Raw genomic sequence first — 223,191 nt, 5'->3', positions numbered from 1 at the left:
TCATATTGATCATCTTATTATGAGTATCAATTTATTCATTCATTGGACGTTGGATGCCCAGAAATCAGTAAAGGCAGGGAAATGATGAATAGGTGAAAATCTGGTGATGTGCCTTTGAACAAGGTACTTAACCCCAATTGCTCCAGGGTCGCCATTGATAATGGCAGACCCGGCCGTGATTCCACTATTCGAGGGTGTCTCAAGTGGAGTTGGGCTATGCAAAAAAAACATATTTCTAATTCACACACAGTGGTGGAAAAAGTACCCAATTCTCATACTTAAGTAAAATATAGAAAAGTATCAAAAGTAAATGTGATTTATAAAATGTACTTAAGTATCAAAAGTAAAAGTCTAAATCATTTCAAATTCCTTATATTAAGCAAACCAGACCGCACGATTTTCTTGTTTTTTAAATTTATGGATAGCCAGGGGCATACTCCAAAACTCAGACATAATTTACAAACGAAGCATTTGTGTTTAGTGAGTCTGCCAGATCAGAGACAGGAGAGATGACCAGGGATGTTCTCTTGATAAGTGTGTGAATTGGACCATTTTGCTGTTCTGCTAAGAATTCAAAATGTAACAAGTACTTTTGTGAGTCAGGGAAAATGTATGGAGTAAAAGTACATTATTTTCTTTAGGAATATAGTGAAGTAATAGTAAAAGTTGTCAAAAATAAAAATAGTAAAATACAGATACCAAAAATGACAACTTAAGTACTTTACGCCACTGTTCACATATGCATGTAATACACACTTGTACATGTGAAATAGAACAAATGTAAGTACCCACCCAATTATTATAATTTTTTAGATCAACAACAAGGAATTGTCCTGGAATTATGGAAAGCAGAAAAACAAACAAAAACATATCAACTGACAGAAATAGCTTTAACCGAAATGAGAGATCACATATGGGATGTACAGCCAAAGAAAGATTTTGTTGTCAAATATGACTCTGTAAATGCCTTCAGAATTCTGGCCAATGTTGACTCCAATGCTTCCCACAGTTGTGCCAAGTTGGCTAGATTTCCTTTGGGTGGTGGACCATTCTTGATACACATGGGAAACTGTAGAGCGTGAAAAACCCAGCAGCTCCTGACACAAACTTGTGCGCCTGGCACCTACTACCCATACCCAGTTTTATCTCAATCTCTTCATTCAAAGACTCAATCATGGACACCCTTACTGACAGTTGTGGCTGCTTTGTGTGATGTATTATTGTCTCTATCTTCTTGCCCTTTGTGCTTTTGCCTGTGCCCAATAATGTTTGTACCATGTTTTGTGCTACTACCATGTTGTGTTGCTACCATATTGTTGTTATGTTGTGTTGCTACCATGCTGTGTTGTCATGTGTTGCTGCCTTGCTATGTTGTTGTCTTAGGTCTCTCTTTATGTAGTGTGGTGTTGTCTCTCTTGTCGTGATCTGTATTTTGTCCTATATTATAAAAGGCAGGAGGCCTTTTGACTTTTGTAGGCCGTAAATACGAATTTGTTCTTAACTGACTTGACCCGTTAAATAAAAATACATTTTAAAAAGGCACTTAAAACCTCTTAAGGATCAAACCTTTTTTTTTTCAATTTTCGCCTAAAATGACCCAAGTCCTGTAGCTCAGGACCTGAAGCAAGGATATGCATATTCTTGATACCATTTGAAAGGAAACACTTTGAAGTTTGTGGAAATGTGAAATGAATGTAGGAGAACATAACACATTAGATCTGGTAAAAGATAATACAAACCAAAAACATGTGTTTTCAATTTTTTTTGCTTGTTCCATAATCTTTGAAATGCAAGAAAAAGGCCATGATTTAATAATGCAGTTTGGGTGCAATATAGATTTTGGCCACTAGATGGCAGCAGCGTGTCCAAAGTTGCAGATTGACCCAGTGAAGCATTGCAGTACTGCACAGTATTTTGTATCAAGTCTGTCAAAATGTGTCGAATTGGTCAATTGAAACATTTTCAAGTACATAACTATAGAGAACATACAAACATGATATGGTAATACAAAATATAAGTTTACACACTCCCAGGAATGTCATTCATGATGGATCATTAGCTTATACAGTACACTAACTTTCACACATCTAGATGGCCAGGCGGGATGGGTGTGGAGCCAGAGACAGCAGGGGTTCAAACTGTAGAACCCAGTTATTTTTTGTATTTTTATTTAACCTTTATTTAACTAGGCAAGTCAGTTTTTACATTTTTTTAATTTCACCTTTATTTAACCAGGTAGGCTAGTTGAGAACAAGTTCTCATTTACAACTGCGACCTGGCCAAGATAAAGCAAAGCAGTGCGTCACAAACAACAACACAGAGTTACACATGGGATAAACAAACATACAGTCAATAATACAATAGAAAAAGTCTATATACAGTGTGTGCAAATGAGGTAGGTAGAAACAAATTCTTATTTACAATGATGGCCTAGGAACAGTGGGTTAATTGCTTTGTTCAGGGGCAGAACGACAGATTTTTCAAACCAGTTTCCGTGATACATTTTTTTGTTGTTGTGCACTCTCCTCAAACAATAGCATGGTCTTTTTTCACAGTAATTGCTACTGTAAATTGGACAGTGCAGTTAGATTAACGAGAGTTTAAACTTTCTGCCCATATAAGACGTGTCTATGTTCCCGAAAGTGTTCTGTTACTTACAACGTCCTTCTAGTCTCATTAAACGTTAGTGCACGTTAGCATCAACCGCCCTGGTATAGGGACACCGATCCCGTAGAGGTTAAATCTTTTGTCTTGCCCATTCACACTCTGAATGGTACATATACACAATGCCTTAAGACATAAAAATCCTTCTTTAATCTGTCTCCTCCCCTTCATCTACACTGATTGAAGTGGATTGAACAAGTGGCATCAATAAGGGATCATAGCTTTCACCTGGATTCACCTGGTCAGTCTAAATCATGGAAAGAGCAGGTATTCATAATGTTTTGTATACTCAGTGTGTAGGGACTAATGTTGCTTTCGTAACCAAGTGGGAGGAGGGAATTGACCAGTTGTGAAGTCGTAAATACCAGTTGGAAGCATTCACATGCTTTGAACTTGTTGAGAAACGCCGATTGGCTAATGGCAAACAAGCTACATAAACCATAAACTATAAGCACAGCTATCATGCTTGTTAACAATTTATGGCTTAAAAAAATATATTAGTAGATTTATTTAAAAAAAAATAAAGGTTTGTTGTTGCATTTAACTGCCGGAAATGCTGTCGTCAAAGTTCTTTCCTTAGTAGGTGACGTCAGAGATCAACATGTGGGAGAAGTGGGAGCTAATGTCATGTTCAAAACTGCTGGGAACTGGGAACTCAGAGCTCAGAAATCTCCAACATCCGACTTCAGTGCATTCAAGATAATTGGGAACTCTGAAAAAAACTAGCTCCGACTAGGATTTTTTTTTAACAGTCATCTTTTATTTATTTAACTAGGCAAGTCAGTTAAGAACAAATTATTTTTACAATGATGGCCTACCCCGTCCAAAACCTAACCATGCTGGGCCAATTGTGAGCTGCCCTATGGGACTCCCAATTAAGGCCGGTTGTGATACAGCCTGGAATTGAACCAGGGCATGTAGTGACGCCTCTATCCCTGAGATGCAGTGCCTTCAACCACTGCGCCACTTGGGAGCCCCTGAGCTCCTGTACCTGAGACAGTGAGGCGAACGGTCTCATAGGTGAATCCAGAGGACAGTTTGATAGAGTAGAGCCCCTGGTCACGGTGTGTGACGTCATTCAGCAGCAACGTCCTATCTTTCGTCCTCTCAAACTGCGGGTCCTTCAACTACAAACACACAATAGTGTTTAGCATAGAAGAACACACACACACTTAAACACACGTTATGTTCTTCTATCCTCGTGGCGATCTAAAATTAATTTCCATTCAAAAATATATTTTCCCTGAACCTAACCCCCAAACCCTTACATTAATTCTAACCATAACGCCTAAGCTTAAAATATAATTTTTCCCTATGAGACTCCCAATCACAGCTGGTTGTGATACAGCCTGGAATCAAACCAGGGTCTGTAGTGACACCTCTAGCACTGAGATGCAGTGCCTTAGACCGCTGCGCCACTCAGGAACCAACTTGGAATTCCAAGTCAGAAACTCAAGCATCTCTCTAGAGCTCCAACTTCCTGACCTGAAGATCACTGACGTCATGAATTGATCTGTTGAACCGGATTTCCCAGTTTTCTTGAAAGCACCAATAGAATGATAGATGAGTTTCCCACTAGTAATTGCCAGTTGGAGGGCTGTTCAAGTGGAACGCAGCATGCAGCTACAGGGGATACAAATTAAAGTGGTATTTGAGACCTCTCTCTAACCAATTAATTGTACACACGTTATGATCTGACATTCTTGCTAACTGATTGAACGCGGCACGTGTATAACTACAACCAGTTAGCATGTCGGGCATTTCTGAGATCCCTAGTTCCGATTTGCACGTAAATGCTGCATATGAACGCAGCAAAACTCATCCAAGAGAGATTCTCGTTCGGAAAAAAAGACGGTTCTTCATATCCTCTCTCCTCCGTGACCCGTGTTCGAGGAGCGTGATATTTCGTTAGTAGGGTCGTCACTAGTTACTACAGCCACAAACTCATAAGCCCCGCCTATTTCTAAAATTGATCTTCTTAAAATGTTATTTTAAACCTAACCTTAACCACACTGATAGCCTTACCCTAACCTTAAATTAAGACCAATATATATATATATATATATATATATATATATATATATATATATATATATATATATATTTATGAATTTGTACGATAATAGACCATTTTGACTTTGTGGCTGTGCTATCTAGTGGACACCCTTTAGTAGGCAAACAGAAGTGTCCTCTCGTCAATAGCCACCTTTCATCGAGGATACTCATGTAAATCCTATTTTTAACGCAGAATCATTTTTAAATCTGCTTTTGTTTTGTCAGAGGAGAAAAACATGCACAAGTTTAAAAAAAATATTATACTTATTGTTTTATTCATAAAAATGTCTTGCACAACTCACTTCATTTTTTTGATCACTTTACACATTTATTTGGGGATTTCTGTAAACCTAATCTGCCCAATGACGCGGGAGTGGGAAAAGGTTTCCAATAGTTACAATAGCCACTATTGGAGGAGAAGGTCAGAGGGGCGGGACCTCTGGCTTTCTCATCCAATGGATTTTGAGAAGGAGGAGAGGAGATTCTCCCAATGAGTCTCTCTCAGGAATCGAATGCAGTACTGCACATGCGCAATGTTGTTTGCCCTACACTTGGTAAGTGGTGCCACATTGCGATCCGTGTGAAGTGTTCCTTTAGTGCACACGTTTAAATGTCATTGTGAACACTAAACAATCAGCAAACTTAGCTACAACTGTAGGGAGATTCGGGACGTTATTTCAAGCAGTTATTCTGACGTTTCCCGTCCTTTGGAGGATGCACACTGCACAGAAGATCATGAAGGTTTTCATAACAAGACGCATCCCACAGGAGGGATTGAAGATTCTGTCACAGGCTGGAGTGTATGTAGCCAGCAGATCCGATTTGCTCCCTTACGGCTGCACTAGGGTCGGACAGCATACCGGTGTATATTATGACACCGCAGAGATGGCACAAGATATGACTCGGAAAACAAATCTCAATCCAGGGATGAGAAATGCTTTGAACTCCAAATTGCCCCATTATCCCAACTGTTACACCAAGAAGATTGAATGACTGCACATTTTTGTGAAACTGTCCTTTTCATCCTCATGCTACATAGCAGAAGCCACAGAAGCCATTTTGGAATGGCAGTGTCAGCCAATCTGCTCATCTGTTGTTCAACGCGACCTGACATTCCATAATGGCTGTTGTTGCAACTGCTAGTTGACAAGAGGATAAAAACGGCAGTTTACTTAATTAAGGATTCTTGTTGTAACAGTTGGGATAATGGGACAATTCAGGAATGTTGTCCGACCCTAGTGCAGCTGTAAGCAAGCAGGTCAGATCTGCTGGCGAGAGTGTGGTAACCTATAGCCAAGTACAACTAATGTAGCCAAGTACATATCAACTCCACGGAGTTGAGATATACTTGGCTAACTAGCCTAATGAGTTTTTCATGCGCTGTCACTTTTCATCTATCGTGCACGCCTGTGACTGTGTGACATCTAAGGATTTGTGTCATAGTCGTGCTACTTAATTCTAGTGCTAGTCTACTTACTGCTGTATAAATGCATTGCACACATTTTCACACACATATGAAGTGGAGGGTAATTGTGTGTTCATGTGTTCAAAAGGTGAAAGTTTACTGGAGTTGTTGATGACCTTTATTCCAGGTCACACGTTATAGCGGGTACTCTGAACTTGTAATAAGGTTCCTAAGGCGTTATAACACTTACAAACACCCATGCAACATTTAACAAAAGTAAAGAGGTATAATAAAGATTAAAGCGATGGGTAAGGTTGTCTGTAAGGGGAAGAGAAGGAGACGGACACCTTGAAAAAACAGACAGACCATCCAGAATACACAGAGAATATTGTACTATGTACTAATGTTATGAATTGTCTTTGTCTCATCTTAATCTAGTCTCTCCCCTTTTACCTCCCGTCTCCCTCGTTTCCATGGAAACAGATGTAAGGTTTCACTGTGGGACTCGGATGAGCCTGTTTCAAGGGCGGAGCTTCTGAAGGGCGTGGCGGGGGCCCATGGGCTGCTGTGTCTCCTGTCGGACAAGATCGACACTGAAGTTCTGGACGCAGCAGGTACACTGGACATATCCTGGATCAGATGAACTCAAACAGCACCTCTCAGTATTTTTCAATATATGGAATTCACGAGGCTGCTAGACACGTGTTAAACAGTATATGTGTTGTATGATAGTTTCCATTCTGTCTTTTCCTAACACGTAACTATGGATTTGTGTCCAGGTCCAAACCTGAAGGTGATAAGTACCTTATCTGTCGGATTTGACCACATGGCCATGGATGAGATCAAGAAACGGTAAGGCCAACTATCAAATGCCTTTCGCCTCACATCGAAGTCAGCAACCCTCATTGTGCCGTCCTCTCCATGTTCTGTGCAGAGGGGTGCGTGTGGGCTATACTCCAGACGTCCTGACTGATGCCACGGCGGAGCTGACCGTCGCCCTGCTCCTGGCTACAGCTCGGCGGCTACCAGAGGGCGTGGTGGAGGTTATAAAGTCAGTACCCAATAAACACACAGATACATTTCCTTCAATTAGACTCCAGCTCCAGAGGATCACTCTGACATGTTGTACAGTGATACTTTATGGATGTGTTGCCTAACCACACTTCTATCTAAAATGAATTTGAGTACACCAGAATGTGTCCTCAATTCACTTTTTTAAAATCTCTCTCTCTCTCTCTCTCTCTCAGTGGAGGCTGGAGCACCTGGAAACCTCTGTGGTTGTGTGGTTATGGTCTGTCAGGCAGCACTGTTGGTGTCATTGGACTGGGACGCATAGGTAGAGTGACGATGATTGCTGGATTGACTTACTGGATTCTGTGACTCCTGCCCTTAGTGAGGTCTATACAATCCATATAGTAGCTGAAAGGGCAGGACAAAAGGGCTTATTCATTGCTTGATTGATTGTCTGGAGTCAATGCTGTTTTCCCTCAGGTATGGCCATAGCCAGGAGGCTGAAACCGTTTGGAGTGAAGAAGCTCCTGTACTCTGGAAGAACAGACAAATCATATGCTGCTGAAGTGGAAGGAGAATACGGTGAGCAGGGTTGGAAGGGCTTGGGGAAACAGCAAAGTCCGAGAGGGTGAGAATCAGATGAGATGTTTATTTGATTGTTTCTTCCTCTCTCTTCTGCCCTCCTCTCTGTTGCAGTGCCCTTGGACACGCTGGTGTCTGAGAGTGATTTTGTTGTGGTGTCCTGCGCCCTCACACCAGATACCCAGGGGCTGTGTAACAAGGATTTCTTCTGCAAGATGAAGAACACGGCTGTCTTCATCAACACCAGCAGGTACTCCATGAAACACGTAGCGCAGTGCCAAACCAACCACACGGACTGGGTTTTGAAATGAACACAGTTCAAAGCTATAAATATAGAGCTAACTTCCACTGTGTGTGTGATAGGGGTGCAGTAGTGAATCAGGAGGATCTGTATTGGGCTCTGTCCAGTGGTCAGATAGCTTGCGCTGGGCTGGACGTCACAACCCCAGAACCACTCCCCACTGACCACCCCCTCCTCACCCTCAAAAACTGTGGTGAGTTAATAGGATCATGAGAGAAACGGAGGGAGGAAGGCAGTTTACTGAGCCATCTCAGTGTCGTCTATTGGTTTCTCTCTGATCGCTGTTGTGATGTTTCCAGATTAATCAATCATATTTTTTTTCTTAAATCTTCTCATTAAAATCAACCCGTTATTTTGCGACCAAATCTCTGCAGTGCGATCATGTCCCTGCTAATACATTTCCCCTCCTCTCTCCCCCTGCAGTGGTCTTACCCCACATTGGCAGTGCCACCTACTCCACACGTGGCATCATGGCAGAGCTGTCCGCCAACAACCTGCTGGCAGGCCTACAGGGCACAGACATGCCCAGCGAACTCCAATTCTAGTGCTGCTCTACGACTATTCAACTCTGCCTCTGTCCTCCTTAGAATCATTTTGGTCACCCAATCAGTAGTCATTACCAGGAAGGTTAGAGCCGTAAGTGACCAGGAAATTAATCTGTGATGGAGTATTGCAGTTGTATTAACATGCTCTCGAAACATGAAGGTCAACCTTTGCCTCTCGCTCTTAGATCTTACAATGTTTAAAGAAATAACACATTTGTGGTATTTGACTTGAATTTTGAAGGAGGAAGTGTATACTATTGACATTTTGAGAACGTGCCTTGGCACTCTCTGACAGCGCTCCTAAGGGTCAGCCATGGCTTCCTTTGAAAGACGTAGATAAGCACCACAATGAGTGCACACACTACTAATTCATTGCAGTGGCCTTCTCGTTCTTATGAAACACTTTCTGTCTAATGTGATTGCACAAAATACTTAACTAAAATAGTAAATTAGTAGTTGTGATGGTAATGTTCTGTTGTTCTCATTCCAGTTGAGATGTGTGTTTAACATATTGATATACACTCCATCGCCAATTAATTGGTTTCAAATTCTATGGTAAAACACTCCATCTGTAGTCTAACACACATGTGAGAACATATTATTTTCCCCATTAAAAATAATTCTAGAGCCTTGAGTAAATTAACAATGAATAATGCTACCAGAATAGAACATATGGGCCGGCCGTGATTGGGAGTCCCATAGGGTGGCACACTATTGGCCCAGCGTGGTTAGGGTTTGGCCGGGGTTGGCTGTCATTGTAAATAAGAATTTGTTCTTAACTGACTTGCCTAGTTAAATAAAGACATTAAACATTAAAACACAGTAGTCAGGGATCAGTGTGGTTCCCATGTAGCTTATTTCCATCCCTCTTCAATAGTGATCCTACTTAGAAATAGTGTGTGATGTAATGCATGGTAAATATTCTCTCAAAGAGTTCCATTCTCTCCCCACATGTTCTATGATATCGTGTTGCATTTTATGTTACAGCTATCTTCTAGAGTAGACAGTGCAGTACATATAGTGCATTAGGAAAGTATTCAGACCCGTTCGCTTTTTACACATTTTGTTACCTTACAGCCTTGTTCTAAAATTGATTAAATCATTTCCCCCCTCAATCTACACACAATAATTTTTTTTTGCCAATTTACGAAAAATATAAGTATTAAGTATTCAGACTCTTTGCTATGAGACTCGGAAATTGAGCTCAGGTGCATCCTGTTTCCATTGATCATCCTTAAGATGTTTATACAACTTGATTGGAGTCCACCTGTGGTAAATTCAATTTGTTTGGACATGCTTTGGAAAGGCACACACCTGTCTATATAAGGTCCCACAGTTGACAGGGCATGTCAGGACAAAAACCAAGCCATGAGGTCAAAGGAATTGTCCGTAGAGCTCTGAGACAGGATTGTGTCGAGACACAGATCTGGGGAAGGGTACCAAAACATGTCTGCAGCATTGAAGGTCCCCAAGAACACAGTGGCCTCCATCGTTCTTCAATGGAAGAAGTTTGGAACCACCAAGACCCTTCATAGAGCTGGCCGCCCGGCCAAACTGAGCAATCGGGGGAGATGGACCTTGGTCAGGGAGGTGACCAAGAACCTGATGGTCACTCTGATAGAGCTCAAGAGTTCCTCTGTGGAGACGGGAGAAGCTTCCAGAAGGACAACCATCTCTGCAGCACTCCACCAATCAGGCCTTAATGGTAGAGTGGCCAGATGGAAGTGGGGATGTTTTTTAGTAGCAGGAACTGGGAGACTAGTCAGGGTCGAAGGAAAGATGAACGGAGCAAAGTACAGAGAGATCCATGATGAAAACCTGCTCCAGAACGCTCAGGACCTCAAACTGGGGTGAAGGTTCACCTTCCAACAGGACAACGGCACACAGCCAAGACAACGCAGGAGTGGCTTCGGGACAAGTTTATTGATGATTTTGTGCATTCCAAAATCATCAATTGTGTATGGGAACCTGTTAGGGTCAACATTACTATAATTTTTTTCATTAATGTAAAACAGTGCAATAGTCAAATTAAATGTTATTAGTCACATGTGACGAATACAACAGCTTACAGTGAAATGCTTACTTACAAGCCCATAACCAACAATGCAGTTTAAAAATATGAATAAGAAATAAAAGTAACAAGAATTTAAAGAGCAGAGTAAAATAACAATAGCGAGACTACAGTTGAAGTCGGAAGTTTACATACACTTAGGTTGTCATTAAAACTAGTTTTTCAACCACTCCATACATTTCTTGTTAACAAACTATAGTTTTGGCAAGTTGGTTAGGACATCTGCTTTGTGCATGACACAAGTAATTTTTCCAAAAATTGTTTACAGACAGATTATTTCACTTATAATTCACTGTATCACAATTCCAGTGGGTCAGAAGTTTACATACACTAAGTTGACTGTGCCTTTAAACAGCTTGGAAAATTCCAGAAAATGATGTCATGGCTTTAGAAGCTTCTGATAGGCTAATTGACATCATTTGAGTCAATTGGAGGTGTACCTGTGGATGTATTTCAAGGCCAACCTTCAAACTCATGAAAAATCAGCCAAGACCTCAGAAAATAAATTGTAGACCTCCACAAGTCTGGGTCATCCTTGGGAGCAATTTCCAAACGCCTGAAGGTACCACATTCATCTGTACAAACAATAGTACACAAGTATAAACACCATGGTACCACACAGCCGTCATACCTCTCAGGAAGGAGACACATTCTGACTCCTAGAGATGAACGTAGTTCGGTGTGAAAAGTGCAAATCAATCCCAGAACAACAGCAAAGGACCTTGTGAAGATGCTGGAGGAAACAGGTACAAAAGTATCTATATCCACAGTAAAATGTGTCCTATATCGATGTAACCTGAAAGGCCACTCAGCAAGGAGGAAGCCACTGCTCCAAAACCGCCATAAAAAAGCCAGACTACGGTTTGCAACTACACATGGAGGATGAAGCTGTTGCTGAAACTGTGGCCCTGCTCGAAGGGGACAGAGGTTACTGGGAACATAAGGGAGGAAGAGGACGCAGAGCAGAAAGAGGAGGCGTTTGTTGCCTCTAAGCTTTGAAGTGACCTAACAGCCTCATTGCCTTCTGCCTGAGTCTCACTGATGGTGGTGTTTAGGAGGCTGTCTTCTCCTAATGGCCCACTGCCAAGCTGACTTATGGGGTTGAGAATGCAGGAAAGGCCCAGGTCTTGGTTTGCTATCTAGGCCCTCGTTGTCAGACAAACCATCTCCTCCATCCATGTTGTCTTGGAGTCTCTGTCTGAGGATCAGAGCTAGATTGGTGGTTGGATGAGCTTGCAATATGTCCCTTCGGGCTGAGCATGTCTTTCTCTTCATTTGCTGGCTCATCCTGTGTCCTCAGATGGGAATGGAGGATCATTGAACACACCTGCTGTGTCTGGATAGGAGGAGTTCACCTGCACACTCTTCACCACTACATCCATCTTCTGATCCTTATCCCTCCACTCCGACTTTCACTTTAAACATGATCCCTCCATTCACCAGAAAACCCTCTGTGTGACCCTCTCCCCCATCCTCCCACGTCCCTCCCACACTACTATCTGATTGGCTAGGCAGCTGTATCTCTTGTTGTATTACTACTCCCAGTCTCATACTTTATTATTCCTCGTCCCCCTTGGTGAGCCCTCCTCATAATTCTCCTCAGAGAGCCTGCCCCCGTTCTGCTTGTTGTCCAGCCTCTCCTCCTGAAACACCACCTCTGGGTCCAGCTCCATCACACTGGCTCCTTCAGCGCCACCTCCTTCATCCCCCTCCACTGCATTAAGAAGGGCCCTGAAGCGTGTACTGCAGGCTGCCAGGAAGGAGCGGTGGGCCCTGAAGTGTTGGCCCACCGCAGATTTCAAAAAGGATATTAACAGGGAGGCCAGACATTTTCTACATGGGATTACATGCTGCTAAATTCAAATTGTTGAAATAATGGAACACATTTGTATTTATAACGCAGTTGACCTGCATTACACTAATGAATTTCTACTTTCTTTTTTAATTTTAATTTTTTTTTTATTTTACCCCTTTTTCTCCCCAATTTCGTGGTATCCAATTGTTGTAGTAGCACTATCTTGTCTCATTGCTACAACTCCCGTACGGGCTCGGGAGAGACGAAGGTTGAATGTCATGCGTCCTCCGATACACAACCCAACCAGCCGTACTGCTTCTTAACACAGCCCGCATCCAACCCTGAAGCCAGCCGCACCAATGTGTCGGAGGCTACACCATGCACCCGGCAACCTTGGCTAGCGCGCACTGCGCCCGGCCCGCCACAGGAGTCGCTGGTGCGCGATGAGACAAGGAGATCCCTACCGACCAATCCCTCCCTAACCCGGACGACGCTAGGCCAATTGTGCGTCGCCCCACGGACCTCCCAGTCGCGGCCGGTTACGATTAATTTCTACTTTCCTGTCCGTTTTACATACGTAGCGTGAACTTTTGTTTTTATTTACACATAGGAAACCTTTTATGCATGGCTTATCTCAGTTGACTAGCTTTTTCTGAGAAGTCTCTCCCCCCTCACCAGCAGAGAATGGGCCCCTATAACAAACGGCACCACCTCTGTGGGGAAATGAAACTCCTCAAATCTCGTTGCAAAGCTTTCAGTTCATCTAAAAACTCCTACATCAAGGGAGTGATCTGTACTGATGACTTAATAGAGTTGAGCAGTGTAGAGAAATAGAGTGTTTTGTTTGGGCTTAAATCAGAGGTGAAAAGAACCGATTTATTTTTAAAATATGTACGTTTTTCAATCATGGCAATAACTGTTTTATCCCTCCCATGTAGTCGCAAATTAGGTCCATTCAACTGATTGAAGAGGTCACACCCTAAACTCACATAGCGACCCTCATCTGGTTTGAGCGCCACATTTTTTGCTAAAAAGATAATGTATATTTTTGTTGGGGGGGGGGGGGTCTTGCCTGTTTTGCATGTTATTCTGGCATTAATACGTGTGACATATCAGTTTGCAAACAATGTAAAAAAATAGATATATCATTGAGTTAATAAAGCAGCATACAAACATGGTCTCTTTTTTGTTTTCTTGAGTAAGGCAGCTCCAAAATGCAGGTGTTTCAGCCTAGCTCAGTGCTTTCTGTGGTGGTGGGACATGCCAGCCGAAAACCATTGTGCGGTGATTGGCTCAGTGTTCTGTCACTCATGGGGACACTACGTCACCGCAAAGTCTAAGGGTAGAGCTAGAAAATTCTAGCCCCCTGGGTGCTGCCATAGAGTTACATTAGAAGTGCCCCTCCAAGAAGGCTCAAGGTCATTGGCCACTGATAAAATGACATCAGATCACGTTATGTATAGTAGATTTGATTGGACTTTCAAAATCTTAGCTAGCAGTCATCATCATGAATCAAGTCGACAATCTACTGGCAAATCCTTTGTAATCCTTGTCATATGAAGAGAACAATGAAGAGAAATTATAGATAAAACGTATCGGTGCTCATCGGCCATTGGACATAAACATTACACAACAAGTTAGAAATCAAAAATTCAACAATGAGTGGTTTGGAAGGAATCAGTGACAGTGGCTAACTGCAAGCATGGCAAAGAAATCACTAGCCTGCTATTCAGTGGAGTGGCTATGTGGTCCCAAATCTGGGATTAAGGGGTTCTTTTTCATGTTTAAAATTATAAACATTCAACATTGGCTATGTTGACAATGAAGCATTATTTGTGCCGAGCTGTTAAATCGGAACTGTGAAAACTTGACTTAAGACAACTGGGAAGTCGGGTATAAACGAGCTCCGACTGGGAAAGTACGTCCTGAACGGTCCTCCAACTCGGAATTGTAAATCCAGCTTCTTTCTAGAGCTACGACCTAAAGATCAATGACATCATCATGATTCGACCTTGTTTTTTGCAAGTTCCCAGTTGTTTTGAATGCACCATAAATCCAGAGAATGCCAGACTTTGATGACAAAATTTGCCCACGAAGGACCGCCGAGCCACCTTTCTGTTCAAGTGGGCAAAGCACAACGAGGTGAGTCGAAAATGTTTATTGTATGATACTGCATAAATGATGTAATATGCCAGGGAGATATGTATACTGTAGCTAAGAAAGTAATACTATGTGTATGTCGTGTAGTAATATGTTAGTAGCCCATGTACCTCACCCTAATAATTTGGTCTATTTACCGCTCTTAATTACACCTACGGTTTTGACTTGGTGGTGAAAATGTAGCCAATAACCTGTTTTAGAGAAATGTAATCATTGAATATTGTAAAAGCTTTCATTGTCTGTTTATATGCCCCCTTTATTTATCCTATGGTTCTGACTTGGTGTACAGGGAGAACACTGTAAGAACAGCCCATGTTCTGAATTCTGTCCCTATACATTTCAAAAGTGCTAAACAAATAGTTGTAGGGAAATGGAGTGTTTTGTTTGGGCTCAAATCAGAGGAGAAAAGAACACATTTAATCAGAAAATATGTTTCTCAATCATGTCAATAACTGTTTTATCCCTCCCATGTAGTCGCAAATTAAGATGTCACTCCCTAAACTCACATAGGCTGCTCTCTTGAGAGCAGTGTCGACCAGTCGCTGTACATTTCAAAAGTGCTAAACAAATAGTTATATTGACTACATCCAAGCTAGCTCGCTCAAATGTCTTAATCGAAATGACTGATTGCCTCGTCCTATTGCTGTCCCCTTATGCCATAGTTTGTACATCTCAATTTTCATTAGAAACCACATTTGTTTAAGCAAGTCAGCCATATCAGCTATGTTTTTTTAAAGGCAGTAAATGAGGCTGAATGAACTGTTTCGCTGCCAGACTAGGCTCCGCTGATAGCCAGGTGTAGCAGTGGTAAGATGTTGGGACAGCTTTATGTAGGCCCTAACAGTTTGTGGGCAACGTTTGACACCGATACAGCACAATTAATGCATTGTTTAGTGGCTTTTCTGGCATGCATCTTTCTTTTTTGCCCCACCAATATTTACATGCTAAAATCGCCACTGCTTGAGAGCATTACCCTTGCTTAGCCACTGAAAGTCATGATGTAATAGAAGATCATGGAGCTCAGCAAACTACGAAACAAGCAATGTTAGGCTATATGTTGATCGGATAAAGTTTATGATAGTCATAACTGAGTCCATGTTTTTTTTAAACTCATCGCTGAGTTAAAGGCAAAGCACACGGGTGTATCAGGCAGTGAGGTGATCTCATCTGCGGTGAAAGACACAGTTAGCAGCTGATTGGCTGCAACAATAAATGGCTATGAGTTCGTTTTCAGAGAAATATTTTCAACCCTTCAATTTATCCACTGTCCATCACATTTAGGATTGCTAATTACTGAAATGTATACTGAACAAAAATATAAAAGCAACATATAAGGTGTTGGTTCCATTTTTCATGAGCTGAAATAAAATATGTAAAAAAAATGCCAGTTTAATTCTCTCAAATTTTATGCACATTTGCTTACATCCCTCTTAGTGAGCATTTATCATTTGCCAAGATAATCCATCCGCCGGACAGGTGTGGCATATCACAAAGCTGATTAAACAGCTTTGTGCTGAGGGCAATGAAAAGCCACTCTAAAATGCGCATTTTTGTCACACAACACAATGTCACAGATATCTCAAGTCTTGAGGGAGCATGCAATTGGCATGCTGACTGCAGGAATGTCCACCAGAGCTGTTGCCAGATAATTGAATGTTAATTTCTCTACCATAAACCGCCTCCGATGTCATTTTAGAGAATTTGGCAGTACATCCAACCAGCTTGACAACCGCATACCATGTTTAACCACACCAGCCCAGAACCTCCACATCCAGCTTTTTCACATGTGGGATCGTCTGAGACTCAGGAGTATTTATGTCTGTAATAACTTTTGTGGGGGAAAACTCATTCTGATTGGCTGGGTCTGGCTCCCAAGTGGGTGAACCTATGACCTCCCAGGCCCAACCATGGCTGCGCCTTCTTGCTCGCACTTCATTCGTGCATGCATCCCATCCCTTCTTAAGTAATAATATATGAGAATATTTTGCAATCTTATCTGAAGAAAAACCCTGCATTTGAAATAATTGCATTGTCTGTTTACACTGATTCAGTTATGAATGAAATCACCAGCTTCATGGTCAGAATTCTGATGTCCTCAAAAATAAGACAAGAGCGCCCCCCATTTGGCATATTCAGGTAATGATGGTTGCTGTACTGCACTGCTTGAGAGTTCTTCTCCCTTGCCTTCATGATGCCGTGGAGTCCAAGGGGCAAGCAGTTATCTATGAGGGAAGCAAATTTGGTATAATACCCTCTACCATCCTATTTGTTGTATACCTGAGAATCTACAGAATATCTTCAAATGAACAGTTCAAGGGGTCTTGCTTTTGGGCATTGCTTTTTCAAGAAATGTATACCTGATAATTACCAAAAACCATGCAATCAATATTTAAACATGTCTTCTCTTTATTGCATGTGATGACCAACAAAATTCACATGTCCAATTACACAACACTCTCATTGAGGGACCATGGAAAAGATCGCCAAAACACTCAAAACAAAATCAGATGTTCTCTTATTGAGCACTAACATAAAAGGTAACCATGAAAAATAAGATGACACATCGATGACTACAAATTACATCTTAATGTTCAAGTGCAATGGGAGGACACAACGTAATGTCTTCACTGTAGCCTATAAAGAAGTCTTCCATATAGGATCCGTATGATGGTGTTTAGCTCGCCGCTTTGTTAATTGTTCCCCTGTTATGGTGATGTCCATCGACCTTGTTGCATTAAACTGCCCAAGTGGGAATACTGGAGGCAGATAGTCTCAAATGCTGTCCAACTTCTTCAAGATATACGGAGCTGTGTGGGGGCAAAGGAAAGAAATAGTCAAACTTAACTTAGTAAATTATCCATAAAATGTTCCTTTTTGATTGAGGTGCTGTTTATGGTCAAAATATATATCAAAACCCTTGGGGATATTATCTAGATTAATGACCATTCATTCTCATGCAAAGACCAGAAAGCTGGCTCCCAGGTCAAAAGAAGGGAACCTGATGGATGATTTGTAAAGGATCACGTCTAGTGATGTCATTGATTCACTGTACATTCTCCTGTCTGAACACTGAGCAGGTGAGTGCGACATGCATTACAGTCTGTGCCATCTTGGATCCTTGGGACCTCCCTACTCCATTGAAGTTGGGTTTCGGGATACACTGACCCATATATTACACAATATATTGTGAGATAATGGCAGTGTTCGAGAGTTTAATAACCGTAATGTATCATGGGTAAATTGTGACTGACTGATCTATAAATAACAATGAGTAGTTATTTATGATGCAAGGTTCTTTGTAAGTCGGCAGTCGCTGACACGGTCGGCTGCAATGCAGAACAAGCAGAACGTGTGCAACCCGAGAGCAATGTGAAAACCAATACTTACTGGCTCTGAGAAGGGCAATATAGATTAGAAAATTGCGCACGGACGAGATTACATCCTGTCGCATCTTTTTCTTCATCTCTTCTGGGTCCATTTTCGGCTCTAACCCCTCGAGTTTAAACATCTCGGCGTGGTCTGTAAAGGTTTTATACTCTATCCTCACCTGATTGTGATTTTATGGCTGAGGTTTCCTTAGTATTATGCTGGCCCTTTGCCTTGATTCTCGGAGCCCTACTCGTGCTTGTTGACGGACGCGTGACTGTTTAAACCGGAAATTGCGTTTAAGGATTACTTTAAGTACAATGTCCGTAGAGGTACAAACTCTACAATGGGGGGGAAGGCAAAGCAATAAATATGTATTTATGAGGAATTTCTCCTAACCCAAGTCTTGCCTATTTATCAATTTAAACGTTTGTCTAAAATATATATTTTTTAAAGGTGACTAAATAAAAAACATATTTTGTGATTGTTTTTTATTATTGTTTATTACAATAAACTGTCATTCTTACTTGTTTGCGGACACAGTTTTTTCTCATAGTTTTATCATCGTTATTGAATATGTTACTATCAAGCATGATCTTTCTTGCCTTCAATCCAACTGACCTTGTGAGGGAAGGTCCTCAAGGCCGACGGGGAGGGAGCGAACAATAATGAGTGTGGAGGAGAGGGAGGAAAAATTGATAGAGCGAGAGAGAGCAGGAGAAAACGAAGGGAGGGAGGGAGTGGGATATTTCTGAGCTCAGGGCCGGGGATTAAACGGTCGAGAACAGTCCCAATACGATGACAGTACGCACCACACCGTCCGGGACACGTATTCTACCGATTCCGACAAGCTATTCTGTCTGCTCTCTCTCTTTAGTCACTTCATTGGGCCCTCCCGGTTCACAACCCTGGTCTGTCTCTTTCTGTAGAACACGAGGTGAGTTCGTTTTTTCGTTATTTTATTTTCATCTTTATTGTCAAATTGACTGTGGACGAATGGTGAAGAAGCCTGGGTGTATGCTTCTGCGTGCACCTTGCATTGATTGGAAGAATATCTTGCGATATTTTTCACATAGAAAAAATACATCAAATCCTATCTGAATGATTTGGATTTCGTGCTGGTCCCGGTTTCCAGTGCCCCTGTTTCTAAAAACAGGAATAGAGAGATCTAAATCGGATTAAGATTATTTTAGGAAACAATTAAAATTTGACTTTTTTTTTTCTCTTTGTTTCCGGGCTAATCTGGCATGACTGCTGTCACCGATTATATCTCGGGTCAGTTTGGTCCTTGCGGGTGAACAATACGAACACAACATAATACACGTTTATATCTGTGTTATAAAACCTTTCAATATTTGATTTCGACCTATCCAAAATTGCTAATGAATTGGGGGTGAAACTATTGTGCGGTGGTGGACTATTGATATTCTATTCTATTTTGTTTTATTATTGCATGCTGAGCAGCGCACTCCCATGCATTTCGTATTGACGTGGTTATTTTGTCGTTGATTCATAACCATCCTCATCTTATCCATCCAGGAGACTCGCACATGCATTCTGCATGGCCAATACGCAACCAGTGGAATTCTGTGCAGCATGAAATTGGTGTCACTTAATGCAAATGGACAGAGAGTACAAATGGAATCAGAGTAGATCCATAGATGGTGACCGACGTCTCTAGTGGTGTAGTAAAACGCCTTTATATTAAATGGCCAATATGTCTTGTTATCAATGGGCATCGGGCCGTTGGCGAGGTGTGGAGAGAGACAGAATCAGCCTTTTTCCTCATGCGCGTATCCATAGGTTTGTAAAAATGCGACGTTAATTCAGTGCACGTTTCCATTCCATGCGAAGCAAGAAGAGCGCAACACAACTAGACCGGAACAATGCGTTTGCCGTTCTGTGTCCTTTATTTAATGCATGACATGATTTAATATGACCACTGATTCTGATTATATATAGGCCATACATGTGCTCTACTGTACACAAAATGTACATGGGGCCCAGGAGATGATGTATTTAATGTCACAGAATATTAGGCTATCACTGACTAGTTAATGTTCACATATGGACATTCCTACACACTCACACATGCTGACACACATAGCCTGCATCATCTCACACATGGGTGGTTGTTGTCCTGGTCTTGTGCTGCCCTATGGGCGTGACTGCTCAGTGAGGGTGTTTGAGTGTGTGTCTGTGTAGGTGTGTGTGATTGTGAGTGTGTGAACACATGTGTATATGTGCAAGTGTGTGTGTGTGTGTGTGTGTGTGTGTGTCTGTGTGTTGCCAGTGCTGCTTTGCCAGTACTGCGTTGTGCATGATGACTCAGGGATGCATGATGACTCAGGGATGCATGCTGATTCCGGGATGCATGATGACTCAGGGATGCATGTTATAACATGTGATGGAACTGTTGCTCTGAGGTCACTCAGCCAGCGGAGAAATGCGAATGGGATGACACTCACATCAGGAAAGGCTCACTGCCTGTCTGTCTGCCTGTCTACCTAACTGCCTATCTGCCTCTCTCCCTGTCTGTCTGCCTGTCTGTCTGCTTGTCTGTCTGCCTAACTGTCTGCCTGCCTGTGCTGGGATCTACCCCACTGAGTGCTCTTCTGCCCTACTTACGGCTGGCTCCCTCTTACCCTGGAGCCTCCACATCTCAAATGGCAGCCTATTCCCTACACAGTGCACTACTTTTGATTCAAGCCACAGTGGCGTCATTTAATATTTAGCCCTTCTTGTCTCTAGGGCAGTTTGAGTTGTGTGCTGGTGTCTGTTCCTACTGATCAGTCAGCCAATCGATCACCAGACCAACTAATAATGGCGGTCATTAAGTAATTAGATGCATGTTATTGCCCCAGACACATTTTGGCATCCAGAGACTGTCGGGTTGTCAATCATTTTTTATCTGAACACAAATCCATTTAATGGTTGGGCTGTCTTTCTGTTTGTCTTCTCAGAGTGTTATAATGGGTTGGATTGGCCAATGGACCAGCACTGAGACATACTGTGCACCATAAATCCACTGTATACTCTAGAGTCCCTTCCAGACATAACAGCACCATGATCTATGGACATGTAAAAAGGTTTGGCCTAGACATAAGAGAAGCAGAGGTCACTCATCCCAGACTTATGTCCAATCCCAAATCATCCCCAAGCTCCTTTTACATGATTGGATAGTTTAAGATTAAGATTACTTTATTTGTCAATTGTACACAAGGTTCAACCAAAATTTGACTTCCACTTTATTCCAACCCCTCCTAAACATATATACAGGTTGAGTAGGGAGCTTCTACGCTGGAGCAGTTGTTGTGGGGGGTTAATTACCTTGCTCAGTGGCACAACGGCAGCCAATCACATGAAGAATTTCCGGCGCCGACAGAGATGGCCGCCTCGCTTCGCGTTCCTAGGAAACTATGCAGTTTTTAGTTTTTTTACGGGTTATTTCTTACATTGGTACCCCAGGTAATCTTAGGTTTCATTACATACAGTCGAGAAGAACTACTGAATATAAGAGCAACGTCAACTCACCATCAGTACGACCAGGAATATGACTTTCCCGAAGCGGATCCTGTGTCCTGCCTTCCACCCAGGACAACGGAATGGATCCCAGCCTGCGACCCAAAACAAAGACATTGTAAAAGAGGGAAACGTAGCGGTCTTCTGGTCAGGTTCCGGAGACGGGCACATCACACACCACTCCCTAGCATACTACTCGCCTATGTCCAGTCTCTTGACAACAAGGTTGATGAAATCCGAGCAAGGGTAGCATTCCAGAGGGACATCAGAGACTGTAACGTTCTTTGCTTCACGGAAACATGGCTCACTTGAGAGACGCTAACGGAATCGGTGCAGCCAGCTGGTTTCTTCACACATCGCGCCGACAGAAACAAACATCTTTCTGGTAAGAAGAGGGGCGGGGGCGTATGCCTTATGATTAACGAGACGTGGTGTGACCACAACAACATACAGGAACTCAAGTCCTTCTGTTCACCTGACTTAGAATTCCTTACAATCAAATGTCGTCCGCATTATCTACCAAGGGAATTCTCTTCGATTATAATCACAGCCGTATATATTTCCCCCCAAGCAGACACATAGATGGCCCTGAACAAACTTTATTTGACTCTTTGCAAACTGGAAACCACATATCCTGAAGCTGCATTCATTGTAGCTGGGGATTTTAACAAGGCTAATCTGAAAACAAGACTCCCTAAATTGTATCAGCATATCGATTGTGCAACCAGGGCTGGTAAAACCTTGGATCATTGCTATTCTAACTTCCGCAACGCATATAAGGCCCTCCCCCGCCCTCCTTTTGGAAAAGCTGACCACGACTCCATTTGGTTGCTTCCTGCCTACAGACAGAAACTAAAACAAGAAGCTCCCGCACTCAGGTCTGTTCAACGCTGGTCCGACCAATCTGATTCCACGCTTCAAGACTGCTTCGATCACGTGGACTGGGATATGTTCCGCATTGCGTCCAACAACAACATTGACGAATACGCTGATTCGGTGAGCGAGTTTATTAGAAAGTGCATTGATGATGTCGTTCCCATAGCAACGATTAAAACATCCCCAAACCAGAAACTGTGGATTGATGGCAGCATTCGCGTGAAACTGAAAGCGCGAACCACTGCTTTTAACCAGGGAAAGGTGACCGGAAACATGACCGAATACAAACAGTGTAGCTATTCCCTCCGCAAGGCAATCAAAGAAGCTAAGCGTCAGTATAGAGACAAAGTAGAGTCACAATTCAACGGCTCAGACACAAGAGTTATGTGGCAGGGTCTACAGTCAATCACGGATTACAAAAATAAAACCAACCCCGTCACGGACCAGGATGTCTTGCTCCCAGGCAGACTAAATAACTTTTTTGCCCGCTTTGAGGACAATACAGTGCCACTGACACGGCCCGCTACCAAAACCTGCGGACTGTCCTTCACTGCAGCCGACGTGAGGAAAACATTTAAACGTGTTAACCCTCGCAAGGCTGCAGGCCCAGACGGCATCCCCAGCCGCGTCCTCAGAGCATGCGCAGACCAGCTGGCTGGTGTGTTTACGGACATATTCAATCAATCCTTATCCCAGTCTGCTGTTCCCACATGCTTCAAGAGGGCCACCATTGTCCCTGTTCCCAAGAAAGCTAAGGTAACTGAGCTAAACGACTACCGCCCCGTAGCACTCACTTCCGTCATCATGAAGTGCTTTGAGAGACTAGTCAAGGACCATATCACCTCCACCCTACCTGACACCCCAGACCCACTCCAATTTGCTTACCGCCCAAATAGGTCCACAGACGATGCAATCTCAACCATACTGCACACTGCCCTAACCCATCTGGACAAAAGGAATACCTATGTGAGAATGCAGTTCATCGACTACAGCTCAGCATTTAACACCATAGTCCCCTCCAAGCTCGTCATCAAGCTCGAGACCCTGGGTCTCAACCCCGCCCTGTGCAACTGGGTACTGGACTTCCTGACGGGCCGCCCCCAGGTGGTAAGGGTAGGTAACAACATCTCCACCCCGCTGATCCTAAACACTGGGGGCCCACAAGGGTGCGTTCTGAGCCCTCTCCTGCACTCCCTGTTCACCCATGACTGCTTGGCCATGCACGCCTCCAACTCAATCATCAAGTTTGCGGACGACACTACAGTGGTAGGCTTGATTACCAACAATGACGAGACGGCCTACACGGAGGAGGTGAGGGCCCTCGGAGTGTGGTGTCAGGAAAATAACCTCACTCTCAACGCCAACAAAACAAAGGAGATGATTGTGGACTTCAGGAAACAGCAGAGGGAGCACCCCCCTATCCACATCGATGGGACAGTAGTGGAGAGGGTAGTAAGTTTTAAGTTCCTCGGCGTACACATCACGGACAAACTGAATTGGTCCACCCACACAGACAGCGTCGTGAAGAAGGCGCAGCAGCGCCTCTTCAACCTCAGGAGGCTGAAGAAATTCGGCTTGTCACCAAAAGCACTCACAAACTTCTACAGATGCACAATCGAGAGCATCCTGTCGGGCTGTATCACCGCCTGGTACAGCAACTGCTCCGCCCACAACCGTAAGGCTCTCCAGAGGGTAGTGAGGTCTGCACAATGCATCACCGGGGGCAAACTACCTACCCTCCAGGACACCTACACCACCCGATGTCACAGGAAGGCCATAAAGATCATCAAGGACAACAACCACCCGAGCCACTGCCTGTTCACCCCGCTATCATCCAGAAGGCGAGGTCAGTACAGGTACATCAGAGCAGGGACCAAGAGACTGAAAAACAGCTTCTATCTCAAGGCCATCAGACTGTTAAACAGCCACCACTAACATTAAGGGGCTGCTGCCAACACACTGACTCAACTCCAGCCACTTTAATAATGGAATTGTTGGAAATTGATGTAAAATATATCACTAGCCACTTTAAACAATGCTACTTAATATAATGTTTACATACCCTACATTACTCATCTCATATGTATATGTATATACTGTACCCTATATTACCTACTGCATCTTTATGTAATACATGTATCACTAGCCACTTTAAACTATGCCACTTTGTTTACATACCCTACATTACTCATCTCATATGTATATGTATATACTGTACTCGATACCATCTACTGCATCTTGCCTATGCCGTTCTGTACCATCACTCATTCATATATCTTTATGTACATATTCTTTATCAATTTACACTTGTGTGTATAAAGTAGTAGTTTTGGAATTGTTAGGTTAGATTACTCATTGGTTATTACTGCATTGTCAGAACTAGAAGCACAAGCATTTCGCTACACTCGCATTAACATCTGCTAACCATGTGTATGTGACAAATACATTTGATTTTGATTTGAATTTGATTCCAGCAACCCTCCGGTTGCCAGCTCACTGCTGGATCTTTCCTATCAGACACATGATGTGAACTGGCAACCTTCCGGTTGCTGGCTCACCTCTCTAACCCGCTGAATACCTGCCACCTCTCTAACCGCTAGGCTACCTACCGCTCCATAGGTGGCAGCAATATAGAGAAAATTCCATCTTGCCAGTCAGAGGGCAAGGTGGCGCTGGTATCATATGGTTTACAACCATTCTTTGAGATCAGACCTGTATACATGAAACGCCTGTAGGCCGGGCTAGGAACAAGGGGTTGATTTGGAGTATGATTTCTATTCACCCACTTACTTCCCAAGCTCTTCTTCCCAGACAGATAGTGACCTATCCAGGGAGTCCTCTCTCTGACACAATGAAAAACCCCCAGACAAATAACTGGAACACAGCAGACTATTAATCTTCCAATGGCCTAGTATTAAATAGTGCATTGGGGAACTGAAGCTCCCCCCCCCCCGGTCACCATTGTAAGTGGAGATGAAATGAGTGGTGCACGGCAGGTTCCATCTTAATGATGCTAATGGAATGAGCAGACAGGTGGAATGCAGAACGGGGCGGTAGATTTGATTAGGTCTGGAAGGGAACAGAGAAAACGCAACAAACGGTAACAATCTAACGGAGAGCTCCTGGTGAATAAACAACAGGAGTGGTCTGTCCTTTATGACGTTTCCTAATTATTAATTGTCTCTTTATTTATATTTTTATATACAGTCATTTGATTTATTTGGTTGTTTGTACCGTTATATGTATTTTTAAAGGCACATTATATAACACAACCATATCGTGTCTGGTTTTGCGTCGTGCCTGGACACAGTCTTTAGCCGTGGTATATTGGTCATATTCCACAAACCCCTGAGGTGCCTTAATGCTATTATAAACTGGTTACCAACGTAATTAGAGTAGTAAAAATAAATGTTTTGTCATACCCGTGGTATACGGCCTGATATACCACGGCTGTCAGCCAATCAGCATTCAGGGCTCAAACCACCCAGTTTATATTATATTATATAACACAACTATACAGTGTATGGCTTTCTTTGATGTATTAGTTTGTACTCTGCACAGCCCCTCTCTAATCCTGTTCTGTCTCTGTCGCCTGTTCTGGGCTAGTTTGGTCCGGTTTGGTCTGGTGCAACTCAGTGTCAGACTGAGGTCCTGAACAGATCTGTCTCCCACTGTGCTCCTCCTCATGGGCGGAGGGAGGGGTCGTCCACTCAGGCAAAATTAGGCCTCAGACGTTAATAGCAGACAACTGGTCGATCCCAAAAAAGACCTGTGTTTTTAGTCATAGGCTAAGGCCACATGCAGCCACACAGTGAAAGTGTTTGTATTGGAACATATACCACTACTCTCCCATGTATAAAAGCGTTTTACCTTTATTTAACTAGGCAAGTCAGTTAAGAACAAATTCTTATTTTCAATGACAGCCTAGGAACAGTGGGTTAACTGCCAGAACGACAGCTCGGGGGTTTTGAACTTACAATGCAATGCTCTAACCACTAGGCTACCCTGCCGCCTCATTAAAGGTTAAGGATAGAGACAAGGATAGATATACTAATCAAGGTTTTTAAGGATTGGGACTTCTCCACTTTTAGTGATTAAATACTGTATTTAGGGTGGGTGTGTGGGTGCATGTGTGTATCGCCTTTGACTGAAGTTTGGTGACCTCCTCAAAGAGGTCGTCCGGGTTAGGGGAGGGTTTGGCCGTGGTAGTCCGTCATTGTAAAATAAGAATTTGATCTTAAGTGACTTGCCTAGTTAAATACATGTAAAAAAAGAGAACACTTAGGCTGCCCAATTCTGATTTTAAAAAATTATTCACTAATTGTTTTTTTGACCAATCAGATCAGCTCTGAATTTTTTTGGAAAAGATCTGATGTGATTGGTCAAAAGACCAAAAGTATCAGAATTGGGCTGCCTGTGTAAACAAAGCCTGGATTGTTGCGAGATAAAAAAATAATAATAATTGCAGTCCACAAAACACAAAAGGGTTGTCTCTGGGCTTACCTCTTCATGTGTAGAAGATGACAGGGGTCTGTGTCAAATTCATTGCTAAATCCTTTACTGCTGAGAACATCAAGCAGGTGTTTAGGCCTTCCTGTCAGTTTCCACCATATCAGTCAATGGGACAGGGCTTGTGTGGGACCCTCAGAGGAAGGTGACAGGGCCTGAGAGCTCCACGAGTGGCACGCCCAGCGGAAGGTGACAGGGCCTGTGGATGAGCTCCATGTCAGCCCTTTCTGTAGATAGATTTCTCCTGTACTGTCTGTTGTGGGTTTGACCTAGTGTGGCCCCGCCCCGGTCCGGTCTTGGCCTGTCTTGTCTTAGCATGCCTAATTGGATTTCAACTCGATGCTGTTTCCTGTCCAGCTGGCAGCGCCTCCCATTCAATAATACCTCTCAGAGAAGAAAGAAAGAAAGAGAGAGAGAGAGAGAGAGAGAGAGAGAGAGAGAGAGAGAGAGAGAGAGAGAGAGAGAGAGAGAAAGAGAGAGAGAGAGAATTCAGGGAAGATGAACAGAGACTTAGTGTCTCTATGTATGCGTGTTTGTTCGTTAAAAGTTTAACGGGTCTAACTGGAGTCGGTCACAAGAGATTCTGTGTGGGTTTCCAAACAGAAAACCTTATCAAAAGTGATTGTTCCATGGTTGAGAGTGAGAGGAGAGTGATATTGAGTGTGAGAAAGAGAGAGAGTCCAAGATGGTGAAAGTGCCAGAGAGAGAACGAGAGAAAGTGGAAGGGAGAGAGAAGGAAAGAAGCTAAAGCTATACTAATGACGGTCGAGATGGAGAAAGTCGCAGAGAAAGAGAGAAAGAAAGCCAAGACAGGATACAAGTGGTACTGATGAAGTCTGTGGACAGCTTGGGGGACACTTGCTGTAAACACAGCAGTCATGATTACTATCGATTCAGAGCCAGATTAGGAGCAGTCTTATCACGATCCACAGACAGACAGACAGAAAGACAGACAGGGATATCCCAACCATGATTTTAAGTACTGATCTCACGTTATTACGATGCATTTGCTTTACTTAAAAAGCAACCTCAGGATATCCACATTATGTCTTTGTTCATTTTTATAGGTTAGTGTGCATTTGAATCACTGAGGCTTATATCTCCCGACACTAACTTTAAGCTTCAGCTGTCAGAGCAGCTTACCGATCACTGCACCTGTACACAGCCCATCTGTAAATAGCCCACCCAACGACCTCATCCCCATATTGTTATTTATTTTAGCTCTTTTGCACCCCAGTATCTCTACTTGCACATCATCATCTGCACATCTATCACTCCAGTGTTAATACTAAAATGAAATGATTTTGCGACTACGGCCTATTTATTTCCCTACCTCCCTAATCTTACCACATTTGCACACACTGTGTATAGAGGTTTCTATTTTGTTATTGACCGTACGTTTGTTTATCCCATGTGTAACTCTGTGTTGTTTGTGTCGCACTGCTTTGCTTTATCTTGGCCAGGTCGCAGTTGTAAATGAGAACTTGTTCTCAACTGCCTACCTGGTTAAGTAAAGGTAAGAGAAAAAAAATTACATATACATTTTTAGTATCCTGTTTTGAATGTACACTTTTTTTTACACTATAAAACCTCATAAACAACTTTTAAAAAACTAACATCCTTTATCTATCACACTGCTGGAAAATGTTAAAAAATGATTTAACGATTGACTACATCAATGTCCGCTGCTGGCCTATGTTTGTACTGTATTGTGGAGACCTATGTTTGTACTGTATTGTGGAGACCTATGTTTGTACTGTATTGTGGAGACCTATGTTTGTACTGTATTGTGGAGACCTATGTTTGTACTGTATTGTGGAGACCTATGTTTGTACTGTATTGTGGAGACCTATGTTTGTATTGTATTGTGGAGACCTATGTTTGTACTGTATTGTGGAGACCTATGTTTGTACTGTATTGTGGAGACCTATGTTTGTACTGTATTGTGGAGACCTATGTTTGTACTGTATTGTGGAGACCTATGTTTGTACTGTATTGTGGAGACCTATGTTTGTACTGTATTGTGGAGACCTATGTTTGTATTGTATTGTGGAGACCTATGTTTGTACTGTATTGTGGAGACCTATGTTTGTACTGTATTGTGGAGACCTATGTTTGTACTGTATTGTGGAGACCTATGTTTGTACTGTATTGTGGAGACCTATGTTTGTACTGTATTGTGGAGACCTATGTTTGTACTGTATTGTGGAGACCTATGTTTGTACTGTATTGTGGAGACCTATGTTTGTACTGTATTGTGGAGACCTATGTTTGTACTGTATTGTGGAGACCTATGTTTGTACTGTATTGTGGAGACCTATGTTTGTACTGTATTGTGGAGACCTATGTTTGTACTGTATTGTGGAGACCTATGTTTGTACTGTATTGTGGAGACCTATGTTTGTACTGTATTGTGGAGACCTATGTTTGTACTGTATTGTGGAGACCTATGTTTGTACTGTATTGTGGAGACCTATGTTTGTACTGTATTGTGGAGAAATGCTATAATGATCAGCCTTTCCTCAATAAAACAGCCAGCTGTTATTTCCTCTTAACTCCACATCGACATCTCGTCTCCTGTGCTGCTGCGCCCTCCAATAAAACCCGCTTTAAAATTCCTCCCCCTTCCCCCCTCACTACAACCCCCTCCAATATCCTGTCCTTTTCTCTTTCTCCCCCTTGGCCAATTGGCGTTCACTCTTTCTCTGCCGCCTTCCCCTTCTCTTGGGCCCCTGCTCCCTCTGCTCTCCTTTCACTCTCCACAGTCCCCCCCTTCTTCACCTCTTCACCCCCTGCACCCCTCTCTCTCCATTTCCTCTCCTCCTTCCATCGCTCCTCTTTTGGTGCATGTGTTGGCAGAGGAGGCTGGAGGAGGTAGGAGGCCTAGCTAGCTGCATTAGCTCTATGCATTATTAATCTGCCCTGCATTTTATGTGGGTCTGGGGCTTTTTCCGAGCTGTGCACTGGGGACCAAGCCTGGTGAAAGAGCACTGTGTTTGGGACACAGGGCCTGGTGATGGAGCTGCGTGTCAGGGCCATTCAGGGAACAGGAGCCCCTGAAATGAGAGAATAGAGAGGCACTAAAGGAGTGTTTAATCATGTGTCTTTATTCGATAAGGCAAACATTTATTCAGACTCAGCGCGCCACTATATTAGATTTGCCTTTGTAGAAGTGCACAGAGCATGGTCTGAGCATATTTTGCTCACTTCAGCTATTCACAGTTGACGTTTGTAAAGAAGAATTGTCCTCCTTTTATTATTGCTGTAGCCTTGTTTGTCCGAGATCCTCGGGGATAGCTTCTTTCATCCGCAGTGGAATTCACAGTCTTTCCTCTAGCAGTTTCTAAAAGGGGCTAGTTGGTCCGTCTCTGAACTGGGTTGATATGCAATTTTAATTCAGACAACCAGACAAAGTTAGAGTGCCTCTTCTCCATCACACCATGATGTGCTTTTCAGGCTACACTGCTTAGATTGCAGCACGGAGGCCTGGGGGTGGGGAAAACAGTAGTGGCCTCTTTAATAAAAAAACACAATTCTGCTTATACTGGTTCTAACAGGAGGATAAAGACTAAATGTTTGCTTGTTCAGTCATTTTATTATGACAAACACATTATGATGACATAGCACTTTTGCATTATATCACTTAACCCAGAAAAGGTCATTGTTTTTGCGAAAAGGAATCGAAAGGCAATGACAGTGTAACTGATTGATTTGTTGTTCCATTCTGCACAGGTGACTACGGGTATTAAAAAGTCTGATTGGTTCTGATGATCACAGGGGCCCTCCTCCACCTCTTCTCGGCTAATCCTGATGGGACTCCGGAGCTGATGTCACAGAAGGCAAGAGGGTTTTCCTGTTCGGGAATCCAGAAGAGACAATCCATACCACGGTGAGTGACTGACTGACTGACAGACAGACAGACATGTCAGACAGACAGACAGACAGACAGACAGACAGACAGACAGACAGACAGACAGACAGACAGACAGACAGACAGACAGACAGACAGACAGATAGGTAGGTATCTGGTCATAGCACCTTCACTAAATGTTTCAATACATTGAGGTGGCTTCTTCATCTCTCTTCTTAACGACTTCAGTATATTTTAATGTATTAACATTAGCATAACAATCTATATGCTCCTATTTGCCGATCGCTGTTGGATTATTTTAGAGAGTTTAAGGAGTGAGTAATGAATGAGATACAAAAGTTAATTGTGTTACTTTGCCAAAAAGTCTGAAAATACATGTTGTATTTTATAGCCAACATAGGTTAAAAAAAGCAGTCTGCTAAGAGAGTTGGGTCAGCAGTGAACACACTCCTCCAGTGATCCGGGTGATCATGTATTTATGGATGGTGTCTGCAGCAGCAAAGAGAAACTGTCACCCAAGATGACTTCCTGACTCGGCAAGGGGTAGGGAGGGAGAGGGAGGGAGGGAGGGAGGGAGGGAGCGAGAGAGAGAGATGAAGAGAGGAGGGAGATATGAAGAGAGGAGGGAGATAGAAAAGGGGAGAGGGACAGGTTTCACCTGAGTCAACACTGCAGCATGGATACACACACACACACACACACACACACACACACACACACACACACATTGATATTGTCTCCTGTGTATATTTGCTACAAGAAAGAGTTTGGTATGGACAGCTTCATCTCTCCCACTCTGCTCAGTAACATGAGAGAGAAGGACCCTAACTCTAACCTTAACCATAAAACCTAGCCTTAACCCTAACTCTAACCCTAACTCTAACCTTAACCATAAAACCTATCCTTAACTCTAACTTTAACCTTAACCATAAAACCTAGCCTTAACCCTAACTCTAACCTTAACCATAAAACCTAGCCTTAACCCTAACTCTAACCTTAACCATAAAACCTATCCTTAACTCTAACTTTAACCTTAACCATAAAACCTAGCCTTAACCCTAACTCTAACCTTAACCATAAAATCTAGCCTTAACCCTAACTCTAACCCTAACTCTAACCTTAACCATAAAACCTAACTCCTAACCCTAACTCATAACCCCTAACTCCTAACCCCTAAACCTAGTTATAACCCTAACACTAATTCTAACCTTAACCCTAAGCCCCCTAGATATAGCATTTGCCCTTGTGGGGACTAACAAAATGTCCCCAGTTGGTCAAACATTTTTTGTTTACTATTGTGGACCAGAAGTCCCCACAAGAATGGTTAAACACGTCCGCACACACACCTGATCAGCACAGTGTCCATCTCAGATTGATCGAACAGGTTTCGATAATGTGAGTCTCAGAAGTAGCCGGTCTTTCAGGCCCAGCTGTCAAAAGCGAGTCACCCCTCATCCACATCAATCTGGATCAATCCGAGTCAACGGGGTGCCAAAGTCACACCCTGTCCAGGTCCTCTCCGAAAGAGGACAGGATCCTCTTATAGAGCCACAGCATTGGCTTCAATGAGGGCAACGCCAGAGGGCTAGCCTTAGCTGTAGCACCTAAGAGCCTTCACTTCAATGGGGATGACGTTAGCAGACAGGACTAGCCTTAGCTTAGCGCCTACGCCCATTCATTCCGATTGGTAGGACGTTAGCGGCCTGGCATAGCGTGTGAGAGCATTCACCTTACATTTTTCAAGGGTCTAGTCTAGCTGTCAGCACTTTCAGTGTACTGTAGCGAAGGACTGAACAAGTCGGCTCACTCTACAGTTTCTGTAGAAAATATCTTTGTTGAATTAGTCCTCCTTCCCCCGATTGATCAGCGAGAGAAATGGAAACGGTCTGCTGCGCATCTTTCAGAACCTGAGCCAGTGAACATTAAGTCTGATTTCACCAGCTAATCACTCTGATTGCTAGAACTGTCGTGTCTTTGGCATCATTAAAACTGAAGACTTATTTATCAAATCACTCTGTAATGATTGTTACGCGATTAAACGGATTAATCATGTAACTGTAATTAACTAGGAAGTCGGGGCACCAAGGAAAATATTCAGATTGCAAAGTTATAATTTTCCTAATATAACTTTCAGATATTTAATATCTGATCAATTAGTCTTCGAATTAATTAATTATTCTTTACCTCACGTTAGTCTCATTCCAAACGTCGTAAATTGTTGGTTATCTGCACGAACCCAGTCTTCACTATGAGTCATCATTACATCAATTGTCTTAAATAATTAATTTACTAACTAAGTAATTCACAGAAATGCATAAACAAACAGTAGATAGTTACAAGGAAATGATAACGGAGTTTCCCTAGTGGGGTAAACCGGTATCGTGGACAAAAGGGAAATGGGGGTCAACTGAGATGAGACACTACAAAGTTGATAATTATAACAATTTAAATGCTAATCCTTTGCACATGAACGCTCACTCATTCGGGAATAATTGCAATCAATATATATATATATATTTACACTGTCGTCGGGATCTCTGTTGAAAAGTTTGTTTCTGTTGGAGAGTTTGTCCACCCTCTCTCTCTGAGGTGGTTAGAATGGATAGTTCAGAGTGATATTCATTCATGTCGTTATAGAATAGTTTCGGTGGTTGTCGGTCTTCTCGTTCAATGATACTGAATTCCTAGCTGCAGACTAGTAATTCATATCAAAGAGTTCTTATTCTGTCGGTATCGATAGTCTAAAAGTTTAACCACGTGGGATGGTTAAAAGATTCAGCAATCTACTCAAACCCTTATTTCCCTCTGTGATAGAGGTACTGGTCTGGTCTCAAACCTTGGCCCTCTCATTATCGAGGTAAGCTGGTCTAGTGATAGAAAACCCAGGTGGGGGTTTTATTCGGAACATTGAAAAGGGCTGTCTCATGACGCCAGATCCTGTCTGTGCCCCTGGGGGCGTGCCAATGACTTAGTGAAACTTTAAACAGAAATACAATTCTCTCACATTATCATCTAATAGCATCACGTCATTTCACAAATAGTATCATCTTTACTCATTCATTTTATACAACAATTAGATGTAAGCCTCATAACTGAGACTATTGTATAAACAGAGTTATGGTAATGTGGCCGTATTGTCTCTCATGAGTTTCACGAAATTGTACCAAACGGACCAGTTTGTAGCTGGATTCTTCACCAATCTTTTATACATTCTCCAGAACGTAAATATTGTTCGGACCTCCAGTTCTGTGAGGTGGAAGAAATTCCTTTGTTCTCTCTATGAAAACTCACTCTCTCTATACTGTCTGGCCATGAGGCAGGATTCTCCTCCAGGAATTCACGACCTGAGGTGCACCAGCCTGTAGGAGAGACAGAGAGAGAGGGTGATGGTGCAGAGGGAGGGAGAATAGTGCTCGCTGTACCCAAAGAGGGCAACGCCATGACAGAACATTAGCCTGAACTTGGCAGTTACTTTCTTCCTCTTCAGCCAGCTCCATTGCCATTGCATGGCAGGACACGCATGACAAGACAAGGAGGTTGGCTGAAGCACAGACACTCAGACTGAACCGGACTAATAGCACTCAGGTGCTTTAGTTACTGAAGCAGAACGAGCAGACCGGAGGTTTCTGCAACAGACAGTCAGACAGCGTTAAACGACGGTTTCACTCTGAGCTTGAGGAAAGTTTACCGTGTTTTTGTGGAACTGATTAGCTTCAGCTGTAGATGGAGGTGGTGGTAGAGGAAAGGCTGTATCACTGGGCTTTATCACCACATTCATTATCATTAGCCACTATTGATATCTCTCTCTCTCTCTCTCTCTCTCTCTCTCTCTCTCTCTCTCTCTCTCTCTCTCTCTCTCTCTCTCTCTTCTCTCTCTCTCTCTCTCTCTCTCTCTCTCTCTCTCTCTCTCTCTCTCTCTCTCTCTCTCTCTCTCTCTCTCTCTCTCTCTCTCTCTCTCTCTCTCTCTCTCTCTCTCTCTCTCTCTCTCTCTCTCTCTCTCTCTCTCTCTCTCTCTCTCTCTCTCTCTCTCTCTCTCTCTCTCTCTCTCTCTCTCTCTCTCTCTCTCTCTCTCTCTCTCTCTCTCTCTCTCTCTCTCTCTCTCTCTCTCTCTCTCTCTCTCTCTCTCTCTCTCTCGTGCCAAAATCTCACCCCTCTCCCTCTCCTGCTGTGCAGCCTGCTAGCAGCAGGGTTACAGGGGAAGTTCATTCACCTCACAGTATGATACCATCTATTAAGTACAGTGGTGATGGTCAAGCTAGACCTTTATTGAATGAGACAGACAATACAACATGGATGTCAACAAATGAACAATAGATTGATTTTATTTAACAGATGATGCCATTTAAATTCACTTTACCCAGACTTTGACGGTCTATGTCCAATTTTAGCATCATACCGAACCCAGACTGTCCCGACTGTATATACACGACTAACACAAGTTTGGATCCTCTATTAAGTTGTAATTACCCAGTGCAGTTAAAAATGTGATTTTCTTGTATTTTATATATATTTCCACACTATGAGGTTGGAATTACACTGTGAAATACTGCCTGAAATTTCGGCCTGTTTTTTTGGTGGGATGGAGTTTTGGCCTACCTGGTGACATCGCCAGGCAATAAATTGGTTAATAGACCAACAAGAGAGAGAGTTCCAAACCGCTCTGCCAATAACGGCTAGCTTGCAGTTTCCCCCTACTTACTCAGACCACTCCCAGACAGTCCTAGCAAAGTTCTAAGAATCTATTTTTGTGTCTTTTTAACCATTTTAATTGAAGACGATCACAGTGATTTAATTGTTACCCAGAAAAGGATTTGATATTGAGATAAAAACAGCTGCATTGGACCTTTAACATCAGAGACATCAAATAAAACATGTCAGTGAATTATCAGAGGAGGAATACGCGCAAGGTGAGGAGGGCTATTGATTGGCTGTTGGGGAGGAAACGGTGTCGAGCGGTGTTGTTGGCAATGAGTTGTGGTCGGACTGAACGAATGCTGACCACATTCATCTGGGATTTGATTAAAACACAATGACCTCTCTCCCTCCTCCTCCTCCTTTCTATACCTCCCTTCATCCCTTGTTCCCAGCCCTCTCACGTCCCCGCATAAAGGGCAGGCTGAACAGAAAGTGCACTACTGCAAAGTTGTCAGTAGTGATAAATACAGAGGCAAGCAGCGTCTGTGTGTGTGTGTGTGTGTGTGTGTGTGGGTTGTGTGTTCCTTCTTAAAGTGGAACTGCCAGCATTTTAGCATGTCCTATATATCCTATAAGCCTGGTGGTCCCGTGTGTCACATCTTGTTGAGTGTGACGTGTTTCGTCTTGTTCATGCAGAGTTGAATACCCTTCTGACGCCCTCCTCCCTCTACCTTGTTCACATATCTGATTATTCATGGTATCCAGGGCAAGTGACAACCTCTGCAATATAAACATGATGAAATCAATATGCCGATCTGGCACATAATTGTGGTACCAAGTGGAATGTCCAACACAGCATCACACTAAAAAGCTCTCTCTTCCTTTTTCTCCTTGCATATTTTTCCTTGATTTGATGCCTTCTGTTTCCCTTATCAGTCTCTCTCTCTCATCTCTGTGTGTAGTTAAATGGAGGAGAAGGAGAGGAGTAGGAGCCGGTCTCCGTCTCGTAGCCGTAGGGCCAGTCGGGTGCAGCAGGTGGTGGGGACGTTGATCAGACGCACCCGAGAATCACTCAGCAGGTACAGTATCAACAAACACATGCACACACACATATACACTGAACAAAAACATGCAACAATTACAAAGATTTTACTGAGTTACAGTTCATATAAGGAAATCAGTCAATTGAAATACATTCATTAGGCCCTAATCTATGGATTTCACCAGATTTGCATCTGTTGGTCACAGATACCTTAAAAAAGGTAGGGGTGTGGATCAGAGTTGATCATGCTGTTGATTGTGGCCAGTGGAATGTTGTCCCACTCCTCTTCAATGGCTGTGCAAACTTGCTGGACATTGGCGGGAACTGGAACACGCTGTCGTACACGTCGATCCAGAGCATCCCAAACATGCTTAATGGGTGACATCTCTGGTGAGCATGCAGGCCATGGAAGAACTGGGACATTTTCAGATCCTTGCGGCATGGGGCCGTGCATTATCATGCTGAAACATGAGGTGATGGCAGCAGATGAATGGCATGACAATGGGCCTCAGGATCTTGTCACAGTATCTCTGTGCATTCAAATTGCCATCGATAAAATGCAATTGTGCTCGTTGTCCGTAGCTTATGCCTGTCCATACCATAACCCCACCGTCACCATGAGTCACTCTGTTCATAACGCTGACTTCAGCTAACCGCTCGCCCACACGATGCCGTACACATTTGTCTGCCATCTGCCTGGTACAATTGAATCTGGGATTCATCCGTCAAGAGCACATTTCTCCAGCGTGCCAGTGGCCATCAATGGTGAGCATTTACCCACTGAAGCCGGTTACAACGCCGAACTGCAGTCTGGTTAAGACCCTGGTGAGGACGACAAGCTCGCCGACTTGCTTCCCTGAGACGGTTTCTGACAGTTTGTGCAGAATTTCTTCGGTTTTGTAAACCCACAGTTTCATCAGCTGTCCAGGTCTCTGGTCTCAGATGATCCCGCAGGTGAAGAAGCCGAATGTGGAGGTCCTGGGCTGGCGTGGTTACACGTGGTCTGTGGTTGTGAGGCCGGTTGGACGTACTGCCAAATCCTCTAAAACCACGTTGTAGGCGGCTTATGGTAGAGAAATTAACATAAAATGATCTGGTGGACAATCCTGCAGTCAGCATGCCAATTGTACGCTCCCTCAAGACTTGAGATATCTGTGACATTGTGTTTAGTGACAAAACTGCACATTTTAGAGTGACCTTCTATTGCCCCCAGCACAAAGTGCACCAGTTGAATGATCATGCTGTTTAATCAGCTTTGTGATATGCCACACCTGTCAGGTGGATGGATTATCTCGGCAAAGGAGAAATGCTCGCTAACAGGAATGTAAACAAATTTGTGAACGAAAACTTGAGAGAAATATGTTTTCTGTGCGTATGGAACATTTCTGAGATGTTTAAATTTCAGCTCATGAAACATGGGACCAACACTTTACAGGTTGCATTTATATTTTTTGTTCAGTGCATCTATATATATTTACATGAAGTATGTGGATGGGCCATTTGTTTTGCATGCTTAGTAAACATGCCAGAAACAGCTGACAGGGCTGGAAGGAGAGGGATGACTAGCCACTTTGTAGCGAGTCTAATTTCATGTTTAACACAAAGACTTAACTCACATAGTCTCACACCAGCTGCTCTGCCACTCTCAATAACCCCTGACCTCTAACCCTTGTTTAAACCCTGTTTGACCTCTCAGAGAGCGGATCCTTGGCGATGGGAGGTCCAACCGGTCAGCCAGTGTGTCCAGTCAGAACTTCCCGGTGAGGCTAACGGTTCAGATCGTCAGAGACCCGGTGTTGGACTCCAGAGGTCATGGGTTCACCCTCTCCAAACAGCACCCCCTGCTGGTCAGGGACGTGGCTACAGGTACGCTGTGTGTGTGTTGTTGTTGTTGTTGACTAGACAGCCTACTCTGGACTCACTAAGTCTAGGGGTTCTAGGTTTGCCTAACGGTTCTGTAACTGGAATGAACGTGTCTATTAATGTGAGAAGGAAGCGTATGTGACCAGGGGTTGAGTGCATGTACCCAGGAGACACCTGCCGTACCTAGGTCAAGGGCCTTGACTCCTCTTGGTTGGCCAGCGCAAGCAGATTATCATTTGTTCAGATGGTGACGAAAACCAATATGTACAAAAAGGAAAAATACCAAAGGCATGCCCAAATTAAAGACTCGACAACAAACGAAAGGCCTTGTGGCCACCAAACAAACAAGCAGCTTCACGGCTCGCAAGCTGGGACACTGACTGACCAACCCCTTAATTGGCAGCACCTGCCCATATCAAGGCTTGGCAGCACAACACTGGCAGATAGGCTAGTAGAGAGGCTGGCAGAGAGGCTAGTAGAGAGGCTGGCAGAGAGACTAGTAGAGAGGCTGGCAGAGAGGCTAGTAGAGAGACTGGCAGAGAGGCTAGTAGAGAGACTGGCAGAGAGGCTGAGTGTGGGTATGGTAGTTATCGTGAACTGTAATGTGCTGTCTAAACCTTTTCCATGACAGTGTGTGTTTGTTTGTACAAGGACTTGATGCGGTGGTACATATCAGTGATTTATTTTATCTATGACGCTGTTTCTGTAAATGAAACGTGTCTCTACGTCCCAATTTGTTTTTTTACGGTGTGTCTATGTCTGTAAGTTGTTGTCTATTTGTGTGTGTGTGTGTGTGTGTGTGTGTGTGTCCCCTGCTGCTCCTGTCTTGGTTGGACCAGGTCCAAGAAAAAAATTATTTGATTTGAAAAATAGATTTGATCTCAATGAGACTAACCTGGATAAATAAAGGCTGAGTAGGAAGGAAATAAATCAAATGTGTCTGAGAGAGAGAGAGAGAGAGAGAGAGACAGAGAGAGACAGAGAGAGACAGAGAGAGAGAGAAAGAGAGAGAGAGAGACAGAGAGAGACAGAGAGAGAGAGAAAGATAGAGAGAGAGACAGAGAGAGAGAGAAAGAGAGAGAGAGAGAGAGACAGAGAGAGAGAGAGAGAGAGAAAGAGAGAGAGAGAGAGAGAGAGAGACAGAGAGAGACAGAGAGAGAGAGAAAGAGAGAGAGAGAGACAGAGAGAGAGAGAAAGAGAGAGAGAGAGAGAGACAGAGAGAGAGAGAGAGAGAGAAAGAGAGAGAGAGAGAGACAGAGAGACAGAGAGAGAGAGCTCTCCCTCAAGTATGGCCACCTGCTTCATCATGCCACGGTAGACCCGCCCACAGCATGACAGATTTAGAATGCCAGGCGCTGTGCCAAAAAAGCCACACAATAGAGCCACCTGCTCATCCTTCTTAGATCTGATCACTCATTCACCCTTCATTTAGGTTGAGAAGCACACGCACACGCATTGTTACAATATTTGAGAGGTGCACAACGATGCAGTACGGAGCTCCATTTGGCCTCTGCATACCTCCGGAGGCGCCGCAATTGCGTCACACCCTCCATAAGGCGCCTCCCACCACATTTTCGGATCACGGGTAAATTGTCTCTTAGGGTTAGCAGTGTGGTTAAGGTTAGGATGAAGGTTAGGGTTAGGTTTAAAATACAATTGTATGACTTGGTGGCTGTGCAAGCTAGTAACCACTCTGCAGAGCTGCCTCCAGAACAAGATTCATGAGGAAAAACGCTAACCTGCGAGTCGATTGTAGGGATCAGTATATTGACAGCGTTGGCACAAAAGCACAGGAGGGGGTTGGCAAACCTGGCGTTGTGAAAGAGGGAGAGTGAGAGACTGAGTGTGCTGTGAGTGTGAGTGTGTGTGTGTGTGCGTGCGTATGTGTGTGACGGTGCCATATTGCTGTCAGTGGTATGGAGAGTGGGATCAGGGACAGGGCAGGCTTTGCTGTGTGTGTGTGTGTGTGTGTGTGTGTGTGTGTGTGTGTGTGTGTGCGGGGGTGTGTATGGAGAGAGAGAGCAAAAGGGAGGGGGCAGCAGAGAAACTGCTGTGACTCAGCCCTGTTCTCTGGCCTGAAGACAAATGAGTATAAATAACCAACCAAAGCAAGCAGAGGCTGGCAGAGAGGCCTATTGAGAGGTCTATTGAGAGGACTGTTGAGAGGCTGGCAGAGAGGCCTATTGAGAGGACTGTTGAGAGGCTGGCAGAGAGGCCGACAGAGAGACTAGTAGAGAGGCTGGCAGAGAGGCTAGTAGAGAGATTGGCAGATAATCTGGCAGAGAAGCTAGTAGAGAGACTGGCAGAGAAGCTAGTAGAGAGACTGGCAGAGAGACTGGCAGAGAGGCTAGTAGAGAGACTGGCAGAGAATCTGGCAGAGAGATGGGTAGAGAGACTGGCAGATAGGCTAGTAGAGAGACTGGTATAGAGTCTGGCAGAGAGGCTGGCAGAGAGCCTAGTAGAGAGACTGTCAGAGAGTCTGTCAGAGAGGCTGGCAGAGAGTCTAGTAGAGAGACTGGCCGAGAGGCTAATAGAGAGGCTGGCAGAGAGACTAGTCTCTACTAGCCTCTCTCTACAAGCCTCTCTGCCAGACTCTCTGCCAGACTCCTGGGATAGAGGCTGGCAGAGAGGCTGGCAGAGAGACTGGGATAGAGGCTGGCAGAGAGCCTAGTAGAGAGACTGGCAGAGAGTCTGGCAGAGAGGCTGGCAGAGAGTCTAGTAGAGAGACTGGCAGAGAGGCTAGTAGAGAGGCTGGTCGAGAGGCTGGCAGAGAGTCTAGTAGAGAGGCTAGTAGAGAGGCTGGTAGAGATGCTAGTGAAGAGACTGGCAGATAATCTGGCAGAGAGTCTGGCAAAGAGTCTGGCAGAGAAGCTAGTAGAGAGACTGGCAGAGAGGCTAGTAGAGAGACTGGCAGAGAATCTGGCAGAGAGTCTGGCAGAGAAGCTAGTAGAGAGACTGGCAGAGAATCTGGCAGAGAGTCTGGCAGAGAAGCTAGTAGAGAGACTGGCAGAGAATCTGGCAGAGAGTCTGGCAGAGAAGCTAGTCGAGAGACTGGCAGAGAGGATACTAGAGAGACTGGTAGATAATCTGGCAGAGAGTCTGGCAGAGAAGCTAGTAGAGAGACTGACAGAGAGGCTAGTAGAGAGACTGGCAGAGAATCTGGCAGAGAGTCTGGCTGGGAGGTTTGAAGAGAGGCCTGTTGAGAGGCCTGTTGAGATGGTGGCAGAGAGTCTAGCAAAGAGTCTGGCAGAGAAGCTAGTAGAGAGGCTGGCAGAGAGTGTGGCAGAGAGACTATTAGAGAGGCAGGCAGAGAGACTGGCAGAGAGAATAGTAGAGAGACTGGCAGAAATCTGGCAGAGAGTCTGGCAGAGAGGCTAGTAGAGAGACTTGCAGAGAGGTTGGCAGAGAGATGGGTAGAGAGACTGGCAGATAGGCTAGTAGAGAGACTGGGATAGAGGCTGGCAGAGATGCTGGCCGAGAGGCTAGTAGAGAGACTGTTAGAGAGTCTGGCAGAGAGGCTGGCAGAGAGTCTAGCAGAGAGACTGGCAGAGAGGCTAGTAGAGAGGCTGGCAGAGAGACTAGTCTCTACTAGCCTCTCTCTACTAGCCTCTCTGCCAGACTCTCTGCCAGACTCCTGGGATAGAGGCTGGCAGAGAAGCTGGCAGAGAGACTGGGATAGAGGCTGGCAGAAAGCCTAGTAGAGAGGCTGGGATAGAGGCTGGCAGAGAGGCTAGTAGAGAGATGGGATAGAGGCTGGCAGAGAGGCTGGCAGAGAGGCTAGTAGAGAGACTGTCAGAGAGGCTGGCAGAGAGGCTGGCAGAGAGTCTAGTAGAGAGACTGGCAGAGATGCTAGTAGAGAGGCTGGCAGAGAAGCTAGTAGAGAGACTGGCAGAGAATCTGGCAGAGAGTCTGGCAGAGAAGCTAGTAGAGAGACTGGCAGAGAGTCTAGTAGAGAGACTGGCAGAGATGCTAGTAGAGAGGCTGGCAGAGAAGCTAGTAGAGAGACTGGCAGAGAATCTGGCAGAGAGTCTGGCAGAGAAGCTAGTAGAGAGACTGGCAGAGAGGATACTAGAGAGACTGGCAGAGAATCTGGCAGAGAGTCTGGCAGAGAGGTTTGAAGAGAGGCCTGTTGATAGGCCTGTTGAGATGGTGGCAGAGAGTCTAGCAAAGAGTCTGGCAGAGAAGCTAGTAGAGAGGCTGGCAGAGAGTCTGGCAGAGAGACTATTAGAGAGGCAGGCAGAGAGACTGGCAGAGAGAATAGTAGAGAGACTGGCAGAGATCTGGCAGAGAGTCTGGCAGAGAGGCTAGTAGAGAGACTGGCAGAGAGGTTGGCAGAGAGATGGGTAGAGAGACTGGCAGATAGGCTAGTAGAGAGACTGGGATAGAGGCTGGCAGAGAGGCTGGCCGAGAGGCTAGTAGAGAGACTGTTAGAGAGTCTGGCAGAGAGGCTGGCAGAGTCTAGCAGAGAGACTGGCAGAGAGGCTAGTAGAGAGGCTGGCAGAGAGACTAGTCTCTACTAGCCTCTCTCTACTAGCCTCTCTGCCAGACTCTCTGCCAGACTCCTGGGATAGAGGCTGGCAGAGAGGCTGGCAGAGAGACTGGGATAGAGGCTGGCAGAGAGCCTAGTAGAGAGACTGGGATAGAGGCTGGCAGAGAGGCTAGTAGAGAGATGGGATAGAGGCTGGCAGAGAGGCTGGCAGAGAGGCTAGTAGAGAGACTGTCAGAGAGGCTGGCAGAGAGGCTGGCAGAGAGTCTAGTAGAGAGACTGGCAGAGATGCTAGTAGAGAGGCTGGCAGAGAGGCTGACAGAGAATCTAGCAGAGAGGCTTGTCGAGAGGCTGGCAGAGAGGCTATTACAGAGACTGGCAGAGAGTCTGGCAGAGAGTCTGGCAGAGAGGCTAGTAGAGAGGCTGGTAGAGAGGCTGGCAGAGGACTGGGAGAGAGGCTAGCAGAGAGGCTAGTAGAGAGTCTGGCAGAGAAGCTGTCAGAGAGGATGGCAGATGGGCTAGTAGAGAGACTGACAGAGAGGCTTGTAGAGAGTCTGGTAGAAAGACTAGTAGAGAGGCTGGCAGAGGCTAGTAGAGAAGCTGGCGGAGAGGCTAGTAGAGAAGCTACTAGAGATGCTGGCAGAGAGGCTTGTAGAGAATCCGGTAGAGAGGCTGGCAGAGGCTAGTAGAGAAGCTGGCAGAGAGGCTCATAGAGAGGCTACTAGAGAGACTGGCAGAGAATCTGGCAGAGAGGCTGGCAGAGAGACTGGCAGAGAGACTAGTAGAGAGTCTTGCAGAGAGGCTGGCAGAGAAGCTAGTAGAGAGACTGGCAGAGAGGCTAGTAGAGAGACTGGCAGAGAATCTGGCAGAGAGTCTGGCAGAGAAGCTAGTAGAGAGACTGGCAGAGAATCTGGCAGAGAGTCTGGCAGAGAAGCTAGTAGAGAGACTGGCAGAGAATCTGGCAGAGAGTCTGGCAGAGAAGCTAGTCGAGAGACTGGCAGAGAGGATACTAGAGAGACTGGTAGATAATCTGGCAGAGAGTCTGGCAGAGAAGCTAGTAGAGAGACTGACAGAGAGGCTAGTAGAGAGACTGGCAGAGAATCTGGCAGAGAGTCTGGCTGGGAGGTTTGAAGAGAGGCCTGTTGAGAGGCCTGTTGAGATGGTGGCAGAGAGTCTAGCAAAGAGTCTGGCAGAGAAGCTAGTAGAGAGGCTGGCAGAGAGTGTGGCAGAGAGACTATTAGAGAGGCAGGCAGAGAGACTGGCAGAGAGAATAGTAGAGAGACTGGCAGAAATCTGGCAGAGAGTCTGGCAGAGAGGCTAGTAGAGAGACTTGCAGAGAGGTTGGCAGAGAGATGGGTAGAGAGACTGGCAGATAGGCTAGTAGAGAGACTGGGATAGAGGCTGGCAGAGATGCTGGCCGAGAGGCTAGTAGAGAGACTGTTAGAGAGTCTGGCAGAGAGGCTGGCAGAGAGTCTAGCAGAGAGACTGGCAGAGAGGCTAGTAGAGAGGCTGGCAGAGAGACTAGTCTCTACTAGCCTCTCTCTACTAGCCTCTCTGCCAGACTCTCTGCCAGACTCCTGGGATAGAGGCTGGCAGAGAAGCTGGCAGAGAGACTGGGATAGAGGCTGGCAGAAAGCCTAGTAGAGAGGCTGGGATAGAGGCTGGCAGAGAGGCTAGTAGAGAGATGGGATAGAGGCTGGCAGAGAGGCTGGCAGAGAGGCTAGTAGAGAGACTGTCAGAGAGGCTGGCAGAGAGGCTGGCAGAGAGTCTAGTAGAGAGACTGGCAGAGATGCTAGTAGAGAGGCTGGCAGAGAAGCTAGTAGAGAGACTGGCAGAGAATCTGGCAGAGAGTCTGGCAGAGAAGCTAGTAGAGAGACTGGCAGAGAGTCTAGTAGAGAGACTGGCAGAGATGCTAGTAGAGAGGCTGGCAGAGAAGCTAGTAGAGAGACTGGCAGAGAATCTGGCAGAGAGTCTGGCAGAGAAGCTAGTAGAGAGACTGGCAGAGAGGATACTAGAGAGACTGGCAGAGAATCTGGCAGAGAGTCTGGCAGAGAGGTTTGAAGAGAGGCCTGTTGATAGGCCTGTTGAGATGGTGGCAGAGAGTCTAGCAAAGAGTCTGGCAGAGAAGCTAGTAGAGAGGCTGGCAGAGAGTCTGGCAGAGAGACTATTAGAGAGGCAGGCAGAGAGACTGGCAGAGAGAATAGTAGAGAGACTGGCAGAGATCTGGCAGAGAGTCTGGCAGAGAGGCTAGTAGAGAGACTGGCAGAGAGGTTGGCAGAGAGATGGGTAGAGAGACTGGCAGATAGGCTAGTAGAGAGACTGGGATAGAGGCTGGCAGAGAGGCTGGCCGAGAGGCTAGTAGAGAGACTGTTAGAGAGTCTGGCAGAGAGGCTGGCAGAGTCTAGCAGAGAGACTGGCAGAGAGGCTAGTAGAGAGGCTGGCAGAGAGACTAGTCTCTACTAGCCTCTCTCTACTAGCCTCTCTGCCAGACTCTCTGCCAGACTCCTGGGATAGAGGCTGGCAGAGAGGCTGGCAGAGAGACTGGGATAGAGGCTGGCAGAGAGCCTAGTAGAGAGACTGGGATAGAGGCTGGCAGAGAGGCTAGTAGAGAGATGGGATAGAGGCTGGCAGAGAGGCTGGCAGAGAGGCTAGTAGAGAGACTGTCAGAGAGGCTGGCAGAGAGGCTGGCAGAGAGTCTAGTAGAGAGACTGGCAGAGATGCTAGTAGAGAGGCTGGCAGAGAGGCTGACAGAGAATCTAGCAGAGAGGCTTGTCGAGAGGCTGGCAGAGAGGCTATTACAGAGACTGGCAGAGAGTCTGGCAGAGAGTCTGGCAGAGAGGCTAGTAGAGAGGCTGGTAGAGAGGCTGGCAGAGGACTGGGAGAGAGGCTAGCAGAGAGGCTAGTAGAGAGTCTGGCAGAGAAGCTGTCAGAGAGGATGGCAGATGGGCTAGTAGAGAGACTGACAGAGAGGCTTGTAGAGAGTCTGGTAGAAAGACTAGTAGAGAGGCTGGCAGAGGCTAGTAGAGAAGCTGGCGGAGAGGCTAGTAGAGAAGCTACTAGAGATGCTGGCAGAGAGGCTTGTAGAGAATCCGGTAGAGAGGCTGGCAGAGGCTAGTAGAGAAGCTGGCAGAGAGGCTCATAGAGAGGCTACTAGAGAGACTGGCAGAGAATCTGGCAGAGAGGCTGGCAGAGAGACTGGCAGAGAGACTAGTAGAGAGTCTTGCAGAGAGGCTGGCAGAGAAGCTAGTAGAGAGACTGGCAGAGAGGCTAGTAGAGAGACTGGCAGAGAATCTGGCAGAGAGTCTGGCAGAGAAGCTAGTAGAGAGACTGGCAGAGAATCTGGCAGAGAGTCTGGCAGAGAAGCTAGTAGAGAGACTGGCAGAGAATCTGGCAGAGAGTCTGGCAGAGAAGCTAGTCGAGAGACTGGCAGAGAGGATACTAGAGAGACTGGTAGATAATCTGGCAGAGAGTCTGGCAGAGAAGCTAGTAGAGAGACTGACAGAGAGGCTAGTAGAGAGACTGGCAGAGAATCTGGCAGAGAGTCTGGCTGGGAGGTTTGAAGAGAGGCCTGTTGAGAGGCCTGTTGAGATGGTGGCAGAGAGTCTAGCAAAGAGTCTGGCAGAGAAGCTAGTAGAGAGGCTGGCAGAGAGTGTGGCAGAGAGACTATTAGAGAGGCAGGCAGAGAGACTGGCAGAGAGAATAGTAGAGAGACTGGCAGAAATCTGGCAGAGAGTCTGGCAGAGAGGCTAGTAGAGAGACTTGCAGAGAGGTTGGCAGAGAGATGGGTAGAGAGACTGGCAGATAGGCTAGTAGAGAGACTGGGATAGAGGCTGGCAGAGATGCTGGCCGAGAGGCTAGTAGAGAGACTGTTAGAGAGTCTGGCAGAGAGGCTGGCAGAGAGTCTAGCAGAGAGACTGGCAGAGAGGCTAGTAGAGAGGCTGGCAGAGAGACTAGTCTCTACTAGCCTCTCTCTACTAGCCTCTCTGCCAGACTCTCTGCCAGACTCCTGGGATAGAGGCTGGCAGAGAAGCTGGCAGAGAGACTGGGATAGAGGCTGGCAGAAAGCCTAGTAGAGAGGCTGGGATAGAGGCTGGCAGAGAGGCTAGTAGAGAGATGGGATAGAGGCTGGCAGAGAGGCTGGCAGAGAGGCTAGTAGAGAGACTGTCAGAGAGGCTGGCAGAGAGGCTGGCAGAGAGTCTAGTAGAGAGACTGGCAGAGATGCTAGTAGAGAGGCTGGCAGAGAAGCTAGTAGAGAGACTGGCAGAGAATCTGGCAGAGAGTCTGGCAGAGAAGCTAGTAGAGAGACTGGCAGAGAGTCTAGTAGAGAGACTGGCAGAGATGCTAGTAGAGAGGCTGGCAGAGAAGCTAGTAGAGAGACTGGCAGAGAATCTGGCAGAGAGTCTGGCAGAGAAGCTAGTAGAGAGACTGGCAGAGAGGATACTAGAGAGACTGGCAGAGAATCTGGCAGAGAGTCTGGCAGAGAGGCTAGTAGAGAGGCTGGTAGAGAGGCTGGCAGAGGACTGGGAGAGAGGCTAGCAGAGAGGCTAGTAGAGAGTCTGGCAGAGAAGCTGTCAGAGAGGATGGCAGATGGGCTAGTAGAGAGACTGACAGAGAGGCTTGTAGAGAGTCTGGTAGAAAGACTAGTAGAGAGGCTGGCAGAGGCTAGTAGAGAAGCTGGCGGAGAGGCTAGTAGAGAAGCTACTAGAGATGCTGGCAGAGAGGCTTGTAGAGAATCCGGTAGAGAGGCTGGCAGAGGCTAGTAGAGAAGCTGGCAGAGAGGCTCATAGAGAGGCTACTAGAGAGACTGGCAGAGAATCTGGCAGAGAGGCTGGCAGAGAGACTGGCAGAGAGACTAGTAGAGAGTCTTGCAGAGAGGCTGGCAGAGAAGCTAGTAGAGAGACTGGCAGAGAGGCTAGTAGAGAGACTGGCAGAGAATCTGGCAGAGAGTCTGGCAGAGAAGCTAGTAGAGAGACTGGCAGAGAATCTGGCAGAGAGTCTGGCAGAGAAGCTAGTAGAGAGACTGGCAGAGAATCTGGCAGAGAGTCTGGCAGAGAAGCTAGTCGAGAGACTGGCAGAGAGGATACTAGAGAGACTGGTAGATAATCTGGCAGAGAGTCTGGCAGAGAAGCTAGTAGAGAGACTGACAGAGAGGCTAGTAGAGAGACTGGCAGAGAATCTGGCAGAGAGTCTGGCTGGGAGGTTTGAAGAGAGGCCTGTTGAGAGGCCTGTTGAGATGGTGGCAGAGAGTCTAGCAAAGAGTCTGGCAGAGAAGCTAGTAGAGAGGCTGGCAGAGAGTGTGGCAGAGAGACTATTAGAGAGGCAGGCAGAGAGACTGGCAGAGAGAATAGTAGAGAGACTGGCAGAAATCTGGCAGAGAGTCTGGCAGAGAGGCTAGTAGAGAGACTTGCAGAGAGGTTGGCAGAGAGATGGGTAGAGAGACTGGCAGATAGGCTAGTAGAGAGACTGGGATAGAGGCTGGCAGAGATGCTGGCCGAGAGGCTAGTAGAGAGACTGTTAGAGAGTCTGGCAGAGAGGCTGGCAGAGAGTCTAGCAGAGAGACTGGCAGAGAGGCTAGTAGAGAGGCTGGCAGAGAGACTAGTCTCTACTAGCCTCTCTCTACTAGCCTCTCTGCCAGACTCTCTGCCAGACTCCTGGGATAGAGGCTGGCAGAGAAGCTGGCAGAGAGACTGGGATAGAGGCTGGCAGAAAGCCTAGTAGAGAGGCTGGGATAGAGGCTGGCAGAGAGGCTAGTAGAGAGATGGGATAGAGGCTGGCAGAGAGGCTGGCAGAGAGGCTAGTAGAGAGACTGTCAGAGAGGCTGGCAGAGAGGCTGGCAGAGAGTCTAGTAGAGAGACTGGCAGAGATGCTAGTAGAGAGGCTGGCAGAGAAGCTAGTAGAGAGACTGGCAGAGAATCTGGCAGAGAGTCTGGCAGAGAAGCTAGTAGAGAGACTGGCAGAGAGTCTAGTAGAGAGACTGGCAGAGATGCTAGTAGAGAGGCTGGCAGAGAAGCTAGTAGAGAGACTGGCAGAGAATCTGGCAGAGAGTCTGGCAGAGAAGCTAGTAGAGAGACTGGCAGAGAGGATACTAGAGAGACTGGCAGAGAATCTGGCAGAGAGTCTGGCAGAGAGGTTTGAAGAGAGGCCTGTTGAGAGGCCTGTTGAGATGGTGGCAGAGAGTCTAGCAAAGAGTCTGGCAGAGAAGCTAGTAGAGAGGCTGGCAGAGAGTCTGGCAGAGAGACTATTAGAGAGGCAGGCAGAGAGACTGGCAGAGAGAATAGTAGAGAGACTGGCAGAGATCTGGCAGAGAGTCTGGCAGAGAGGCTAGTAGAGAGACTGGCAGAGAGGTTGGCAGAGAGATGGGTAGAGAGACTGGCAGATAGGCTAGTAGAGAGACTGGGATAGAGGCTGGCAGAGAGGCTGGCCGAGAGGCTAGTAGAGAGACTGTTAGAGAGTCTGGCAGAGAGGCTGGCAGAGTCTAGCAGAGAGACTGGCAGAGAGGCTAGTAGAGAGGCTGGCAGAGAGACTAGTCTCTACTAGCCTCTCTCTACTAGCCTCTCTGCCAGACTCTCTGCCAGACTCCTGGGATAGAGGCTGGCAGAGAGGCTGGCAGAGAGACTGGGATAGAGGCTGGCAGAGAGCCTAGTAGAGAGACTGGGATAGAGGCTGGCAGAGAGGCTAGTAGAGAGATGGGATAGAGGCTGGCAGAGAGGCTGGCAGAGAGGCTAGTAGAGAGACTGTCAGAGAGGCTGGCAGAGAGGCTGGCAGAGAGTCTAGTAGAGAGACTGGCAGAGATGCTAGTAGAGAGGCTGGCAGAGAGGCTGACAGAGAATCTAGCAGAGAGGCTTGTCGAGAGGCTGGCAGAGAGGCTATTACAGAGACTGGCAGAGAGTCTGGCAGAGAGTCTGGCAGAGAGGCTAGTAGAGAGGCTGGTAGAGAGGCTGGCAGAGGACTGGGAGAGAGGCTAGCAGAGAGGCTAGTAGAGAGTCTGGCAGAGAAGCTGTCAGAGAGGATGGCAGATGGGCTAGTAGAGAGACTGACAGAGAGGCTTGTAGAGAGTCTGGTAGAAAGACTAGTAGAGAGGCTGGCAGAGGCTAGTAGAGAAGCTGGCGGAGAGGCTAGTAGAGAAGCTACTAGAGATGCTGGCAGAGAGGCTTGTAGAGAATCCGGTAGAGAGGCTGGCAGAGGCTAGTAGAGAAGCTGGCAGAGAGGCTCATAGAGAGGCTACTAGAGAGACTGGCAGAGAATCTGGCAGAGAGGCTGGCAGAGAGACTGGCAGAGAGACTAGTAGAGAGTCTTGCAGAGAGGCTGGCAGAGAGACTAGTAGAGAGACTGGCAGAGAGGCTGACAGAGAAGCTAGTAGAGAGACTGGCAGAAAGACTAGTAGAGAGACTGGCAGAGAAGCTAGTAGAGAGACGGGCAGAGAGGCTAGTAGAGAGTCTGGCAGAGAAGCTAGTAGAGAGACTGGCAGAGAGAATAGTAGAGAGACTGGCAGAGAGGTTGGCAGAGAGATGGGTAGAGAGACTGGCAGATAGGCTAGTAGAGAGACTGGGATAGAGTCTGGCAGAGAGGCTGGCAGAGAGGCTAGTAGAGAGACTGGTAGAGAGGCTAGTAGAGAGGCTGGCAGAGAGACTAGGCTCTACTAGCCTCTCTCTACTAGCCTCTCTGCCAGACTCTCTGCCAGACTCCTGGGATAGAGGATGGCAGAGAGGCTGGCAGAGAGACTGGGATAGAGGCTGGCAGAGAGCCTAGTAGAGAGACTGGGATAGAGGCTGGCAGAGAGGCTGGCAGAGAGGCTAGTAGAGAGATGGGATAGAGGCTGGCAGAGAGGTTGGCAGAGAGGCTAGTAGAGAGTCTGGCAGAGAGGCTGGCAGAGAGTCTAGTAGAGAGACTGGCAGCGAGGCTAGTAGAGAGGCTGGCAGAGAGCCTGACAGAGAGGCTAGCAGAGAGGCTGGTCGAGAGGCTGGCAGAGAGTCTAGTAGAGAGGCTAGTAGAGAGGCTGGTAGAGGTGCTAGTGAAGAGACTGGCAGAAAGGCTACTAGAGAGGCTGGCAGAGAGGTTTGAGGAGACAGGCAGAGAGACTTGAAGAGATGCAGGCAGAGAGGCTAGTAGAGAGACTGGCAGAGAGGCTAGTAGAGAGACTGGCAGAGAGGCTAGTAGAGAGGCTGGCAGAGAGGTTTGAAGAGAGGCCTGTTGAGAGGCCTGTTGAGATGGTGGCAGAGAGTCTAGCAAAGAGTCTGGCAGAAAAGCTAGTAGAGAGGCTGGCAGAGAGTCTGGCTGAGAGACTATTAGAGAGGCAGGCAGAGATCTGGCAGAGAGTCTGGCAGAGAGGCTAGTAGAGAGACTGGTAGAGAGGTTGGCAGAGAGATGGGTAGAGAGACTGGCAGATAGGCTAGTAGAGAGACTGGGATAGAGGCTGGCAGAGAAGCTGGCAGAGAGGCTAGTAGAGAGACTGTTAGAGAGTCTGGCAGAGAGACTATTAGAGAGGCAGGCAGAGAGACTGGCAGAGAGAATAGTAGAGAGACTGGCAGAGATCTGGCAGAGAGTCTGGCAGAGAGGCGAGTAGAGAGACTGGCAGAGAGGTTGGCAGAGAGATGGGTAGAGAGACTGGCAGATAGGCTAGTAGAGAGACTGGGATAGAGGCTGGCAGAGAGGCTGGCAGAGAGGCTAGTAGAGAGACTGTTAGAGAGTCTGGCAGAGAGGCTGGCAGAGTCTAGCAGAGAGACTGGCAGAGAGGCTAGTAGAGAGGCTGGCAGAGAGACTAGTCTCTACTAGCCTCTCTCTACTAGCCTCTCTGCCAGACTCTCTGCCAGACTCCTGGGATAGAGGCTGGCAGAGAGGCTGGCAGAGAGACTGGGATAGAGGCTGGCAGAGAGCCTAGTAGAGAGACTGGGATAGAGGCTGGCAGAGAGGCTAGTAGAGAGATGGGATAGAGTCTGTCAGAGAGGCTGGCAGAGAGTCTAGTAGAGAGACTGGCAGAGATGCTAGTAGAGAGGCTGGCAGAGAGGCTGACAGAGAGTCTAGCAGAGAGGCTTGTCGAGAGGCTGGCAAAGAGTCTAGTAGAGAGGCTAGTAGAGAGGCTGGTAGAGGTGCTAGTGAAGAGACTGGCAGAAAGGCTACTAGAGAGGCTGGCAGAGAGGTTTGAGGAGACAGGCAGAGAGACTTGAAGAGAGACTGGCAGAGAGACTAGTAGAGAGACTGGCAGAGAGGCTAGTAGAGAGACTGGCAGAGAGGCTGGCAGAGAGGTTTGAAGAGAGGCCTGTTGAGAGGCCTATTGAGATGGTGGCAGAGAGTTTAGCAAAGAGTCTGGCAGAGAAGCTAGTAGAGAGGCTGGCAGAGAGTCCGTTAGAGAGACAATTAGAGAGGCAGGCAGAGAGGCTGGCAGAGAGGCTAGTGAAGAGTCTGGCAGAGAGGGCGCCAGAGAGGCTGGCAGAGACTCTAGTAGAGAGATTGGCATATAGGCTAGTAGAGATACTGGCAGAGAGGCTATTACAGAGACTGGCAGAGAGTCTGGCAGAGAGTCTGGCAGAGAGGCTAGTAGAGAGGCTGGCAGAGAGGCTGGCAGAGGACTGGGAGAGAGGCTAGCAGAGAGGCTAGTAGAGAGTCTGGCAGAGAAGCTGTCATAGAGGATGGCAGATGGGCTAGTAGATAGACTGACAGAGAGGCTTGTAGAGAGTCTGGTAGAAAGACTAGTAGAGAGGCTGGCAGAGGCTAGTAGAGAAGCTGGCAGAGAGGCTAGTAGAGAAGCTACTAGAGAGGCTGGCAGAGAGGCTTGTAGAGAATCCGGTAGAGAGGCTGGCAGAGGCTAGTAGAGAAGCTGGCAAAGAGGCTCGTAGAGAGGCTACTAGAGAGACTGGCAGAGAATCTGGCAGAGAGGCTGGCAGAGAGACTGGCAGAGAGACTAGTAGAGAGTCTTGCAGAGAGGCTGGCAGAGAGACTAGTAGAGAGGCAGGCAGAGAGACTGGCAGAGAGAATAGTAGAGAGACTGGCAGAGATCTGGCAGAGAGTCTGGCAGAGAGGCGAGTAGAGAGACTGGCAGAGAGGTTGGCAGAGAGATGGGTAGAGAGACTGGCAGATAGGCTAGTAGAGAGACTGGGATAGAGGCTGGCAGAGAGGCTGGCAGAGAGGCTAGTAGAGAGACTGTTAGAGAGTCTGGCAGAGAGGCTGGCAGAGTCTAGCAGAGAGACTGGCAGAGAGGCTAGTAGAGAGGCTGGCAGAGAGACTAGTCTCTACTAGCCTCTCTCTACTAGCCTCTCTGCCAGACTCTCTGCCAGACTCCTGGGATAGAGGCTGGCAGAGAGGCTGGCAGAGAGACTGGGATAGAGGCTGGCAGAGAGCCTAATAGAGAGACTGGGATAGAGGCTGGCAGAGAGGCTAGTAGAGAGATGGGATAGAGTCTGTCAGAGAGGCTGGCAGAGAGTCTAGTAGAGAGACTGGCAGAGATGCTAGTAGAGAGGCTGGCAGAGAGGCTGACAGAGAGTCTAGCAGAGAGGCTTGTCGAGAGGCTGGCAGAGAGTCTAGTAGAGAGGCTAGTAGAGAGGCTGGTAGAGGTGCTAGTGAAGAGACTGGCAGAAAGGCTACTAGAGAGGCTGGCAGAGAGGTTTGAGGAGACAGGCAGAGAGACTTGAAGAGAGACTGGCAGAGAGACTAGTAGAGAGACTGGCAGAGAGGCTAGTAGAGAGACTGGCAGAGAGGCTGGCAGAGAGGTTTGAAGAGAGGCCTGTTGAGAGGCCTATTGAGATGGTGGCAGAGAGTTTAGCAAAGAGTCTGGCAGAGAAGCTAGTAGAGAGGCTGGCAGAGAGTCCGTTAGAGAGACAATTAGAGAAGCAGGCAGAGAGGCTGGCAGAGAGGCTAGTGAAGAGTCTGGCAGAGAGGGCGCCAGAGAGGCTGGCAGAGACTCTAGTAGAGAGATTGGCATATAGGCTAGTAGAGATACTGGCAGAGAGGCTATTACAGAGACTGGCAGAGAGTCTGGCAGAGAGTCTGGCAGAGAGGCTAGTAGAGAGGCTGGCAGAGAGGCTGGCAGAGGACTGGGAGAGAGGCTAGCAGAGAGGCTAGTAGAGAGTCTGGCAGAGAAGCTGTCATAGAGGATGGCAGATGGGCTAGTAGATAGACTGACAGAGAGGCTTGTAGAGAGTCTGGTAGAAAGACTAGTAGAGAGGCTGGCAGAGGCTAGTAGAGAAGCTGGCAGAGAGGCTAGTAGAGAAGCTACTAGAGAGGCTGGCAGAGAGGCTTGTAGAGAATCCGGTAGAGAGGCTGGCAGAGGCTAGTAGAGAAGCTGGCAAAGAGGCTCGTAGAGAGGCTACTAGAGAGACTGGCAGAGAATCTGGCAGAGAGGCTGGCAGAGAGACTGGCAGAGAGACTAGTAGAGAGTCTTGCAGAGAGGCTGGCAGAGAGACTAGTAGAGAGACTGGCAGAGGCTAGTAGAGAAGCTGGCAGAGAGGCTCGTAGAGAGGCTACTAGAGAGACTGGCAGAGAATCTGGCAGAGAGGCTGGCAGAGAGACTGGCAGAGAGACTAGTAGAGAGTCTTGCAGAGAGGCTGGCAGAGAGGCTAGTATAGAGGCTGGCAGAGAGGCTGGCAGAGAGGCTAGTATAGAGGCTGGCTGAGAAGCTAGTAGAGATTGGTGGAGAGGCTGGCAGAGAGGCTGGCAGAGATGCTGGCAGAGAGGCTTGTAGATAGTCTGGTAGAGAGACTGGCAGAGAGGATAGTAGTGAGACTGGCTGAGAGGCTTGCAGAGATGCTGGTAGAGAGGTTTGTAGAGAGTCTGGTAGAGAGACTGGCAGAGAGGCTAGTAGAGAGACTGGCAGAGAGGCTAGTAGAGAGGCTGGCAGAGAGGCTGACAGAGAGGCTGGTCGAGAGGCTGGCAGAGAGTCTGGCAGAGAGACTGGTAGAGAGGCTGGCAGAGGCTAGTAGAGAGGCTGGCAGAGAGGCTAGTAGAGAGGCTACTAGAGAGGCTAGTAGAGAGACAGGCAGAGAGGCTAGTAGAGAGACTGGCAGAGAGACTGGCAGAGAGCCTGGCAGAGAGGCTAGTAGAGAGTCTGGCAGAGAGGCTGGCAGAGAGGCTAGTATAGAGGCTGGCAGAGAGGCTGGCAGAGAGGCTAGTAGAGAGGCTGGCTGAGAAGCTAGTAGAGATTGGTGGAGAGGCTGGCAGAGAGTCTGGCAGAGAGACTGGCAGAGAGGCTGGCAGAGATGCTGGCAGAGAGGCTTGTAGATAGTCTGGTAGAGAGACTGGCAGAGAGGCTGGCAGAGAGACTGGCAGAGAGGCTGGCAGAGATGCTGGCAGAGAAACTGGCAGAGAGGCTTGTAGAGAGGCTGGCAGAGAGGTTGGCAGAGAGGCTGGCAGAGAGTCTGGTAGAGAGACTGGCAGAGAGGATAGTAGAGAGTCTGGTAGAGAGACTGGCAGAGAGGCTGGTATTAATGATAACCCCCCCAGGGGAGCTACTGTAAGCACATGTGACTGTGTTGAATTATATAACAAACACTTTCTTCCGTGTGTGTAGGTGGCCCAGCGGATGGCATACTGTACCCTGGAGACCAGGTGTTACAGATCAATGACCTGGTGGCAGATGATCTCAGCTATGAACAGCTGCAAGAAGTCACTAGGTAAATAACTTTGTTTCTTCTGTCCCTTACTCTGTTTTCTCCCTCTGTTTCTCAGTCTCTATATTCTAACTAGATAGTAGTGTAGTTAGTGACTCCCTTCCAGTGTATTCAGTTCTGAAAGCATACTATCATTTGTGCGTGTGAGCGTGTCAGGTCAAGCGTGTCAGGTCAAATGTCAGTGTAGTGAAAATGCCTACATGACTGCTGGACAGAAACATATTGTCTCTGTGTTTCTTCAGGGACTTGGAGGACTCTGTCACAATGACAATCTTAAGGCACATGACAGTAAGTGTGTGTGTGTGTGTGTGTGTGTGTGTGTGTGTGTGTGTGTGTGTGTGTGTGTGTGTGTGTGTGTGTGTGTGTGTGTGTGTGCGCTTGTGCGTATTTGAATGTGTGTGTGTTAATGATGACATAACGTCGTCTCCCTGTGTGTCAAGGGTCCTAAGTCGTCCATCATGTCGGCGGAGAAGAGGGCTCGTCTGAGGAGTAACCCGATCAAAGTGCGCTTCGCAGAGGAAGTGGTCGTTAACGGTCACACTCAGGTCAGGACCTCACACGCTCTCTCTCTCTCTCTCTCTGTCTCTCTCTCACACTCTCTCCCACTCTCTCTCTCTGCCTCTCTCTGTCTCCCTTTCTCTCTATCTCTCTCTCTCTCTCTCTCTCTCTCTCTCTCTGTCTCCCTCTCTCTCTCGCTGTCTCTCTCTCTCTCTCTGTCTCTCCCTCTCTCCCTGTCTCTGTCTCCCTGTCTCTATCTCTCTCTCCTTCTCTCTCTCTCTCTCTCTCTCTCTCTCTGTCTCTCTCTCACACTCTCTCCCACTCTCTCTCTCTGCCTCTCTCTGTCTCCCTTTCTCTCTATCTCTCTCTCTCTCTCTCTCTCTCTCTCTCTCTCTCTCTCTCTGTCTCCCTCTCTCTCTCGCTGTCTCTCTCTCTCTCTCTGTCTCTCCCTCTCTCCCTGTCTCTGTCTCCCTGTCTCTATCTCTCTCTCCTTCTCTCTCAGTCTCTCTCTCTCTCTCCCTCTCTCCCTGTCTCTGTCTCCCTGTCTCTCTCTCTCTCTCTGTCTCTCCCTCTCTCCCTGTCTCTGTCTCCCTGTCTCTCTCTCTCTCTCTGTCTCTCCCTCTCTCCCTGTCTCTGTCTCCCTGTCTCTATCTCTCTCTCCTTCTCTCTCTCTCTCTCTCTCTCTCTCTCTCTCTCTCCCTGTCTCTGTCTCCCTGTCTCTCTCTCTCTCTCTCTCTCTCTCTCTCTCTCCCTCTCTCCCTGTCTCTATCTCTCTCTCCTTCTCTCTCTCTCTCTCTCTCTCTCTCTCTCTCTCTCTCCCTGTCTCTGTCTCCCTGTCTCTCTCTCTATCTCTCTCTCCTTCTCTCTCTGTCTCCCTGTCTCTCTCTCTATCTCTCTCTCTCTCTCTCGCTCTCTCTCATTCAATTTGTTTTCTTCCTGCAGGGAAACTCTCTTCTGTTCCTGCCCAACGTTCTGAAGGTCTACCTGGAGAACGGACAGACCAAGGCCTTCAAGTTCGACGCCACCACCACCATCAAGGTACGGACATAACATTTAGAGTATTTTACCTACAAATATCACCCATGCGTGTAAACCTGTGTCATCTGCATGACTCAGTTGCCCACGCGCGCTGACACACAGTATTCAGTTGTCAAGCACCATGAAGACAGCAAAACTAAGACCCAACTGTGTCACTTTGTTTGCAGGACATCGTTCTGACTCTGAAGGACAAGTTGTCCATCTGCTGCATTGAGTACTTTGCTCTGGTGCTGGAACTGCAGTATAGCATCACCAAGCTACTGCTCCTGCACGAGGACGAGCTTATACACAAGGTGAGTAGAACACACACACACACGCGTGCAACCGCACACATGCAATCACACACACATCTCACCCACACTTCCAACCTGTGTTTTACGAGTGCAGTCAGTCGAACAGTAGTAATCTCTAAATCACAGGTCTCCAACAGGTAGATCGTGAGCGGCAAGTCATTCGCCAAGCTATTTTTTTTGTTGATGTGTTCCTTCGCAAACTGTCATGAACATAAAAGCTCCCGGCTATTATGCAATCAAAGCAGCATTGACATTATCCCACTCCTGGTTAGCCACTATTAGCTTAAAAAGCCAAATGTAACACAATATCTGCAAATTAAGTTCCAGCAATATTGCCTCTGTCTGTCTGGTGTGCGCATTTGTCCATCACTCCGTATGTAGAGAGTTAGCGAGGCTAGTAATGATAACGTACTGATAACGGTCTTGTGGGTAGACAGAAAGCTTTCCCCCAAAAACCTTCTCAATCGAATGTTAACTGCAAAGTAGGCTTACCCGACAGAAAGATGTTGTGTTTAATTGTATCAACTGGGTGGCCATTGTTTTGCCATGACATGTGCTGCAGCAGAAGGCCTAACAGAAACATGCCAGACCGACACATTCCTCTCTCACACAAAAATCAAAATATGTTCGTTTTGTCCCACTTCAAAATTCATCTTCTGATGTGATTTAAGCACTGACTCAAAAACATACATTTTTGTTGTTTCTCTATGAATCATTGTAATATTGAGAGTAAAAAAACAGGACAGATAAATCAGAGAAACAGAATTCCGCAAAAAAACGAAATATAATTTTATGGGGCACCCTTAAATGTGTTTATTAAATTAAATCAAATCTAATTGTATTGTTCACGTGCGCCGAATACAACAGTGAAATGCTTACCTACAAGCCCATAACCAACAATGCAGTTTTAAGAAAATACCTCAAAGTAAGAGATAAGAATAACAAATAATTAAATAGCAGCAGTAAATAACAATAGCAGGGCTATTATACAGGGGGTACCGGTACAGAGTCAATGTGCGGGGGGGACCGGTGTCGAGGTTATGGAGGTAATATGTACATCAAATCAAATCAAATATATTTGTCACATACACATGGTTAGCAGATGTTAATGCGAGTGTAGCGAAATGCTTGTGCTTCTAGTTCTGACAATGCAGTAATAACCAACAAGTAATCTAACCTAAAAATTCCAAAACGACTACCTTATACACACAAGTGTAAAGGGATAAAGAATATGTACATAAAGATATATGAATGAGTGATGGTACAGAACGGCATAGGCAAGATGCAGTAGATGGTATCGAGTACAGTATACACATATGACATGAGTAATGTAGGGTATGTAAACAAAGTGGCATAGTTTAAAGTGGCTAGTGATACATGTATTACATAAAGATGCAGTAGGTGATATAGGGTACAGTATATACATATACATATGAGATGAGTAATGTAGGGTATGTAAACATTATATTAAGTAGCATTGTTTAAAGTGGCTAGTGATACATGTATTACATAAAGATGCAGTAGATGATATAGGGTATAGTATATACATATACATATGAGATGAGTAATGTAGGGTATGTAAACATTATATTAAGTAGCATTGTTTAAAGTGGCTAGTGATATATTTTTACATCAATTTCCATCCATTTCCATTATTAAAGTGGCTGGAGTTGAGTCAGTGTTTTGGCAGCAGCCACTCAATGTTAGTGGTGGCTGTTTAACAGTCTGATGGCCTTGAGATAGAAGCTGTTTTTCAGTCTCTCGGTCCCTGCTTTGGTGCAACTGTACTGACCTCGCCTTCTGGATGATAGCGGGGTGAACAGGCAGTTGCTCGGGTGGTTGCTGTCCTTGAGGATCTTTATGGCCTTCCTGTGACATCGGGTGGTGCAGGTGTCCTGGAGGGCAGGTAGTTTGCCCCCGGTGATGCGTTGTGGCATAACTCTACCTACATGTAGGTTGAGTTATTAAAGTGACTATGCATAGATAATAACTGAGAATAGCAGCAGTGTAAAAGGGGGGGGGGGACAATGCAAATAATCTGGGAAGCCATTTGATTAGATGTTCAGGAGTCTTATGGCTTGGGGGGTAGAAGCTGCTTAGAAGCCTCTTGGACCTAGACTTGGTGCTCCTGTACCGCTTACCGTGCAGTAGCAGAGAGAACAGTCTATGACTAGGGTGGCTGGAGTCTTTAACAATTTTCAGGGCCTTCCTCTGACACCGCCTGGTATAGAGGTCCTGGATGGCAGGAAGCTTGGCCCCGGTGATGTACTGGGCCGTACGAACTACCCTCTGTAGTGCCTTGCGGTCGGAGGCCGAGCAGTTGCCGTTACTTTACCAGGTATATTGACAGAAAACACATCTCTTACACCAAGGACCCAGGGAACAGTTGCAGGGTAGAGTAGAGAAGAATGTGCCTATTTGAAAGCTATAAAAAAATAAATGTAGCTTGCAACATGTTTCTGTCGATATTATGGAGCTAATTTGGAATATTTTTCGCCGTTTTCATGACTGCAATTTACGGGCGATTTCTCAGCCAAACGTGAAGAACAAACGGAGCTATTTCTCCTACAAAAATAATATTTTTGGAAAAAAGGAACATTTGCTATCTAACTGGAAGTCTCGTGAGTGAAAACATCCGAAGCTCATCAAAGGTAAACGATTTAATTTGATTGCTTTTCTGATTTCCGTGACCAAGTTACCTGCTGCTAGCTGGACAAAATGCTATGCTAGGCTATCGATAAACTTACACAAATGCTTGTCTAGCTTTGGCTGTAAAGCATATTTTGAAAATCTGAGATGACAGGGTCATTAACAAAAGGCTAAGCTGTGTCTCAATATATTTCATTTGTGATTCATGAATAGGAATATTTTCTAGGAATATTTATGTCCGTTGTGTTATGCTAATTAGTGTCAGGCGATGATTACGCTCCCGCATGCGGGATGGGGAGTCACTAGAGGTTAAAAGTAGCTCTCATGCTAGAAAAGGTTGGAGACCCCTACTATTCACCTCAGTATAACCCTGTGTAATGCGTGTGTGTTTGGTCACCTCAGTATAACCCTGTGTAATGTGTGTGTGTTTAGTCATCTCAATATAACCCTGTGTAATGTGTGTTTGGTCACCTCAATATAACCCTGTGTAATGTGTGTTTGGTCACTTCAATATAACCCTGTGTAATGTGTGTGTGTTTGGTCACCTCAATATAACCCTGTGTAATGTGTGTGTGTGTTTGTTCACCTCAGTATAACCCTGTGTAATGTGTGTGTGTTTGGTCACCTCAATATAACCCTGTGTAATGTATGTGTGTTTGGTCACCTCAATATAACCCTGTGTAATGTGTGTGTGTTTGGTCACCTCAATATAACCCTGTGTAATGTGTGTGTGTTTGGTCACCTCAATATAACCCTGTGTAATGTATGTGTGTTTGGTCACCTCAATATAACCCTGTGTAATGTGTGTGTGTTTGGTCACCTCAATATAACCCTGTGTAATGTGTGTGTGTTTGGTCACCTCAATATAACCCTGTGTAATGTGTGTGTGTTTGGTCACCTCAATATAACCCTGTGTAATGTGTGTGTGTTTGGTCACCTCAATATAACCCTGTGTAATGTGTGTGTGTTTGGTCACTTCAATATAACCCTGTGTAATGTGTGTGTGTTTGGTCACCTCAATCAATATAACCCTGTGTAATGTGTGTGTGTTTGGTCACCTCAATATAACCCTGTGTAATGTGTGTGTGTTTGGTCACCTCAATATAACCCTGTGTAATGTGTGTGTGTTTGGTCACCTCAATATAACCCTGTGTAATGTGTGTGTATTTGGTCACCTCAATATAACCCTGTGTAATGTGTGTGTCTCTCCAGGTGGTGCAGAAGAAGGAGAACAGCAGCCATGACTACAAGTGTCTGTTCAGGGTGTGTTTCATTCCCAGAGACCCCCTGGATCTGCTACAGGAAGACCCCACCGCCTTCGAGTACCTCTTCCTGCAGGTGAGCCACATCTAGCTGTAGGCCTAGACTACCATCTTTCGTGTCTGTAATTATTCTGCCTTTAGTGTCTGTAATTATTCACCTGCACTCATAGCCATGAGACCCTGTTTAACTTGCACACAGGTGAGCAGAGTTTTACCGTACTCGAGTAGTCACCTTCCGCTGAGAATCAGGGTACATTTACAGGGAGGGGCTCACGTGTCTTTTTGTAGAGAAACACTTTTTTTGTGGAAGGTACTACAGCTGCTTACGTACCCCGCTCTCAACATCATGGAGATAAATTGAGTTTCCTTGTAGGCCCATTTGGCGGGGAAATTGTGAAGCCAGCTGTAGCCTAATTCTGTTTCCGAGGCTTTTATTAGAGAATGTGAAACAAGGTGCCTATTTGCTTATTTTCATTAAATAATGCAGCTGTTCTTTAGGCTATGGCCTAAAATACAGTTGTTCATATGGGCAGAATATTAGGCCTGTAGTTTGTAGCATTGGCTAGCGAATTTATTTAAAAAAGAAACACTTTTTTTGTCACATGACAATAGAAATGGAAACGTTGTGGTTTTAGAGACACCAAGTAACAATAGCCTCGATGATTAAAGGGATCGGAGTTCATCAGTTACTGGGCTCTCACCATCATTACCAATGAAATTCACCCAAATCATTTTGTTTAGAAGCCCACTAGGCTCCTCATTTGTTGTCGTTAAATGTCCGGATCAATAGAAAGGGAAATACTGTTGGGCGTTTCTCACGGTAGGCCACCTCGGTCCAATCCGACGCACAGAAACACATGACAACATCAACTCATTACATTGATGCTTTCTCTGTTAAATCTTCCAGACCCTGTTGTAAATCAAGCAGACAGTAGCACATGATCAACATATATGTCCGGGTATTGGATTGGATCCAATGTGGATTACAAGTTCACTGGCACCAGGAAAAGGTCATCAACATATTCTGGACATTCTTCCGAACACTATTTTCCTGCACCAGCTTTTTTTTTTGCGTCGCCTGCCATGTCACAAACCTTGTCATTCAGAAAATGATTTGCTGAATACGCTGATGATGGTCGGCAATATCACGAGGCCGAACTAAACAGCTGGATACCAAATGCGCATCCAACAAGTAGGGTCTATTAGCCTGCGCCATAGTCTATAGAAGAGCCCCGCAAAGTTAGGTGACTCTTTCGTTTAGAGGCATTCGATTTTGCAATCGCCTACATCATTTTGGATTTGTGTTTCATTTTGGGAAACTGTATTCACGGCTTAGCCTATAAATATCAACATGAGTATTTTGATAAAGCTGTGCTGCAATTAATAGCGCACCGTCTCGTAGACTCGTCACGATTTTGTCCCGCTGATGGAACATAAGGGGTCGGAAGGAAATATCATAGGCCTAGTTTTATTATATTGATCATTCGTTTCAATGGCGCAAAGTGAAAGAAAATGAATTAGGTTTAAATAACTTTTCTTTATATCTGCCCGTTTTTTATTCACTAATTCGTGTATTAGTGGACTTATGGACGACATTTGTATGTATTATATCTAAAAGAAAAGCAACTAAAACAGTACAGTTGTATTGATTATATACATTATTCTGAACATATGAGCATATGAACGAATTTACCACAAGCCAGCGGTCGTTCCCCAGCCAATCGCGAACACGTCAAATAAAACATATAGCGGAGGTGCTTTGCAGGGAGTGATTATAGCCAAACCTGTGTCAGAAATAAAATGGGTTTCATACCTTGTGTGTGTATCATTCTGCCTGTGTGTTTTTGTGTTTCATGCTGTGTGTGTATATATAATGTTATATGGGTGTGTATAACTCTCTCTCTCTGTTTGTGTGTGTGTGTGTGTTGTCAGAGCGTCGGGGACGTTCTACAGGAGAGGTTTGCGGTGGAGATGAAGTGTAACACTGCACTGCGTCTGGCTGCCCTGCACATGCACGAGAGACTGAACAGTATAGGCTCCACCCGGACCTCTATCAGGAGCATCACGTGAGTCACACACACACACACACACACACACACACACACACACACACACACACACACACACACACACACACACACACACACACACACACACACACACACACACACACACACACACACACACACACACACACACACATTGATAATGTCTCCTGTGTGTATTGTGACAGGAAAGAGTTTGGTCTGGACAGCTTCATTTCTCCCACTCTGCTCAGTAACATGAGAGAGAAGGACCTGAGGAAAGCCATCAGCCACCACCTCAAGAAGATCCAGTCACTGCTGGAGCCACGACAGAAGGTACGGTGGGAGGGAGAAGGAGAGGGGACGAGAAAGGACGGGAGAGATTATATGTGCAATACTTTTGTTGTTGTTGTTGGCGTCGTCGTCGTGTATGTTGTCATCATCGTGGTTCTCTCGCTCTCCCTCTCCCAGGTTATCTCAGCCACTCAGGCCCGGTTGGCCTACCTCACCCAGCTTGGAGAACTAATCTCCTACGGAGGCCGCTCCTATACGGCCACCATGATGGTTAGTGTGTTTGAAACAATTTACAAATGATAATCACAGCTGTCAATCATTCTCTGACTCTGACCCAATTTAGAGAGCTGTTATTGGCTGGACAGGATTGACCCCCCCCCCCCCCCCCCCACCCCGAACTTGTTTCACCCTGTGATGATTCAGCATGCGTCTCAGACTGTATCTACTCCTTTCATCCTTTCACCCCTCTTCCCTCTCTCTCCCTCCCACTCGTCCTCTTTTCCCCTCTCCCTCTCTCTCCCCATCCCCTTTTCTCTTTGCTCCTCTGTCCACCTCCCCCTCTGTTCTTCTCCATCCTCCCCCACCCCAGTTGCAGGACCGGGAGGTGCTGGTCAGTCTGTTGGTGGGGGCGCGCTACGGCCTGAGTCAGGTGGTCAACCACAAGCTCAACATGGTGTCCACCCTGGTAGACTTCAGCAGCATCAGTAGAGTGGAGCTGCTCTCTGAGTCAGACAGAGTCAGCCTGCTACGTATCTCACTGCACGACATCAAGGTAGGATAACATACACACACAGAAATCACACACACACTCAGACACACACGTTTGCTCATAGCTACGCTTAGTTCACACACAAATACAGTGGATGGAAAATACGACATGCATTCTCTCTTCCTACTCCCCTCTCTCGGTCTCTCTCTTCTCCACTCCCCTCTCTCTCTCTCTCTCTCTCTCTCTCCACCTCTCTTTCTCTCACTCTCTTTTTCTTTCTTTCTCTCTCTTTCTCTCGCTCTCTTTCCAGCCTTTTGCCTTACTGATGGACTCTCTGGCAGCCAAAGATTTGGCGTGTCTACTGGGGGGCTATTGCAAGCTCCTGGTGGACCCCAGAGTGTGTGTGTTCCGTCTGAGACGCCCCAAGGTGCGGGTGCACAGGATACCTGCTGAGGAAGGTGTGTGTGAAGGGAGGTTCGCCGTTATTGAGGGAGTTTGCTATGAATCGCTGACAAGTGAGCATCAATGTTTAACTATAATCTTTCCTTTTTTGGCATTGATCTTACTATTTATTTTGGCGTTGATACGTGGATATCAGCCAGTATGGATAGTATTAATTTGACTACTATTATTTACATAGTAAACTTTATTATGTAACTGAGAAATATATATTTTTTTCTTTGTCAATCCCAGGCTATGTGTCCCGCTGCTGTAGTGACTCCGATGACTCGTCAGACGAGGACTACCCCGCCGAGCCTCCGCCAACGCACACCCGCAAACGCCCCGCACCTGCCAGCAAAGACAGGGAGGGTTGGAGGAGAGAAGAAGAGGAGCAGAGAGGAGCGGAAGGAAAGAAAGAGAGAGCTGAGAAAGAATACGAAGAGAAACACGAGGTGATGATCATTGAGCTGTCAGAGAAGGACATGGAAGTCGAGGAAGAGAACGGAAGGGAAGTGAGAGGAAGAGAGATCATGCTAGGAATTAAAGCTAACGCGGGAACAGTGGAACAGGACAACTGGTACCGCACAGAGCCGCGGGCCAACAGTAGCTTCCCCAGCCTGTCCAGCGGCTCTCTGAGGGCGGCCTTGGAGGAGAGCAGCCCTGCAGCTGCAGCCAGAGGAGGAGGCCCAGCCAAGGCCTTGGTCGCCCTGCGTGAGGACAGCCCCTCTCTCCGGTCCCAACGTCCAACTCAGGGGACCACCACCCTGGATGTCCACCACCCGTTCCTCCTGGAGGTCACAGCTCCCTCTCCTCAGCGTCAGAGAGAGGGTGCCGCCGGCAGCACGGCCTCTGCCCCCGTACGCCCCACCAACCTGAGTTACCGCAGCAACGACAGCCCGTGCCTGTGCTTCACTGAACACTCCAAGGGCAGCTATCTCCCCAGCCCCCCCGAGGCCACCAGCGATGAGGAGGAGACGGAGGAAGTTGACGACGATGAGGAGGAACTGAGACGGCTCTCTAAGATCCCAAGTCACGTAGACTTGCGCCTCATCGACAAGATCTGCGCCCAGTCTAACAAAACTGCTTCCAAAAACAAGTTAGACATCCCCAGAGTCATCCCCATCCACATCTCCTCCTGTGAAAAGAAGGTGGCTTGTAGCTCCACCCACAAAGGGGAGGAGAGTCTATCAAGTTACTCTGGAGATTGCGGTCCTTTCCTAACGCCGTCCCCTAAAGCTCCTCCTCCTGTTGCTAGGGAAAGTGCCTCAGAGTCAGACGATGAGTTCTTCGATGCCCAGGAGCGGTTCACTCCTCCAGTTCCTCCTGATAGCACAGGTGGGTTGTTGACATCACTTCTTCACTGACAGAGTAACTGTGTATAGAGCTGTTAAAGTGTTAAAGTGAAGGTGTTGAATGATTTCTGTCACCCTTTTAAGACTCCCATCTCTCTCTCTCTCATTCACTCACAGAAAACAGTTTGGATGTGGCTGACAATAAGAGACACCGTAAACGCTGGAGTGGCACAGGAAATGGACTGCCAGTGGTACCAGAGAGGGAGCCTCCCTCACCCCTCAAAAATAAGCACTCCTCACCTGACCACAAGAAACAGCAGGAGACCCAACGAGACCCGAAGCTCCACTCAAACCAGTCTTCCATGCAGAGTGTCGATGCCAAGACCAAACCTCCACCATTGGCCCCCAAGCCCCAGCTACCCCCAAAACCTGAACTGGCCCCTAAACCTGAACTGGCCCCCAAGCCCCAGATAGACCCCCAGAGGTCTCCCAAGTGTGGGGGTCCGTACGCCCACTGTAACGGGGATGCTCGTGGGGGCCACACAGGGCTCTTGGAGATAGACACCATGGAGCCGGAAACAATGGAGTTTAAATCAGTCACCTCGGGGGCGGGGGGGCCTCCACTCTCCTCCCCCCTCATCACGGCTGTACGGAAGAACCAGCAACCCCCTGCTGAACCTCAGGCTGTGGAGAACGGGCTCAGGCAAGAGAACGGGCCTAAGATAGAGAACAGTTCTAAGCAAGAGCACAGTTCTAAGATAGAGATCAGGACTCCTAACGTGCTTCCTAAAGATTGTGTTCTGGTCACTGCTGACAAGCAGACAGCGAGGGTTGAAACTAAAGCAAATGGGATTTCCCTGCCGAAGGGAGAGGTCCGAAATGGTGTTGGGGTGGACCCCCCGAGAAAGCTGCAAAGCTTATCCCCCATTCCACGTTCGGCTTCAGGAGATGAGATCAGGTTGAGCCTTACCAGCCCTCCACCACTCTCTCCCAGAACCTCCCCTCCTTCTCTTCATCCCCTAACAGTCCTCCCCATCCCGGTCTCACTGAAGGAGAAAGAGGGGGTGTCCCCACCGAACGGCCTCCACCCCTGGGGCAGCCGCAATGGGAGCGCTCAGTCCGGGAGGAGGGTCTCTCTGAGTCACGAGAACCTGTCCCCCAAAAATGCAGACGGCCCCCTCAGTCTGACCACCTCCCTCACCACCTCCTCTAAAGGGACAGCAGGAATCCCAGAGAGCACGGGGAGGTCAGGGTCAGGTTCAGACCTGAGGGTCAGTTCTTCCAGCCTGGGGGGCCGTCTGCCTACCTCAGCCCTGAGAGGGCGGATCCAGGCCCTGCCCTGGTACATGACCCGCTCCCAGGAGATCCTGGGTACTCTGGACTACCCCTCCACCAGCTCTGTCAACGAGGATGTCACGTCTGGGTACGGCTCCGGTCTGTCGGTCAGCGGAGCCTCCGAGGTCAGCAAGGTCACTGCCAAGGCAGTAGGTGAGACTGCGGCGGGTAAAGGGAAGAAGGAAGTGCTGGAGGATGGAGCCGAGGTTGTCATAGCGACCATCAAAGAGTTCCAGGAAGTGACTCCCCGAGTGAAGGAGGCCAATGGGACGAACGTGTCGCACCCCAACCAGACCCTGAGAGGAAATGGGGCACACGTCTCTGAGCCCTATGGGTTTCGGGGCTCCTGCAAGTTGGAGCAGCCCCAGTCCAGGCCCCACTCAGAGGTGGGGTTAGGGGGTGGTTCAGGCCCACCCCTAGAGGGGGACTCTCTGGTGCACACCCCTCCACAGGCCCACGGCGAGGCGTGTGGGTGCCGTACCGTCTACGCCAACTGTTTCAGCGGCGACGTGGAGGACGGCTGCGGCTTTGACGAGGAGCTCACAATCTACGAGTTCTCCAAACGCACGCGCCCCAAACAAGCCCGCTCTACACCCCTGCCCTCCCCCACCTCCCCTGTCCCCTCCCCCAACATCCTGTCCCTGCTGAGGGACACCCCTCGCCCTCTCTCTACCCTCTCCACTGCCTCCTCAGAAATTAGCCCCCTCCTGTCCCGCCCTGTCTCCCCAACACCCCCTATAGGAGCCCTGAGCTCCCTCACCAACAAACGCTACGTGGGGCTGAAGGGGGGCTTCGCCTCCCTGAGGCAGGACATCGATCAGCTACGCCTGGTTCTGGAGAGAGGCACGGCTGGGCCACCACCATCATCAGAACCTTCTAAAACAGACCAGGATGGATGTGGAGAAGAGGGACCCAACCAAGACGTGGGGCAAGAGGATGGTCCGACCCCGTGCTGTGGAGGGGCAAGTCCTCTACCCTTGACAGAGGCCGAGAGGAGTTTACTCCAGGCAGAGGCCCGGCGGTTGGCAACAGGGTGCCAGCGTGCCACGCGTGTGGGCTGGGCTCCGGAGGAGGCGCTTCGGTCCTTATCCAACAGCTTTAGTGCCCTTGTGCAGCTCTCTGCAGCCTGCCTGAGAACACACCCCTGTCCTGGCTGTGACATCTGCCTCAATAGGGGTCAGATCCACAGCACTGATGATGAGGGCCAGGAGGAGGCTCTGGACAAGCTGAAGGAGATCGTAGGGCTGTACCGGGAGTTTGTTGGGGCTGTGGAGATGGCTGAAACCAGGGCTGGGGGTGGCGGTGGGTCTGGGGATGGACAGAGGCAGGGAGAGGGCGAGGGGGTCAGGCTGCTGGCCAAACGCTGCACGGTGCTCATCTCTTCCGTCTTTGCACTCACGCAGCTGTTCAGGATGCACTCGCCGGACACGACAGACCTGCTGGGTCAAACACCTCTCCACTTTTGACCTCTGAACTTTTAAAACCCCTCCTCACCACCAGCACTGAGGTGAGATGAGGACTTAGTAAGAAAAGGGAGGAGGATGAAGAGCTGTTGACACGATTCTTTAGCAAAGTGGGATCTGGTGTGTGGCCCTACATAGAGTACAGTGCATACACACTTGTACAATAAGTGCCATGCACACCACAGCACACAGAATAAACACACCCACACACACACACCACACACACATCCATAAATGATGAGAGGAACCTCTTCCACTGACTGCCATTACTGCTAGGTCTCCCGATAGACTGGACTGACTGGATAGATCTGGATTATGCATTTGTACATAGGTATTTTATAACCATCTATCTTATTTTATTATTATATTCTGTATGTGTATGTATGAAATATGTATGTACATATTTAAGTATGTTTGCACCATGGTCTATGACGTGAAGGGACCTGCTGGTGTAAGACCCCGTGGTTATCACTGGATTTTGTATATATTGTTTTTGTCATGTGTGATTTTCTACCTCCACCCACCTCCCTTCCTCTGACCTGGTGTCTGCTGAGGAGACGAGAGAGCATTACTTTATCGTCGGCTTATTTAGTGATTCTGTGGATTCAGTTAAAGTTCAAATCTGTCATTTAGATTTGTCCATTGGGGGAAAACAGTATAAATCACAAACTTTTACATTTGCCGAGACCCACCCCCTTCAGTTTACAAACAAATGCAGAGGGAGCAATATTGACCGTGAAGTTACACTTTGCAGAAGTTACAGAAATGAACCCTGTGAAAAGTGTACACCGTTCCTGGCTCCTGACTGACGACTTGTGTGAGAGTGTTTGAACGGAGTAAGCACTCAATAACCCAAATGCTTATGCAGTAATTATACAGTACATCAACTTTGAATCTAAAGGACACATATATTTTTCTGGGGTGGGTTGCGTGGGTGGTGGAATAGGGGGAAAGGAATTCATTTGGTATTTTGTACAAAGTTTTTGATAAGGCTGACTGTTAAACCTAACTAGATGTAGCAACGATCCAAAGTAATTTAACAACGAGCCACAATTTTACTACTTGCCCATGTTTAGCTCTGCAGACGGACGGACTGACTGATTCTGTTTGTGCCAGAGCTGTTGATAGATATACATGCATATCTATGTTTGTGTTAGTTTGATTCTATCTGTCCTTCCTTAGTTTATGGCTATGCAAACATAACCACTACTTCCCTGTTCTCCAACATATCACTCACTCCCTGTTACAATTGTGTTAACGTTAAAGACAAGAATACCTGTATATGTTTTCTAGCCATTGTAAATGGAAATACAGAGCGATTCCCCTTATGATAATGGGAGATGTGGATTAGGATCACAGGCTAGTTCAGGATTGCAACGTTCTGCAATGTTGCATGTAATGGGATGGCAACATGTCCCAACAAAAGGCACAACTCACTGATCCTGTCAAGATGCTGTAAACATATTCAATCTGAAGTTTGACTAAATAAATTGGTGTTTTGCCTTTCGTCTGATGGGACACAGGTATGTTATTGTCACTGTCATTTTCCTCCTTTTTGTTCAAGCTGAGCAGATATTTGGCCTGTAGCATGAGATTCAAGCACATTCCAAGACACTTCAAATAGGTATTTGGGCAGATTTGAGATGTCAAATTCGACTGACAGAAATGGAATCAGTCTCTTTTTGGCACTAATATCACTCCATATAACTATCTGGATGGCTTGGCTTATCCAAAGTGTTGCCCACTAATAGGCTCAACTACTTCTGATTCCACCTGATTATCTCCCTCAGTTAAATCCAGTAGATCTGGAAGGATGTTAATACTGTACCTCGGACAACAATGGGATGCTGATGTCAAAATCCTACTCACAGGGCCGGACTAACACATCTGGAGCGGTTAGGGCTATCTGGGATTTTTGGGACGTCCCTATCCTAACCCCTATTCTTACCCTAACCATTTAAAATGTCAACTTCAATGGGGTAGGGATGTCCCAAGGATAGCAAGGACCCATCTGGGGCACCTTATTCCTCCAACAAATATATTATAATAATATATATTGTATTTTTAAATGGGGAGATTTTTTGGGGGCTAACTTCCTGCAATTATACACATTTCGCCAGGGCAGACAGATAAATTTGCAGTTTTATAGCTAATCTCATTGTATTCTACACATTTTGCCGTGAGGCTGAGAGACAATTTGGCAGTTATAAAGCTAAATGTTTATACAATTCTATACATTTTGCCATGGCTTATGACATGTTCATAATATGCTATCTGTGGAGGCCTGACCTCCAGGGGGCCCCCAACCGACTTGTGTTCATACTATCTGGGAGGGCCACATTTTTGGTTGGGGGCCCCCTGGAAGTCTGGCCCTGTCCACACGTCTTTCATTAACTCACAAACATAAGAAGATTGGCGCAGCTGGGGCCTGGATATTGATGGCATAGATGGCGATTAGGAAATGCAGTCTGACAGTTTTAAGGGATGTGGTGACAGAACAATTTGCCTTCACTGTATCATGTGTTTCGATCCATGTGTTGAGATCCATTGTGATGCCACGTATGTCCGTTACACATCAGTGGACATTGGACAATAAAGTTACGACGATGATCATTGTAGCATACTGAACACAGAACCTGACCTTTGCCATGGAACCGACGTTATAGAGTAGAAGCCCTAAACTGATCAGAAACACACTGTACAGGGCTGTCAGTGGATTATAGGCCTCCGTGCACATCACTGGGCAGCCATTTCTTTCTGTAACATTGTTGAAATAAACAACTGTGAAAAAAGGCATGTGAGATCTCACTCCTGTGTCTGCCTCTGGAAAAGGGAGGTGCAGCAACTGTTTCATTCAAATGCACACTACAGAGAAACCAGTCTCTTTGGAGAAACTTCCCCGGAGACACATTTTGTGTCATGAAACGTCGTGGGAGGGACAATCAACATTTTCTTTTCATTAACATTGATCTCGGTTCAAATATCGTTTGGAAAAATAAATGTGATGAGCGCATATTTTAGGCTTCCCGATTTGTGATAACCTCAGGCACTATAGAACAATACACAGTAAGAACACAAACATCACAAGCTGTTTAACCGCTCTAGGCAGCAGCCATTTCTCAAATGTTCAGTTGGGAGTGTCTGTATAATGCCCGTTCACATGCTAGTCTTGAACTAGGAAACTCAAGACATTTACGACACGCTAACTGGTTGTAGTTATACACGTTCAACGAATCAGCAAGTCGGAATGTTCAGTTTCCTAGTTCCAACTAGCATATGAAAGCAGCATAAGCCAATGTATTGGCCCTGTTCACTATGACTTGGGAAGTGTGATTTTGAGCTGCCATTGAACCCAGGGGTAAATATTTGTAAAGCAGAGCAGTACTTGTGAATGTGGCATGTCAAAAATACTGGGCTTCCTACCATTCCTTTAACATGAGCCATCACCTACCCAACATGACTGTATGAGAGAAAACACTATGGTGGAAACTAAGCAAACTAGACAATGAAAATCCACCTCAATGTGATAAATAGTCCCACTGCACTGTCCTGATTCGTGACCACTCATTGAACGACAAAATGCCTTTCAGTAGCAATTTAGTGGGAAGCCCTGGTTGAACTGCCTGGGGTACGTCTCTTTCGCCAGACCAGTCCCCATGTCAGATTGCCCTTAATCTGATCACTTGTTAACCCAGCAGTCAGATCCAGGCCCTCCCATAACCACACCAACCAGCCCAGTGGATTGGCTAGCTACAGTTGTCCCGACTTCCCCAGTGAGCAGTAACAAATAAATGAAATGGACTGACAAAAGGGGGAAAAGTTGTACAAGTTGACAGTTGTACAACTGAATGCATTCAACTGAAATGTGTCTGAAAGCAAGAAGTTCACAAGGATGATGTTGACTTTACTCACACCCAAATGACACAGACACACACCCATTCATCAAGAAGCATTTCACCTTTATAAAACATTTGGGTGTCTTCTAAAAATATACACGATAACCAAAAAGTGTGTGTGGGGGGGGGGGCGACTATAGCAAACAGCTTAGTCACAAAAATGTACAAAATAAGCCTACAATTCCGCTTTAAGTCATTTGACGTTTTCAACATTTGCTTGCCTGGTTAGTGTTACATTTATGTGAAATCTGTGACCAACTCAAGTGATTTGCAATTGATCTGGAAATGTTTTATGTAGCCGCCTAGTCTCAAATGTTCAGGTTCCCTGAACCTTTCAGTAAAACATACTTGTACCTTCAACGCTGGAAAACCAGCTGAAAACTGTCCTGATCTTGTTCAGCGCTGATTCTTTTTTTAGTTGAAAATACAGACATAGACCGCATAAAGGGCCAAATTAAATGGCAGATATAATTTCTGTGCCACAACACACTACTCTCCCTCCCTTTTCTTATTCTCTTGCTTTCTTCCACATTCAGTCTCCCTCATACTAGTTCTCACTCCTCCAGTGCCCTCTTTCTCCCTCTTCTCAGTCTCTGCAGCCCCATCTCAATCCCCTAGCAGCATGCCTTCCCTATCTGGCCTGTCATACGCAGTGTGGGCCGCTGCATGGCGACTGCCTCTACTCAAGCTTGAAATTTGAGCCCATTATGTCAACAGGGGTTATGGGCAGAGAGGAGAGAGTGTACAGCAGTCAGAATGAAGCGAGAGGGAGAGAGAGGGGAGTGGAAAGCAAGGAATTCTCAGAAAGGAAGGAGAGACAAATATGGAGGAGAGAAGCAAGTGTGTAAATGAAGGGCTACAGCCTGGAAGTATACAATTATGGGCAAAATGGTTGTGTTCCTGTGTTCTTTGTGTTCCTGTAGTCTTTGTGTGTGTATTTCTTCCCCCCATTATAGTTGTGCATGTTTTATCTGAGGAAAAACATTATTTGGCCACGTCTTATTGCTTTTTAAGTCCATTTCATCAAGGAAGAGACAAGTTATGGGTAACATACATTTGACTTAAACCATACATTTTACTTAAACCATACATTTGACTTAAACCATACATTTTACGTAAACTTCAACAGACACACACTACAAGTGGCACTTCAGCAATAAGCTCATTACACACAACTCTTTGACAAACATTATCAAGATACACTTATAGTGGCGTTGATTGATGGATTATAATAACTGAGTGAAGAAATGGTACATAATAGCACTTTCCTAGTCCTGTTCCCATGTGCTTCTGAGTATACCGCTATTTCCAGTCGTCTTTCAAGTAATACCTACAGGACAAACACCTGCTAGCCGTTAGGCTGGTACCATAGAGATGGAAAGAGATCTTGTCTTTGTATCTGTGCCATTAGGACATTTGTGACCGCGCCATTGAGGCTACAACTCATAGGAATCGCCAACCAGTTGACTACTTTTTTAAAAGTGTTCCATTTTCAATATTAAAGCTAATATTGGTGATTTATCACCATCTGCAGTGCTGGAGTCCTGAACCAAATAGCGTAATTAAATGTATTGTGGCCACTAGATGGTAGTGACTTACCTTAAAGCAATTTACAAATCAAGACAATGCTCTGATCATTGGATGATCGCTCCCAACCACAGGAATCCACACTCAATTGCGTACTTTAAAATGGTGGAAGCCATTAATGGTAACGTCCATGCTGAAATGTGCTATATCTTAGTTGAGTTCTCTAACTATCTCTAGTATACCGCACAGGGTTGAATCAAAGAGACAGAGAACTCCTCTTTATATCTGTGTCATTATAGTCTGACAGCATGGGCAGCGCCATTGAGGCTATACCTCATAGAGCCCCAAAGTGGAGGTGTCATAATACCCATAAAACTTTGCGGTCAAAACAGGGAAACGGTTCCAATCGTTTTTCCACTGTTCATTTTTTCCCATAGAGGATTTTTAGAAACACTTCAAATATGGGCTGTGTTTCGTGTAGGCTTACCCTGGCGTGATGTTTTGATAACCGTGTAAATCTCTGTTGGACACGGTGACTTTTATCAATATATTCAGCTCTATTTACCTCAGATTTGAAAATGGTAATTAGCATCAAAGTAGACATCATGCAGAACTACAAATCCCTGCAAGCTCCTGCACGTCGTCTCTAGCTGACACCTTTGCTAACAGGTATTGTGTCAATTTAAAACTTGCACAAGACAGTTCACAGAATTGTCAATGTTTAAAGAATTGTGGACAATTTATTCATTACTACATTTAGCCAACATTAGATAGTTAATCCAGAGATTCTTGCCTTTGCCTCGATTCGGCAGTCTTGTCCAGATCATCATGGCATTTGTAGTTCTTTATGATAGCCACATTAGCATTTCACAGATAAATATATTTCCCCGAATTCCTATGTATTAAAGTCACCTTGACCTAGAGATTTACACAGTTATCAAAACGTAATGCCAGGGTAAGACTACACAAAACACAGCCCTTACTTTAAGTGTTTCTAAAGTCCCCAATAGGAAAAATCAAATGGTGGAAAAACAATTGGAACAATTTCCCTGCTTGACCGCTAGATTTTATAGGTATTATGACTCATACTGTAGTACTCTAATGGAATCCCCACCCAGTTGACTATTTTGACTACTTTAAAATGGCAGAAGCATGGTGGAAACCCTCCATGGTGCTGCCCATATTAAAACAGCCTTTTGGCCACTAGAGGCCTCCATCATTCTCTATGGGTCGAATCAGTGCATAATCCTAGATGACCGACATGGTAAATAGTTGGACAACAAATCAGTATACCAGAGTTCACAATCAGAGGGCCAGAGTAGAGAAAGGAGAGGGGTCGAAGGGACTAATAATCAATGCACACAGATCAAAGCACTGGTCAACACAATGAATAGTTCTTTGAAAGGTGCTCTTGGTCACTTTAAAAAGGCTTACACCCAGTAAACTGCCTCTGATACTTTCTGCTGGGAACCACATCAGTCTACACAAAAAAAAATGTATTGAAAAAGGCTTTTGTTGCATGTTGGACCCAGACGCAGGACTTGTGTATTTGTGAGTCTCACTTCGATACCATGACTCAAATTGACTGTCTTGTTTAATCTCACACCGACTGGTGACCATTGTCAGTAGCGCAACTTTACCTTTCAGATTCCCTTTGTCCTCTTCTACTTGCCGTAGGCCCTTACCCCCCACATACACTATGTAGACCTGTTTGGGTGGGCAGTGGGCACATCAGTTTCAACAACAACAACAAAAAAGAGCACCAACTGCGATCAACAAACAACACTTTCCCCAAGTATGTTTCCTTGCTCTCCCCCTCACACTCCATTCCCCCTCACACTCCATTCCCCCTCACATTCCATTCCCCCTCACATTCTATGACCCTTTTAGTATCAGAACACTGAGCAGAAGCTCGTATGTTGCGTTGATGATGCCCCAGGAGAGAAGGGAGCGGTGGTAGTTGAGGTGCGCCCCTCGGAACAGCATGGCCACGCTACCGCCCCTCTCCCTCCACACCGTCATTAACACCTCCCCACAGGGGCGGAAAGCACCCCCCACCTGGGACTGGGCCCGCGACTTCACCACATTCAGCGGGTAGAACATGATCCCCAGTGCCGCCCCCAGCATCCCTCCACACACAAAGTCATTGACCAGGTGGCCAGCCCGGCTGGAGGCCTCAGGGAGCTGCTCCTTGATGGGCCCGCGGAACCCGAAGAACAGCACATTACTGGGCCCGTTCCTTATTAAGACCGGCACCAGGCCGCGGTAGCACTCCTTCACACCGTACTCGCTCAGGAGCGTCCGGAAGGTGTGGGCCGTGTTTTGGAAGCGGCCGTGGTGCCGGTGGTCCTGGAGGAGAGTCTGCACACGCTCAAACGGCGTCAGCACAGCCTCTGCCGTGCCCGCCAGCGCCGCCGCAAAGCTCCGCGTCACCAGCTCGGGAATGCCGCTGCCGGTGGGCACCTGGTCCAATAAGACCCGGGAGAAGTCCTCGTACAAGCCGAACATGATGGCTACAGTGGTGGTCTTCTGGAGAAGAGGAGGGAGCAGCCCCCTGTAGAGTTTCCTCATCCCGTCCCGTTGGAGTTGTCTGACGGCCTCTCTGGCCAGCACACCGTGAAGCTGTTGTCTGAACAGAACCTTCTGGATGGGGAAGGTCACCACGATGTTGGTGAAGGCAGCTATGGAGCCACAAACGTAGTGCTTCCCTCGGGGGCCGAGCGCTGCGCCCAAACCCCTGCCAGGTAGCAGGGAGCCCCCTCCTTTACCCAGGGACCCCTGGGGCTGTGACGTGCAGGCTGACTCTGGGTCCATGGTGGTAATAGCCATGGGAGATGAGACACACCCTGAGCCTACGCCACCAGCATCACTGCTTGGGAGACAACCTCTATGATTTTACACCTGTGGGAAGGAATGAAAGAGTTAAATTTACAATGTTTAAAATTGGCTGCAATATTATCTATTGGTACTGAAACAGCATGTAAACTGAAGTTACTTGTTCCTTTCAGCAAAACACAAATTGTCTACTATAACATTGTAACAAATGGATGGTCAACCAGTCTGCAAAAACTCCCTCATGATTAGTGGAGAAGGATTGTGTGATTATGAGGCTAGTATCCAGAAGGCATCAGGCTGTCTGCACTGGGGTAGGACTGCAGTTTTACAAAATGATAAGACACCGGTAATATTTGGAGAAAAAATTCAACAGGTTGCCAGTGAAACAAGGATCTTGGGTAAGTAGGTTTGGTAATACAGTTCAATGCACCACGGACACAATCCAGGTCTGTGTACTGCATCTATTGAAACTTGGCTACAACTTTGCTGCCGTTACCACCTCAGTGATAAGAACTATTGCATAACTTGATTCTAATGTACAAGGTGATATGTACTCTTCCGAAAGGAATTAAGAGACATGCATGCATCATCATCATCATTTTGTGCAGTCTAGAAGTTGTCCAGAAACAATTTAAAACCAAGCTCCACATTCAAGTGCCTTCTAAACATAGGTCAGAGTAGTGGAACTGTCACTGGAGGGTAATTAGAGGTCAAGCTATGAAAGCAGATTTCGACAGAAGTGCTTCTGCCAAATGCAAACCGTTAACAAATGAGCTGAGTCACCCAGTGCAGATGAACTGTCAGTGACCAGGAGGAACAGACAGTTTGCCAACTTGGTTGTTGAGTCTGATCATCGTTGTACTCTCTGGTTAGAAGGTCTTGAGTAAAGTTAACGCCTTCTAGGAACTCCCCATTTGCTGTCATGACTCATGCTATATGGACACACCTAAATGATGCACACATGAAATGCTCAAGTTGGCTAGGTCAATGGTCAATACGGTCAAGAAAGACATGCTCAAGGCTATCGGAGTTTTAATCTATCCAGCCAACGTTAGCTTCAGGATGTATTCCAAAGATTACACACGGGCACAATCCAGATCATTCTGAATGAGTCATTGCTTTCCTGGCCAACTCCAAAACAAAGGACAGTAACGTTACAGCCTGCTAAACCCGTATTCGTCCTGGCTAAACCCACCAAAATGTTTCCTGATTGTATGTCAAATGGTTGCGTCTACGCTAACAAGCCAGCTAGTTAGCTAACATCCTTTTTAGGGCCTTCTTTAGCAACCAGTGACATGGCTAATCTTGACAGTAAGATTTCCTTAACAAGCTATGGTAAACAGGAGTTTGACTGAGCTAGCTATCTATCAAGTTAGATACAGATTACAGGCATTTTGTATCCAGCTAACGTTGGCTAGCAAGTTGGCAGTGTCAAAGCGGACAACTGGCTTTTACTTGATTTTTTGTGCCCAGACAAACAGTTTCGAGATAGATAGCCTTGGATGGGCATGCTATCGTTGTAAATGTAAAAAAAAAAAACATTTTTTTAAATTAACATCATATAGGATATTTCAACACTAGGTCCAAAGTATCTACGTTTACTTGTCTTTTACCTTGCCACGAAGAAACCGTAGTTTAACACGGAAATGGAGTTTGCTAGGTCGTTCCGTCTGCTGTCGATCGCCGATGCATAGGGAAGCAGCTGACAGCAGGAAAACCAATCGAGATGTAAATAGCGTGCCTTACGACCACCGGGCCCTCGCTAATCTACAAATAACAATACAAAAATAAGTATCCACTATAGTTTGTGGTTGAAGGTTTCAAACGTATCAGTTTATACGGATTTTCTCATACACACTAGAGGGGCTATTGTTCAAGCGTCCTGTTGGCTCTCTTGAATCATGTTACAACTACAAGGTGTATTTGATAAAAACATTTGCATCTCAATTAGATTATATTTTGAGGGTTAACTCCATGACTAGAATACTGCCCCGTGCTTTTTGTGATGCTCTATTTTGCATTGACACGTTTTTGTCTGGTTGTGTGATCTGTCCTACATTTTCTATGTGCAATATTCTGTCATGCACCAGGCGGCAGCATTTACCAATAGGAGCCTTGTCGTCACTAGTTACCACAGTCACAAATTGCTTAAAATCTGATTTTAAACCTAACGCTAACCTTAACCACACTGCTAACCTTATGCCTAACCTTAAATTGAGACCAAAAGTGTTTACGATAAAGTCAATGTTGCTGCGGATCAGCTCTAGTGTCTAGTAGTGACTGATAAGCCTAGTCAATGATACCTCGAATCTAATGTTATCTATCACACGTGCGACTGCACGTCATGATGTCATAAAAATATTCCCATTCATGGGAGCAATAAACAAATGCCCGAATTTCAATTTCAATCCTAGCAAATTTATATTTTGGGCACTGTACCCCACGGATTACAATAATATGACCAAATATGTCAGCACAAAAGGACTGCGAGTTTTTAATGAAAGGGGCTCTGGATCTTGTGTCTGATGACCGCTAGATCCCTCTATCCCACTGACTTCAATATTTAGGTAAATTGCGTCTAGTGAATGACAATTATACTCTATCTAGCTGTTTGTTGGCTTGAGAAATAGTAAAGTGCTACTAACGAGTCATTTAGAATACATGTAACGTTAGGAAAACTAGTCTCAAGAGGTCTGGTCCTTGGCTGTATTGCACACAGGCTGGAATGGAATGTCACATTGGTGTCTTGTCTTGACAGTATGAGATGTACACCATTGGGGGAAATGCAAAGACATCTTCAGCCGGCATACTGCTGTACGACATTCGAGTGAAAGTTCTTATCTCAATTTATGCACAGACTCACAGTACTGTTGATGACTGATATAAATGCTGTTGTTTGTAGTGTGTCCTTTAGTTTTATCAATTTGCTCAAAAGTACCGTAAATGTCAGAGTAACCACTAGCCAGAAGTTTAAGCATTGCAAACTGAAACTAGCTAGCTACTAGCTAAAGTTAAGCAAGCAGCTACCAAATTAGCTACATTCTTAATTATTGCAACATAACCATATTAGCTCTTGAATAACTCAACAATTCACAAGCATGTGCAGACAATTAATCAGTTTATTTTCTCTTCTGTACACTTATTAGATTTTAGCTGCAAGACAAAAGCACATACTGAACAAAAATATAAACGCCACATGCAACATTTTCAAAGATTTTACTGAGTTACAGTTGATATAAGGAAATCAGTACATTGAAATAAATAAATTAGACAGTAATCTATGGATTTCACATGACTGGGCAGGGGCGCAGTCATGAGTGGGCCTGGGAGGGCATAGGCCCACCCTTTTGGGAGCCAGGTCCACCCACCATGGAGTCAGGCCCAAGCAATCAGAATGAGTTTTTCACCACAAAAGGGATTTATTACAGACAGAAATACTCATCAGCCCTCCGGGTGGCTGGTCTCAGACAATCCCGTACTTGACGAAGCCGGATATGGAGGACCTGGGCTGGCGTGGTCTGTGGTTGTGAGGCTGGTTGGACGTACTGCCAAATTCTCTAAAAGGACATTGGAGGTGGCTTACGGTAGAGAAAGTAACATTCAATTCTCGGGCAACAGCTCTGGTGGACATTCCTGCAGTCAGCATGCCAATTGCATGCTCCTTCAAAACTTGAGACATCTGTGGCATTGTGTAGTGTGACAAAACTGCACATTTTAGAGTGGCCTTTTATTGTCCCCAGCACGAGGTGCACCTGTGTAATGATCATGCTGTTTAATCAGCTTCTTGATATGCCACAGTACGCCTGTCAGGTGGAATGAATATCTTGGTAAAGAAGAAATGCTCACTAACAGGGATGTAAAAAAAATTGTGGGCAATTTCTGGGATCTTTTATTTCAGCTCATGAAACATGTGACCAACACTTTACATGTTGCATTTATATTTTTGTTCAGTATAGTTACTGCCAGCTAAAGCTAACAACACCTCTTCATCAAGTAACGTTAGCCTATCAAAAAGGAATGAATACCCCTCTAATACAAATACAGACCCTTTTCCAGTACACAACACATTGACGTCACACACAGATGCGCGCGACTCTTGATGGCAGTAAGAAAGCCATTGCCATCTGCACCCATGCAACATAGCCTAGATGTACATTTTTATAACTTCTGAACAAAAAACAACATCCTCTCACGATCAACTGCGTTTATTTTCCGCAAACTTAAGATGTTTAAATATTTGTATGAACATAACAAGATTCAGCAACTGAGACATCAACTGAACAAGTTCCACAGACATGTGACTAACAGAAATGGAACAATGTGTACCTGAACAAAGAGGGGGTCAAAATCAAAAGTAACAGTCAGTTTCTGGTGTGGCCACAAGCTGCATTAAGTACTGCAGTGCATCTCCTCCTCATGGACTGCACCAGATTTTCCAGTTCTTGCTGTGAGATGTTACCCCACTCTTCCACCAAGGCACCTGCAAGTTCCCGGACATTTCTGGGGGGAATGGCCCTAGCCCTCACCCTCCGATCCAACAGGTCCCAGACGTGCTCAATGGGATTGAGGTCCGGGCTCTTCGCTGGCCATGGCAGAACACTGACATTCCTGTCTTGCAGGAAATCATGCACGGAACGAGCAGTATGGCTGGTGGCGTTGTCATGCTGGAAGATCATGTCAGGATGAGCCTGCAGGAAGGGTACCACATGAGGGAGGTTGATGTCTTCTCTGTAACGCACAGCGTTGAGATTGCCTGTAATGACAACAAGCTCAGTCCGATGATGCTGTGACACACCGCGCCAGGCCATGGTGTAATGCTCATTCCTTCGACGATAAACGCAAATACGACCATCACCCCTGGTGAGACAACACCGCGACTCGTAAGTGAAGATCACTTTTTGCCAGTCCTGTCTGGTCCAGCGACGGTGGGTTTGTGCTCATAGGCAACGTTGTTTGCCGGTGATGTCTGGTGAGGACCTGCCTTACAACAGGCCTACAAGTCCTCAGTCCAGCCTCTCTCAGCCTATTGTGGACTGTCTGAGCACTGATGGAGTGATTGTGCGTTCCTGGTGTAACTCGGGCAGTTGTTGTTGCCATTTTGTACCTGTCCCGCAGGTACCATCGACACCCTTGGTAAATATGAGCAAAAATGATTTATTGTTTATCCTCTTGGTCTTTCATTCCTAATTAAAGTTAAATAATTGAAAGAAAAAATGTATTGTTATCATAAAACAAATATTTTTCTCAAATATATGTGTGTCACAATTATTGGAACCCCTTCATTCAATACTTTGTGCAACCTCCCTTTCCAAAGATAACAGCTCTGAGTCTTCTCCTATAATGCGTAATGAGGTTAGAGAACACATGGCAAGTAATCTGAGACCATTCCTCCATGCAGAATCTCTCCAGATCCTTCAGATTCTGATGTCCACTCTTGTGGACTCTCCTCTTCAGCTCATCCCACAGGTTTTCTATGGGGGGTTATGTCAGAGGACTGGGATGGCCATGGCAAAATCTTGATTCTGTGGTCAAGTGAACCATTTTTTTGTTGATTTTGAGGTGTGCTTTGGATCATTGTCCTGCTGGAAGATCCAACCACGGCCCAGTTTAAGCTTCCTAGCAGAGGAAGTCAAGTTCTGATTTAATATCTGCTGGTACTTGATGGAGCCCATGATACCTTGTGTCGTGACTTGACTTTAATATTACTTTGAAAACTGTTATTTTTCTAATTAACTAACTATGTTAAATTGTTACCCGATTAAATTAATCATGTAACAATTAACTCATTAGGATCTGGGGCACCATGAGAGCGGTTCTTTAAAAAGTTACCATCTCCCGAAAAGGTCTTTACCCATCACATCTATAAACAGTCAACTTATTAATCAAAACCTCGCATTATATCATTCTGAGCAGTCGAAACCTTGCATCTGAAAAAAACAGAGCCTTACTTATGGTTCAGTACTACACAAATTGGTTTAATTATTTACTACTAGCTAATTAAATGAGAAACAGGATAAACATACACACTTTTTATCGGTTATGGACTGGGGACTTAATATGCTAAAAACAGGTCCCTAGTGGAATGACAGCAACATAGCTGCTTGTTAAAGAAGAGATGGAGAGGTAGAGAGACACTTAACATTGGTACATTCAGAGAAAACTCTCACCTACAGTAACCATATACTTTGCATGAATGTCTAGAAATCATGAATGTATTTACGTGAAATGCCTGGGTTCGCCAGGGATCTCTCTCGTGAACAAGGCAGCCTTGGAAAGGGAGTTGGGCCTTTTGGCGGCACGCTTGTAAGGCTCTGATTGTCCGAAATGGTTCCGACAAGTCTTCTACTGTTGTCCTTCTCCGTAGTTGTCTGGTACCCGGTGACTTGTTGTGTAGTCCTTAACAGAACTACAGAGTTGACTTTCCTCCCATTCACTCTTGAAGATGCTTCTTTGAAGATAGACTAGCCAGCCGTGTCGATGGTTCCCCAGTGGGATGATGAGAATGGCATAATACGATGGTTTGAGCAGAGTGACAGAATGGTCCTACGTAAATTCACTTCCGAAGATACTTTACTTAGGACAGCTAATCAGCCGTACCAGTGATTGTCCGGGAGGGGAGTTTATCGTCTCTACCTCGTGTTGAGATTCAAAGTTCAAACCACTTTAAACGTGCAGCTGCACGTCTTTCTGGTCTGGTACGTTAATTTCTTAACCCATCATTTATACAGTTTGCAGGAAAGGCGTGGTTCCGGCAGGCTGACACTCTCTGACCTCACTCAGGGTGGTGACTACTCACTGTGCAAAGTTATTTTAAAAAACTCTCATCTCTTATAGCTTCTCAAATCACATCACTATCTTAACAAAAATACGTTCATCCCTTTTTAGGGAGAGTCACTGTTCCTGAGAGTGATTGGTAAGATCTGTCAGCAGGGCAACTTCCAGTATGATAACTTTTTCAAATACGTCACCAGTATCCTTCTCATACAGTATATCTAAAATAATCTTGATTAACCCAGAACTAAAATCTTGAGTAATTTTAGCTCTCTTCTTTCTCTCTCTCTCTCTCTCTCTCTCTCTCTCTCTCTCTCTCTCTCTCTGTTTGTTCCCTTTAAATCGTTTGTTCCTGCAAATATTGATATGCTGGAGGAGTTTGCAGACCTGCCACTACAGAGGGGGGCGTGTCCAGCTACTGCCCAATAAGGGAATGCTAATCAAGTATGCACCTCCCACTGGCATATGTTTATATATATTGTACACAGTCATGTTCACATACAGGTAGCGAATAGCAGCTCAGCTGTGAAGCATTATGTTGAAAAAGGGTTAGCAGTACAACGCGCCATCTCTCCAATATTGAAAAAACTTGTTTGAGATTCTTGACAACACCCACTCTCAGTGGGAGTTGACGAGTAGGATGAGGTTGCCTCTAAATACTGATCTATGATCCATTTTTTTGCTTTTAAAGCTCTTTAGAGGGTAAGCTGATCCTAATTTTTAACCCAGAGCGTGAGTTGATAAATGTTGGTGTTTACTGACCTCAGGAACCCTAGTCCCGCTCGGGGTGGGGAGCTAAACACCCTGCTGCTACCTGGGGTGCAGACGACCGACAGGCAACCCTGCCCAGCACCCCTAAGCCAAACACTCTCTCCATCCCTCAGGCCCAAACCTCATTTAAATTTTCTGTCTGCCGTTTTCATCGAGTCCTTGTTGTGTTTTATTTTCATGTTTTCATGAAAATGTCATATTTTATATTCATATTTTTTCTTATTTGCATGTATTTTCATGTTTGACCCATTGCATCCGTTTATGTGGTTGTTACTGATGTTTTTGAAGTCTATTTCGATAAAAAAATGCTATCTCTAGTTGTCATTGCATTTGTGAACATTCATGTTTGACTATGTGTTATTGCTTTTGACGTTGTTGAATCTTCCCGTCAAAATGTTGCCTTCTTGGTAGATACCTGATACTCTCACTCAATTTCAAAACTATGAAGACTGTATGTGAGCAAAAGTTGTTTCCTTGATGTTGTGTAATTTTTATTTATTTTTATCATTGATACATTTGTGTTTTGTCACAGTTTTCTCATTGATAAATTTGTGTTTTCTCACCTGTTGCTATAGAGGTTTGGACAAAAATAAACCGTGTCTGATTTATAAAATTATTCATGTGAAGAAAACACACCCATTGTCTGTGTTCCTCTGCCATGTAGAGTACAGTGACGCGTGGCATCACTAAGGGGGTGAAGGAGGACTTCCGTCTGGCCGTGGAGAGACAGGTGTCACTCTGCACGGAGAACCTGCACACTGTCCTCCACCGATTCTGTATCAATGAGAAGATCATCATCATCCAGTCCCTGCCCTGACCTCTGACCCCTTCAACTTTGACACTTGGACATCTGACATTTGGCTTATGGGTCTAATGTCCACAGTGAAACGCTGTTCGCTGTGCCGCTTGTGTGCCCAGAAGAGCATCGTCGTCTTCCATCAGACCTGACAATTGAACTCCTGACCCCCTCTATGACCAAATAACAATAATTAGAAAGAGATAAATGACTTGTTTCCCTCTTTCTAGGGTTTATCTGTGGTGCTAACGTTACTCATGAGCGTAAAATCTTCTGTACATTTCCCCCTTGTTGTACTACTTGCCTTAAAATTAGATAATGACTTTCAAAGGATGTTCTTGCTAACATGAGAAGGTTCTGTACTTGGGAAGGATTCTGTTTTTTGGGGATACTTAACAGGGATTGGTCTACTGTGTCTGTGGTATTTGCTCTCTGTCTGTCATTGGTTGTCTTGATACTTTGAGTTTATTTTTCATTTTTGGATCATTTTGTGTTGCCTGGCTACCCAAACTCTTTGCTCCGGCCAAACGCTATGGCACGCCCACAGACATAATTTTCTTCTCCACAATGAGACTGGTTTGAGTACCTCCACAACAATTTCTGGAATGGATTGGTCCCAAAAACCAATGGGTTGGGCCAGAGCCAGAACACACGTGTGTAAAGCGACGTTTGAAAATGTGTCATTGGCTTTGATACTCAGATTGGTTAGAGATGATCCAATCGCTGATGACTCAGTTTTGTACAACACCCCTCATTTTGACGTCTCCACAAATGACTGTAGCGAACGATAGAGCAGCGGAATAATTACTTTTGAGTCATCAGGCAGCATTTTATGAAGTGTATAGAACAAAAAGACGTTCTAAATAATTGTGAGATTGTTGGAAAGTTGACAAATGTGAGAGTATTTTTGATATTTCTAGATAACATTAAAGAAATATATCAATATTTTTCTACCCCAATTTATCTTATTTTCTCTCTCCCTCTCACTCATCCACGTCGTCTCGTACAGGTGCAGTGGGCAGGTCAGCCTGCAGTGCAGCCCTGAGATTGGCCCAGAACAGCCTGTGCTTGCCCCTGTCCTGGGGCCACTCCAGATAGGTGTGTCTGCCCATCATGGCCTTTAGCTGATAGTACTTGGAGGGGATCATGTACTGAGGCAGAGGCTCCAGGAGCACCAGGATCACACTGTCAGACCCTCGGGTCAACCGCTGGTGGCTGGCAAAGTAGAGCTCATAGTGGCACCACTCGCTCCGGACGAAGTGGCGAGAGAGGACAAACACACAGCGCCGGCTCCTCTCCACGCATTGGATGATGTTCTCCACGATCGTCTTCCCCGGGACGAAGTCCCTCTCATGGCGGCAGATGTGGAGGCCCCCGCCGGAGCCTTCCAGATTAGGCAAGAGCTGGCCCTTGACCCAATCTGCATCATGCTGGCTGTAGGACACAAAGGCGTGGAACACCACCCCCTCCAGTTCCTCGGGCCGGACCTGCTGGGTCCTGGCACGGTGCTTTGCCCGGGTCCACTGCCGGATCATGCCCAGGTACCATGGAATGTCCAGGTGGTGACACAGAGTCACCATAACAATGATAACAGCCACTGCCGGGCACAAGATGGCCGTTGCCAGCAGGCCGACATTGCAGGAGATCTCAGGGATCTGGAAGCCCTCCAGTGTGGAGTTCCTCCAGGCTTCGGGATAGCTGCAGCGATAGGCTCCTGGCCAGTGGAGAAGTTGGATTGCAGGGTGTCCGCTGCCCAGGCCAGTCCCAGCACCCAGATCGCTGAAGCCCCTCAGGCCACACGTACAGGTGAAGGGGTTTCGGCTGGCATCTAGAACCTGTAGAACAGGGCAAGTTTCCAGAACTCTCACAGATGGGGCATGGAGGGAGTTTTCCCTGAGAAGGAGATACTTAAGGTGTGGGAATCCAGCGCACACCGGGAGGTCCCTCAGCCGGTTGGCACTCAGGTCCAGGGCCAGGAGGGAGTCCAGGGCCAGCAGGGTCTCTGGTACAGTGGAGATCTGGTTGTTCTGGAGGTCCAGGCTGACGGTGCCATTCGGCAGGCAGCTAAATACCGACTCACTCAGCCCATTGGAAGATAGGTTCAGGTGGACAATGTTCGGTGGCCAGTGGCATTCCTGGCCGCTGTAAACCAACGAGTTGAGGCTGAGGTCCAGGTGACGCAGAGAGATCATGTTCTGGACCCTCTTGCTCAGGGTTTGAAGGGACCTGAGGTTGTTCCCTCTCAGAACCAGGATGTTTACTTTATTCAGGGTTGTGCACTCTACAGTGATTTGCTGTTCTACTCTGGAGAAGACCGTATCAGCCAAGGCACAATCTGAGAAGTCTAGCTGCAGTATCCCACTGGGCAACTTGGGGCAGGTCATGTGTATGATGGATGTCTCAGTCATCGCCAGGCGCTCCACCGGCATGTTGATGAAGAAGTTACAGAGGACTTCCAGGGAGAAGAAAAAGCTAACCACCCCCGCTCGCCTGGCAGAGAAGGATTTAGTGTGGGACGTGTTTCTTCCTGGGGTGTCACTCACAGGTGGAATGTGGATGGCCACGTCTGAAGTGCTCAGGTGGATGATGGGGGATTCGAACACAGCGTTTATGGTGTTTGTCAGGTGCTTCCAGGTGATGGCCATATTTGTCAGGTAAAGATGTGTGGTGTTGACTGCCCTTCTCTCCTTCACAAGTTCCACCACGTAACTGGCTACCAAGCCATTGATGTTCATACCCATCAGCTCAACCTCGTTGAACATCAACAGGGCGTCTGCGATCAGATTTCGATCGGTGGGTTTGTTCGTCAGGCCGATGCTGACCTTCTCCGCCTGGACGTCACTCAGGCTGCCACTCTCATAGGCTGTGAGATTCTCCAGACGAAGGGTCAAAGTTTGCAGGTGTACGTCAGTGATGTTGATGAAATCCTCCACCCTGATGATTTTTGCTCCGAGCCCCAGTCTCTCCAGCTTCGTCAGGCTGTGAAACTCCACCCCCAGGGTCATGGTGTGGAACATGTTAAAGGTCAGATCTAGGTCTCTGAGGTTCAACGCTAACAGCAAGTACCGTTGATCAGATAAGTTCTGGAGCTGGTTGTGTGAGAGGTCCAGACTCTCCAGGAGCGGAGTGGGATGAAACGTCTCCGGATCGATATCCTCCAAGACATTCCAAGACAAGTTGAGGAATCTCAGGTGAGTTGTGACTTGGAAATCCTCACGGCCAAGTTTGTGTATGTTGTTCTGGGAGAGGTCCAGGGCTTCGGTGCATGGAGGTAGGTTTCTGGGAACAGCAGATATGTTTCTGGAGGAGAGGTTGACAATAAGGGTATGGATTTCTGAGGAGGAGGGGGTGCTCTGATGGACTCCCATTAACGCAGCCACGGCCCAGAGGGTGACTGCCACAGCCCTCATCTCTGTTGAGGGACGAGAGAAAATGTAACAAACCATGTTTGTGTAAAAGTGGTAGTTATAATATTGTGTGTCATGTGTGCTGTGAATCATAATAAATCAATAGGCTTCCTTTAGAATGTGAATAAAGGTTTTGGTTCCTGTTTTCGATATGAATGTTCTTCAACTTGCAGTGTTGTAAGGTTATTCGTTAAAAAGAAGCTTCCTTGTTTTATTTTAGACTCTTAAATAGACTCATTTTGGTTTATAATACAGTACGGAAACTCACAAATGTCTTAAAAACAGGTCTGGAACACACACGCACACAGAAAGAGGGGGGGAAAAAAGCAGACTGACCTGTCTTTTCAGTATCCTATGGCTTTTCAAGTGATGCGTCTGTTGAGATAATGTTGAGTCAGTCACAGTCAGTTCGTCTCTCACGTTCAGATAAATCTCTCTTTACCTTTGCGATTTCTCTCACTCACACTCGTCCTATCACCTTATCACGCTAACTCTAACCCTCTCTCTGAGCTTACAGTAAATGTTGAGCAGAGGGGAAACAGACATGTGAAACCAGGCCTTTCAAATGTGCAGGCAACTCCTGTTCCTTCTTCACTCACATCTCTTTCTCACTTCCCTTTTTATTCACAGTGATGGGCATGGAATTGAGTGCTTGACAGGAAATTAAGTTTGGCCACATATCTGTGTATTTGGCACTGCTAGTGGCTATGATAATATATTACTCATGGCTTCCTTATAAGAATATTACATCGCTCATTTTAAGGTAGATCTAACTTATTGTTATATTGATTTACAAAAATGGGTAGGGTTGGAGGATATAACAACTGCATAAGATATTGGTTACGCCGGCCAATTCTTTCTTGAGCAAATGGTCGGGTGGCTGAAAATTTAAAAAATATATAGTTTTAGACTGCAAACTCACTGCAAGAAGCCCAGAAATATATAAAATTTGACTAAAACGTAATCATTTCAAACCTTGATTACATTTGGGGACATTGCCCTGCGTGGGGTGCCGTCTTTCGGATAGGATGTTAAAACGGGTGTCCTGACTCTGTGCTCATTCAAAATCCCATGGTACTTATCGTAAGAGTAGGGGTGTTCACCCCGGTGTCATGGCTAAATTCCCAAACTGACCACATTCCATCATGGCAACCTAATCATCCCCCTCATTCCTAATTGTCAAATATCACTCCTCACCTCTCCACCTGATAGCTGATGTGTGGTGAGCGTTCTGGCACAAAAATGGTCGCCGTGCATCACTGTACATTGATGGGGATTGAGGTGAGTTTCCCTCTACTATGTAAAGTGCTTTGAGTACCTCTATTGGTGGAAAAGTGCTATATAAATCCAATTATTATGAATAATAATCTCTGTTAAGTGTTGGGGAATACTTGGGAACAGATTTCCAAAATGAAAACCAGTCGGAGATGATTTCCTGGTGTTTTTACAGTCTTCTATGTTCAAAAATTGATTAAATTATCTAAAAGAAAAAATGTAAATATAATAATTTGCTCAGCAAACTTGGGGGGGGGCAAATAAAACCAGCCGCGGGCCAAATTCGGGCCACTAGTTGGGGAATCATGCCCTAGACCACATATGTCAGAGTCAAGGCCCGCGGGCCACATCCGGCCCGCAAGAAGGTTTTTTACGGCCCCTGGGATGATCTTGATTTATTATTAGAACCGGCCCGCAGCAAGCCGGCAGCCCGCAGATCTCCCATTTCCCACAATGCAAAGGTGACGCACCGAGCAGTAGGCTGCTTCATTTCAATATTTATTGGCACAGCAGTCGTCAGCATCACAGTAAAATTAACTTTCAGATACCCATCAAAAATGGCAAAACGGAAGGTGGATACTGAGAACCGGGGGTTTCAAACAAGGTGGGAGTCGGAGTATATGTTCACGAAGGTAGCTGGAAAACCTGTGTGTCTTCTGTGTGGAGAAAGTGTGGCGGTACTGAAAGAGTATAATCTGAGACGACATTATGAAACGAAACACGCGGACAAAAACAAGAATATGGACATGGAACAAAGGCTACAAAAGGCAGAGGAATTAAAACGAGGCCTCAAATCTCGACAGGCTCTGTTCAAAAAAGCCAAATCACAAGGCCAGGCTGCTGTCAAGGCCAGTTTTATTTTGGCAGAAGAGATCGCTAAATCAGCCCGGCCATTTACGGAGGGGGATTTCATCAAAAACTGCATGATTAAAGTTTGTGACGAAGTTTGCCCAGAAAAAAGGCAACTCTTTTTAAATGTGAGTCTGAGCAGAAACACCATTGCCGAGAGAGTAGACCAGTTGTCCATCAATCTAAAAGAGCAGCTTGTGAAAAAGGGAAAAGATTTTATTGCATATTCCTTGGCTGTGGATGAGAGCACCGACATTTCTGACATTGCCCAGTTGTCAATTTTCATCCGCGGAGTGGACTCCAACCTAAGCTTGACAGAGGAGTTTTTGGCTTTACGTCCTATGCATGGCACAACTACGGGGCATGATTTGTATGAAGAGGTGTCAAGATGTGTAAATGAGATGGAGCTGCCTTGGGAAAAACTCGTGGGTTTGACAACCGACGGAGCACCTGCGATGTGTGGACACAGGAGCGGACTGGTGGCGAAGATACGGGAAAAGATGCAAGAGGAAAACGCGACAGGTGAGCTGACAGCTTATCATTGTATCATACACCAGGAAGCGTTGTGCGGTAAAGCCTTGAAAATGGAGCATGTAATGAGCATCATCACGCGCACAGTTAACTTTATCAGAGCCAAAGGTTTGAATCACCGCCAGTTCAAGGCATTTCTGACGGAGTTAGAAACGGAGCATGGTGATTTGCCTTATCACACAGAGGTGCGATGGCTAAGCCAGGGAAAGGTGCTTCAAAGATGTTTCGAGCTTCGTGAGGAGATTTGTCTGTTCTTGGACAGCAAAGGGAAAGACACAACACAACTCCGAGACGAAATGTTTCTGTGTGAAATGGCTTTTCTGTGTGACATTACGAGTCATCTGAATGCAATAAACTTGCAGCTGCAGGGTCGGGATCGTGTCATCTCTGATATGTACAGTACAGTGAAGGCATTTAAAACCAAACTGACTCTGTGGGAGACGCAGATGCGGAAAGAAAATTTGAGCCACTTTCCCAGCTGCCAGACCATGAAAGAGAAGCTCTCTACCAGTGCGTTCCCGAGCACACAGTTGGCTGATAAAATAGGTATGCTTGCCGCTGACTTTCGACGCCGATTTGCTGACTTTGAAGCACAAAAAAGCAGGTTGGAACTGCTCGGTAACCCATTTGCTGTTGACGTGGAAAGCTCACCACCAAACCTCCAAATGGAGTTGATTGACCTCCAATGCAATGATGCACTGAGGGCAAAATATGCGGCAGTGGGTGCTGCGGAGTTCGCCCGTTTCCTCCCCGGCACAATGCCCCAGCTGCGCATCCAGGCTGCTCAAACGTTGTCTATGTTTGGCAGCACATACCTGTGTGAACAACTGTTTTCTTTGATGAACCTGAACAAAACATCACACAGAAGTCGACTTACTGCTGAACACCTCCACTCAATTCTGAGGATTTCTTCAGCTCAGAGCCTTACCCCGAACATTGATGAACTTGTGGAAAAGATGGGACACCACCAAGTATCACCCTCAACCTCAAACAAGTGAACATTACTGTGCAATCACATATTTAGAGTTTTTACTCAGTTCAAGTTTAAAAGTTAAAATTTAATATTTGTTTTCACTGCATGTTACTTCTCCTTAAACAAAGTGTTGTTTTTGATTAATAGATTTTTGCACTTTATTTTTTTGTATTTCAATCCAATTATATTTTAAAAATATTTCAGTTGAGTGGATGATAGAAAATTGCTATTATTGTTTTTTCTTTGAAGTAAATTTAGCCCACTTTTGCTAAAATAGAAAATATAGTCTACTGATGGTGCCTTGAATACCGGTTTCTTTCATTTAATGTTCATGTTATGGGGATATTTATATAAAGGAAATTTGTCTTTTGTGTCTGTTGAAAATTAAAGATTACTGACAGAGCCATAAGAAAATATTGCTTTATTTATCTGATCATATTGTAATATATTTGTTAGGTTTTCAGTAGGTTCAATTAGGTTCACTAGACTATATGCGTCATTTAAAAATTTTTCAATGAACATTCGAACAGTCCGGCCCTCGTCTTGTAGCTGATTTTTTTATTTGGCCCTCCGTCCATTTGACTTTGACACCCCTGCCCTAGACCAATGAGCCCTGCTGATCTTGATCGAGAAAAGCTTGAGTATTGTAATAGCCACCCATTACACATTTTCAACGACAGGGCTTGTTGGTCTAGGAGTATGGCGTTTTCTTTGGGTGCGAGCGGTCCAGGGTTCAAATCCTGGCTGAACCCCCCTTTGTGAAAATTAGGGTTTTCAAGTCTGACCCCTTGCCACGTTCACAGTGTGCTTCTAAACACTCCCACTTCACTCCTCCCTGGGCCCGGAGCATTGCTGACTTTACAGTGAGCTACTCTCTCCCTCTGACGCATGGATTCATGTGCTTCTCCAAGAGAGTGCACCATAATGCATATTTTCATCCCATATTCAGCAGTGGTAAAGTCGCTAATGGGAACTGATAGCTCCAGCCTAGCATCCCAAGATGTATCCCACCATATACCATCGCTGATCTCCCGTTTGATATACTTGATCAAGTTTAGGCCAGTCAGCTCAAAGGTACAGCATACTAGTGCAGTGCTTTTCGGGAGGGTAGGCCTACATTTGTGCTGTATCATTGCAACCATGCTGATGTCAGGTCAGGTAGAGGTGAAGGATATCCATTCTCCAGCTAAATGGACCCTAACCTAATAACGCCTGTGACACATTTAATGATAAGGTGTCTCTATCTCCAACCACCACTTTACAACAACTGGCATCTTCACAGCTACACAAACAACAACATTAAGGATATGGCAGATGGGGAGTTGTTTCTGTTTTATTTTGTATTTCCTAAGATTAGATCAAAGATAGGTAACACGCGCACGCGCACACACACACACACACACACACACACGCACACACACACACACACACACACACACACACACACACACTCACACACACTCACACACACAATTTGCGGAAGTGAATGAGATCAATAGGAACATCATGCCTGTTTTTATCTGTCGTCATCTTTAATCAAATCTAGGATAACAGTGAGGCCAGGCTTGGACTGATTTGGCCATAAAACCATAGGGAACGCTCAATTCTTCCCCAGTATTCTTTGTGGCCCGTGGCTAAACTGTATTCTATTTGTCTCTGATTCCATGAATCCAACTGACATGTGGGTTTTATCTTGTGGATGTGCCCCACAGCTAAACCCTTAACTCAACCTTATTGTGGCTATTTCTCAAACAGGACATCTTGGGTTTGAATAGCTGCAAGAACAAGCCAATATTTTCCTTACTATCCATTAGGTTGTAATGATTCCAATACGACGGTAAGATCGCTGAAAATAAAATGAAGGGTAAAGTGATAGGGAGAGTATAAGATTTAGCAGGAGACAGTGATTGTGAGATAGAGATGGGGGGAGAGAGAGAGAGTAAATGGGAGCTACATCCCAGTCATAGAGGTGAGGATGATCGGAGTTCAAGCTAATCATTGACAAAATTATCATGCGTCTGCCTCAAAGGTGTGTGCGGGTGCGTGTGCTCCTGAGTGTATGAGTCAGTGTTTGTGAGTGTGGTTGTGCGTGTACAATGTTCCTGTATGTGTCAGAAAGAGGGAGGGGAGAGAAAAGGAGGGAGGTAGAGAGAGAGAGATATAGGGAAGTCCAACCATGTTAGCCTGTCAGATGGACACTGCACACCTCCTGGCTTCCACATGTAGACGTCTCAGTCTCCTGTAGTCGCTCACTTCAATCCCTTCATCTTCTAATCTTCATCATGGATCCCTCACCTTCTTAACATCCGGACCGCTGATACTTACACACAAACAGTCCCTCAGACAGAGACCAGCTTATTTCTTCTAAAGGATTTTGGAAAACTCTGGAGAGGATCATTCTTCTTCTACAGACTCCAATATGGCAACATACCTTTTCTCGCTCTTCCTGACAGTGATGGTCTGGCGCGGAGATTTCTGTTCCCTGGGGGAGGGCAGGAGGCAGTGGCAGCATCCCACCACCCCAGAGCCCTTCACCCAGAGCCAGTCCTTCTTCCATGGGACCTTCCCTCCAGGGTTCCTCTGGGGTACGGGGACCTCTGCCTTCCAGACCGAGGGGGCCTGGGACTGTGACGGTAAAGGCCCCTCAATCTGGGATAACTTCACCCACTCAGTCCCCCACCGAGGTGATGGAAGTGTCGCTGACGCGGCCAGTGACGGCTACAACCGCTGGGAGGAGGACGTTGAGGCGCTGGGGTACCTCGGGGTGCGCTCCTACGCCTTCTCCCTCTCCTGGCCCCGAATCTTCCCCGACGGTGTTGCCACAGGTCGGCCCAATAGGGTGGCTATGGAGCACTATGGGAGACTGCTCGACAGGCTCCTGGAGAGGGGAATTGAGCCGGTGGTCACCCTGTTCCATTGGGACCTTCCCCAGGCCCTGCAGGAGCACTACGGGGGGTGGAGGAATGACACCCTGGTGGGTTTGTTTGATGCATACGCTGCCTTCTGTTTTCGAACGTACGGGGGCCGTGTGAGGTACTGGATCACCATACACAACCCCTACCTGGTGGCAGTCCAGGGGTACGGGACAGGGGTGCACGCGCCTGGAGAGACAGGCGACGCTACCGCACCCTTTAATGTGGCCCACAACCTCATCAAGGTAAGGCAGGGTCAAGGGTTAAGGGTCAGAGGATGAAGTTGCCCCATAGTCGATGAGCTTTGGTCATTTTATTTTTTTCCCTCCAATGGGAATGGTTAGGATTTCAGAAAGAAAAGTTCCTAGTTCTGTGTCAAAGGGCAATGGATTATTTGTACCCATTTGGGAGGGGGGTCAGGGGGTTGAGTTGTAAATTAGAACCCTTTGGATAGATTGACTTGTGTGAAAGGGTCTGTTGAACAGACCATAGTACAGACTAAGACCACGTTTAGTCAGACAGCCTGTTCCTGAACTTCGTACTTCTGTGGGATTTATCAGCTGATGTCGTCAGTGAATGTTTGCGTCATTCATTGGGTTCAAGACATTGCAAAGAAAATGAGTGAAGACATAACACTTGAAAAGCCATGGTACATGCTGTGCTTTATTCAGTCAATCAGGTTAAACTTATCCAAATGGTTTTATGTTGTGATATTCAATATTCACTGTGCTCCTTCAGCAGCTATTAGCAGTCATTGACCTCTTGTTAAAAAGTGTGTTTACCTTCTGCCACGAGAGGTTTATTACAGCTGCAGTACTGTGATTAGTAAACAGGACACTTAAGGAGCCACTGGGGGTCAAAGTCTGTGACAGCAACAGTTTTGCGGCTTCATTAATAATCAGCTCTGTCCCAGTGCATATTCACACTGTACAGGTCCGATGTCTGTACTATGTGTATGTGTATGTGTAATGTCTCTGCCATAATGCAATGCATGTAACAGACCTCCATTTGATTTATTCCTCATTTTATTTTCATTTCCAGGCGCATGCCAAAGTATGGCACACCTATGACACCTACTTCCGGCCGACTCAGAATGGTAAAGTGTCCATCGTCTTGGGTTCCCATTGGATGGAGCCTAAGAGAGACCAAGCCACACCGGTCAATATTGAACTCTGCCAGCAGTCCATGGAGGCGGTGCTTGGCTGGTTCGCCAATCCCATCTTCAGGGATGGGGACTACCCAGCATCCATGAGATCCACCCACAGGGGGCTTCTGCCTGAGTTCACCCCAGAGGAGAAACACTTGGTGCGGGGAACGGCTGACTTCTTTTCCCTGTCCTTTGGGCCTAACAACCTGCGTCTGGGCCGGAGTCTAGCCCACTATGGGCAGACTGTGTACCCGGACATGAGGCGGGTGCTGGGCTGGGTGAGGCTGGAGTATGGGGACCTGCCTGTGCTGGTGGCGGAGGGGGGCTGGTTCTCAGCTGCAGCTGTGGAGAGAGAGGATACAGATGCCATCTACCTGATGAAGAGGTTCATCAACCAGGTGCTGCAAGGTGAGAAGGGGGCAAGGAGGAGGAGGCCGAGGATGGGGGGCAGGATTAGGGAAAACAGAGGAGGTCAACAAGAGAGAGTACAGTACCAGTCAAAAGTTTAGACACACCTACTCATTCATGGGTTTTATTTATTTGTACTATTTTCTACATTGTAGAATAATAGTGAAGACTTCCAATCTAGGAAATAACACATATGGAATCATGTAGTAACCAGAAAAGTGTTAAACAAATCAAAATATATTTTAGATTTTAGATTCTTCAAAGTAGACACCCTTTGTCTTGATGGCAGCTTTGCACACTCCTGACATTCTCTCAACCAGCTTCATGAGGTAGTCCCCTGGAAGGCATTTCAATTAACAGGTGTGCCTTGTTAAAAGTTCATTTGTGGAATTTCATTCCTTCTTAATGCGTTTGAGCCAATCCGTTGTGTTGTGATAAGGTAGGGGTGGTATACAGAAGATAGCCCTATTTGGTAAACGACCAAGTCCATATTATGGCAAGAACAGTTCAAATGAGCAAAGAGAAACAACAGTCCATCCTTATTATGGGGCGGCAGGCAGCCTAGCGTTGGGCCAGTAACCGAAAGGTTGCTGGATCGAATCCCCGAGCTGACAAGGTAAAAATCTGTTGTTCTGTCCCTGAACAAGGCAGTGTTACCTGGTAGGCCGTCATTGTAAATAAGAATTTGTTCTTAAATGACTTGCCTAGTTAAAGAAAGGTAAAAAAAATAAAAAATGAAGGTCAGTCAATGCAAAAGATTTCAAGAACTTTGAAAGTTTCTTCAAGTGCAGTCGCAAAAACCATCAATCGTTATGATGAAACTGGTTCTCATGAGGTCTGCCACAGGAAAGAAAAACCCAGGGTGACCTCTGCTGCAAAGGATAAGTTCAGTAGAGTTACCAGCCTCTGAAATTGCAGCACAAATAAATGCTTCACAGAGTTCAAGTAACAGACACATGAGACTGTGTGAATCAGGGACTGCGTGAATCAGACTTTCATGCATGAATTGCTGCAAAGAAATCACTACTAAAGGACACCAATAAGAAGAAGGGACTTGCTTGTGCCAAGAAACCAAGCAATTGATAATAGACCGGTGGAAATCTGTGAAGCATGGAGGAGGAGGTGTGATGGTGTGGGGGTGCTTTGCTGGTGACACTGTCTGTGATTTCTTTAGAATTCAAGGCACACTTAACCAGCATGGCTACCACAGCATTCTGCAGCGATACGCCGATATGCCATCCCATCTGGTTTGCGCTTAGTGGGACTATCATTTGTTTTTCAACAGGACAATGACCCAACACACCCTCAGGCTGTGTAATGGCTATTTGACCAAGAAGGAGAATGATGGAGTGCTGCATCAGATGAGCTGGCCTCCACAATCACCCAACCTCAACCCAATTGAGATGGTTTGGGATGAGCTGGACCGCAGAGTGAAGGAAAAGCAGCCAACAAGTGCTCAGCATATGTGGGAACTCCTTCAAGACTGTTGGAAAAGCATTCCAGGTGAAGCTGGTTGAGAGAATGCCAAGAGTGTGCAAAGCTGTCATCAAGGCAAAGGGTGGCTACTTTGAAGACTCTAAAATATATTTTGATTTGTTTAACAGTGTTTTGGTTATGACATGATTCCATGTGTTATTTCATAGTTTTGATGTCTTCACTATTATTCTACAATGTAGAAAATAGCAAAAATAAAGAAAAACCCTTGCACGAGTAGGTGCATCCAGACTTTTGACTGGTACTATACATTTAACCTGATATGTTGTGCTATTTGTACCTCTTTGGTAACATCTCCTTCGTTCTGTGTTTGTCTGTGTCCAGCGATGGTGTTTGACGGTGTCAGAGTGTTTGGCTACACAGCCTGGTCTCTGGTGGATGGTTTTGAGTGGAACTACGGCTACAGTGTGAGACGAGGCCTGTTCTACCTAGATTTCAGCCAGGCCAACAGAACCAGGGTTCCCAAGACCACTGCTCTGTTCTACAGGCAGGTCATCAAGGACAACGGTTTCCTCAGTGATGAGATCACCGGAGAGGTCAAAGGGCGTTTCCCATGTGACTTCCATTGGGGTGTGGCCGACTCCAGCCTACAGGTGAGGGGATGAGAAGGAGAAGAAAGGACACGAGAGAGGCAGGAGAAAGGAAAGAGAGGGTGATTTTATTTTGCAAAACTGCTCTGCCTTCCTTGCTCTTGATCTCAAACAGAACAATAAGCAAGCTGGATGATGCAAACAAAAACAAAAACCTATATATTTCTTCTTTTATCAAAGGTCAATTTCTATCCCTTCTCCCCTCAATTCACCGACCCCCACCTGTACAGCTGGAACCTGACAGGGGATGGGGCACTGCGTCCTGTCCAAGGAGTCAACCTCCACATCAGGGAGGCACAGTGCACTGACTACCTGGCCATCAGTGGTCACGTGAGCCTCTTTAAGTCCACAGGGGCATCTCACTACCTCTTCGCCCTCAACTGGTCCCTAATCCTTGCCCAAGGAGATCTGTCTAATGTGGACACAGAGGCCCTAAGGTAGACACATCAACTGTATACTGTGTATTCAAATGTTTACCACACATGCAAACTCACACTAAAATGCACGCCTGTATGCATACACACTTTGCATTTCAAACTCTTTCTAACAGGTACTACCGCTGCTTCCTCACCGAACTCCGCAAGCAGGGCCTGGAGGCTGTGGTCACCCTCTACTACCCTACTAACAGAGTCCCTCTGCTGGGCTTGCCCGGCCCGCTGCATGCCTCTGGCGGCTGGCTGAACCAGAGCACGGTGGAGGCCTTCCAGAGATACGCAGCCCTCTGCTACAGGGAGCTGGGGCCCTGGGTGAGCTACTGGATTACCATCAATGAGCCCAACAGACTAGTGGATGCCTACAAGATCGGGGAGGAGCAGCATCTGGCAGCCCATAATCTCCTCCTGGCCCACGCTAAGGCCTGGAGGCTTTATGAGAGGGAGTATCTCAGCCAACAGGGAGGACTGGTGTCCCTGGCTCTGCACGCAGACTGGGTAGAACCCGCCAACCCCTTCCTGGAGTCACATGCAACAGCCGCTCAGAGATTCCTGTTGTTTGAGCTTGGTCGTTTCCTAGACCCACTACTAGGGGGCAGAGAGGGGGAGGGTAAGAGTGGTAGGTACCCTCCAGAGGTGAGGAGGTACTTGGAGGAGAGGGCAAGGGTGATGGGCCTCCCTGGATCCCCACTACCACACTTCACCGCCCGGGAAAAAGAGGAGCTAGGAGGGGCGCTGGGCTTCATTGCACTGAACCACTTCACCACACGTCTTGTGTCACCACGCCCCCAGTCTCCTCAGACTGCCCCACCTAACCCCCAGCAACCTCCAGACCATGGCTGCCTGCTGATGTCTGACCACACCTGGGCCTCTTCTGGTCTGGAGCAGGCAGTGGTCCCCTGGGGCCTCCGGAGGGTGCTGCGCTGGGTGAAGGAGAGGTATGGAGGGGCCCTGCCTGTTGTAGTCACAGCCAGTGGGGTGGACGACCAGGCCCCTGTAAATGATCTGCTCAGGCAGCACTACATCAGAAATTACCTACAGGAGGCCCTCAAAGGTGAGCCTCTCTCTAACCTCCTCAAACTCCCTTCAAACCCCCAAACTCCAGTCCAATGATAACCCACTAGTTTGTTCTTATCAGAAATAGCCTGGAGGTTCTATACTTATTTATATTGTTCGAAATAAACAGACCTCTCAGCAGTTTCTTCTGCAGACAGGTAGAGTAGGGCACTCATTAGCAGCTTTAAGTATGAGAGGTCGAAGTTGACTTTTCTCACAGCTCATTTCCTAACACACCACAGCACACGGCCGTATCACATGAGCCCCCTCATAAAACTCATGGACTTTACAGTATAAGAAACCTTTGAGCTCATAAAGTTCATCCCAGTGAGAACTGTCCTGTCATGTACTGAACTAAACGTTCTGTGCAGTACTTTAGCCACAATATGCTACAGCTTCTCTGTTGACATTGCTTTTCTATATGTCAAAAGAGGGATTCTGACCTCAACCTCTCCCTGTTTTTGCTCCTCCCTAGCTCGCCAGTTGGATGGAGTCAACCTAAAGGGCTTCTACGTCTGGAAGCTGCAGGATCGACACGTCCCTGAGTTCGGCCTCTTCACCTCTTCCCACCACAAGTCCCGACCCAAAGCCTCCATCGCAGCCTACAGAGAGATCATCGAGCGCAGCGGTTTCCCTGGCAACAACGTCACATCCTCCTGTAGGATCATTGACCGCAGGGCGGTGTGTTCCATCTGCGCTCGCATCTCAGAGAACAAACTGCTGCTGTTCTTCGCTGCATGTCTCCTCCTTACGTTAGCTATGCTGGTGGGGGTCGTCATCGTCGTCGTCAGGGGGAAGAGGACTAGGAGGAGGAGGAGGGTGGGTTTGCCGGTGTGTCCCATCCCGCTCGGGAGGAAGTGTCAGCCGTGGGAGAGAGTGTCACTACAGAGTGTGACGGATAGGATCCGCGTGGTCCGCTGTTAGTCAGGGCCTCATTCATACTGAGTTCATTCCTGTTGTAGTGGCCTGCAGGTTTTACACGCCAGCCAAGCTTCCGGGAGAGTGCCATGGTGCCCTTTTGAGTTGTGGTTCTTAGGGACAGGTCTAGGATCAGCTTACCCTCCCCAAAACCTTGAACTTATTGGATAAAGGAAAAATTTAGATCAGTGTCTAGGGGGCAACTTCATTATCCTCCACAAGCCCAATGGGACTGGGCTCAACGCAGCGGGATCAGCAAGGGCCAAGGGGTCATCTTCTGTCTGAGCCCTAGAGATACCACATATTGATGATCAATGTATAGGCAATTAACATAATTGACAGTATGTAGGATATATGTTATCACAGACAAGAATATGATGTTGCCATGGGATTGCTTTGTTGTTTCGTTGACAGAACGTTGGCTATAGCTTGAGATCTTCTATGAATGCTGCTGTTGTGATGTACTGATCATGTATGGTGTACAAGAGCGGCCTGTTAGTATGACTTGTTGGTGTGTGTCATAGTGTGTCCTCACCTGTCTTGTAATTTGGTGGGTACTTATATTTGTCCTATTTCACACGTGTACAAGTGTGAATTTATACGTGTGAATTTATAAATGTTTTTTTTTTTTTTTTTGCATATCCCAACTCTCCCTGAGACACCCTTGGACAGTCTTTGTATATTTGTGGTAAGGAGTTCCTAAAATAGGGAGTCTGCGCTGATGGCAGTAGTGTTTTTCCCTCTGCGCTCCAGAGACAAAACCACTTGAACATGTTATCTACAAATGGCTAACTCAAGCGCTTATTCTAATTTATTATTGCCAATGATTGTGCACCTTTTTTGGGAAGATGATGGGCAAAGTTTGCTGAGTTCAAAACATTTTATTCTGTAAATGGATCCAAAATAATACATTATATATGAAATAAAATTAAATCGTTGTGCCAGAAGTTGCTGCTCTATGTGGGCACTGTTTCCTTCAGACACTGCTGCCCCCTAGTGGGTGTCATATGTCCCAAAACTGGTTCACGGCCCTTGATAAGAAAATAGAGAGAGAATGAGAGAGAGAGAGAAATAATTGGTAGAGAGAATTGAATTGAGAGACAGAGAACTGAGAGAGGATTTAATTGAGAGAGAGCGAGAGAGAGAGAGAGAAAGAGAGAGAGAGAGAGGGAGGTTGAATCCAAGATGGCGTAGCAGTAAAGACGTTGTTTGTTGTTGTCCTGTGTACATTTTTTGTTGTCTTTTTTTGTATATATTTCAATCTCTTTATCCATTTTTTAATTAAATATACCTTCCAGCAACCCGCCTCACTCAATGTGATACGAATCTGCTATTTTAAGACATTATAGCTAGAACCTCCATCAGGAGCTAGCCATCGGAATCTAACCAGCTAATTAGCTACTAGCTATTTAGTCCTTGTTAGCCACTGCTAGCGGCCTTTACCTTTAGCTCAGACACTCGATGCTTTTAGCCTGGATAATATTTGCCAGTCTGCACAGCACGATATCAACCCTGAGCATACCGGACTGCTTTTCTCCACTACAACACCGGATTCCTGCCTTAAGCCCTGGACCATTACTCCTGATCATCGCAGCTAGCTAGCTGCTACCGAGTGGCCCAGCCCCGAAGCTAGCCTTGAGCCAGTCCCATCTCCCGGCCTGCTCAGTGAACCCTATGATCACTCGGCTATACAGCTGATGCCTCCCGAACTCTTCACTAACACGACTAGAATCCACTACATCACCGGATTCCTGCTGTAAGCTCTGGACCTTTGCATCGGATCATCGCAGCTAGCTAGCTGCTACCGAGTGGCTATAGTGGCTAACGCCCTTGTCCAGAAGCTAGCACCAGTTAGCCTTGAGCCAGGTGCATCTCCCGGCTGGCAAATTAAATTACTCCAGCTACAATACCTCTTTTGCCAACTGGCCTGGACCCTTTGTCGACACGGAGCCCTGCCGATCCATCACGACTGGACTGCCAACGTAATTCCGGCGGATGTGCCCTCAACCGGCCTTTGCCGGACATCAGTGAAGACGTTTCTGCTAGCCCCGGCCTGCTAACTTTATGAACGCTGTGTTTCCCGCTTGCTAGCGTAGAACTTTGCAGGTTAGCGGCTTCCCTGTTTCATTTATTGCTGTTTACTGGACCCTATGATCACTTGGCTACATAACTGATGCATGCTGGACTGTTCATTAATCACAGTACTCCATTTTGTTTATTGTGTTTATCTGTCAGCCCCAGCCTCGAACTCAGGCCCTGTGTGTAGTTAACTGACCCTCTCTGCACATTCATCACCATTTTACCTGTTGTTGTTGCCTTAGCTGATTTGCTGTTGTTGTCTTACCAGTTGTTGTCTTAGCTAGCTCTCCCAATCAACACCTGCGATTGCTTTATGCCTCGCGTTATGTCTCTCTCTAATGTCAATATGCCTTGTATACTGTTGTATAGGGTAGTTATCATTGTTTTAGTTTACTGTGGAGCCCCTATTCCCACTCAACATGCCTCAGATACCTCTTTTGTCCCACCTCCCACCCATGCGGTGACCTCACCCAGCATAACTAGTGCGTCCAGAGATGCAACCTCTCTTATCGTCACTCAATGCCTAGGTTTACCTCCACTGTACCCGCACCCTACCATACCCCTGTCTGTACATTGTGCCCTGAATCTATCCTATCACGCCCAGAAATCTGCTCCTTTTATTCTCTGTCCCCAACGCACTCTTCCTCTTTTCCTCAGGTGATGTAGAGGTTAACCCAGGCCCTGTGTGTCCCCAGGCCTTGTGTGTCCCCAGGCGCTCTCATTTGTTGACTTCTGTAACCGTAAAGGCCTTGGTTTCATGCATGTTAACATCAGAAGCCTCCTCCCTTAGTTTGTTTTACTCACTGCTTTAGCACACTCTGCCAACCCTGATGTCCTTGCCGTGTCTGAATCCTGGCTTAGGAAGGCCACCAAAAATTCTGAGATTTCCATCCCCAACTACATTTTCCGCCAAGATAGAACTGCGAAAGGGGGAGGAGTTGCAATCTACTGCAGAGATCTCTCCAGAAATAAGTCTCTCACTGTTGCCGCCTGCTATAGACACCCTCAGCCCCCAGCTGTGCCCTGAACCCCATATGTGAATTGATTGCCCCCCATCTATCTTCAGAGTTCATTCTGTTAGGTGACCTAAACTGGGATATGCTTAACATCCCGGCCATCCTACAATCTAAGTTAGATGCCCTCAATCTCACACAAATGATCAAGGAACCCACCAGGTACAACCCTAAATCTGTAAATATGGGCACCCTTATAGCTATTAGCCCTCCAAATACACCTCTGCTGTTTTCAATCAGGATCTCAGCGATCACTGCCTCATTGCCTACATCCGTTATTGGTCCGCGGTCAAACGACCACCCCTCAACACTGTCAAACGCTCCCTAAAACACTTCTGCGAGCAGGCCTTTCTAATCGACCTGGCCCGGGTATGCTGGAAGGATATTGATCTCATCCCGTCAGTAGAGGATGCCTGGTCGTTCTTTAAAAGTAATTTCCTCACCATCTTAAATAAGCATGCCCCTTTCAAATTATGTAAAACTAAGAACAGATATAGCCCTTGGTTCACTCCAGACCTGACTTCCCTTGCAACATCAGCAAGATGGGCAGTCCAATGGTGAAAACATCAGTAGCCTAAAAGTCATAAGCACTAAGTGTGCTTGATAAATAGTGAAAATTGGCACAAAAGCAATAATGGCATTATAATGAATGTGTCAATATGACAGCAGTCAAAAATAGTAAATTCTTGTCAGCTCGTGGTTACATAGTGTGCGTCTTCATGCAATGGCATAAGACATCCGTGTCACATAAACCACAAAGCTGGTGAGTGCGTTGCTGATGTTGTTTTTTGCTTGAGATGTAGCTCTAAGTGATGACATTTTATGCGGATAATCGTCCATAGCATTGTCACCGGCTTGTTCTTTCCAAACAGTGCCACCCCTCCACTCTTCTCTCCTGTCTCACCTGCTCAGTGGACATGATTCTGTTTTTTTTTTGCGCTTAGGCCTCGGAGATGTATGTTCAGGCTGAGGCTCAGAATCAGAAGAATAATCATCCGAGATGTCACGATCGATTCTTCCCCACCATCTGAGTCGTTTTCATTCAGATTTTGTAGCAATGCTAAGGCAGCACGTGCATTCATTCCTCTAGGTCTTCGTGCCATTGTAAATTATGCACGCTCTCACTGTGTACTCCAAGTACTGTAGGCCAGCGTAGGCTGATAAGACAGTTTAGTCACAGTAAATAGGTTTCTCCAAGCTCTGATGCTGCTGATGGTCATTAGTAGCCTTATAAACTTCCTGGTACTCAGCACTCCTCTAATCACTCTGACATCAATGCAAATATAATTGAAAATCAAACATTTCATGAGAGCCCATGAGCTCATGTTGTGCAACATTTCTATAGGCTAACAATTGTGTGAGAAAATAGTGATGACCTCTACTAAAAAGAGGAGGATCCCATCAGCTTTCTATAGACTAGGCCTACTATGTTTATTTCTCAACTTTAATAATATTAAGCAAATATTAAGCTCCTGTTTACAACAGGAGTATTACACACCAGGCTGGCATGAAAATGACCCACAGGAAAAGCGTCTTCCTTTTGGGTATTTAAGTGCATAGATGACATATTTTTTTCCACTGTGTCACGACTCGGTTCCTCTCCTTGTTCGGGCAGCGTTCGGCGGTCGACATCACCGGTCTTCTAGCCATCACCGATCCACCTTTCATTTTCCATTTGCTTTGTCTTGTTTTCCCAAAAACCTGGTTTACATTTCCCTCATTACTTGTGGTGTATTTAACCCACTGTTCCCCCCCCCATGTCTGTGAGTGAAATTGTTCATTACGGTTATTGTGTGACGCGTCAGGCTGTTTTGTCCCGGGTATTGTTTTGAACCCGTGGTATTGTATTATTGTACATTATTTTGTGTGACCAGGGCGCTATTCGCTTTTGCCTTTGGCTGGAGTGTTGTGATGCTGTTGCGTCCAACTGTTTTGCTTCTGCCGATTAAAGTGTGCCTGTTCACTCATCTCTGCTCTCCTGCACCTGACTCCAGTTGACCAGTTGCACACACAGTCTGACACACTGCCCCTGTTTCGAAACATTTGCATGATAATGGTCCATTCTAAATCAAAACAAATTTTACACATACAGTACCAGTCAAAAATTTGGACACACCTACTCATTCAAGGGTTTTTCTTTATTTTTACTATTTTCTACAATGTAGAACAGTGAAGACATCAAAACTATGAAATAACACATATGGAATCATGTAGTAACCGAAAAAGTGTTAAACAAATCAAAAGATGTTTTAGATTTTAGATTCTTCAAAGTAACCACCCTTTGCCTTGATGACAGCTGCCACGCCTGTTCCCGCTCCCCCTCTCTGGCGCTCGAGGGCGCCGGGCTGCCCTTCATTACGGACACTTGTCATCATTGGACACACCTGGACTCCTTCCCTTTGTTGATTGCCCCTTCTATAACTATTTGCTCCCCCGTTTGTTCCCTGTGTCAGCATTAATGTCATTATATAGTCATGTCCAGACGCTGTCCTGTCCTGTTCAATGTCCGTTACTAATTAAATGTTCACTCCCTGTACCTGCTTCTTGTCTCCAGCGTTGATCCTTACAGACAGCTTTGCATCTTGGCATTCTCTCAACCAGCTTCACCTGGAATACTTTTCCGACAGTCTTGAAGGAGTTCCCACATATGCTGAGAACTTGTTACCTGCTTTTCCTTCAATCTGCGGTCCAACTCATCCCAAACCTTCTCAATTGGGTTGAGGTCAGGTGATTGTGGAGTCCAGCTCATCTGATGCAGCACTCCATCATTCTCCGTCTTGGTCAAATAGCAGTTACACAGCCTGGAGGTGTGTTGAGTCATTGTCCTGTTAAAAAACAAATGATAGTCCCACTAAGCGCAAACAAGATGGGATGGCATATCGCTTCAGAATGCTGTGGTAGCCATGCTGGTTAAGTGTGCCTTGAATTCTAAAGAAATCACAGACAGTGTCACCAGCAAAGCACCCCCACACCATCACACCTCCTCCTCCATGCTTCACGGTGAGAACCACACGTGGAGATTATCTGTTCACCTACTCTGCGTCTCACAAAGACATGGCGGTTGGAACCAAAAATCTCAAATTGGGACTCAAAGGACAGATTTCCACCGGTCTAATATCCATTGCCTGGTGTCTACTTTGAAGAATCGCAAATTTCACATAGATGTTGGTTTGTTTATCACTTTTTTGGTTCCTACATGATTCCATGTGTTATTTCATAGTTTTGATGTATTCACTATTATTTTACAATGTAGAAAATAGTAAAAATAAAGAAAAACCCTTGAATGAGTAGGTGTGTCCAAACTTTTGACTGGTACTGTATATTATTAGTATATGTAAAGACAAGATTATATCAAGAATAGACTGATGGGTGACAATATTATATAATATAATAATCACTTGTGAATGATGCCCAGCATAAGAAACTGCCTTCTTCTTGCGACTTTTTCGAATCATAGTCGCACACCTCATGTAGCCTAGCCCATAGACCTATATGTTTTGATAAGGTTAGTATCACAACTGAAGTGGCCAAATAAATTCTAAAAATGAAGCACATTAATCCGCTTCACAAGGGGTTAAGAGCCTAACTGGCATACATAAGCAGTGTGTGAGTTTCACGTTTGGGGAAGATAATTTTCACTATAAAAATGCACCTTTATAAAAAGGATTACATGCATTATTGCATTTACGGTCACTTTTGATAATGGCTTTTTCCACTAATGGAACATTCGTGCTTATATCCTACTGCCATGTACGCATTGCTGCGCTTATAATGTGAAGAAATAGCCTAATAGTTTATCAACATTTTAAGCTAAGCATTCTGTACTGTTGCGTCAGCCACATTGAGTAAATATATATATTGTTTATGCTGGTGGTTGTATTCATTTGGGATCTATCACATCCCACAACTGTCCCAGACTATGTGTAACGGATGTGAAACGGCTAGCTTAGTTAGCGTGGGCGCTAAATAGCGTTTCAATCAGTGACGTCACTTGCTCTGAGACCTTGAAGTAGTAGTTCCCCTTGCTCTGCAAGGGCCGCGGCTTTTGTGGCGCGATGGGTAACGATGCTTCGAGGTTGACTGTTGATGTGTGCAGAAGGTCCCTAGTTCGCGCCCGGGTATGGGCGAGGGGACGGTCTAAAATTATACTGTTACATTGATGCTGTTGACCCGGATTACTGGTTGCTGCGGAAAAAGGAGGAAGGTCAAAAGGGGGGTGAGTGTAACGGATGTGAAACAGCTAGCTTAGTTAGCGTGGGCGCTAAATAGCGTTTCAATCAGTGACGTCACTTGCTCTGAGACCTTGAAGTAGTAGTTCCCCTTGCTCTGCAAGGGCCGTGGCTTTTGTGGAGCGATGGGTAACGATGCTTCGAGGGTGACTGTTGATGTGTGCAGAAGGTCCCTAGTTCGCGCCCGGGTATGGGCGAGGGGACGGTCTAAAATTATACTGTTACATATGTTTGGAATATTTATTTCTCACACAGAATAGAATGTAAACTTTTGTACTATGGGGATGGTAGATTGACATAGGCTAGTGCTTTTGCTGTTTGTTAGGCCTGCTCATCTTGTTGGCTGACGAAAAGTAAATGTGGACAGTTCTTCCAAGATCTTCAATATGCAACTCGGAATTGTACAAGGACATGTGCAGTGTCGTCCCTGATTTGTCTGTCTTCACTGGTAGCCTGTGAGAAAGACCCGATCACGTGATGGAGAGCCATGCGAGTGAGAGGGCTTCGGCTTGCGCAGCACTCAAGGAGAAGGGCACAACACAGCATTACGGGCCGCAAAAGGCATGGTTTGTTTTAGGGTGCATTATGGCCACACAAAGGGGATGCCACCATGAAATTGTAGATATTATCAAGTGCTTGTCAAATTGTGAATGAGAGATTATTGAAGCCTGATCAAAAAAACAAAGCCTAGGAACAGTGGGTTAGCTGCCTTGTTCAGGGGCAGAGCGACAGATTTTTTTTACCGTGTCAGCTCGGGGGATTCGATTTTGTAGTCCAACGCTCTAACCACTAGGCTACCTGCGCACTCCCTCAAGTTGATTGGAGAAAATCTACTTTCTAAAAAATATACTATAAAATAATGCCACGGAATTCTTAGCAATTTTTTTCTGCTAAATGAACTAGCCCACAGCCATTTGACACAGCCAGATCAGGACCTAACACAAGGACAACTGAGAGTATGCTACTCTTTTCTTCTGTAATAGACTATATTTTCTTCATATCATGCTTCTTTAGACCTGTCTAAAATAAATAATGTATTTATTGTGAAGGTGTAGGCTATATTACTTGGATTTCTTAGACTTTTTAAAATGTAGATGTTTCAAAGGTCTGCGTCAGTGTTTTGTAGGCTATGTGTGGAAGCCAGGAGATGCTACAAGTGTTTATGATAATGAATGGTCAATTACCGTGAGACCAACAGTTATTTGCTTGACAATCACCGACTGACGAAATGTCATGACTGCCACAGCCTACCATTTTGAGATTATAATTAGAATAGATTAATACAATATAAGGGCCCGCCCTGTTCTTTATTCACAATTGGCGATTGCATAATAATTATGCATCGTTCGCTTCACCTCGCTCATCAACTCACCCATTCTCCCAATCATACTTTACTTAATTTATTTAAACTGTTGTTAAATAGCTGAAATTACTTTCGGTATAGTTTAGGTTGAGTTTCGAGGCAATTATCAGGGTGGTTATCAACGGGACATGGCACCTTCAACTATCGTAGAAGGAGCGGAGCAGGTGCTACTGTCTGGAGAGGAAACTACTCACAGGTAAAACATATGAGCGAGCAAAACAGCGCCCCTTTGTCTTTACGTAGCCCATATATGCAGATATATGACATGCCAGACAACATCAGATTCATGGGCTACACATACCGAAACAGAGGGGCGCTGTTTCGCTGGCTCGGATGATTTATCTAATATTGATTCGTCTTTGTCTCGCTCAAATAAATAATCAATATTTCATTATTTTATTTGGATGGGCAAGAATGTATGGTAGGGCAGGCCCCCAAAGGCCCACCCATAACGCCAGTCTTGTTTTTAACATGCAATTGCATTTAGAACTGTTTCCCAATGAATGAGCTTGTAAAATCACATTTTATTCCAGCAGCAACCAGCTAAGGAGCGGCAGAATAAATCTCGCTCAAAATAGGCTCTGTATGCTGTGCACATGAGATAGTTGTGTTGGATAAATAATATGCATGATGACTAATGAAAATACACACAGGCCAATTTAATTCCACTAAATTATGCAAATTAACCTATAGACCATATTGTTAATGATGGCGCTGGAGAGAATGCTGTCGTTCCAAACCAATTGTGCTATTGTGTGTTTTTTCTCCTTATTTGTTACTTATTTTGTACATAATGTTTCTGCCACCGTCTCTTATGACCGAAAAGAGCTTCTAGAAATCAGGACAGTGATTACTCACCTCATATTGAAAGACATTTTTTTCTTTAAGGAGTTGGACGGGAGGGATTTACTCCAGACACCCGACAAGGCCCTTATCCCTGTCATATATTGAGGATGAAGGTCGGGGTGCATTGTAAGGATCCGGCGGCGAGTGGGTAATTTGCCTTTACCATCGGTCCTATTAGCCAAAGAACAATCATTAGATCATAAAAGAGATGAACTACAAACACATATATCCTACCAATGGGACATTAAAAACTGTAATGTCTTATGTTTCACAGTCGTGGCTGAACAACGAAATTAATAACATACAGCTGATGGGTTATACACTGTATCGGCAGGATAGAACAGTAGCTTCTGGTAAGACAAGGGGTTGCGGTCAATGTATATTTGTAAACAACAACTGGTGCACGATATCTAAGGAAGTCTTAAGGTTTTGCTCGCCTGAGGTAGAGTATCTCATGATAAGCTGTACACCACACTGTTTACCAAGAGAGTTTTCAACTATATTCTTCGTAGCAGTCTATTTACCACCACAGACCGATGCTGGCACTAAGACCGCACTCAATGAGCTGTATACGGCCATAATCAAACAGGAAAACGCTCATCCAGAGGCGGCGCTCCAAGTGGCAGGGGACTTTAATGCAAGGAAACTTAAATGCATTTTACCTAATTTCTACCAGCATGTTAAATGTGCAACCAGAGGGAAAAAAAACTCAAGACCACCTTTACTCCACACACAGAGACGCATACAAAGCTCTCCCTTGCCCTGCATTTGGCAAATCTGACCATAATTATATCCTCCTGGTTCCTGCTTACAAGCAAAGCGTCAATACAGGACTAAGATCGAATCGTACTACACTGGATCCGACACTCGTCGAATGTGGCAGGGCTTGCAAACTAATACAGACTACAAAGGGAAGCACAGCTGCGAGCTGCCCAGTGACACGAGCCTACCAGACGAGCTAAATTACTTCTATGCTCGCTTCGAGGCAAGTAACACTGAAACATCCATGAGAGCATCAGCTGTTCCGGACGACTGCGTGATCACGCTCTCCGTAGCCAATGTGAGTAAGACCTTTTAAACAGGTCAACATTCGCAAGGCCAGGCGGTTTACCATGACGTGTACTCTGAGCATGCACTGACCAACTGGCAAGTATCTTCACTGGCATTTTTAACCTCTCCCTGTCTGAGTCTATAATACCAATATGTTTCAAGCAGACCACTATAGTCCCTGTGCCCAAGAACACTAAGGTAACCTGCCTAAATGACTAGCGACCCGTAGCACTCACATCTGTAGCCATGAAGTGCTTTGAAAGGCTGGGCATGGCCCACATCAACTCCATTATCCCAGAAACCCTATAACCACTCCAATTTGCATACCGCCCCAGCTTTCAACACCATAGTGGCCTCAAAGCTCATCACTAAGCTAAGGACCCTGGGACTAAACATCTCCCTCTGCAACTGGATCCTGGACTTCCTGAAAGGCCGCCCCCAGGTGGTAAGGGTAGGTAACAACACATCCGCCACGCTGATCCTCAACATGGGCGCCCCTCAGGGGTGCGTGCTCAGTCTCCTCCTGTTCATTCCTGACTGCATGGCCAAGCACGACTCCAACACTATCATTACGTTTGCTGATGGTAGGCCTGATCACCGACAACAATGAGACAGCCTATAGGGAGGAGGTCAGAGACCTGGTGCCAGGACAACAACCTCTCCATCAACGTGATCAAGACAAAGGAGATGATTGTGGACTACAGGAAAAGGAGGACCGAGCACGCACCCCATTCACATCGACGGGGCTGTAGTGGAGCAGGTTGAGAGCTTCAAGTTCCTTGGTGTCCGCATCACCAACAAACTATCATGGTCCAAGCAGACCAAGACAGTTGTGAAGAGGGCACGACAAAACCTATTCCCCCTCAGGAGACTGAAAAGTTTTGGCATTGGTCCTCAGATCCTCAAAAATGTATTCAGCTGCACCATTGAGAGCACTGGTTGCATCACTGCCTGGTATGGCAACTGCTCTGCTTCCGACCACAAGGCACGACAGAGGGTAGTGCGCACGGCCCAGTACATCACTGGGGCCAAGCTTCCTGACATGCAGGACCTGGCGGTGTCAGAGGAAGGCCCTAAGAATTGTCAAATATGCCAGCCACCCTAGTCATAGACTGTTCTCTCTGCTACCGCACGGGAAGTGGTGCCGGAGCGCCAAGTCTAGGTCCAAAAGGCTCAACAGCTTCTAACCCCAAGCCATAAGATTCATGAACAGCTAATCAAATGGCTACCCAGACTATTTGCATCCCCTCCCCTTTTACACTGCTGCTATTCTCTGTTTATTATCTATGCATAGTCACTTTAACTCTACCTAAATGTACATATTACCACAATTACCTCAACTAACTGGTTCTCCTGCTCATTGACTCTGTACTGATACCCCCTGTATATAGCCTAGCTGTTGTAATTTTACTGATGCTCTTTAATTATTTGTTACTTTTAATACTTATTTTTTACTTAACACATAAGGGCTTGTAAGTAAGCATTTTACTGTTGTATTAGGTGCAATGGACATATAACAATGTATTTCCATTGACTGGTATTTCCTTCAATGGGATTTTTTTTTGTCTCTGTCATTTTGGCCTGCAACAATTTTAATGATCTGCTTTTCCTTATTTTTTAAAATATTTTTTTGCTTTTGCTAACATAAACCCTCCCACTGGGAAAACCCTGGTTGAAAAGTCATGTCTCAGAGTGATTTGTAATAGACTGTTATAGGCCCAATTAAAAAAAGTAAACATTGGCTGTTGATTACATCATATTTTTTTACATGGTGGGGTTCTGAATTTTTTAAAGAAAAAGTTTGGAATCCCCCAGAGTAGAGGATGCATTAGTACCATTGTTTCACCACAGAGTCTAGTTTGTAACTTCGGTAATATGCTAAATGACTGACATATGATACATAATCTTGAGTTGTCATGTAATGATGTGGCATCTCCACATGAAACAGTTTTTCTAGGTAGAGGCAGTGAAAGACCATGAATACAAATAAGGAAAGGCTTTGTTATGACAGATTAATAGAATAACCCTTGACCTTGTTCTCATCCATCATAATCAAGACTGGGGTGTATTCATTACATCTTGCAACGGAACCCGTCTACGTTTAAGAACCAAACGGAAGCAAACAGAGCAAAACTTTGAGGGACCTACCTGAATTTGTCCAATAGAAACTCTAATTTTCGTTGTAAAACGTTTTTCATTTGGAGTAAACTGTTTCTGTTAAAAAACTTTTTGCAATGCAACAAACTAAATGTTTTGCAACAGAATTGGCGTAATGAATACACCCCAGGGTTTATGAAGGTGTACAGTGGACCTTATAAGTGTCCCAGATACATACTATTCTATAGGTAGGTTCTGAATGTTGCATCATTGATGATAAGAAGTGAGGTCCAGGTAACAAGAAATATAATGCACATTGTCATTATTTATTAATGAACGTTTACTTTGGACAACATAATCAAGCATATACAAGCAAATGTATGCCTGTTTTTAATTCTCCACTCATGGAAGTACGTCTACCAGTTATTGCAGACATAAGAAGCCCCTCTAAAATGTTATAATGACAGGGAGGGTATCAATGCTGTAGAAATCACATGACCCGCATTTCAGCTTGCATGTAGTTGGTATTAAAATGTTTCCAGGACCACCTTCTGTCCACTGCGTACATAGTGGCAATATTGCGAGAAAATACACATGTCCCTCGGCTCTTTTGTAACTAGCGTTATATTTTATGACATCGGGGCTCGGTCACGTTCCAGTAGAACTTAGCAATTAGTGGCCGTAGCTAGCAGCTGTTATTATTGCTCCGATCCAAAAGTGACAGAGGCAGAGAACGAAAGTGCGAGGGGGACTGCGAATTAGCTGGGTTAGCTAGCTAACTAGGAGGGCTGAAGCCAAGTAAGGCCTGTGACCGAGAGGATCGTGTTCCCTTCCGACAGAAACACGGCGAAATCATGGCCAACATCGCGGTTCAAAGGATAAAACGGGAATTTAAAGAGGTTCTCAAAAGCGAGGAGGTTGGTGATTTATTTTCTTCAATCGACCGTGAATGTAACGCTAGGTAGCTAGCAACGTTAGCAGAGTTTGTGTCAAACACGATTATTGCCTGTTGTTGGAAAGTAGTGTTTTGTTAGCTAACAGCTAGATAGCGGTACCAGTTGTTAACAAAAGCGAAGGACAAGGCGCTAGCTGGCTTGCAAGCGAAGGAAATGTGACTGGCTTTTTGCTAACTACGTTATCGTTAGTTATGACTGCTAGCCTACAGGAAACCTAGCGTTTCTAGCGAAGGTAGCAACCTAGTTAGGCCAGGGGTAGTGAAATAAGCCACGCAAATACGCTCACCCTGGCTTGATATGATTACAGAGGCGAAGACGTTAGATGTCTGGTTATTTAGCCAACAAGCTAGCTAAAAAGTATATTTGCCACACACCGCTAACGATATGTTACCACCAATGATTGTTATGTACATAATTGGTTACCACCAGGGTGCAACTTCTGCCGCAGAGGGTTCGAAATCGAACGTTAGTGTGACATTTTCTACCTGTGTTGTTGCAGGCTAGGTTGAAGAGAAATCATCATCAAATATTAGAAATGCATCAAAACACATTTTTTTTAAACTGGAAACGAATATTAGGGTTTTAGGGGAGAAAATGTAACTTTGGTTCAGGTGTTATACTTTGCATTTCATGTTATAGATGCTTCTCCCAGAAACACAGAACACTTTATTTCGTGAGGATAGGATTTACCATACATGTAGCTGAGCGGTCTTATTTTCAAGTTATTGAAAAAGGTCTCGGGACAGGTCCATGTTAATCCCTAGTCGATAAAGGCATCAAATCACCTGTCTGGATTCTTAAATTCAACATGTTTTGTCCAATATCTCAAGATAGGGTGGTCATATTGTTATGACGTCTTTTCATTTCAAATGCTATATTATGTAAATATGGCAGTATGGAGTACATAATTACAATAATGTAGTTTTATGCAAAACAGAGTTTGTAACAATTTGAACAAATGTATGAAATTAGAATACCACTTTTTATACTACTTTATGCAAATTAGATACTTAATACACACCCTCCCACCAACACATTCACACACACAACACCTCCCCACACACACACACACACACACACACACACAGCCTAACACAAATGAACACTTCTCACCTAAGTCTGAACTGTAACACAGAAGGTTCCTAGTTGGATAACACAGTTTACTTCTACGGTAGGCCTACACCCGAGTTGGGTTACATTGTAATGTTATTTTTGGTGTTGATGAGTTACTCTGGTGATGGGAGGATAAACTGCAGCAAGTAGTTAGCCTAAGCACAGAACAGAGTGAGCTGCATGCAAGAACCAGCTGCACAAAAGACAAGATGGGACATATTTTCAATTCACTGGTATTCAGCTATGTTTTTATTGATTTGTAGGGCTGTAGCCACTGAATTGTGGTAGTTTTTACTTGAAAGAATAAAACCATTAATCACAAAATTTGACGCTGGCACAATACAGCCAATGACGCGGCGTAAGGCCCTCCCCTCACAGCTAGCACCAACTGAACAAAAATATGAACGCAACATGCAACAGATGCGTTGGAGGTGGCTTATGGTAGAGAAATGAACATCAAATTCTTTGGGAACAGCTCTGGTGGACATTCCTGCAGTCAGAACGCTCCCTACAAAACTTGAGACATCTGTGGCATTGTGTTGTGATAAAACTGCACAATTTAGAATTTCCTTTTGTCACCAGTACAAAGTGCATCTGTGTAATGATCATGCTGTTTAATCATGTTCTTGATATGCCAAACCTGTCAGGTGGATGGATTATCTTGGCAAAGGAGAAATGCTCACTAACAGGGATGTCTCTCAAATTGTGCACAATTTGTTTACATAACCTTTTTGTGTGTATGGAAAATCTCTGGGATATTTTATTTCAGCTCATGAAACATGGGACCAACACTTTACATGTTGCTTGTATATTTTGTTCAGTGTAGTTCAGTCAAGACGTCCGTTGACTGTGAAACACCCTCAGGACTTTCCCATAGCTCTTGGCAATACAATGTCACATCGATCTTACTCTAGGTTGAGGAATACCCATCGCAATTATAAACACAACGATTTGTGGGGTTTCACTAGAAGGGTTGGCCCACAGATTTGAATGTTCTTGGCACAGTATTGGGATTTTTACTGCCACATTGTTTTCAAATGATTTATGTATTTTGACGACCACATAATTTACATTTTGGGTGCGTTCGTAAATTCGCACTGGCTATCTACTCTGATTTCAGAGCACTCTTGTCTGAGTGTGCCAGAGCGCAGAATAGCTGATGAATTTACGAACGTTTAACAGCCGTTGAATATGGCCGGTGTCAGTAAACGTCACCAAAAAAGCTCAATTAAATTGCTGCCAGCAGCACACTTAGTCACCAATGTTCTGGATAACATAAAAACAGCATAATCAGCTCTGCTAGGGCAAGTGACCATCCTACCAATCCTCGACTTTGGCGATGTCATTTACAAAATAGCCTCCAATACCCTACTCAACAAATTGGATGCAGTTTATCACAGTGCAATCCGTTTTGTCACCAAAGCCCCATATACTACCCACCATTGCGACCTGTACGCTCTCATTGGCTGGCCCTCGCTTCATACTCGTCGCCAAACCCACTGGCTCCATGTCATCTACAAGACCCTGCTAGGTAAAGTCCCCCCTTATCTCAGCTCGCTGGTCACCATAGCATCTCCCACCTGTGGCATACGCTCCAGCAGGTATATCTCTCTAGTCACCCCCAAAACCAATTCTTTCTTTGGCCGCCTCTCCTTTCAGTTCTCTGCTGCCAATGACTGGAACAAACTACAAAAATCTCTGAAACTGGAAACACTTATCTCCCTCACTAGCTTTAAGCACCAACTGTCAGAGCAGCTCACAGATTACTGCACCTGTACATAGCCCACCTATAATTTAGCCCAAACAACTACCTCTTTCCCTACTGTATTTAATTTATTTATTTTGCTCCTTTGCACCCCATTATTTTTATTTCTACTTTGCACATTCTTCCATTGCAAATCTACCATTCCAGTGTTTTACTTGCTATATTGTATTTACTTTGCCACCATGGCCTTTTTTTGCCTTTACCTCCCTTCCCACCTCATTTGCTCACATCGAATATAGACTTGTTTATACTGTATTATTGACTGTATGTTTGTTTTACTCCATGTGTAACTCTGTGTCGTTGTATGTGTCGAACTGCTTTGCTTTATCTTGGCCAGGTCGCAATTGTAAATGAGAACTTGTTCTCAACTAGCCTACCTGGTTAAATAAAGGTGAAATAAAAAAATAAAGTAAAATGGTCAGTGAGGTCATCTCGTGTTTATGTCTGGAGGTAGCTAGCGAACGTTAGCCGGTTAGCTTGGATGCTTGACTACCGTTGCGAGGTCAGACTGCTCGGATGTACCCCACTCCTCAGCCAGAGCGTCCAGTGTGCGCTCTGAGAGCAAAATGCTCTGAATTTACTAACGGACAGCCTGACAGCGCACTCTGGCACTTTACAAACACACCTTTAGTGGAAACAGATTTGTTTACTGCAGTATTTTGTAGAATTCTTGCATTGCGTCCATTGTCCAAATAATTTCAACATTTTATATTTAGTTGTGCAGAAATGATTTGTCTTCTATAAGTTAAGAAATATTGCCTAGTGTCTTGTCATTCTGTTATCAAAAACCCACATCTTTAAGATATTTTCCACTTTCTTTCCCTCATGAGGGAGGATAATGAAACTTCACAGAAACAACAAGTCAAGTTAGACCTCCCAATTAGTTTGTTTTTACAAATACAAATGTGGTTTATGATTTATGAAGTAATTCAAATGCATTATTCTGTTACCAAATCGGTAACAGAATGACAAAAAAAATCTAACCGAATGACTGCAACTGAATCGGAGACTATGGAAGTTCATAGTCACAAACCAAAGGAGGTTGGTGACTCCTTAATTGGGTAGAACGGGCTTGTGGTAACGGCTGGAGCGGAATGAGTGGAATGGTATCAAATGCAAACATATGGTTTCCATGTGTTTGATGCCATTCCCATTCGCTCTGTTCCAGCCATTATTATGAGCCATCCTACCCTCGGCAGCCTCCACAGCCGCAAACCCAGTAGTGTAGTGCTATCTTATTTAGGTGATGGAGCGCAATTTTTGTTTATGACGTTGTTTCCTTTTGTACCGACAGGCTATTCAATAGGTTACATCTATCATTAAAGAATATGCATAAAAGGCGTCCTCCAATTGCAAACTGCCTATGCCCACACACAGATTGTCTCAAATATTTTATAATTTTAATAGCCTCCAATACCAAGTTAGGCATAGGCTACCTACTTTCAAAATAGGCCGTCACTGTCAATCGCGAATGATAATTCTTCACGTTTTACTGGTGAAACGTCAACAGCATCTGCGTGCCAATCCATTTGATTGATATCTCTGTTTCATGGGAATATGCATTTAGATGCTTTTGAATTACTGTTTCATGAGCGGATTAGAGCAGATGCGTTCTCTTGCATTTTGTTTCAGTCGAAGACAAATGGACTATGCTGCTTCAGCTGACCGTCGTAAAATCTCAATAGAAATGAGGTGTTTTTGGTGTAACAGGAACGTTCTAGGCCTGATACGCTATTATAGTCGGTTCTGTTATGTAAAATGCAAATTAATCATTGATCTTGCGAGACGTTGATTAAGCTTTTGTCTAACTTTACCAAATGAGCGCCGTGGTGAGAAGTGATGACCTATTTTTAATAATACGTGATGAGTAGGACTATTAAGCATCGTGTTTATTTGAAGCGGTTGGTGCTGAAAGGACGGCACCAGTGAAAGAGTGTGACCCGGCTCTACGTATTTTACCCGGCTCTATGGATGTGACTCACTGACACCACCCCTGGTTCGAGGGGAATAACGCAGCCCAAGAGTTAACACCCACACGGGAACTTTATTTAAACACACTGAGGAAGATGAACATGGGCTGTACACTACATGACACTACAAAAGTATGTGGACACCCGCTCAGTGAACATCTCATTCCAAAATCATGGGCATTCTGCTATATGGGCTGCTATAACAGCCTCCACTCTTCTGGGAAGGCTTTCCACTAGATGTTTGAACATTTCTGCGGGGACTTGCTTTCATTCAGCCATGAACATTAGTGGGGTCGGGCACTGATGTTGGACGATTAGGCCTGGCTTGCAGTCGGTGTTCCAATTCATCTCCAAGGTGTTCGAAGGAGTTGAGGTCAGGGCTCTGTGCAGGCTAGTCAAGTTCTTCCACACCGATCTCAACAAACCATTTCTGTATGGACCTTGCTTTGTGCACGGGGGTATTGTCATGCTGACACAGGAAAGGGCCTTTCCCAAACTGTTGCCACAAAGTTGGAAGCACAGGATCATCTAGAATGTAATTGTATGCTGTACCGTTAAGATTTCCCTTCCCTGGAACTAAGGGGTCTACCCCGAACCATGAAAAACAGCCCCAGACCATTATTCCTCCTCCACCAAACTTTATAGTTGGCACTATGCATTCGGGCATGTAGCGCTCACCTAGCATCAGCCAAACCCAGATTTGTCCGTCAGACTGCCAGATGGTGAAGCGTGAATCATCACTCCAGAGAACGCGTTTCCACTGCTCCAACGTCCAATGGTGGCGTAAAGCTTTACGCCACAACAGTTGAAACTTGGTATTGCGCACAGTGATCTTAGGCTTGTGTGTGGCTGCTCGGCCATAGAAACCCATTTCATGAAGCTCCCAACGAACAGTTGTGCTGACATTGTTTCCAGAGGCAGTTTTGGAACTCTGTAGTGAGTGTTGCAACTGAGGACAGAACATTTTTACACGCTTCAGCACTCGGCGGTTCCGTTCTGTGAGCTTGTGTGGCCTACCACTTCGCGGCTGAGCTGTTGTTGCTCCTAGACGTTTCCACTTCACAATAACAGCACTTACAGTTGACCGGGGCAGCTTAAGCAGGGAAGAAATTTGATGAACTGACTTGTTGGAAAGGTGGCATCCTATGACGGTGCTACATTGAAAGACACTGAGCTCTTTAATAAGTGGGGCCCCACAGAGGCGGGCCAGGATGTCCCCTGTGTCCATGGCCCAGCAGGCTCAGCGGCTCCCCAACTGAGGCAGGCCAACCCCCAGCAGCGGAGAGCAGGCATGGCACTGGTTCCTCCAGAGGCGGGCTTTGCCCCAGAGGTGGACCCAGGGCAAGCCCCAGAGAAGGTCCCACCGGTAGACCCAGAGTCCAGCCCAATACTGGTGAGTCCAAGGCAGATGGTGGATCAGTTCAGACCCCAGGAGCAGGAATAGGTAGTGCCCCTGGGACAGGACACTGGGGGGTGAAGTCTGGGTGGTCTGCCCCGATGAGGTCTGTTGAGTCCCCCACAGTTGAGGGTTGAGTCCAGCAGGACCAGGACTGGAGCTGGGTCAGGTGGTGCACGCTTGGGACCCAGGGCTGTGGCTGGGTCAGGAAAAGCTGTACTATCAGTAGCTGGTGACACCAGTGTGGCTGTGTCCCCCCCCATAGGCACAGGTCATGGCCGGACCGGTCATCGGAGGTAGCAGCAGACTGGTGCTGCTGGAGGGTCCTCTACTGCAGGGACAGCGTGTCGGATGGGCAGACAGGCTTGCCGTGTAGCTTTGACGGGTGATGATCTGGCGGCGGTGAGGAATAGGGTCCAGCCAGCGACATAGGCTCACTACCGTTCGGCGATGCTGCTGGAATCACATAGGAGAGGGTTCCCCCAGATTCCACAGCAGTGGAGGGGGGAATCGGGAAGGACATCTGTTGTGGGCTCAGTCTCTGTAGCAGGCAACTCCTGAGGAACGGCGGGGGCCGAGGACATGACGTGTCCCTGCCCGGTCTCAGTCGCAGCCGTGCCTGACAACGGTGCCAGGACCGGAGAAGCAATATAGTCACACCCGATGGTCACAGTCACACCTGGCAACGGTGCCGGGGCCGAAGAGACAAATTCCTGCTGCTGTCCTTCATATGACTGTCCGATGTTCTCCACTGCAACCTGTTGGAGAGGGCTCCCCTGACAGGATGAACCCTGGGATCTGGTCTTCTGTTGCATAATGTTCTGTTCAATACGGGCAAAACTGTCCTCCCTATGACGTATGCAGCCATGTCCACTGCACTGCAACTCCCTGGTACTCCCAATGTAGAATAATAAGTCACACGCTGAGTTGTTGGGGACGCGGCCCCACTTGGTGCTGAGTTGTATCCCAGAGGTGGAGGAGAAGGGGCCATAGGGTCCATGCTGCACCACATGGTAGAAGTTCACTGGATACCCCAGAGTCATACTTATCTTGTGGTGTTGAAGGGTAGCTCTGCAAAACAACAATTTGCAGTATAGCCTTATAGGCCTATGACCACATGCTATAGCCTAATGTAAACGCAAATACATATAGCTGAATAATTGCACTGTTTGCAAGGAGAGCTTTAGTTGCGAGTAGGCATTTCATTGTATTGTGTAGCTTACACTACGCTGGAACATAAATAAACGTTGATTTGATTAGCTGGAACACCTTACGGTTTGCCCTATTACGGAATAGAATCATGGATTTGCATATATTAAGCATGCTATCACATCTATTGACCATAACAATGTGAAATTGCAGGAAATTCATTTTAAAACAGCCAATTGATTGTTTATCAGGCTGTTGGTGTGGTGTATTCATGCATCTTAATGAACTATAACCTAAATGCATTTATTTTACATTTCCAGTCGCCCACCCTGACATAACAAGCTAGAACAGACCCTGCGTCTCAACCAATAGCCAATATAGTGTAAATATCCCAAGCAGGGTTACAGCCACTTTCAGAGCGGGTCAGGCTTGCTTGGGCTTTGCGGTGTCTACTGGTTTGGGTGTCCTCGGCAGAATGGTGTCCCCGTAACCGAGTGGTCACACACAGTTCTGGCTTCCACAGCTTAATAGTGTTGCACGGTATACTGAAACTTGGGTACTTTTTTTTTTTATACTATGATTTTTTTTAAAGACGTTTTGGTTCTAAATTGTATTATTATTTTTTTATTACTTTCTGCACTTCTGCCAAATGTCTCGCGGATCAAGCCTGTCTATCAGCTCAGCCGACCCCTTATTATAGCGCACCGTGCCTGGTCCACTTACTCATTGCTAACCTGCTCTGAGAGTCTGGGATACATCATGTTAGCTCCCCACTCATGCTGCACAGAAGTTAACACACTTGAATAATGCGACACGGCATGTGGAAATGTTCATAACTGTTTGCAAAATAATGTCCCTACAGACTAGAGCACTTTACGATGCAAGAAGATACCGGTAGCTTTCGGATATCGTATCAGAATCTATGGCACAAGTCACTACTTTCAAACGTCTCATAATGTTGCTTGTTATCAAGGTATCTGTCATACTCAAGTGCAAGGAGACCGATCATGTGAAAGTATTAGTTCTCACTTCCGTGAGAATGTCTGTGTTGAGAGGAAGTTGGGATGAGGTACCCCCTGACGGATACCCCTCCTTTCCTTACACCCTGGCCCATGCTCTGTGACAGAACTAACTTTTGACTTCTCTTCTCACTGACAGACGAGTAAAAACCAGATAAAAGTGGACCTGGTGGATGAGAACTTCACAGAGCTGAAGGGGGAGATCGCAGGGCCACCTGATACACCGTATGAAGGTGAGAGGCCCAGGGGAGTTTACTGTCGTCTATTCAGACAGACCTAACAGCTTTACCTGGGACAGACTCGCCTGGGTTTACTTGAGGGCTGAGGCAGATTACCTAACTTACCGCAATAGGATTCAAAGCACTTTTTACCTCGAGTGAGCGTGGTTCATGTCATGCAAAAGGATACAGATTTCTTGCTGTGATTAATTATTTCCCCAAAAAATGTTTTCAGGTGGTAGATATCAACTAGAAATAAAAATTCCAGAAACTTATCCCTTCAATCCACCAAAGGTAGGTGTGTGTGTGTATCAAACATATTCTGATGTTTGTCATTCAGTTGTGTACTTTGTCAACATTGACCTGTGCCAGGGTGAAGTCCTTGCTAATTGATTTGCTTGTTTATGTGCTTCCTGTGGCCCCCCAGGTACGATTTATCACGAAGATTTGGCATCCCAACATCAGCTCAGTCACAGGTGCAATATGTCTGGACATCCTCAAAGACCAGTGGTGAGTCACTTTATTTCAACACTCTAAAATCGAATTTCTTTTCATTGTCTTGGTTAAGGCTGATCCCAGGTCTTACTACTCTGTGTACCCTCTGTGTGTCTGACAGGGCGGCAGCTATGACGCTGAGGACAGTGTTGCTGTCACTACAGGCCTTACTGGCAGCTGCAGAACCAGACGACCCACAGGACGCTGTGGTGGCCAATCAAGTGAGAGGAACACTGTGTGCATGTGTGGGAGAGGGAGAGCATGCATAAGTATGCCAGGAATGTCTTTTGCAGATTTTGTAATGTGATTTTTTTTAGACTTGCTCTGTCTCCTCACTGGTTTATTCTGCAATGTGTTGGTCAAAACAAGCATTGTGATTGGTTGAGATGTTTTCTAAGCCAGCCATACTAAAAAACCTGTTCAGCACGGGTAAGCCTATGATGCAAAAATGGGCATCTTGTGTTCTGATCCATCTGAGAAATCCCTGCTCCATCCGCTGTCCCATCAGCCCAGCCAGCCATATTCGTTAAGTTGGTCTCCACTGTAAAACGCATCTAGACATTATTTGCTTCTAGCTTAACATTTGGTTTGCAACAAGTGGGGTTTGTGCCAACGTTGCTGTCTGTCTCTTGGCATTTGCAACATTATTATGGTATTGAAATTCGATCTCCGCTGTCCTATTGAGAATTAGTGTCAGGACGAGACGGACATCTTTTCTCAGCCAGTCGAAATCATGAATCAGCATAATCCTCAAACGCTGATTTCTCACAGTGCATTCTGAAAGTATTCAGACCCCTTTTTCCACATTTTGTTACGTTACAGCCTTATTCTGAAATGTATTAAATTGTTTTTCACATCAATCTACACACACTACCCCATAATGACAAAGAAAAAACGGATTTTCTGATTTTTTTTGCAAATTGATAAAAAGTATTCCGACCCTTTACGCAGCACTTTGTTGAAGCACCTTTGGCAGCGATTACAGCCTTGAGTCTTCTTGGGAATGACGCTACAAGCTTGGCACACCTGTATTTGGGGGGGTTTCTCTCATTCTTCTATTTGGGGGGTTTCTCCCATTCTTCTTTGCAGACCCTCTATTTTCAGGTATCTCCAGAGATGTTCAAGTCCGGGCTCTGGTAGGCCACTAGAGGACATTCAGAGACTTGTCCTGAAACCGCTCCTCCATTGTCTTGGCTCTGTGCTTTGGGTCATTGTCCTGTTGAAAGGTGAACCTTTGCCCAAGTCTGAGGTCCTGAGCACTCTGGAGCAGGTTTTTATCAAGGATGCTTTGCTCCGTTCATCTTTCCCTCGATCCTGACTAGTCTCCCTCCCAGTCCCTGCCGCTGAAAAGCATCCCCACAGCATGATGCTGCCACCAACGTGCTTCACTGTAGGGATGGTGCCAGGTTTCCTCCAAATGTGAAGCTTGGCATTCAGGCCAAGGAGTGGAGTCTTGGTTTGATCAGATCAGAGAATCTTGTTTTTCATGGTCAGAGTCCTTTAGGTGCTTTTTGGCAAACTCCAAGTGGGCTGTCATGTGTGTCTTTTACTGAGGGGTAGCTTCCGTCTGGTCACTCTACCATAAAGGCCTGATTGATGGAGTGTGATTGTGGAGGCCAGGTAAATATGGTCAAATAGCCCTTACACAACCTGGAGGTGTGTTTTTTTGGTAGTGATGATAGTCCCACTAAGCGCAAACCAGATGGGATGGTGTATCGCTGCAGAATGCTGCGGTAGCCATGCTGGTTAAGTGTGCCTTGAATTCTAAATAAATCAGTGTCAATTCTTAACATTTTCTGAATTGACCTTCATGTCTTAAAGTAATGATGGACTGTCATTTCTCTTTGCTTATTTGAGCTGTTCTTTGTCAATTACTTTGTCAATTACCAAATAGGGCTATCTTTTGTATACAACCCCTACCTTGTCACAACACAACTGATTGACTCAAACGTATTAAGAAGGCAATTCCACAAAGGAACTTTTAACAAGGCACACCTGTTAATTGAAATGCATTCCAGGTGACTACCGCATGTAGCTGGTTGAGAGAATGCCAAGAGTGTGCAAAGCTGTCATCAAGGCAAAGGGTGGTTACTTTGAATAATGTCAAATATAACATGTATTTTGATGTAACCTTTTTTGGTTACTACATGATTCCATATGTGTTATTTCATAGTTTTGATGTCTTCACTATTATTCTACAGTGTAGGAAATAGTAAAAATAAAGAAACCCTTGAATGAGTAGGTGTTTGCAAACTTATTTTTAATACATTTGCAAAAATGGGGCATTGTGTGTAGATTGAGGACATTTTTTATTTAATCAGTTTTAGAATAAGGCTGTAACTTAACAAAATGTGGAAAAAGTCATCAGGTCTGAATACTTTCCGAATGCACTGTATACAAAGAAATGTCAATAGAAAAACAGGTGAAACAAAATGAAAGGCAGCTACTGTTATTCTACCTGCACAGTTTGACGTGACTGTGTTAGCCGTAGTTGGCTAGCTAGCAAGCAAGGGATGAGAGCCGGCAACGGAACATTTAGAACCAACGACTGGGATATTGAACAGAGTTCATGACTGGATCGCGTCTCTGGCAGCTTAACCGATAGAATGAACGGTCAGCTGGCTTGGCTAGTAACCATAGATGCATTGGGACTAGCCTATATTTTTGTTGAGGGATGATATAGTAGCTGATGAATGGGTTGATAACCCGTTGTAGAAAAGCAATTGTACACTCGCTTATGCAAAACACTTTCTTTTTTTTGCACAAAAGAATAGCTAATAAAGTAGTTTTAGCATGCCCTCTCGTGTTCAATTGCTTTACTAAATTGTAGCCTAGTGATGTTTTGTATACTGCCAACTCAGTGTTGTGTGTTCTCACTCTTCAGTATAAGCAGAACCCAGAGATGTTCAAACAGACGGCCAGACTCTGGTCTCATGTGTACGCCGGCGCCCCCTCCTCCAGTCCAGAGTACACCCGCAAAATAGACAAACTCTGTGCCATGGGCTTCGACAAAGTGAGTGGGCCCCACGTGACTAGCTCTAATGCTGTCTCAGCAGTCGATACCTTCATAACTCATATACATTTTATGGTTCACCGATGGATCTGTTTTGTGTTTGAATACTGTAGCATAGTTATGACTGTGTTATAAACTTCCTTCTTTACTGTTTCTCCCGTCTCCACAGAATGCAGTAATAGTGGCGTTGTCGTCGAAATCCTGGGACGTGGAGACTGCGACAGAGCTACTGCTTAGTAACTGAGTCTCAACAGCCCCCTGGTCCCAAATCACCCCTGACCCCATCTGACCCTCCATACACACCCTCTCCTTAAGTCTCCCTCCATCTGAAGCCCTCCTCTGTTCCTCTGACCCCTTACCTCCACACCTGTTGGATACTCCCGCTCAACCTCCTGGCACTTCTCCCCTTAGTCATAATCACCATCGTCTCTGCTCTGTACCATGCTCCAGCTTTCCTGCCATCTTCACATTGGCACTATACCCTTCCATTTCACATACCTCAATCAAATGACTTGAACCAAGTGCCCTTCCTCTGTGCGCATGCTGGATCCCATTCACACGCTGGCTTTGTCCAAACACTCTTCACTGGCATCCTATTTAACTATACAATCCTTTTACATCAGCTATGACCTTGAAGAAAGTAAGGAAGCAGTGTTAGATTGTTTGAACAGAGCCATTTTCTTAATCTCCTCCATCTCCACTCTTTTGGCACTTGCTAGGAAACATTACAGATTTTTTTTTTTTCCTTGCAGTAGTCACATCCGTATCATGCCCATCATGTCACCTGTCTTAAGAGTTTTAACTTCCCAAACTCCCCTCCCCAGCCCTCTCCATCAGCAGGTAGCCCCACCCCCCTCATGATTCATAATCATCACTTTCCTCCTCCCACTTTTTTATTTGGTTCTGGCCTCCTACAGGAAGACATTTGGATTCCCATTTTTAAAAAGAAAGAAAACAAAGCGTAAAACACTCGCCTCATTGTTCACCGATAACGCTACTCAAGCAAATTGAGACTGGAAGTTTAAAAAAAATGTAAAGGTTTGACAAATATGGCATCCACTGAATTATGCCAACAGAGGGTAAAAAAAATGTCAAGAATTCATCTGTAAATAAAGCTATTAAAGTCTGTGTAAATTAATCCAAAATGTGTGGAATATTGTAGAATTATTTTTGATTTTGTGTGTGCAATTTAGTAGTCTTCCGTGTGTGTGTGTGTGTGTGTGTGTGTGTGTGTGTGTGTGTGTGTAAAAAATCTAGGGTGAGAAGCAAAATGTATGATGCTGGGGAAACAAAGTCCAGTGGGAATTATATACTTGGGAAAAGTAGAACGGGCATATTCATTATAATAGAATTGTGTGCATGTAACAATGCTGCATACATATGCATATTTATTTCAATAAGTGTATTTGTATGCACTGCACCAAAGGAATTAATAAATTGGTTCAACCTGTGGGTAAAGATGATTAAAACTCAACATGCTGCTGGATCAGCGGAGGAGCAAGATTGACGTATCAAACAATGGGCTCTCCGTTGCGAAAAAGCCGCAGAGCAGATTGTCTGCTTAGTCAGGCGAGAGTTATTAGTCAGAACACAACCAGATGGCAGGGTAGGTAGCATGTGTCTGAGCCAGCCTCGCCAACAAGTCCATCTTTTATCACAGGAGTGGACCTGGCAGAGCTCTCTTATACCCATATGGCAGCCTGCGTGCCTGCACTGGGAAGAATGCCCCTACACGCTTGTGTGTATCAGTCTGTGTCCCTGGGAGTAGTCTATACTGTGTGTACGTAGACCTACACTCTTAGAAAAAAGGTGCTAAGGGTTCTTCGGTTTGTCCCTTTAAGGGAACCCTTTCTGGTGCTAGGTAGAACACTTTGCAAAGGGATCTACCTAGAACCCTCTGAATGGTTCTACCAGCCTTACCTGCATTTAATTACATGTTTATTATATATATATTTTTACAGTACATTACATATATAAGGCTTTTCTTTTAGGGCCTACATTACTAAACTAACACAGTGGTCAGAAATTCCTGTTTTACATTAGGCCTGCAAGTCACATGCTGGCTTGCAAAGTGATGTGTAAATCTAATTGGAATCCAGCCAGAGTGAGGATGTCCAACAAAAGCGGAGGTGTATAACGATGCCTCCCTTCACCACAAATGCCTTCTTTACCAGGTTTATCGTATTGTACATTGCTCTCTGTTACTCTTTTGTATCGTCATTAGCATAGAATACACAATCCCAATTTAAACTCCAAGACGCAAGAAATCTGAAAAAACTAAAAAGTAGATTTTGCTGATTTATTAACGCATTGGACCATTCGCGGGCCGTAGTTTAAAAACTCCATGGATAGTGGTAAAACCATGACGTCATATATGGATTCCCATATCTTTATGCAACATCGCCATTTTAACTTTTAACCACCTACATTCAGAATTACTGTCTGGGAGGGAGGATTGTTTATGGAGACTACCTAAATTATGTAAACTGGAATAACCATCTGACCCAGTAATAGGTGCATTTACAAACAGATTGGATTCGTTTCGATAAATGGATGCTACTTATCCTTTGTGTAGCATAAGATCAATCAATCAGACAATGTGCATGCAAAAACAGATCTTGAGACAAACAATTCTGAAAATCACCCTGCAATGTTCAACTGACTTAGGTATCCCCCTTGCCCAATAGAGCATGCTGGGATATATTATAATGGTTGGGTGTGGTTTTAAGTGTTACTCTACACAGAGTAAAAATTACACAATCACACAACTCTGGTTATTAACGCCACCACGGAGCGTTAATTTAACTATTTACTAGTTAATTAAACTCCCGAATCAACACTATAAATGTTACACTAAAAAATCCACACTAGTTAACCCTGGCCAATTTTCTGTGTACAATATGTTGGTTCACTCAGACTCCCTTCTACTATTCTACTCTCTGCTCAATGAAAATCCCAGAAAAGAGTCATTTGAAAGTTTATATCTTTGCCATGATTTCTTTCTATGTCAATAATGTACAAAAGCTCTGACAAAGTCCTCGAGGCCGAAACGTAAAGCTTATTAAAGAGCAGTGATACTATCAAGAGCAGTGATACTATCAAGAGCAGTGATACTATCAAGAGCAGTGATACTATCAAGAGCAGTGTGCGGGTTTCTAGTTTTTTTCTAAACTTATTCAGCTGTTACCATGCACCTGCAGCAAAGATAGTGCAGATGTGTGATTGCCTTTTTGAATTTTGAAGTACTGTATATGTAAAATGATTAAAACCTCTTAAATGTAACTACATGTAATATTAAATGTACCAGTCAAAAGTTTGGTCACACCTACTCATTCAAGGGTTTTTCTATATTTTAGAGTAATAGTGAAGACATCAAAACTATAATGTAACACATATGGAATCATGTAGTAACCCAAAAAGTGTTAAGCAAACCAAATATATTTGATATTTTAAATTCTTCAAAGTAGCCACCCTTTGCCCTGATGACGGCTTTGCACACTCTTGGCATTCTCTCAACCAGCTTCATGAGAAATGCTTTTCTAACAGTCTTGAAGGAGTTCCCACATATGCTGAGCACTTGTTGGCTGCTTTTCCTTCACTCTGTGGTCCAACTCATCCCAAACCATCTCAATTGGGTTGAGGTCGGCTGATTGTGGAGGCTGGGTCATCTGATGCAGCAATCGATCACTTTCCTTTTAGGTCAAATAGCCCTTACACAACCTGGAGGTGTGTTGTGTCATTGTCTTGTTGAAAAACAAATGATAGTCCCACTAAGCGCAAACCAGATGGGATGGCGTATTGCAGCAGAATGCTGTGGTAGCCATACTGGTTAAGTGTGCCTTGAATTCTAAAGAAATCACAGACAGTGTCACCAGCGAAGCACCATCACACCTCCTCCTCCATGCTTCACGGTGGGAACTACACATGCAGAGATCATCCATTCACCTACTCTGCGTCTCACAAAGACACGGCGGTTGTTACCAAAAATCTCAAATTGGGACAGATTTCCACCGGTCTAATGTCCATTGTTCTTTTCTTGGTCCAAGCAAGTCTCTTCTTCTTTAGTAGTGGTTTTGGCAATTTGACCATGAAGACCTGATTCACGCAGTCACCTCTGAACAGTTTATGTTGAGATGTCTCTGTTACTTGAACTCTGTGAAGCATTTATTTGGGCTGCAATTTCTGACTGATATATTCTGTATACCATCCCTACCTTGTCACAACACAACTGATTGGCTCAAATGCATTAAGAAGGAAAGAAATTACACAAATGTACTTTTGACAAGGCACACCTGTTAATTGAAATTCATTCCAGGTGACTACCTCATGAAGCTACAGGATTTCACCTTCCTTATAACTGTAAAATACATATTTGTATGTTTAGTGTTGGAGAAAATGTGCATATTTTCTAAAGATCTCTCTTGATCAAAACATCTGTGAACATCACACAGAGCTCTAGCTTGGCTTCCTGAACTTGCCTTTCATCACATATGCATCTTGACCATTTATGACAAAACACAAAGTGTTATTTATTTAAAATCTATTAATTATTTTAGATTAATGGCTATAAGTCGATCTCTGAATGTGCTATAGTGATGAAACCACTCTCTCCTGCTGCACTACAATGTATTGCAGGCGTGTGCTTTGTCAGTGGCTGTGACATAGGGTTCAGCCAGGAGTTGATGGACAGTCGGAAGAACGAATTAAATAGTAGGAGGGACATCCAAGCTACAAGTGGTTTCTGATTTCACATCCTACATAAAACAGGGAACTTTACATCTAAGAGGTTTTTAAGGAATGCCAGATACATGTACAAATATTCCCATGTAGGTACAGTTTAAAACAAACTCCTGATGTTTAAGTTTAAACAATGAAGTAAACACTAACGCTCAGGCACTATTTAAAATAAAGAACAAAATACAATTTAAAAGCTTATTCAGATTCAGAAGGGTTCTAGAATCCTTCTTTCCTTCTGTTACAAAACCACTAACCTAGCGTAGCAGGCGTAAAAGAAACGCCTGAAACTAGATCCCTACATACTGGTCATGAGGAGAACAAAAAAAATGTTGGGGGAGGTTCTCTTCTGCACTGTTCATCCAATCCAGTAAACGTAAAGGAGTTAAGATGGAGTGTCACCTTGTTAAGGTCCAAAAGCGGAAGTCGTGTCACTGGCTCTCTTTCCATTTCCCCTGAAAACTGGAACATCTGGTTGTTGGGGACTCGAGAGAGGCTTCAAAACCCCCTAACTAGCGTTGTTTTCGTGCTGCTCTGCTGTTTGCTGCTACTTCGCTACCAGCCAAACGTTTTGCTTTTGACTTTTAATAGCCGTTTAATCAATCTGTGTAAAAGTTGACCAACATCTTATTTTCATTTTATTTTTTTCACTCAACTTTATCACCCCGGACACTTTATCTGGAAATTGATCTGCAGGACCACCACCAGCTAAAAAAGTTTGCTACAGTGCCTTCAGAAAGTATTCATACCCCTTGACTCTTTTTACATTTTGTGTTACAGCCTCAAATTCAAAATGAATACAAAAAAAAAATAAACCCATTCTCACCAATCAACATACAATACACGATAATGACAAAGTGAAAACATGTTTCTAGAAATGTTTGTCGGTGTATTGAAAATAATTACAGACATCTAATTTACATAAGTATTCACACCCCAGAGTCAATACATGTTAGAATCACCTTTGGCAGCGATTACAGCTGTGAGTCTTTTTGTCTTTCCTATCCTATGGATGGATGTGTCCCAAACTCACTAAAAGTGGCAGTAAAAAAAGCCAAACCTCAACCCGGAAATCTTTTACTATCGGCCTATATGGATTCTCCCATTCCTCTCAAAAACATGAGAAAAGCTGTTGCTCACTGCCTTCTTATAGACAAATAAGGTATACAAAAAGCTCCAGTCTGGTTTTAGACCACATCATAGTACTGAGACCGCGCTCGTGAAGGTGGTAAATGACGTTACAATGGCGTCAGACCAAAGCTCTGCATCTGTTTCCATGCTCCTAAACCTTAGTGGCACTTTTGACACCATCAATCACCACATTCCTTTGGAGATATCAGAAACCCTAATTGGTCTACTCGGACAAGTTCTTGCCTGGTTTAGATCTTATCTGTTGGAAATATATCAGTTTGTCCCTGTGGGTGGTTTGTCCTCTGACAAATCAACGGTAAGTTTCAGTGTTCCTCAAGCTTCCGTCCTATGACCACCATTGTTTTCACTATATATGCTACCTCTTGGTGATGTCATTAGCAAACACAATGTCAACTTTCACTGGTATGCAGACGACACACAGATGCACATTTCAGTAAGACATGGTGAAGCCCCAAAATGATCTAGCCCGGAAGCCTGTGTTTCAGACATAAGGAAGTGGATGTCGGCAAATGTTTTACTTTTGAACTCGGACCAAACGGAAATGCTTGTTCTAGGTCCCAAGAAACAAAGAGATCTGCTGTCGGAAATGACAATGAATCTCGATGGCTGTCTCAAATAAAACTGAAAGACCTTGGCGTTACTATTTTTTCCATCTTAGTAACATCGCAAAAATTCAAAATATTTGTCCAAAAATGATGCAGAAAAGCTCATCCATGCTTTTGTCCTTTCAAGATCAGACTACTGCAATGCTCTAGTCTCCGGCTACCCAGATAATGCACTAAATAAACTTTGGCTAGTTCTAAATACAACTGCCAGAATCTTGACAAGAACCAAAACATTTGATCATATTACTGACTTCCTGTTAAGGCTTAATTTCAAGTTTTTACTGTTAACCTACAAAGCATTACATGGACTTCCTCCTACCCATCTCTCCGATTTGGTACACAAGACGAATTCCTCACTATTGTTCAAATAATTTCCAAGTAAACAGCTGAAGGCAGGGCTTTTTCCTAGAGAGTTCCATTTTTATGGAATGGTCTTCCGATCCATGTGAGAGACGCAGACTCGGTCTCAACCTTTAAGTCTTTACTGAAGACTCAGCTCTTCAGTGGGTCCTATGATTGAGTGTAGTCTGGCCCCCGGGTGCGAAGGTGAACTGCAAGGCACTGGAGTGACGAACCACCCTTGCTGTCTCCCCTCTCTCTGCCTCTGACCCTGTTATGAGGGCTGAGTCATTGGCTTGCTCGCGCTCTCCCATTCCATTCCTAGGAAGGGTGCACCACATCATACCAGGCGTTTTCCCCCGCTATACTATTTGAGTGGGTTGAGTCAGTAACGTGACCTTCCTGTCGGGTTTTGCGCCCCCCTCGGCCTCGTGTTGTGGGGGAGATCTTCGTGGTCTCCTTCATTAGATTGAGAAAACCCAAACTATCCTCTACATCAGCACAAAACACTGCTGGCTCAAATGCCCCCATAGTCAAAATCAATAGGTTAAACAGAACTAATAAATCGACTGACAAAAGTCACAGTTAGCCATTAGCTCACTGCTAACCAACCTATACATGCATGCGTTCCAAGATCCAGAGATATCCATTCATACCAGGCAAATCTAAACCAGCATGCCATGCACAAACGCTACAAACCATAGCCACAGTTAGCCACTAGCTTAGCACTAACACACCCTGATTTACCAAAGCTACGTACCATAGCAACCATTTGCCACTAGCCTAGCGCTAACACTAATACACGTGCCACAGACTCCAAACTGGGTGATGTAATCCTGCAAACAGCACTAACAAAAGCTGCCAAAACAGTCAACACAAAATGTTCCGGCCCATGAGCAAAACAACTAATCAGCCCTACAGTAGCTAACGACTACCAGCTGCAAACAACTGACTACCTTCAGGGTACACCAAACATTTCTGTTGACCAAAAAAACATGAGCTGTCTTGCTAGCTAGCGAACTGAAACTCACATTAGCGCTATTGCGAACCTCACCTATCATGCTAGTTCAACACAAACACTTGCTACAAACATTCTCAAAAAATGCACAACCACATTACTGAACCATACCGCTTCAAAACCACCCGGATTAGAACCACACATGCCAACATTTATTCTGTACAAGCTCCCATAGGTTATGATACCCATAACTATCCTACGGATATTGTTGCACTTGCTTTGTCTAGTGGTCCTAGGCTTAGTTACATGGTCTGTAACTTGAATGAATGTGTGCATTTATAGTGTATTCGAAAGTTTACAGACCCCTTGACTTTTTCCACATTTTGTTACGTTATAGCCTTATTCTAATATTGATTAAATGAATACAAATTCTCACGAATCTACACACCATACCCCAAAATGACAAAACGAAAACAGGTTTTAGACATTTTTGCAACTTTAAAAAAAAGAAAAAAACGAAATACCTTATTTACATAAGTATTCCGACCCTTTGCTATGAGACTCCAAATTGAGTTTAGGTGCATCCTGTTTCAATTGATCATCCTTGAAATGTTTCTACAACTTGATTGGAGTCCATTTGTGGTAAACTCAAGTGATTGGACATGATTTTGAAAGGCACACACCTTTCTATATAAGGTCCCACAGTTGACAGTGCACGTCAGAGCAAAAACCAAGCCATGAGGTCGAAGGAATTGTCTGTAGAGCTCAGAGACAGGATTGTGTTGAGGCACAGATCTGGGGAAGGGTACCAAAAAATGTCTGCAGCATTGAAGGTCCCCAAGAACACAGTGGCTTCCATCATTCTTAAATGAAAGAAGTTCGGAACCACCAAGACTCTTCCTAGTGCTGGCCCCCCGGCCAAACTGAGCAATCGAGGGAGAAGGGCCTTGGTTAGGGAGGTGACCAATGGTCACTCTGACAGAGATGGAAGAACCTTCCAGAAGGACAACCATCTCTGCAGCACTCCATCAATCAGGCCTTTATGGTAGAGTGGCCAAACGGAAGCTATTCCTCAGTAAAAGGTACATGACAGCCCACTTGGAGTTTGCCAAAGGGCACTTAAGAAACAAGATTCTCTGGTCTGATGAAACCAAGATCTTTGGCCTGAATGCCAAGCGTCACATCTGGAGGAAACCTGGCACCATCCCTACAGTGAAGCATGTTGGTGGCAGCATAATGCTGTGGGGATGTTTTTCAGCAGCAGGGACTGGGAGACTAGTCAGGATTGAGGGAAAGATGAACGGAGCCAAGTACAGAGAGATCCTTAATGAAAACCTTCTCCCAAGTGCTCAAGACCTCAGACTGGGGCGAAGGTTCACCTTCCAACAGGACAACGACCCTAAGCACAAAGGCAAGACAGGAGTGGCTTTGGGACAGGTCTCTGAATGTCCTTGAGTGGCCCAGCCAGAGCCCGGACTTGAACCTGATCGAACATCTCTGGAGAGACCTGAAAATAGATGTGCAGCGACGCTCCCCATCCAACCTGACAGAGCTTGAGAGGATCTGCAGAGAAGAATGGGAGAAACTCCCCAAATACAGGTGTGCTAAGCGTGTAGCCTCATACCTAAGAAGAGTTGAGGCTGTAATCACTGCCAAAGGTGCTTCAACGAAGTAGTGAGCAAAGGGTCAGAATACTTATGCAATTGTGATAACATTTGTACAAACATAAAAAAAATCAGTTTTTGCTTTGTCATTATGGGGTTTTGTGTGTAGATTCATGAGGGATACAAAAAAATATCCATTTTAAAACAAGGCTGTAATGCAACAAAATGTGGAAAACGTGAGAAACCAGCGTTTGAGGACCTTGCTAAATGCTCATGTGCCCAGGGAGACAGCAACCTTACCTTTGTCCAAGGCCAGCTCTGTCTCACTTGACCTCTTGGTTAGCCAGTCCAAGCGGATTATTATTTGTTCAGCTGCAAACTGGGACACTGACTGAGATCACCTTAATTGGCAAAACCTAATGTGCTTATCAGCCAGGCTCAACACCTGGAAAAGGTTTGCTGCTGCCCCCTGGGGGAATAGAGTGTGGAAGTGTAACCTGGATAGTGGGTTTGTCTATATCCTAACACCTCCCCCCCCATATCATAACACTTGCAAAGAATCATCAAAGAACCCTTTCTTTCGAAAAACCATTCTTAGGATGAAAACGGCTCTTGGTAAAATCCTACCCCTCCGCAAAGAACCCTTTTTCTAAGAGTGTACTGTGTGTGTGGACTCTGGAGTTAGGCCTCAGCGCCCCTTTCGCGACACCATGCAAACTCCCCTGCTGCACAACAACAGCTGCTATCAAGCTACAGAGATAACCAGACTCAGGTTTCCTAAGCTTGTTTTGTACCTCCCCTTTTCAACCTGATGAATATCTCTCCCCTGGCACACCACCAAGTCTCCTGACAGAGTTGAGACAAGCTGAGGCATTTAGGCTCAAAGTATAGGTCCAATGATACTCAGTAATGTGAGAAGAGATCTGAGTGAATGTCAGGGTGGTAACAGTTTACCCAGCTAGCGCATAAGGTTCTGAGAATCATATGTTTCTTAGAGCCTGGTGAGAGTGTGGTTGCCCTATGGTTATTTTGCATCCAACCTTCCCATAATATTTCCTAAAGATTTCCTCATCTGCCGAGTGCCACAGCGGTATAAGGCACTGCGTCGCAGTGCTTGAGGCATCACTGCAGACCTGGGTTCGATCCCAGGCTGTGTCACAGGGGATTTTCTTGCCCCATCACGCTCTAGCAACTCCGCGCACCTGCAAGCTGACCTCGGTCGCCAGCTGGATGGTGTTTCCTCCAACAAATTTGTGCGTCTGGCATCCGGGTTAAGCGAGCGGTGTGTCAAGAAGCAGTGCGGCTTGGCAAGGTCGTGTTTCGGACTTGACCTTTGCCTCTCCCGAGTCCGTAGGGGAGTTGCAGTGATGGGACAAAACTGTAACTTCCAGTTGGGGAGAAAAAAAGGGGTAAAAGTATAACAATTATTTTTTTAAAAGTTTTCCCATGGTTCTATTTAAAGTCATGTTCAGAGAATGTTAAGAAACAACATTTTTCTGTGGGAATTTCAGTACTTCAGCATAACATTTTCTACAGGTTTTCTTATGGTTCTATTTAAAGTCATGTTCTGAGAACATTAAGAAAACTTTCCATAAAAAAACACAAGAAAACATTAGTAACAATCAAAGAATGTTCTATGAATGTTATTTAAAAACATATACGTTCCTTTCTCAGCGTCAACAAAACTCTCTCTATCCTCTGTCTTGTTAAGTGTGTTCAGGTGCTTGTTTCCTTTGAAATAGGGTCTGTTTGAATCGACTAAAATGAACAGCTTTTAATGAGTAAAAAAAAAAAACATGGCATCCTTGTGGCGCAGTGGACTAAGTCCATGGATAGAAAGCAGAGAGATTCAAATCTCACTGATTCCATACTGCAATAAAAAATAAATGTGTTTGCATGATTAATGCCTAAGCAAATTAATGTATATCTGTGCTTGGAGTTAAAAACAGTTTATCTAAGCTAGCAGTGTAGTTAAAAGTTTTATTGAAACGTTCTCAGAATGTTATTTACAACCTAGAATTTCCATTCTCAGAATGTTAATCAGACCAACCAGGAAAACTTTCAGGGAACCATAGAAACATTTTCTCAGAACCTCCCTGCGACCAAAAAAATGTACATTCCCGGAACAGGCAAATTTTTCACCTCTGTTCTTGAACGTTTAGAAAACGTTCAGTTTTAACGGTCACGAAACATATGGCTTCTTTCCCAGAACCAATGGGAAACCAAAAACGTATGTTCCTACAACTTCCAAGGAACTAAATGTGCTAGTTAGGTAGGTCCCAGGTTGATGTTTTCTGAAGACAACTGTGTGTCTTGGACTTTAATACCCTCACAAGAACACACCTACTGGTTTTACCACCCAGATATAATCCTCTACCATCTCTTCCCTCGATGCCCTATTACCCAGGTCCCCTGTGGGCCCTCCAAGGCAACCAACCCAGAGAATTGTAGGCTATAACCATTTGACTACCAGAGCACCCATGACCATAAAACCATACAACCATTCCTATGCCATATCCAAACCCGACACCCATGCAATTATGTTTGAAGACTGTTGATCCACTATTATATTGACTGAATCTTCTGCATTTATCTCATATGACCCACAGCCTGTTGCAGGCCCGCGAGCCCACCTGCCAAGCGTTTGATTGACAGCTGAATAGATCCTGTGTGCACTGAGCCGATGCTCGGAGGGCATCTTGTTTCTCTCGGTCTGCGCGTGCTACGTGATAGCTGGGGTCCTATTCCGTGTCTGAGCGGCCATGCAGCCTCCTCTGCCAAGCAATAAGCGCTGCCCTGAAGCGCGAAGGGGACGAAAGGAAATTACAGGATGCTATCAGCAATTGAGTTCAATTGGGGTTGAATGAACATCATGTAAACCTGAATGGATTTAAACCAAGGAGTGGTTATTTATTTGGCTCCAACATCCTCCAGTTTTCTTCTGGATTTATTCATCCAAAATGCGGAAGATGGTTCCAGTTGTGTGCTTTGCGACGATGTTGCTCCAGGGTAAGTCAGTGGCACTTGTGCGTTACTTTAGACATTTTTTGGAAAGCTTTAGGAGTTTAGGCTATGGAAATCTAAAGATTATATTTCTATACATGTATCTCTCGTTTTATATACTATTACCGGGCTATTTTTTTCTGACCTAGATCGACATTTTTGCTTTTATAGTTCACAACATAAAGTATTTTTATAAATCCAAGTGCGCTCATTTTACACATTGGATTGTTCGCAGAGGTGGAAAAAGTATTCAATTGTCATACTTGAGTAAAAGTACAAAGTAAAAGTAAATGCTACACATCAAATTCCTTATATTTAGCAAACCAGACGGTACAATTTCTTTTTTTTATAACTTTTTTTTGACAGCCATGGGCACACTCCAACACTCAGACATAATTTACAAAGGAAGCATTTATGTTTAGTGAGTCCACCAGATCAGAGGCAGTAGGGAGGACCAGGGACATTCTCCTGATAAATGTGTGATTTGGACCTTTTTCCTTTACTGCTAAGCAATTCAAATTGTAACTAGAACTTTTGGGTGCCAGGGAAAATGTATGGAGTTAAAAGTACATCATTTTCTTTAGGAATGTAGTGAAGTAAAAGTAAAAGTAGTCCAAAATAAATAATATTAAAGTAAAGTACAGATACTCCAAAATCTACTTAAGTAGTACTTTAAAGTATTTTTTACTTAAGTACTTTACACCACCGATTGTTCGGCATGCCCCTTGGGCACTTCGACCCATGAGTCACACAATCTCCAGACCATACTCTATCCAAACACGGTAATCCTTTAATTGGTGCTCAGGTGGATTAAATGGGGTAGCTGTGGAGGGGGGCTTGAACCAGCATTCCATGGGGCCAATATCATGCCACCTGTGCCATTAAGGCTTTGACCCCTCAGAGTCTACACCTATAAAGGGAGACTGCAACAAATAACTATATTCTATATTCTCCTATCGCAGTGGCTCACTCGGCTCAGGGCCGGTACGCTCAACAGCTGCTCACCGACCTGATGGAGAACTACTCAAACGCCCTGCGGCCGGTGGAGGACACAGACAAAGCCCTGAACGTCACCCTGCAGATCACTCTCTCCCAGATCAAAGACATGGTGAGTCTCAGAGATGACTGACTGTGTCTCGACGATGAGCAGAGCACCACTGGCAATCTATGACTGGCTTCTCTCTCGATGAGGCTTTGACAAAATGTCATCCTTGATCAAATACTTTCAAATATATCAAATATATTGTAGAGAGAGAGAGATTGTGTACTTTTGATCATAAAGCATTGTGAGAGAAAGGCATCAATTGCCAGTGCTGCTCTGTTCATTGGTAAGACAGTCTAGTCTGCATATAGCATAAAGTCAGTCATCTCTGTGACTCACCTGGTCTTTTACCCAAGCATGAAAGGCATATGCACTGAATCTTTAACATGCACCCGGGCAGGGCAGACCGGTCCGCCAAGATGCCCTCACTGTATTGGTTACCCAGTTGATTGTGTTGGTTCCTCTGTTGATGTGCACGAGAATCAGAAACACCCAGAATTTGCCTTGGTGAGAAGGTGCTGCCAGCAACAGACAATAATTCAACCGAATGCAGACACCAGTCCAGATGGACGTCATACAGAATATACAATACCGGAACAGGGACCATAAACCAAAACTCTGGAGCATAGGCTGATTACAGTGGCAATACACCATTTACAGAGGGGATCTATCTACATAAGCAGGGGGAGGGATGTCGCCATGTTGAATAGATAGTGTTGTGCAGAGGTGCACATCGTGCAATTGCAATTGAGTGCAGATTAGTATTAGAGGTCGCTGATGACAAGGTGCAGTGGTCAGCTAGGAGGTCTGAGAGACGTCAGACCTCCTACTGTACCGGCCTACAGTTACTCAGCCGTCTCCTGTTTCAGTCCAGCGGAGGGTCAACCTCCCCTTCTGCGTGTCTGTGTGTCTGACTAAGTAACTAAGTGCATCTTGTCCGGTGCACTCTGAAGAGAGACGAGACATCTGTCCTACGGCCTTCATCCTCGTCTCTGTGATGATGTCATCCTGCCACTTGGAAACGCACACAGACCCATTACGCGTGTGTGACCTGTGTGTTCGTGTGTGTGTATCCGAGTGTGTGTATAATGAAGGTTCCTTTACTCTCCTTGGTTCCCTGCTTTGGTTGAGCAGTGCATCAGGTTCTGGCAGTGATACTTCCTAAACTGGGTCTGGATTTCACTGTGTCTGACAGCTAGTCTGAGACTTTAGTGGGTTATTGAGTGACAGAGAGAGAGAGAGAGGAAGAGTGAGAGAAATAGAGAGAGCGAGGAAGAGTGAGAGAAATATATATATATATATAGTGAGAGAGAGAGAGAGAGGGAGCGGGAGAGAGAGATACACATGTACAGTAGCATATTGCCCTTACCTGTGTGTGTGTCCACATGCCTTGTGTGTGTGTGGGTGCGTGTGTGCGCATCTGCGGGATCTGTGTGTGTGTGTGCGCATCTGCGGCATCTGTGTGTGTGTCTGTGTGTGTGTGTGTGTGCATCTGCGGGATCTGTGTGTGTGTGTGCGCATCTGTGGCATCTGTGTGTGTGTGTGTGTGTGTGTGTGAACCTGCATCTGTATGTTTATTACTGTGCCTATGTATGCAGGATGAGAGGAACCAGGTATTGATAGCGTACCTGTGGATCCGTCAGACGTGGCACGATGCCTACCTGAGGTGGAACAAGGAGGACTACGATGGCCTGGAGGTCATACGGATCCCCAGCAGCCTGGTGTGGAGGCCTGACCTCGTCCTCTATAACAAGTACGCCCGTACGTCACACAGATATATACAGCCACTGTACCATGATATCGGAATGACTTATTCTATCTACAAACAACCTCCCTTATTCACAATAATTATTGGTCCATGAATTGGTCATGTATTAATGCAAAGTATATAGAGGAAGATGGTCCCATATACAGTAGAAGGATGTTATACTATAGTAATGACATGGTAAGGCGGCAGGTGGCCTAGTGGTTGAGCGCGTTGGGCCTGTAACCGAAAGGTGTCTGGTTCGAATCACCGAGCTGACTAGGTGAACGATCTGTCGATGTGCACTTGAAAAAGCCACTTAACCCTAATTGCTCCTGTAAATCACTGACTAAAATGTCATGTTGTGTTATTACAGTGTACAGGTACTAGTTTCCCTGTTCTTTCTCAGGGCGGATGATGACTTCTCAGGGCCGCTAGACACGAACGTGGTGCTGCGCTATAATGGGGAGATTACATGGGATGCTCCGGCCATCACCAAGAGCTCCTGTGTGGTGGACGTGTCCTACTTTCCCTTCGACAGCCAGGAGTGCAACCTCACCTTCGGCTCCTGGACATACAACGGCAACCAGGTATACAGGATGGGCATACATCCACAGATGATATATATATATATATCTTTTTTTACATTTATTGAACCTTTATTTGGCTAGGCAAGTCATTTAAGAACAAATTCTTATTTACAATGACGGCCTACACCGGCCTAACCCGGACGGCACTGGGCCAATTGTGCACCGCCCTTGTCCTACTGCTTCAGACTGCCCTGCCACAGACAGGCAGACACACACATTCCTCGGTGTGTGGAGATATCATTCTACCATTATCGATGCAGACAAACTCATTGTGTGTGTGTGTGTGTGTGTGCGCATTACACATGTCCTGCTAAAACACTGCTATTACGGTCCCATTATATTTCACCCTCTATTCCTATGTCTCTTCCCAGGTTGACATAGCCATGGGCATGGACAGCGGGGACCTGTCTGATTTCGTGGAGAACGTTGAATGGGAATGCCACGGCATGCCGGCCACCAAGAACGTCATTATGTACGGCTGCTGCTCCGACCCCTACCCTGACATCACCTACACCGTCCTGCTCCAGCGCCGCTCCTCCTTCTACATCTTTAACCTTCTCCTGCCTTGCTTCCTCATCTCCTTCCTGGCTCCGCTGGGCTTCTACCTGCCGGCTGACTCTGGGGAGAAGGTGTCCTTGGGGGTCACCGTGTTGCTGGCCCTGACTGTCTTCCAGCTCATGGTGGCCGAGAGTATGCCGCCGTCTGAGAGTGTGCCACTTATTGGTGAGAGTGTACGCATTTTCTCTCTCTCCCCCGCCTCCGCATCTCTTAGTCTTTCTCTAACTCTCTCACCCGCACACGCACCGCAAATCTCACACACACGCTACGTCTCATACACGCATGCATCTCATAAGCACATGCTGTACATGTGCATGAACTCATTTTTCCCTCTCCTGTATGTCACAGGAAAGTACTACATCGCTACCATGACGATGATCACAGCCTCCACGGCTCTCACCATCTTTATCATGAACATCCACTTCTGTGGGGCCGAGGCCAAACCCGTCCCCCACTGGGCCAAAGTCCTCATCATCGACTACATGTCCAAGATCTTCTTTGTCTACGAGGTGGGAGAGAACTGTGCCACTGCCACCTCTTCCTCCTCCTCCTCCTCTTCCTCATCACATTTTGGCCAGGACGATGTCCACCAACCCAACTTCAGCAGCCACCGCCAGGCCAATGGGAAGCCGGGGGGCAACAGCGGGCGAGAGAACCAGTACCGCCACAAAAACCCCAGACCCCAGACTCCTGGACCTCAACGTCACCCCAAGCCCCGACACCAACACCACATCACCAGAGACGAGAAGAACCATCTCTCCAGCTCCAAATACGAGGGCTTTGAGTCCAACAGGAACCTCCCCCTGGGGGACTGCTGCAAGGAGGCTCCTCCCTGCTGTCCGGAGGATGAAAAGACAGCCGTGGTCGCTGCTGCGGTGGCCTCAGTAACCTTTGGCCCCTGTGTGTTCTGTAGTCACGGCAGCAGCTTACCCGGGGTGGACTCCAAGCTGGTGCGGAACGTGGAGTACATTGCCAACTGCTTCCGGGAGCAGAGGGCCACCTGCGCCAAGGGGGCGGAGTGGAAGAGGGTTGCCAAGGTGATGGACAGGTTCTTCATGTGGATCTTTTTCATTATGGTCTTCCTCATGAGCATTCTGATCATCGGCAAGGCACCATGACAACGCTGGCTACCCACGTGTTGTTATTGGAGACTGTTCTGCGCACGGTTTCCCAAAAGCATCTTAAGGCTAAGTTCTTTGTTAGAACCATATGATCCTATGGTTCTAAGATAAACTATGGTTCTAAGATAAACTTAGCCTGGTGCTTTTGGGAAACCAGGCCCTGTTCTTTTGTTCATCAAGAGAGCATGTTCATGTATATTGTGTGTGTATGTCTTATGTCTTACTGATGAAACTAAAGAAGGTGCAAAGAGAGATGGCTATTTTGATAGATATCTATGTTATTTCCTCATTCGACAAAATACATGGAACTGCATTGTGGAGGAAAAACTATATTGCACTCATGATCAATGTCCTGATTATCATAAGCATGATCAGTTACTGAAGTTTGTCAATTCATTTCACTCTTTCTTTTCATCTCTGTGCAGAAAATACGTTATATTAAAAAAAAAACATAGCAAATACTGTGTATAAGTAAACTCAAATATCACTACAAGTGTATACTATACTGTGTGTGAATGAACAGCACACTCCATACACCCTCCCCATACTAATATCGCCACATGTCCCCACTAAATAACAACATTAGAACTATCACGTATCACTCACCAGTCTGAAATCAGACTCCAGGGGCTTCAGCGACAAATGACCCGCTCCGGATCCACACGGCCGGAATCATTTTTCACTTCAAAATCATCCAGTGAATAGTTAATGACTGCTTTGTTTCCAAACAGGCACTGTAAAGATGTAAGGTAATATGGAACATAAATTATGCAACACAATGAGTTTGCCCCCTCCCAACAACACATACCAACATCCAGGTGTGTGTGTGTGTGTGTATATACTGTATGTTTCTGTGTGTTGGCAGGAAGTGGTTGGGAGGGGGGGGGGGGGGGGGTTACTTTGGACTCGTCTGCACACCTCATAGAAGTAATCAACCACTCAAAGGACAAAGTATTTGACTAGAGTGCCCCCCTTATTTGTCCCTATGGATCCTTGTACAGTTTTGAGTTTTTATTTGCAGAATTGTCGCTACTACCTTGTATGTCCAGCAGAGGGCAGACATCTCTCACCAATTATCCTCTTGAACGGCACAGAAAATAGGTGACAGTGAATTTGAAATCAGATGTCATTACAACAGCCACCTTTAATACTTTACACATCCATAATAAAAAGCGAATGTTGATTGTAAAATAAAGATATGATCATTACATTTCATTTCATTTTGAGTGAATATAGAGTGGAGGATTATGGACGCATAACCAACCAGTGTTAAGGAAACTAGTTCATCATCATAACTGATACTAAACCTGTCTCTTGAACCTATCCTCTGACATTAATGAGAACCTGAGTTCACTCAGACAAGGAAGCCTGAGCAGTCATCATCCTCTTCAGGGAAGTGATTGTCATGCTGAGTCTGAGAGTGAAATCTCTCACATTTGCATACTGGGGAAGCCTGTCTCTGGTCCTATTAGTGTACGTTGAGCCGCGGGGCCCGATGCATGCTATGATGACCCCAGGAGACAGTGAGAAGTGGGAAACATGTCATTTGCACAGACAGGAGCGCGGCTTGGGAGAGACTGCTGGGGAAATTGCCAGGGTCTTTTTTATTTCACTTAAAGAAGGCTGGGGGAGCCTATCACCACCTGTCTGCATGCTGCACAGGAGGATGGATCGTCATGATATGGACTGTCTCATGCTTCATGGCGTGATTGTTCATTATTTTACGGTTAAGGACCTGAAGTTAAAAAGTGGCATTCTGATGACTAATTAATGACTCGTCATCATTTAGCATTGTAATAAACATTAGTGATGCGCTGGTTGACTGAATCAAAATAAAACAAGGCATACAAAAATCCATAAATGTGTAATTCCTGTGCAATTCATATCTATCGGCTAAATTGATATTTTTCTGTCATTTTTTTTAAACCTGGCGTTAGTGCGTAGCCTAAACTTCAGGGCCTAACTGTAGCGCGCCAAATACACACCAATTGCCAAATGCTTTGGGGAACTTGGGAAGACAACGTCAACGTTAACGTTAAAGTTGTAAAGCAGGATGATAGCAGTGCCTGCTATGTTATGCGTGATGATTGTGAGGTGCTATGCAGTCTACTGTTCCGATGGGTTAATTGAATAATAGTCTGAAATCTGGACACTGACTGTATCTGTAACCTCTCACATAGGTACTATAATATTAACTCCTGCATTTCTTGCGGTAAAAAAAAAAAAAAGTGTCAATTTTGACTGAGGAGTATTTTTCTCCCGTCATCCTTGAGTAATAAAGGCCTACTTCACTAATTTTGTGGGATTTTTCTGTTGTTGATATATATAAATATATATATTTGTATTATTATTTATTTAATTTTGATTTATCAGGGGGTGCTGTAGCACTACTTCCCCTACTTCCCGCTGCTATGCTAATATCCATGGACAAGATAGTGTTAATGTGACCCCATACAGTAGGTCCTGCTAAAGACGATTGCAGGCAAATACATATATAAACCAACCTGACTGCAGAGGGCTCCTCCACATCGCACGAAAGTAACAAAATGCTTGCAGTTGAACATCAAATCATAGACGTCTAAGAAGATCACTCAAATTCTGTCACATTTGTGCATTTGGAGACTTAGGGCATTGATGTGTGTTGTTGCCAATTCTGATTTTTCCTGTTGAAATTTTGCTTTCAGAAATGTGTTGTAGGCGAAGAACTTGTCATTAAGAAAGAAGGCCTCATTCAGCAGTTGTTCTCTGTTCAATAAAAAATGTTGAGACAATAAATGCAATATAGGCGATAGCTTGAAAGCCGGTGACGTCGACCGCCGAACGCCGAGCTCAACAAATTTCTGCCCTGCTAGAGCAGGCCCGGTCAACTATAGAGCTATATTTTATTCAATTTATTTTTGAAATGATATAGATTACATTTGATATTTATACAATTGCACAGAGAAAGAGATTTTGTTTAACGAGTAATATACAAACATTTTTAAGGAACAGATCAAAATTCCTTTCAAAACCTCACCTTGTGAGGATAATGGCACTGAGCCTTTAAAAAAAATATATATTTTAGGAGGGAGAACACATTGGGTGGGATCTTAGACCATTCAAAGATACAGAATCCTCCCGATCCTTGATATCCTTCGTCTGCGCTTATGGACAGCCCTCTTCAATTCAAACCACAGGTTTTCAATGGGTTTCAAGTTCGGAGACTGAGATGGCCACTGCAAAATCTTGATTTTGATGTGTGCTTGGGGTTATTGTTTTGCTGGAAGATCCACTTGCGGTCAAGTTTCAACCTCCTGGCAGAGGCAACTAGGTTTTTGGCAAAAAATATCCTGGTACTGGGTAAAGTTCATGATGCTGTTGACCTTAACAAGGGCCCCAGGACCAGTGGAATCAAAATAGCCCCATAACATCAAAGAATTACCACCACATTTTACAGTAAGTTTGGGTTTCTTTTCTTCTCATGCATTCTCATTTCTACGCCAAACCCACCACTGATGTGCGTAGTCAAAGAGCTCGATTTTCATGTCAACCAACAAATGTAAACACCTGGAGTTTGCTAAATGGCATTGGCACTTGGATTGGAACTGGTGCTTTGGTCAGATGACATTAAAATAGAGCTCTTTGGCCACTCACACCAATGGTGGGTTTGGTTGATGGCTTTTTTCAAATCCAATGACTTTTCCATGTAGATTCCACTTCATAATACATTGGCAAATTATGTTGAATCAACAGTGATTCAACCAGTTTGAGCCGAGTGGGATATAATACAACTAGTACAAAGGATGACGTTTTAGTATGTAGTAAGCAAGAGATAATTCGGGTACAGCCTCTGTAATGATTGATTTCTAAAAATCAAATCGAACATGAACTTAAAAGCTCATTTAAAGTTTGATTTGATTTAGTCCTACTCTCTAGCTTTGATTTTTTGGTTGAGATGGAGACGTGAATCCAACATATGAATTATTCATTTGTAAACAAACTGGAATTAAAGCCAAACTAAGTCAGTGGCACAGATGGAACTGTCCAAGCAGAAGATACAGTGTACATCTCATTCAAATGTTGATATTTGGTTGCATTGGCAAACACGATCCAATATTACAAAATAGCATTACATTTGAAATCAACCAGAGGTAGAAACCCTAGGTTAATATACAGTATATTGTCTATTTTTAGTTGAATCCTGGGTTGAATTGAAACAACAGCTGTTGGTTGCGTTTAACAACCAAACACAATTCAATATCACTTTTGAAATACAGTAAATAGCCGAAAGTTAAGGCTATCTTACTAACTCATGTAACATTCAACCTTAAAATGAGGCTACAGTAGCTATGCATGTCTTCTTATGTAATCATGTAAAGCGTCTATGTTCAAGTTAGCATGCATAGGTCATCGCAGGGTCTGTGGCGATCTTCACAATCGCTGTAATAATTTGCATAGAATCTCGAACGGCATTGATCACTTGCGCTTTGTACTTTTCATGTCATCTCAACTGAAATCCAGGTCATTTGGTTCTGCTATTAGATGAAGCACAGTCATAACATATTCATCTTTTGAATAAAACAAATGTATTTACATTTAAAATGATCTGTGCTTTTAAATGGTTGAAAGCGCAGTGATAGACATTTGGGTGTCAACCACACTGTTTTGGAAAACCTCCCTGGTCTTTGTACTTGAATCTGTGCTTGAAATTCACTACTTCACTGAGGGACCTTACAGAAATGAGTTAAACATTCAAAAATCATATGAACCACTATTACTGTCCATGCAACTTATTATGAGACTTGTTAAGCACATTGTTACTCCTGAAAGTATATAGGACTGCCATAACAAGTGGGTTGAATACTTATTTGATTTGATTTCAGCTTAAATGTTTTATTAATCTGTAAAAATGTCTAAAAACAAAATTCCACTTTTGGGGTACTGTGTGTAGACAGTCGGTGGCACAAAATCTCAATTGAATCTATTTTAAATTCAGGCTGTAACACTACAACATGTGGAAAAAGTCAAACAAATGTTTAACAACAAGAGAGAGGTAGATTCCCACAGCAGTATCTTCTAGGCTGCATTTGGCTGAAACCAGGGTTGAAGTCACTCTTCAGGAACAGGGGGAGGTGATGACATGTTGAAGTTGGCAAGCCATCACGGCTTGTGGAGCTTTGTGATGAGGATGCTGAAAGACACACTCCTTCATTTGGGAATAACGTTAAAGACTGAGCCAACAACACAACTGTTAACAATGGATTGACCCCATCGTCACTCACATGGCCACCTTCGTTTTTTGGTGATCTGAGGGAGAACTGCACAGGGAAGAGAATACTTATCTGTGGCCCTCTTCCGTGCTACTGAAGGGATTCGGAACATTACAGCCGTTTCTTTACCCTGAATGAGCACCTGAATAAACTTTGCAATGACAGGAATGCCCCTTTTTGTGACAACTTTGATTTGCTGTGGGAGCAACAAGCACTTTTTAAAAGAGACGGGATTCACCAGCAACATTTCCAGCAACATCGCAAACTGTTTTAGAGACTGACAGACGTGGTGGTCTGGTCGTGCTCCAGTCCTCCCTGTCAGAATGAGCAACAGATGATTTGGAAAGCATATAAACTCCTGTAGAAATGGCACTATGGTTATTCATCTCGGCCTTCATGTGAGTTTATACATACTGTTATCTCCTACCATTCTGATAGATTGGAGACTGTCAGAAAACGTGGTTATAATGTTAATAATTCGGTTGTTATTCCTTTGGCTACCTGGAGGCAGACACCCCAGAGGCAGAGTGGCCCACACTCATTGAATATGGCGCTTTGAAATGTTAGAGCAATCACAAGTAAAACCCTGTCTCGTGAATGACTTCATGACTGAGCGCATAGTTCATTGCATGTTTCTCACTGAAACATGGCTGTCATCAGACTGTAGTGCCGCTCTTATTGAAGCCTCTCCTCGGACTACAGCTTTTCATACTCTGAACTATTGTCTATTGTCCTTGAGAACTAAGATAAAATCATTGTGTTGGGCGATTTTAATATTCATGTTGACAAAGAGACTGGCTCCAAGGTCATTGAATTTATTAATCTTTTGAGCTCTATGGACTTTATCCAACATGTTACTATGCACACCCATAACCGCGGCCATACTCTGGACCTGGTTATTACCAAGGGGGCTTTCTATGAACATATCCTCTATTGTTGATGTTGCTTTATCTAATCACCACTGTGTATTTTTTTTATTACATTGTTGCCCATAGCACATGGTAATACTGAATGCATTATTGAGAAACAGTATCTTACTTCTGAAGTTGATGCAAATTGTATTGAATGTATGAACAATACTCCACCACCTATTCTGCCTTTCTTTTGTGATGATTTAGTTGATAACTTTAATAACAAATTAAGGGTAACCATTGATGCCACAACTCCAGTAAAGTTGAAAAAGGCCACATCCAAACGAGGATCCCCTTGGACGAGTGAGGAAACTAATAAATGAAAGAGGAATTGCAAAAAGGCAGAGTGGAAGTGGAGAACGTCAAAGTTGCAGGTCCATTATGATATTCTGAGAGAGCAACTTGGCATATATAATCAATTCGGAAAGTATTCAGACCACTTCACTTTTTCCACATTTTGTTACGTTACAGCCTCATTTTAAAATGTATTAAATAAAAAATATTCCTCATCAATCTACACACGATACCGCATAATGACAGAGGGAGGTTTTCAAAAAAAAAAATCAAAAAATGTTTTCAAATGTTAAAAAAAACAAAAACAGAAGTAACTTATTTACATAACTATTCCGACCCTTTGCTATGAGGCTCGAAATTGAGCTCAGCTGTTTCCATTTATCATCAAAAAGTGAAAGGGTCTGAATACTTTCCGAATGCACTATATAACAAGGAAATGAGAAATTCCAGAAGGGCTAATTTTTCTAACTTCATCACTATCAATCAGAATATTTAGAGAGCGCTCTTCTCGACAATTGATGGCCTGATAAGTCCTACCCCTGCAAACCTATGTGAACTTTCCTCCACATCTAAATGTGAGGAGTTTACAGCACACTTCAGAGATAAGACAACCAACAATAGGCTCGGTATGAGTCAAGCAAGACCTGATGAGAAGTTTGACATGTGCCCTTTAGTTAAAGTGGTAAATGATATTCGAGCCAACACAGATGCCAAACAGCTCTCTGTCCTTAGATTAAAGTGTTGCATTCAACACTGTTGATCATGATGTCCTTCTGGACAGGTGGGTTGACCTCTCCGGTGCCGTTCTAAATTGTTTTAGGACTTATTTAACCGGTCGAGAGTTTTTTGTCACCCTTGGTGAACATAACTCAGAGAAAATACATATCACATGTGGCGTTCCATAAGGTTCGATTTTTGGGTTCGGTACTGTTCAGTTTATATATGTTACCCCTTGGCAGCACTATCAGAAAGCACGGCATTGATTTTCACTGCTACGCAGACGATACACTACGTCACATTTCTATGTCACCAGAGGATGTTTAGCTCCATGGAAAAATTATTAGACTGCATTAGTGATTTTAATACAACTTCCTTCAGCTAAACTAAGACAAGACCGCTGTACTTATTGTTGGAACAAAAGCACAGAGAGAAAATCTAGCCGCACATTTTAGCAATAAAGACAAAACACCAGGTAAAAAACCTAGGTGTTATTTTAGATTCTGATCTAAATTTCGAATCACACATTAGGAATGTGACCAAAATAGCTTTTTACAACCTGGGTTTTTCTCTCAGTCTGTTTCTCTCTCAGGCTGATACAGAGAGACTCATCCATGTTTTTATTACAAGCAGGCCTGACTACTGTAATGCTCTCCTGTCTGGTCTACCCAAGAAAGTCATTGGTCAACTACAAAAACATACAAAATGCTGCAGCACGGGTACTGACCAATTTTTTACACCAATTTTAAGTTCTCTGCACTGGCTGCCTGTGAGTTTTTTATCGTTCATTTTAAGATTATTCTATTGGTTTGTCAATAAATAGATGTTCTTGTGCAGCCCAATACATATCAGATATGCTTTAAGTTATGTACCCAGTAGGTCCCTCAGGTCCTCAGGTACTGGCCTTTTAACTATTCCAAAGCCTAGGACTAAGAGGCATGGAGAGGCAGCCTTTAGTTGTTATGCCCCCTGCCTCTGGAATAGCCTGCCAGAGAACCTGGGGGAGGGGGGGCTGTGGACATGTTTAATAGATCTCTTAAATCACATCTTTTTAGCTTTGCTTTTCCTTAGTGTGCTTTTTAGTTGTTCAGTTTGTGTCATTATTTTGTTATTTGTCTTATGTTTTATGATTTATGATTATGATTTAACTGTTTTATGCATTAGGCCTAATAGTGCAGTGATTCGTCAAATTTGGAAGCCTTTGCATAATAGCTGGGAAATTGTTGATTTTGCAACAACAAAAAATTGAATCGCAGAATCGCAAAATCCTGGATGGACTGGCAAATGCATCCCATAACATTTTCACACGCAAATAACCATTGGTTTATTTTTACATGATACATCTGTCCTTCTCAAGTTCTTGACTCAAAGGCAGAACGAGAGATCATCAGAGCGGTCAGCACGCAGTCTCTTTCAGCCAGATGGCAAATTCAGCACTCTTCATAGTGTGCGACTTTCTTTAAGCGACTTTCTTTAAGTTCTTTAACATCTGTTAGTCAGCACCTCTACAAACGTTTTTGGATTTGCATTAGCTCATGCTTTTTAATAGGAAAGCTGCACCATCAGAATGCAATTTAGTGAGGGCCCCAAAACAATGACAAATGTTTTTTTTTACATTTATTGTGAAACACTATAATTCCATTACTGCAGACGTTTTTTGGAACTTTTCTGAAATTAGAATGCAACCATGTTCCAGGAAGCTCCTTTAAAAACGGGAGTTTTAACAAGGGTAGCTTTATAATGTATAAATGTTATCAAAAATCTGTATACAAGAAACGCATTCCAGACCGGTCTGCAAGTTTTTAATTTTTATGGCTTTTCAAGTAATGCTGTATACAGTAAATAGTGTTCCAAATAATAATAATAACTATAAAAAACGTCTGAAATATGTTCAAGCTTTAAAATGTGATCGCTGAAGCAATTATTAGGATTATTAGTCATGTGTCCCCCAAAGATGATCTATTATATTGCGAAGATAGTCCACTAAGCACTAACAACGGAAATATACCGAACAGAAATATAAACGCAACATGCAACAATTCCAAAGATTTTACTGAGTTGCAGTTCATATAAGGAAATAAGTCAATTGAAATTAATGAATTAATTTGGCCCTAATCTATGGATTTCACCTGACTGGGTAGGGGCCTTAGAGGGCATAGGCCCACCCACTTGGCAGCCAGGCCCACCCACTTAGCATGCAATGCCCAGTCAATCAGTATTCGTTTTTCCCTTTATTACACACAGGAATAGTCCTCAGCACCCTCCTCCACCCCCCCTCAGACGATCCCATAGGTGAAGAAGCCGGATGTGGAGGTCCTGGCCTGGTGTGGTTACACGAAGTCTGCTGTTGTGAGGCCGGTTGAACGTACTGCCAAATTCTTTAAAACGACGTTGGAGGCGGCTTATGGTAGAGAAATTAACATAAAATTATCTGGCAACAGCTCTGGTGGACCATCCTGCAGTCAGTATGCCAATTGCACGCTCCCTCAAAACTTGATACATCTGTGGCATTGTGTTGTGTGACAAAACTGCACATTTTAAAGTGGCCTTTTATTGTACAAAGCAAAAGGTGCATCTGTGTAATGATCATGCTGTTTAATCACCTTCATCACCTGCCAGGTGGATGGATTATCTTGGCAAAGGTGAAATGCTCACTAACAGGAATGTAAACAAATGTGTTCAAAATGTGAGTGACACTTTACAAATGTTGCATTTACGTTTTTGCTCATTCTAGCCCATGAGAGGGCAGATAAGCACAGCTTACAAACAATTTTTTTCTCAAAGTTTTCAGAATGCCACGGTGCGTCAACTTATATCAATACATTTCTAACAACATAATAATTACGAAACTTCTATTAGATCAAATAAGCCTTAAGTAGTAAATTAGTATTCAAATGTTTTGCTTACCAAATTAGACACTGTCATATACACCTCCATAAAAAAAATACCCACTTTGTCTTCTTATTGCTGTATTCTCGCGCCGACAGATTTTGGGCGTAGTTAATCCTCTCGCTTTGCCCCTTCCTCTCTGGCGTAGTGTAGTTTCGGAGATGCCTAGGCTGATGAAGGAAACTGGGTGCCACCTATTACCACTGCCAGGTTTTGGGTCCGGGATGGAGGCCATGGGGGAAAGCAATGAAATGCCAGAAATGGGGATTAGACTAGAGAGATAGTAGGCTATGCTATGGCAAATTTGATTAAAAATTCAAGTCGTGTCTGTGTTACTGAAATGTAGGTATTCTTATCTGTCAAATTGAACGTAGTGGGATACTACTGCATAAATCTTGGATTCCAGGAAATTAGCATATAGTTACCATGGTGATGGAAGCTCGCTGATCCAAGGAGTTCCACAATAATACTGCTAGCTACTTGGGGAAGTTTTCTGCTTACTTCTAGCAAGCTAGCTAGCTTTTTAATTTTCTAGTAGATCTACCGTGTCTCACTTTTGAGAGTGAAACGACTATCTTTCTTTCCAGCATTTTTTTATTGCCAAGTTAAAGAACATCTCCAGGTGTCCGCCCATCGCGAAAAGAAGACAGCCAGATTGTAGGTGCTCAGGTTAGGTCTCACTGCTGGTCACGTAGCCCGAACATCTGCTTCGACATAAGGAAATATGACTGTGCTTGCTGCTGGTTAATGGATACCTGAGACAGAAAAGTTCTGAAGACGTCTCCCCCTCTGAAGGTAAAGACCGCAACCACTATACCGTGCGTTTACTATTCAAGAAAATCGTACTGTATGTAGCCTACCATTTGTCTCTAATTGTTGTTAACACATTTCAGCAGCAGCGTTGCAATTGTACAATTAGAAGCCTGTCTTTTTTTGTCATTATTAATCTCTGTGTCATAAGTAGTAGTAGTAGTCCTGGTGGTTTATTATTATACTTTTATAAAAACTTTTTTTGACATAATTTTGTATATCATTTCTTGGCTTGAACCCTTAACTCACAGCTACAGTGTGTCTCCAGTGTACAGTATGTGGGTGTTTTTGTCTTTTCAGGGCCTGAGTGGAGGGACAGGAGTTGGGTCGTGTTCTTGAGGTGAGCCTTGGTAGACCAGGCAACCATAACAAGATGGTAAAAAAAAACACAGGGCACTCACGACGGTCGTCCATATCCAAGACGGCTGGTGGCTCCCAGATATCCAGCCTCAAAGACCTGAGCCTGCTGGATGGATCTGGCCTTGGGCAGGAGGAGACCCCAGAGCTGCCTCCAGAACCCCCCACACCTGACGAGAGCCACTTGGGCTTCCCAGACCCTGTCTATCTGCTGGCGGCAGTCATCTTTCAGAACACTCACCTGGAGAAGCCTGCTGCCCACCGATTAGTCAGTTATGGCAAGCGGGCGGGGCTGCCCCTGCCTGAGGCCAAGGATGAGGCGTACCAACGTAGCTCGTATGAGCTGGCCTTCAACACACTCAAATGTAAGTGAACAGCAGAAAGGACTGTAGGGGGGATTTTCCCCCCTCTATGGGGAAATGTATACTTAGAAAGGTTTTCTATCCTTCCTCCTTCATTCTATATTTTCCTCTTTAATTGACTGCAGTATGTACGTATGTATGATGGGTCCCCATTCCGCTGCATATGATTGGACGGGGTTATCTTGAGCCACGCATGCAAGAGAAAAGCAACGAAAGCAAACAAACGGCCATTTGAAAATGAGAATGAATAGTGTTAGGGACATTAATTGACAGGTGGAATTGAATCCTGATAGATTGATGGAGGGAAAAGTGCAGGAGAAATTCCCTTTGAATGGCCATGGGGAATTCAGTGGGATGTTACAAATCAATTGTTCCCATATATATATATATATATATATATATATATATATATATTTATTTATATATTATCTGTGAAACCAAGGACGGGGGTGCAGGTCTGCGGCTGCCAAACACACAGGGTGTGTAATCACCATGGCGTTAAGGGAGGGGAAGGTTAGAGGACTGTCAGTGCAGCCCAGGAGATGGAATCGATTTCTCCTGCTCTACCCATGTGAGAGGGGCTTTCATCTCTCTAGATTAGGCTTGCTTGTTGAGGTCTGGGTTTGCATATCAGACTAACTCGAGCTCCATTGCTTCCCTGCTGCAACTGTAAAAGTGGTTGTGAGAGCAGGAGTTACGTTTCCTGGCTACCCCAGACTCCTAGCTCCGGCCAAACGTTACGCCTCACCCACAGACGTTAGTTTCTTCTCTGCAGTGAGTCTGGATCTGAGTACCTTCCCCGAATAACATTCAGGGCCATCTGATTGGTCCAGAAACCAATGGGTTGGGCCAGAGCCAGAACACACTTGGTTAAAATGGCGGTTTGAAAATGTGTCATTGGCTTTGATACTCTGATTGGTTAGAGACGATCCTATCCCTCATGACTTCAATGATGGCAGTCTCAGACTAAAGTCCACTACATGATTATGTGGACGGACACCTGTTCATCGAACATCTCATTCCAAAGTCATGGGCATTAATATGGAGTTGTTCCCCCCTTTGCTGCTATAACAGCCTCCCCTCTTCTGGGAAGGCTTTCCACTAGATGTTGGAACATTGCTGCGGGGACTTGCTTCCATTCAGCCACAAGAACATTAGTGAGGTCATGCACTGATGTTGGGCGATTTGGCCTGGCTCACAGTCAGCGTTCCAATTCATCCCAAAGGTGTTTGATGGGGTTGAGGTCAGGGCTCTGTGCAGGCCAGTGAAGTTCTTCCACACCGATTCCGACAAACCATTTCTGTATGGACCTTGCTTTGTGCACAGGGGCATTGTCATGCTAAAACAGGAAAGGGCCTTCCCCAAACTGTTGCCACAAAGTTGGAAGCCCAGAATCGTGTAGAATGTCTTTGTACGCTGTAGTGTTAAGATTTCCTTTCACTGGAACTAAGGGGCCTAGCCCGAACCATGAAAAACAGCCCCAGACCATTATTTTCCTCCACCAAACTTTACAGTTGGCACTATGCATTCGGGCAGGTAGTGTTCTCCTGGCATCCGCCAAACCCAGATTCATCTGTCGGACTGCCAGATGTTGAAGCATGATTCATCACTCCAGAGAACCTGTTTCCACTGCTCCAGAGTCCAATGGTGGCGAGCTTTACACCACTCCAGCTGATGCTTGGCATTGCTCATTTTGACTTAGGCTTGTGTGCGGCTGCTCGGCCATGGAAACCCATTTCACGTTTCTTCCAGAGGCAGTTTGGAACTCGGTAGTCTTGCTTTCAGAACTCGGCGGTCCCGTTCTGTGAGCTTGTGTGACCTACCAATTCGCGGCTGAGTCGGTGTAGCTCCTAGACGTTTCCACTTCACAATAACAGCACAGTAGACCAGGGCAGCTCTAGCAGGGCAGAAAATAGCCAAACTGACTCGTTGAAAAGTTGGCATCCTATGATGGTGCCACATTCTAATGCCAATGTTTGTCTATGGAGATTGCATGGCTGGGTGCTCAATTGTATACACCAGTCAGCAACGGGTGTGTTTGAAATAGCAAAATACACTCATTTCAAGGGGTATCCACATACTTCTGTATATATATAGTGTATGTGGCGAACTACAGAACATTTGAAGAATTTAGTATGAGTCGTCAGGCTAGAAGGTCAAAGGTCATACAACAAAATAGGGCACGCCGTGTTGGATGGAAGAGGTCTGAGATTCTATCTTAACTCTATATTTAGTATAGTATCGCTTGCCTCTATGGCTTGGAGTCCTTATTTCCAGAGGAAAAAATAGATAAGTCGATTTTTTCTCTCTCTCATTTCAATCCCATTTTTTGTTTAATAAGTGGTATGTTATCAGTTCCACCTAATTCTGATTCTCCCCGTCTTTCCTACTCTCATATCCCTGGAATGAGTTCATTTGGAGAGCACCAGATAGTGGGATAATGTTCTGGAAATAAAAATGTACAGCAAATGAACGAGATATTGACTAGCAGAGGCTGACGTACAATTATAACCTCAGATGAGTCACGTTTTTCTCCCCCCTAATTTTTGTTGTTTACAATTTGGATGTGGCTCACTGTTTACAATGGGACGTAAATACAATGTCTGCGGCAGAATTCATTTGCAAAATAAGGGCATTTTCTGGCTGGTCGATAGAATGTCCGTCGTTATTACAAAAGACAAAAGGAGGCGGATCACTACATTGTAATTGTGCCTGAACTGCGTCAAGGCTGTCCTATTGTAGCCAAGATTGCTTGGTGTGGTGAAGATGTACACAGCCTATTTGTCTGGCACATCAGATTCGGTCACATTTGTTGCGTTAAAAAAAAAAAGAAAATGCTAACCAATGAAACGACACAGCTGAGAAAGAGGCCTTAATCTCCCCCACTGTCCTCCGAGGAGCGGGATGACTTCAGGTTGCAGAGATCGATATACACAACACACTGGATGCGTCTTACACGTACAGCCTGGGAATGACAATGATCCAACATCGAGCTGAGGTCAGTTGTTAACTTAAAAAAAAAAAAGAAGCTTAGGCAGCGAAAACCCGGCGAGCAAAATGCCAATGAACCCTTGTATTGATCATGTGATTCTAACTCTTATCCATTCGAATCAAAAGTAGCCCTAAACCCCGTAACGACACACAGAGGACAAAGTGTTCCCGTAATGCAGTCATTATTACAGTAATGTAGACTGCATTACATTACATTACTGCATTGTGTGTTGGACAGTGATTTCTGACGACGTCACCCCACTCATTCACACAAAAGAACTGAATCGAGCATAGAGGAGACCGATGGGCTGATGTTCATTGGATGGAGGTGGTTTAGTTTAGAGGAGGCCTGGTGGTAGTGTGTGTTGCTGCAGTGTACGAGATGACCCACGGTGAACCTCTTAAGTGTGAAACCAAAGGGAAATTATTACCAGGGTATCTAGGAATATCTAGATTACAGTGATCTATTTCTGTGTCGTTCCCCCTCCTCCCTCATTCTAGTTCTCTCTTTTCCTCTCCTCTTATTCTATTTCCCCCTCTCTCTTTCTGGCTCCGTCCCACCACTCTTTTCCTCCTTCTCTTTTTCTTTGTTTCCTCTATTCTTCACTAGCGCCCCAGTCATCACCTTGAATCTTGGAGGGTTGATCACATCTCTTCATGTCCCTGGTCCCAGACATCATTTGCTCAACGGAGATAGAAAGAGAGAGAGGTGGGACCCCCCCCCCCCCCATCCATCCATCCCTCCCTCTTCATTCCCTCTCTCTGTTCTGCATTCCTCCGAGGCCCACTCCTGTCTCCTCGTCCGTAGTAGCCAGCAGCCTTGTCACAGCACAGAGCTGATATGTGGCTGGAGTAGGCAGGGAATAGGTTTATTTGACTTGGGGGAGGGGGGTGGGGGGGCTCCTTTGTTTCAGACCGTGGGAGGGAGAGAGAGGGAACATGTCCTTTCTGCCCTTGGCTAAGAGCATGGCACTTTACCCCGAGACACTTCAGCAAATATGAAACATTGCAGGTTGATAATATGTAAGCTATTTAACACTGCCATCCTGTCCAAGGGTTCTGCTCAGCTCGCCTGAATAGAGACTCGGAGGTTTGTTGGCAGAGCTTCTTTTAGATTCATGTGAAATGGAGTGTACCGCTGTGGAATACTGCGAGGCAAAGAGCTGAATAAGGCCAAGTGGGGTTGTAGGCCTTCTAGCGCTCTTGTGTGGATTTATTTGACCGTGTTCATCATCACTCACTGGCCTTAGTTAGTTTGTTACCTGGACGAGGGCCACACGACACAAACTCAAACAATTGGTTAGAGAGTAGCGCCTCATCCTAGGTTGTCATGAAGTTGCCCCTAGACACTGGTATAAGATCAGTTTGGTATTTTTACCCTTCAAGGTTAGGGTGAGAATTTGGGGAGGGTACGCTGATCCTAGATCTGTGCATAAGGGCAACCCGACGCTTATAGGTCGATATTTAGGTGCTTACACCTCAGCTCAGTGCTGCCCCTGATGTGTAATAGCTTCTGGTATGAGAGATTTATATGTGAATTTACTCTGTGTTTTACTCCTCAGTCCTCCCTAGGCTGATTTATAGACCAGGGAGGATAATGACCTCCACATATATATATATATACCGCATCATCATCACACCATCTCCCCCCCTCTGGGTCTGTGCTTTCCTCCTGTACTGTAGGGTCAGGCAAGGCGGCCATGTTGCTAGGCTTATCTTTAAGACCTTCTGCTGCTATGATCGAAACACTCATTGACCCGACGCTGCTGTAAATCCTGCAAGGAGTATAGGCCCAATCACAGACACTGTCTTTAGTGTGTGTGTGTGTGTGTGTGTATATATGTGTATTTTTTTGCACCCCCTTTATCTAGCCTTCACCTGTTTAGCCCAAGTTGAGCAGACGGTTGGCGTGATTTGTGATGTTATGGTAGGTTAACAGCGGGGTATGTTGTTGCCATGGCGTCCCAGTGGCAGTTCTTTGTAATGGCGACACCTCCCAGTGGCAGTTAGATAGGACTCAGACGTGTCATTTAAGATTAGAGGTTAATCAGGGCAGCACAGCCATTATGTACACACACACACACACACACACACACACACACACACACACACACACACACACACACACACACACACACACACACACACACACACACACACACACACACACACACACACACACACACACACACTCAAAACCCTTCCCGTCTGTCCCATTTCGTTTTAGATTTAAATGCATTCATAAGCACGCACGCACATACGTACGCACACAAACACACACACACATACACACACACTCATACACTCAAAACCCTTCCTGTCTGCCCCATTTCATTTTCGCCTTCTCAATGGGATAAAGAGGATTTTGAAAATAAGGAAAATGCTGTTCTATCAAGATTACCTGGAACATGTGCATTTTGGATAAAGCTGCTGTGCTTCCCTTTCCAACATGTAGTGAAAACACATTGCAAAATTGAGGGGGTTTAGAAACAGGTGTTTCCTAATCCAAGATAAAGCAGATGTGTTGCTGTTTGCTCTCCCTTCTTTGGAGTTGAAGGAGAAAGCCTGTGGTTCTGGGGACACTGGGAACCAGAATGTGTGAGTCTGTTTGTTTGTGTGTGTGTGTGAGGCCGTGTGTGTGTGAGGCCGTGTGAGGCCGTGTGTGTGTGAGGCCGTGTGTGTGAGCGAGACTGTGTGTGAGCGAGGCTGTGTGTGAGCGAGGCTGTGTGTGAGCGAGGCTGTGTGTGTGTGAGGCCGTGTGTGTGTGAGGCCGTGTGTGTGTGAGGCCGTGTGAGGCCGTGTGTGTGTGTGAGGCCGTGTGTGTGAGGCCGTGTGTGAGCGGGGCTGCGTGTGAGCGAGGCTGCGTGTGAGCGGGGCTGCGTGTGAGCGAGGCTGCGTGTGAGCGGGGCTGCGTGTGAGCGGGGCTGCGTGTGAGCGGGGCTGCGTGTGAGCGAGGCTGCGTGTGAGCGGAGCTGCGTGTGAGCGAGGCTGCGTGTGAGCGGGGATGCGTGTGAGCGAGGCTGCGTGTGAGCGAGGCTGCGTGTGAGCGGGGCTGCGTGTGAGCGGAGCTGCGTGTGAGCGAGGCTGCGTGTGAGCGGGGCCGCGTGTGAGCGGGGCCGCGTGTGAGCGGGGCCGCGTGTGAGCGGGGCCGCGTGTGAGCGGGGCCGCGTGTGAGCGGGGCCTCGTGTGAGCGGGGCCGCGTGTGAGCGAGGCCGCGTGTGAGCGAGGCCGCGTGTGAGCGAGGCCGCGTGTGAGCGAGGCCGCGTGTGAGCGGGGCCGCGTGTGAGCGGGGCCGCGTGTGAGCGGGGCCGCGTGTGAGCGGGGCCGCGTGTGAGCGGGGCCGCGTGTGAGCGAGGCCGCGTGTGAGCGAGGCCGCGTGTGAGCGGGGCCGCGTGTGAGCGGGGCCGCGTGTGAGCGGGGCCGCGTGTGAGCGGGGCCGCGTGTGAGCGGGGCCGCGTGTGAGCGGGGCTGCGTGTGTGTGAGACTTGTGTAAGTGTATGTCAGAGTATGTGAGCGGAGTTGAGAGGTCAGAAATCCAGCTCTTCGCTCAAAGGAGAAAACTAACTGCCGCTTCAAATTCGCTCCGTTCATTAAAATCACAGTTTAACCAACACCCATCTATTTTTGTGACTACCTGGACCCACCATTTGGCTTTGAAGTATTGAAACCAAACCATATGATTTGAATGAAAATTTGCTTATTTTAATAAACAACAGGAAAAGGTAAGAAGCACTCATCATTTCAAACAAGCTGCATGTCGTATTAAACAGCATATAAACACTCCAAATAGTTCAGGAGCCAGACAGGGAGCCTAAGGAGGAACGAAGATAAATTATTTAGGCTATGTTATTTATATTATTTCAAGGCTATAGCCTACAAAAAAATATGTTGTGAAGCATTTGCTGGTGCGACATACTAGGCTGGTAGGGGCATTAAATGCTCAGCATTTAAACAAAATGTCGTTGTTATTAATAGTATATAAATTGCACATATATAGGCTGTGACTTACTTAGAATTCATTACAAATGAAACAAAAAATGATTAGGCTCCATCTATAGTGCCTTTGAATTCATTTTTAGAAACATGAGTTTGTCCGGAGTCTCTGGCTTCAGGCTCATGCGATGGTGCATGGAGATCAGGCCAGCAGTGGAGAATGCCCTCTCAGTGCTTGCAGAGCCACTGGCATCCCTTGCCAGGCTGGGCAGGGATGCGTAGTTGTTTTCAGTTTCTTCTGTAGGTAGGCCTAAAGGGTTTTAGGTACTATAACCCTATCAAAACGGAAAGCTCCTTGAAAGAGGTAAAAGGACAGGCCTATTGGGCCAAAATCAAGGATGGCCTATTGTGTAGATAATAGAATGAAAATTAACTAAACTTTTAAGAGATCTGATTTTTAGTTAATAAATACTTTGCTACAGTGTTTCGCTTTGCTACACTTAGCTAGCTACGCACCTGGTTCCTATCTGTTGGCATGTGCATGTACTAAGGACACCATCATGCTTTCGGGATACCTGTCTTTTCAGATTCCACAATGGTTCTTTAGTTGTGGACACTACATCACCACGCTCCCTCTTTTGCTCGTGGTCCTCCTCGTCTTTGTTCACCTCTGTGTTTTATCAGTTTCCTTATTAAAACATTTAGAGAACTCCATGACAGGAGCTAAAGCATGGGGCCATAGCAACACACGAGTAGATTACAAACGCATGCTGGTCCAGCATGCCATGAGCTCGCAAAGGGCTCGTGAAAGGCTCATGAAGTGCCCGTGAAGTGCCGGTGAAGGGCTCGTGAAGTGCCCGTGAAGTGCCGGTGAAGGGCTCGTGAAAGGCTCATGAAGTGTCCGTGAAGTGCCGGTGAAGGGCTCGTGAAAGGCTCATGAAGTGCCCGTGAAGTGCCGGTGAAGGGCTCGTGAAGTGCCCGTGAAGTGCCGGTGAAGGGCTCGTGAAAGGCTCATGAAGTGTCCGTGAAGTGCCGGTGAAGGGCTCGTGAAGTGCCCTTGAAGTGCTCGTGAAAGGCTCGTGAAGTGCCCGTGAAGTGCCCGTGAAGGGCTCGTGAAAGGCTCATGAAGTGCCTGTGAAGTGCCCGTGAAATGCTCGTGAAGTGCTCGTGAAGTTCCGGTGAAGGGCTCATGAAGTGCCCGTGAAGTGCCTGTGAAGTGCCCGTGAAGGGTTCGTGAAGGGCTCGTGAAGTGCCCGTGAAGTGCCGGTAAAGGGCTCATGAAGTGCCCGTGAAGGGCTTGTGAAGTGCCCATGAAGTGCTCATGAAAGGCCCGTGAAGTGCCGGTGAAGGGCTCGTGAAAGGCTCATGAAGTGCCGGTGAAGGGCTCGTGAAGTGCCCGTGAAGTGCCGGTGAAGGGCTCGTGAAAGGCTCATGAAGTGTCCGTGAAGTGCCGGTGAAGGGCTCGTGAAGTGCCCTTGAAGTGCTCGTGAAAGGCTCGTGAAGTGCCCGTGAAGTGCCCGTGAAGGGCTCGTGAAAGGCTCATGAAGTGCCTGTGAAGTGCCCGTGAAATGCTCGCGAAGTGCTCGTGAAGTTCCGGTGAAGGGCTCATGAAGTGCCCGCAAAGTGCCTGTGAAGTGCCCGTGAAGGGTTCGTGAAGGGCTCGTGAAGTGCTCGTGAAGTTCCGGTGAAGGGCTCATGAAGTGCCCGTGAAGGGCTTGTGAAGTGCCCATGAAGTGCTCATGAAAGGCTCGTGAAGTGCCCGTGAAGGGCTCGTGAAAGGCTCATGAAGTGCCTGTGAAGTGCCCGTGAAATGCTTGTGAAGTGCTCGTGAAGTGCCGGTGAAGGGCTCATGAAGTGCCCGTGAAGTGCCTGTGAAGTGCCCGTGAAGTGCCCGTGAAGGGTTCGTGACGTGCTCGTGAAGTGCCGGTGAAGGGCTCATGAAGTGCCCGTGAAGTGCCTGTGAAGTGCTCGTGAAGTGCCCGTGAAGGGTTCGTGACGTGCACGTGAAGTGCCGGTGAAGGGCTCATGAAGTGCCTGTGAAGTGCCCGTGAAATGCTCGTGAAGGGCTCGTGAAGTGCCGGTGAAGGGCTCATGAAGTGCCCGTGAAGGGTTCGTGAAGTGCCCGTGAAGGGTTCGTGACGTGCTCGTGAAGTGCCGGTGAAGGGCTCATGAAGTGCCCGTGAAGTGCCCGTGAAGTGCCCGTGAAGTGCTCGTGAAGTGCTTGTGAAGTACCCGTGCTTGTGAAGCGAGCGCTACTGGAGTGGGTGAGAATGCTGATGCTCCAGCCTTTGGAAACTCGCTCCTCGCTCCAGTCAAATTTACCACACTCCACTCCTCGCTCCGCTCACATACTCTGGCGTGTGTGCGAGGCGGTGTGTGTGTGTGTGTGTGTGCGTGCTTGCGCGAGGCTGTGTGGGTCAGAATAAAACATCCTGTTGTCAAGGGAGACAGATGTTCCCTTCATGATAGCTCAGCTAGGGCAGAGAGAAGAGAAAAACACATTAGGAACTGCAGATGTCTCTCAGATAGCTGGTATGTAGCCTACAAGACCTTGGTCTCTAATGAGAGCAATGCACATGGTATGTATCCTGGTATTACAGCCACCGATTACATGACTAGCAATGTGTGATTAATAAGTGTCATCAGTGTCGCAGAGGCTCTAATTTCTAAATGAATTATGGTAAATTAACTCAATTTAAATCTCTAATTAACTCCATTAAAATACAAAATGAGCATTTAATCGTGTGAGTAAAAAATAAAATCCTCATCTAATTGAATTAGCGTTTCAAATTATAGTGAGATTATTCCTGCTGCCTGCGAGAGCTCTCTCGCTGTCTCTCCCTATCTACTTTCTAGACAAGAGCTCAGCATTAGATATGGAGTCTCAGCCCTAGTCATTTATTTCATTGGGTTAGGTGTGTAATTCTATCAGGCTTGTTCCAAATGATCCTGTCTGGTCTGGGCTGGTCTGTGGAGATAATTAGAGATAGAGATAATAAAGATAGAGATGAGATTGGCAAGATCCTGAACCATTATCTCCATATGATGGAAATATTAATTCTCACCTTCTCTCTCTCTCTCTCTCTCTCACTCACTCACTCACTCACTCACTCACTCACTCACTCACTCACTCACTCACTCACTCACTCACTCACTCACTCACTCACTCACTCACTCACTCACTCACTCACTCACTCACTCACTCACTCACTTACCTGTCCACGAGTTACACTATTGAAACATTCTCTATGCTCCTCCCACCACAGACCAAGAGCTCCTGGAGGACATCATGATTGACAGCTGCTTTTACCTCTCTCAGCCAATGGTGAGTGAAACATAGAGCTTCACCCAGGGAGGAGGAAGTTCGAGATCTGTTTCAACCGGTTTTGACTTTCTCTAACTTCCTGACTCCACAGCGGTACTTCAGAGCTCTCAATATTCATGTCCCGCTGTTCTCCTTGTTGTACAAAGTCTTTGTTCAGCTCTGCTTGCTTTTCCTACCACTAATCTGTAACTGTGATACCGATTATTATATATCGATATAACGCCTTTTCTTCACATCACAAAGCAATTTGGTGCCGCACATCTGAGAGAACAAAGAGAACTCGGCTAGTCGGTTGTTTGTTGGGTTTGTTGCTTTTCTCAAACAGAAACACTCCATTAGTGATGAGATCAGGATGCTCTACATGGCACCCTGGGCTGCTCAGGGCTGTGTCTGCGTGCCCGCCGCTCAGCGGGTCTGAGTGTATTCTGGTCGATACGTATCCCTCCTCTCTCCGTCTCTGGGAGCGGTTGTCTGGGCTGTGAGCCCAATACAATTAGCAGTGCACTTTGTAGACGTAAAGAGAAGGTTCCCACGGCAGCCATGAACCGAGAGGTAGTTGCACTGTAAAACAACGCCTCCCTACTCATTTACGTAAATCAAGATTGGCGTCTGGGATGGTTTTTGAGTGTACTTTTGCCCCGCTGTAGTTTAAAGAAACAGGCTTGTGATGTTAGAGTAGAGATGATGGCAATGATGGAGATGGTAATGTGAGGGCAAACTGGAATTCATCCATAAGCGCGCGCACACACACACACACACACACACACACACACACACACACACACACACATACACATGCACCAAGCACACACACACCCACCCACCCACACACAGACACATACACACACACATGCACCCACCCACACACAGACACACACATATACACATACACGCATGACACGCACAGACTTACTGTAGTAACTGTGTGAAATATGGCCCTGCCTGGAATGAATGGGTCTTCTCTATGGTGGGGTGGCAGGTCGTTATTCTGGAGACAATAAAGGCCAGACACAATGAGGCTCTCTTCAGAACTCACTCTCACCTCATTTTACACCCCTGGCATCTATAAAGTTCAACCTTGACGGAAAGAGGAGGAGAGGGGTGCCAAGGGAGACGTAAAAAGGAGAGGGGGATGGGGATAGAAACGAAAGGTGCTATCTAGAACCTAAAAGGGTTCTTCAGTTGTCCCCATAGGAGAACCCTTTGAATAACCCTTTTTGGTTCCAGGTGGAACTCTTTTGTGTTCCACGTAGAACCCTTTCCACAGAGGGTTCTACATGGAAGCCAGAAGGGTTCTACCTGGAACCAAAAAGGGTTATCCTATGGGGACAGCCGAAGAACCCTTTTGGAAGCTTTCTTTCTAAGAGGGGAACTGAAGTCTGGAGTGTATTTGATTGCAGTGAAGAGAGAAATGGGGATTAGATCTACCTCACTGCGGCTGGAAATAGAGGGAAGTGACCATGCAGTGACCAGAGAGACAAAGCATAGGAGTTTAAGTGATGCAGTGAAACTGCACAGTATTCTCCTGATGGTAGACCATGCATAGCAGCGACCTCTGTATTTGTAGACCTCATCATTTGATCATTACTTGGTCCATCACATCCATCACGGCCAGTGTTCAGTTGGTCAGTGTTAAGTGGCCAGTGTTGGGTGTTAAGGCCTGATGTCACAGCGCGGCAGCAGTGGTGACGCGACATCACAACAGACTTGTTTACTTCCAGCCACGGGACGCTGTTGCCAGGCAGCCCCCCCCGGGTTCAACCTTGGTAGAAGGCGAGCGATGACGGAGGAAGGGAGAGAGGAATGTAGGGAAAGGAGGGGGAGATAGGGACGGACCCAGCACCTGTTTCTGATATCAACCTTTCCAAAAATCTGATTAAAAGCCCCTGAGTGAATAACGAGCTGGAGCTAGTTCTTTAGCCGAGCAGTTAGTGTTAGCCTAGCGTAGCGTCTCGCTCCATTAGCCTTGCAGCGGCGCCATGGCAATCTGTTGCTGCCGAGCAACACCATCTGCCACTAATGTGATCTGTGTCCCTCGACCCCTTGAGGGAGAAAGAGGGAGAGAGAGGAAGAAAGGGGAGGGATAGAGCGACGGAGGGACAGAGTGACAGAGCGTGAAGGTATGAGAGGGTGATAAGCTGGTGGGAGAGGTAGAGTGTGAGAGGGAGAGATGGAGTGTGTCTTCCTGCCGGGTTTAATTAAGAGGTAGAAGCCAGGTCCTGGCAGGGCATCCCAAAGCTGCTCCACCCCCCTACCTCTGCCTCTGAGTGGAGGACGGGGGACTGCTGGGTACCTGCCCAAAACAACCGTAGGAGTTACATGACACTGTCAATCCTGCCTAATCAATAAACCCATCAAACTGTCTTCTCAGGGGATATCTCTTGAGGGTTTCTGAAGGTAGTTACTGTGTATAGCAGTATTGAATTATCCTTACTGCGTCTAGGCGATCTCTGGGGTTTGATGATAAAGAATGTTGATTGTTGAACCGTGTGAATTCGTTCTATTCTCTCTCTATGCTCCCTCTGGTGTAGGCATCCAACTGTTGAAGAACAACTCCTTCATCCGTTCTATGCTGTATCTGTTGTTTTCTCTCTTTGGCCGACTGACAGTTTGTTGGCAGTTGACTGTCAGAGCGTGACATTTCTATCCGTAGATACTCTGGTGCGGTTGATTGTTGAAGCAAAACTTCTCTCTCTCTCTATCCAGCCCCAACTCTGCTGTTATTTCCGTTTCTGGACACGTATACAGTTGGCTTTTGAAGTGTGTCTGATCTATGGATTCTAACTCTACGCTGTGTTCTTTCTCCAGCCTGATGACCAGATGAGTCTGGTGGTGGTGATGCTTTACGACTTCCAGGACAGGAAGTTCCTCCCTCGGGAATGCCAGGGGGAGGAGCTCGTACAGGAAGTCAGGGAGGTGGAGAACTGCCTCCTCAGGTAAGAGGGAAGCGGGGGGGGGTACTTTATCTGTGTTGTTTTGGTAAGTCGCTGAGGGGTATGAGTGTCTGTTGGAACACCTTCTCTCTTCCTGTGTGTGTTGTAGGTTTAAGACCAAGCTGGCAGCCTCCCTGGCTCGCAGTAGGATCAAACATGACCTCCTGACCATCGACTGCATCCTCCCCGAGGCTGTGAGGAAGAAACAGGAGAGAGCCAACAGGCTGCTCCTCTACGCATGGGTCAACACATTCAAGAGCAGGTCAGCACACTACACACACACACACACACACACACACACACACACACACACACACACACACACACAGGTCTGAGATTGTGGGTGTTGGCCATGCAGGTGCCATGCAGACATCCCATTAAACCATAATGTGCGTGTGCGAGAGAGAACGGAGGAGAGACGTAGAGAGACGGAGAGAGAGAGAGATAAGGTTAGATATATACTTGTCTGATTTTCCACAGAAAAATGCTTTACGTAGAAGAAAAGGCCCTGCGAGAGAGTGAGAGACATGGCATAGACAACATCAAACATACACATTTGTGAAAAACAAAACAGAAAAGACAGCGTAAGGACTCATACACCTCCCTTCACCATTACAATCACTGTGCCCCCCCCTCATCCACTCAATATAACACATCCCCTTAATGTCCAAGTTCACTGAGCGTTGCACATCATGTTACTGCACAACCCTGTCATTACAATGTCCACGATTCCATGATTATTTTACACAGTTACATTTCCCTTCTCAGAATTGCACGTCCATTCCCATGCCCTCCGTATTTTTCATAAGGGTCAGTGCGTGTGGCACCAATCTGTTTTTGTACCCGACCAGTTTAGACTTGGGAGTCTGCAGTGTTTCCTGGATGGCAGGATCACAAACTCAAGAGTTGGGAGGAGTCCTTCCTCTGCTATTTTGTTTGCCATCCTCGGCATGTTTTTGTGGTAGCTGTCCAGAAAGGTTCTTTACTCAGTTCTCAGCAGACTTGTCACCCTGGTTTTTGTCTGTACTGTGACACTGTCGTACCACACTGTAATGCAGAACGGCGAAACGCTCTGGACAGTTTTTTTAATCCGTTATTTTACCAGGTAAGTGGACTGAGAACACGTTCTCATTTACAGCAACGACCTGGGGAATAGTGACAGGGGAGAGGAGGGGGATTAATGAGCCAATTGTAAACTGGGGATTATTAGGTGACCTTGATGGTTTGAGGGCCAGATTGGGAATTTAGCCAGGACACCGGGGTTAACACCCCTACTCTTTCGATAAGTGCCATGGGATCTTTAATGACCTCAGAGAGTCAGGACACCCGTTTAACGTCCCATCCAAAAGACGGCACCCTACACAGGGTTGTGTCCCCAATCACAGCCCTGGGGAATTGGGATATTTTTTTAGACCAGAGGAAAGAGTTCCTCCTACTGGCCCTCTAACACCACTTCCAGCAGCATCTGGTCTCCCATCGAGGGAACGACCAGGACCAACCCTGCTTAGATTCAGAAGCAAGCCAGTAGTGGTATGCAGGGTGGTATTGCATAATTGTAATACAGGAAGGCACAATTTATACTACAATATTTACACAAGTATTGGGGGTGGGGGGGGCATTGTATAAACTGAGCAGTATAATAAGAGTCTGGTAGCAGTAGTTGTGAAATGTGTGTGCATGTGTGTGTGTGTGTGTGTGTGTGTGTGTGTGTGTGTGTGTGTGTGTGTGTGGAGGGGGGGGGGTCTGTGTGTGTGGGTGTGGGTGTGGGTGTGTCTGTATTATCATGACACAAGGCGAGACCCAGATGCAGGCAGATGGTTGGAGTCTTACAATGTTTATTAATCCGAAAGGAGTAGGCAAGAGAATGGTCGTGGACAGGCAAAAGGTCAAAACCAGATCAGAGTCCAGGAGGTACAGAGAGGCAGACAGGCTCGAGGTCAAGGCAGGCAGAATGGTCAGGCAGGCGGGTACAGAGTTCAGGAGGTACAGAGAGGCAGACAGGCTCGAGGTCAAGGCAGGCAGAATGGTCAGGCAGGCGGGTACAGAGTCCAGGAACGGGCAAGGGTCAAAATCGGGAAGACTAGAAAAAGAGCAGGAGCGGGAAAAACGCTGGTTGACTTGGAAACATGCAAGACGAACTGGCACAGAGAGACAGGAAACACAGGGATAAATACACTGGTAGAGAGAGACAGGAAACACAGGGATAAATACACTGGTACAGAGAGACAGGAAACACAGGGATAAATACACTGGTACAGAGAGACAGGAAACACAGGGATAAATACACTGGTACAGAGAGACAGGAAACACAGGGATAAATACACTGGTACAGAGAGACAGGAAACACGGGGATAAATACACTGGTACAGAGAGACAGGAAACACAGGGATAAATACACTGGTACAGAGAGACAGGAAACACAGGGATAAATACACCGGTACAGAGAGACAGGAAACACAGGGATAAATACACTGGTACAGAGAGACAGGAAACACAGGGATAAATACACCGGTACAGAGAGACAGGAAACACAGGGATAAATACACTGGTACAGAGAGACAGGAAACACAGGGATAAATACACTGGTACAGAGAGACAGGAAACACAGGGATAAATACACTGGTACAGAGAGACAGGAAACACAGGGATAAATACACTGGTACAGAGAGACAGGAAACACAGGGATAAATACACTGGGGAAAATAAGTGACACCTGGAGGGGGTGGAGACAATCACAGGGACAGGTGAAACAGATCAGGGCGTGACGTGTGTGTGTGTGTGTGTGTGTGTGTGTGTGTGTGTGTGTGTGTGTGTGTGTGTGTGTGTGTGTGTGTGTGTGTGTGTGTGTGTGTGTGTGTGTGTGTGTGTGTGTGTGTGTGGGTGTGTGTGTGTGTGTGTGTGTATATGAGTGACTGCATGTGTGCTAAGGTGTGGACAATCAGAGCAGGTGCTCAGTCCAGTTCAAGTGTTCAGCAGTCTGATGGTTTGTAGATAGAAACTGTCTCTGAACCTGTTGGTATCAGACCTCATGTTCCAATACTGTCTCTCTGACGTTAAGGGAGAGAACAGCTTGTGGCTGGGGTGCGTGGGATCCTTGATGATGCTGCATGCCTTCCTCAGGCACCTTTTCGACTAGATGTCCTGGATGGGTGAGAGCACGGTCCCAGTGATGTACCGGGCTGTTTTCACCACCCGCTGGAGAGTCTTGAGGTTGTGGATGGAGCAATTCCAGTACCAGGCTGTGATGCAACCGGTCAGGACGCTCTCGATGGTACAGCGGTAGTATCTGGAGAGGACCCGGGTGGCATGCCGAATTACTTCAGCCGCCTTAGGAAGTAGAGACGCTGTTGCGCCCTCTTGACAAGAGTGGTGGTAGTGTTGGTTCATGTCAAGTCTGAGTGGGTGTGTGTGGGTGTATGTCTGTTGCTGCAGTCAGGCTGATTTAGTGGTGTGTAAATCCCCTTGTAGTGGACAGATCCAATCAGCAACAAGCCCTGAGACTCTAAGGTTACCAGTGGTATGTGTGTGTGTGTGTGCGTGTGTGCATGCTTGCGTGCACACACAGGAAATTACATTTTACTACCAGAGGTTACATCTGCGGTAGAAGCTTTTTAAAGGGCCATAGAGGGATTTGACCTGCTATAATGACCCTCACATCCTGTCTCGTCTCCCCCCCAGCCTTGAAGAGGTGTGCGGCGTCCTGAAGCGAGGGGGATTCTCTCAGGTGAATTCAGTCGGGCAGTTGGAAGGGCAGTCCTTCTGTCAGGACCCCCACTGTGTGGACGTGTTGGTGTTCCCCCCCCAGCTCAAAGCTGACCTGTACCGCACCAAGCTGCTCAGCGACAACAAGCTCATCATACAGGTACTGCTGCAAGACTGCCTGGGAGATGGCACCTATTCCCTGTATAGTGCACTACATGTGACCAGGATAGGGTGCCATTTCAGACACACCCCAGGGCTTCGTTCTAAGTCAACAATTGAACAAAACAACGAAAGAAACATATTGTACGTCAGCTTGCATCCATAAATTAAAGTCAACTTTTCGATGCAAATTCTTCCCCATCCATTGTGAATACGGAGTAACCAAAGCCCATTTTGTGCCAGTCTATGAAACCCTCCTCCTTGTTTCTGGGAGAGTATTCTAATGACTAATTCTATGGCTGCGGAGCTATAAGCTTGTCATTTTAATTTCTACTCCAATAAAGTCAAGCTGCTGCCTGCCACAGCTTCTCTGAGCGTCATGCCACACAAGCACAGTGAAATGTGATTACGAAGCCAAATTCAATTAAGCATTCAATACCACTGCTAAATTAATCACTTCCCCTCTCTCCTCGTCTTCCTCTCACTCCCCCTCTCCTCCCTTTCTCCGTGTCCTTGCTCTTGCCTTCCTCTCTTTCTTTTTTTCGTACAAAGACCGTGATATGGACACTAACTAAAGGAAGTCAAATTAGCTGGCTCTGTTATGCTATGTTCAGCACTGTCTCTAGAGGGTGGGGCTCTGCTGGTTGAAGGACATCTCCATTAATCTCTCTGTGTCTGCTTGCACACATTATTCTCTCTCTCTCTCTCTCTCTCTCTCTCTCTTTCTCCCTCTCTCATCCTCTCTCCCTCTCTCTCTCGCTCTCTCTCTCTCTCATCCTTTCTCTCTCTCTCTCTCTCTCTCTCTCTCTTTCTCTCTCTCATCCTTTCTCTCTCTCTCTCTCTCTCTCTCTCTCTTTCTCTCTCTCTCATCCTTTCTCTCTCTCTCCATCTCTCTCTCCCTCTCTCTCTCTCTCTCTCTCTCTCTCTCTCTCTCTCTCTCTCTCTCTCTCTCTCTCTCTCCTTTGTGGAAAAAGGCTGTAGTCAAGTTGTAACCATACCTCTCTCTCTCTCTCTCTCTCTCTCTCTCATCCTTTCTCTCTCTCTCTTTCTCTCTCTCTCTCTCTCGCTCTCTCTCTCCTCTCTCTCTCTGTCTCTCTCTCTTTCTCTCTCTCTCTCTCTCCTTTGTGGAAAAAGGCTGTAGTCAAGTTGTAACCCTACCTCTCTCTTTCCTTCTCTCCCTCCCCTTCCGCCCCCCTCCCGTCTCCACCTTCACTCTCTCCCTTCTATCTTTCCCTTCCCCCTCTACCCCCCTCTCACCCACACTTCTCTAGGATAAGTGGTGTAGCGTCGGTCCCTGTGTGGTGCGCTCTCTGTTGCTCCCAGACGGGGACGTCCTGATGGCTGGCTCCTCCTCCGGCCTTACCATGTCACACACCGCCTCCCTGGTCACCCATGGCAACGCCCATGGCAACAGCCAGTCGAAAGTGTTCGTCTGTGTTGGCGACCGCCCACCCGCCCAGAGGGAGGAGCTACAGGAGGTCCTTGCCAATATGGCCTGCAAGAGTACGTGGGATCCGTCTGTGTGTGCGTGCGTGCGTGCGTGTGTGTGTTTGTGTAAGTCAACTGTCGCTAGCTACTTTCCATTTAAGCGTGTACTGTTGGCACGATATGGTTGTGGTCCTATGTAGCTCAGTGGGTAGAGCATGACGCTTAGAACAGCAGAATTGTTGGGCAGAGTTTTCTGGGACCACCCTTTCGTGTGCCCGCTTTAAGTAAGTCGCTTTGGATAAGAGACACGTCTGGTAAATAGGTATGTATTACTATTGTGGTTGTGTTCTTGGGAGAAATGTTACTGAGTCCCAGTGTGAGTTGGTTCATGCGACAGACTTACTGTATATGTGTGTCTGAGTGTTTGAGTTTGTCTGGTCAGACGTGAAGCTGATCCCTATGAGTTTCCTGTCTCTGGACCCATGTGACCTGAGACTCCAGCGGGTCCGGGTCATCCTGCTGACCCCCCAGTGCTCCGTGTCTGCAGTCAGCAACCCTGTTGAGTTCATACTGCAGGAGAACGGAGGTACTGCTTCGCATACCCCAACACACTACACCCCATATACCCTGTATATTACCACGTATATACCCTCCATATTACCACCCATCTACCATCCATATTACCACCCCTATACCCTCCATATTACCACCCCTATACCCTCCATATTACCACCACTTTACCCTACATATTACACCCCTATACCCTCCATATTATCACCTATATACCCTCCATATTACACCCCTATACCCTCCATATTAAACCCCTATACCCTCCATATTACCACCTTTATACCCTCCATATTACCACCCCTATACCCTCCATATTACCACCACTGTACCCTACATATTACACCCCTATACCCTCCATATTATCACCTATATACCCTCCATATTACACCCCTATACCCTCCATATTAAACTCCTATACCCTCCATATTACCACCTTTATACCCTCCATATTACCACCTACAGTGAGGGAAAATAGTACTTGATCCCCTGCTGATTTTGTACGTTTTCCCATTGACAAAGAAATGATCAGTCTATAATTTTAATGGTAGGTTTATTTGAACAGTGAGAGACAGAATAACAACAGCAAAAATCTAGAAAAAAACGCATGTCAAAAATTATAGAAATTGATTTGCATTTTCATGAGGGAAATAATTATTTGACCCCTCTGCAAAACATGACTTAGTACTTGGTGGCAAAACCCTTGTTGGCAATCACAGAGGTCAGACGTTTCTTGTAGTTGGCCACCAGGTTTGCACACATCTCAGGAGGGATTTTTTGTCCCACTCTACTGCAGATCTTCTCCAAGTCATTAAGGTTTCAAGGCTGACGTTTGGCAATTAAGGGCAATTATGGAATTAAGGTCTGGAGACTGGCTAGGCCACTCCAGGACCTTAATGTGCTTCTTCTTGAGCCACTCCTTTGTTGCCTTGGCCATGTGTTTTGGGTCATTGTCATGCGGGAATAACCATCCACAACCCATTTTCAATGCCCTGGCTGAGGGAAGGAGGTTCTCACCCAAGATTTGACAGTCCATCGTCCCTTTGATGCGGTGAAGTTGTCCTGTCCCCCTTAGCAGAAAAACACCCCCAAAGCATAATGTTTCCACCTCCATGTTTGACGGTGGGGATGGTGTTCTTGGGGTCATAGGCAGCATTCCTCCTCCTCCAAACACAGCGAGTTCAGTTGATGCCAAAGAGCTCCATTTTGGTCTCATCTGACCACAACACTTTCACCCAGTTGTCCTCTGAATCATTCAGATGTTCATTGGCAAACTTCAGACGGGCATGTATATGTGCTTTCTTGAGCAGGGGGACCTTGCGGGCGCTGCAGGATTTCAGTCCTTCACGGCGTAGTGTGTTACCAATTGTTTTCTTGGTGACTATGGTCACAGCTGCCTTGAGATCATTGACAAGATCCTGCCGTGTAGTTCTGGGCTGATTCCTCACCGTTCTCATGATCATTGCAACTCCACGAGGTGAGATCTTGCATGGAGCCCCAGGCCGAGGGAGATTGACAGTTCTTTTGTGTTTCTTCCATTTGCGAATAATCGCACCAGCTGTTGCCACTTTCTCACCAAGCTGCTTGGCGATGGTCTTGTAGCCCATTCCAGCCTTGTGTAGGTCTACAATCTTGTCCCTGACAACCTTGGAGAGCTCTTTGGTCATGGCCATGGTGGAGAGTTTGGAATCTGATTGATTGATTGCTTCTGTAGACAGGTGTCTTTTATACAGGTAACAAGTGAGGTTAGGAGCACTCCCTTTAAGAGTGTGCTCCTAATCTCAGCTCGTTACCTGTATAAAAGACACCTGGGAGCCAGAAATCTTTCTGATTGAGAGGGGGTCAAATACTTATTTCCCTCATTAAAATGCGAAACATGTTTTTCTGGATTTTTGTTGTTGTTATTCTGTCTCTCACTTTTCAAATGAACCTATCATTAAAATTATAGACGGATAATTTCTTTGTCAGTGGGCAAACGTACAAAATCAGCAGGAGATCAAATACTTTCCCCCCTCACTGTATATACCCCTATACCTCAAATCATACCCTCAACCCTGTTGAGTTCATAACTGTAGGAGAACGGAGGTACAGTTTACCCTTGAATTGGCTTCTGCTTAATCCAAAATCAACCCAAATTAGATTACAGATGAGCAGAAGTGTAAAGACATCTCGGTTTCAGACACAGACCTGCTCCAGGACCTGTCCCAGGGTTCCATAGCCCAGACCAAGCTGGACACACTGGTGGCCCAGCAGAAGAGAGACATCATCCATGCCCTGAAGTGTGAGTGTGAGAACGTACAGAGAGAGAGAGAGACAGTGTTTACGTGTGTGTACACACACACACCCCCCCTCTCTCACAAATGATCTAATCTCATCTGCAATTAGAGCTGAGTTCCCCTCTGAGAGGCTCTAAGTCTTAATTAGAAATGCGAGTGTTTCCTGGTCTGGTCAGCATGACTACTGTTAGCTACAAAACAACGACTCAGTAACCTTCCCATGCTGTGCACTTTCCCTCATACAGACACAGGGCTGGTCTAAAGAGACAGGTTGAAGAAACACAGCAAACCCAACCAGTTATTCATGTCTTATTGTATGAACTCCGTGTGGGCTGGATCATGTTAATCTAGGGTGTGTGTGTGTGTGTGTGTGTGTGTGTGTGTGTGTGTGTGTGTGTGTGTGACGGAAACCCATCTTCTCTAATCACACGGTCATTGATCGGGCTCAAATGGTTTTGCCAGCAGCGGCAGATCCTCTCTAACGGGCCGATAATGAATGGCAGATGGCTATCGACCCACCCGTTGGCACGGTGACTGGTGGTGCTGCATCTCTTTTGATGTTTACAAGTATTTTCTTATTGGATATTGTAACAGCACACATCTGTTGTGTTTATTACCATAGGTCAAATATTTGGTCTCATTAACTAAGTCTATTGTTCTCACTTAGCAGAAATCAGCTTGGGGGGGGGGGGGGGGGGGGGGGGGGGGGTCTAAGCAGCCAAAGAAATGGTTGGCTGGAATCAGCAGCTGGTGCAAGGCAACAGGGGAATGAAATGAGAAATGCTTCATATACGTGAACTGTTTAAAGAAAAAGAACATTTATACATGCTCTGCTTCAAAGCCCCTTAGTGAGGATTTGTGTGCAGTGGAATGTGAAAAACAATTGTCGGCTTAGCTGTCTTTTTGCCGTCATCCGCTGTGCTTCGTTGGAGATATATTCATTGATGTTCATTCGTGGTTGTGCTTTGTGAGTGTGAACATGTTTGATTTGCATGTTGAATATGTTATTTTATGTGTGTGTGTTGATATGCCTTGTGGGGCTGTGTGCTAATACTGTAGGTGTGTGTTTATTTAACGTGAGTGTGTGTGTGTGTGTGTGTGTGTGTGTGTGTGTGTGTATGCATGTGTCTGTGTGTTTGCACATTTGTGTCCAGTCCCCAAGGTGCCATGTGGTGGTGTACTCTACCTGCTCCTTGTACCCTGAGGAGAATGAAGAGGTGGTGAGGGGAGCTCTGGAACAGGCTGGGCCTACTGAGGGACCCAAACTACAAGCCTTCAGGTTAGTCTCTTTCTTTCTCTCTCTCTGTCTCTCTCTCTCTGTCTCTCTCGCTCACTCTCTCTCTCTCTTTCTCTCTCTCTCTCTCTCTCTCTCTCTCTGTCTCTCTCTCTCTCTGTCTCTCTCTCTCTGTCTCTCTCTCTCTCTGTCTCTCTCTCTGTCTCTCTCTGTCTCTCTCTCTCTCTCTCTCTCTCTCTCTCTCTCTCTGTCTCTCTCTCTCTCTCTCTCTCTGTCTCTCTCTCTCTCTGTCTCTCTCTCTCTCTGTCTCTCTCTGTCTCTCTCTGTCTCTCTCTCTCTGTCTCTCTCTCTCGCTGTCTCTCTCTCTCTCTCTCTCTCTCTCTCTGTCTCTCTCTCTCTGTCTCTCTGTCTCTCTCTCTGTGTTTCTTTTTCGCTCTCTTCCTCCCCCTCTCAACCCACTCCCCCCTTTCCCCCTCTCTGTCTCTCTATCTCTCTCTGTCTCTCTCTCCCTATCTATGGCTCACCTCCCTCTCAAACTTTAGCACCCCAGGTAGGACCTAAAGGCCTGCCATTAGAGATGAAATCATTATCAGCTCCAAAACAAAGAAACTCTTTCCTCGTTATCTCGTGGGTAGTTTTCCCTGTGTGGATATTGTTCTTGAAGTTAGACTATTTTACAACAGTTCTTCACAGCCCCAGGCTTAAACAGCTATACCTAAGACTATTGGTAGGGATTGTATTGACTTGTGGCCTGTGAATTATTTATTAACTCTGTCTGCGCATTTATTAACTCTGTGCATTTATTAACTCTGTGTGTGTGTGTGTGCGCATGTATCCCTCGCTGCATGCGTTGTGTGTGACTGTGCGTGCGTGTTGTCCAGGCCGAGCTCTTCCTTACCCACATCTCTGGGCCGAGCTGAGGAGAGAGCAGGGTGTCCGTTCTTCAGACTGGATCCTTCAGACGAAACTAACGGCTGTTTCCTAGCTGTACTCACCAGAGAGGTGAGACAGACAGAGAGAGACACGGAGAGAGAGAGAGAGAGACCCCTGTTGTGATACAGTACTTGTAATTCACCAACCCTTTCTTAGTCAAGATCACTTTCGCAGTCAAAAAGCAAGCCGAGATTTACTGCTTAGAAAAAAAACAAATACAAAAACATGACTTAAAAAATGTATGCCTATGTAACATGAACCTAATACAACCAGTTGTGTAGGAATGAGGTTTGTGCAGTAGGTCTAATACATTATCACAGCATATTGGCTATGCTTGGCCTGCCAGTACTGTTCTTCTCAGGCCATATTTTATTTAAAAAATTGATAACAAAATAGATCAGTTGTCGTATCACTTGCGAGGCACAGCTGAGAATAAATGTAAATCATTTGCTAATAATTAGCTTTTTTATTTGACTGGACTGATGGTACCTGCATCTGATGGACAGTCTCAGGCAGAAAGCAGCAGAGGGTCTGCCTCTCACAGTTCTGCTCTCTCCTTTCCTCCGGTGAGACTGACCAGAGAGAGGGGACACCGTCACATTATTTCTGCCTCATGCACAAATTCATGTTGTTCCTACGACCAGAGAAAGTGAAATATTCCTCGATATTAAAATAAACACAACGAGCTGCCAATAATACAAACTCAGGCGTATTGATACACTTGGCTACTCATTCATTGCAGCTGAAGCACGAGTGGAAGTAGGGAGAAGTAAAAGTTAGGTTTTATAAAAGTGCTGAATAAAAACAGTGTTGACAGTGCTGAATAAAAACAGTGTTGACAGTGCTGAATAAAAACAGTGTTGACAGTGCTGAATAAAAACAGTGTTGACAGTACTGAATAAAACCAGCGTTGACAGTGCTGAATAAAAAGTGTTGACAGTGCTGAATAAAAACAGTGTTGACAGTGCTGAATAAAAACAGTGCTGAATAAAAACAGTGCTGAATAAAAACTGTGTTGACAGTGCAGAATAAAAACTGTGACAGTGCTGAATAAAAACAGTGTTGACAGTGCAGAATAAAAACAGTGTTGACAGTGCAGAATAAAAACTGTGTTGACAGTGTTGAATAAAAACAGTGTTGACAGTGCAGAATAAAAACAGTGTTGACAGTGCTGAATAAAAACAGTGTTGGCAGTGCTGAATAAAAACAGTGTTGACAGTGCTGAATAAAAACAGTGTTGGCAGTGCTGAATAAAAACAGTGCTGAATAAAAACAGTGTTGACAGTACTGAATAAAAACAGTGCTGAATAAAAACAGTGCTGAATAAAAACAGTGTTGACAGTGCTGAATAAAAACAGTGTTGACAGTGCAGAATAAAAACAGTGTTGACAGTGCTGAATAAAAACAGTGTTGGCAGTACTGAATAAAAACAGTGTTGACAGTACTGAATAAAAACAGTGTTGACAGTACTGAATAAAAACAGTGTTGACAGTACTGAATAAAAACAGTGTTGACAGTGCAGAATAAAAACAGTGTTGACAGTACTGAATAAAAACAGTGTTGACAGTACTGAATAAAAACAGTGTTGACAGTACTGAATAAAAACAGTGTTGACAGTACTGAATAAAAACAGTGTTGACAGTGCAGAATAAAAACAGTGTTGACAGTACTGAATAAAAACAGTGTTGACAGTACTGAATAAAAACAGTGTTGACAGTACTGAATAAAAACAGTGTTGACAGTACTGAATAAAAACAGTGTTGACAGTACTGAATAAAAACAGTGCTGAATAAAAACAGTGCTGAATAAAAACAGTGTTGACAGTGCTGAATAAAAACAGTGCTGAATAAAAACAGTGTTGACAGTGCTGAATAAAAACAGTGCTGAATAAAAACAGTGTTGACAGTGCAGAATAAAAACAGTGTTGACAGTGCTGAATAAAAACAGTGTTGGCAGTGCTGAATAAAAACAGTGTTGACAGTGCTGAATAAAAACAGTGTTGGCAGTGCTGAATAAAAACAGTGCTGAATAAAAACAGTGTTGACAGTGCAGAATAAAAACAGTATTGACAATGCAGAATTAAAACAGTGTTGACAGTGCAGAATAAAACAGTGTTGACAGTGCAGAATAAAAACAGTATTGACAATGCAGAATTAAAACAGGGTTGACAGTGCAGAATAAAAACAGTATTGACAATGCAGAATTAAAACAGGGTTGACAGTGCTGAATAAAATCTCACTCATAATAAACAGCAGCTCTTTGCTGTATTCTATGACAGTCTCTCCCTGGTCATGGTTTTAAAAATGCTGAAATATTTCGTAGACTAGTGTGCTGTGGGCTCGTTGAAGCTGTAGGAATGATGATTTGAGCTTTCCGATTGGCCAGCGCGGTAGGCACACTTGATGTAGCCACAGCTCTCCTGGTCCACCGGGTAGGCAGAGTTTGTTCCTTCAGACAACTTATATGACTCAAAATGGGCACAATTTGCCTACCTGGCACGCAGGACTTCTGAATCAAGTGCACCTACCGCCAACAGCCCAGAATGAATTTTAAAACATTAGAAAGGATCACAAGGCTTTATCGAAATGTCTGGTAATCGACTTGGAATGCCTTGGCGATCGACCGGTTGGTAACCACTGAGCTAGACTGTGTATTCCCCTCTGAGAAGACCCAATGTGCTGTTTGTCAAACAGTGTAACTCTCCCACCACTATCATCAGCAGTATGCTACATCAGCAGTATGACCAGTGTCCTCAGCCATCTGAGCCACTGGGAGAAATGTATTTAGCTCAGAACACATCCCTCTGCTCCTAGAATGCATTGAGTGGACTCTTCCGAGCCTCTATAGACACAGGGAAAGTCCAGCCTCAGTGCTGAACACTTCGGGGTTGATTTTTATCGCTACTGTCTGTATATGAGGCTACAGTGCCTTGCGAAAGTATTCGGCCCCCTTGAACTTTGCGACCTTTTGCCACATTTCAGGCTTCAAACATAAAGATATAAAACTGTATTTTTTTGTGAAGAATCAACAACAAATGGGACACAATCATGAAGTGGAACGACATTTATTGGATATTTCAAACTTTTTTAACAAATCAAAAACTGAAAAATTGGGCGTGCAAAATTATTCAGCCCCTTTACTTTCAGTGCAGCAAACTCTCTCCAGAAGTTCAGTGAGGATCTCTGAATGATCCAATGTTGACCTAAATGACTAATGATGATAAATACAATCCACCTGTGTGTAATCAAGTCTCCGTATAAATGCACCTGCACTGTGATAGTCTCAGAGGTCCGTTAAAAGCGCAGAGAGCATCATGAAGAACAAGGAACACACCAGGCAGGTCCGAGATACTGTTGTGAAGAAGTTTAAAGCCGGATTTGGATACAAAAAGATTTCCCAAGCTTTAAACATCCCAAGGAGCACTGTGCAAGCGATAATATTGAAATGGAAGGAGTATCAGACCACTGCAAATCTACCAAGACCTGGCCGTCCATCTAAACTTTCAGCTCATACAAGGAGAAGACTGATCAGAGATGCAGCCAAGAGGCCCATGATCACTCTGGATGAACTGCAGAGATCTACAGCTGAGGTGGGAGACTCTGTCCATAGGACAACAATCAGTCAGTCGTATATTGCACAAATCTGACCTTTATGGAAGAGTGGCAAGAAAGCCATTTCTTAAAGATATCCATAAAAAGTTGTTGTTTAAAGTTTGCCACAAGCCACCTGGGAGACACACCAAACATGTGGAAGAAGGTGCTCTGGTCAGATGAAACCAAAATTGAACTTTTTGGCAACAATGCAAAACGTTATGAAAAAAAAAGCAACACAGCTGAACACACCATCCCCACTGTCAAACATGGTGGTGGCAGCATCATGGTTTGGGCCTGCATTTCTTCAGCAGGGACAGGGAAGATGGTTAAAATTGATGGGAAGATGGATGGAGCCAAATACAGGACCATTCTGGAAGAAAACCTGATGGAGTCTGCAAAAGACCTGAGACTGGGACGGAGATTTGTCTTCCAACAAGACAATGATCCAAAACATAAAGCAAAATCTACAATGGAATGGTTCAAAAATAACATATCCAGGTGTTAGAATGGCCAAGTCAAAGTCCAGACCTGAATCCAATCAAGAATCTGTGGAAAGAACTGAAAACTGCTGTTCACAAATGCTCTCCATCCAACCTCACTGAGCTCGAGCTGTTTTGCAAGGAGGAATGGGGAAAAAATTCAGTCTCTCGATGTGCAAAACTGATAGAGACATACCCCAAGCGACTTACAGCTGTAATTGCAGCAAAAGGTGGCGCTACAAAGTATTAACTTAAGGGGGCTGAATAATTTTGCACGCCCAATTTTTCAGTTTTTGATTTGTTAAAAAGTTTGAAATATCCAATAAATGTCGTTCCACTTCATGATTGTGTCCCACTTGTTGTTGATTCTTCACAAAAAAAATACAGTTTTATATCTTTATGTTTGAAGCCTGAAATGTGGCAAAAGGTCGCAAAGTTCAAGGGGGCCGAATACTTTCGCAAGGCACTGTATATGTGTTTGGCTGCAGACTTGTTTGTTTATGAGTAACCTCCCCGGGGTCTCGATGTACTCCTCCCTCCTCCCCCTTACCCGATCCCCCCCCCCCCTCCCGTGATGTACTGAGCCGTACACATCCTTCCACACATCCACTGACGGATCCCTGGCTCACGTCTGAGAGAGAGGAACTCCCCCGTCCTCCACATGCATTCATCTGGCCACAGAAATAGCACCACACAGCTGAGAGGGGGGGGGGGGGGGGGGGGGGGGGGGGGGGGGGAGGGGGAGGAAGATGGAGAGAGAGACAGAGAAACATTGAGAGAGGTCTCTAAGAACGGATGTGACAATATGGAGGGAGGACATTTAGGGACCATTCAGACAGAGAAGAGTCGGGTTGAGAAAGGCAGCCTGCTTCATGTAAGAAAGCTACACAGAAAGGAGAACGTGCTTTGTCATCTCTTGTGAGTTTCTGAAGGAGTTTGGAGGTTTACAAAGTCTAGAACATTTTGGATGTTTTTTGACGGGTGGAAAGGAGGCTGAAGGAGAGAGGAGCGGAGATGAAGGGAAGGGGGGGAGAAGGAAGTGGAGAGGTGAGATGAAGGGGAAGGGGTGGACAAGGAAGTGGAGAGGTGAGGTGAAGGGGAGAGGTGAGGGGAGGCAAGATGTAGGGGAGAGGTGAGGTGAGGCAAGGTGAAGGGGAGAGGTGAGGTGAAGGGGAGAGGAGGTGAGGTGAGGTGAAGGGGAGAGGGGGTGAGGTAAAGGGGAGAGGTCAGGTGAAGGTGAGATGAGGTGAAGGGGAGAGGTCAGGTGAAGGTGAGATGAGGGGAAGGGGAGAGGAGGTTAGGTGAAGGGGAGAGGGGGTGAGGTGAGGGGGTGAGGTGAAGGGAAGGGGAGAGGAGGTGAGGTGAAGGGGAGAGGGGGTGAGGTGAAGGGGATAGGGAGATGAGGTGAAGTGAAGGGGAGAGGAGGTGAGGTGAAGGGGAGAGGGGGTGAGGTGAAGGGGATAGGAGGTGAGGTGAAGTGAAGGGGAGAGAAGGTGAGGTTAGGTGAGGTGAGGTGAAGGGGAGAGGAGATGAGGTGAAGGGGAGAGGGGGTGAGGTGAGGTGAAGGGGAGGGGGTGAGGTAAAGGGGAGAGGTCAGGTGAAGGTGAGATGAGGGGAAGGGGAGAGGTCAGGTGAAGGTGAGATGAGGGGAAGGGGAGAGGAGGTTAGGTGAAGGGGAGAGGGGGTGAGGTGAGGGGGTGAGGTGAAGGTGAGATGAGGGGAAGGGGAGAGGAGGTGAGGTGAAGGGGAGAGGAGGTGAGGTGAAGGGGAGAGGAAGTGAGGTGAAGGGGAGAGGGGGTGAGGTGAAGGGGAGAGGGGGTGAGGTGAAGGGGAGAGGGGGAGAGGTGAAGGGGAGAGAGGTGAGGTGAAGGGGAGAGGGGGTGAGGTGAAGGAGAGGGAGGTGGGTGAAGGGGAGAGAGGTGGGGGTAGGGGAGAGGGGGTGAGGTGAAGGGGAGAGGGGGAGGTGAAGGGGAGAGGTGGTGGGGGTGAAGGGGAGAGGGAGAGGGGAGAAGAGATGAGGTGAAGGGGAGAGGAGATGTGGTGAAGGGGAGAGGGGTGAGGTGAAGGGGAGAGGGGGTGAGGTGAAGGGGAGAGGAGGTGAGGTGAAGGTGAGATGAGGGGAAGGGGAGAGGAGGTGAGGTGAAGGGGAGAGGAAGTGAGGTGAAGGGGAGAGTGGGTGAGGTGAAGGTGAGATGAGGGGAAGGGGAGAGGAGATGTGGTGAAGGGGAGAGGGGGTGAGGTGAAGGGGAGAGGGGGTGAGGTGAGGGAGAGGAGGTGAGGTGAAGGGGAGAGGAGGTGAAGGGGAGAGGAGGTGAGGTAAGGGGAGAGGAGGTGAGGTTTCAGGGGAGGGGAGAGGAGGTGAAGGGGAGAGGGGTGAGTTGAAGGGGAGAGGGGGTGAGGTGAAGGGGAGAGGAGATGAAGGGGAGAGGAGGTGAGGTGAATGGAGAGGAGGTGAAAGGGAGAGGAAGTGAGGTGAAGGGGAGAGGGGGTGAGGTGAAGGGGAGAGGTGGTGAGGTGAAGGTGAGAGGGGGAGAGGTGAAGGGGAGAGGAGGTGAGGTGAAGGGGAGAGGGGAGAGGTGAAGGGGAGAGGAGGTGAGGTGAAGGGGAGAGGGGTGGGGTGAAGGGGAGATGAGGTGAGGTGAAGGGGAGAGGAGATGAGGTGAAGGGGAGAGGGGGTGAGGTGAAGGGGAGATTGGGTGAGGTGAAGGGGAGAGGAGAGGAGGTGAGGTGAAGGGGAGAGGAAGTGAAGGGGAGAGGAAGTGAGGTGAAGGGGAGAGGGGTGAGGTGAAGGGGAGAGGGGAGAGGTGAGGGGAGAGGAGGGTGAGGTGAAAGGGAGAGGGGAGAGGTGAAGGGGAGAGGGGGTGAGGTGAAGGGGAGAGGGGGTGAGGTGAAGGGGAGAGGGGAGAGGTGAAGGGGAGAGGAGGTGAGGTGAAGGGGAGAGGGGGTGAGGTGAAGGAGAGAGGAGGTGAGGTGAAAGGGAGAGAGGGTGGGGTGGAGGGGAGAGGGGGTGAGGTGAAGGGGAGAGGGGGTGAGGTGAAGGGGAGAGGTGGTGGGGTGAAGGGGAGAGGGGGTGAGGTGAAGGGGGAGAGGAGGTGGGGTGAAGGGGGGAGAGGGGGTGAGGTGAAGGGGAGAGGAGGTGAGGTGAAGGGGAGAGGGGTGGGGTGAAGGGGAGAAGAGATGAGGTGAAGGGGAGAGGAGATGTGGTGAAGGGAGAGGGGGTGAGGTGAAGGGGAGAGGGGTGAGGTGAAGGGGAGAGGAGGTGAGGTGAAGGTGAGATGAGGGGAAGGGGAGAGGAGGTGAGGTGAAGGGGAGAGGAAGTGAGGTGAAGGGGAGAGTGGGTGAGGTGAAGGTGAGATGAGGGGAAGGGAGAGGAGATGTGGTGAAGGGGAGAGGGGGTGAGGCGAAGGGGAGAGGGGGTGAGGTGAAGGGGAGAGGAGGTGAGGTGAAGGGGAGAGGAGGTGAAGGGGAGAGGAGGTGAGGTAAAGGGGAGAGGAGGTGAGGTTTCAGGGGAGGGGAGAGGAGGTGAAGGGGAGAGGGGTGAGTTGAAGGGGAGAGGGGGTGAGGTGAAGGGGAGAGGAGATGAAGGGAGAGGAGGTGAGGTGAATGGGAGAGGAGGTGAAAGGGAGAGGAAGTGAGGTGAAGGGAGGGGGTGAGGTGAAGGGGAGAGGTGGTGAGGTGAAGGTGAGAGGGGGAGAGGTGAAGGGGAGAGGAGGTGAGAGGCGAAGGGGAGAGGGGGAGAGGTGAAGGGGAGAGGAGGTGAGGTGAAGGGGAGAGGGGGTGGGGTGAAGGGGAGATGAGGTGAGGTGAAGGGGAGAGGAGATGAGGTGAAGGGGAGAGGGGGTGAGGTGAAGGGGAGATTGGGTGAGGTGAAGGGGAGAGGAGAGGAGGTGAGGTGAAGGGGAGAGGAAGTGAAAGGGGAGAGGAAGTGAGGTGAAGGGGAGAGGGGTGAGGTGAAGGGGAGAGGGAGAGGTGAAGGGAGAGGAGGGTGAGGTGAAAGGGAGAGGGGAGAGGTGAAGGGGAGAGGAGGTGAGGTGGGAGGGGAGAGGGGGAGAGGTGAAGGGAGAGGAGGTGAGGTGAAGGGGAGAGGGGTGAGGAAAAGGGGAGAGGAGGTGAGGTGAAGGGGAGAGGGGGTGAGGTGAAGGGGAGAGGGGGTGAGGTGAAGGGGAGAGGGGGTGAGGTGAAGGGGAGAGGGGAGAGGGGGTGGGGTGAAGGGGAGAGGGGGTGAGTTGAAGGGAGAGGGGTGAGTTGAAGGGGTAGAGGAGGTGAGGTGAAGGGGAGAGAGGGTGGGGTGAAGGGGAGAGGGAGTGAGGTGAAGGGGAGATGGGGTGAGGTGAAGTGGAGAGGGTGAGGTGAAGGGGAGAGGAGGTGAGGTGAAGGGGAGAGGAGGTAAGGTGAAGGGGAGAGGAGATGAAGGGGAGAGGAGGTGAGGTGAAGGCGAGAGGAGGTGAGGTAAAGGGGAGAGGAGGTGAGGTGAAGGGGAGAGGAGGTGAGGTGAAGGGGATAGGGGTGAGTTGAAGGGGAGAGGGGGTGAGGTGAAGGTGAGATGAAGGGGAGAGGAGGTGAGGTGAAGGGGAGGTGAGGTGAAGGGGAGAGGAGGTGAAGGGGAGAGGAGGTGAAGGGGAGAGGGGGTGGGGTGAAGTGGAGAGGAGGTGAGGTGAGGTGAAGGGGAGAGTTGAGACAGTTTAAATGAGAGAGGGAGGAAGCAGAAGCTAAGCATGACATGGCCTCTGTGTGCGTGACAGAGGGGAAGGCATAGCTGCAGTTGAGATCAGGTGAAACTGAGAGCAGAGAAGGTGAGAGGTTCTAGGTCATACCTCTGAGAGAAGGAAGGAAAGAGGGGGAGCGAAAGGAGAGAGGGGGAGGATGGAGAGAACTGAAGGCTAGAAGAAGACTGAGTGTTGGGGCACAGAAATAGGCGGCAGGACTTCTTTCCATGATGGAGATAGAGTGCGGAGCGAGGGAAGAGGTAGAAGAAGGAGAGAAGAGAGTAAAAGAGACAGTGAGAAAGAGGAAGATCTGAAGGTGAAAAGATCAGCATTGAGGTCATGAAGACAGACATGTACAGCCTTGAAGGTAGAGCTGGAGAGGAGGAGGAGGACGAAGGAAAGTATCAGAGGAAGCAGACAAGCCTGAGAAAGTGTTGCCTGGACCGGAACGAGAGGTTGAGAGGAGGAAGGAGGGAGATGAAAGAAGAGGGCTGCTATGGAGGAGAGAGACAGAGAGAGACATGGTACTGCCAGGAGGTTTTATCCAGAGAAGCCTATGGAAGAGAAAGTGTATGTTGATATCTGCTTACTTCAGTTCAATGCTGTCATCATTTTTGGGGGGAATTCAGCTCAATGCTGTCATATTTTCCCAGAGTATTATGGTGATTGACTTGGCTGTCTATGTTGATGTGGAAGAGTGGAGATGTCTTTCTCTCTCTGTTCTCCTCAGTCTCTCATCTATTTTCTCTCTCTCCCTTTCCCTCAATGCTGTTCCTGTCTTCTTCTTTCACATCAATGTCAACCGAACTCTTTCTTTTTGTTTTACGGTCTCTCTCTCATGTAGTCTCTCATGCAATGTCGATCTATCTCACACTAACCACTCTCACAGATTCCTTTCTCCCTCGTTCTCGCGTTTGCAGTTTCTCTCCATCCCACTCTCTCCTGCAGTTTCTCCCCTCTTTCTCTCTCTGTAGGTGGGTCTTAAGTGAGACTTCAGTCACCGCAGCTGAGCTGTGCTTTACTGGGCTTTAGATGCTAAGTGTGGTGCAGTGGAGAAATTATGATGGGAAGCTACTTTCACAGAGCCACAGCCGCTGTACCGCTAGTCTAGCTTCCTGCCTGCCCACCTAGCTTCCTGCCTGCCCACCTAGCTTCCTGCCTGCCCACCTAGCTTCCTGCCTGCCCACCTAGCTTGCTGCTTGGCTGCTTACGGAGCCGCGGTCGGCCAAACAGGCCCCTATAATCCAAATTCCCAAGCATGGCCACATTAAGGATATTTCTCCACATGATGAAACATGCTCTACTCTACCGTTTATGACACACTGGGTTATCAAGCAATTCTCTCTCTCTCTCTCTCTCTCTCTCTCTCTCTCTCTCTCTCTCTCTCTCTCTCTCTCTCTCTCTCTCTCTCTCTCTCTCTCTCTCTCTCTCTCTCTCTCTCTCTCTCCTCTCTCTCTCTCTCTCTCTCTCTCTCTCTCTCTCTCTCTCTCTCTCTCTCTCTCTCTCTCTCTCTCTCTCTCTCTCTCTCTCAGGGTGCGACAAGAGTTCTCTCTCTCTTTCCCTCCGTCCTTCACAGCGTCTGTTCACCCCCCCTGTCAGCCATCACATTTATACCTCCACAGACAGGGATGAAAAGATCATCAAATGGCTATAATAGCACCTCAAACGGGCTTCTTTCCACCCCTAATAAACTCAGCTAATCAAAAGTTATTGTGGCACTCTGTGAAGCACCGTAAAAATAGCAATTAGATAAGTGTGGGAATGCAGTTTCACTGGGAGCGGGCGTCAGGTTGGACCCGGTGAAATCATTTTATGAGGTTTTCATACACGAACAGCTAGGGACCATAAACTCGGTGTTGGGACTCAAATCAAATCAAATGTTGTTGGTCACATACGCGGGGCTAGCAGATGTTGATGCAAGTGTAGCGACATGCTCGTGCTTCTAGTTCCGACAGTGCCGTAATATCTAACAGGTAATCTAACAATTCCCCAACAACTACCTAATACACACAAATCTAAAGGGGTGAATGATAATATGTACATATAAGTAGATGGATGAGCGATGTCCGAGCGCTATAGGCAAGGTGCAGTAGATGGTATAAAATACAGTAAATACATGTGATATGAGTAATGTAAGATATGTAAACATTATTAAAGTGGCATTATTTAAAGTGACCAGTGATCCATCACAGCGTTGACTGTGATGTGTCTGGACTCCTGCAGTGGGACTGTCCACATCACAGATTTGCAGCGCTCTTTAAATGTCCCCATATCGAGAGACGGTTAGAGTCGTGTCATACACAGGCAGAATTTAGAATCACGTGCGTGTTTGTCTTAGCTTGTAAGTAGGCAAGTAGAATTGCACAGTAGAGGTGGGAGTTTATATTTTTCCTGGTTATCAGAGGTGCGGCGAGAATGGCATAACTGGGACAAACAGTTTGTGGTACGGTGAATGTACTTGTTTAGGACATACACCACCGTTCAAAAGTTTGGGGTCACTTAGAAATGTCCTTGTTTTTAAAATAACATCCAATTGATCAGAAATACAGTGTCGACATTGTTAATGTTGTAAATGACTATTGTAGCTGGAAACGGCAGATTTTTTTATGGAATATCTACATAGGCAAACAGAGGCCCATTATCAGCAACCATCACTCCTGTGTTCCAATGGCACGTTGTGTTAGCGAATCCAAGTTTATCATTTTAAAAGGCCAATTGATCATTAGAAAACCCTTTTGCAATTATGTTAACACAACTGAAAACTGTTGTTTTGATTAAAGAAGCAATAAAACTGGCCTTCTTTAGACTAGTTGAGTATCTGGAGCATCAGCATTTGTGGGTTCGATTACAGGCTCAAAATGGCCAGAAACAAAGTACTTTCTTCTAAAACTCGTTAGTCTATTCTTGTTCTGAGAAATGAAGGCTATTCCATGCGAGAAATTGCCAAGAAACTGAAAATCTCGTTCAACGCTGTGTACTACTCCCTTCACAGAACAGCACAAACTGTCTCTAACCAGAATAGAAAGAGTGGGAGGCCCCGGTGCACAACTGAGCAAGAGGACAAGTACATTAGAGTGTCTCGTTTGAGAAACAGACGCCTCACAAGTCCTCAACTGGCAGCTTCATTAAATAATACCCGCAAAACACCAGTCTCAACGTCAACAGCGAAGAGGCGACTCCGGGACGCAGTTCCTCTGTCCAGTGTCTGTGTTCTTTTGCCCATCTTAATCGTTTATTTTTATTGGCCAGTCTGAGTAATGGCTTTTTCTTTGCGACTCTGCCTAGAAGGCCAGCATCCCGGAGTTGCCTCTTCACTGTTGAGGTTGAGACTGGTGTTTTGTGCTTTTCTTTCAAAAACAAGGCCATTTCTAAGTGACACCAAACTTTTGAATGGTAGAGTATGTTGTGTATGATGGTGTTTGTGGTTTGTTGCTGCACACAAGTTTAACAGTGTGCCCAGGTAGAGAGGATGATTTAAGAGGCTTGAACAGTGAGGGGGGATGGGGTGGATGTGAGATTTAAAGGGATGAGGAGGGAGAGAAGAGAAGGAGAGGGGAGAGGGAGGTAAAGGAGGAGAGGGGGAGGGAGAGAATCTGTTGAATAATTCAGCGCCCCCTGTCTGTGTGAGTTAGCATCAACACAGTGCAACCCCAAAAGACCCTCCCGTACACATCTGCAAAACAACTCAAATGTACACACACACACACACACACACACACACACACACACACACACACACACACACACACACACACACACACACACACACACACACACACACACACACACACACACACACCACACACCCTTCCTTTCTCTCAGTAAGTGTGAATTATTCAGTTGGTGGGGAGAGGAGAGCTGTGTGGGTAGGTGCTGTGACAGCAGGTGACCCTGCAGCAGGAAGAAAGGACATGGTCCCTCCCTCTCCTCTCTGCTCTCTTCTCTGCTCTGCTCTCTTCTCCTCTGCTCTGCTCTTGCTGTCTCCTCCTCCTCTGCTCTCCTCTCTTCTCCTCTGCTCTCTTCTCTGCTCTCCTCTGCTCTCCTCTCTTCTCCTCTGCTCTCCTCTCTTCTCCTCTGCTCTCTTCTCCTCTCTGCTCTGCTCTCCTCTTGCTCTCTCCTCTGCTCTCTTCTCCTCTCCTCTGCTCTCTTCTCCGCTCTCTTCTCCTCTCCTCTGCTCTCTTCTCCTCTCTGCTCTGCTCTGCTCTCCTCTTGCTCTCTCCTCTGCTCTCTTCTCCTCTCCCTGCTCTCTTCTCCGCTCTCTTCTCCTCTCCTCTGCTCTCTTCTCCTCTCCTCTGCTCTCTTCTCCTCTCCTCTGCTCTCTTCTCCTCTCCTCTGCTCTCTTCTCCGCTCTCTTCTCCTCTCCTCTGCTCTCTCCTCTGCTCTCTCCTCCTCTCCTCTGCTCTCTCCTCTGCTCTCTTCTCCTCTCTTCTCCTCTCCTCTGCTCTCTTCTCTGCTCTCTTCTCCTCTCCTCTGCTCTCTCCTCTGCTCTCTTCTCCTCTCCTCTGCTCTCTTCTCCTCTCCTCTGCTCTCTTCTCCTCTCCTCTGCTCTCTTCTCCTCTGCTCTCTTCTCCGCTCTCTTCTCCTCTCCTCTGCTCTCTCCTCTGCTCTCTTCTCCTCTCCTCTGCTCTCTTCTCCGCTCTCTTCTCCTCTCCTCTGCTCTCTTCTCCGCTCTCTTCTCCTCTCCTCTGCTCTCTCCTCTGCTATCTTCTCCTCTCCTCTGCTCTCTTCTCCTCTCCTCTGCTCTCTTCTCCTCTCCTCTGCTCTCTTCTCCGCTCTCTTCTCCTCTCCTCTGCTCTCTCCTCTGCTCTCTTCTCCTCTCCTCTGCTCTCTTCTCCTCTCCTCTGCTCTCTTCTCCTCTCCTCTGCTCTCTTCTCCTCTGCTCTCTTCTCCGCTCTCTTCTCCTCTCCTCTGCTCTCTCCTCTGCTCTCTTCTCCTCTCCTCTGCTCTCTTCTCCGCTCTCTTCTTCTCTCCTCTGCTCTCTTCTCCGCTCTCTTCTCCTCTCCTCTGCTCTCTCCTCTGCTCTCTTCTCCTCTTCTCTGCTCTCTTCTCCTCTCCTCTGCTCTCTTCTCCTCTGCTCTCTTCTCCTCTCCTCTGCTCTCTCCTCTGCTCTCTTCTCCTCTCCTCTGCTCTCTTCTCCGCTCTCTTCTCCTCTCCTCTGCTCTCTTCTCCGCTCTCTTCTCCTCTCCTCTGCTCTCTTCTCCGCTCTCTTCTCCTCTCCTCTGCTCTCTTCTCCTCTCCTCTGCTCTCTTCTCCGCTCTCTTCTCTTCTCCTCTCTTCTCCTCTCTTATCTGCTCTCCTCTCTGCTCTCTAAAGTACTATTGACAGATTACTTGACACTCATAAAACACTCATCTTTACATTGCATAGACTCTGTTTGCATTACAAAGTACTGTATATCCAACCTCTTTTGCCGTAAAATGGTCACATGGTTTAAACTTGTTCCAGGATCTCCTCCTTACTCTCTCCATATTCCTTTCCTGACAGCCCGACCTGGAAGAGATCGAGTCTGCACAGGAAGTGCTTGCCAGGGCAGCAGCCACGGGCCTATTGGACGGGATCGATTCCAACAATCCAACTAGGAAGGAGAGGCGTGGCCGACAGACCCACCAGGCACCAATCAGTCACGCCCGCTCAGCTCATACACGCCCACACGCCACCGCCAGCAGCCAATCCAGAGTCATGGAGTTCCTTAACCGTGAGACCAAGGGTTGTAGCTCCGCCACTACGGTGGGGTCGACCAATGGAGGTCTGTCGCAACGAGGTCAGTTCATTCACACACACAGTTTCACTCCTAACACACGCATACTCAACTGCTCTTTCTGTGTCGTACTAGTCCAAAGGCCCTCGAGCTCTCTTCCTTTCGCCTCATTCCTCTCTCACACTCCACAATCCCCCTCTTCCTCTTTCTCTGTCCTCTAGGTAAAGCCAAGCCTGCTCGCCGACGCCCTCCCAAGCCCTCCCTCTCCAACAGTACCTCCTACACCTCCCCTTACCCCGCCCCTAACCCCGCCTCCAGCCTCTCCAGGAAGAATCAGACCTGCCTCATCAACACTGCAGCCTCATACAACAACCGCCACTCGCCTACCGCCACAGACCCCAACCCCCCTGCTGCCCCTCTCACCACAGCCCCCTTCACCCCCCTGGTCCACCCTGGCCCCCCTAAGGGACGTCAGGAGGTGCTGCGCCCCGTGGCCCTCACCCTGCCCCCGGTCCTGTTCCCTGGGTACTCCCCCCCGGCCAGACAGATACGGAACTTCCCTCCGCCCCCCCAGAGGTCCAACCCCACCCTGCCTTGCTACCAGTGGAAGACCTCACCCCCCCAGGTGCCCCTGATCAAGTCCTCTGGTAGTGTCAACGAAAAGCCTGTCGTCAAACACCCTCGCCCCTGGCTCTGACCCGGCACACAGGACAATACTTCAGGCAAATACACCTTCAAATACTGAAGACAAAAAACACACTACCATACACTGAAATATAGAATACATGTTACACACACACACACACACACACACACACACACACACACACACACACACACACACACACACACACACACACACACACACACACACACACACACACACACACACACACACACACACACACACACATATATACACACACACACACATACATATATATACACATACACATATAAACACACACACACACATATATATATATATATACACACACACACACACACACACATACATATATATATATATATATATATATATACACATACACATATAAATACACACACACATACATATATATATATATATATACACATACACATATAAATACACACACACATACATATATATATACACACACATGCAAGTTACATTCACACACAGTGTCCATAGTGCTGTCACTATTATAGTTTTAAAGCAAAAACAATAAAGCACCTTTAAAGTCATTTCACTTTAATACTTTTCGTATGTGTCATAAAACAAGTATGCCATAGTCTCAAGTATACAGTAATTGTATATTTTTACAGTAGTGCCAATTACCAAATATGTGATTTCATGACGTCAATGACTTGACCCATTACATGAGAAAATAAACCTGCACTTTCAAGACCTTCCCTTGTTTTGGTATTGCATTTATTTTCACAACAGATCACAATTACATGGTGTAGAGATGAGTGAAGAACAGAGCACATGAATCACACTATTTTCACGTATGTTTTTAACGTTGGAGTGGATTGCATTCACAGAGTTGAGTTAGAGTGTAGAGAGGTGTACCTGGGTCCTAAAGGAGACAGTGGGCGGTCAGCTCTCCATAGTTGGGTGAATGTGTGTGTGTGTGTGTGTGTGTGTTTGTGAGTGGGGACAGGTTTAGATAGTCTGGTAGAGTTAGGTGCTCTGCACAAAGGTCTAACTCCATAATGACACCCTCCTCTGTAACCTCTCTCTCCAACGATGATCCATCTCTCTCTCTCCCCCCTCACATTCAGATTACAAACACATGAAATACCAACACCACCCCATTCCTCCCTCTCACCTCTCATCGCCAACCTGGGGTACAATCATTACTTTACAATAATTATAGTACAATCTGAGCACCCCTCCTCAAGGGAGACATTGGTTCAGTCCGTTATGTGAGCCAGATGGGATGGAATACATTGGTTCCCATGTTCTGTACACTCCCTGTCTCTGTTAGGACATCATGGCTGTATAGTCCGTCACATGACACGTCTCTATTGGAGTCTGGTGCTCAAAGGTTGCCAGGTCGGGTAGAAGAGCTGGATGGCGGCGTTTGGTCAGTGGCCTTGTCTGTAGCGATCGGCTTTTACCATGTCAACGAGACAGACGTCTTAAGGAGACGTGAGTGTGAGTGTGTGTGTGTGTGTGTGTGTCCTTCCGTGTGTCCCCCGTTCTGGAATGCTACTCAGTTTGGCACTGCGATGGGAACAGGGCTGCTCTCACTGTGTACAAGAAGTTTAAAAAGAAAAAGTGTAGATAAACAAACACACATTCAGTGTGGGCTTCCTGATGCAACAAAGCCAGCACTCACTTGGGATTGGTTGTTTTTCTCAGGTATGTCCAGTGTGTCTCAGTATTAGTTTAAAGCCTGCGTCACAGGAAGCAATTTGGACGCAATTTAAATCGCATGCAACATCCAATCCTGTTATACATCACATCATGGTTTCATAAATGATCTGTTCTCCCCTACAGTTTTCAGTCTTTCGCTTCGCCCACGACTGGCTCATGTTGACGACAATCCCGACGCTGTGTTTAGACACGTCAATAACCAAGGCTTTCAAAACATGTGGCCCTTATCTTTCATCAGACGAGAAAGAATTCTTCAAAAAGATACACTTACTGTAGCAGTTTTACACAGATCCATTCAGCTTTGGGTGCCTCCATCTGACTAAACTACACTCCCAGAGTTACCCTTACACACAGGTGTTTGGAGCACGCTAGATAGCTAATTAGCACAGGTGGTTGCCACTTGTCTGTTTTCGTTAAACAAACGCTGTAACATGGAGATATGGCCGTGTCGGAACCCTAACCCTAGCAAGGCGTGTATCAAATTAACCATTTTTTTTTTATAGGTATTATTTCTCGATGATATGAAAGATAAGGTCCATACGCCTCCAAACCTGTACCGCAAGCGACTCGTGTTAATGTTCAGATTGAGCATCGGGGCTCGTAACAAAACTCCCCCGTAGAGAAGACGCCTTCATCCAATAACTCTTATGTATAATGTAATGAGAGTCATGATCAAGGGCTATGTTTTACCAAGCTAACTAGCTAACAAAGCTAGCAACGAGCTAACCTAGCTAGCGCAGTTCATGTTGGCCAATTTCAGTTGAAACTGGACAGATAAAGGTCTGGGTTCACTTTTAAAATGACATTTATTGACTGCCAGAGCATGTACATAAACCATGACTAGACAATTTTTTTCTGACATTTGGCATGTCTCTTTTGTTAGCAACACTTACAGCTGTGTTGACATGACAACTTGGGTCAGAGTTCCGTACGGAACGATATGACGAGTCATGTAAACCTTTTTTCCTGCTCACTGATTGGACACTGCATACAGTCAGTTGCGTGAAATAGGATTCATTTCTATCTTGCGATGCAATGCAACTAAGTTGCAGGCCCCCAAAAATGTGGGGGGTGACACACTGGGCAACACAGGTGCAACTTTGTTGCAAGCAACATAAATTGTATCCAGAATGCTTTGTGTGACACCGGCTTAATACTCCAGTAATAATACTCCACAAGACGAGGCAGTGCCCGGTGAGGACAGCTGTGGCCTGGCTAAAGTAGGCAAGTCTCTCTATGACACAGCAGAGTTCAAAGCTCAATGGAAAGTTCCACTAGTGACGACCCATATTAACCACACATCATTCTGCTGTATCTTGGCCTTCCTCTTCTTCTTCTGCAGATTAGTTCACTTTTTATTATTTTGAGCAGATACACATTCCCTGATCCATTCCTCCTTTGGTCTGCCCAGTGGTGTTAAGTTAACATATATGTACATCGTTGGTTACCATGGCTGGTATTGGTTAGGAGTGGTTGTAGGTCGTAGTTGTGGCGACAGTGTGAGTGACAAAGCCAGGGGCTGTGGTAGGGGGTGTGGTCAGTGAGCTGTCCGTCATTGCTGAGGCAGTTCTGAGGGCGTTTTCTTTGTTTTCAGAGTGTCTATGAGAGACTGGACGCCACGCTTCACGCTGGTGGTCACCCGGCGCGTCACCGAGTCGGGGGGCGGGGAGGAGGAGCCAGCTCTCTGAGAGGGGGGGCGTGCCACCAGACACTTCTGATACCGCAGCTGTGGAAGAGGAGGAAGGGGGGGAGAGGAAAGTACATCAGAGTCTAACTCAACCACAACCCTAACACTAACTCTAGCTTCATGTCCACGTCTTGGTTCAACCCTAACTGTAGCCTCAACCACAACCTTAAACCAATCACAACCCTAACCGTAGCCTCAACCACAACCTTAAACCAATCACAACCCTAACCGTAGCCTCAACCACAACCTTAAACCAATCACAACCCTAACCGTAGCCTCAACCACAACCTTAAACCAATCACAACCCTAACACTACCTCTAGCTTCATGTCCACTTCCTGGTTCAACCCTAAATGCAAGAACGAGGTAAAGAGGATAAGCAGACAATGTATACAGTATGTGTGTACACACAGTAGGTATGAGTAGGAGTCTCACCACGCAAGCAGCCTGCACGGCCTCAGACACACTGCCAGCGTTGGGGTCACACCAGAACACGTGGCACTGGAAGTGCTGGTTCCCAGAGTCCATGACGAAAGCAAAGGTGTGGATGTCCCGGCCCACTCCCATGAAGGACAGGAAACGCACGCGGCACTCCACCAGCACTTCCTCCTCCTCTTCCTGTCCAGGGGACCAATGGTTATAGAATATAGGGAATATTCAGGTAGAAATGAAGACATGTTTTTTGTCATGATGAGGGCAACGGGTCAAAGCAAGAAAAGCCAGGTTGGTTAAGATGAAATCAATATCTACAGTAGGTTTCAGTCCAGACGGATGAGATGTGAATCTGTTGTTTCACATGCGGTTGCCAAATGGATGACAAATGCAAATCATGAATGTGGTAAAGCGATTCAGGGATAATCCACAGGTACGGGAAGAAAATCTGCTACTTGCCTTCTCCTTGATGACAGCCACGGTGGCGTCAGCCACACTCAGTATGACAGGGGTCCAGTCCTCTTTTCCTGTGGAGGACACCAGGCTCTCTATAGCCCCGTTGATGATGTCCATACCTGGAGAGAGAGGAGGGGATGGAGAGGGAGAGAGGGAGGAAAGAGAGAGAGGTGGTGAAACCTGAGTTTGTTTTCTAACTCCAGTGGAGTGGCGGTCGGTGCCGTTTAAGATGAGTTCAATAGAACATTGATAGAGTTAGACTACAACACGATACTCACATTTTCCCTGTACCCATCATGAGGTCGTTACAATTTAGCCTATGAATGAAAGTTTACAACATAGGTGCACAGGTCGAGAGAAAATGTTTAAATAATCAGGGTGACAGAGAATGACTCATTGGATACCGCCTTGCACTCTTTTGACTGGATCTAGCTGACATAGGGTGTAATCATTAGTCCAGCAATTGCCAACAAGAGTTTCTATTGGAGAAATGCAGGTATAGTTAGCCCCATTTTGTTTCGTTCACTTCTGTTTAAGAAACGTTTTTAAACAGAATTTGGCGGTAGGAATACACCTCTGATCACATGTAAACACAGTTCACTTTCATAGCAGCCACATACAAACAGCATGATCACTTTCTCGTTGTATTCCTTCTCGCATCAACGCGCTCTCCTCCTCTCACCTTTTCCCTTCGCTTGTGGACTTCAGCTCACAACACATCAGCTGTCTGTGACCAGGCAAAAACACTTTCCAAGCCAAACCTTCATATCATAATTGCTAACAACTACACACAACCTACGTCTTTGTCCCCATATTAGCTAATGTCATAGTCGATATAGCAACTAGCATTAACGTGTTAGTAAACCCGCTAGCTACAATCATGCAGTGTACAGTCAGAAAGCAGTTACACCGGTGGCAAAAAATTAATAAAACCAAAAGCTTACTTTGACTTGTAAGAGTTTCTGTGTGGGATAGCAATAGCAAGCAAGCTAACATAGCATCCCTCTCTGTTTGAGCAGGGTGTTTGAGTAGGCTAAACTGGCTAGATGCATAAACTAGCTAAGCAAGTGAAAGTGAAAAAAATACTACGAGAAATATAGCTAGCTTTCTCTCTCCCTCGCTCTCTTGCTTCTCTTTCATTTTTGAACAATTTAATTTGCTCAAAACTGTTCAGCTATTGTCTGTCTCTTTCAGTCAACTACTCACCACATTGTATGCACTGCAGTCTAGCTAGCTATATCTTATTCTTTCAGTACTAGATTCATTATCTGATCCTTTGATTGGGTAGACAACATGTCAGTTCCTGCTGCAAGAGCTCTGATAGGTTGGAGGACATCCTCCGTAAGTTGTCAGAATTACTGTGTAAGTCTATGGAAGGGGGTGAAAACCAGGAACCTCCTAGGTTTTGTATTGAAGTCAATGTACCCAGAAGAGGACGGAAGCTAGCTGTCCTCCGGCTACACTATGGTGCTACCCTACAAAGTGCTGTTGAAGCTACCGTAGACCTTCATAGCAAAACAGTGTGCTTTAATAAATTATTTGATGACGTTAATATATTTAGTATAGTTTAATCTAAAAAGGATAACTGTAATGTTTCACTATTTAGATTTTTTGGTCATCTCCTTGCTCCTCTGAGGACCCTCCACTGCTCCAGTATGTGTACAGGTGTATGGACCATGATTAACGGAACACTTCAGGTGGTTAGGTACGGCTGTATATGTAGCGTCCTTACTTCTCTTACCTATGGGGCGAGACACAGACGTCATCCCCAGGTAGTTCACATTGAACTTCTGCACCAGCTCAGTCTTTGGGACGGGAAACTCTGTGGGAGAATACACACATCAGACACGAAAGATGCACACACACACATACACATACATACACACACACACACACACTACAAAGGATGTCCAAGCAGACTCAGGCAAAGACATGCCCAAACAGGCTTGTTAGTCTAAAATACAAAAATAAACCGATTCTTGTGTGAACATTTGAATATTTCAGATGTTGTTGCATCTAATTAGGTCATATGAAAAAACAACTGAAGATGGTTATTCATACAAGTGTGCAGAGCTTCAGAGGGGCTGTTTTGATAAACGCTCGGCTCAAAAACAAAGTGTATTTACAGTGTGGCCTGAAGAGCGGGAAGTCTTCTATCCCTCTGTCCATCCTAACACAGACAAGAGTGTAAAGACCAACACCCCGGATAAAGGACAGAACAGGAGTTTGTCTACTTCCTATTACACTCTGCCTGAGGGTCGGGGAGAAACAAGGAATGGAATGAAAGGAGGTGAGAGACAGTGGAGGGATCTGATAGTGGAGTGCACAGGCGGTTTGGTCGTGGTAGCGAGTAGCGAGTGAGCGATGTTCGTCCAATGAGCGCTTTGATCTCTCAACAGGGGGTTGCTGAGCGTTAGGGCTGGCTACGACTCAACACTAATTGGCTTTTAATGAGGTGAGCTGCTCCTGTGAGCTCAGAGCCCATCCACGATTTTTACTCCATGCACAGAATAAAAGTATTTCCCCCGCAGTCAGCAGATCCTGACACAAAAGCTGAAGTTATGGGATGAATTGTTATTTTATTATCTATAATAATTGGTTTAGTACTTTTGGTAATGTGTCATGAGATGTTGTACTGTTGTCAGCATAATTCAGGCTTAAGTGAACCAAGCACAGCTTTTTCATTAACAAGTGTTTGCATTCAGTTCTGGATTCACAAGAGGCCTTTTTTCATTTGCAGTGAAACACTCATGAAACACATACAGAGAGTGAAACAAATCAAGTTATAACGCTCAACTCCAATTCTGTAAACAGATCACCATTAATGAATAGTACCTGTGTGTGTGTGTGTGTGTGTGTGTGTGTGTGTGTGTGTGTGTGTGTGTGTGTGTCACCAAGCCCCTTACCCTGGAGAGGAACATCGGAGCCTGTTTGGGATGAGCTGCAGGCAGCAGCCTTCGCACTCTTCCTCTCAGCCATAATCTGAAGGTAGAGAGGAGTGGGGGAGAGAGGGAGAGTCAGACGGGGGAAGAGAGGGGTAAAAGAGGGGGGGGGGATAAGATGGTAATGTGAAACAAAGAAATTCAAAGCGTTTAAACTTCAAACTCAGAAAGAAGCACAAGGCATTATGTGTTCTTTGAACTAAAATGTAGACATATTTCCTAATGAATGAATCTCTCTCCGTTTCTCTTCTCGATCTTCTCAGTTCTTATACTGCAGCAGAGCAGCCACACTCCTTACGGGCGCTGTAATGTGCTGCACTCCCTTCGAGATAGTTGATTAATTGTAGGTGTCATTAATCAAAGTCTATGGTGAGTCTGCAACTCTCTTCTCACAGGGGAACGAACACACACACACGTATGTATGTACACAGGCAGGCAGGCTGGCAGGCAGGCACACACACACACACACACACAAACACTGCACACCAACAGAGGCTGAGGTCAGTAAGTTTTCACACTGCAGTAGGAATCGTTTTAAATAGACAATGTGGAGTGTAGGACTTATTTACTAGCGCACAATGAGTGACTGTTTGGGATTATTCATTTACTTATGTATGGGACTGCCAGGCCAACAACGTATTGAGTAATAGCTGAGAAACACTGAGACAAGATGTAGAGCTTTTTTCCAAAGTGGGTCACCATCTCTCTTGTCAGAAAGCAGATCACAAACAACAGACAAGGAGACTACCTTTATTTTGCTGAGTGAATTGTCCTTTTCAAGGTCATGCCTGGTCTAAAGCCTACAGGCTGTCAAAACTGTCAGTGTCTAGAACAGTGAAACTGGTCTAGTCTCCATGTGCATCATACATTCGTAAGGAACAGTACATTCAGCAGGGACTGAGCAGCAGTTTAGCAGTCTCCTCTCCTCGCCACTGCTACATAACGAACGTAGGTTACTCCTTTCAGGGCTAGAATTCCCTTAACCCTGAGTGGGGTTAAAACACTCTCCCACCCTCCCCTCAACCTCACAACCGCCCGCCCCAGGGCAGATCCAATGGTGATGTTGGTGGCGGTTACACATACTGTAAACAGGATTGCAATTTGACCAAAATGAGGTGTGTACGTCTTTCTACTCCCTCCACTTGAATTTAATGGACAGAACATTTCTGTGAGAATGCCCACTCACCTTGGAACAGATTTCGTGGAGACTCGTTGCTATGGCTTCTGCAGGGGTATCACATCGAAACACATGGCATTTCAACACCCGTGTGTTTTTGTCTCTCGCCACATAGGCAAAGTCTCTATAGAAGGGATAGAAGATATCGTATGAGACATGAATACGTGTCATATTCACATGTATGTATCTGGCAGGTAATTAAATACGTTAGAATAGCATCTGTATATTTTGACATGATGAATGTTGGTGAAAGGCATGGGATAGCAGACAGACGTTTCCACTTTCTATTACTAGGAAATTCAGACACCTTGACTTCTTCCACATTTTGTTAGGTTACAGCCTTATTCAAAAATGGTTTAAATTGTTTCCCCCCCTCATCAATCTACACACAATACCCTTTAATGACAAAGCAAAAACAGGTTTTAAGAATGTTTGCAAATGTATATATATAAAAAAAGATATATATCACATTTACATAAGTATTCAGACCCTTTACTCAGTACTTTGTTGAAGCCCCTTTGGCAACGATTACAGCATCGAGTCTTCTTGGGTATGACGCTACAAGCTTGGTACACCTGTATTTGGGGGAGTTTCTCCCATTATTCTCTCCAGATCCTCTCAAGCTCTGTCAGGTTGGATGGGGAGCGTCGTCTCTCCAGAGATGTTAGATTGGGTTCAAGTCCGGGCTTTGGCTGGGCCACTCAAGGACATTCAGGGACTTGTCCCGAAGCTACTTCTGCATTGTCGTCGCTGTGTGCTTAGCGTCGTTGTCCTGTTGGAAGGTGAACCGTTCCCCCAGTCTGATGTCCTGAGCGCCCTGGAGCAGGGATCTCTCTGTACTTTGCTCCGTTCATCTTGCCTCGATCCTGACTAGTCTCCTAGTCCCTGCCGCTGAAATACATCCCTACAGCATGATGTTGCCACCACCATGCTTCACCGTAGGGAAGGTGCCAGGTTTCCTTCAGACGTGACGCTTGACATTCAGGCTAAAGAGTTGAATCTTGGTTTCATCAGACCAGAGAATCTTGTTTCTCATGGTCTGAGAGTCTTTAGGTGCCTTTTGGCAAACTCCAAGAGGGCTGTCGTGCCTTTTAGGCTTCCGTCTGGCCACTCTACCATAAAGGCCTGATTGGTGGAATGCTGCAGAGATGGTTGTCCTTCTGGAAGGTTCTCCCATCTCCACAGAGGAACTCTAGAGATCTGTCAGAGTGACCATCGGGTACTTGCTCACCTCCCTTACCAAGGCCCTTCTCCCCCGATTTCTCAGTTTGGCTGGGCGGCCAGGTCTAGGATGAGTCTCGGTGGTTCCAAATTTCTTCCATTTAAAAATGATGGAGGCCACTGTGTTCTTGGGGACCTTCAATGCTGCAGAAATGTTTTGGTACCCTTCCTGTTTAGGTACCAATCCTGTTTAGGAGCTCTAGGGACAATTCCTTCGATCTCATGGCTTGGTTTTTGCTCTGACATAAACTGTCAGCTGTGGGACCTTATAAAGACAGATGTGTGCCTTTCCAAATCATGTCCAATCAATTGAATTTACCACAGGTGGACTCCAAGGATGATCAATGGAAACAGGATGCACCAGAGCTCAATTTCGAGTCTCATAGCAAAGGGTCTGAATACTTAAGTAAATAAGGTATTTCTGTTTTTTTGTAAATTTGTAAAAACCTGTTTTCACTTTGTCATTATTGGGTATTGTGTGTAGATTGCTGAAGATTTGTATTTATTTAATCCATTTTAGAATAAGGCTGTAACGTAACAAAATGTGGAAAAAGTCAAGGGGTCTGAATACTTTCGGACATGCAATGTATGGTACATTACCCTGACATGCAATGTATGGTACATTACCCTGACATGCAACGTATGGTACATTACCCTGACATGCAATGTATGGTACATTACCCTGACATGAAATGTATGGTACATTACCCTGGCATGTAATGTATGGTACATTGCCCTGACATGCTATGTATGGTACATTACCCTGGCATGCAATGTATGGCACATTACCCTGGCATGCAATGTATGGTTGAACTATAAAAATAAGCTACTTTGTTCACTTGTTTCCACAGATGACAGATGATGAGTGCTTCCCTATCGTCAGTGAACAGTTATTATCATACTTTATTATCATTCACTGCCTTAAGAAGAAGTGTCTTCTCAGTGGTGGGCGCACGCACGCACGCACGCACACACACACACACACACACACACACACACACACACACAGACACACACACACACACACACACACACACACACACACACACACACACACACACACACACATAATTTGTCCCATTGCCTAAGGGTAAGGAAATGCCATGCTGAGATCTTCAGACAGTTGCCACATGCCAGAGAGGAGGCAGTGACTCCCAGTGAGAGAGAGAGAGAGAGAGAGAGAGAGAGAGAGAGAGAGAGAGAGAGAGAGAGAGAGAGAGAGAGACAGACAGAGAGAGAGAGAGAGAGAGAGAGAGAAAGAGAGAGAGAGAAAGACAGAAAGAGAGAGATAGACAGAAGGAAAAAACAGAGACACGTGTGGGGATGGGGGGATTGAGTAACACAATATACTGAAAATGGGATGGGGATGAAATACAACACCTGTCATCCACACATCATGTACACACACACCATCAACAGAGAATCATCCCAGAGTATAGTGCAGAGTGGGAATCCAAGAAACCATGGACGAAGTGATAAAGAAAGAATGTCAGATGACGGAGAGAGTGCTGGGGAGTGGAACCATGCTGAGGAGCCATGCAGGGGAGCCGTGCAGAGACACAGGTGCAGCTGTGAATCAAACACACACACACACCTAGGGACACTCAGCGTTTATCACAGTGGTCCACTCTGATCATGAGTCCATTACCAGCACCGTCTCCCTGCTTAATTGTGTGCTCACACACTTTGGGTCAATAATACTCGGTTCCTTTCCAGCGTAGAGAATTGTGTGCGTTTTGACTGCGTGTGTGTGTACATTTAGAGCTCGATTCAATCCACATCGCGGAAGTTCAGCTTTCCAGCAGATTGAAATTTAAAGGCAATGTTCCCGCTTTATAGCGTTGACTTCATACACGGTAAACGCTGCGTATGTCGGCTCAATCGGAAATGACCTTTAAAATTCTACCGTCGAATCTGTACCGCTTCAGAGCTACCAGACTGAGTAGAGGCCTTAAGCATTCTGTCACACAAGCTGCAGAGCACAGTGGCCCTGCGTCTATATTTACAAACGTCTCATATTTCGCGTTTAACGTCTTTTGAGAGCAGAAACAGAAACACAGATGCAGCATCGAGATAAAAACGGCCCGTGGCGACTCTGTGCGCGAGCGCCAGTGTGTAGTGCTGTGTTATAGCTAAAGAGCAGAGCTCACTCCCAGGCTTTCTGCTGTCTGTCTGTCTGTCACTCCCCAGACAGCTGAAGAGGCGTGTGACTGCGGGTAAAATGGAGGACTTGACACAATGGTTAAAAGAAAAGACCAAAGGCAATACGTGGAGCACACAGCAACCATTTACCTTTCCCTGGGTCCAGGGAAGCAGAGGGAAGGAGAGAGGGAGAGAGCGGGAGGAGAGAGAGAGGGGAAAGAAAGAAAGAATAAAGAATGTGAAAGACATTGTTATTACATTAAATATTCTGGGGTGATCACAGACGATGCTCTTTGGTCCCAATCAGAAGGTGTCTGAGCCATTCCCTGAGCCGTGTGTGTGTGTGTGTGTGTGTGTGTGTGTGTATACTGTATGTGTGTGTCGAAGCTTCACCTCTGTATACTTTTCATTTCAGCGGCAGAGCTTAGCGTTCCCGCTCCATTATGACACATCACACCTCTGCTGTTTGACATGCCGACACACACACACAACACACACAACACACACACACACAACACACACACAACACAACACACACACACAACACAACACAACACAACACACACACACACACACACACACACACACACACACACAACACACACACACACAACACAACACACACACTAAACCTGGCGTTATATGCAACCGAACGCTTGCTTCGCTCTCATCCCCTCTCCCTCTCCGCCTCTCCCTCTCTCTCTCAAATTCACTCGTTTCACCTCATTTCCCCCTACCTTTCCCCCTCTTTTTTTCTCTTTCATCCTCCGTTCATCAATTACCCTTTTAATCTTCCTTCCATCACTCTACTTTCACTTCTCTCTCTCCCCCCCCCCCCCCCCCCCCCAAAAAAAAATCTCTCTCCTACCCAATCTCTATCCAATTTCCCAGAGGGCGTTCCGGTGTAATAAAGGCCTAGTGCACTTACTTAAAAAATATATATTAATTATTTTCTAATTGTGATTTATCAGGGGGTCCTGCAACTCTCTCAGCACCCCTGCCTCCCGTTGCTGTGGTCACTACACATTTAGATTAAACAGCTTTTATTTTATTTTACACCTCTTATGGAACAATCTTCAGAATCCCCAACAGTTGGATGTATCAGTGCCTTTTGGGCAGTTTAGATTATTGGTGGAGGATTATATATATATTTTTTTATAATTGTGTTTTTGTCATTTTTTGTGTGTGTTTTCTATGCTCCTGCCCTGATTGAAGTATTTGTGTCTGTAACGTTTAATGTGTACTTGCAGCTTGTCTTGACCTGCAGGGCTCCTTTGCAAATGAGACCCTGGTCTTAATTGGACTACTTAAATAAATCAATCTCCTGGCTTTTATGATCCACCTCTCATTGAACACAGCAGCAGCGAGAGAGAGAAAGCTAGGCAGTATTGGTGGAGACCAGAGAAAGCTAGGCAGTATTGGTGGAGACCAGAGAAAGCTAGGCAGTATTGGTGGAGACCAGAGAAAGCTAGGCAGTATTGGTGGAGACCAGAGAAAGCTAGGCAGTATTGGTGGAGACCAGAGAAAGCTAGGCAGTATTAGTAAAGACCAGAGAAAGCTACAATAGTGGAAAAAGTACCAAATTGCAGTGGTGTAAAGTTCTACTTCTTCTAAGTCTTTCTTTGGGGTATCTGTACTTTACTATATATATTTTTGACAACTTTTACTTTTACTCCACTACATTCCTAAAGAGAATAATGTACTTTTTTACTCCATACATTTTCCCTGTTGGAATCGGCTCAATTTTGATCATTGAGATAGTAAATGAATGATAGGAAAGGAAAGAGACAGGGTTATGTCAGAAGTTAATGGTTCTCTGAAGAAAAACCAATGGACATCTGTGTATTAGATGAAAGAGGGGTTGAGGTCAGGAGGTGAGGACAGATACTCTTAAGGCAGTAATAAAGGTTTGTTATCTTGTTACCCTCTGTATTAGCTTCCTGTAGAGCCATAAACTGTAAGGATTGGAGAAGGAGGGGTGTTTTAAGTAGGATAAATATAACTGGGAAGTCAGAAATGTTTTGCTGTCTGATTATAGCTGTACAGAACCTTTGGGAAGAATTCAACTTGGTTAAAGCTTCTCTGGTGTCCGTGAGTTATTTACTCTGAAAAATAAGAACCTAACACACCCAAAAGTGTGTTAGGAGGACAGCAGGACAGGAACATTATCCAATTAACACACGTATCAAGAGAACATCCCTGGTCATCCCTACTGCCTCTGATCTGGCAGACTCACTAAACACATGCTTCGTTTGTAAATTATGTCTGAGTGTTGAAATGCGCCCCTGGCTATCCATAAATAAAAAAAACAAGACAATCGTGCCGTCTGGTTTGCTTATTATACGGAATTTGAAATGATTTATACTTTTACTTTTGATACTTAAGTATATTTTAGCAATTACATTTACTTTTAATACTTAAGTATATTTAAAACCAAATACTTTTAGACTTTTTTTTCAAGTAGTATTTTACTGGGTGACTTTCACTTTTACTTGAGCAATTTTCTACTAAAGTATCTTTACTTTTACTCAAGTATGACAATGATGTACTTTTTCCACCACTGCCCAATCATCATATTTGAGAAAAAAGTAAAGACAACTTAACAGAAAATCACTAAAGTCACCCAGTAAAATACTACTTAAGTAAAAGTCTAAAAGTATTTGATTTTAAATATACTTAAGTATCAAAAGTAAAAGTATAAATCATTTGAAATTACTTATATTAGGCAAACCAGACGGCACAATTTTCTTGTTTTTAAAATTTACGGATAGTCAGGGGCGCATGCCAACACTCAGACATAATTTACAAACAAAGCATTTGTGTTTAGTGAGTCCATCAGATGAGGCAGTAAGGATGACCAGGGATGTTCTCTTGAGAAGTGTGTGAATTGGACCCTTTTCCTGTCCTGCTAAGCATTGAAAATGTAACAAGTACTTTTGGGTGTCAGGGAAAATGTATGGAGTATTTTTTGGAATGTAGTTAAGTAAAGGTAAAAGTTGCCAGAAATATAAATAGTAAACTCGAGATACCCCCAAAAACTACTTAAGTAGTATTTTAAAGTATTTTTTACTTAAGTACTTTACACCACTGCAAAGAAAGGCAGTATTAGTGGAGATCAGAGAAAGCTAGGCACTATTAGTGGAGATCAGAGAAAGCTAGGCAGTATTAGTGGAGATCAGAGAAAGCTAGGCAGTATTAGTGGAGATCAGAGAAAGCTAGGCACTATTAGTGGAGATCAGAGAAAGCTAGGCAGTATTAGTGGAGATCAGAGAAAGCTAGGCACTATTAGTGGAGATCAGAGAAAGCTAGGCACTATTAGTGGAGATCAGAGAAAGCTAGGCAGTATTAGTGGAGATCAGAGAAAGCTAGGCAGTATTAGTGGAGATCAGAGAAAGCTAGGCACTATTAGTGGAGATCAGAGAAAGCTAGGCAGTATTAGTGGAGATCAGAGAAAGCTAGGCACTATTAGTGGAGATCAGAGAAAGCTAGGCACTATTAGTGGAGATCAGAGAAAGCTAGGCAGTATTAGTGGAGATCAGAGAAAGCTAGGCAGTATTAGTGGAGATCAGAGAAAGCTAGGCACTATTAGTGGAAATCAGAGAAAGCTAAGCAGTATTAGAGGAGATCAGAGAAAGCTAGGCACTATTAGTGGAGAACAGAAAGAGATAGAGTGAGTTCACAATGTATTCATACCCCATGACTTGTTCCACATATTGTTGTGTTACAGCCTGAATTCAAAATTGATGAAATAAATAATGAAGTAAGCTTTATGCGACATCTTTTTGAGTGTGAACCCACTACACCTTTGTGTTTGTCATGCAGGGCTCCCTTGCAAAAGAGACCCTGGTCTCAATGGGACTCCCTGCTTGAATAAATCAATCTCCTGGCTTTTGTGATCCACTCCACTTATCACTGAACACAGCAGAGAGAGAGAGAGAGAGAGAGAGATAGGCAGCATTAGTAGATACCAGAGAAAGCTAAACAGCATTAGTAGAGACAGAAAATATTAAATAAATAACAATTCTCACCCATCTGAACACAATTCCCCATAATTACAAAAAAACATGCTTTTAAGAAGTTTAGCAAATGTATTGAAAATGAAATACATAAACCCTTTTACATAAGTATTCACACCCCTGAGTCAACACTTTGAAGAAGCACCTTTGGTGGAGATAACAGCTTTGGGTCGTCTTGGGTATGTCTGTATCAGCTTTGCACATATAGATTTGGGGACTTTATCCCATTCTTCCCTGCAGATTTTCTCAAGCTCTGTTAAGTTAGACGGGGAGTGGCGGTAAACAGCAATCTTCAAGTCTTTCCACAGATTTTCAATGGCATTCAAGTCTGGGCTTTGGCTGGGCCACTCAAGGACTTGCACTTTCTTGTTCTGAAGCCATTCCAGCGTTGCTTTGGCTGTATGCTTGGGCTCATTGTCCTGTTGGAATGTACATATTTGCCCCAGTGTAAGTGCGTTTGCACTCTGAAGCAGGTTATCATCAAGGATTTGCCTGTATTTGGCTCCATTCATAGTTCCCTCTATCCTTACCAGTCTCCCAGTCCCTGCCACTGAAAAGCATCACCATAGTATGATGCTGCCACCTCCATGCTTCATGGTAGGGATGGTGTTAAACAGGTGATGAGCTGTGCCTGTTTTACTCCAGACACAGCGCTTTGCATTCAGGCCAAAGAGTTACATTTTTGTCTCATCAGACCACAGAATCTTTTGCCTTATGCGCTCAGTTTTCAAGTGTTTGCAAACTCCAAGCATGCTGTCATGTGCCCTTTTCTCAGGAGTGGCTTCCTTCTGGCCACTCTCCCATAAAACTCTGATTGGTGAAGTTCTGTAGAGACTGTTGTCCTTCTGGCAGGTTCTCCCATCTCAGCAAATTAACTCTGTAGTTCTGTCAGAGTGGTCATTGGGTTGTTGTTCACCTCCCTGACCAAGGTCCTTCTTGCCCTGTTGCTCATTTTGGTTGGACGGCCAGCTCAAGGTATTTTTTTTTTTTAAATTCCCAATGATGAAAACCACTGTGCTCTTGGACACTTTCAACACTCTATAAATTGTTTTATAACCTTCCCCAGATACACAGTTGAAGTCAGAGGTTTACATACACCTTAGCCAAATACATTTAAACCCGTTTGTTTTTTCACAATTCCTGACATTTAATCCAAGTAAAAAATCCCTGTCAGTTAGGATCACCACTATTTTAAGAATGTGAAATGTCAGAATAATAGTAGAGAATAATTTATTTAAGCTTTTATTTCTTTCATCACATTCCCAGTGGGTCAGAAGTTCACATACACTCAATTAGTATTTGGTAGCATTGCCTTTAAATTGTCTAACTTGAGTCAAACGTTTCGGGTAGCCTCCCACAAGCTTCCCACAATAAGTTGGGTGGATTTTGGCCCATTCCTCCTGACAGAGCTGGTGTAACTTGGTCAGGTTTGTAGGCCTCCTTGCTGTAGCAATTTTGCCACAAATTTGGAAGTATGCTTGGGGTCATTGTCCATTTGGAAGACCCATTTGCGACCAAGCTTTAACTTCCTGACTGATGTCTTGAGATGTTGCTTCAATATTTCCACATAATTTTCCACCCTCATGATGCCATCTATTTTGTGAAGTGCACCAGTCCCTTCTGCGGCAAAGCACCCCCACAACATGGTGCTGCCAACCCTGTGCTCCACGGTTGGGATGGTGTTCTTCAGCTTGCAAGCCTCCCCCTTTTTCCTCCAAACATAACGATGGTCATTATGGCCAAACAGTTGTATTTTTGTTTCATCAGACCAGAGGACATTTCTCCAAAAAGTATGGTCTTTGTCCCCATGTGCAGTTGCAAACTGTAGTCTGGCTTTTTTTATGACGGCTTTCTTCCTTGCTGAGCGGCCTTTCAGGTTATGTTGATATAGGACTCGTTTTACTGTGGATATAGATACTTTTGTACCTGTTTCCTCCAGGATCTTCACAAGGTCCTTTGCTGTTGTTCTGGGATTGATTTGTACTTTCCGCACCAAAGTAAGTTCTTCTCTAGGAGACAGAACGCGCCTCCTTCCTGAGCGGTATGACAGCTGCGTGGTCCCAGGGTGTTTATACTTGCGTCCTATTGTTTGTACAGATCAACGTGGTACCTTCAGGGGTTTGGAAATTGCTCCCAAGGATGAACCAGACTTGTGGATGTCTACAATTTTTTTGTCTGAGGTTTTGGCTGATTTCTTTTGATTTTCCCATGATGTCAAGCAAACTGGCACTGAGTTTGAAGGTAGGCCTTGAAATAAATCAACAGGTACACCTCCAATTGACTCAAATGATGTCAATTAGCCTATCAGAAGCTTCTAAAGCCATGACATCATTTTCTGGAATTTCCACAGCTGTTTAAAGGCACAGTGAACTTAGTGTGTGTCAACTTCTGACCCACTGGAATTGTGATACAGTGAATTAGAAGTGAAATAACCTGTCTGTAAGCAATTGTTGGAAAAATTACTTGTGTCATGCACAAAGTAGATGTCCTAACAGACTTGCCAAAACTATAGTTTGTTAACAAGAAATGTGTGGAGTGGTTGAAAAACACGCTTTAATGACTCCAACCTAAGTGTATGTAAACTTCTGACTTCAACTGTATAACTCACAATTCTGTCTCGGAGATCTACGGACAATTTCTTAGACTTCATGGTGTAGTTTCTGCTCTGACATCCACTGTCAACAGTGGGACCTTTTATATAGGGCATTCGGAAAGTATTCAGACCCCTTGACTTTTTCCACATTTTGTTACGTTACAGCCTTATTCTAAAATGTATTAAATAAATGTTTTTCCTGATCTATCTACACACAATACCCCATAATGACAAAGAGAAAACAGTTTTTTAGAAATGTTTGCAAATGTATAATAAAAAAAAAAAAAGAAATCAGACCCGAAATAAGTATATGAGACTCGAAATTGAGCTCAGGTGCATCCTGTTTCCATTGATCATCCTTGAGATGTTTATACAACTTGATTGGAGTCCACCTGTAGTAAATTCAATTGAATGGACATTGTTTGGAAAGGCACACAACTGCCTATATAAGGTCCCACAGTTGACATTGCAAAGTCAGAGAAAAAAACAATCCATAATGTTGTAGGAATTGTCCACAGAACTCCGAGACAGGATTGTGTCGAGGCACAGGTCTGGGGAAGGATACCAAAACATTTCTGCAGGATTGAAGGTTCCAAAGAACACAGTGGCCTCCATCATTCTTAAATGGAATAAGTTTGGAACCACCCAGACTCGCCCGGCCAAACTGGCCGCCCGGCCAAAATGAGCAATCGAGGGAGAAGGGTCTTGGTCAGGAAGGGGGCCAAGAACTCAATGGTCACTCTGACAGAGCTCCAAAGTTCCTCTGTGGAGATGGGAGAACCTTCCAGAAGGACAACCATCTCTGCAGCACTCCACCAATCAGGCCTTTATGGTAGAGTGACCAGACATAAGCCACCCCTCAGTAAAAGGCACATGACAGCCTGTTTAGAGTTTGCCAAAAGGCACCTAAAGGCTCTCAGACCACGAGAAACAAGATTATCTGGTTTGATGAAACCAAGATTGAAATAGTTTTTCTAAAAAAATATTTTTGCTTTGTCATTATGGGGAATTGTGTGTAGATGATGAAGGAAAAAATGGAATCTATTTTTGAATAAGGCAGTAACATAACAAAATGTGGAAAAAGTCAAGGGGTCTGAATACTTTCCGAATGTACTGTAGAGAGGTACGTTTATTTCTAAATCATGTCCTAAGAATTGAATTGGCCCACAGGTGGACTCCAATCAAGCTGTCGTGAAATCTCAAGGATGATCAAAGGAAATTGGACGAATCTGAGCTAAATGTGGAGTGTCATAGTTAAAGGGGTGTGAATATTAAATTAGCAAACATTTCTAAAAACATGTTTTCACTTTGTCATTAAGGGGTATTGTGCGTAGATATGCGAGAACAAAAATCAATTTAATCCATTTTGAATTGAGGCTGTAACACAACTGAGTGTGGAATAAGTCAAGGGGTATGAATACTTGCTGAAGGCACTGTATGTTAGGTAGTATTCTCAGAGACCAGAGAGATCTAGACAGTATTAAGTGGAGACCAGAGAAAGCTAGGTAGTATTACTAGAGACCAGAGAGAGCTAGACAGTATTACTAGAGAACAGAGAGAGCTAGATGGTATTAGTAGAGACCAGAGAGAGCGAGGCAGTATTACTAGAGAACAGAGAGAGCTAGATGGTATTAGTAGAGACCAGAGAGAGCTAGATGGTATTAGTAGAGACCAGAGAGAGCTAGATGGTATTAGCAGAGACCAGAGAGAGCTAGATGGTATTAGTAGAGACCAGAGAGAGCTAGGCAGTATTACTAGAGACCAGAGAGAGCTAGATGGTATTACTAGAGACCAGAGAGAGCTAGATGGTATTACTAGAGACCAGAGAGAGCTAGACATTATTAAGTGGAGACCAGAGAAAGCTAGGTAGTATTACTAGAGACCAGAGAGAGCTAGATGGTATTACTAGAGACCAGAGACAGCTAGATGGTATTAGTAGAGACCAGAGAGAGCTAGGCAGTATTACTAGAGACCAGAGAGAGCTAGATGGTATTACTAGAGACCAGAGAGAGCTAGATGGTATTACTAGAGACCAGAGAGAGCTAGACATTATTAAGTGGAGACCAGAGAAAGCTAGGTAGTATTACTAGAGACCAGAGAGAGCTAGATGGTATTACTAGAGACCAGAGAGAGCTAGATGGTATTAGTAGAGACCAGAGAGAGCTAGATGGTATTAGTAGAGACCAGAGAGAGCTAGATGGTATTAGTGGAGACCAGAGTGTGCTAGACAGTATTAGTAGAGACCAGAGAAAGCTAGGCAGTATTACTAGAGACCAGAAAGAGCTAGACAGTATTAGTAGAGAACAGAAAGAGAGGCAGCATTAGTAGAGAACAGAGAGAGCTAGGCAGTATTACTAGAGACCAGAGAGAGCTAGGCAGTATTAGTAGAGACCAGAGAGAGCTAGGCAGTATTAGTAGAGACCAGAGAGAGCTAGGCAATATTACTAGAGAACAGAGAGAGCTAGGCAGTATTAGTAGAGACCAGAGAGAGTTAGGCAGTATTAGTAGAGACCAGAGAGAACTAGGCAGTATTAGTAGAGACCAGAGAGAGCTAGGCAGTATTACTAGAGACCAGAGAGAGCTAGGTAGTATTAGTAGAGACCAGAGAGAGCTAGGCAGTATTACTAGAGACCAGAGAGAGCTAGGTAGTATTACTAGAGACCAGTGAGAACTAGGTAGTATTAGTAGAGACCAGTGAGAACTAGGTAGTATTAGTAGAGACCAGTGAGAACTAGGTAGTATTAGTAGAGACCAGAGAGAGCTAAATGGTATTACTAGAGACCAGAGAGAGCTAGGTAGTATTAGTAGAGACCAGAGAGAGCTAGGCAGTATTAGTAGAGACCAGAGAGAGCTAGGCAGTATTAGTAGAGACCAGAGAGAGCTAGGCAATATTACTAGAGAACAGAGAGAGCTAGGCAGTATTAGTAGAGACCAGAGAGAGTTAGGCAGTATTAGTAGAGACCAGAGAGAACTAGGCAGTATTAGTAGAGACCAGAGAGAGCTAGGCAGTATTACTAGAGACCAGAGAGAGCTAGGTAGTATTAGTAGAGACCAGAGAGAGCTAGGCAGTATTACTAGAGACCAGAGAGAGCTAGGTAGTATTACTAGAGACCAGTGAGAACTAGGTAGTATTAGTAGAGACCAGTGAGAACTAGGTAGTATTAGTAGAGACCAGTGAGAACTAGGTAGTATTAGTAGAGACCAGAGAGAGCTAAATGGTATTACTAGAGACCAGAGAGAGCTAGGTAGTATTAGTAGAGACCAGTGAGAACTAGGTAGTATTAGTAGAGACCAGAGAGAGCTAGGTAGTATTAGTAGAGACCAGTGACAGCTAGGTAGTATTAGTAGAGACCAGAGAGAGCTAGGTAGTATTAGTAGAGACCAGTGAGAGCTAGGTAGTATTAGTAGAGATCAGAGAGAGCTAGGCAGTATTAGTAGAGACCAGTGACAGCTAGGTAGTATTAGTAGAGACCAGAGAGAGCTAGGTAGTATTAGTAGAGACCAGTGAGAGCTAGGTAGTATTAGTAGAGATCAGAGAGAGCTAGGCAGTATTAGTAGAGACCAGAAAGAAAGGCAGCATTAGCAGAGCAACAGCTGTTCCCTGGTTCATACGGGTGTACAGAGAGACATCCCTACTGCTGTTTCTACCACACCTCCTCACTGCAGGTGGCCAACCCGTTCACACACACACACACACACACACACACACACACACACACACACATACACACACACACACACACACACACACACACACACACACACACACACACACACACACACACACACACACACACGAAAGGCAGGCAGCACGGGTGCACACACACACAAACCTCCATTTAATGTGCTAAAGTGTTGAGCCGACACAGTTGTGAAACCCCATTATAGTTAACCAATACACCTGACAGAAGCGCAACCATTTCCCAGTTAGAGAGAGGTGGTTTTATCCCTCCCCAGTCAGTCACTATCACATTAAGGATCAGTTAGCTGTGAACCCCAGTGTCACGCAGCCATCAGAGAGAGAGAGAGAGAGGCATTCAGGTAATGGAGATCTCACTGGGCTCCCCTCGCTGCAATGATGGAATGTGTTGGACTGGAGGAACTAGGGGGAACTAGGAAGGAACTAGGGAGGAACCAGGGAGGAACTAGGAAGGAACCAGGGGACAGGAGGAAGATGGATGGAAAAGAGCTAGGTGAATATGGGCAAAAATGTATATTGCGACAAATTGTCTAAATGTATGCGATAACGATAAATACTACTACTACTACTACTACTACTAATACTACTAGTTTGATGGTTGTAGCCATCAGTTATCGCATTAACAATCACCCATATTAGCACACTTATTTCATTTCAAACTTCACATTTCTCTCGTTTTGGTTACTTATTGTAATGAATGATATCAGCAAAATGCCTGCAATGAGTGACTGGTACACTATATACACAAAAGTATGTGGACACCCTTTCAAATTTGTGGATTTGTCTATTTCAGCCACACCCGTTGCTGACAGGTGTATAAAATCGAAGGCACAGTCATGCATCTCCATAGACAAACATTGTAAGTAGAATGGCCTTACTGAAGAGCTCAGTGACTTTCAACGTGGCACCGTCATAGGATGCCACCTTTCCAACAGGTCAGTTCGTCAAATTTCTGCCCTGCTAGAGCTGCCCCGGTTCAACTGTAAGTGATGTTATTGTGAAGTGGAAATGTCTAGGAGCAACAACGGCTCAGCCATGAAGTGGTAGGCCACACAAGCTCACAGAACGGGACCTTTGAGTGCTAAAGTGCTTTAGGCGTAAAAAACGTCTGTCCTCGGTTGCAACACTCACTACCGAGTGCCAAACTGTCTCCGAAAGCAACGTCATGTTAGTCGGGAGCTTCATGAAGTGGGTTTCCATGGCCATGAGCAATGAAAAGCGTCGGCTGGAGTGGTGTAAAGCTCAACGCCATTTGACTCTGGAGCAGTGGAAACGCGTTCTCTGGAGTGGTGAATCACGCTTCACCATCTGGCAGTCTGACGGCCAAATCTGGGTTTGGCGGATGCTAGGAGAACGCTACCTGCCCGAATGCATAGTGCCAACTGTTACGTTTGGTGGAGGAGGAATGATGGTCTGGGGCTGTTTTTCATGGTTTGGGATAGGTCCCTTACTTCCAGTGAAAGGAAATCTTGGGGAAGGCCTTTTCTTGTTTCAGAATTACAATACCCCGTGCACAAAGCGAGGTCCATACAGAAATGGTTTGTCGAGATCGGTGTGGAAGAACTTGACTGGCCTGCACAGAGCCCTGACCTCAACACCCATCAAGCACCTTTGGGATGAATTGGAACGTCGATTGCGAGTTGGTCCTAATCGCCCAACATGAATGCTCAACCTCACAAATGCTCTTGTGGCTGAATGGAAGCAAGTCAACAGTTACCATAACCATTTAGCTGTCATTGTACAATTACGACTGTAACTCTCTTTACCTGCAGGAAGTTCAGTTTACTGTAGTTCATCCACTGCTTCCTTAACCCTAGTATCATTTATAAGAGCCTGTCTGTCATCTGTCACACACACACACACACACACACACAGTCTTGTACAGTTAACCTTGCGGGGACACACAATTCAGTCCCATTCAAAATCCTATTAACCCTAACCCTAACCTTAACCCAAAAACCTAATCTTAACCCTAAACCTACCGTAGCTTCTAACCCTAAAACTAACCCCAGCTCCTAGCCCTAACCCTTAACGTAATTCTAACCCAAACACTAATTCTAACCTCAAACCTAAACCCCCTAGAAATAGCATTTGATCTCAATGGGGACTAACAAAATGTTGGTAAAATGTTAGTTTTTTTACTAATCTCGTGGGGACTTCTGGTCCCCACAAGAATAGTTAAACACGTCCACACACACGCACACTGCACGCACAGCACCATTACACACACTTCACACAGACTGCAATTATCAAACAGCTTCACAGACTGTATCCAAAGTGCCGGCCTTTATGCAAATGCTGTTACGTATGCTAATGATGACCATGCAAATAATAATTATGTAAATGATCATGTAAATAAAATAAGTGTTCTGACCGTGACACAGACACGTACACAGCGGTGTGAGGGTCGGAGGGGCCAGGAGAGGGAGTGCATAGACACCTGCTTTCAATCTGGTTTGACTCTGCTTTTAATCTGTATTGACTCTCCTTTAACTCTGTTTTTAAATCTACCTTGATTCTCATTTGACTGCTTTCAATCTGGTTTGACTCTGGTTTGATTCAGGTTGACCCCAGTTTCACACCAACTATGGTCTAGTTTTAGTGAACGGACGAGCACTGTACTCTAGCAACAAGAGTGAAAGCCAACCATGTGAATAAATCATTTGTCTCTAAATTAGTTATTAGACCCTTTTAACACACTCCCAATCATGCCCTTTATACTCAGCATAAAGAGAATACTAAAACACTGTGGAGCTATATGGGTGAGAGGGTGGAAGAAAAAGCTTCTCTCTCCAACAATATTATCAGTAAATTTATAACACAGTGTGTCTCCCCACAAACTGGAATACCTGATTGCATTCTGCTGACGTGTTCTCCAATCTACATCTATTGATTCGGTTGATCTGTTCTATTGATATCTCGAACAGATTCCTGAACTGGTGGGTCGTGACCCAAATTTCGGTCGAGGGAGTTTTTGAATGGGTTTCGAGTAATAAAAAAAAAAAAGATTTGTATTATTTTTTTTTTTTAAAGAAGAAAAATACTCCAGTCTGAACTTAAACGACTAAAACTAGGTAGAAAGTGTGTAGAAATGATAATGAACCTATATATATGTTGTTAATCATTTAATAATCATCAGCATTTTCAATGTAGCGTGATTGGCTGCGCTATTTAAAGGATTTGGTTGATGTTGTGGCCCCAAACCAGATAGCTTAGCATTCTTCATCAAGACTATGGGCAAAATGTAACTAATGACAATGAAAAAGGTGGGACTGTTGTTCCCGTGTCAGATAATTGTGTCACGACGTCCGCCAAAGTCGGTCCCTCTCCTTGTTCGGGGCGGCGTTCGGCGGTCGACGTCACCGGCCTTCTAGCCATCGCCAATCCACTTTTCATTTTCCATTTGTTTTGTCTTTGTCTTACACACCTGGTTTCAATACCCCAATTACTTGTTCATTATTTAACCCTCTGTTCCCCCATGTTTGTTTGTGAGTGATTGTTTTTATGTAATACGGTCCGTTTATTGTGGGCGCCCTTATTTTGCATTGTATTTGTGTATTTTGTGTCAAATACATTTATTTACTCATATCTGCTGTCCTGCGCCTGACTCGTCTCCACCAGCTACACACAGACTACATTACAAATTGGTACATTTATTATCAATACAGCATTGAACATAGTTTTCCAGATTTCATTTTTGGAAACAAAAAAAAAGCATCTTGGACCGCGACTGAGACAACCTGGTTCAATTTGGGTCCCAAGGCAAAAGCAGTAGAGAACCACTGATGTAGAATATATTATAGCGAACGGAGGGACAGACTCATTGAAGAGGACCGCTACACTGCTACACTGCCTCCTCCCCTATAATATATTTCTCCACTGATAAAGCATGCATCTCAGTGACAGGCAGAGAGAGAGAGAGAGAGAGAGAGAAAGAGAGAGAGAGAGAGAGAGGGAAGCCCTGTGGTGAATTAGTCACGGCCCACAGCCATCGGTGCTAACATGAATGTGTGACGTCTAATGTCTGTCCCTAATTACATCCCTGCACCATCACGTTGTTTACAGCAGCGATACATGTCGATACACACACCCAAAAGAGCTCCCTCAACACCCAGGGCAAGGAGGATGGGGGGGGGGGGGGGGGGGGGGACACATTATACACAAAATCTGACACACACACACACACACACACACACGCACACACACACACACACACACACACACACCATCATCGATCCAGCCTGAGGCAGAGCTGGGGCAAAGTTAAGTCGACGTCAAAATAAAAACCTCTATGGTGTATTCAATTGAGTATAGCTCAGACTAGTGCATGAATACTGTCTGTAAAGTGGGACGTTTTATGGCCAATGCAGTGGTCTGTGCAGCAGAGGGTGCGATGGCAGTCTATGCAGTGCTATTAGGTCTGCAGGGGAGAGTGATAAGAGTTGAAAATGAGGCAGCATTTCAGTCAAGTGGGTTTCAGTTTTAAATGAGGGAAGATCTACAGACCACCTACCAAGCACACATGTAGCTGACCCAATTCTGAACACAGAGAGAGAGAGAGAGAGACAGAGAGAGAGAGACAGACAGAGAGAGAGAAGAGCCAGGAGAGAGAGAGAGAGAGAGAAAGAAAGAAAGAAAGAGAAAGAGAGGGAGGGAGGGAGGAAGGGGAGTAGGAGGTGAAAAAAGGAGCACACTGAAGCACATGTGTGAACACTCCTAAGATCCCATCACATATTTAACGGCATGGCTATGCTAGGTGGGTGGGTGGCTGAGGGAGAGACTGGGTGGTGGAGACACACAGAGATGTAGCGCTCTCCTGTCAGGGGATAGGACTAGGAGAGATGGACTGAGTGAGATGAGAGTGTGTGTGTGAGAGAGAGAGAGAGAGAGAGAGAGAGAGAGAGAGAGAGAGAGAGAGAGAGGTCCCTCCCGCTGTTGTCTGTTCTTTGATCATTTATACATCACACCGCTCTGATCTGATGTGTGTTCTCCTGACTGAGACAAAGCCGAACTGCACCCCGACACCACTGGTGCCAAACTAATATATACACTTGTGTGCGTGTGTGTGAGAGAGAGAGAGGGGTTGATTTAAGTGTTAGTGTGTGTGTGTGTGTGTGTGTGTGTGTGTGTGTGTGTGTGTGTGTGTGTGTGTGTGTGTGTGTGTGTGTGTGTGTGTGTGTGTGTGTGTCAGTGTACACAATGCACCTAAGGCATGGCCTATTAAAATGCCAACATGTACAATATATAATGTAATGTAGAGTTTATACCACAGCATAAAACAACAACTGCAGGTATGTCTGCCCTGCTCTGTGTACATACAGACAGTGAACAGCCTGAACATATTCAGCATTATGCAGGGGTGAGGGGTGAACATGCTCGCTGGGCACCGCTGTGAGGAGTGGGTAGGGAGAGATTTACTGGCTGCTGGGGAGGGACAGAGGGTGGGAGGGGTGGAGGGAGGGATAGAAAGGAGAAGATGGCAGGGGAGGAGAGATGGAAGGAGGAGGGAGGAGAGATGAAAGGAGCAGGGAGGAGAGATGGAAGGAGGAGGGAGGAGAGAATGAAGGAGGAGGGAGGAGAGAATGAAGGAGGAGGGAGGAGAGAGTGAAGGAGGAGGGAGGAGAGAATGAAGGAGGAAGGAGGAGAGATGGAAGGAGGAGAGAGGAGAGAATGAAGGAGGAGGGAGGAGAGAATGAAGGAGGAGGGAGGAGAGAGTGAAGGAGGAGGGAGGAGAGAATGAAGGAGGAGGAAGGAGAGATGGAAGGAGGAGGGAGGAGAGATGGAAGGAGGAGGGAGGAGAGATGGAAGGAGGAGGGAGGAGAGAGTGAAGCAAAGGGATTGTCAGAGGGATGGAGGGAGAGAAAATCAAGTACGAGAGGAAAATTCAAAAAAGAAGGAGAGGAAGAGAGAGAGAAATAACTAGAGCTAACGCTGGTGTATGAACGGATAGTGTGTGTGAGTGATGATTCCAGGGTGGAGAGACAGAGTGTCCCTCCCATAGTTACTCTTTAGAGAATGAGTGGAGGATTCTAGGCAGGCAGTCAGGCAGGCAGACAGACAGACAGACAGACAGACAGACAGACAGATTCATCCTGCTGGAGAGAAGTGATGAATTGTGGGTAGATGGAGTGAGCTGCAACAGCAGAGTGATGACTCGTGGGTAAAGAGAGATGTTGTGTGGCCCTGATCAGACCAGGAGTGGGAAGGAAACGGCATCAATCACTCTGGCATCTATTGAGCGGGCCTGGGTGTTCCAACAGCGAACAACTGGGCACCCTCATGATGAGTTCAGATTTTTTTGGGGGGTGGCCACCACCCCCGTTAAAGTTGCCCATCCCTGGTTTAAAACACGTTAAAGGGGACATGATCAGTTAATGAGCTATGACCAATTGTAACTCCAGAGCAGGTACAATTCTGATAGTTAACGGGAACGACAGAACTCCCACTACAA

General features: G+C 45.6%; 10 protein-coding genes across 16 annotated transcripts in view; 6 read left to right on the top strand and 4 right to left on the bottom strand.

The window, feature by feature from the left end:
* Positions 1 to 5,235: 5,235 nt before the first annotated feature.
* On the top strand, positions 5,236 to 9,678 carry LOC110488715 (glyoxylate reductase/hydroxypyruvate reductase). Its single transcript, XM_090198290.1, has 9 exons — positions 5,236 to 5,519; positions 6,608 to 6,738; positions 6,904 to 6,976; positions 7,059 to 7,175; positions 7,372 to 7,460; positions 7,616 to 7,717; positions 7,832 to 7,967; positions 8,081 to 8,211; positions 8,442 to 9,678. Exons 1-9 carry the CDS (start codon positions 5,434 to 5,436, stop codon positions 8,561 to 8,563), a joined length of 987 nt encoding a protein of 328 aa, XP_090054416.1. The 5' UTR covers positions 5,236 to 5,433; the 3' UTR covers positions 8,564 to 9,678.
* Positions 9,679 to 16,977: 7,299 nt separating this feature from the next.
* On the bottom strand, positions 16,978 to 18,239 carry LOC110488714 (mitochondrial import receptor subunit TOM5 homolog). Its single transcript, XM_021561033.3, has 2 exons — positions 17,977 to 18,239; positions 16,978 to 17,396 (listed from the first exon to the last, which is right to left on the bottom strand). The coding sequence occupies exons 1-2, from the start codon at positions 18,095 to 18,097 to the stop codon at positions 17,362 to 17,364; spliced, it is 156 nt and encodes a 51-aa protein (XP_021416708.1). The 5' UTR covers positions 18,098 to 18,239; the 3' UTR covers positions 16,978 to 17,361.
* A 340-nt stretch (positions 18,240 to 18,579) lies between these two features.
* On the top strand, positions 18,580 to 70,174 carry LOC110518941 (uncharacterized). Of its 4 annotated transcripts, none has more exons than XM_036942858.2 (17): positions 18,580 to 18,892; positions 30,595 to 30,751; positions 36,331 to 36,447; positions 38,107 to 38,276; positions 55,259 to 55,361; positions 55,601 to 55,646; positions 55,799 to 55,903; positions 56,799 to 56,894; positions 57,062 to 57,187; positions 61,049 to 61,174; positions 63,031 to 63,164; positions 63,332 to 63,458; positions 63,594 to 63,686; positions 64,006 to 64,188; positions 64,436 to 64,583; positions 64,819 to 65,901; positions 66,036 to 70,174. In XM_036942858.2, exons 3-17 carry the CDS (start codon positions 36,335 to 36,337, stop codon positions 68,657 to 68,659), a joined length of 5,277 nt encoding a protein of 1,758 aa, XP_036798753.2. In that variant the 5' UTR covers positions 18,580 to 18,892; positions 30,595 to 30,751; positions 36,331 to 36,334; the 3' UTR covers positions 68,660 to 70,174. The 4 variants fall into 4 exon arrangements, with proteins under 4 accessions (XP_036798753.2, XP_036798752.2, XP_090054415.1 ...); XM_036942857.2 differs by having other exon boundaries at positions 64,436 to 64,640; XM_090198289.1 differs by having other exon boundaries at positions 18,732 to 18,892; positions 30,640 to 30,751.
* Positions 70,175 to 73,594: 3,420 nt separating this feature from the next.
* LOC110488712 (mitochondrial nicotinamide adenine dinucleotide transporter SLC25A51) lies at positions 73,595 to 78,936 on the bottom strand. Its single transcript, XM_036942859.2, has 2 exons — positions 78,528 to 78,936; positions 73,595 to 76,980 (listed from the first exon to the last, which is right to left on the bottom strand). Exon 2 carries the CDS (start codon positions 76,906 to 76,908, stop codon positions 75,955 to 75,957), a length of 954 nt encoding a protein of 317 aa, XP_036798754.1. The 5' UTR covers positions 76,909 to 76,980; positions 78,528 to 78,936; the 3' UTR covers positions 73,595 to 75,954.
* A 7,132-nt stretch (positions 78,937 to 86,068) lies between these two features.
* On the bottom strand, positions 86,069 to 89,180 carry tlr1 (toll-like receptor 1). The gene is given in 2 exon segments (NM_001166101.1): positions 86,069 to 88,664; positions 88,996 to 89,180. A coding segment is annotated over 1 exon segment (2,427 nt). The 5' UTR covers positions 88,663 to 88,664; positions 88,996 to 89,180; the 3' UTR covers positions 86,069 to 86,235.
* A 5,159-nt stretch (positions 89,181 to 94,339) lies between these two features.
* Positions 94,340 to 106,302, top strand: LOC110488710 (beta-klotho). The gene is made up of 6 exons (XM_021561028.3): positions 94,340 to 95,444; positions 96,241 to 96,754; positions 98,573 to 98,841; positions 99,019 to 99,275; positions 99,389 to 100,323; positions 100,801 to 106,302. The coding sequence occupies exons 1-6, from the start codon at positions 94,707 to 94,709 to the stop codon at positions 101,247 to 101,249; spliced, it is 3,162 nt and encodes a 1,053-aa protein (XP_021416703.1). The 5' UTR covers positions 94,340 to 94,706; the 3' UTR covers positions 101,250 to 106,302.
* An 8,080-nt stretch (positions 106,303 to 114,382) lies between these two features.
* LOC110488709 (ubiquitin-conjugating enzyme E2 K) lies at positions 114,383 to 128,159 on the top strand. The gene is made up of 7 exons (XM_021561027.3): positions 114,383 to 114,837; positions 123,428 to 123,521; positions 123,742 to 123,800; positions 123,934 to 124,016; positions 124,123 to 124,222; positions 126,886 to 127,014; positions 127,184 to 128,159. The coding sequence occupies exons 1-7, from the start codon at positions 114,775 to 114,777 to the stop codon at positions 127,256 to 127,258; spliced, it is 603 nt and encodes a 200-aa protein (XP_021416702.1). The 5' UTR covers positions 114,383 to 114,774; the 3' UTR covers positions 127,259 to 128,159.
* An 11,044-nt stretch (positions 128,160 to 139,203) lies between these two features.
* On the top strand, positions 139,204 to 144,586 carry chrna9 (cholinergic receptor nicotinic alpha 9 subunit). Its single transcript, NM_001124519.1, is given in 6 exon segments — positions 139,204 to 139,415; positions 140,372 to 140,517; positions 142,050 to 142,204; positions 142,605 to 142,785; positions 143,157 to 143,508; positions 143,692 to 144,586. Coding segments are annotated over 6 exon segments (1,653 nt in total). The 5' UTR covers positions 139,204 to 139,366; the 3' UTR covers positions 144,462 to 144,586.
* Positions 144,587 to 154,585: 9,999 nt separating this feature from the next.
* Positions 154,586 to 195,401, top strand: LOC110487721 (protein NSUN7). Its single transcript, XM_036942855.2, is given in 14 exon segments — positions 154,586 to 155,319; positions 155,635 to 156,056; positions 166,244 to 166,302; positions 169,111 to 169,238; positions 169,345 to 169,497; positions 172,914 to 173,097; positions 174,368 to 174,599; positions 174,967 to 175,110; positions 177,271 to 177,372; positions 178,522 to 178,532; positions 178,534 to 178,646; positions 179,483 to 179,603; positions 193,797 to 194,073; positions 194,232 to 195,401. Coding segments are annotated over 13 exon segments (2,349 nt in total). The 5' UTR covers positions 154,586 to 155,319; positions 155,635 to 155,707; the 3' UTR covers positions 194,708 to 195,401.
* A 6-nt stretch (positions 195,402 to 195,407) lies between these two features.
* Positions 195,408 to 223,191, bottom strand: part of LOC110488707 (amyloid beta precursor protein binding family B member 2) — a 49,316-nt gene continuing 21,532 nt past the window's right edge. For 2 of the 4 annotated variants that reach the window (XM_090198284.1, XM_090198285.1), the window contains exons 9-14: positions 203,078 to 203,192; positions 201,856 to 201,931; positions 200,682 to 200,771; positions 198,949 to 199,068; positions 198,497 to 198,675; positions 195,408 to 198,101 (exon numbers count right to left, since the gene is read on the bottom strand). In XM_090198284.1, coding sequence (XP_090054410.1) covers positions 197,928 to 198,101; positions 198,497 to 198,675; positions 198,949 to 199,068; positions 200,682 to 200,771; positions 201,856 to 201,931; positions 203,078 to 203,192 — 754 coding nt within the window. In that variant the 3' untranslated portion in view covers positions 195,408 to 197,927. The remainder of the gene's footprint in view (positions 198,102 to 198,496; positions 198,676 to 198,948; positions 199,069 to 200,681; positions 200,772 to 201,855; positions 201,932 to 203,077; positions 203,193 to 223,191) is intronic. The other 2 variants (XM_090198286.1, XM_090198287.1) reach the window with 1 other exon arrangement.

This window comes from Oncorhynchus mykiss, chromosome 14 (assembly GCF_057628025.1).
Source record: "Oncorhynchus mykiss isolate SJ-2025 chromosome 14, ASM5762802v1, whole genome shotgun sequence".
In the NCBI taxonomy this organism is placed as follows: Eukaryota; Metazoa; Chordata; class Actinopteri; order Salmoniformes; family Salmonidae; genus Oncorhynchus; species Oncorhynchus mykiss.
Note: the sequence above shows the minus strand (reverse complement) of the source record. Positions and strands in the feature narration are given on the sequence as shown.

Coding starts and splice junctions, on each gene's coding strand:
- LOC110488715 (XM_090198290.1), top strand. CDS start 5,434: ATGCACACTGCACAGAAGATCATGAAGGTTTTCATAACAAGACGCATC. Junction 6,977..7,058: donor ATGGATGAGATCAAGAAACG/GTAAGGCCAACT, acceptor TGTTCTGTGCAG/AGGGGTGCGTGTGGGCTATA. Junction 7,718..7,831: donor TGAAGTGGAAGGAGAATACG/GTGAGCAGGGTT, acceptor TCTCTGTTGCAG/TGCCCTTGGACACGCTGGTG.
- LOC110488714 (XM_021561033.3), bottom strand. CDS start 18,097: ATGTTTAAACTCGAGGGGTTAGAGCCGAAAATGGACCCAGAAGAGATG. Junction 17,397..17,976: donor TATTGCCCTTCTCAGAGCCA/GTAAGTATTGGT, acceptor GCCCCCACACAG/CTCCGTATATCTTGAAGAAG.
- LOC110518941 (XM_036942857.2), top strand. CDS start 36,335: ATGGAGGAGAAGGAGAGGAGTAGGAGCCGGTCTCCGTCTCGTAGCCGT. Junction 57,188..61,048: donor AGGACGAGCTTATACACAAG/GTGAGTAGAACA, acceptor GTGTCTCTCCAG/GTGGTGCAGAAGAAGGAGAA. Junction 63,165..63,331: donor ACCTCTATCAGGAGCATCAC/GTGAGTCACACA, acceptor GTATTGTGACAG/GAAAGAGTTTGGTCTGGACA.
- LOC110488712 (XM_036942859.2), bottom strand. CDS start 76,908: ATGGCTATTACCACCATGGACCCAGAGTCAGCCTGCACGTCACAGCCC.
- LOC110488710 (XM_021561028.3), top strand. CDS start 94,707: ATGGCAACATACCTTTTCTCGCTCTTCCTGACAGTGATGGTCTGGCGC. Junction 96,755..98,572: donor CATCAACCAGGTGCTGCAAG/GTGAGAAGGGGG, acceptor GTCTGTGTCCAG/CGATGGTGTTTGACGGTGTC. Junction 100,324..100,800: donor CCTACAGGAGGCCCTCAAAG/GTGAGCCTCTCT, acceptor GCTCCTCCCTAG/CTCGCCAGTTGGATGGAGTC.
- LOC110488709 (XM_021561027.3), top strand. CDS start 114,775: ATGGCCAACATCGCGGTTCAAAGGATAAAACGGGAATTTAAAGAGGTT. Junction 123,801..123,933: donor ATCCCTTCAATCCACCAAAG/GTAGGTGTGTGT, acceptor GTGGCCCCCCAG/GTACGATTTATCACGAAGAT. Junction 124,017..124,122: donor GACATCCTCAAAGACCAGTG/GTGAGTCACTTT, acceptor TGTGTCTGACAG/GGCGGCAGCTATGACGCTGA.